The sequence below is a fragment of the Phocoena sinus genome, chromosome 10, assembly GCF_008692025.1.
Source record: "Phocoena sinus isolate mPhoSin1 chromosome 10, mPhoSin1.pri, whole genome shotgun sequence".
Lineage (NCBI taxonomy): Eukaryota > Metazoa > Chordata > Mammalia > Artiodactyla > Phocoenidae > Phocoena > Phocoena sinus.
The window spans coordinates 25,287,871-25,576,228 of NC_045772.1; the positions used below are offsets into that span (position 1 = coordinate 25,287,871).

The 288,358-nt window shown below is 40.3% G+C and overlaps 7 protein-coding genes and 2 non-coding genes across 10 annotated transcripts in view; 5 read left to right on the forward strand and 4 right to left on the reverse strand.

Annotated features, from left to right (window-relative positions):
- Nucleotides 1–13,857: 13,857 nt before the first annotated feature.
- On the reverse strand, nucleotides 13,858–13,929 carry TRNAD-GUC. Its single transcript has one exon. It is a non-coding gene; the product is annotated as a tRNA-Asp (tRNA).
- A 457-nt stretch (nucleotides 13,930–14,386) lies between these two features.
- Nucleotides 14,387–43,185, forward strand: LTA4H (leukotriene A4 hydrolase). The gene is given in 20 exon segments (XM_032645863.1): nucleotides 14,387–14,604; nucleotides 18,974–19,104; nucleotides 20,540–20,660; nucleotides 22,964–23,032; nucleotides 25,306–25,410; nucleotides 27,312–27,364; nucleotides 30,060–30,132; nucleotides 30,402–30,542; nucleotides 31,615–31,638; nucleotides 32,130–32,200; nucleotides 32,656–32,767; nucleotides 33,311–33,455; nucleotides 34,398–34,501; nucleotides 34,935–35,005; nucleotides 36,993–37,047; nucleotides 39,289–39,384; nucleotides 41,396–41,478; nucleotides 42,136–42,240; nucleotides 42,933–43,011; nucleotides 43,014–43,185. Coding segments are annotated over 20 exon segments (1,836 nt in total). The 5' UTR covers nucleotides 14,387–14,445; the 3' UTR covers nucleotides 43,053–43,185.
- A 4,159-nt stretch (nucleotides 43,186–47,344) lies between these two features.
- Nucleotides 47,345–72,006, forward strand: HAL (histidine ammonia-lyase). Its single transcript, XM_032645864.1, is given in 22 exon segments — nucleotides 47,345–47,591; nucleotides 48,480–48,540; nucleotides 48,647–48,674; nucleotides 49,016–49,090; nucleotides 49,183–49,270; nucleotides 49,346–49,412; nucleotides 49,705–49,742; nucleotides 50,581–50,603; nucleotides 50,605–50,667; nucleotides 50,670–50,709; nucleotides 53,094–53,233; nucleotides 55,147–55,194; nucleotides 55,847–55,994; nucleotides 56,958–57,053; nucleotides 57,151–57,209; nucleotides 58,305–58,385; nucleotides 61,022–61,087; nucleotides 61,164–61,329; nucleotides 63,840–63,974; nucleotides 67,734–67,842; nucleotides 67,925–67,994; nucleotides 70,420–72,006. Coding segments are annotated over 22 exon segments (1,989 nt in total). The 3' UTR covers nucleotides 70,561–72,006.
- A 4,455-nt stretch (nucleotides 72,007–76,461) lies between these two features.
- AMDHD1 (amidohydrolase domain containing 1) lies at nucleotides 76,462–94,340 on the reverse strand. The gene is made up of 9 exons (XM_032646221.1): nucleotides 93,944–94,340; nucleotides 92,081–92,187; nucleotides 90,639–90,703; nucleotides 88,384–88,661; nucleotides 86,087–86,312; nucleotides 84,979–85,103; nucleotides 79,459–79,552; nucleotides 78,693–78,853; nucleotides 76,462–77,370 (listed from the first exon to the last, which is right to left on the reverse strand). The coding sequence occupies exons 1-9, from the start codon at nucleotides 94,078–94,080 to the stop codon at nucleotides 77,283–77,285; spliced, it is 1,281 nt and encodes a 426-aa protein (XP_032502112.1). The 5' UTR covers nucleotides 94,081–94,340; the 3' UTR covers nucleotides 76,462–77,282.
- On the forward strand, nucleotides 94,224–135,934 carry CCDC38 (coiled-coil domain containing 38). The gene is made up of 14 exons (XM_032646925.1): nucleotides 94,224–94,391; nucleotides 101,607–101,772; nucleotides 103,207–103,271; nucleotides 105,596–105,759; nucleotides 105,869–105,949; nucleotides 117,217–117,374; nucleotides 119,476–119,533; nucleotides 121,805–121,877; nucleotides 122,610–122,720; nucleotides 124,259–124,410; nucleotides 125,698–125,833; nucleotides 130,371–130,576; nucleotides 132,691–132,784; nucleotides 134,876–135,934. Exons 1-14 carry the CDS (start codon nucleotides 94,347–94,349, stop codon nucleotides 134,987–134,989), a joined length of 1,623 nt encoding a protein of 540 aa, XP_032502816.1. The 5' UTR covers nucleotides 94,224–94,346; the 3' UTR covers nucleotides 134,990–135,934.
- A 122-nt stretch (nucleotides 135,935–136,056) lies between these two features.
- SNRPF (small nuclear ribonucleoprotein polypeptide F) lies at nucleotides 136,057–144,186 on the reverse strand. The gene is made up of 4 exons (XM_032646222.1): nucleotides 144,029–144,186; nucleotides 142,026–142,151; nucleotides 136,804–136,868; nucleotides 136,057–136,191 (listed from the first exon to the last, which is right to left on the reverse strand). Exons 1-4 carry the CDS (start codon nucleotides 144,029–144,031, stop codon nucleotides 136,125–136,127), a joined length of 261 nt encoding a protein of 86 aa, XP_032502113.1. The 5' UTR covers nucleotides 144,032–144,186; the 3' UTR covers nucleotides 136,057–136,124.
- A 20,281-nt stretch (nucleotides 144,187–164,467) lies between these two features.
- On the reverse strand, nucleotides 164,468–164,539 carry TRNAG-UCC. The gene has a single exon. It is a non-coding gene; the product is annotated as a tRNA-Gly (tRNA).
- A 27,934-nt stretch (nucleotides 164,540–192,473) lies between these two features.
- Nucleotides 192,474–288,358, forward strand: part of NTN4 (netrin 4) — a 107,976-nt gene continuing 12,091 nt past the window's right edge. The window contains exons 1-7 of one of the 2 annotated variants that reach the window (XM_032645227.1): nucleotides 192,474–193,039; nucleotides 195,884–196,413; nucleotides 231,631–231,909; nucleotides 257,830–257,956; nucleotides 259,934–260,122; nucleotides 284,137–284,350; nucleotides 284,702–284,817. In XM_032645227.1, the coding sequence (XP_032501118.1) occupies nucleotides 192,985–193,039; nucleotides 195,884–196,413; nucleotides 231,631–231,909; nucleotides 257,830–257,956; nucleotides 259,934–260,122; nucleotides 284,137–284,350; nucleotides 284,702–284,817 (1,510 nt within the window). In that variant the 5' untranslated portion in view covers nucleotides 192,474–192,984. The remainder of the gene's footprint in view (nucleotides 193,040–195,883; nucleotides 196,414–231,630; nucleotides 231,910–257,829; nucleotides 257,957–259,933; nucleotides 260,123–284,136; nucleotides 284,351–284,701; nucleotides 284,818–288,358) is intronic. The other variant, XM_032645228.1, reaches the window with a different exon arrangement.
- LOC116760425 (receptor of activated protein C kinase 1-like) lies at nucleotides 232,149–238,489 on the forward strand. Its single transcript, XM_032645279.1, is given in 3 exon segments — nucleotides 232,149–232,168; nucleotides 234,126–234,613; nucleotides 234,616–238,489. Coding segments are annotated over 3 exon segments (894 nt in total). The 3' UTR covers nucleotides 235,002–238,489.

The window sequence follows — 288,358 nt, forward strand, 5'->3', positions numbered from 1 at the left end:
CTGTGGCCGACGCTGCCATAGTGAACTGCATAAACATAGAGCATTTCCATCATCACAGGAAGTTCCCATTGGACAATTCTGCTGTAGCTCCCTTGTCCTGGAGAGTGGGGTCTTCCCCATGGCCGATCCATGCATGGGTCACAAAAAGACCTCACAGCTGGGAGTCTGCAGATCAGTGACAAAGTCGGAGAGCAGAAGTGCAATAATCCCAGAGCAAAATAGACAGTGCCTCTGCATCCTGCTGACCTGTCCTAGGGTTGGACTGAAAGTGAACATGTTGAGTCTCAATAGGATTCAGCTCCCTTTTTTTTCCCAATATCTTTATTGGAGTATAATTGCTTCACAATGGTGTATTCGTTTCTGCTGTATAGCAAAGTGAATCAGCTATATGTATACATATATCCCCATATCCCCTCCCTCTTGAGCCTCCCTCCCACCCTCCCTATCCCACCCCTCTAGGTGGTCACAAAGCACCGGGCTGATCTCCCGGTGCTCTGCAGCTTCTTCCCACTAGCCATCCATTTTACATTTGGTAGTGTATATATGTCCATGCTACTCTCTCCCTTCATCCCAGCTTCCTCTCCCCCAACCCCTGCGTCCTCAAGTCCGTTCTCTATGTCTGCGTCTTTATTCCTGCCCTGCCGCTACGTTTATCAGTACTGCTTTTTTAGATTCCATATATGTACATTAGCATACGGTATGTTTTTCTCTTTCTGGCTTACTTCACTCTGTATGACAGACTCTAGGTCCATCCACCTCATTACAAGTAACTCAGTTTCATTCCTTTTTATGGCTGAGTAATATTCCATTGTATATATGTACCACATCTTCTTTATCCATTCATCTGTTGATGGACATTTAGGTTGCTTCCATGTCCTGGCCTATTGTAAATAGTGCTGCAATGAACATTGCGGTACATGTATCTTTTTTGAATTATAGTTTTCTCAGGGTATGTTCAGCTCCTTTTTAAGGTGATGGGATGGAAGAAAGAGGGGCCTGTTCCTCCTTTCCACTGGATCCTGGAGGTGGTTGGAGGGTGTTGTTATTCATAGCTTTCATGGGTCTCCTTCTTGGCTGGTGGATAGAGAAAGCAAGGACAACCTCACCTCCCAATCTCCATTTCACTCATGGCCTTTGCTTGTAGTTGATGCTCCATTAAATTGTCCAGGAGCTGCCTGTCACTGCAAACTGAGTTCTGCAGGCCTCTGCGCTCCTGGCCCTGCCTTTATGAAGACCTGAAGGTGTCTGTTTAGTAAAGCTCTTTTTTTTGTGACCATCAGGCTTATTTGCTCATAAGCGAGCCTCTGATTCTCCAACATTTATTTTTCCACTTGCGATAAAACTGGCAGAGATGCGTGCTTTAGACAGGCTAGTAAAACTCAATGTTTAATTTAGGCCAGAAGAAAGCTTACTAAAACAACACAGACACAAACACACAACATGGGGTAGCACCTAAGCTAACTATTGTTCCACCCCACTCTGTATCATTGCCTTGAGAATTCCTTATCTAGTATGCTGTCCCTTCCCTTTCAATCCCACTCCAATCTAATTGACTCCCTTGATCACATCTTGCACCAAGTTTCCTTATCCTCCCTAAAGATGTGTGTGCTCTTGGGCTTCCCTGGTGGCGCGGTGGTTAAGAATATGCCTGCCAATGCAGGGGACACGGGTTAGAGCCATGGGCGGGAAGATCCCACATGGCATGGAGCAACTAAGCCCGCACTCCACAACAAGAGAAGCCAACGCAATGAGAAGCTCTGCGCGCTGCAGTGAAGATTAGCTCCCGCTCGCCGCAACTAGAGAAAGCCCGCACGCAGCAACAAAGACCCAATGTAGCCAGAAATAGATTAATTAATTAATTAATTATTTTAAAAAACTATGTCCCTGCTCTAGAACTATATTTCAATATCTTGTAAGAGCCTATAACAGAAAGGAATCTGAAAAAGAATATATATATATATATATTCAGTTATCTGTATATAATTGAATCACTTTGCTGTACACCTGAGACATTGTAAATCAACTACACTTCACTTAAAAGAAAAAAAGATGTCCCTGCTCTAGGCTCAGTCCCCTTCAAAACACTCCTCAACTAAATTCATCCAACAAATACTCATTGAGCATCTACTGCCCTCAAAGAATTATGGTCAGGTAGGGAGACATATTGATATAATGAAATAGATATGGACATATAGATATATAGTGGAATATATCTGTTGGTTAGTATTCCTTTGGTTGCAAATGATAGAAAACTCCAACTGGCATAAGCTGAAAAGGGGAATTCATTGGCTCATAAAGTCCAAGAGTATATATTGGATTTAGGTGGGGTGTGATCCAGAGGTTCTAACAATGTCACCAGTAGACTCCCACTCTCTCATTTCTTTCTCGCTCTCTTTATTTTGGTGTCATTCTCAAGCACAGCATGATGACAAGAAGGCAGCCAGCAGCCTCAGGCTTACGGTGGAATGTGTAATGCAGCACAAATTTGGTTAAAAAAGATCACAACAAAAGAACGACAAAACTTTATCTTTCACGTGATCATTTATACAGGTGACATTATATATTGTATATAATCCCATTCCTTCTCATATAAGAATTGGCCTCTATCCAGTCATACTGTTTGTCAAAGCTGTTATCCACGGTTCCGCATTTTATAGGAAATGTAGTTTCTCTTTCCGGCTTTTGTTTCCTAAGGTCTGATCTTGCAGACTTTTTTTTAGCGAAATGTTGCTCAGTTGAGCCCACCCAGCCACATGAGACAACAATCTAACCCAAACAACCATGAAGAAAAGGAGTTTAACAGAATGTACACACAACCGACTTTCTGCCTGTATACATTTTGTAAATGATAGGCTCTGAAATTGGGCCAATGATCTTGTTATTTGTCATCTGTGTGTTACATCTTCTTAATTAATTAATAAATGTGTACACATTAGTGACTTTGGCCAGATGTTTTCATTATATTTCATTCTTTGGAAACCCTCCAACCTCCACCCTGAAGAAACAATGACTTTCAAAATGGTCTAAGCAAAAGGAAATATACCTTATTCCCAAGGTTTGATGCAGTGGGGGAAAGAAAGGAAGTTAGAAAAAGGCTTGTGGTGAGGCCAGAGTATTGGGTTGTGCTCAAAAAACGATGTGCTCTGGGGTCACACTGCCTGGGTTTGAACCCCAGCTCTGCCTGTTGCAAACTGAGTGACTCGAGCAAATTATTTATCAGAGCCTCGGTTTCCTCCTTTATAAACTGAGGGTGAATAATAATGCCAACCTCATGGTAGTAGCCAGCCCCCAAAAAGGCCCGCAACGATCCCCACTCCTAGGTATTTGTGGCTTTCTGTATTTCCTTCCTATTGTATCAGGGGTTTTTTTATGTGACCAACAGAACATTGCAGAGTGGTGGTATGGACACTTTCAAGGCTCAACGATGCTAGCTTAAAGCGGGAAAGATAGCTTTCCAGTGGCCGCTAACTTCTCCTGTTCTAGGGACAGGAAACCTCAATGAATCCCTGCCCTGATCACCAAGACAGGATGGAGTGGACAGTCCCAGGGCACATAGTCATCTCGTGTAAACTGCAGTGGAGCTATCCTTTGGAAATACATCTGGAGGTTCAAGAAGTGTGTTATTTTTCTGAATTTGCCTTTGGTGTCTGACTTTCCTCTAACCATCAACCTCACTGGGAGTACCCTTCCCTTTCAATTACCCATCCAAAGTTTACACATTCATCCAGAAAGGGTTTCCAGAGTGGGCTGAACACATACACACAGCAATCGTTTGGGTTGTGGGCAGGAAATATTAAATCTTCTAATACTATTTATGCCTTGCTCTGTTTCATAAGCATGAATTCTGAGGACGTAATCACATGCAACAACATTCGTTCCTTCTACTGTTTCTTTAACTTCTCTCAGTGGGTAATGTCTCCCCTGCCCCTGGTTGAAACCTCTGTAGACTCCTGACTCTTCTGGACACTCAGGTCACTCAGAGTTCTAAGGTCACGTTTCACAAACTGCAGACTCAAAGCAGAAGGTAGAATGTTAGCATAAATGAGCCACAAGAGGAAAACGACAGAACTAAAGATTCTCCTACTCCAAGATGAAGTAGGCACATGACTTAAGGAACAAAACAAAACAATGATGATCAAAATCAGATCTGACAAGAAGGTATGCAACCCCCCCCGTGCCAAATCAATATTATCAAGATGGTTATTTAAAATAAATGTTTATATTCACGATCCCTGACAATGAACTTTGCCCTCAGTGTATTCTGTGCCTTAGTCATTAATTATATTAACACATGTAGAGAAGTTATAAATGAGCAAACATGTATTGAGGGTGTGCCCCAAATTTTACTGATATAGTTAGCAATTTAAAAATTTAGAGACCCCTGCGTTATGGTTCAATGCAAGCCTCACTGCTTCCAGGAAGATGCCCACTGATCTCTCTATTGAATTCCTACAGCATTTGCAGACTGGCCCACCTGAATGCCCGTTAATTATTCAGTCTCCCACACTGATCTTAGCGATTTCACTTTATGGTCTCCCTTTTCCCAATAGGTTTATGAACTTCCCAGGGACAAGCAGGCATCCATGCTGCTTGGTGCCCACGAAAGGTGTCTTATGTTGCTGCCAAGTTATGGTTATGCCTGCTGTGAGTACCTAAGTTTGGAAGTTCTGTGGTCTCTCTCTCTCCAAGTGAAGACCAAGGTTGGGGGGGGTGGCGCGGGGCGGCGGCAGGGAGGGTGAGGAGAAGGAAAAATAGAAAAACTCAAAAGAATCTGGAAGATTTGCTCTGTTTGATTCCTTCCAAGAACAGAAATAAAAGTCAAATCTATCACAAAATATCACTTAATTTCCAATTTTATATTATTCTAGTTTAATGACTCTGCTCAGAAATAAAGAGGAGGCATTTGAGGACTGAGAGATGAGAAATTCTGGGGACCCAAAGCGTCTTAGACAAAGCAATAACTTCAGCTTCCTTGATTAGGGCTTTTCTTTCTGTCCTTCTCCTTCCTTTGTTCCTCCCCCCCTCCCCTCCCTTCTGTTTCTCCTTTCCACATCACTGAGGACCCACCACGTTGTTTGTACTGAGCTGGGTGCTGTGAGACAGTTAAGGGAGGCTTGGAAGAAGCGTACCAGCTAACCCCTCTGAGAACAGAGGTGAGAGAAGTTGAAACAAACAAGAGCTTCCCTGGTGGCGCAGTGGTTGAGAGTCAACCTGCCGATGCGAGGGACACGGGGTTCGTGCCCCGGTCCGGGAAGATCCCACATGCCGCAGAGCGACTGGGCCCGTGAGCCATGGCCGCTGAGCTGCGCGTCCGGAGCCTGTTGCTCCGCAACGGGAGAGGCCACAGCAGTGAGAGGCCCCGCGTACCGCAAAAAACAAAACAAAACAAATACAAACTAACTGAACTACGAGCAGTATATACAGTTGATTGATGGTCCTTATCCGTAGCAGTTATGTTTCATAAAGCCACCTTGAAACACTGGATTAGTGAATCCTGAACCATGGCTCCCTGGGGAAACACAGCAGGTTTCTGAGAGCCTCTGATCATCACATTTTCATCAGCCAGTGAATATATAACCGTGTTTCATGTGTGTTTCTGTCTAAAGTCACTACTATACAGTTGATTCATCAACATTGAACTCACGGCCAACAGCACTTGAACTCACACCTGTACAAAGTTCATCTATAACACACGTGGGTTCCCCATGGGGCACATCGCAGCCTTCTCGCGCTTAGGAACACGAGACAGCACTCCAGCATTGGCTTGGAGGATATTTTAAACAGCGAAATCACCAACAATAAGCGCAAAAATGTGAAAAACGTGAGACTAAATAAACCACAAAAATGACAAGTATTCACAGTATAAGAAGCAGAAACAAGAAAGCTGAGCTCAACCTCAGCTGCGCAAGTCGAAATTTTAACAGCTCTGTTTGTGTGCACAGATGACCGCAAGTATTGATTTGGGGGCAGAAATAAATTTTAGCAAGTAGGCAAACTCACAAATACGAAGTCTGCGACCAATGAGGGTTGACGTGTGTGTGTGTGTGTGTGTGTGTGTGTGTGTGTGTGTGTGTGTGTTGTAACATTTGCACTGAGAAAATTTAAGGACCAAAGGGAAAGGAAAATACATTAGAAAAATATTCATGGAGAAAGGGGGCGGTGAACAGAGGTGAGAGAAGGGGGTCTTCTAGCAGGGACCTGGACGAGTACAGCTGAGCACGGTGAGGTGTGTCTGTGGGAAAGGAAGTGGGGTTTGACTGGAGAAGTTGGCTGCGCTTGGGAGCCAAGAGGAAGCAGCTTGGAAGGGCGGTGGGAACCAGGTGGAAGAGGAAGAATGTGCCTCAGCTTGAGAAATACCGAGACACGTCTGCGGGAGAAGGTGAAGACTGTCAAAACTGTGAGCTTCTTACACGAGTGCTCAACTCCAAATACTAAGTAAGAGGGGCCTTTGATAAGAAATGACAGAATAATAGTTAGTTCCTCAAACACGGATTTGTAGATTGAGAAGACTGTTTAGGAGGAAAGCCATGGGGGTGGGGGGTCTTTGCTGAAAACCATATTTCACCAGCAAGTAGTAATAACAGGCTCTGTTGGCAAAACAAGAGAAATTGGGCTCAAAGCCATCCAATGTCAGACAGAAATTTTGCTTTTGAAAACGCAACCCGGTAGACACTTGTCAAATCCAACTCATGCTTTAGAACAAAAGGTAGAAGTACCTGTTCTGATGAAATACCACTGGCCTCTTTGTAGGAAAAATGTAAGTAGAGCTGGAATCTCTGAGTCAGGAAAAAACCCGGTAGAGCTAAAACCTTGCAATCAGTCACACCTAGAAAAGAAACAGAAGTGGACCGAGGGGGAAATAAAGTATGATCTAAACCAGTACTTGCGAAGAATTTATTCTTATAACTTGAAAACAACTTCCCTCCCCTGCCTGATCCACCTTCACAAGTTGGAGGGTTGTTGGGTTTGTGTCCATGACTAGAGATCCTGTGTTGCCCCATGACTGATTTTTCGCTTGGTGCAGGGGTCCCACGGGAAATTTTCCTGGAGAAACGCTGTTCCAAACTTCAAAGCAGCACATCAAAACCTGGCTACAATATGTTCACCAAAGACATGTTCTGGAATGTCCATAGCAGTGTTATTCCCAGAACTGAAAATCACTCTGATGTCCATCCACAGTAGAATGGATAAATTGTGGTCTGTCCCACACGTGTCATACTACACAGCCATGAGAATGCACAACCTGGAACTGCACACAACAATATGGAGGGTCCACAACGTCACGAGCTAAAGAAGTCAGGCACCGAGTGGACCTCCTGCACGTTTCCACTTATATAAAGGAATATAAAGAGCAGAACAGGTTGAAGTAAAAAGTACTGCAAGTCAGGCAGTAGTTACCCCTAGGGGAGTGAGATTTATAGGACTGGAAGGAATTTGACGGGGCATCTAGTGGGGTGGTTGGTCATGTTCTGTGTCTCATCTGGCTACTGCTCTGCACCGGTGTGTTCAATTCATAAAGTTCAGAGAGTTATACACTTATGTGAGGTGCAATTTTATGAATGATAGTTGGCTTCAAGAAAAATGTTTTTAAAGTGTATACCATTAGCAAGAGGGTGGTAAGCGCATTCCCTGTTGCAAGCAAACATATTGCCTGGTGACATCAGAGGACAAGGAAGTGCTCTCAGAGGGTAGTTTTCTCTCTGCCCCATAGTCAACACAGAGCAACGCACCGAGTACAAGGAAGCCTGGAACCTCATATGAAATCTCATTCGTTCATTTACACATTCGTTCATTCATACTACCAAACATGCTTTGAGAGAGAAGATATACGTCTGGGACTTATATTTACTGACAGTCATGCACAGTGCAGTCGAGTGCTGTGCTGGGGATGGCATTAAGGTGTTATGGAGTGCTGATTTGAGGGTCCAGGGCTGTGAACTCCAAGAGAAGGAGTCCTGCCAAGTCTGATTAACTCTGGAACTGAATTTCCTCCAACTTCCAAAGTATCCTTTGAGCCTATAAGGCAGTGGTTTAATTTAATGTACACAGAATCACATGGGAATGCCGATTGTGGTCCCCCAGGTCCGGGATGGGGGCGGGGCTGACAGCTGCTGGTGCTGGAACCACTCTGTGTGGGTTACCAGAGACTGTCACGTGACCAGAGTGATTTTTTTTTTTTTTTTTTTTTTTGGGGGGGCTCGAACCCAGGACAGCTTGACAATCTCTCTTGTTCAGGCTGGTCTCTCCCGAGGGCACAGGCAGAGAAACAAGACAGGCCGTGGTGGGAGACCAGGTAACGGATGAGGCTCTCTTGACTCTGCCTGCTTCCAACCTTGTGAGGGAGGGAGAGAGAGAGGCGGTGCAAGGAGAGGGGGCAGGTGGAGGGCCGGTTGTTTTACGAAACTGGAAGGACTTTGTCTCGTGTTCCCTTTCATTTCTGGCTCCCCAGCTGCCCAAACCTTTTCTGACAGGAAGAAGAGACTGGAGAGTGAATGTAAATCTAAAATCTCTTATAGAAGGCTGCGCAAGCAAAACCAGATTTGACAGAAAAATGCAGAAACGAGTCAGGGCTGCCTCAACCCTTTGGGGAGCTAAATATAAAAGAGGTGGCTGAAACCTTCTGTTTTCTCACCCACTGGAAGGAGGATGTGAAGGGCATCACATATACCTTGTTCCATAGGGAAAGAGATCCTACTAGACTCCCCACCCAGACCCAGGCTGGAGGGAAGGGAGAAGCGTCCTGAGAGGGCAGAGGAGGGCCCGCCGTGGAGCAGCGGGGCGCCGGGCAGCGTGAAGAGGCTTCCAGATCAAGGGAGAGCAAGGGAGAGCGGAGATCTCGGGCAAGTTGTGTTCAGCACGTGCTGAAGCGCGGCAGGTGGAGCTGACTGCAGGGCTCCAGAGCCAGGGAGCTTCACGTAAATAAGAAGTCACAGATGGCTGTTTTGGGTTCTGCTTGCAGGTTTTGGGTCTGGTGACATTATTTTTTTTAAATATCCACAAATCACTTTTTTTTGAATAGGTAATATGTTCGCATACATCAAAATTCAAAAGGCTTAACAGGTTACTTGGTTGAAATATCTCCCTCTCACCTCTGCTTCTTAGCCACGTCCACTTCTCCTCCCCACAGGCAAACCATACCAAGAGTTTTTTGAGATTCCTTCCGGAATATTTTACATAGGTATGAGCAAACTTTACATATATTCTCCTTCTCCCTTTTATATAAAAATAGGCAGTCATCCATAATCTTATTCTGTCGGACTCCCTGACCACACACAAGCCCTTATCTTTCCAGTTAAGGACCCTGATTCCAGCCGTCCTCTGGCCCGCCAGGAACCCTAACCCGCTGCCTCTACCTCTTCAAGGTCTCTCACACCTCTGGTGTCTGCACCTTGCCATGCTTCACTAAACCACCCCTAGGCAGCCACGTCTACCCAAAAGGTAGAGAATATCTAGTGCAGAGTAGATTAGAAAGAATGCTCTAGCAGAAAACACAAGACAGGGGGAAGAAAGCCGATCTGATAACTTTTTTCAAACTTATGCGATAGTCCACAATAAAGTGGTGACAAATGTATGGACAAAAGTAAGTATCTGGGGCAAAACTGATAAACCCATCCAACAGAGACCAGGTGTCTTGGTAAAGACTGAGTTCCCAGGAGATGATAGAAAACCCAAAATAACTGTCTTAAACCAAGTGGAAGTTATTTCTCTCTTAAGGAGAGGAAATCCAGTTCACAGGGGCCTTCCACGATCACCAGAGACCTGGCTAGCTCCAGCCCATAGCTCCTTCTATGCTGCTACTTCACCATCCTCGCCATGGTTCCAACCTCGTGATACAATGTGATAGTTAGAGCTTTAGCCATAAAGTCTGCATTCCAGATAGCAGAATAGGCAAAGCGTTTATTAAAGAAATCCCTGTTAAGGACACTTCCTAAAAGTCATAACTGACAATTCTGCTTACCTTCCGTTGGCCAGAACTTAGTTATATGGCCATAACTTCAAAGAAGTCTGGGAAACGTAGTCCTCTGGGAGGCCACATATCCAGCTAAACATCGAAGGTTTTACTACTAAAAATGAAAAGAAATATATCTATTGGGGAACAGCTAATGGTCTCTACCATGTCAGATGTATTACCTGGATTTTAGATTCTCTACCCCCCGAATTGTTCTTTCCCAAACACATCTCTGCTTTTTGCCCCATGACTTGATTCGTTTTTTTTAATTAATTAGTTAATTTTTGGCTGCATTGGATCTTCGTTGTTGCGTGCGGGCTTTCTCTAGTTGCGGCGAGCGGGGGCTATTCTTCGTTGCGGTGCGCGGGCTTCTCATTGCCGTGTCTCCTCTTGTTGCGGACCACGGGCTCTAAGCGTGTGGGCTTCGGTAGTTGAGGCGCGAGGGCCATGCCTTGATTCTTGGTACTATTTCCTACCTGGAAAGCTGCCCACCTCCCATTCCCCATGCTCAATCTTACAGCCTTTACCACTTTTCCTATTAAAATCCTGCTTGTCCTTCAAGCCTCATCTCAAATGCGACACCATCCATGTTGTTATTCTTGACCTTCCCTAAAGGGAAAGAACCTGTCCCTCTAGAACTTCATTTATAGTTCTCCTTGGGCCTTGGCCTTCATCTCAACATCATGCTATCTTAGGTCATTGGCATAGCTTATAACAGAGTGTAAATTATCCAGCCCCTAGGACAGAAACTCCCCTCACTCTATTCTCAGTAGCACAGTGTAGTAGAACACACTTAATATCTGCAAACTGTACTGACTATTTAAAGAAGGGAAAGGTCTATGTGAAGTAAGGGGGAAAAGAAATGAGAAGTCTTTATACTCTTTTAAGGAAAGCGTTAATGCACCAATTGCAATTCCCTGAATTTCCTGAATGTAAATGCATTTCAAAACATATGATCATTGCTAATGTTGCAGACTCTTTTTAGAGGCCTAATTTAGCGTGATTTGCTTCCCATTTCCCAGGTCTTCCTAAAAACTCATGCTAACAAAACAAGGGGAAAATATGTATTAAAATTATCAAAATAGACAAAATAAAAGCCAGTTGAAATAATGGTACTAGCTAACACATAACAAAGTATCATTCTAGGCCAAGCGCAGTGCTGAGCGTTTCACAGACATGATCTCATTTCATCCTTTCAACAACCCCATAAGGCAGAGGTACCTCAATTGTCCTGAGGGGACTGAGGCCTAGAGGGATTAAGTAACTTTTCAAGGTAGAGTCGCAGGGCAATAGAGCTGAAATACCTCCTGCTCATATGGCTCTGTAAATACATGTGCATTTCTTTTCATAAAACTTTATGTAACTCATCTTTTTCATCCTTAATAAAATCTCCTTTTGATGGGAGTCTGGGATTAGCAGAGGCAAACTATTATATACAGGATGGATAAACAACAAGGTCCTACTATACAGCACAGGGAACTATATTCAGTATCCTGTGACAAACCGTAATGGAAAAGAATGTGAAAAAGAATATATATATAAAACCAAGTCACTTTGCTGTACAGAAGAAATTAACACAACATTGTCAATCAACTATACTTCTATAAAATTAAAATCTCCTTTTGTATATACACCCTGATATTATCTTTATTTTACAGAAGCATGGAAAGCTTCATTTTAAAAACTCAACCCACCATTGGATATGAATAACCCTCTATTGTGTGTGAATTGTCAATTTTGTACACTCTGTATTTGGGAGTCAGTGGCATCTTAGAAAACAATTCCTATTGCATATCTATCTTTTGGTTCATCTATTAATCAATTTGAGGAATTCATTTGTGGTTGTCTGTGGATATCTCTTCTGGAACACAGAGGCGTAAACTCCGTGGGTTACTGGTAATCAATAATGGAAGATGATGATGTTGACATTCTTTTATTAAAACAAACGAACTATACTCTCTCCAGTAGGAAGATAATTTGATTGTGTATTCTTCTACTAAATCAATTCTACTGTATCATATTTGTCACCCTAGGTTTGGTGACACCAGGAACACTTTTAGGCCTCAAAAAGTGTTTGCTAACATCAATCATGCCACGGATTCTTAGGCCCTATGGAATTAGGATTTATGCACGTGTAAGGTATTCCATGTCATAATTTAGGATGTTTTTATTTTGTTTCCCTCTGGCTTACAGGGGCCAACGCAAGGATACTCAAACGTATATATAGCCTCTCTTTCTGTTGCTGAGGTCAAGTTTAATTGTTAGATCACTTTGATACAGAATGGAGTGACGCAGCACTTTCCAACTGCTCAATTCATCTTCTCTAGAAATCTTTCACCTCTAAACATGTTGAAGTTTCCCTCTCCCTGAAAACATAAAAAATGCTTTCTCAGCACCATACTCCTCCCTATTCCTCTTTTTCCTTCCCTTCTCACACTGGCCACACGTCTTGAGAGAACAGCCTCTGCCCTATTTCCTCTCTGCTCTTTTATTGCTCAGTCACTGTTCTGTGGCGCCCACCTTCAACTAAACCACAAAAGTCAACAAAACCACCATCTTCCCACCTCCATCCCACTGCCAAATCCAAGGAAGACTTTTTACTTCTTATTGTAATAGCCCTCTAGGCTGTATTTGACATTGCTGCTTGGTTCTTTCTAGTTTATTTCACGAGTTCCTCTTACTCTAGCACCACCCACCCCCCTTTTAAATAAAATTCAGCTTTATTGCGGTATAAATGACAAATAAAATGTTAAGGTATTTAAAGTGTGCGTCGTGGTGACTTGTTATACGTTATACATTGTGAAAGGATTTTTTCCCATCCTCTAGCCTTTTTTTCTTAAATTCTGGTGTTCTCCCAGCTTCCCACCTGTTTTCACCTGCTCTTTTTACACACTGTCCTAGGGCTGAGTTTACCCACTGTCATAGTTTCACCCACCACATTATGTGATACTCTCATATTCTACCTGAAACTTCCCCAGAGCTACTGACTTAAATACCCAAGTGTCTCAAGGACATCTCCACTCTGACTCCCATACATTCTCAAACTCCCATTTGTCCCAAATTAAACTTAGAGCTTTCCCACCTAAATCTGTCCTCTTCACGTAGTCTCTTCCTTTGTTTAATGATTATCAGCCACTGAAAGCAAGAATCTGAGAAATCATCTTAGGCTCCTTCTTATGTGAAATCACTCATCTCTTAAGTATTTCCTCCATTCCTTCCTCTCTATCTGTACTTATTACATATTACATATCACCTATGTCAGGCCCCAGCATCTTCTTCCTGGACTATTTTAACAGTGGTTTCCCAACTCTCCTGACTCTGGTTTTGATACCTCATACCCATTCTCTGAACACTACCACTGTTCCTTTGATAACATGAATCTGACCATGTCACTCCCCTGCTTAGAATTCTTCAATGAGTCCCCCATTCATGCATTCAAGATTAAAGGTCCAGCGGTTTAAGGTCCTTTGACACGCGTGCTTTTCCAATTTTGCCAGTTTCAACTCTGAGGTCCCATTTTTTAGGCAAGTCGTCCTTCAACCCTTCCTCACTTCCAGGATGTCCCAGCTCTGCACTCCCCTTGCGGCCACTGCACACTCATATCATAGAATTCTCTCATTACAGTATACTGAGGTAATCCTTCTAAGTTTCTAAGGCGGGAATGTGGCTGATTTCCATTTTAGATCTCCAGGGCCTGGAAAGGTACATAATGAGCACTAAATAAATACTTGTTGAATGACAGAACTGAGCTCACTTGTACTGGGTTGCCAACATGGAAGCAGTAACAAAACAGCTTTAAAATCTAAATCTTGACGTTGACTCTTTCTTTCACAATTGCTTTTGAAATGTTTGTATGAACATTTTCATTTTATTAGCGAGGGGAAAAAAAAAAAAAAACACTTCTGTGCCTCCCCGTCGGGGAATCGAACCCCGGTCTCCCGCGTGACAGGCGGGGATACTCACCACTATACTAACGAGGAACTGCACAAACGCTGGCTTTCTGGGAGGCCTCTTATCCCTTTTTACCCCGCCCCTTCCTTGCCATTTGCAACTACCAGGAGGCCTGATATTCTTCTACTGCTATTGCAATTTCCAGAGAAGTTGAATGGAACTAAAATGGAAGCGTTCAGTTTGATCTCCCCGCCGCACTTAATTCCATCGGCTTACCCTTCCTCTAACTTCTACTCCCTTCCTTTTCCTCCCCCTCCTCATCCTCCCCCTTCGGAAGCAACATCAACCCACCTCTGCACCCCTCAACACACACTCCCAGAGAGCAAAGCGCACGCCTTGTCGCGCTGCACCACGGGACTTGTAGTTCCATCCATGCCGTACCGCACGCTCCTCCGACTTTAAGGAACTTCCTTTCCCGGCGGGCGCCGCGAACCCTTCCTCCTCCGCTTTACCTCCCTCCCGCCTTCTCTCGCTCTCAGTCGAGTAGTCAGTCTGGCAGCGGAGTGTTGGGGTGCTGATCGCGTGCAGTGGGACTCCGCACAGCCATGCCCGAGGTAGTGGATACGTGCTCCTTGGCCTCCCCTGCGTCCGTCTGCCGGACCAAGCACCTGCACCTGCGCTGCAGCGTCGATTTTACGCGCCGGGTACTGACCGGGACCGCCGCACTCACCGTCCAGTCCCAGGAGGACAATCTGCGCAGCCTGGTACGGTGGGACAGGCTCCCAGTGCCCGCCTCTCCCCGGCCACCTGCTCTCGTCTCTCACCCCGCTTCGGCCCCTTCCGGTCCCACACCCCCCGCCTGCTTTGCACATCCCTCGGTGCTCCTCCGCAGCCCGCAACCCGTGTCTGCACCTCCTCTTCAGCCCACACTCATTTCTCAGCGTCCCTTCTTCAGCCCCCACGCACCCCATATCGATCCCTCCCAACCCAACTTGAGTCTCTGCAGTCCTTCCTCACCCACTACGTATACCTGCCTTCTCCTCCACCCCTTCCCCAAAGCCTCCTTCCCAGTCCCTGGACACATCCCAGGGCCCATTCCACGCCCCGCTTCTCACCCAGCGCTCAAGTTTCATTTTAGCACGAATCCCTCTTCCCCGCTAATCCTAGTTCCCAGCGCTAATGCCCCCTGTGGTCTCCCCATATCCTCGGCCTGCAGCCCAGAACTCCCTCCTCAGGCCCCCAGAATTCTTCCAGTCCCCAGTGCACCTTCCTCAGTCCACAGTCTCAGCTAAGTCTCGGGCCCTATATCCTGCCGATTCTCAGTCCCACCTTTCCCTCCCAGGCCCCTTTATTTCAACCTCAGGTCTGCCGGATACGACCGATCACCGTCTCCCTGCCAGTTCTCAACCGCCCTAGAGAATTCCCAGCCCTGCTTTGATACTTGCAGTCTCTACTTTCTAACTCCAGATGCACCTCTCTCCGGGTTCATGGTCCTTCCTACCTTTGATTCTTATCACTCTTCTCTTCTAATAATTTAAGCTCTTCAAGCTTCCTAAGGATGTCTCAATACAATTTATTAATAGTTGGTTCCCAGAAGCAATTAATATTGCGCTTCTTAGAAAATGACTTCTACAAGCTCTCTAGCCACTTGAATGACGAAAAACTTGTTTAGATTTGTGGAATGTTATTAAATTATTTTATCTGTACAACGTAACCTGTTTTCAGTGTTCTTACTCAAATTGTCTGATAGTATTTGGATTGTACCTATCACCTGAAGAATTTCATAGATAAGTATTTTAGAAATAAGAGGAACAAGAAAAGGCCAGTCACAGTGTATTTTGCATAGAGTAGTATGGCGATAGCTACCAAAGCCCAGCAATAAGCAATCAGATAAGGTATGTTGTAGACTTGATGGAGGGAAATGAATAGGGTCAGTTAATTGGGTGTAATAAGTTTAGATAAGAGTTGGTGGTTTTCATGATTTATTCCTGCTTGAGTAATAGGCCTGTATTTTGAGTTCATTAATATGAACTAATATAGCATGTAACTTTCTTACTTTGTGATTTAGCAATTTGCTAGACTAATTATGATTCGAAAAATAGGTTGACTCCTCTATGTATTGATTTGCAGTCACCACAAGTACTATAAGGAAAATAAATAACTAAAGCATTATAAGCAAGATGATAACTATTTCCCTATAGGCTGTACTTTGGTCTGCTTCAAGTGCCAGGCTACCGTTTATTGCAGACAGCTTTGCCCAGGCAGGATCAGCTGAACTGAAGTCCTGTTTCAATGCAATATTCTTTTTATTACAAGAAAGTGAATTTTGATAGTTTATCACTGCTTAATATGACCTTGCCCTCTCACTTATTTATAAAAGTAAAACCTTTACCTCTGTTCCATGAGTAAGCAAGAGTCAGGGCGCTTCAATTTTGAAAAGAATGTCCCTTCAGTGTCCCAGTCTAAAAACCTGCCTGTTTTTGCATTCCCCAAATCTCAAGAGAAGATTTTTAAATTACTAATTCCAACTTGTCGACTATCCAGTTTCCTTTGTTTTTCTTTCTTTTTACTATTATCGATCAATTGCTTAATAACATTTATCGGTGAAATTTGAAGGGAAATTTCTAAGTAATTTGGGAGTGATAGCTGAGGTCAGGACTTGAGATATACAGCTTAAACATTGCATTTTCTATTTTCTCTTGGTCCAGGACTTGCTTCGTGCCTTACTTGGCACGTGCTGTTTCTCCGGCACCGTGTTAAACCCTGGGAATGCAAAGCCTAAGTAACTTTTTCTTTTTAAGAACCCTCAGTCTAATGGAGAAATAAATCATTATAATGTGGTACAGTAAGTGCTACTGGAGAGGGTCGGGCCAAACTGCTATAACAAACACAGAGACTATGAAAATGGTTTCACAAAAAATAGGTATAGTGGTCTTCTGATTCAGAACAGATTTTAAAAGTTTAGGAAATACAGAAAATAGAATGTGTTCCACTGGGAAATGACCCAAATAATTCACCCTCATGGTGATGAGTAGTATAAACGTAAGTAGTTTATATACATAAGATACTCCAAGTTTTTACAACAAATCAGATATTCAGAAATAGGTGCCAAAATGTAACAAAGGAGTAACTTATCCTTAAGCTATAAAATCTAATATTTCTGAATATGCAAATGCAAGAAGATATATCAGTCTAATGTAGAGTAAGGGCAACAGTTGAGGGACCCCCAAAAAAAGAGAGTACCGCAAAAGAAATAATTGCCCATCGGGAGGGAAACAGATGATACTCATAACAAATTTGGCTGCTCTTAAAAAAAAAGAAAGGGAAAGAATAATACAAGCAGGATGGAAATTTCTTCCCAACCAAAACTTGTTGACTCTAGAGAGATAATAAAATGGTTAAAAATTTCCTGAGCTTATCACCACAGTTAACTGATACAAAAGAAAGGTGACTGGAAAATGGCTGTTTCTTGGCAGTCTAACTCCTCATGCTATTCCAGGCCAGATTTCAAGGAAAGATGCCAGAGGTAGGAAGGTTAGTGAGCAGTTCTAATAGTCCGGGCCTGACCTAGGGTGGTGGTAGAAGAAAAGGAAAAGTATGAGGGACAGACAGTGTAAAAAACTTGTTAACTGGCTATGCGAGATCGGGAAGTGGGATCAGTTGTGGATTAGTTGAATGTTTCAAACCTCAGGTAAGTTGAGGAGTTCCATCAACGAAATAGAGAAATCAGCAGAGAGAGCAAACTTAGGGGACACAGCGGTGGCTTTGTTTTTAGAATTTCTAGAAGCCTATTGAATATGAGATGACATTTCCATGGAAATGTCAAGCAGGCAGTTAGAGATATCTGCTGAAGTCCTGGGCAGGGGATGAAGCTATGAAATAGACGGGTAGTCATCTGCACAGAGGTTCTAGGTGAAGATGTGGGCATGAGTGAGAACTATGGAATGAAGAATACGGTAAGAAAACCAAAAGGCCAAGGCTAGCGCATAGGGACATATCCATATTTAGGAGTTAGAAAGGAGGGGGAGGAAAAAAGCATTAGACAAGGAGGAGAACCATTGATGTGTAAAGCAGCCAAGGAGAGTGCTTCAAACAGATGCTGCGGTCCATTAGGGCTATGAGCGGCAGAGGTCAAGGTTACTGAACAGAAAAGACCTGTTGTTCAGGAGGACTTCCCTTTCTGTGGCAGAGGAGCTAGAAAGACAGATTAAAGAGGGGGAAGGGAGGAGAGATTGATGAGGAATTGGAAATAGCAGCCATAGATTGCCCTTGAAGATTAAGAAAGGAAGGAGAAAAATAGAATAATTAGAGTGACAGAAGGATTGAGTGAAGTTTTAAAAATAATATGGAAGGCTGGTTTAGGTTGATTGGAAACAGTCTTGTGGTGTAGGAAGATTGAAGATTCTAGAAAAGTAGTTGAGAGGTAATGAAAGGGTATGGTTTCTAGGGCACAGATAGAGGATTATTGGGATGGAAAATCCTCAGACACTTGCTGACCCTCCCTTCCTGCCCAGAGCAGTTGTCTTTAATCGGCCATAGCAAGTAGAAATGCTCTCCCACTCCTCTATAGGGTCATTTGGTTAGAGTTGCCATACCAAGTTGGGCTTTTTCTAGATACACAACAGCAGTGAGGTACAGTCTACTTATTTGCCTAACAGGTTCCAAGGTTTGTTTTAATTTGGGGATATATGAAAGTAGTACAGAGCAGTAGGACTATATGAATTCCAGGTAGAAGTATATGGTAAGATATATTGAGGAGTCATGATGAAAGAAACAAGTTATAGATGGATTTTTTCCTAGTAGAGAAGTTAAGTTTTAGGAGACAGAAGCAAAGGCGTTTTAATTTAAATCTGACTTTTACTTAAAGCTGGAAATGTGTGAGTGTCCCAGAATTACCTAACGATATATATGCAAATCTTAGAGCCTCCCAAAAATTTAGGGAAGTTTAAAGTCCCATGAATTGGGACCTATGCTAACTTTCAACTCCTTTAATTCCTGTCTTTCACTATCTTACTCTCCCTAAGCAAACTAGTTCTACTCTGTAGTCATTGTAGTTAGCCTATATGCTATATTAGTTTTCTCTGGTGCCTAAAACTATATTCTTATCATATAAAAATATTAATTTAATTCTAGATTCTGGATACAAAGGACCTTACAATAGAAAAAGTGGTCATCCATGGACAAGAAGTCAAATATGCTCTTGGAGAAAGACAAAGTTACAAAGGATCACCAATGGAAATCTCTCTCCCTATTGCTCTGTGCAAGTACGAATGTTCTCATCTTTCTCTTTTATAGCTAAATAAGGGGGATACGTATTTTTATTTAATTTAGATTTTTTTTCATTTCCTATTTTCAGTTTGTGTGTATGTAGTAACTGATACACCACTCCTACCAATCTACTGTTCCGATTGAAGCTTATAGTGAAAATTATGTTCTTAAGCTATTAAAGAAATTCATCGTATAAGATACTCCAGAATAGGACTTTTGATAACTGTTAACTTCTTTACTCATCATTTTAGTAATACCTAGAGTGATGGTGGGAGCATGCCACTTAAGGAGGCATTTCAGGATCACCCGGGAAGCTCTACAAGCTGCACACTTTTCACCTTCTCCCAGAGGCCAGCCACTTTTATTAGTGGAATAACAACAGTGGCAAACATAGAACCATTTCTATGTACTTAAAAAGTGCTGGAAATGTATTCTTTCATCTAATCCTTATAGTAACCCTTTGTGGTATGATCTGCATTTTATAGACGGGGAAAGGGAACCTCAGAGAGAGAAGGTAACTTATTTAAGAAAGTGGTAGCCAGAGCTGTCATATTGGGAGTATATCCCACTCCAAGATATACTGGGGAGGGAAAAAAGGGTGGGAAACCATTGGCCTAGAACAAGGTCAATCTACCCCATCTTTCAGCGGTCAGTGTTTTCATGCATTCTCTTCCCATTTAAGAAGAAGAAAGGAAACTCTCACACATAATTTGTGAGCTCTATCATTAACCATATTGTACAGATGAAGCAACTACCGCATAGGGAGGTCAAATAATTTGTCTAAATTCACGGCACCAGTTAGTGGTAGATTCAAGCACAGGCACAGCCACTGGTCTCCAGGGCTCTTGCTGTTTCCTCATTAACAGTGCTGCCCAATCTATCTGGGGTGGAGGACCAGTTTTTGTTAGTTCCAGTCCGCCACAGGCTGATACTTCTGTGAAATGCAATAAGAATGAATTCCTAGGAAGAAGAGATTAAATACAAACACATACATCTTATTATAGGTTCAACAGACATAAGAATTTATTCTCAAGTTCTTGACTTAACTTGTCCAGTAACAGTTTTCAGACTAGCACTGCCCTATGTTATGCTCTGGCACCCACCACGGTGGTAGTTGAAGTTCCAAAATTATTCCTTCTACCTTCCCACCACTATAAAAGATTACATGATATCACAGAAAAAAAGTTGGGGTATTCAACTAATATTCGTTCCTGTTACATCTTCATAAGTAGTTACCATGTAGAGAAAAGAACCCACAGGCTGGCATTCAGGTAGGAATATGTGAGGCAAACATTCCTAAAACTTACTCTCAATCAGTGATGAGACCTCATAAAATATTATTTATATTATTTGTGTTATTTATGTACTATGAATTCAAATTTTAGTTAGATTGAATTGTACTCTACTAATGTATTTGTTCCTTTCATACAGAAATCAAGAAATTGTTATAGAAATTTCTTTTGAGACATCTCCAAAATCTTCTGCTCTTCAGTGGCTCACTCCTGAACAAACTTCTGGGAAGGAGCACCCCTATCTCTTTAGTCAGTGCCAGGTAAAAAGGACTTGGAATGATTTATTATCCCCAGTTCATGCAGTTGAATGAAGCAAAGTAGACAGTGGTCTTATGGATACATGGGTCTTACCTAAGATAGTACTTTATTTTATCTTATATTATTAAAACTACATATATTTTCATTTATACCTGTCATTATTGACACATTCATATATTACTTTTAAAAAGAAACTTCCTTCAAATTTGAAAACATGTCTACCTAGATTGGACCATCTAGGTCATATTTATATTCACATCCTCAGCACCTAGCATAGAACTTGGCATAGAGTGAGAACTCAATAAATGGTCATAAAATGAAAGGAAAACACTGTTAAACAAAGTAGGTACTGGTTATGAAAATTGCTAACAATAAAGAAGGGGAAAGGGAAAGATCAGATTTCCCATTCCTCTCCAGACACCATTGCCCAGAGGTAACCATTGAGTTGGCGTGTAGCCTTTCCAGATTTTTCTTATACATTTACAAGTGTACATATTATGTAAATATATTGAATGTACCTTTAAAATATGATATGATTTAGACTACATCTGTTTTCTGTTTAACAACTAAGAATAAAGAACCACATAGAGACAATCTGTCACAAGGATAATAAGTATCAAACTTTCTTCTGAAAAAAAAGACTAATTCTTTTAATAATCAAATAGTTTACAATTAAAGGAACTCGCTTCATTAAACGTTGACTGTATTTCCAAGCACTGTGTAAGGTACTTCACATATTTAATCCTTTTAATATTCCTCTGTGATAGATACTATGGTAGGCTCACATTTGAAAACAAGTCTATCAAAAAGGAAGCAATGTTGACACCTGTATAGACGTGTTTACTTTATATTGCCAATTGAAATTTTTTTTTTTCTAAGAAACTCATAGTTCACTAATCTGGAAGAGATATCATGTTCTAGGCAAGAATGTACCAATTATGTAGTCTCTGTCTCTTATCTGATTTTCATCAGTAATTCATATGGAATGTCCGTTGGCAAGAAATGCAAGATTTGTGAGTCAGAAGAATGTGAATTTTGAACATACTATTCCATTTCTTGTTGGACACAGTTTTTGAAACAGAGAAAAGAGATTTCAGTTAAATGAAGAAGTTACTATAGTTGATAGGAAGCGGGTAGACATGATTTTGTGTGATGAGTTTGCATACGGCCGTTCTCTATGCATATTTTTCTGGGTTTGGTCTTATCGAGTGAAATATGTATAAACCCCACCCCTGGCATTGCTGAGCCACATAACCAGGGACCTTTAAGGAACCCTAAAGGCATATGGTCTTGGAAACTTATTTTGGGAGAGAGAACCAGGTGGTTCTTCTAGTTCTACTTAATCCATCTAGAGGTCACTTGGGATTTCCTATCTATGGAGAATCTATTAGATTTGAAGTGAAAAGGGCTGGAGTTTGAGGACAAAAGGAAGTTTGCAGAGGCATGAAGCAGGTCTGGGATTTATAACAACTTCAGAGAGAAATGTTAGTATCAGTGTTCCTTTAAGCTCAGTAGACCATCTCAGTGAGGCTGGGATTCCTTTGCTCACCAGCAATAGATGCAGACTTATCTGTAAACAGGCCAGGGTATAAAATCATAGGTACTCTGGTCATTCTTAATGGAACTGATCTTTATGACAGATTGATACGGAAGCAAAGAAACACTCTACATATTATGTGAATGAATGTCTAGATGGTATTGAAAGAGACTTTTCTTTCTCCTTCCTCGTCTTCCTAGTGTTTACTTTCAAAGTTTGCTGCAAGATCCAAACGTCAAGACTCTAACCACATTTCCCAAGCAGAGCTCCTTAGAACACTGGCGCCCCGTTAGACGTTAATAACTAACCAGAGGAAAATGGGTTTTGTGTTGAAATAAGTATGAGAATTCGAACAGGTTTCTTTATTATCGGTCTTTTCAGAGCCTTCAGGAGGCTAATGTTCCTAGTGACTCTCCCAGGCATGCAATATGCCATGGTTCTCAAGTTTACTTCACCAAAGAGCTCTTTTTTGTCCGGGTTCCTAACAGCTTCTCACTGGGCACTACTATTACTCAGGAATCACTGCCTAACATTGCTTCATGCGTCAGCTGAAATGTGAAGGTTGACCGTTACATTAAAAGGGAAAACCAGATTTTCTTAATCCACAGATCTACTTTTGCTACTTTAAAAGAGCTGAAGAAATGTGAGACATTTTGATCTTTAAAAAGAATGTGTCTAAGAACAATGCTGCAATTGTAATGATTTCTTAATGACTTGATTTATGAGACAGGGAAATAGCTGTTTCTTTTTTTTTCCTCCCTCTCCCAGGCAATCCATTGTAGAGCAGTTCTTCCCTGCCAGGACACTCCTTCTGTGAAATTAACCTACAGTTCAGAGGTAAACATCACTGAAATTATTCACTGAATTAAATGATCCATACAATTATTTTAATAGGGATTACATTAAATCTGTGGATTTCTTTGGGTAGTATGGACATTTTAACAATATTAATTCTCCCAATCCATGAACACGGGATATCTTTCCAAAATGATCCATATAAGTAAATGTGGTATAAATGATGAGCAGAGATAAGAATTGAATTTTTTTTTTTGCGGTACGCGGGCCTCTCACTGTTGTGGCCTCTCCCGTGCGGAACACAGGCTTCGGATGTGCAGGCTCAGCAGCCATGGCTCACGGGCCCAGCCGCTCTGCGGCATGTGGGATCTTCCCAGACTGGGGCACGAACCCGTGTCCCCTGCATCGGCAGGCGGACTCTCAACCACTGCACCACCAGGGAAGCCCAGAATTGAATTTTTATAGCTAGAAATACTTTAATTAAATTCTACCTACCTGAAATATGTTAGAAAAAGGCTATGGATCCCATTTTGAATCTCTGTTTTAAAGGCAGTTGCAAACATAAGTATAAAAAAAAGAGGTGTCAGGGACTTCCCTGGCGGTCCAATGGTTAGGACTCCGCAGCCGGGGGTGCAGGTTTGATCCCTGGTCGAGGAACTGAGATCCCACATGGTGTATGGAACAGCGAAAAAATGAAATGAAATAAAATAAATCATTCTGATTTTAAAAGGAATTTAGAATTCTGGACCTAAAAACAAGAATTTGGGAGCAGCTCTTTTTAACTTAAAAAAATTGACATTTGTAGGATTAAAGTTTCTATAAATGTACTTTACAGCCTTGTAAATATCTATCTAGGTATCCTAATGGGCATATATTGCAGACTTATCTGTATACATTTCCAACTTATTGTTGTAGGTACTGCTAATCCTTTTAGGAAAAGGTAGACTATAATTAATAAATAAATACTATCCCAGAGGCTAGACTAACTTAGACCAGGCAAATAGAATTGAGGACCAACCTGTATTTATGGGGCCTTCTTGATTCCCATATCGTTCCACAACCAAACCACCCCTAGCATAGTGCTGCAGAAAACTTTACTTGGAGGCCAAGAATCCCTGGACTCTGGTGCTTTGTGACCACCTAGAGGGGTGGGATAGGGAGGGTGGGAGGGAGACGCAAGAGGGAGGGGATATGGGGATATATGTATATGTATAGCTGATTCACTTTGTTATAGAGCAGAAACTAACACACCATTGTAAAGCAATTATACGCCAATAAAGATGTTAAAAAAAAATTTTTTTTTAAAAAGAATCGCTGGACTCTTCTCCACCACTTAATAACTGCATGACCTTGGGCAAGTCTTATGACCTCACAACCTCAGTTGTCTCATCTGTATAACCTATCACTGCCTAAATGAAGGGAGGAAGCAGAACCAAGGTACTTCCTGAATAGTTTTTAGCTCTAGGATCTATGGTTGTTGCAGCACTGATTCTGGAGGTCCTGATTCTGTGCCTGCCTCAGTAATAGCTTTGAGGACTGGGCCATGCAGGAAGAACATGAAAGCCTAGCACTGTTGGAATGGATGTTTGCTAGATCATTAATATTCAGGTGATGGTCCTTTATTCTGGCATTCATTAGAAGTAAGACTTGGAGAATCATGGAGATACGGTACACACTTAAGTGACCATACAGTTTGTCCCGTAAGGACCTTTTCCATACAAACTTCCAGAGAAAATTATTTCACATTTCTCAGCAATAAGTTTAAAAGTTTCTCACACTCATGACCCTTAAAAAGTAGAATTTGTAACTCCAAGTTTATGTTTTAAATACTAAATTTTTCAGAATTGTATTCTCCGATCTAAAGTGAGTATAGCATCCTTTTGAATCTCTTCTGAGGGTGTGGAGGGGAGCAGGGCCGGTGGCTACCATTGCCAGGCATGGCGCTGAGCTCTTCATTTATATTATTTATTCCTTGCAACAGTCCTATGAAGTATTACCCTCATTTGATGGGGGAAACTGAGGCTCGGGGAAGTTATTTGCCCAAGTACATGAAGTTAGTAAGTGCAGAGCTGGGATTTTAACCTAGTTTCTACCAAATGCTCTTAATATGGATGGATGAATGGATAGGTAGATATGTCACCATCATTTTTAAAGAAGCCGGTTTCACATATTGCCAATTCTATTTATAAAAGTGATACAGAGGAATGTATTGGGTTCATAGTCTACTGTGTCGATAGTCAAAAAGCGGGGGAAAGGTTATTTTACATAGAACTTTTCATTTATATCTTTATTTATATCTTTTCCTTCTCAATTAGGTGTCTGTCCCTAAAGAACTGGTTGCACTCATGAGTGCCATTCGTGATGGAGAAGCACCTGACCCAGAAGACGCGAGCAGGAAGATATACAGATTCAGCCAAAAAGTAAGATCTTAGGGTCTAGGTTTTGTTTTAGTTGGTGGTGAACTACAAATAGCTCTTACCCATCCAGAGAGCAAAATGGCTTTTGAAATATTTCAGAATTTAGAAAGCAGCTCCTGCTTTTTGTTTTCTTCATTTCTTTTTCTTTTGCGCTTTTAAAATATTCGGTTCTGCTCGCAGTGTTGTACTGAAGTAGGAGGGTGCTGGATAGGCATGGCAGGGGGCGTGCCTGGTCCCATTTCCCTACATCCCAGTCAGTAGCAGGTTTCCTGTTTCTAAGTTACACTTTGACCTGCCCTGGTACCAGAGCTCGGGCGTGTGGTGGTGTATTGTTTACAGATGGAAGAGCTGTCCTAGACCAGAGAGCACTCTGTTACAGTACTTTTAAGTTAAAATTCCTAAGTAGCTGGTAGTTTGACTTGTATCTTTGACCTGTAATGAATTGTGTGTGTGTGTGTGTGTGTGTTTACTGATGCTTTTTATTTTTTTATATATTTTTATTGGAGTGTAATTGCTTTACAATGGTGTGTTAGTTTCTACTGTACAACAAAGTGAATCAGCTATATGTATACATATATCCCCATATCACCTCCCTCTTGAGCATTCCTCACACCCTCCATATTCCACCCCTCTAGGTCGTCACAAAGCATCGAGCTGATCTCCCTGTGCGATGTAGCTGCTTCCCACTATCTATTTGACATTTGGTAGTGTTTATATGTCAGTGCTACTCTCTCACTTCGTCCCAGCTTACCCTTCCCCCTCCCCATGTCCTCAAGTCCATTCTCTAGTAGGTCTGCATCTTTATTCCCATCTTGCCCCTAGGTTCTTCAGGACCTTTTTTTTTTTTTTTTTTAGATTCCACATATATGTGTTAGCACACCGTATTTGTTTTTCCCTTTCTGACTTACTTTACTCTGTATGACAGACTCTAGGTCCATCCACCTCACTACAAATAACTTAATTTCGTTCCTTTTTATGGCTGAGTAATATTCCATTGTATATATGTGCCACATCTTCTTTATCCATTCATCTGTCGATGGACATCTAGGTTGCTTCCATGTCCTGGCTATTGTAAATAGAGCTGCGGTGAACATTGGGGTGCATGACTCTTCTTGAATTATGGTTTTCTTTCGTCCTCCTTAGCAGAACAGGTAACTAAGCCAGAGTGGACAATTTTGCCCCTACCCCAGCTTCTGGGATTCCAAAACCTTCAGCACCCTCTCGTTGCTGGATTGCTTTGTATGTCTCTCAAATATACCAGGAGTGGTTTTAAGAAGGAATTTAGGGCTTCCCTGGTGGCGCAGTGGTTGGGAGTCCGCCTGCCGGTGCGGGGGACACGGGTTCGTGCCCCGGTCTGGGAGGATCCCACATGCCGCGGAGCGGCTGGGCCCGTGAGCCATGGCCGCTGAGCCTGCGCGTCCGGAGCCTGTCCTCCGCAGCGGGAGAGGCCACAACAGTGAGAGGCCCGCGTAACGCATAAAAAAAAAAAAAAAAAAAAAAAAAAAAAAAAAAAAAGAAGGAATTTAAAACAAAGTTTTTTAATTCAAGAGAAAATGACAAGAAACTTAAAAGCACAGTTGCCTTTTTATATGTTAATTTTTGTGAAATGCTTTAAATGTACCTTGTAATACTATGTGCAATCATGTTTTTCACATTTCAGAATCTTCCCTTGCTAATGGGATAAAAGGGAAATAGACGTTTTGAAATGTCTTTATATCGCAGTTTTGAACTATTTGACCCCCTCAAAAATGAGAACCATTTGAGAAGTACAAAAGGAAAGTAATCCACACTAATGTCTGGAGATTTGAAAGGAAATTTACTTACTTCTGAATACGAACTGTCTTATTCTGTAATATTTTTAAACACTAATTCGAGCATTTGGTGTTTTTTTTTGCCACCTTTAGGTTCCGATCCCCTGCTACTTGATTGCTTTGGTTGTTGGAGCTTTAGAAAGCAGGTGAGCCTTTGAACACATTTTGAAGTTTATGAAAAGATTAAACCTTAGGTGTCTTGAACCTCTGTCAGGATTAATTGGTAGATCATTTTTGTATTTCTCAAGATATCAAGCCAACAGCTCTGGAAACATTCAAATCCAATCATGAAATGTAAGCAACAAATTAATTTTAAATTAAAAAAACCTTTACCACTCACCCCTTAGACTTTCCAAGTATTATAGAATGAGCACGGTCTTACCTACCTTTATAGATCTGGAATCTAAGTTTGAACAAGTCACTTCTCATAACCTCCATTTCCTCATCCTTAAAATAATAATATCCCCTTTCCTACTTCATTGGGTGGTTATGTGCAACAAATCACATAAATTATTTTAAAGCACTTGGAAACCTATAAATATTACAGAAATATAAGATATTTTGTTAAAATTTTACCAGCAGCTAGAGTGCCCTTCTTTCTTAATTTCTTGTTTGTTCTTATTTCTAAACAACTGAAAATTAAGAATGGCTATAGTAATCACATTCTTTAAATTGCCAGGGATGTGGACACAGTGGACAAATCAGGCAAATATAGATTCCAGGGCTTCCCTGGTGGCGCAGTGGTTGAGAGTCCGCCTGCCAATGCAGGGGACACGGGTTCGTGCCCCGGTCCGGGAAGATCCCACATGCCGTGGAGCGGCTGGGCCCGTGAGCCATGGCCGCTGAGCCTGCGCGTCCGGAGCCTATGCTCCGCAATGGGAGAGGCCACAACAGTGAGAGGCCCGTGTACCGCAAAAAAAAAAAAAAAAAAAAAAAAAATATATATATATATATATATATATATATATGTAGATAGATAGATAGATAGATATAGATATAGATACCAGTTCCAGCTGTAGCAGTTAACTATCTACATCCTTGGGCAACTCACCTCTCTGAGTTTAACCTTCTTCGCCTAAAAACTGGAAATAATCATGTTTGCTTCAAGGGATTTTTGTGAGGATTAACAGACCTAACATATGTAAAGGTCCTGGCCTATAGAAGGCACTCACAAATGATAATTATAATAATTGTCACAGCAGCTGACGGTTATCAGGTCTCATTAGGTACCAACTCCAAGGCATTATGCCCTTTAATTCTCACAACTCTGTGGAATGGATACAATTACTCTTTCTCATTTTACCAATAAAGAAACTGATGTTCGGTGAGTTTAAATAACTGGCTCAGAGTCACAGAGCTAGGAAATGTCAGAGCCGGGACCCGTCCTAGACCATCTGACTTTAGAGCCCATGCGGCATAGAACTCTGCTCTCTGGAGTGGCAGCCACTAACCACATGAGGCTTGAGATGTGTTGGAAGTGTAAAATACACACCGGATTTCTAAAGACTTCATATGAAAAAAAAGAATGCAAAATATTGCATTAATAATCTTTCATGCTGATTACATGTCAAAATGATACTATTTTGGATATATTGGTTTAAACAAAATATATTATTAAAATTAATTTCATCTGCTGCACTTTGCCTTCTTTAAAAAATGTGGCTACTGGACAATTTATAATTACACACGTGGCTCACCTTTGTGGCATTCATTCACTTATATTGGCTAGCACTGGCTACCACTGCTACTCACTGTGGTCTACAAACCAATAGCTTTGGCATCACCTGGGAGCTGGTTAGAAATGAAAGTCCTTGGGTCCTACCCCGGACCTACTGAATCATAATTTGTATCTGAACAACCCCCCCAGATAGTTTGTATGCACACTGAAGTCTGAGAGGCCCTGCCCTAGAATCCACTGCCTCTCTGGGCCAGGATATCAAGGCAAAGACTTATTGTTTGGGGTTTGGCACTGCATAACAGTTTTAAGATGAAATTTACATGAAAAAAATATTTTTGAGTTCTAGTCCTATATAAGTCATATATAGTTCTATTTGTTTCTTTTTTTTATTGTGGTTAAAAAAACTCCACAAAATTTACTGTCTCAACCAGTTTTAAATGTACAGTTCAGTAGTCACTAGTGTTAAGTATATTCATGTTGTTATGAAACAGATTTCCAGAACTTTTTCATCTTGGAAAACTGAAACTCTGTACCCTTTAAACAGCAACTCCCCTTTCCACCTCCCTCCAGTCCCTGGTAACCATTGTTCTATTTTCTGTCTCTCTGGGTTTGACTACTTTATATACCTCGTAAGTGGAATCGCAGAGTACTTGTTCTTCTGTAACTGCCTTATTTCACTTAGCATAATGTCCTTAAGTTTCTTCCATGTTACAGCATGTGACAGGATTTCCGTCTCTCTCTGTTTGTTTTTTCTTATTTAAAAGTGTTCAACCCTTAAGTACATAACAGAGTTTACATCCACCCCCTTCTGGAATAATCTCTTACTGAGCCGTGACTGGGTTTCTATAGTTGTAAGATTGAGGGAAGAAACTAGATCCCTAAAGGTCTTACCAGAGCCAGTAAGCTAACCTTTGGGGGCGCTTCACGTCAAGTTTTCATGTGGCCCAGACTGCACCCCCTTATAGACGTGCAGACTTATTGCCGCGTTTACAACAGGAGGTTTGTACCTCAGAGAAGCCGCTTAGCCTCACCTCCTCCCCATATGCACGTAGTACGTCACACTGCTTCTGTAAGGATTCGTGTACAACAGTTTAAATCGTTCCTAGAACCAGGTGAGTAATTTGCTTCGAATTTCATTTTTATTAAGCTTTTCCATTTTGCAGGCAGATTGGCCCAAGGACATTGGTGTGGTCTGAGAAAGAGCAGGTGGAAAAGTCTGCTTACGAATTTTCTGAGGTTCGTCATAAAGTTACCCTTTTTAACAACTGTGGTAGGTGGTAGATTTAAGATTTTGAGTATGAAATGCGGTGCTTTTAAGTAATGTAGTAAAAGAATCAAATAGTATATCTTATTTTAGGTGTTTGCAGTTGATGCATTTTGGGGTATCATTTTCATTTAAAATAAGCATCATTAATTCATAGCCTTCACAGAAAGCAATGTACATTTAAAGAAATTTATTATGGCAATTTGTAAGACATACAAATATATATACATTAATTTTCCAGACTGAATCTATGCTTAAAATTGCAGAAGATCTGGGAGGCCCATATATTTGGGGGCAGTATGACCTATTGGTCCTGCCGCCATCCTTCCCTTATGGCGGCATGGAACATCCTTGCCTCACTTTTGTAACTCCTACTCTGCTGGTAAGTGTAAATTTTTCTTCGTTTGAAGTTGACTTTTCCTCAAACATAAACCTAGATATGAAGAGCCTTAGACTCCTAATAATAAAAAGACTTTTTTAAATAATAAAAGTCTTTTATTTATGTAACCCTTGTTTCTTATTTGACGCTTATTGTGGTTATTATCATCACCTCAACTTTCTGAAGAAAACAATTTGGCCATTTGGGAGAAAAGAACATAGTGTTCAAGGTGCTTTAGGATGCTGGGGGAGGAGGGCTATGTAACAACAGTCTATCGATGAATTGTGTGTCCAAAGAAACTATACCATTTACACTTGGCATATAGGTACTGGTTAAAAAACAAAGCACAACTCAGTTTACCATAACTAGGAAAGAATTAGCCCACAGTATATAGCTATATTTTATATGCCTTTGTTTGCTACTTTAAACCCTTCCTAGAACCAAGTGAGTAATGGATTAGCAACTAAATAAGTAACACACACTATAGGACACTACAGACTTTTCTTAAATATACTGCAGGTAATAAGGAGTGAATGAAGGTACCTAAGAGTGAATAAGCGCAGATATAAAAAAATAGAAGAGGAGGGCTTCCCTGGTGGCGCAGTGGTTGAGAGTCCGCCTGCCGATGCAGGGGACACGGGTTCGTGCCCCGGTCCGGGAAGATCCCACATGCCGCGGAGCGGCTGGGCCCGTGAGCCATGGCCGCTGAGCCTGCGCGTCCGGAGCCTGTGCTCCGCTACGGGAGAGGCCACAACAGTGAGAGACCCGTGTACTGCAAAAAAAAAAAAAAAAATAGAAGAGAAAAAATGTTTCCCGCAAGTTAGAGACAGGTATACTGGCTCCTGTGGTATTGGAAAAATTCCCAAGATTAGGGAGAGAAAGAGTAATGCTATGTTTTAATCCTATATTTTAAAAAATTTCTTCAGTACATGTTGCTTTTGAACTCTTTGGAGTGCCACAGCAGAAGTACAGTGGACCATAAATGCTGGAATACTATGTCTTGACATAGGCAGTCTTTTAGATATAGTCTGTAATTTGATTTCTGAAATATGAAGGTAATCTTCTTCTTTTTTAGGCAGGTGACAAGTCACTCTCCAACGTAAGTTAAAATTTATTATCATGGTCTTATCCTCAAGAAGTATTAAGTGATTTTAAAATATCCATTGTGTCATTATATTGAAGACATGATTATAAAAGATAACTTGGGGATTCTAGTTGCAAGACATTACTACATAATCAGTAGGATTTAACAGATTTAAGAACATTTTAGGGTTTGATCTCTTATGTTTATGAAATATTTTTTAATGGAGGGATGTATCCATTTATTATTTTCTAAATAATATTTTGTTTCTAATTTTGTAAACTATACGATACTTTTTTTTAATCTTTGGCTAAACTGTGATTTTTTTTTTTTTTTGCTTAATTGAATAATTCCTTGAATATCTCAGCTGATGTTAAAAAAACTTGAACAATGTGGAAAAAAATAAATTGAACAACGTGGAACTGGAAGAACTAGAATGCTTACGTAAGGAGTTATTTTAGGTTAAGATCATCAGTTTCACCATTAAGCACTTCTACTATTTCCTTTAGGTTATTGCACATGAAATATCTCATAGTTGGACAGGAAACCTAGTGACCAACAAAACTTGGGATCACTTTTGGTAAGATTTATTATTATTATTTCTTTATTGGTTCTGGTTACTGATTTCTTTCCCTGCCTTCCACCACCTTGAATTGGTTTGTGTGTATACCTTTGTTATCATCTCTTTGGTAGACAGGGATTTTTTAAGAATTCCGTAATACTTATCACAATGTCAGGTAGAATAGAGGTTTTCGGTTTGATGCTGTTTAGTTCCTGGTATGGTCACATTTTAATACATGGACACATAAAACCAGAGCCCTGGCTTCATTTCCCCTGCTTCCATCTTCTGGGCTGGGCTTCCCATTGTTCTGAACTGAATGCAAGGAAGCCACGCAGAGCAGTCTGCTTAGACTTGAGTATTCATACTTTACAATTGCTTTGCTCTGTCGAAACACCAAAAAGAAAATACCTTGTTGATTGCAGTGCCTTTTTCTCTCAGCTGTATCAGTGTTTTTATTTTTCAATTATTTTCAGGTTAAATGAAGGACATACTGTATACTTGGAACGCCACATTTGTGGACGGTTGTTCGGTGAAAAGTTCAGACATTTTCATGCTCTGGGAGGATGGGGAGAACTCCAGAACTCGGTAAATGAGTCATACTTTTAAAAGCATTCATCCCAAGTTGTGTAGATGTTCAAAAATTCAGTTTGTAAAGCAGCTTTACTAAGTAGCAGTAAGAAAGTCATTTTTACCAGTGTGGGAAATCAAGCAGATACCGGTATGATGTTCTGTTGTTACCTGTTAGTCATTATCCTGTGTAAGGTCATGTTCATGACCAGTAGGACCTCACTGGGGCTTTGCAATAATATAGTTGGTGACTGTTTGAATTTTATTTATGTCATTTTTAAATGCTCTCTCCTGAGAGCTGAATTTGCTAACCAGGCATTAAAACATTTTTCTAGTCTTTTATTGAGCAAGAAATATCACAGAACCTTGTGCTAGTAGACATTCCATTAATAGACTTCCAGAAATGTATACTAACATATCCTACAGTTTCCAGTCTCTAGTTTAAGTTCTAAATTCCCCTAAAGTTATGCCACGGAGTGTAGTAACACTTCTTAGTAGCTTGTGTACATGGTGGTAACCAGACTTCATATTTGAACATTCCTCTAATTTTGCGTCTCACAGATAAAGACTTTTGGAGAGACACATCCTTTCACCAAACTTGTGGTTGATCTGACGAACGTAGACCCTGATGTGGCTTATTCTTCAGTTCCCTATGAGAAGGGCTTTGCTTTACTCTTTTACCTTGAACAGCTTCTTGGAGGACCAGGCAAGCAGTTGGCATTTTCTGATTTTTTTGTTTTGAGGGTAACAGAAAGAATTTTTAACTGTTGCTTTTGCTCCATTTTATTCTTCCAGTTCATTTTTTATGTAGCTGCTAAAGAAATCTGTATCGTTTTCTAATGTTTCCTCTCTACTTAAAACCTTGACTAACCTCTGCATTCTAAATTATGCTGCTTGACTTATAAAAAGCTCATCAGTATTTTAAAAATTAGGAAACTAGTATGTGCTCATTGAAAAAAATTTTGTGTGGTACAGAAATTTGTAAGAGTCATAAGTGAGAGTCCTTCAGTTTGGTGTGTATGGCTCCAGATCTTTTTCAAAGTTAAGTGGACAGACATATATACATATATATACAGTTACTTTAATTACAGAAAATGGATCATACTATATATTTCTTCTACATTTATTTTTTAATTCAACAATATTTTACATACATCCTTCCATGTCAGAACTTACAAATCTATCTTGTGCTTTTTAATGCCATCGTAGTATCTCATTATATATGTGTGCTGAGTTTACGTATCCTTCCCCATTGATGGGCATTTAAAAGTACTCTCCTTAGTCAATGGACTTTGAATGGATCCATTCTGTCTGTCCAATCTTATTTTCCTCTTTTCAAGTTATACAAAGATCGTTGGTCTTGGAACTTGTGTCGTGTATTCCTTTTTTGTGTCTTGTGTCATCCCCTTACCTCTAATTAGGATTTCTCTTCTGCCTTCCAACAAATTACGTATGTTCTTCAAGGTACAACTTAAGTCCTACCTCTGTTTTTGAACATTCTTTTACTCTTAAAGTCCTCATTGGTTTCCCTATTTTCTGAATGTTCTCTGTTCTCCGTGGTTTGGTACAATGCAAGGCACCAAAGAATGTGTTAACTAATTACCTTTCTATTAATTGACTTCTTTTCTTCTTTTTGAAAAACTCCTAGAGGTTTTCCTAGGATTCTTAAAGGCTTATGTTGAGAAATTTTCCTACAAGAGCATAACCACTGATGACTGGAAGGATTTCCTGTATTCCCACTTTAAGGATAAGGTTGGATTCTGAAACCTTTCTTATTGTGCATGTTCAATATGTCTTTATTTAATGGCTATTTGTTAGGTTGATTTGAATTACTTAATAGTAGTATTAGTTTAGAATTTAAGATTCAATCTTTCATTCAGTGTTTTCCTGTTTAAAATGTGATCTCAACAGTATGAACTAATGTGTAGAATTTTCCTATTTCAGAGCAATCTACAGTGGTATGTTTCAGAAATTTGTGTGTACTTAATTTTCCTATTTTATTTAAAAGAACATTACTGATTAACATAAATTTATTTTAGAAAAGAGACTTAGAAATTATCTTGACATGTCGGTGTAGACAAAATTATAGATTTGAGGTCCTAAAAGTCAGTTTTAGATTTTTTTTTTTTTTTTTTCAAGAGAAAAGATTGTTCTGTAGCAAACTGGGTGTTCCTTCTGTTCTCAGGTTGATATTCTAAATCAAGTTGATTGGAACGCCTGGCTGTACTCTCCTGGACTGCCCCCTGTGAAGCCCAAGTCAGTACTTACCTACTAACGCTCTTCCTTCTCATTCTCCTAAATCCTAGAGCTCCTGAAAATATCTGAAAGGGTTTTATGCCTTCCTTAAGCTATTACTAGTTTGTGATGAGAGTTGAGTTCATAGGAGTTAGAACCTTAACGCTGAGGTCCAAAAAGTCATTTCCATGATATTATAAATATAAATTAGTTCAGTTCATTGCAGGTAATTATTGAGTGCCCCCTTTCTGCACAAGGATGGTGAGAGATACAGAAAAGGAAAAGATATTGCCCTTTCCTTGAAAACGTTTGCAGTAAGAAAAATAACATAGAAGCATCATGTCCCTCATTACAACAGTGTCATAAGTTACCACCCTCACTTCCAGAGGAGGACATGAGGCTCAGCTAGGGTAACGTGTCTTGCTGAATGCTGCACAGCAAGTCATGAGAGTTGAGATTCAAATCCTCGTCATCGTAAACGCTCCATTACGCTGTCTTTTAAACTAAACACCTTCCTCAAATCAGGGACCTGAACCCTGGTCTTCCAAGAATCATATTGGGAGATGCTAACTACCCCATGTTGCAGCCAGGAACTTGCTGCTCCCTCCACCCTTTACCCACTTAATTCCAATCACAACTCAAGAACCACTTCCTCACGAAAGCGTTCCTTGACCTCTCTAACTAGGCCAAGTCTCCCGTTTCGGGTTTCTCGATGCTGTGTGTCGCCTCTTCACAGCTCCACAGTCGTAATCTTAGATTTGTGTGAGTGAGTATTAAGTCTTTCTCCTCCACTACATTGAAGCACTATGAGAAACAGGGCTCATACCTGATTCACTCATAACTTTTCTTAGGACCCTGCCCTAAGTAAGGGTTGCTTCCCCTTCCCTGGGCTAGTCCTTATTTAATTTTTTTCATTACAATGAGAAGGAAGTTTCAGGCACCAAGAAACAGACCAGCCAAAGGTCTTTTTTTTACTCTCCTGGTGTTCCTTATGAGATCAGTGCTGTCATGTTCTAATTGAAGGTGAGGAACTGCCTGCACAGTCAAGGACCTCTGGTCCCACTTGGTCTTGAGGGCAAACAGAAGGGCTTGCCTACTGTCCACAGCCCACTTCATGAAGATAAACTGGAAGCTGACTCAAAGAAGGTCACTGCTTTGACCCCTTTATTATCTCCCCCAGGGCACAAACTCTCTGAAAGCAAGTTCAGTGGTCACTTCTAATCAAAACTTCCCTCATTTAGGCCCTGCAGGGCAGGTACCCCTCTGTTCTCTACCAGTAACATTTCACAGCAAGTAAGCATGACTTATGGACAAAGAAGGATGTTTTACAAGAATTTTGCACACATTACATGGTCTCCTGCATTGCTGCAAAATGTATGACTTGTTTTCCAAGTTGAGAACACATAAACCTTAGCACAGCTTGCTTTGCTTAATGGTCAGAGTTCGTGAATTCTGCTTTCTTCTGAAAAGAGAGGATCAAGATCACATGATTTCGGAGTCTCCCAAGGGTGTCACCGTTATTTCCCCATTGTCTAGAACAGTGCCTGTCACATAGCAGTTGCTCGCAGATCTGTTGGATGTTTAGACGGTTGGAACGACAGAAAGGAAAAGGCACGAGAGCAAGGACTTTGTGGTGTTTACCACGTTGTCCTGAGTGCCTGGAACTGTTCCTACCAGCCGGGAAACAATACGCTCAACTCAGCCCCAGCCCCTTCAGCGTACTGCAGAAGCATGTGACGGTCTCTGCTGAGATGTTCTGGCATTCTCTCCAAAGAATAATCCAGGGTTTCATTAATTTGGTATCCAGTTGGATTTCCGTGTTCTTAGAGGAGACCAGTAATCTTTAAGTCAGGTAGAAGATTTCCTATTTCCATCACTCTGGAGTTGTTTATCTTTATTTTCAAAGAACTTTGAAATTTAAGTACGTTCTGTAACTTCAAAATGGCATTGATGCAAAAGCATGTGTCTTTTTATAAAATGTAATCTCTAATATTCTGAATCTTTGCAGCTATGATATGACTCTGACAAATGCTTGTATTGCCTTAAGTCAAAGATGGATTACTGTGAGTAGTAATGTATGATTTTTGACTCCTTTTTGAATTGTACAAATGTGTCTCTACTCAATGAAGTGGGGGAGTGGTGCTTTACTTATGAACTCATGTATTTGGAGTTACTATTCCTAAGTCAAGTTTATCCAAAATGATATTATACCAGCCCTCAATGTGTAAAGTTAAGTTTGAGGGGGGAAACAAATGGATGTTGATGGTATTAGTTCTGATTTTTCTTGCTCTTAAAAGGGAAAGGGGTGGGGGAATATAGGCCTCTTAGAGGAGAGTAAGTGATTTTTAGGAAAGATGAACGGGCTCTTAGAAGAATAGATAGGGAGGTATGATAGTTTGCACCAAATTTTGTCTGGGTGTGGAGAATAAGAGAGGAGTAGAAAGCTCCAGGTATTGGGAGACCCATTAAGGGTCAGAGGAAGGAAGAGAAACCAACTCAGGAGTAAGGCAAATTGGGAAAATGGAACAAGAAACCATGGCAAAAGAGACCCTAATTTTAAATAAAATATAAACATCTTTTTGGAGATTCTCATAACATCATAACAAAGTTAGAGCATTACTGACTTTTTAGATCTAAGTTCAAGATTTTTTTGTAAGCAAATATAAAATCTAACAACTTCTGGGCTTCCCTGGTGGAGCAGCGGTTGAGAATCTGCCTGCTAATGCAGGGGACACGGGTTCGAACCCTGGTCTGGGAGGATCCCACATGCCGCGGAGCAACTAGGCCCGTGAGCCACAACTACTGAGCCTGCATGTCTGGAGCCTGTGCTCAGCAACAAGCGAGTCCGCGATAGTGAGAGGCCCGCGCACCGCGATGAAGAGTGGCCCCCGCCTGCCACAACTAGAGAAAGCCCTCGCACAGAAACAAAGACCCAACACAGCAAAAATAAATTAATAAACTCCTACCCCCAACATCTAAAAAAAAAAAAATTCTAACAACTTCTTATCAGAGCAGTAGGCTGGTTGTACACATATGTACCTCCTCTGTCAATACTTTGCCCTCCCCATCTCAGCCTTCTCTCTACCCACCTTGCCCTGCCATGTAACCATGACCATGAACTTTGGTTTATCATTCCCCTGCTCTTTGTTTTTACCACTAATAAATATATCCTCAATAGGTAGTTTAAATTTGCATGTTTTTGAGCAGAGAATGAGATCTGTAAGTTTTAATATTTAGGTGAGGTTCTTAAGAGGGAGGAAGTTCTGATATTAAGGGTGGTTTTTTTTGTTTGTTTTTTTGTTTTTTTTTGCAGTACACAGGCCTCTCACCATTGCCGCCTCCCCCATCGCGGAGCACAGGCTCCAGACGCGCAGCCCCAGGGGCCATGGCCCACGGGCCCAGCCGCTCCGCGGCATGTGGGATCCTCCCGGACCGGGGCACGAACCCGCGTCCTTAAGGGTGTTTTGAAGGGGGAGGAAGATGTAAAATAATGATTCTTTACAAGGATGTATATGCATACATTAAATTTTCTGGAAGGATATACATATTAATATAGGTTCCTGAGGAGTGGGACTTGGAGACAGGGAGCAAAAGCAAAGGAATTTTTCATTTGGTCCTATTTGATTTTTTTTTTAACCTTTGCATATATTTCTTTTAAAGTTAAAAGAAACCCTAGTTTAAAACTATTTTAAAAGATTTTTAAAATTTTTTAAAGATTTTTAAAATACTTATTTTGATAAGCTTTTTTTAATGTTCCTCAATCATTTCCTCAAAGATAATCTGCAGTGAATCCTAAATTGAAAAGTACAGACCCACTTTTCTTTTTCCTTAAATGATTTCCAAGATTAAGTGGGGAAAACAGAATGTGTGAAGATGAAGGGAAAGATCTGTTTGTGGCCTTACGAGTTCATTAGTGTGATATTTAAAAGAATATGCAATTTGATTATTTACCCACATTTTCAAATTGGCCTATAAACAGTTGACATGCTTTTTTTGTAGCATTTCTTTGCTTTGGAAATCTATATATCGTGAATTGTACAGACGTTGTCAAAAGTTTCCTCCACCGTTACTATTAATAGTCTAACTTGTCTTAAGTAATATAGATTTAGGAGTCATATCAGCTCTTTAAGTTATAGTTATGCCATCTCAGAATGATTAAAATAGCTAACGTTCAAATTTATTTTTTATAATCTTATACATCCTTGTATTTCTCTTTCTTAACTTTTACTTTTATGTCAGATAAACCAATACATATTATTGAATCGTACACGAATGGCAGAGTAATCAGGCAACATTTATTTCAGGGCAAAGAAGATGACTTAAATTTGTTCAGCTCAGCAGACCTAAAAGACTTCTCTTCTCATCAGGTGAATGAATTTTTAGCACAGATGCTCCAGAAAGTAAGTACTAGCTCAAAATATTAGAAATGTAAATGGGCATAAAGGCACAGCATTTATGGTTGAACCCCACTTGGAAAAAATATCCATGTGGAAACTAACAGAAAAAATGGTTTGGTAAAATCCATTCGTTTACTTAAAAACATTTGTTGAATGCCTGCTATGTTTAGTATTGTACTGAATATAAAAATACGTAAGAAAGAAATATGCCGGGTCCTCAAAAAGTTTATAATCTAGTAGGAAAGGTCTCAAGTGCAAAATTTAGCAATAAAAGGAGGGATTTTAGGTGTCATTTGAGAAAAAAGCGAAGAAGGACTCCCTTCCAACTGGGGTAATCAGGAAGGATTTCGGAGGAGTGCGGCTTGATTTGAGAAGAGCAGGGTCAGCAGGGAGATAGAAGGAGCAGCAAGTGACAGAGCGTGGCCCGAGGAGGAAGTCGTGGCCCTGGGAAAGAGGTTAATGAAGAGAACGCTAGAAACACTGCTGGGATCTGATGTGCTGTGTCTTGAATGCCAAGCTAAGAATGTTAGATTTGATTCCAGGCAGTCGCAGAGGATTTAACATTTTTAACAGGAGAGTCATCTGATGAAATGGTGGATTATGAAGACCATTCCTCTGGTGTTGGGGAGGCTGGATTGACATGAGGAACGCTGGGGGTGAAGTTAGTTGGGAGACTCAGAGGAGTACAGGACAGGCTGGAGGGAGCTGGCGGGAAGGGAAAGAGCAGGACAGTGAGAGGGAGAACACACGGGATGGAGCATCGGGTTTGGGGACTGACTGGGTTGGGGGTTAACAGGAAGGAGTCCAAGCAGATTTGCAGGTTTCAAAGCCAGGTGACTAAACGAATATGCGAAGCTGAGAGGAGATGCTGTATGTTGAGAGGGAGGTAGTGATGGGGTCTTTACTATTACATGACAGGGAGCTCTTAGGTCTAAAGACCTTGGGAGGGATGGAAGAAGACTTTGAACAGAATTTCCTATGGAACTGATGCAAAATGAGGATCAGGAATTTAAAGCAACCGGAGTCTTAGAGAACCCATTAGTGCATGAAGCCGTCACCGCGGTTTCACACATTCCTGGAGCCACGAAGAGAGAAAGCATGAGAGAAAGCATGATGCGCCGACTTGCCAGCAGGCACAGCAAACGTGGGAAAGTAACGAGGTGACCTAGGAGGTGACCTTAACCAGCCCCTCCTACCCGGCTGGACTTGGAGATTGGTTGAAACGAAACAATCTGGGAAGGGTCCAAGCAGTCAGTGAGAGCCGAGTGTGGGTGACCGTCCTGTAAGACGCGGAAGCGGCTGGAGCGGGAGGTTTCCATCTACCACGTGATTCCTCCGCCTGCGTCCCGCGGGCTCCGCCTGCCCAAACTGAGCGCTGCTTTCTCTCCTTCACCCAAGCTTGTGCTCCCTTTAGCGCGGGTTAACCTGGGCACGGGAGTTTATGAACCCCCTGAAACTGTACATACAACTTGGTGTTTATACGGTAAATGTATCCCACCCGCCTCAGGAAAGGGTCCGTATTAGGCATCAGATTCTGAAAAGGGTCTGTAATATAAAAGTTTAAAAACTGCTATTTTGTAGGGGCATAGATCATTCAAAAGGGATTTCGGAGGAAACATACAAAGATAAAGCTGGGGGAATCAGTGAGGAAAAAAATTAACTGTGATTGAATCTGGAGAACAGGATAAATTTAAGATATTTAAGGTATAAGGAAGAACCTGAAAGACTCTGGAGAGGTTCGGAAAGTGAGTGTTTACATATACCAGAGAGTACTGCTCATTTACCTCTCCATGTACCTCGCAAATTAAATTGTCCCTTGGCTCCTAGTAGAATATCCTTATTCAGAATAAATTTGCACAAAATTTATTTTAGTGTGCATTTGTTTCTTTTATCTAACTTATTTCTATTTTATAAAATATTGAGGATTTTAATCTGGCTAAGAATTTCTCTCCAGCTCCTTTCTTCCAAGGAATCCTGTTGAAATGATACATTATACTTCTTTATTTTGCTCTAGGCACCTCTTCCATTGGGGCACATAAAGCGAATGCAAGAGGTGTACAACTTCAATGCCATTAACAATTCTGAAATACGATTCAGGTACATCATTTTAACTTGTCTCTGTGGAAGAAAGTGGAAAACTAGTTTAAAAAGTGGAGAAAGGGAAAGCAGCGTATGAGACATACATACATGAGTCTTGAAAAATCCTTTTCAAATTTACTGCATCTATATACATAATTATAATGGTCTTTAAGGAGTAGTTGCAATATCTGTAAGATGATAGTACTAATTTTTTTGTTAGAATTTATTCTAAGCTTCTCTTGCCTTTAAAAAAATTAGAATTAAAGATTCATTGGTAAATAGGCATTCTTCCTCTTGGGCTCTGAAATGGGAATAGTTAGAAATCTTTGATTCTGTTCATCTTTTTTAATTCAACTTTGTAGCGTGAGCTTAAATCAAAGTTTTATTCCTTCCGAAATTGCATATGTAAGGTCTATAGGCACCTACATAATCCAAACCCTTTAAAACGTATGATCTTTTTCAAGAACAAACTTTTCTTCTTTCTCTTCTCCAATTATTGAATGGTATGTATAAGGATTTGAGATTCTCAGAATAAAGACATAACATAAAGTGGTGTACAGTGTAAGTATAATGGGATTATTCATCATTACAAAAGTAATTTTCAGGTATACCTGTCATATCCTGCTTCTTTCTCCTCATTTCCTACCCCATACCCCCTAAAAACCCTCCTTTTAGATGGTTACGACTCTGCATTCAATCGAAATGGGAGGAAGCAATTCCTTTGGCTCTAAAAATGGCGACTGAACAAGGAAGAATGAAGTTTACACGACCCTTATTCAAGTAAGAACCAAGTCTCACTATGCTTTGACTTCATATAAGGAATGGGGAAGGAAAATCTTAAACAGATGTTTTTGATGTTGCTAAAATACTTTGAAAAAATGCAATCTAAAAATAATATTTTTAAATTTGTTAAGGATTATAGATACAATTTTGGAATAGGAATTAACACTTCTAAATATTTAAAGTTTGAGATGATTTCATTAGTTTTTTAGAAGGATTATATATGGATTACCTATTATATGGATTACCTATTATGGGCCAAATAGGGTTAGACCCTGGTGAAAAGGAAATAAATCGAAGATAATCTTATATACACAAAAAGATCTTTAAAAGCAAGTAGAAGATGAGTAGGGAAAGACAAGAAAAAAAGTGTCTGAAGTTAAATGCAAGAAGGATCAAACAGGTAAAGCCAAACCTTTTTGATTCAAATGTTGCAATAAGGTAGACTAGGTTGCTTGACGTATATTAAAGGAATGCTTGATAAAAGTGAAAAAAGTTGTATCTTGGCAACAAGATACAATTTAAGACTATCTCAGTGAAGTTGTTTTGACTATGAATTTGGCAGGAATACTGAAAAAATATAACCAAGACATAAATATCTATTATTAATCTGTTTGCAAGTATAATAAAATTTGCCGAAATAAGTCAAGTCATTAACCATCTTTCTTTCTTTTTTTTTTTTTTTAATGCAGGGACCTTGCTGCCTTTGACAAATCCCACGATCAAGCCATCCGTACCTACCAAGAGCACAAGGCGTGTATGCACCCCCGTGAACTGCCATGCTTGTGGGGAAAGATTTAAAAGTGGATTAAGGACCTGTCCATTGCTGATTTCAGACATTTCTCTTTTTAAAATTGAATTCATAAAGAAATACAAAATTTCAGCTCACATTGTAACTAAAAATGTCTTTTTATTGTTTGGTCAGTGATTTTTTTTTTTTTTTTTTTCATAAATAAAGCTGATCTATCTCCCTTCCCACCCCTGGTGGCATGTTCTTTGTAAAGAGAATTTTAGCAAAGTTTAACCTTTTGATTATAAATGTTGATTTTTTCATTAATTTCATATTCATTTTCTCCCACTATGGTCACAAGATATGTCAACATGTTATTTACCTCTTATTTTAAGCTCTTTAATTTGCATCCATTGCACACCAAAAATTCAACATAATTAGGATTTTGCTTTTTAAATAACCTTAAAGATAAATAGTTGGTTAGATTTGCTCATCACCCAGCTGGTGGACATAGGATGAATTCCCTTACCCAAATGTATAAACTAGTGGGAGCACTCTGCTTCTCATAACCGGATCCACCTGCTGTCCTGTTTTCCTGACCGTTAGGGTCAGATGGCCAACCTGAATACCACTGCTTCTCCCCTCAGTTATACCTGACAGTCTATTCAACCAGCCTCATCTCCTTAGTGGTCAGCAAACTTTCTCCATCCATAAACAGCATACAGCACAGAGAAAGAAAGAGTTAAAAATAACAATAACTTTATCCAAGTGAGAGAGTAACAAAGAACCCCTATGAATGTAATGTAGTGCCCCAGGGTGCCTCAGCACACAGTTTGGGAACCACTGTTTGTATTAGTTTAGGATTCTTTGGATTGTAAGTGACAGCAACCCCAATGACTAGAAGTCAGAAATGGGAAAAAGGAGGATTTATACTAAGGATACAGGGGAGGGGGAGGTTACCAGAATCTGAGGACAGACAGAAGGGAACTGACACCAGGACAGCAGAGACGTCCATACTCTTACCTCCCATTTCTGTCTCTCTGGTCTACATTGTATAGTCTGGCTACCCCAGCTTTACTGTTGCCAATAGTTCTTACCACATGGAGAGACTGTCTCAATTCCAAACTCCCAAAGGTGAGGCTCTGACCTAGCTTTGGTCCACCCCTGGCCAAATAAACTCTAGCAAAGAGAAATAGTGTCTTAGAGCATAAATGTGGGTGGGGGCATATCATCGCTAAATACCCTCCAGAAGTGCTAATGTAGTATTTTTTTTAAAAAGTCTTAAATAGGAGGAAACACTCTGGCCTTCCTGTAATCCTGACTTCTCCCCTGTTCTCACTCTCCCAAATGGTTCTCTCCTTTTGGACATGTTTCTACACTGCAATGTGCTTCTATTTCTCAGGCTCTGCTCTCTCACTTGTCTCCACGCCAGGTATATCAGAGGAGAGAGTTCAGCTCAAATCCCTGGTATATAATCACAGTCGAAGTGACTAGACTTTAGCAAATCCATGGACCCAGATGATGCTTTTGGAGGCTCCCCCCCCCATAAGTGTACCCCATACTCTAAGCTAATGTCATTTTTCAGTTACACTGATTAGTGATACTGAAAGTGAATTGGGGCAAGGGATGCTTGAGGGTGGTCTTGAAGGACGCTATGAAGGAGGAAGAGGTGCTACAGACAAATGTTTGTAGGGATTCACCTGGGGGCCACTCGGTAGAGTCTACACTTACTTCAGCTAATGAGCATATGTTGAATGTCTTTGTACCAAGCTGGATATACACATAATTTCTGGGTGAACAAAAATAAGTAATTTATGCATAACGCTAAAGAAAAAGCACCCCAGAGAAGGGCCACTTACCCCAATTGAAGCATTTAGGGAATGCTTCCTGGAGAAGAGAAGGCCTAAACTGAGTCTTAAGGAATAAGAAATATCTAGCCAAGCAAAGAAAGTTGGAAGTGTGTTCCATCTGGACGAAGAAAGAATAACATAAGTAAAGGTATTGACTTATGGGTTTTTTGTGTCATGAATTTGGACAGAGCCAGTGGAAATAGCTTGTCTCTGCTCTACGGTGTCTAGGGCCGGAGCTGGGAATCCTCAAACAGCTGGGCATGACTCAGATTGCTGGGAGCTGGTATGACCAGGTGGCTTCTTCCCTCACATGTCTGATGTCTGGCCTGGGATTACTCAAACTGGGCTCAGCTGGGGCCAGCAACTGGAGTGCTCAAGTAGATTGGGTTTTCTCATAGCACAGGGGATAGTTGGACTTCTTACTAATCTTTATACATCTGCATTCATCACCAGAGAGTTAAGCACCATGAAGGTGGAAGATGTATCTTATTTGTTTCATTCCCGGCACCTAGCATAGTGCTTGGGACGTAACAGGCATTCAAGAATTATGTGTTGGATGAGGTAATGGAGGAGGACAGAAAGTTAAGATGCTTCACATCTAAGGGCCTCAGTTTTCGGAGACGTAGTTGGTAAGGGCTTCCTCTGAGAATTAGAGGAGGTAGCTATTGAGAAGGTCCTTGAGGAGGGGGATGACTGTTTGGGGAACTCTCTAAGGGGGAGGGGCATTAGGAGGCAGGGCCACCATCTACCCATCACAAGACTTTCTGTAGCAGAGCCTGCCTCTCCGGGTGAACACAGATGGAAGTTTGTTGTGATAACCCCGGGGGTGGGGGATGGGTGGCGGTTTATTCAGAGTATAGGAATAGGGTTAGGGTTATAAAGGAATTTCAAAGTGCTGAAGAAAGTGGTCCAGGTGAGTAACTAGGGGACCAGCTTCCAAGGAAAGTAAGGGAGAAAGCCAGTGGCAAGTGCAGAGAAGAAGGCACTGACCGGAAGCCAGGTTCAAGGTCAGAGATGACTAATGTAAGGGGAGAACGGGAAGGCGAGGAGGCTGTGGTCAGAAGGTGGGGTACCGGAATTTAAGATTTCTTATGTGGATGAAATTCAGGTGATGATGAATTCCAGAGTGCGGTCAGGGTATAGGTGGCTGAAGTGCAAGTTTTAATGAAGCTCAAGGAGGGGCAGCTCTTTCTTTGTACACTTCCCCGGGAGGGTTTCGGAGAAGGACGTTCTGGGTGTGGGTGTTTTCTGTGATATCACAACTGTGTCTCTATTCCCAACAGAAGTCTGTTTTAGTGGAAACAGACTTTTCAGGATTTTTCCACTGGAATAATCCAATCTCTAGACACTGGCTTACTGCCAAAATGCTGCCTAGTTAAAACAGTGCCAACACTTCCTTGATTCCCTTTTCATGCTTTTCAGAGTTCCTTAATACTACTATAATGAATCGGGTGCAGGGAGCAGTAATCTGTGTTGAAGAAGCTTACTTGGATTAGGGATATCCATTCAGGATACCATGATGAAAGAACATTTATAAAGCAATATAGGTATATATTAAAGTCCAAACAACAGTCATCACAAACACCTCCATAGCATTTCCATTGCACCAGGTGCTGCTCTAAGGGCTTTACATATACGAACTCACTTAATCCTCCCCAAAGCCCTTTGAAATAGGTACTATTATCATCCCCATTTTGTAGGTGAAGAAACAGAGGCCCAGAGAAGTCAAGTAACTTGCCCAAATGTCACACAGCTGGGAAAAGGCAGGACCAGGATCTGATCCCAGGTAGATACTGCAAACACTGCAGTGAGGAAATTAGCCCCTTTGCCTTTTGATGAGGAAACAGAGGCTAATCAATAACTTACTGCTCCAGGCTAATAAGCAGTGGAGCTGGAGTCCAAGCGCAGTGGCTGTCACCAAAATGGTGACCTTTAGTTGTGAAAATGATCTCTGGCCTTGCCCTCTCCCTTTGTGGAGGGACAGCTTCAGAAAACCTTCATAGTGGTAAGGGCGGAGTTGCTCAACACGTATTTGGGAATAAACAAATGCATGAAGATTGCCACACTCCCTGGTGTCACAGTTGGCCAGTGAAGAGCATTTTACAGTTGAGTAATTCCAGATAAAGACAGGAACATGGTGTTTATAAGCTGCCCTTCATGGAGGAGAACGCAGACAGAGACCAGGGGAGGGAGGAATCAGGGCCCCTTCGGAGACAGGGCCAGCAGCAGGGTCGGCAGGCTCTAGGACCCGAGGGCGGGAGAACCCAGGCCTTGCTGGCAGCAGACCTGGAGGGCAGGTGGAAAGGCGGCCTGCATCCCACTCTCCTGCCCCTCGCTCAGCTGCCAAAAAATCAAAGGGACACCGTGGGGCGCTCAATAAATATTTGTCCAATGCGTGAATGAGTAAAGGCAAAGGAGGGGGCGTGTTTTGAAAGCCCATCCCACTTCTCCCTATCAACCACACCTCGGTAGTCATTCCCGGATAAAACTCTCCCCTCCCGGTGACTGTCGCCAGCGGACGACCATGCCCAGGTATACGGTGCACGTGCGCGGAGAGTGGCTGGCGGTGCCCTGCCAGGATGCGCAGCTCACGGTGGGCTGGCTGGGCCGGGAGGCCGTGCGGAGGTACATCAAGAACAAGCCAGACAATGGTGGCTTCGCCTCGGTGGACAATGTGAGCTTCCTCGTGCGCCGCTGCAAGGGCCTGGGCCTGCTGGACCACGAGGACCCGCTGGAGGTGGCCCTGGAGGACAACGAGTTCGTGGAAGTGGGTGAGTGGCCGGAGGGAAGGGGTGCGAATCACTCGGCCGGGAGGGACGGTCCCTTGTCCTCCCCAGTTGTGGGGGGGCGGGGACGGGGAAAGGATTCTCGCACACCCCTGCGGGGAAGGCAGGAGTCTTATCCACCTTTTACAACGAGGCAGCCGACTCGGAAAGGAGGAGACTTCTTACTAGTAGCAAAGACTAGATTTGAACTCAAGACCGCAGGGCTGAAGCCTTTTGCAGTTACCGAATCATTTTGAAAATCCCTTTGCCCTTCAAAAGAACCTCACCAGACTGGAGACCAGTAGCATAGATTTAAAACAAAATTAAATCTATTTTGTTTAATGAAACTATCAAACAAAAGTTTGATAGCTTCCATGGTGGCGCAGTGGTTGAGGGTCCGCCTGCCGATGCAGGGGACACGGCTTCGTGCCCCGGTCTGGGAGGATCCCACATGCCGTGGAGCGGCTGGGCCCGTGAGCCATGGCTGCTGGGCCTGCGCGTCCGGAGCCTGTGCTCCGCAACGGGAGAGGCCACAACAGTGAGAGGCCCGCATGCCGCAAAACAAAAACAAAAAAAATCCCATAGATTTAAATTTTAAATATATTTTAAATATTAAAACAATAGATTTAAAACAAAATAAAGCCGGTGATGGGGATGGAGGTGGGGGTGGATCTTGAACTTTCATTTAAACCCTTTCGTGCATGCCTGGCGCCTACATCTCTGCCTTTTGCTCTCCTCCTTTGTAAATTTTAAAGCATGAGAAGTCATTTTAAAGCAGCCATTTCTGTAGAATTCCGAAGGCAGTTGAAGAGCCCTTTGCTTGGTTTACCAGTAACACCAAAAGTGGCTCTCCACTGTGATCCCTAAGGGGTCTCTCTTGCATCCTTGTTTCAGTTATAGAAGGGGATGCCATGTCTTCCGACTTCATTCCATCGCAACCAGAAGGAGTTTACCTGTATCCTTTCCTGCAGGCTTGTTGGTCTGCTCTGGGGGCTACTGTTACCAATGATGGGGCTGGGGCTTTTCCACACTACCCAGCATTTTCCTTTACCTGGCTACAGATACAGCAAATACCGGGAACCCGAAAAGGTAAGTTTCAAACCACTTCCTTTTTTTTAAGAAAATTAAGTCCCCCCACCCCTCATTTAAGGAGGGGGAGGGCTAGCAAAATATATGACCAGGCACCATCAGTGAGGACAGGGCTTTATCCAGCTCTGTGTAATAGGGAAAGGCATTATGCTTTTCCACTTCTAATTTTCCTTCCTCAACCTCCTCTTCAGCAAGCTGTCTTTGTAACTAGCACATGAGTGTTTGATAGCAGTGATAAAATCTCTGACGGGTCAGAGCTTAATTCTGCTTCAAGATTCCCTACTCTTTTGTTTGAGCGACTAAGCTGTTTGTACTCACGGAGATTCCCTTCTTTTGTGCAGTACATTGCCTTAGATGGGGACAGCCTGACCACAGAGGATCTGGTCAACTTGGGCAAGGGACACTACAAAATCAAGGTATGCTGGAGGGAGGGGAAGGACATCCTCTGACCTTTTCTGCGGCACGTGTAAATCTTTGACGTGTTCAGCTCTGACCAATGTTTTCCTAGCTCACCCCCACTGCTGAAAAGAAGGTGCAAAACTCCAGGGAAGTCATAGAAAGCATCGTGAAAGAAAAACTGGTATCCTTTTCTCTTTGTATTACGCAGTTCTTTTTATAGGCTTAAAGATGCCGCCTGTGTCTAACTGTATAACGTCTGGTTTTTATTCTAGTTGTTTACGGCATTACTACAGGTTTTGGGAAATTTGCAGAAACTGTAATTCCTGTCAGTAAACTAGAGTAAGTTGATTCCTCCCCACCAAACACACACACAGTCACATGCCACTTATTCTCATTTTGGAGATTTCGTTCAACAACAGAAATAATTAACATTTGCCCCAATTTACAGATAAGGAGGGTGAGGCTCGGATTAACTCACACATGAGTTGATATAGAAAACACAGACTTGCTGGTTTCTTCCAGTGCCCCATCATGCCTATTCTGTCCCTCCAAAGACTTAACTATGTTCCCAGCTGAGGGAACACTTTCACGGTGAGGTATCTAAGAGGGTTTTTTTCTCTTTCTCTTCCAGGGAGCTCCAGGTCAACCTAGTACGTTCACATTCTTCAGGTAACTCACTCCAAACATTCAGTGCCTCCTAGATCTTGTTGGATTTGAATGAAGTGCAGTCGGTCCTCGGTATCTCCGGGTTCTGCATTCCCAGATTCAAGCAGCCTGGAATGTTGGCTGAATCCACAGATGAGGAACCCGGAGATCCTGAGGGCCGACTGTACTACCTCACTTTATATAAGGGACTTGAACATCCAGGGATTTTGGTATCTGCAGGGGGGTTGGGTTGGGGGCCCTGGAACCAGTACCCGGACGACCGCGTAGCACAGTGTCAGGCATCCTTTAACAGCGTCCAGAAGCTAGCGGATTCCAAGGAGTAGGTGCCAATTCTGCTACCGGGGTGGGGCGGGGGGGTGGGGAGCAGAAAGCATCACACAAGACCGCCTTTCAACTGAATCTCAGAAACAGGAATGGGCCAGGTGAAAGGATGGGGTTGGCATGGGAGCGTGAATACCGTCGTGCCAAGAGAGTGATGCAGTCAGGGGACGAAATTAAGGCTGGAACTGAGGGAGGAGTTGTTCGGGACGAGGTGAGACGGGAAAGTCTGTCAAGAATCCCATCAGACTGCAAGAGAGCTTGTGCTGAGGAGTCCAGACGCTATTCTAAGGGTATTGAGGGAGGGCGGGGCGTTCACTGACGCTTCCAAGAAGGGCAAGTGAGAAGCAAAACTGGATTCTCATATCTGTCTGGAAGATGAGACTTGAAGAAGCAAGAGAATCAGGAGAGAAAGTAATGCAAGTATCTAAGCCAAGATGTGGCGAGAAATTTGAGATGGAGACGGCTGGGAGAAGGAAAAAATTTTGTTTTTCTTGGAGAAAACATCAATTCTGTTTTGTAGGTGTTGGGAAGCCACTAATCCCTGGAGAGATGTCGGATGCTCTTGGCTTTAAGGATCAATGTCTTAGCCAAAGGATACAGTGGCATTTTCCCTGGAGGACTCTCAAACAAGTTATCGAAGTATTTAATGGTAATGCAACAGATACCCAACTGACCCTCCGATGAGGCTGTGTGTGTACCACAGGTAGACTTGATTGATGGGGTGGTGAGAAACTGGTGAGAAAAGAAGACATAAACTAATGGAGATGAGTGGAAAATGAGCTTGGCAAGAAGGAGGTTAGCTAGATGGGGGTGCAAGGTAGGAGTGAGGCAGAGACTCTTTCTCCTGTGGACTTTCACCCATTCTCTATCAGCCTTCACTTAGCATTTGGCATCTTTAAGACTAGAATAAGCCCCTTAAGTCTGGCCTTAAGTTCAGGGCTGAGACAACCTTGGATTCAGTGGTGTTTGAATGTGGTTAGAGGAAGTTGCATCAAATCATCTGGGAAACATAATGATTCCTGGATGTCCACCCAAAGATGGATTCAGTAGTTCTGGTTGGTGCCTGGGAATCTGAAATCTTCATGCTCCCCAGGGGGTGGGATAGCCAGACTTGAATAACTGAAATTCCGTCTCTTACAAAGGTAGAACAGAAATATGGAGATGAAAGACTTGCTTGTGATCAGGAAGCTGTCTAGTGCCAAGATAGGAGGCAGTTCAACTCTTTGGAGCTCGCTTCTTGGGATAATTCTAGTGTGGAGATGAGATTTGACATGCGTGGGAGGCCATTGTCCCTTCCCACAAATAAGGATAAACATTCTAGGTCAGTGGAAACTCGAGGACTCTTTGGGGTGAAGGAGAGGGAGGAAAAGCAGGGCTGGGCAGTCACATAGAGCAAAGCACATGCTAGATTTTCTGTGCTATAGGCTACAAGTGACCTATAAATGTGATATGCCAATCAGTGAATAGCAATTGAATGAACAATATGTAGTATACAAGGCTGTGCTGAACCAACCAGCAGTGATCAACACCTACTTCTACTCCACCCAGTCTGCCAACCATAAGCCTAAAATCCCAGACAGGGCACCTTCGCCGTGAACCCACCTGTGCTTTATGGGTGAGTTCCGAGAATTCCCCAGGGTGAACTATGACCTGGAAGCTGACCTGTGGGTGGCACTGCTTTATCTTACTGACATTACATAGCAGTTGGAAAAAAAACTGCTATCAGTAGTCTGAGTTTACCTTGGAAATGTCGCCTCCTTTTTGAGTAACTTAATGGGAATTTCCTCCAAAACAGTACACGTCCATGTATAAGTGCTGGTGAGGTGGCAGACTGGGTGACCAGGAATTGGGCAGAAGAGAAGAGAGCAAATTGACTATGACTTTACCTCCCCAGAGAACCCCGGTTAAAAACCTGGTGCACCTTATCTTTCTAGAACAATTTGTATTACTTTTTTTTAATGTATTTTTTTAAGTCTCTATTGAATTTGTTACAATATTGCTTCTGTTTTATGTTTTGGTTTTTTGGCCGCGAGGCATGGGGGAATCTTAGTTCCCCGACCAGGGACCGAACCCGCACTCCCTGCATTGGAAGGTGAAGTCTTAACCACTGGACCGCCGGGGAAGTCCCTGTATTACTTTCCTAATGTAAACCTTTACATGTTTTCAAACATTCTCCAACAGTTTTTGGTTTTTTGTGGTTTTTTTGAGGTACATGGGCCTCTCACTGTTGTGGCCTCTCCTGTTGTGGAGCACAGGCTCCGGACGCGCAGGCTCAGCGGCCATGGCTCACAGGCCCAGCCGCTCCGCGGCGTGTGGGATCTTCCCAGACCGGGGCATGAACCCGTGTCCCCCGCATCAGCAGGCGGACTCTCAACCACTGTGCCACCAGGGAAGCCCTCCAATAGTTTTTAATGGCTACATACACCAATCAGTCCTATGAAAGTCTCTTAATTCCTATTTGGATCATTTTCAACTTTATGTTCTTAGAAATAAGGCAGCAAAGAATAACAGCTAGCTCCTGATACATCTTTAAGATACATTGCTAGAATTTCTAGAAATTTCTAGGTCAGATTAGAACATGTACATAACAGTAAACAAAGGGGCAGAGGACCAAGGAGAAGGAAGAAGTTAAGGGAAGAGGTAGTCATTATGGGGGTACGGGTTCCAGATCACCTTTCTTCCATGCAGTCTGATCTTAATTCTTTATGTACAGTGTTCTCCCAACCTCTCCACACAGCATATCCGAGCATGTCCTGGCTAAAACCTGTAACGCTTCCCGTCGTCCTTAGGATAAAGTCTAAACTTAAAGTGGCTTACAGAGAAAGCTTTGCTCCAGGGAGGGTCCTCCTTCCTTCCCTCCTTTCTCTCTTCCCTGCCTTTCTTTCTCTCTTTCTCCCCCTCTCCTTTTTCTTTCTATAGCAGTTCAGCCAGGTCCCTTAAGCATTAGTTGTGCTTGAGGAATTGTCTTTCCCTAAAGCGAGGATGGCCAGAATGAAGTACTCTTGAAGTAACCGGTGCCTCCTTCTCTCCCAGCCTCCTGCCTGCCCTATGTTCCAGAGAAAGGAACTGTTGGTGCCAGTGGAGACCTGGCCCCACTCTCTCATCTTGCTCTCGGGCTAATTGGGGAAGGGAAGATGTGGTCTCCGAAGAGTGGCTGGGCTGACGCTAAATACGTAAGATTTTAATAACAGCTTCCACCTGCAGTAATTTCCCGAGGCTGGACACCAGGTGTACTTGCATGCTTTCTAGCACTCCATCCTTACAGCAGCCCAACAAGGGAGCCAATGTTATCCCTATACTATGGCTGTGACAACCGAAGCTTAGAAGCGTGAACAGCGTCAGGAGCTCAGCCTTAGCGCAGTACAGATGTCAAACTAGGTAAGGCTCTTTGCTTCCATGTGCAACTGTCAACCTTCTGGACTTGGTGATCACCTTGGTAAAAAGGTACAGCAGCCAGTGTTAATTGCGGGAATTTATTCTGCATCTAAAACATTTCCAGTGCCTGTCCAGGAGGTCACATGTTGTTGCAGGTTTATTTACTTGCTGGTCTAATAGGTACAGAGCTGCGGATCATAGCACTGACTTATAACCTCTGGAAAGGAGGCTCCACTCCCCCCTCCCCCCGCAAGCGCTCATCTGGTGGCCAATCAGAAAGGCTTGTTTTTGATAAAGCTTTAATCTTTTCTTCATTCATCTCCAAATTCATCAGAGCTGCCCCAAGAACTGTTTGAAGTGTCGTCTCTGATCTCTTGCTGGGAGGTCCCCTAACAGTAACTGAAGGGGCAGAGGACCAAGGAGGAAGAAGTTAAGGGAACAGATAGTCCTTCGGGAGTTTGGGTTCTACATCACCTTCCTTCTATGCAGGACTGATCTTCATTACTTCTCTATGTACAGTGTTCCACAACCACCTTCACTGAGCAAATCCAGGCGTGTCCTGGCCAAAACGTGCAATGCTTCTCACTGCCCTCAGGGTGATGTCTAAATTAAAGTGGCTTACAAGAGTCTTGCTTGTCATATCCACACGCCCCAGCCAAATCCTTCCCAGCAACACTGTACATCACAGAAGCGAGAGGTGGCCTGCGGCTGGAGTGCCCTGTGTCCTAGGCAGAGGGACCAGCCATGTCCCTTCTTCTCTTCCTGCTTCTGATAAGTCCTGTGAGAAACTTCCCTCTCTGCTCTTCTGGTTCTTTTCCCTATAGGCCCACCCCGTCAAGTCCCTTTTGCCCTTCCTTTGTGCCCTCCCAGCATCTTATGTGATTATTTTCCACGGAACCCTACCCACTTCCTACCTCCTGTTACACTTAACATACTATGACTGTGCTTGCCCTTGAGCTTGTCTGTCTCCATTTTTCCTACCCTCAGCCCCACTCCTGGGACAGAGTTAATCATGTGATAGATATTCTAATAAGCTTGTGAAACTGATGGAGTCAGTGGTCCTGCCTCTGTGTCTTCCTTCTCCCCTAGAGGGACCTTAACCTAGTGATTGCTTTCACTTCTTTTATTTCAGGGGAAGATCATTCTGCCCATTTCCCCTCAGGATTCTGTGTCCATCTCTCGGGCCCATAAGTCCCTCTTCACCGGTGCTCACACATTTGCCATACAAGTGAGAAGCCCTGCTCTGAGGCTCTGCTAGTGTTCAGACAAGTAGGACAAGGGTGGAGGACTTTTTAGGTCAAGCTCTGGAGGCCAGGGAATGTGGACAGAGTTTGGAGCTCAGCCTTAGCACACGTGCATCTGGATGTGCCTCTGCTCAGGAAGCAGCAGTAAAAAAAAAAAAAAAAAAAGTGAATCACTAAAGTGGAAACTGAATGCAAAGGACCTAGAAACCAACATTCAGGGCTGATTTTGTAGACACTAGCCCCTGATGTAGGTACAAAAATTACTCGAAAGCTAAGTCTGCTTGCAGACTAAAGAACGGAACTAGAGGATAGACCAGCGAAGATAAACAGAACCAATTCACGTAGGTCTAATCTTTTATAAGACAGACCTTTGGACTTAAAAAGCCTTTTATTGGATTCCACATGAAATTAGAGATATGCTGGTATTTCATTTGATACCCATTTTTACCTTTTAAATCATTCTACAGGTCCTGGCAGCTCACGGATTGAAACCAATTGTTTTGAAGCCAAAAGAGGTAAGGAGACTAAGGAAAATTTGTTCGCTTTAACAAATCTTTACTTAATAGCTATTTTCAGTCTTAATATCAGCCTCACTGGTTTCTTAAAATAAACCTAGCTCCCATGTTTGCTTAAGTTGGGCACTGAAGAAAGGGCTCTGCCATAAGCACTGAAGAGACTCTTCAGGCCACAGATGCCTAGGGGTTCTTTTACAGAAGAACTTAAACTTCAAATCAGGATCTCTAAGGCCCCCTAAGAGATGCTGTAAGCCAACATCCCTTGGGATGCTCTAAGCCAAGAGTCTCGGACCAGAAATTTTTCAAGGTGTCTTGTCTATAATGATGAGAAGTTGAAGAAGAAATGCAGCATAATTAAGAGCTAAAGATTTGATATGCCATCTACATTGGAGCACCACTGCTGCCTTAATGACAGGGATACTTAACAGCGATTCCATTTGCTAGATTTATACTAATGATCTCACATGTGATGGCACTTCATCCTTGCATACTTAAATAAGCATTACTGCCCTGCACTTTAGAAACCATGGATCAACGTCATTCAACTGACAGGCTAACTTTTCTCTTATGAAAGCAAAAGATATGAAATCAACTTGCACATACACTTGTTACAACAAACAGCGTTTGGAAACTTCTCTCCCCTTCCACAAAGGGTCTGGCGCTCATCAACGGGACGCAGATGATCACCTCCCTGGGCTGTGAAGCTGTGGAGAGAGCCAGTGCCATTGCTCGGCAGGCTGACATAGTGGCGTCCTTGACCCTCGAGGTGTTGAAGGGCACCACCAAAGCCTTCGATACTGGTCAGCATGGCTCTTCCGTTGGTTTGCTATTCATTCAGGCAGAGCTCGGGTGCAGGGGGGGAGGGGAGGCTGGTCAAGGTGTTCAGACGCAGGAGTGGTGGGGGTAGATGGTAGGGAAGAAGAAAATCCAAGTGCCTGTGCCTTCGTAGGACTGCTGCAGCTTCATCTAAGTTACGTCACACTTGACCCTTGAAACGACCGTGTTTCACAGACAAATGCTGACCCAGAGGGTTAAGTGACCTGCCCCAGATCACCAGCTCTGACTCCCATCAAACTACATGTTGTTGGGCTTCCCTGGTGGCGCGGTGGTTGAGAGTCTGCCTGCCGATGCAGGGGACGCGGGTTCGTGCCCCGGTCCGGGAGGATCCCACATGTGGAGCGGCTGGGCCGCTGAGCCTGCATATCTGGAGCCAGTGCTCCGCAATGGGAGAGGCCACAACAGTGAGAGGCCCGCATAACGCAAAAAAAAAAAAACTACATGTTGTCTTAAGAATCTATGGGCAGGATTTGAGAGCTAGAGTAGGATTAGCACTGATCCCCACTTGAAAATCGGGAGAGAAAAACTGTAGACGTGGTAGCTTTTCTAGAAAATAATGACTTGGAAAGACTCCCTACTCTTATATGTAGTAGGACCAAAAAAACTATCTAAAAATGACTTAGTTAAATTAGGCCACTATTGAGCTCCCTTCCATTATGGGCCTAAATCTTTTTAGGGTAGGCCCAGTGTCTTGAGTTGAATTCCCAGAGATCTCAACACATAGTTTGCACTCAGATATTTAAAGTAGAAAGAATAAAGTCCATAAGGAAAATCTTGCTTTGGAGTTAAGTTTCTAATCCTGAGTTATGGTTAAGGACCCCTGGACTTTTGAGGGCTGTGTCAGCACAGTGGATGGTTCTGTTCCAGCGATGGTAGTTCATTCAATATAAGAATTGCTCAGACTTTTCCTCTTTCATCAATTCTAGACATTCACGCTGTTCGCCCTCATCGTGGGCAAGTTGAAGTCGCTTTTCGGTTTCGGTCCCTCTTGGACTCAGATCACCACCCATCTGAAATAGCAGGTCTGGGCGTGCCTATGTGAGTGAGCTTATTTGCCTTTGGAAATTATTGGAAAGAACTGCTAACATGCCCCCTGCCATCCCTGTATCTTTTCCACAGAAAGTCACAGGTTCTGTGATCGTGTTCAGGACGCTTACACCTTGCGCTGCTGTCCACAGGTAAACAAAAAAGCTAACAAGTTTCTATTCTTTCCCCCAGTTTGTCGGGGTGGGGAATAGAAAGAGAGGAAGGTGTTAGAAAATCATGTAATGGTCAATGGTAGTCCAGATTTCATTACTGCCTCTATTAAAAATGATATCTATGTAATAATTCCACTTTCCAATTATCGTAAAGTTTCTGTTCTATATGGTAAGCTGCTTGTTTCCCTTTGAATTACTTTGCTCAACCCCCGTGTAGAGAAGTCCGACGGGCAGCTTGTTGTTTTGGTTTAGTGCCCTAACTTTAAAAACTTCTTAGTAATAGTATCATCCTAACCAGTTAATGGAGTTTTACTGGCTCTGCCTGTTAGACAGAACTAGAACCAGTCTGCCAGGAACGTTCATGGGAAAATCTAACCACAGTTCAAGGGCATATCCATGGTTAGATCTTATCTGCATTTACTAGGCAGACATAAACCATTATAAATGAATCTGTGAGTCATAACTTTAAGTATAAAATGCAGATGACCTGGGTTGGCATGAGGCAACCTACACTGCAGACATTCCAACTCATCTGCAAATGGCAGTTAAGTGACGGACTAACGTGCATCTCAAGAGTGAGACAATATTTCAGGTTGGGGACTTCCCTGGTGGCGCAGTGGTTGAGAGTCCGCCTGCCGATGCAGGGGAGGCGGGTTCGTGCCCCGGTCCGGGAGGATCCCACATGCCGCGGAGCGCCTGGGCCCGTGAGCCATGGCCGCTGAGCCTGTGCGGCCGGAGCCTGTGCTCCGCAGTGGGAGAGGCCACAACGGTGAGAGGCCCGCGTATCGAAAAAAAAAAAAAAAAAAAAAATTTCAGGTTGTACCAAGTTCTAATCTGTAGGGTACTAAAGAGTCCTCCCTAGCATAAATACCCTCTTTTCCTTGTTCTCAGCAAGTTCTGTTCTAGCTTAGCTAGACTGAAAATATCTATGGGGAAGAATTGCCAAATTAGCTCCACAGTAAGAATAAATCCCAGTTTAAATGTTCTTGCTATTCTAATAAGAATATCAGACTATGTGACAGGGACCATTATCAGTGTCTTCCATGTATTAGCTCATTTGATCTTGTCTTTTAGATCCACGGTGTGGTGAACGACACAATAGCATTTGTGAAGAACATCATTACCACAGAAATTAACAGTGCTACAGATAATCCTGTATCTTTTGATGGTTTACTAAGCTGTGATTATAGAATTCCAGCTGGTCATTTTAAGATCTTTATAAGATCTAAGTGATCGTTTTGTGTAGCCTCTCTGTTGCTCCGTTTCATAGACTACGTACTTGGGCTCCGAGGTTAAATGCCTTGCTCTAGAGCCAAGCTGGTAAGTGTCAGAGGCAGATCTGTGAACCTAGTCTCAGGTTCAGAGTCTAACGTGCTGTGCTTCCAAAACTGACAGATGAAAGATTAAAGGGGGTATTTCCAACATTGGGTGCAGAGTTTCACGAAGACCTCTTCCCTAAAACCCACTGCTGAGGTTGTTGGTAGAAGGATGAAGATCTACATCACAAGTGTGATTGTAGAGACCCTGGGTAGGATGGCATTTATGTGAGCCTTCCTAGGGCTAGTGATACCATGGTGCACTAAACAGAGGCAACCTTTTAACACTTACCTAAGAATTGATCAAAGAGTTATGGCTTTCCTCATCCTGAGTTTATTTCTGACATGGAGTTTATTCAAATCAGTGTTCCCATATTTGTACAAAGAGTAACAATGCTTCCGTCTCTCAAGGATGGAGCCCTTCTTTCCCTTCACGGTGTGGGTATCTCAGCGTCATCTCGTTTTTGTTATGGAAGGTTCTGTGATGGCTTAGTTCCCCCAGAAGTCAATGTGATCGGGCAGGAGGCACACAGGCAGAGTCTTCACAGAGACAATACTGCCTTTGAAGACCATCCAACCCCTTAGGAATCTATTTCTCCTACCCCACATCTGCCTCAGTTCTTAACATTGGAGAAAGTAAGCCCTAAAAGCCTTGCACAGCCCGGGCTAGCAGAGAGCAGCTGTATAAGGTTTCTCACTAGACCTTTTCAATGTGGCTTCTCTGACAAGCTTACTTCAGGATGTGCATTTTATGTCCTCTCAGGTTGTTTTACAGTTAAGTCAGACCCAAGCTAAACACCCCTCAACTCACTAACCCTCCTCAACACCATCCACCCCCAAATGGAGAAGTAGTTCTCATGAACTCTGTGCATTCTTCTCTCATCTCTTATTTCTTACACTGTAGAGCAGAGGTATCCATTCTACACTTACATAATTTAGACTTGAAAGGGTATCTTACAGAGTAATAAAAAGCAAAACAAATAAACAAAAAGACCATTAAATTACTGGCCAAGGGAGGGAGGATCATTCCCTGCTAAATTCTTCCCCCACCACGTGCCTCAGCAAAAATTTCAGCCGAAAGTCCTTTACTTTCTCAGTGAAAGATTCTTAATTGTGGATGAATTTCCAGTGGGCTAATATTTGGCAGTTCTCCAGCAATACTGGTGTTACCCAAAAGAATATTTTTCTCAATCTTCTGTTGCATATGTAGACCATCTATTACATAGTTTATAGGAGTAAACTTCTAATTGCTATAACCTAGTAGCCAACAAACAAATTTGGAACAACTAGAGAACAATAGATGTTGCTTAAGTTGTAAATTGGTGCAGAGATCACTTGCTCTGAGGATTCAGAGAAAACCAAGGCCTGTCGTTGGGGGCGGGTCCATGGAAAAGGGCAGGAGCTAGGTCTAAGAGGCTCACAGTTATATGCACAGAAAAGGGCAATTCCAAACTTAAGTAACACATGCACCTCTACCTCTTTGGAAGTCAGAACCTTTCCTACACAGATTGAGTTCCTAGTTAATAGGTTGTGAATAGTCTTTAGTCCAGTAGGTGAAAATTAGCTCTTTGGAAAGTCTTTCGCTGCCTCTGTCAGGGTTCCTGTTGACTTAAGTAAAATACATGATGGAGTGGAAAGATCCCTGAGAGTCTTAATGTTCGGTGAGTCCAAAGTTGCCACTGACTTAAGTGGGTTTGCAATGACCTCCTGGCCGCCATTTGCTGTGAACACTGCCCCAGGATCAGTGAGGAGAAGGTTTGAAAGTTTTCTCAGAACTGATTGTTCCAACAGTTTGGTGGTTGCTCTTCAGCAAAATCTTCTGTTCAGCAGGTTCTTCGATGGAGTACAAGCTCGCAGTGCCCATTGAAGAAACAGAATTTGCTTTTTTTTTTTTTTTTTTTTTGCGGTACACGGGCCTCTCACTGTTGTGGCCTCTCCCATTGCGGAGCACAGGCTCCGGACGCGCAGGCTCAGCGGCCATGGCTCACGGGCCCAGCCGCTCCGCGGCATGTGGGATCTTCCCGGACCGGGGCACGAACCCGTGTCCCCTGCATCGGCAGGCGGACTCTCAACCACTGCACCACCAGGGAAGCCCCAGAATTTGCTTTTAAACTGGTGTCCTGATCTCTGTTCTTAGTTTCAGGTTATAAACTTTTTGAGGGCAAGTACAGACCACCAGATTAGTAATATTATGGTGCTTGAGGATCTCTCATCCCAAGAGAAAACATCATTTCATGCTTCATGTTTCTTTGACCCCCAGTTGGGTGGACACAATCATCTTTAAGGTTTTTCTTTTGTTCTGTTTACCTTTGTACCCCTTCATGTCAACACCTGCCTGTGGAAAGACTCTCCTTCTCTCCACCCTACCTTTGTACAAGGGCTACCACCTCAATGTTAGAAATGAGCAACTGGGGAAAGAGTTATACTTGAAGTGATCACCAAGTGTTATGTGAAAGCCTTAACTTATTTTGAAAGATGGTCTTTGCCAGCAGGGGAGAGACTGTTTCTGGAGGAAACTTCCACGGTGAATATCCAGCCAAAGTAAGCTATTTAGAATTGCTCCTGACCCCGAAAGCATATTCTAATACAGGCCGACTGAATCGAGACACTCTTTCAGGCCCTGGACTATTTGGCCATTGGCGTCCATGAACTTGCTGCAATTAGTGAAAGAAGAATTGAAAGGCTCTGCAACCCCTCCCTCAGCGAGCTGCCTGCCTTCCTGGTGGCTGAAGGTGGTCTGAACTCTGGATTCATGATAGCCCACTGCACAGCTGCAGCCCTGGGTAAGGACACTGCACTTTGCCCAGAATGCAAGCCTATCCACCTAAAGGCCTTTCCATTTCACCTACAAGTGTCACATTTTGTCTTTGAGATCTAACGTTTTCACCACCTTCATCATGTGCGTCCTCAATACAAATGCAGCAGGTTTAGAGAAAAAAAATATAAAATAAAACCTAGGCAACATTATACTGAAACATAATAACACGCTAATGAGGTTGTAAATAAGGAGGTTTCCGTGATTTCTCTGTAGGAAGCAATGTGACTTCACATGTGAACTTCATCTATGTAGTTTTTTCACTAATCTCAATTTGAAGATTATCAGAAGGAAAAAAGCAAAAGATGTTTATAGCTACTGGTGAAACTTGAACTGATCCAAATGATTAAAGTTTGGATACATTCCGTAAGACATACCAACCACTAAAAACGTAAGGATGTGATTACAACATGCAAAAATGCTTATAAGAAGCAAGATGCCCTCGATGAAAATTGAGCTTTAATGTAGCAGATTTCTGACTCGAGACTGTAAGGGACAGAGAAGTAACATCGGAATAAAGACTGGCACAAAGGAAGTGCAAAGGGCTTCACTTATATTTACTCAATCGTCAAACAATACCAAGAGGCAGGTACTATTATTTCCGCCATTTCAAAGATGAATACTTGAAGATACAAGAAGTTAAGTGACCTACTCAATACTGCACAGCTAGTAAGAAGCAGAATTCAGACCCAGGCATTTTGGCTTGCAAATCTGTGCTCTCACTTCACTTAATGAGCATCTCTTTTTAATCGATATGTAATCCTAAAATATGGTTGCCAAATTTAACAAATAGAAATGCAGGCTGCCCAGTTAAATTTGAATTATTCAGCATATTATCTGGTACTAAAAAATTATTTGTTTTTTTAATCTGAAATTCGAATTTAACTGGGCATCCGGTATTTTTTCTAGCAAACATACCCAAGAGGCCAGATAGCATAGTGGCTCATAAGAGCATAGACTCTGGGTCCGAATCCCAGCTCTGCCCATTTACCAGCAGCGTGATATGGAGCAAGTCTTTTAATCCTGTTGACCCTCAGTTTACTCCTGTGTAAAATGGGGGTGATAAGTTTACCCAACGGGGCTGTTTTGAGGATTAAATTAATGAATGTGTGGAATACCTTAGAACTGTGCCTAGAGTGTCATGAGCACTAAATTAATATTAGTTGTTGTTACTATTACTACTCACCCCTTCCTCAGTTAAGTCTCACACTAAGACTCAACACAGCCAACAAAGAGCCACTGAGTTCATTTTCTGTCCAGTATTTTCTATTTACTCACCTCCTTACTAAAAGATCCCTCTAAGGGGCAGCAACTTCTCACATTAACATGGGGGGTGGTAATTGATTTTCAGAGAAGCATTATGAATTTGGGAAGCCTCGTCTGGATGTGTTTAGCTGCCCTAGCTGTCATCTGAAGTTGCTCGGCTTGCTTTCATTGTAATAAAACTGGTGGTTTTCTTTTATTGGCCACTTGTAAGTTACGTTTCTGAACAAGCCCCACCAAACCAGGTGATCCACATAGCAGGTTCAGGGGCCCAGGACTTGCAGTGCTGAAACCTGAAAGTTCTGGGCAAACCAGGATGAGTGGATCACCATAGTTTACAGTATATTATCTCAGGATCCCCTATAGCATAGAAAAGAACTGCAGCTTCACTCAGAGCTGCTCTCAAAGTTCAAAAAAAGAGGGGAAAAGACTGTGCGTTTGACCTTTCCCAGCTTCTGAAGCTGGGGAGAAGGAACTCTGTGATTTAGGTTCTTGCTACTTAAGGTGTGGTCCTCTGGCCCAAAATACAGCCATCACCTGCAATCTGTTAGAACAGCAGAATATCAGCCCCCATCTAAAACTCAACATTTGCACTTTTAACAAGACCCAGTGATTCATTTGCACGATAAAGTTTGAGAGACAGCAACCTAGGCCAACTCTAGACTTCCCCCCACCTCCCCAAGACATCCCTGCAGTCATCAAGCCCTTGCTTAAACCCAGTACATCCACTTATGTCATCATTGAACAGCCTCGACTGTAAATCTTCTCACTCAAGATCTGTGGGTCCAGCCTCAATCCCCAAACGCCACGCCCAAATTCTGATCCCACCTCCTCTGGTGACATAATCAGATTGTCCTCCAATACCTGGAAATGACCATCACCTTTTTTATCCCGAGTCTCCCTGTCATGCTAAATGCTTCTAGTGTTTTCAACTTGGCTTTGTAATATGAGGGTTCCCATCCCGGTCTTATCTCAGAACTCACTAGAGTTTTAGAGTCCTTCTCACTTTGGGGAAAAAAAACCCAAAAAACCCAACCTTCTTCCTTTTCCCAAAGTAACTTTGGACCACCTGGTGCTTTGCTAACGACCAAGAGCTCCTGGAGAGGGTATCCCACGCAGAGGAGCACTTTGGGAAGCCATGTGTCATTTTGGCAATTTTTCTATTAGGAACATACGTAAGTATGTCCCTAACTTAACTTCTCTGGCCTCTTGCAGTTTCTGAGAACAAGGCCCTATGCCACCCCTCGTCCGTGGACTCTCTCTCCACCAGTGCCGCCACGGAGGACCATGTCTCCATGGGAGGATGGGCAGCAAGGAAAGCCCTCAGGGTCATTGAGCACGTGGAGCAAGGTAACCCCAGCCAGGCCGGGACGCAGGCCTCCCTGATAAACTATACGCCAGTGGTCCTCAGAGTGGGATCCCCACTGGCAGGATCAGCATCACCTGGGAACTCAGGGCCTGTCCCAGGCCTGCTGAATCAGAGACCCTAGGAAAGACAGCAGAACAAGCTGGGTTCAGCAAGCCCTCCAGGTGGTTCTGATGCTCGGTGAAGATTAAGAACCACACCTGCTGGCGAAGCCAGTTCATCAGCTGGCTTTTTTATTTAATATGAAAATTTTAAAACATATTCAGAAGTGGAGAGATTAGTACCAGGAACCTTCATATGCCTCACTCTAATTCAACAATTAACACATTTGCTTCATTTTTTTTTCTTTTTTTTTACTTTTCCCAAATTATTTTCAAGCAAATCCCTGTTGTCATGTTTTCTTCCTACATACTTTCTCTCTCAAATACAAACTTCCTTATCCACCATTATGCCATTATCACATCCGACAAAAATCAACAATAAGTCTTGGTATCAAATTTTCCCAAATTACCTCAACGTCTTTACAGTTTGTTCAAATCAGGATTCAAGACCCACCTTTTAAATTTGGTGGCCAAGGTTTTAAGCTTCTTTTCATTTACAACAGTCCCCTCTCCCTTTTTTTTTTAAATTCATGCCATTGACTGGTTAAAAAACCACGTCAGTTTTCTGACAGAGACTGACATTCTGGATTTACCTGTGAGCTTCTTCGTGGTGGTACTTTCGTTCTCTGTCCCATCATTTCTTGTGTGTTGCAGTTGGTCCTAAAGACTTGACGAGGGCTTCCCTGGTGGCGCAGTGGCTGAGAGTCCACCTGCCGATACAGGGCACATGGGTTTGTGCCGCACTCCGGGAAGATCCCACATGCCGCGGAGCGGCTGGGCCCGTGAGCCATGGCCGCTGAGCCTTCTCAGCAAAGAGAGTTCATAGGTGGAGCCCTGTTAAGTCAACCCCTTCCAGCCTTCTTAATCACTGCTTGTTTGGTTTCTTAAAGAGAAACTGCCTTCCTTTAGGCACTATTCTCTAAATTTCTAAATTTTTGCAACTGTATTGGAGGCAATTGGCTAACAAAAGAATACCACTATTTTAAGATAAATGTGAGAGAGGTGAGTATTCTTTTTTTGGTAACAGCTCTGTTGACATATAATTCATATACCATACAATTCACCCGTCTAAATTGTACAATTCAGTGGGTTTTAGTAGAGTTGTGAATATATCAGAGTTGTGAGTCAACACCACAATCAACCCTAGAACATGTTCATCAACCCAGAAAGAAACCTTGTACCCTTTACTATCACTCCCTTCTCCTCCCTGTCTGGCCTGGTTCAGGTGGAAAGGCATGTATCACTGAGCACGGTGGATTAAGTGGTGAATGAGGTATTCTCTGCCCTCTTGGGAATTAGAGTCTACCTAAAGAGGAAGACATTGAACAACAACTTGGCAACTCTTTGTAGCACTTAACAAAATTCTGACTAAAGAATTGAGTTACTGTAACTGAAACTGACCTAGTTTGAAGGGATGAGAAAAGGCATTTCCAAAGGAGTATTTAAGATTAAGACCTGAAACGAATAGGGCCAGCAAACTGGGAAGAGGCGAGCAGTATTTAATAAGGAAAGGGGATGTGTGTGCACAAAATAAATTGTTCTGGGATGCATCACAATGATGTACAGATGCCCACACTCAGGAAAGAACTGGGATGGATGATGAAGGGCAGTTCTCTACGTGGAGGCAGCTGACGGCTGCAGGAGGTCAGGTGAGAAGAATACCAGGAACAGAGAGGCGGTTGCACTCAGGGGAAAAGAAGACCTGAAATGTTACCAGCCCACTGGAGGAAGGAGGGAAAACTTTTCAAAGGGAGGAGCTTAAAAAGCCCAGTGTGGGGACTTCCCTGGCGGTCCAGGGGTTAAGACTGGGCGCTTCCACTGCAGGGGGCGTGGGTTCATCCCCCTGGCTGGGGAGCTAAGATCCGCATGCCCTGCGGCGGTCCAAAAAAGATCAGGAGTGAGAGAGAGTCTGAAGCCCAAGCACGGACATCAGTCAAGGCCAGGGGATGGTGGGGAGGTGGGAAGGAAGGGGATGTAAGGTCAGGAGAAGCAGTCTTTTCTTAGTGGAAGGGACACAGGTATAAGTTAGCCTCAGATGTCGATAAAATGAATAGCGTCAGTTTTGAAAACTTTAAGAACATCCTTGCAATATATCTAAGTAGAACTATTACTTATTTGCTCAGGCTGGTCTTAGTTCATGTGACCCATACTCTGTTAAGGTGAAGAAACTATTCATGGGAAACTAGAAGGTATCTCCATGATTCTTAGGATAGATTAAGTGTATTTAAATTTTTGGAAGGGAAGGGCGAAGGTGGTTATTAGGCCACTGAATATCAGCTTATTTCAAAAAAAACGAGAAACGTATTTTTTAAAATCCAGGTAAATCAAGATACACTGAACCCTCTGCATCTGTATCCATGAAGTGTGTGGTTTTTAAATCCCATCTGATGGCATCAGGGAGAGCTTATGGTTGTGAATAGCAACGAAGAGCAGTTAACAGAATGCTGAGAGACGGTTACTCAAGGTTTTCCTGCCATGTAATCACGTTTATCTTGCAAACCCATCTAAGAAGCTGTCTGTTATATGCACTAGCAAAATCTGCCATTTTCCTACTCACATGTCTCCAACCAAGAGGCCAGGTTTGTGTCATGTGGGTGAGGGCGAATCAGGAAGGTTAGCCAGTTCTGATCTTGAGCTCCAGCTCTATGAAATAAGCATAAGCACTTATTTAATTAGATGCTTTACTTCTCAAAGTTTCCAGTTCCTTACGTGTAAAGTGAGGGGACTGCACTAGAAGATGTGAAGTTTCTTCCAGGTCCTAATGGCTTCTGTAACTTCATCCTCTCCCATCGTGACCTGTCTGTACTCACCAGCGTTTGGAATGTGCTTTATAAATTTTAAGACAAGAAGTCAAATGTTTTTAATACTCCATTTTGGTTAACCACTTAAGTGGCCTGATCAAGAGACCACTTAAGTGGCCTCTAAGCTTCTAAATTAACTTCTTGGCAAATAACAGAACCCAAAGTGGTTTAATTTTGAATTATATTTCTATAAAAAATTCTTCATTAGACTCTATCAAATGTAGAGGGATTTAGATTTCAATATTCAGAGTGGATCTCAAGGTATGGTACATCCCATAAGCGTTCATAGCTAGGAAAAGACAGTGTAGAGATTGTTTTATCAAGAAACTTAAAGTTGGCAAGATGCCAATGGCTAGAATTTCAGTTTTAGTGGATTTGGGAGCCTTTAAGTTTGAAGGTTTGAAACAGACATTGGAGAATTAGTTCCAGGGCAACCAAAGACTCATCTGCTCATTCACTGGCTCCTTCAATCCTTTGATGAAAGTCTATCTGCCAGGTATTTCAGGCCGTAGGGAACAGTAAGACTGAAAACAAATTAAAATTTACACAAAGGTGGAAATAGGAAACAGGTCATCCATCTTGATTAGCTGAGGGGAGAAGGGGAAAGCTGATTTACCTGGATAGTCCTACCTTTCTCACCATTAAAGGTGCAGCCAAGGGGTTAGAAAAGCACATTTAAGATGGTAACCAAATACCAAGGGATCTTCATTCTACCCATAGACTGGGAGAACCAACCATCTGTTAGTTGGCTGGCGATGGCCGTCAGCTTGCATGGGATTTATATCCCTCAAGCATGAAGTCAGACTCTAATCAGCCGTCCCCTCGTCCTTCCTTGTTTCAGTGCTGGCCATCGAGCTTCTTGCAGCCTGCCAAGGGATAGAGTTTCTACGCCCTTTGAAAACTACCACTCCACTGGAGAAGGTCTATGACCTGGTGCGCTCAGTTGTAAGGTAAAGTCAGAACAGATTCCTGGAAAGTGACAGTTTTAGAACTTTGAACCCTGGCTCATGGTTTGATGTGCTGCCTCTACAGGCCCTGGATAAAAGATCGCTTCATGGCCCCAGACATTGAGGCAGCGCACAGACTGCTCATAGAGCAGAAGGTAAATTGGCTACTTGGCTTAGTTCTTAGTTTGGGGTCGTTATGGGAAAGCAAAGTGGGAGTGGAGAGTGGAAAAACATTCATATTCTTTTGCTTTCTGGCTGTTCCTTGGAAGTGAACCAAAAGGTACTCATGCAACTTTCAAGGTCACTAAGAAACTATTCGATACACTCTTAAGTGTCCCATGTTGCACCCAAACATGGACTATCTAAGGATTAGAAGCTGGAATGAATTTTAAATGGAATTTGGGGACAAGTATTTGTGGGGAGAAAATGAGATGAAAGGTTCATGGATTCCTCCCTATCAAGAAGGTTCTCTCTTATTAAAAGTACATTCTCGGGCTTCCCTGGTGGCGCAGTGGTTGAGAGTCCGCCTGCCGATGCAGGGGACATGGGTTCGTGCCCCGGTCCGGGAGGATCCCACATGCCGCGGAGCGGCTGGGCCCGTGAGCCATGGCCGCTGAGCCTGCACGTCCGGAGCCTGTGCTCCGCAATGGGAGAGGCCACAGCAGTGAGAGGCCCGCGTACAGAAGAAAAAAAAAAAAAAGTACATTCTCTTTCTGTAATGCTATTGCCACCACCACCACCTGGTTCAGTGACTGCATAGACCTGAAGAGAAAACAAATTTCCCGAGTTTTTATTCAAAGGGATCTGGATGTGTCTAGTGTACTGGTGTGTCCTGCCCCATCACACTGGGTGAGATACAGGGTCTCTTTATTGCTTCTTCCCTCTGGCTACACTGACTGCAGACGCATCTGATAGGGACAGATGCCTAGAATGCGGACTCATTTTTAAAATGTAGTTTTAAAGTTCTTTAAGCCTTTCATTTGTAGGTATCATGTTCCCTAGAATTGCTTGATTTTCCCCTGGAACCATTGCGCTGCTCTTGGGGAACAATTGTTTTCCTTTGACCTTCACCCCTGTCATTTCAAAGTGTTCCCTGTACCCTTTGAGGGGAATTCCCTTGCTTGCTGCCAACTTTGGTGCTAGAAGAGAGGTGTGTGAGAGCTCAGCCTTTTTTTTAATTGAAATATCATTGACATGTATCATTATATTAGTTTGCAATATAATGATTTGACATTTGCATATATTGCAAAATGGTCACCACAGTACGTCTAGTTACCATGCACTACCACACATAGTTACCGTTTTCTTCTCGTGGTAAGAACTTTTAAGACCTATTCTCTTAGCAACTTTCAAATATACAGTGCAGTATTATTAACTATAGTCACCAAGCTGTACATGACATCTCCAGGATTTGTCTACGTTATAAGTGGAATTTTGTACCTTTTGACCCCCTCCACCCACTCCCCCAAACCCCCACTCTGGCAACCACCGATCTGTTCTCTGCATCTATGAGCTCATTTTTTTTTTTTTTTTTAGATTCCACATATAAGTAAGATCGTACGATATTTGTCTTTCTCTGTCTGACTTATTTCACTTAACATGATGCCCTCAGGATCCATCCGTGTTGTTGCAAATGGCAAGAGTTCCTTCTTTTTTTAGGGCTGAATAAAATTCCAGTGTGTGTGTGTGTGTGTGTGTGTGTGTGTGTGTGTGTCTCACAATTTCTGTATCATTCATCCATTGATGGACACTTAGGTTTCTTCCGTGCCTTGGCTATTGTAAATAGTGCAGTGAACCTGGGGGGGCAGATATCTTTTCAAGGAGGCTAGCTTTTGAAAGAATACCTTTTCTAAGGTAATACAAAAGAATAGGAAATGCTCCTTCCCTGTCAGCGGCCAACCAGATAAAAAGCAGCTATAATATAAACGAAAAGCTGGACTTTAGTTTGAGAAGATGTTATGCTTGAAAGGAAATAGGTTCGTGGGTGGAGGTAAACACTAAACAAGGCTGTGAAACAGTGCTTTTCAAACTGTTAAGTGCACATGAATTTCTAGGGGATCTTGTTAAAGTGCAGGCTCGGACTCAGTAGGTCTGCAGTGGGGCTGACATTCTGACTTGTCCCAAGCGATGCTGACGCTGCTGGTCCAGGGGCCACGTTCTGAGTAGCAAGGGTCCAAAGAACAGAGGGCGTGTGGCATGGAAAGAGAGCAAAGAGAAAATCCACTGCCTCTTATCATTTAAGGCTTGCCTTAGAAAACACACAGTCCCATCCTTGAGCGACTTTCCTTAATTCCATCCACACTGAATTCCCTAGGCTTCGTTTGTTTCCTGGCTTGTTTTGCTTTAGAAGAGTAAAGCAGCTGAAAACCTTCATGGTAACTTTAGAAACATTTTGGACTTTGTATTTTTAAAGCTGTTAAAGCCACCAAAGACTCATTGACAGATCATGTGTCAAATGGCTTATAATAAAAGCAAGCAAGCAGCTGCTGTGTTATCCAGTCAGAGATAATGTTTTGACCTCACGTGAAGTTGATGTTTAATGGCATGTGAAAACAACGTTGTCAACGCTTTGACTTTCAGGTTTGGGAAGTGGCTGCACCATACATCGAAAAATACAGAATGGAGCATGTTCCAGAATCAAGACCTGTTTCTCCAACAGCATTTTCACTGGAATTTCTGCACAAGAAATCGACCAAAATCCCAGAGTCTGAGGATGTTTAATGCTCTTTGTCACGCATTAGCAGATCAGATGGTACTTAGTTTAACAGCAAACAGTATTATGCTGAAGGAGAGGCCTGAGAACTTTCTCAGGTGGATCAATCAATTATCTAGTTCGGTTCTAATACCTGCTCTGGTTAGGCTGGTGACAGTATCACATTTACTAAATCTAGCACTGGTTACAGATGCAGCTGGTGTTTCCAGATTATAGGAGTTTTCTTGTTTCTTAATGAAATCTACAGGCCACTCACTCTAAGGGTGAGAAGACTGACCACAACTGCATGGACCTTTGACTCAATATTAGATGAACTCAAATCTTGAGACAGATTGAGGGCATTGTTTTCCAGAAACGTTAGACTTTTGTGAATCTTTTTGTTTTGTTTTGGGTTTGTTTGGGTTTTTTTTTTTGCTTTGTCAAACTCTCCGCTAGTTAACTTTGGCTGATTGTACCATGCTATGATGAATGTTCCTTAATATGTCTTTGTAAACAACACTTTTTAAGTCATAATTAGTTCTTAAGCTGCTTTTTCTTTCACTCATGGAATCATACTAAAGAATAGTCAATAGGTCAAGAAGAGGTTCCGTGTAAAGGAGTTAAGGAATGAATATAAAGATTGCTGTGGGAGTGGTTCTCAATGAATCGTGCATTTCATATTTATCAGATGTCACCACACATATCAGAAAAAGGATTCAGATGCTTAAACTGGAGTAGGAGGTTAGTGTTATTGCTATTAAATTTACCATGTGTTAGTACTCTATTCACATTCTTGTAATAACCCAGCTTAAGGCGCCTCCTCATTTCACAGCTAAGGAATCTGATGTTCAGAAGTTAACCAACCCCCTCTCTATAAGAGTAATCATTAAAACAAGGCCCCGTTGACAAAGGTCAGATGCGCCCTAGGATGTTACCCAATCTGTTCCCTCCCCTCCCCCCAAAGAAGATAAAGAACCTGCTGGAAAGGCTTAAGTGTGATTGTCCCAATGAAGGATGGGTCATGTGACTTCTTGGCTTCCCGAAGCTGTGACTTTGCACCCTTCTGTGCAAACATAAGCAAGGCGCTTTCCAAGTGCCGGAATGTGACCCCAGGCCTCTAACAACGGCAGCTGGTCAAGGAAAGGACAGGCACACCTGCCAGCTTGCCTACCTGATTACAGCCTTTTCACGGTAGAGTCTCCTCTTAGGTTGCAGCCTGTCCACAGGAAAGGTAGAGACAGGAGTGCAAACCAAAATTCAGTGAAGCAAAATGTGCTGAGGAAACTGTTCGCCGAAAGGTGGTTCTTGATGCTGTTCTTTGCTGAAATGTAAACACACAAATGAAGTTTGTTCATTCTTATCCACGAGCTGCAGTGGAGTCAGTAAACCCAGTGGTCTGATGGCTGTTCGTCACTGGTACGGGACGGGTTGGTTTCCCACAGGCCCGCGCGGTCCTCCGGGGCCCTCTGTCATTGAGTTTTCTACACAGCTCTGTACTGTGCCATCAAGGGAGTTTCAAGGTAAATGTGGAATAAACTAAGTCTCAATTGTCTTATGTCATTGCTGTATTCTTAGATTTTTTTATAACAAAGTTTAACACCTTGTCAGGGAAAGGTTATTCTAACTGCAGTTAATTACATTTCTGAAAGATTTCGTCAGTGAATGTTCACACGGTACAAAGTGTCTTTAGAAAATGTGATTGATTCGGTATACATTCTCTCTCTTCCCCCTTGAGCAGCCCAGAAGAGCTGGAGGCATCACGATTTCTGCCCCAGTGAGCTCACCTGGGCTTCTTCACCTGTTCTCTCGGGGCAGCCACAGAGCAAACCCCAAAGCGCAAGGGATTTTCAAGCTTCTTTTGTGCCACATTTGCTAATGTCCTGTTGCCCAAAGCAAGTCACGCATCGAGCCCAAGTGAGTTTGGGAGAGTAACACACAAGGGCGTGGGCGTGTGGTTTGGGGGCTGTAGCTGTCACGGTCTGCCGCATACGTGAAATTCCACACATAACCTGAAAACTTCCCAGGAAGCTACTTTTCATTACTACTTTAAACTTGCGTCTCCTTTCTGAATCTGGTCCCTGGATGATTAGCTTTTTTATTAAACCTTCTAATTATCTCATGAATAGCATGATCATTTTGCATTTGGGGGTTTACTTTGGTTGAAGGTATTAACTTATGAAATGGAAACACTGAAATTATACCAAAAAACAAAACCACAAAAAGAGTTGGAGGAAATTCGTTTCAGCTCAGGGCACAGGCCTGGTTCGTCTCAAGGGGGTCGCATTCCCTTTACTGGGTGATTAGTTCAAGAGACAGCGGAGGTTGAAATTTGGGCCAATGAGACAGAAGAATTTTACTGCAGGCTTGAGAAAACGCTTTCTCTCCTGAGAGCCGTGACAGCCAGGCTTTCTCCCTCTTCTGCTTGACCCCAGTGAGAAAGCACAAAGCCCCTCTGGCTGCTGCGAGTCAGCCACACCTGGGGGAACCTGGCCTTGGGGCGCCACCAACACTGGAGGACAGAACAGAGGGAGGGAGGGGATCTGGGTCTTCAGGATTACTGAGCGGCTGGGTAAACCACTCCTGAAGCCTGTCCTTCCTGTGAAATTCCGAGGGGGAGCTAATGAGCTTCCTTATTTTTTTTTTTAACATCTTTATTGGAGTATAATTGCTTTACAATGGTGTGTTAGTTTCTGCTGTATAACAAAGTGAATCAGCTATACGTACACATATATCCTCATATCCCCTCCCTCTTGCGTCTCCCTCCCACCCTCCCTATCCCACCCCTCTAGGTGGTCACAAAGCACCAAAGCACGGAGCTGATCTCCCTGTGCTATGCGGCTGCTTCCCACTAGCCATCTAGTTTACATTTGGTAGTGTATATATGTCCATGCCTCTCTCTCACTTCGTCCCATCTTACCCTTCCCCCTCCCCATGTCCTCAAGTCCATTCTCTACGTCTGCATCTTTATTCCTGTCCTGCCCCTAGGTTCTTCAGAACCATCTTTTTTTTTTAGATTCCATATATACGCGTTAGCATATGTATTTGTTCTTCTCTTTCTGAGAATATTTACTTCACTCTGTATGACAGACTCTAGGTCCATCCACCTCACTACAAATAACTCAGTTTCGTTCTGTTTTATGGCTGAGTAATATTCCATTGTATATATGTGCCACATCTTCTTTATCCATTCATCTGTCGATGGACACTTAGGTTGCTTCCATGTCCTGTCTATTGTAAATAGAGCTGCAATGAACACTGTGGTACATGACTCTTTTTGATTTATGATTTTCTCAGGGTATATGCCCAGTAGTGGGATTGCTGGGTCATATGGTAGTTCTATTTGTAGTTTTTTAAGGAACCTCCATACTGTTCTCCACAGTGGCTGTATCAATTTACATTCCGACCAACAGTGCAAGAGGGTTCCCTTTTCTCCACACCCTCTCCAGCATTTATTGTTTGTAGACTTTTTGATGATGGCCATTCTGACCAGTGTGAGATGATAACTCATTGTAGTTCTGATTTGCATTTCTCTAATGATTAGTGATGTTGAGCATCCTTTCATGTGTTTGTTGGCAATCTGTATATCTTCTTTGGAGAAATGTCTGTTTAGGTCTTCTGCCCATTTTTGGACTGGGTTGTTTGTTTTTTTGATATTGAGCTGCATGAGCTGCTTATAAATTCTGGAGACTAATCCTTTGTCACTTGCTTTGTTTGCAAATATTTTCTCGGATTTTGAGGGCTGTCTTTTCATCTTGTTTATGTTTTCCTTTGCTGTGCAAAAGCTTTTAAGTTTCATTAGGTCCCATTTGTTTGTCTTTGTTTTTGTTTCCATTACTCTAGGAGGCGGGTCAAAAAGGGTCTTGCTGTGATGTATGTCATAGAGGAACTTCCTTATTTTTCAAACCAAATTTAGTCAGTGCGTTCACATCTCACTGTGCCATTTCCAGAGCTTTCCACCCAGATTTCTAGCACCTGATACCTCCTACTGTCTCCACCAGAGGACTTGGTTAAGGTGTCTTGCCAGAGTCCACTCACACAGCACATACCTGAGTGCCTACTCTGTTCACTAAAACCAGATTAATCTTTCTGCCACAACACTCTTGTACTGGGCCTAACCTGTTCAGAAACTTGCAGTGGCTTCCCCTGACTTTAAGAATGAAGTTCCAGGACTTCCCTGGTGGCACAGTGGTTAAGAATTCGCCTGCTAGTGCGGGGGACACGGGTTCAAGCCCTGGTCTGGGAAGATCCCACATGCCGCAGAGCAACTAAGCCCATGCGCCACAACTACTGAGCCTGTGCTCTGGAGCCCGCGAGCCACAACTACTGAAGCCCGCGTGCCTACAGACCGTGCTCTACAACAAAAGAAGCCACCGCAATGAGAAGCCCGTGCACCACAACAAAGAGTAGTCCCCGCTCGCCGCAACTAGAGAAAGCCCTCGTGCAGCAACTAAGACCCAACCTGAGTTGATCTGACCTTCCCCACCCCCGCTGAACCCTCCACTCTAGGAAGACTCAGGCACCCCCCCCTTCTGTACACCCCATGATGCTCCATCTCCGGAGCCTTTCCCTCACATCAAAATCTTTCCAATCTCTCAAGCTGAGGATGGCCATGCCCTTTTCCACCAGCCATGGAATTGTTTCTCACTGGGTTTCACTTTTCCACTTTACTCCCCCCGTAAGCATCATCCATTATATTCCGGAATTCATATGCTTTTTCCAATATACATAACAAGTATTTTCCTTAACACTGCATTCCTGGGTTGGCCTGCTGAGTGTGTTTTAATAAGCAGTTTTCCCTAGGACCGTCTGTATGCTTGTGCAGCCATTCATTAATTCATTCACTGATCGCCTACTATGAACCAGTCACTACACTAGATCCTGGGGACGTGACCAGGCCACTGCCCTCTACTAACACACAATCTAAAGGGAAAGACAGTTTGATTGCAATGCTATAGAGGCTATCATAGAGGGATGGGAGCTTGGTGTGGGGGGCAGTGGCTAGCTCTGACTTCCCACTTAGAGAAGAGAGGGCAAGCACTCCAGGCAGAGGGAACAGTGCTGCAAGGCCTGGAGCAGCAAAAACAAATGGCGATTTTGAGGCACAGTGTGAAAGTCCGTGTGGCTAGGGTCTAGACCACAGCCCTTCTCAGACTTGAACGGGCATACAAATACCTGTGGGCTTGTCAAGACCAGATTCTGTTTCAGCAGGTCTGGAGTAGAACTGAAGTTCTGCATTTCCAGCCAGCTCCTATGAGTTGCAAGAGCTTACGGGACACTGGCCTGGGAGGACTAAAGCAGTTCCAGGTGGGTATCTTCTGCTTTCATTCAAAAAAGACATGAACACTCCTTGTGTAGAGTGAATATCTCCTAGAAAGAAAATAGGAAGTGCTTCACCTTTTTATTCCGTAGTTATAAGGATATACTTCTACGTGGCTTGGGTTCCAGGACAGACCTAATCTTTAGTTTGGGCCTTTATATGTATCTCCTGCATCCCAAACTCCCACCATCGACTAGGAAACTGATCATAGGGGAGGCGTCTCCCACAGCAACTCGTGCTTCCCACACCCCCTCACGGCTTCTTTGCCAAGCATGTGAGGGGCAGAGCTCCAGGTACCCCCACGCTACTAGCCCATGATAGCGATGTGTCCTGTTACCCTTAACCTTCTGACAAGGGGTATCTTGAGTTGATCTATGTTGAATACAGTAAAGCCTCATTGGTTCAGGCTCTATTAACTTCAAATAGGTGATAATTTGGGTACTTAATGTTTACTTCTCTAGTCATTTCTTCATAAATAGGACAAAGTTTTATCATGCAGCTGTGATTGTAAGAATGATCAAAGCGTTTAAAAACATTTCAAGTAAACACATGGCTTTAGAAACACTCGTTTATATAATCATCCACTTTTTCTTTATGTAATCCACTTTCTTCTGTAATTTGTTCATTTCCTAAAAGGTTCTAATAGACACCACTGACTGGCTTCCAGGGCTGTAAACAACAACAATAATAGTGACAGCAAATATTTATTGAAAGCTATAGATTTTTTTATACATTTGTAATGTGAAGAATCTAAAACTTTTTAAAAAATTACATTATTGGATTTGGTCAAAATGCATCCATTACAAGAAGGTCCCTATACTTGTGTACAAAATGACAAGTCCTGAGCTCTGCTGTGAAGCTCTATTGCAAGGGTTGAGAAGAAAACAGAAGAACACCCTCCCTCAGAGGACCGTAATGCATTCGAAGAGCACCTAGAAAGACACACTGTGTGGGGAAAAGAAAAACTATTTGCTTATTACAGATGGCTACATTTTAGCTTAGTCTGTGGCATTTGACTTGGATTTCCCACTCCCCCACCCCCCGCAATTTTCAGTAAATATAGTTTAAGAATTGAAATTTGAAAAGTAGAAGCAAAATGGGAATTTTAAGCCATGTCTACCTATTTGCCAATCTGCATTTCCCCACAAAGGCATTTCTGTGATACTCCACCATATTAACCTGCAGAATATGTATAGAAAATCTTTGTGAAGTAATTTAATCCTTTGAGATTATCATCACCAATGGTTTACTTGCTTATACGTCCAGGTGCACATGTTAAAATAAGTGAATCCCCTGGGTTTTTCAAGTGGATAAACAAAATACAGAAATAGATTTAAGTGACATCATTCTGGTAACCTACTAAGGTATTTTAACTTTTAATATAACTGTATTGACTTAAACAGTAGGACAGTGTGCTCTTTCCTTACAGATCAATCATTTTTTATAGATGACTTTTCCTTTAGCTATAACATAATCAATTAATTCGTGATGGCCTCCAAACTGGTAAATCAAATGCTCCCATCTAGAAAGAAATCAAACATAAATGGATACAAGTCAAAATCATCACTCTGTCAATAAATGCTAATGTCAAAATACATTCTCTAAAAATTTTTTTACACTTAGTAGTTAATATTTGGGCTTTTTAAAAAATGGTAGAGTACTATGATAATTAGTCTATGATAAATCCAATATTGTTTAATGATATTAAGTATTTGATCTTAAAATATTTGATTCACATTAGAACAATGACTCTAGATCAGTGCTTCTCAAACTTTAGCATGTATCTTTTTCACCTAGAAGACTTTTTAAGACAGAGATGCTAGGCCCACTCCTGGAGTTTCTGGTTTGGTAGACTGTCCAAGAGGCCTGAGAAGTTGCATTTCCAACAAATTCTCAGAGGATGCCCTTGCTGCTGGGACTGCACTTTGAGAACCACTGTTCTGGACTAGCAGTTGGCAAACTGTGGTCTGTGGGCCAAATCTGGCCTGCTGCTTGCTTTTTATTGCTCTTGAGCTAAGATAGTCTTGTTTGGGGTTTTCTAAATTAGGACTTAAAATGGAAAACAAAGACAATAATATTCTGTGACATAAAAATTATATAAAATTCAAATTTCAATGTCCATAAAGTGTTATTGGAACAGTAAAAAAAAAAAAAATTTGCTTCAGTTAAATGATGCATGAGTGGTAACACCAGCATCACTCTCGATAGAGACAATGGCTTATGACCCTTGAGAGTAGAATTATGGTGGAGCCACTCTCTTCTGTTGAACATGAGGTCCAAGGCCTGGCAGAGGCTTGCTAGGGTCCAGACACCATAGGATTCACAACTTTAAGATTTAGAACAATAAAGCTCAGCTTGTTACACTGGAGGCCCAGGAGGCAGCAGGCTGTGAGTGAGTAATACAAAACATGAGGCAGGAAAACTGAAGCAAGGCTTTTGGGATCCAGCAGGAATGAGAAGTCAGAGAGGTAATGAATCAGAACCAGGATGACAAGCCAGAGCTGGGACCTGCGTGGCCCAACACAAGCAGAAAAGGTCAGAACCCAAGAAGAAAAACAAACACAGGCCAGGGGGCACAAGTCCAAAGTCCAGGTAAACAGAACAGAAACCTGGAGATCCATGAAAGATGTAAGATGGATGAAGAGACCAGAAAAGTTGGTCTACCCTGCAGTTTAGGACCTGGAGGGAGAGTTTTTGCTTAGAAAGGGGTGACACTAAGAAGACTGGGTAGCTGCTGAGCTTATACAGAGCCTGACACTAATAATCAGTGGAAAAGGGATTTAAACCAAGTCTCCATATTACAGTGGGCATACAATAAAATGGCTCAGCTGGGAGAACACTCACCTGGATGAATTGATGATAATGAGGTCTCCCCGTTTGCCTACTTCCAAAGATCCATGAGTGTGAGATTTTCCCAGGGCATAAGCGGCATTGATGGTGGCAGCGGCCAAGGCCTCGGGCATGGACATTCTCATGTTCACACAGGCCAGATGCATGACCATCGGCTAAGACGGGAAAAGAAAAGCATTGGAGAAAAGCAACAAAACGGCAGCTGCCACCTAGGACATTTCTCAACACAGCACAACAAATAATGATAGTTAAATGTATAAGTGGAGCTGGCTAAATTAGTATGAGAAAAGTTAAATTTACATTTACTCGTAAAGCTCCTTATGCTTTGGGAAAGATTCGTTTATTATAGAGATTACTTACCCACCCACCCCCTATATGTATTTAATATTTATTTATTACTTTTCAAGGCCACTTACTGTGTAAGATGAAGCTCACCTCCATATTTACTTACTAAAACTTACTAAACTTCCTTGAGCTTATGCAATTCTGAGAGGGGAAATAGGTTACTGTAAAACCACAGTGCCCAGAGGCTGCATCAAAGCATAGTATCAATAGAACCTTCTCTCTTCTCTCTCAGCCTGGAGGCATTCAAGTGGCACAGAAATACCCAATTACACTGCTGTCCACACTCTTTTCTTGTTTCACAGGAAAATCTTTTCAGATCTTTGAAACATTTTAACAGTTAGTGAAATATTTTTAAATTATTTATATGCTTGGTAGAAGTTTCATAGACTATGAAAGGCACATTAAAAATAATTACCATTGAAAAACAATACGCATTAGGGTTGAAATCGCTGCCCAGAGCGACTATTACCCCTTCATCTAACATTTTCCTGGCTCGAGGTTGCTTCAGTCTAAGGAGAGGGAAAAAAATGATGTCAGTCTCTAGAAGTGGAACTTTTGAAGAACAGATGTTCAGAGTTGAAGCAGACTTAAAGATATCCAACCCTTTCGTGTTCTGGAAGAAGAAACAGAAACTCAAGCTTAAGTGATTAGTGGTGGCGTCCAGCAGGACTCCTGATTTGTATCAGCCTGCTTTTGAAATCACTTGGCTATGGCTAACCTTTTAAATTTGGGATTATCATGACAATCTTTATATATATTCAGAGATTCTTGCAAAGGAAGAAAACTTAAAATTGTTTTCAAATGTAATAAACTTTTTTTGACTCCCAAATATAAACAATGAGGTTTAAATAATGCTTTTTAAATTAATATTTTACAATTTTTTGTTCATATCTCTCCCTCTCCTTTTTTTGGGAGGGAGGGAGAGAGGGTCTCAAACATTATTATAGGTCCTTTAAATTTTTGAAGGCCCAAGAAACTAATATGTAACATATCTGTGCTTCTTCCTGGATTGGGTATCTCCCTGACCTCCTTGCAAGCTTTTTTTTTCTGTTTTTGCGGTACGTGGGCCTCTCACTGTTGTGGCCTCTCCCGCTGCGGAGCACAGGCTCCGGACGCACAGGCTCAGCGGCCACGGCTCACAGGCCCAGCCGCTCTGTGGTATGTGGGATCTTTCCGGACCGGGGCATGAACCGTGTCCCCTGCAACGGTAGGCGGACTCTCAACCACTGCGCCACCAGGGAAGCCCTTGCAAGCTTTTTAAAGTAACTGCTCTAAGAGGAAGTTCAGAGGCCTATCTGCCTATCACCAGGTTTTACTGGAAAAAACAGTTAATTTTCCTGGCAGGTTGGGCTTTCTCAGACAGGTATTCTAAGGGGGCCTGGGCTCATTCTAGGGAGGCATCCTGGAGCTGTTAGAAACTATTCCAGTGTTTGTTCAAGTCTCATAATGTTGGGGAGGGTGGGTGAATAAAATCATTTGTGCTAAGAGCCTGTAGGTTTATAGGCAAGATTGAGGTTTAGTGGAGAGAGGGGCTCAGAGGAGCCTGAATGAAGTTTGGTCAAGGAGAGACCTCCGCTGGAAAGCCTTCCCAGTCACCTTGTTGGCCCTCATTTCCTCTGGCTTCCCCAGCGCCCCACACCCCTCCATTTTAGAAACAATAGCTATTGTTTCGTGACAATGATAGTGGACTGGTACTCAGCCATTATGAACCTGTACTGCCCAGGAGCTGTCTTTAAATAAAGCTGCTGAGGGTAACCCTGACCCCTCCTTTGAGACCCTACTCTAGCCTTAAGTTCAATTTGATTGATCGGTTGGTTGTAAAGTATTGAGACTATTACACCTGCCCCTCTGCTGGCAAGTCCAGCAGGGGCTAAGGATCATTGAAAGGATTATTTCTTTTTCTTATAATTTGTCCCAGCACCCAGTCCTGTCTCTGGCTAATGAATATTTTTGATTGAATGAATGAATGATACTGTTATATTCTAGGAGTGTACTAAATATGGCAAAAAATAGAATAACTTTATTATTAATAATTAATATATCAATTATTAATAATTAATAATAATTCTGTGCTCAGAATAGGTTCTATTTATGTTTTATACAAAGTCCACCTAAGTTTGGCATTCGAGGCTCCCCACAAACTGAGCCCACACTTCTTTCAGGGCCTCCTTTCTCATCCCTGTCCTACCCAATACTGCACTCGAACCACTGGGGTTTTCTATTTGTACATTTCTGAGTCTGCCGTTCTCCTTGCCTAGAATATCCACCCCTCCCTGAAATGCATTCATATTCCCAGGCCCAGCTCACCTCTCACCCACCCATGCTCACTTTCCCTGGTCACTCAGCCAGAAGTGATTATCCTTTTCATTACCTCTATAGGTATTACTGTCTATTCATTTATCATGTTTCATACGCTTAGACTGCAAATTCCGTGAAGGACCATGTGTGTCTTATTCACCGTTGTGTCTCTAGTACCAGTACAGTGCCTGGTATTAATAGCTGATTGATTATCTTTTGTTAAAGGAATTCTTTAATTTTTTATTATTGTGTTTTCATTGCACCTCAGTTTTATTTTCTCCCCAAAATACAGGGACTTCTTAGCAGCTTCAATGAAAAGCATATGGTATCTAACACATGGAGACCAATAAAACTTGCCTGGTCATTAACTCAGCCAGTCATTCTAAAACCATCCCATTAGTGAAAACTCTGTGCCAGGTACTAAAGCCTCAGAGTCATCCTTGAGTCATTTCTCACAGTCCACATCCAACCCATCGGAAAATCTTGTTGGCTCCCCCTTAAAACTATATCCAGAATCCAACTCATTTTTATATCCCTGTGCTACCACCCTGCATCCAAGTCACCATCATTGCTTGCTAGGATATTTGTTAAGACCATCCTAACTGGCTTTCCTGCTTCTACCCTCAAGGCCTTAAAATATATTCTCTTCCTAGCAGCCAGAGGGATTTTTTAGAAAAATAAGTTAGATCATGTCGCCGTGCTTTGAACCACTCTCAGTGGCTTCCCGTGGGCTTGCTGTCTGCACCATGAACTCAGCCCTTCAAGAACTGCCCCTCTTTCTGGCCTCGTCGCCTATCTCTCCCTGCCTGGCTTGTGCCTCTCTGGCCTCACTCTTGCTGTTCCTCAAATACTCTCAGTGCATTTCTACCGCTGCACTCACCATCCATCTCCACTCAGAAGACTCTTCTAGTTATCCCGGCTCCTTCCCCCAGATATGGCTTGCTCCCTCACTTCCTGGAGGTCTCTGCCCAAATGTCCCCTCCTCCAAAAGCCTGCCCTGACCATCCTAAAAACACAGCACCCTCCCCTCAAACACTCTCTATCCTCTCGCCTCACCTGGATTGTCTTCACAGCACCAAGCATCACCTGACATTTTCTATGTTCGTTGGTCGGTTTGCACATTGTCTGTCTCTCCCCATTAGAATGTAAGCTCCTTGAGGACAAGACTCTGTTTTACTTGTGGCTGGATCCACAGTGCCTAGAACAGTGCCTGACAAGTAATGGGCCCCCAACACGCATGTTGAATACAGAAATTAATCAAGGATTGGGGGTACAAAGGTGACACTTGCCCTTGAAGCATTCCCAGTCTACAACAGGCAGTTTCCAGGACCACTTAAAATAGTGTTTCTCTGCTAGGACAATGCGTGAGAGAGGTGAGTGAAGGAGAGATACAGAGTGAGGAAAGGGTAGACGTTAAAATTTCCCTGCTGGTCACTCTGACGGCCTCCTCTCCCTTTCCCGAACTACTTAAGGAGGAAAAATATATGTATGTACAAGGCAGTAAAATTATAAAGGGGGCTCCAGATAAGCTAAGGTGAATGTGTCCTGAATAAATTTAAATATTATATACAAAGATGCATAAAATAATGATTAAAAGAAGCCCTTGAGTGGCATAAGGCAATGGTTATTCCGGAAATGAGAGTCAAGAGAGTTCAGGGCGCAGCGAGGAAACCTGCAGGTTCCTCCTGATGGAGAGATCAGAGAAATACAGAAACAGAGAAGCCAGAGAAGAGCGTGGCTTTCCCTTTGGTTGCCCCTGTCATCCAAACAGAATGTTAAACCCATCTTGTGGTGATGGCACGTGGCAGCTGCCACTGGCATAGGGACAAAGTGCAGACTTTTAATGCTGAACTGCCCTCCAGCACCGCAGGTCTCAGATTTTTGCTCTGTCTTAAGAGATTCAAGGTGAGTTAAAGGAATCCTTTTCTGTTGTAAAAACTTATTCCTTGGGTGGTGGAAAATTAACCAGATTAAGTCTTGATTGATGACTCTGATGACTATTGAGATTTGCAAGAAAAGCAGCTGATCATACTGAGAATAGTTATTGATGGATATTTCCTGACGGTAACCTACCTTATGTCTACTCTTTAAGAGAATAGTAATAAGAGAAATGTATAATATTTTATATATATATGTGTGTATAAAATCATAATAAATTTGAAAAAAGCACTGCAATATTCCTTTCTTCTCCCTTATAAAAGTTACTTGATGGGCTTCCCTGGTGGCGCAGTGGTTGAGAGTCCGCCTGCTGATGCAGGGGACACGGGTTCGTGCCCCGGTCTGGGAGGATCCCACATGCCGTGGAGTGGCTGGGCCCGTGAGCCATGGCCGCTGAGCCTGCGCGTCCGGAGCCTCTGCTCCGCAACGGAAGAGGCCACAACAGTGAGAGGCCCGCGCACCATAGAAAAAAAAAAAAAAAAAGTTACTTGAACCTGTTTTTCCAATCCCTCAGGCAGAGTTTCTCAATCACAGCACAATTAATGTCTTGGACTGGATGATTCTTTGTTGTAGAAGGTTTTTCCGTGCACTGTAGGATGTTTAGCAACATCTCTGGCCTCTACCCACTAGATGCCAGTGACACCCCCTAGTTGTGACAACCAAAAATGTCTCCAGATACTGTCAAATATCCCGAGGAGCAAAATCACTCCACGTTTGAGAACCTCTGTCCTAAGGCCGTAACTGCGGAATCACGCCCCTCCCCACAAAAAAACATGTATCACAGCCGCAGAGAAGGCACCCAGTCCTAAGAGGAAATCAACTGCCTCTTGAATGCTGGACCTTCTGACCACAAATTCGGTGGCTGTCATGGAAGTGGTTCAATGAGTCAGGAGACCTCAGGTCTCATATTTGAACTGGAGCAATGGCCGTGATAAAAGATGGACTACACGGACTCAATCCATTGAGGGCACACAGCCAAATCCCCGGGGAGGTGCCACAAAATATACTTAGACATCTCCTCTTTCCTCCCACTCCCAGGATTTATGAGGATTATGGTCCCCACTTGTATCCTCTTAGAAAGCAGCTCATTCAGATTCAGAATACTGTGAAATATCCCTAATATCTTATGCATGTTTTTTTAAAGTATAAAGCCTATATCACTATTTTCTAATTATAAAAGTAATGCATATTGATTTTTAATTGGAAAATTCCAAAAATGAGGAAGAAAGAAAAAGAAAGCGCCACTCTCCCCAGTAATCCCACCACTCAAACACAATTTGGGTCTAAGCTCCTTCCTCGGGGTAATTCATTACAAATATCATACCAGTATTAGCATCTTCCATGAGCTAAGTTTTCCTGATCTGCATTTTTTTTTTTTTTTTTTTTTTTTGGCGGTACGCGGGCCTCTCACTGTTGTGGCCTCTCCCGTTGCGGAGCACAGGCTCCGGACGTGCAGGCTTAGCAGCCATGGCTCACGGGTCCAGCCGCTCGGTGGCATGTGGGATCTTCCCGGACCGGGGCACGAACCCGTGTCCCCTTCATCGGTAGGCAGACTCGCAACCACTGCGCCACCAGGGAAGCCCTTGATCTGCATTTTTAAGGGATTTGTAAGGGTGATGAATATTTGGGGCATCTTGGAAGTCTGTGTGTCCACAGCTTATACTTGCAGCTCTCATGTTGAGGGGAGAAACAACCTCACCTCAGCATGTAGGCCGTGGTGGGCAGGAGGACAGCAGAGCACCTGGCCGCTGCCATGGCAGCAATGCCTTCATCACTCACTTCTTCCAGGTGACTGATTGCCTGGGCTCCCAGTTCCACCCCGAGCTAAACAAAATGGGCAGAGAGACAGAGAGAAGTTTCACCAACAGCAACAACAAATCAATAACGTGCCAGCAAATGTTTTTTCCTGCAAAAATAAACAGCACTCTATTATTAAGATTTCTTGCCAACTACCTCTCACGAGCACAAGCTCGGTGATCTGAAGTGGGCAGTGTGGTGAAGTGGATCCAGAGATATTTAGGAGGAGAATTGGGAGGACTTGCTGGTTGGCTGAAATGCAGTAGGTGAGGGGGAGGGAGGAGTCAGAATGACATCCAGGGTCTCGATTTAGGCAACAGATGGATAATGATGTCATTCACTGGGGCAGGAAACACAGGACAAGATTTGGACGTGATATTAAGAGATCATATTGAACGCGTGGTGGTCGAGACACATGTAGACTATCTACATCTGTATTTATGCCCCAGGGGCAGTTGTTTATGTAGCTCCAGGGCTTAGAGGAAAGAGCTAGACCCCCAACTGCAGGGGTTTGGTGCGTCTTACTGCTGAATTCTCAGTGCCTAGAACAATGCCCGGCACACGGCAGATACTCAACTATTTGTAGAAAGCATGAATACATTAATCTGGAGAAGACACATAGATTTTAAAGTCATCCTGTGGTTATTAATGGTATGCTCCACTAAAAGCCCTCTGGATGCTGTCACAGAAAGGCCCTAGAAGCTACCTGTGACATTAACAGACTGAGCTAGGGTGGCTTTGCGTGCCAGTCAAAATAGGTTGTGAATTTAGTGAATGAGATCACAGAGGTACTTCTTTTTTCTACTAGTATCACCAGGAGGAAATAATAAAAGTAAATGATCAGCAAAAAAGTCTGGGATTCCAAGGCTCAACCACACCAACCTGCACATATTTCAAACCAATTTCCCCGTTCTCTATCTTTTCAGATGGTTACTCCTTCCTTGGAACAAACTCATTAAGTTTTCCACAGCACGAGTGTCGACAAAGGAAAAGCAAAAGGTCACCCATACCTCAGCAGCCTTCATTGGGTGGAGTTCATCCCCATGGAAGTTAATCTGTAACCCTATATTTTTCCCACTTTGAAGAATCCTTCTGGTGGAATCGAGATCAAAGACGCCCTTCTCACAGAACACATCTATATTGTCAACGTGTATTTCCCCATTTCTGCCAAGTTCCTTCAGCTTTGGGAGGTGGTTATTGATGATGTCATCAGCGGCTTCAGTAGCAGTTTTTCCTCTGAGGGAAGAAGAAAGTGAGATTACCGTGGGCAAGTTTTTTTTTTTTTAATTGGAGAAAGGGTTTTTTTGGCACTTGGAGAACCTGAGAAATTGTAGGTGAATGACCCCAAGCCCCAGAAAGGTAAAGAGAAGATCAAAGCTATAACTCAGGACTCTTAGCAATCGGGATGAGCCTACATAGCAGAGGTATTGATAAGACTTCTGTATACACTGACCCTATAGGCAGAGACTCAGATGGTTCATCCATTCTGGCACATCTGGGTTGCCTTTGGGAATGCCTGGCTGAAAAACTGAATCTTCTTGTCAAGGACACGTAGAGGACATCCTGGATGCTTCCCTGACAACCCAACCGTGAGCCCCTTACCTGGGCCAAGCTGTTTCCCTGACTTTTTCTTCCTCCACACTGTTTCTAGGAGCATCTGCCTAAGGCTTTCTGTCTCATCAGACATAGGGGAAGAAGACAGTAGGAGGCCCTGAAATTCTTTCTAAGATTCTGGGGTAGTTATACATGAGAAAGGTCTGGGCTTTTGAAGTCAGACACAGAGCTGCGCCACTTGCTAGCCGTATAACTTTGGACACATAATGTAGACGTCATTTGGCATCCTCTGGGCCTCAGGCTTTATCTTCGGGGATCAAGATCAGACCTCAGAGGCTCACTGGCAGATGGAGAAATTTTCTGTAAAACTTTAGCCTTGTGTTTGGCACACAGAAGGCTCTCAGCAAAAACCATCTGGGTGGGTAGATAGAGGTGGGCTCTGAGGAGACACGTACTTATATATGCTGTTTCTAATTCTCGAGACAACCATACAGGATAAGCGTGTTATTTAGCTGGTTTACAGATAAGCAATTCATGTTCAGAAAAGTTAAGTGATCAAAACTTAACTCAAAATCACCCAGCTGGAAGTAGCTAAGCTAGACTCAAACCCAGGTCTGGTGTCCCTCCAAAGCCTGAGACTTTTCTGCCATGTCACATTGTCTTTCCTACTAAAAAAAAAAAAAAACAAAAAAAAACAGACTATAATAGACAGGATATCCCCAAAGTCTTAGTGCAGTTTCAAGCCATAATAATTTCAGAAGTATAAATGCTAAAAACATACAACAGACATCATTGGAAATATTAAGTATTTCTATTTCTTTTCTACTTAGTTCTGTAAATTTTTCATAATAATTTCAATGTTAATTTTTTTAGTTCCTTTGATTAAAGATGGTAAATGAAATATTAACATTAAAATTTTCTTTGTCAAAGTTCACAGAACTAAAGAAATGTACACATTTTTTAATGATTAACCTTAAAAGATTTAATTAACTTATGAATATGACTTAATTAAATGGGCTATTTATGTGATTAAACCATTTTTGTAAGCCTGCAGCATTTATTATCTAAGTTAGTTATCACCACTTAAAACTGCACTAAGACTTTGGAGACGTCTGATCGTTTGGTTCTAGGACTGCAGGCCTTCTGATCTAGTAATTCCGGGATGGATGAGATGCAGATGCAGAAGGGGAGAGAATTCTCTACAGCAAATCCATACAGTAGGAACTTTCTAGGTAAAGAGGAAAGTTGAAAAAAACATTTACAGCATTAAAACAAAAATGTTTGCTGCTAAACAAGCAAACAGATGAACAAAAATAAAAACCTCCCTACGTCATCTTGACGTCAAGATTTGATCTACCTCCCACGGGGTGTTACTCAATTCCTGAAGTGCCTTTGGGCTCAGGGCTCACTGTCATGGGAAACTATTTAAATTAATATCTGTCATTTTAAAGGACCTATCAGGGGAATTTCTTTTTGTTAACCAAGAGTTTTGAACATCTCCTCTTCCTTCACTATTAAGGGACTTGCAAACGAATGGGTCTGGTGGGGCCCGCCTTCCTAAACCCATGTGTGTGAGACGCCTGAAGGTTGGAATCAGAACACCTTTCCAAAGGTTCCACTGGTCCCTCTGCAAGAGCTAATGTGCTGGTGCACCTTCACTCCCTGGAGAACGCAGCCCCACTTAGGCACCACATGAGCCCTTCTGCGTTCTCAGTACCCTGAGTTAAACCCCGGTCCCTTCGGCTGAGGTTACTTTGGCACCGAGTGAGCCCCGCAGTAAGTGGCTGAGATGCTGATGTCCAGCTCCCGCCGGGCGCGCTCAATCACGCGTAGCATCTTGAGCTCCGTCTCTAGGCTGAGGCCGTATCCGCTCTTGCACTCCACCAGCGTTGTCCCCGCCCTCATCATGCACCCAAGCCGCTGCTGGAAGGAACTGAACAGCTCCTCCTCCGAGGCCTGGCGCGTGCGCTCCACCGTGAAGTTGATCCCTCCTCCAGCCTGGTGGATATCCATGTATGTGGCTCCTGCCAACTGAACACACGGTTCACCCTTAGGTCTGCAAAATGCAGGGAGGTTGCAGGCAGCTCTACAGAACCTACGTACAGGGGTGATATTCGACATGACTGACAATTGATATGGCACAGGCACCAACCGATCAGGAAGGATGGTGGGGCACCATCCTTCTGGAAGTCCCTACTCTGCCAGGGTGGTGGGGAGTTGCAGGGGTCAGAGGTGTTTCAGGAAGGGACTGGGATGGCAGAAATGGGAGATGTGGGGAGGACTTGGGGCCTCAGGCTAGCGACAGTTTACCAACAGGTACAAAAGTATTTTGGTATTTTAACAAGCCAGTCAGTCTCGGTGTGTACCAGCTAGTCTCGGTACCTATGAGAAAGCAAAGCTTAGGCGATTAGGGACCTCACTGTGGTTTATTCAAGTCCCCACTAAGAGACCCAGAGCATTTCCACCCCTCAGTATTTGGCCACCTAGAGTTTCGGGCCTGACCTCTGTCACTCAAGCAAATAAAGAGGCTCTTTCTGGGATCCCACTGGACCCCTGTTACTCTGGGCAGCAGGGAGTGTGGTGCAAACAAAGTGTCCCCGCCTGCGGGGCTCCCTTAGTCACACCCTTCCCTTCTGTTCTTAATTCTGTCACGTTCAAGTTATTGCAAACTCAAGCTTTTAAGGAAAGTTTCAATGGTTTTATAATAAATGATCTTCGTTCATTTCGTGTTAAAAAAAAAAACCAACACCTGATGGGTTTGGCCCTTTTTGCATCACTTTCTGCATCATTGAATGAGAGAATTAGACCGTAAATCTAAGGTTGATTTTCGGCTCTGAAATTCAATGATTTACGAAAGTCTTAAAAACAGTTCTAGATTGTTGAGAAAGGTAGACCATTTTTGAAGAAATTTTTTCTTTTTCTGAAATAATCCAATTTAGCTGTTAGGCTGCACAGGTTTTTAAAAAACAGTGTGAAGAAAAGACACGGAGGGAACAACCTGAAAAGGCTACGTACTGTAGGATTCCAAGTCTATGACATTCTGGAAAAGGCAAAACTATGGAGACAGTAGAAAGATCAGTGGTTGCCAGGGACTGGGGGGAGACAGGGATGAAGCGGCAGAGCAGAGAAGATTTTGGGGGCAGTAAAATTACTCTGTATGATACTACAGTGGTGGGGGCATGTCATTACACATTTGCCCAAACCTAAAGGATGCACAACAAGAGTCAACAGTCATGAAAGCTATGAACTCTGGGTGATGATGATGTGTCAATGTAGGTTCATCCATGGTAACAAATGTACCACTCTGGTCAGGGATGTTGAAAATGGAAAAGGCTGTGCTTTGGGCAGGGGGCAGGGAGCAGTGGTATATGGGAAATCTCTGTACCTTTCATTCAATTGTTCTGTGAACCTAAAACTACTCTAAAAAATAAAGTCTACTAAAAACCAGGAAATAAACAATGTGAAAATGACTCAAACCAGGGATTTGAGGGTTGACTGCAGCTAATTAATGACTGACAAAGACTACAATTTATGTTTCTTAATAAGTTTCATTTTTCTGGAAAAAAAGTGGGAACAATATAAGACATTTTATTTTTGTGATTAATAATATGTTTTTCCAAGTTTGACCCCAATGAATGGTGATTTTCAAACTGTTTCCTGGAGTCCCTTCAAAGGCTACCAAGGGATGGAATGAGGAAAAGAAAAGAGAGGAGAAATTAGTGAGCAAAGCAGGTCAGCTCTATTTTAAAAGGAGGATTCGGCAGCTAAAACAGCTTGAAAACTATTATACTTGAAATGACTGACAGCCCTGGGCACAGTATAAAGGTTTGGTACCAAGTTATAAATTGGTTAATTTTGTTGTAATTGATTTCCATAGTCCAAGCCAGTAAAAATATCCGTTAAAAAGACATGTAAACATTTGTTGTAAAGCCTAACAGCCTACAAACTCTAGAAAACCATGTCTATATTTGTGCTTTATTTTGATTTGCTATTGTTTATTGCAGTTACCTTCATCGCAAACTCATGAACTCTTTCACCAGCCCATACTGGATGTGTGTGTGCATCCACTAAACCTGTAATCAATAAATCAAATCACGTTTAAAGTTAAGAAACAGAAAGCACTTAGCAGGCAGACTCTACTATACAGTTCTTAGGAAAGCAGGATGGTGGTCAGCCATCTTGGAGGAGGGGGGAGAAGGGAGAATTTGTCTGCATGGTTCCAAGAAGACTCCCTGCATGGTTGGTCTAGAAGGCTCTAATGGAGGAGGGTGACTTAACATGATGAAAATATCCCCTAAAGAAATACAGCTCCTTTTGCCCAATAAATCCATGCTCACCAAGCAACCTTTTAGAACAGGATGTCAAATCTATTAGCTGAGCAAAACCAAGGACTATATGACCAAGGAAGAATCTGGGTGTGAAAAAGAATAATACTATCCCTACCCTCAACTTTGAGCAGGAAAAGTATAAAATCAGAAAGATGAATCTTTCTTTAAGAAAGAAAAATATTTTAATTAAAGAGAAACTATAAAATGGTCACTTGAAACTTTTGTTTATCCCAGTACAATTTGGTAAAGTCCGTCCTTCCAGAACATTCAAAGTGCCTCATAGATTAAATGGCTCATTAGTGGTTCCGATCGGAGTAAAATCAAAAGTCCCCACCATATATTCTCTACCATATTCTGCTCTTTCTCATGAGGTTTCACCCTGACTTTCTCTCCTGACCCCCAAGGACCAGATAGCAGAAGCTCTGTCACACACACACAGCACACAAGTATAAATCCTAGCCTCTGTGTTTGCGCAGAACTCAAAATTTGTGAAATTTGTTTCAGAGGATTACATAGAACATAGAAAATGTAGGAGATAATGGTTAATAAATTGATTCTGTTATCAATCACTGAAGATACAAATGAACTTCAATGAAACCTCTAGGGTTTCTTGGTTTATGTTTTTTCGCCTGGAGATGGGTCCTTTGTTTCATACTCTATACAAATTTAGAGTATATTCTGGAATTACAGAGAGCAATTTGCTGTCTTTGCCTCCCCTATGCCATGGATTAATAAAATTCTTCCAACAGCTTTTGAACCCAAGCCCAGCACAGCTGGTTCTCTTCAACATATGAGTGGGAAGAAGTGGAGTGAATGAATGGGTGGGACTCCCAGTTTGCCCTTCACCTGTTTAGAGATCTTTGGTAAGATATTTCACCCCTAAACATCAGTGTTCTAATCTGCAATGTGTAGATAATGATACTTACCTTCCAGGGCAGTTCGGTTTCATTCAACATGAAAGTGTGTTTGTAAAGCAGCTAGACATTTACTAGTAGAAATTCAATAAATGGTAGCTATTATATTTTCATAATATTGTGAAACCTTGTTTAAAACAAGCTACTACTCTTCCTCTTTACACTACTAAAACTGCTTTCAGGGCTTTACTGAAAAAGAGGTTAATACCTGGCAAGATGCATTTCCCGGAACAGTCAATTCTTTCTTGAAATGTTTCTTCTGAAAACTGTTTTTGGATAGCATCAGCAGGACCGATGGCTTTTATGAACCCATCTCTGAAAAAAAAAAAATTAAGAAATTATTACTAACTTTGGGGGAAATATTGTGAAAATTTTGACCAATGATCACATTATTGATGCCTTTTGGTGTCAGTCAATATTTATTGTATTTCCTTCTTGAGTGTGTGTCTTTGGAAATTGACTCTAGCCACATGCAAGGCAAAAAGTCAAATCAGGTGTAGCAGAGATTGCTAATTGTTCCCCAAGATCAATGTTCCCTTTTCCCACAGTGCTAGATTCCTAAATTTTAGCTGGAGGCATGACCACCCAGAATAAAGACCACCTTTCCGTGTCTCCCATCAGCCAGGTGTGGCCATGTGACTAAGTTCTAGCCAATAGGATCGTTTTCTCTGCCTACTTCCTACTGGCTGGAATGTAGACACCATAATGAGAGATGGCACAGCAATCCTGGATGTTGGAGTGCCTGTGAGCAAGAGGGCAGTGCTCAGCTGAGCAAGACAGTAGGCATCGGGTCTGGATCCTCCGTGGAGTACGGCCATCAACTAGCCCTAGGTTCCTACATCCATGCAATTCTGTTAACTCATTTTAACAAGTTTTTGACAGTAACACTGGGAATGTTTTTATTTCTTTGTTAATTAAAAACAAACACACACAGAGTCCCTAAAAGCTGGGCTCTTACACAACCCTAAGCAGATTCAGATAAGGGATGAGACTTGTGTAATCGCAGTGCCATGGGCTCTCCAATTCAGATGGGCACCCAACCCTCATTACCACTCCAAGTCCACCCTTCCAAACTCTGGCTGTTCTTTTATTCTCAGAAGTGTAAATGAAAGTAACGGAAAATGTCCTCTCTTTCTGGTGGCTGAATCCTAATTATCTATCACCCCAAACCATCGCCATCTGAACATTTTCTGTGGTTCTCAAGCTTTGGGGTGCAGACGAAGTGGGTGGGAGACGTGCTTTGTAAAAATTCAGATCTCAGAACTCCACCCATAGAGATCCTGATTCAAAAGACCTGGGGATAGGTGGGGACTGGGTGGAGGGGATTGGATGAAGGTAGTCAAAATGTACAAACTTCCAATTATAAGATAAATAAGTACTAGGGATGTACTGTACAGCATGATAAATATGATGAACACTGCTGTATGTTACTTATGAAAGTTGTTCAAAGAATACGTCCTAGGAGTTCTGGTCACAAGGAAAAAATTTTTTTCTACTTCTTTGAATTTGTATCTATATGAGAGGATGGATGTTCACTATACTTACTGGTAATCATTTCATGATGTATGTAAGTCAAATCGTGCTGTTCACCTTAAATCTATACAGTGCTGTATGCCAATTATATCTCAATAAAACTTGAAAAAAAGAAAAAAGATCTGGGGATGGGGGGGCGGCATCAGAAGTCTGTCTTTAAAAAGAAAAATCTCAGGCCGTCTGAGTCAGGTGGTCCCCCGTCCGCACTTCAAGAAGCATTGGAGAGAACCCCTACGCCTTCAGATTGCTGCAATTATATTTTATCAGCAGAAGCGGGATCTTGACGCTCCCCAGTGGGATGTGCAGCTTGAGAGAGGTTTCTTCAACTGAATGACAACCGGAGGCGGCCAAATACATTAGCAACAGGCGCCTAAAAGGCAGGCGTGCCAATGACTCCCTGGGTGCGAAAAGGCTGTTACCGCGTTCCCCTCCACAGCGCACAAGTTACAGAAAGAGCACCAAGCTGGGCCTTGGCTGACCGGTGCCCCCCAGCACACGACCCGGGGCGCCCGCAGCTCCAGAGCGCGCGGCCACTTACGTGCCCACCACCAGGCTGGCGCCCTCCAGCACCGCCAGGCTGCGCAGCGCGTCCCGCGCCAGGAAGCGCTCGCCGCGGGCGCACACCAGCACCACTTGCCGCGCGTTCTCCAGCAGGAGGCGGTGGCCGTCCGCCATGTCGCTGCGCACCGCAGGTCTAGCAGAAGCTGTGCGGCTCCCGCCGCTGGCTGCCAGCGTTAGAGAGGACAGGTCCGCAGGCGGTGCCGCCCGGGGCCAGCAAGGAGGGGCGGGGCGGGGGCGGGCGCTCGTAGCAGCTGCCAGTCCAGACCGCCGGGGATGCGCGCCTCCCCCCACTACGAACCGGCAATAAGAGTACCAGCAACGAGAATGATGATTAGTAATAAACGTTATAGTGGAATCTTCTCTTTCCTGTTCGCTTTGTCATGCTCTGGGTAAATGTGGTAGAGAGTCCTGTCCCTACTTTACAGGTAAGGAAACTGCTTCTCTGCGTAGGGGAGAGAGAAAGGCGGGCTGCGACGATCACGTGACCTGGCGGAAAGGAGTCACCGAGGGCGAGGGGGCCCGGAGTGCGCAGAATGGGGGAGGAGGGGGACCTGGGTAGGGGCAGGGACCGGAACCTGAGACAGAGTCCCGGGAGGGGACAGAGTGGGGAGAAACCTCTGACCGGAAACTCGCGGCAGCCTGGGACTCGGGGGGCCGCCCGCAGAGGGAACCCGGGGATGGGAAGGAGAGGGAGTCGGTGGGGGGGTCGCTCCAGGGTCCGCGCGACCGCGAGTACCGCGGGTGCCGCGCACTTTGCGGTTGGCCCGCTCCGCCCCCGGATCCACTACTACACGGTCCCCGAGATGAAGGGGGAGCAGGGCAGGGGAGGATAGAGCCGAGACTAAAAAATCGATTGGCGCCTTCGCCCATCTTTCCCTATCCTTCGCCTTCCTGAAGGATAGGTTGGAACGGCTCCTGAATGCAAACTCGTCGAGGTAAGATTGATTTCAGCTCAGTGTCGCCCACCGCAACTGTATCCGGTGGGGCCTGTCCTCACCGAGGTTGGAGACCGAATTAAGTTTGTTTAAGGAAGATGGTCTGTAATTCTTAGCCACATCTCTTCCTGCCTGTCAGTTGCTGTGAATACACTGGCAGGCACTGGGTTTTGAGTTTCTCAAATATTTTATTTTGTTTATACACTTTTATTAGAAGCTCTTTGTTAGGCCTTGCAGGACATTCAAAGATAGGAAAACAAAAACTTTACAATCAAAAGGAAGACACTTTATGGACGCAAATAACATACGATAAAAGAAAGCTGCGGCCAGCAAACCTACCACAAAATCTAAAAGTCCATTTTTTGTCACTATAAAGCCATTTAAAAACGAAGAAGAGAAAGCAAAAACGCCTTTAAATGAACACAATAAATACGAATATACTTAAGCTTCATATTACGGCCATGAAAGAGACAGATCAGACAGGAAAGAGAGAAAAAGAAGAGGGAGGAAGAATTAAATAGATAATGTGAATAAAAGAGACCCTAAAGGGGAAAAAAATTCATAGATTACTCAGCTCAGACACACAATCAGAAACAGATGTGTGTCTTTCACAGTTTTAAAAAAAAGGTATAATATATACAGAGAAATAATACTATAAGAAGTATAGGGGTTTCCCTGGTGGCGCACTGGTTGAGAGTCTGCCTGCCAGTGCCGGGGACACAGGTTTGTGCCCCGATCCAGGAAGATCCCACATGCCGCAGAGCGGCTGAGCCCGTGAGCTATGGCCGCTGAGCCTGCGCGTCCGGAGCCTGTGCTCCGCAACGGGAGAGGCCACAACAGTGAGAGGCCTGCGTGCCGCAAAAAAAAAAAAAAAAAAAAAAAAAAAAAAGAAGTATAAAATCCAAACGGAATTTCTTGAACAACCATAGAAACAGTGGAAAATAGAAACACATAAAGTCACTAATTCATAGAGAAATATTAACATTTTGTTTATAAAATTTATGCTAAAGACTTGAATCTGCTACATTTTGCAATTATAGGCATATTTGCAGATGTTGCAATTAGAGGTATAAACTAAGCACGGGGTGAAATTATAGGCACATAGAAGGCTGTGGGGTTCAGTAAACTTGTCGTAATCCCACTTCTGTAACTTATGAGCTATTTGACCTTGGGCAATTTACTTAATTTCTCTAAGCCTCATTTTCCTCATCCATATCATGGGAATAATTGATTCTACTTTATGGACTTGTTTGAGCTTTAAATAAGATGAAGTGTAAATCACTCGGCCCAGTGCCTAGCTCTAAAGAAGTATTATTATTACTGTTAGTTTATTTTAATCCTGCTATTTGTCTTGCTGGTCAATTAAGTTAAAGATCTGATTTCAACCAACAGTCCTTCAAAGAATATACCATGTTCTTAAAGCTTACAAGCTCTTGGTAAGTCTAAAAGAAATCATACTTTTTCTTCATGGGAATTTATATCTGTGGGTGAACTGAGTGTATCCAATTACAGTCCAGATAGACAGCATTCCCCAAAAAGCTCCTGCAAACAAGAAGTTTGCAGAAGCACAAAGGTTAAGAGTGGACTTCTCTCTTCCGGTCATGGTTAAATAATTATAGAGGGAGGGGTGAGGATAACACATTTTTCCTCAGAAATAACCAGCATCCCTGTAGCACTTTTTGGTTCACAAAGTACTTTTCACATCATGGGACTCAAATTGGCTGATTTCTTTCCCCTACTCTTCCTTCCTCTTGAACTCCAGTAATATTTTTAGTTTGCAAAAGGTGCAGTCAGAAATGTCAACAGAAAAGCCCATACCAAATAGCTAGCTTGACGCCAGCAGGTCCTTAAAGGTCAAGCTGAAGGTAATTTCCTCACTATCACGCTCTGCTTCTGACCTAATGAAAAGAGGCGGGTCCCAGAGCAGGCCAAGGACCTAGTGGCTCCCGGCTTTCCTGTAAATAAAAAATTGCTAGTGCTGGTCTCCACAAACTGTGTCCCAGGACACAGTTCACAGCCCTTTCTCCTAGTATTTGTCCAACTGGGCCGGAATGAGGTGGGAAAAACTTGAAAGGCATTGAGTCTGAGAGAATCTGTCTAAATCTTCATTTGCATGTGGGGGACAAACAGAGCTTTCTCTCTCCTAATAAGAGAATCTGCAAATCCATTTTCATTGAATTGTAGAGAGAGTTGTTGAGAAAATCAAACACAAACTGCTTCAGATAACATGTGCTAGATATTGTTATTGTGAATTCATTTAGAATTGGTCTAGGACTTTAGGTTTGGACATTATAAAACCCCATTCCTAGGGCTTCCCTGGTGGCGCAGTGGTTGAGAGTCCGCCTGCCGATGCAGGGGACACGGGTTCGTGCCCCGGTCTGGGAAGATCCCACGTGCCCCAGAGCGGCTAGGCCCGTGAGCCATGGCCGCTGAGCCTGCGCGTCTGGAGCCTGTGCTCCGCAACAGGAGAGGCCACAGCAGTGAGAGGCCCGTGTACCGCAAAAAAAAAAAAAAAAATTCCTCTTTCTCCACTTCCACAAAGATTGGAATAATAAGAATCAGCCCTAAGGTGAGTCAGATTCCCCAAATTTGTATGGATATTGGTGGTCAATTCCTCTCAAACGACTGGGTTTCAATAACTTTAATTCAGGGTTCCTTAGGAAAGCTAGTTGTCACTTACCTCTCCTATTCTTTTCAAGTGCTGTGGTTATTCACAAGACAAAATGGACCAGAAAGAGGACAGATCTGGATATCTACTCTGAAGAAAGTATAAGCAATTATTTCCCTATCAGTCTATCATCAGTAGGCACTTCCCATACATTAGCTGTGCTTGGAAATTGCAACAAGGCTGTAAGAAAGGTATGAGTATCCATACTTGATAGAAACAGCAGCTAAGGTGCGCTGAGTTTACTTGGGTAGGCCTAAGAGAAAGAGCTGGGTGGAGTCAGAGGCAGGATTCAAACTTGCCTGTTTCCAAAGGCCAGGGTCTTTCCACAGTGCCATTCGTGCTGCCCCTACGATGACACACATCAAAGGACCCCGACTCAGTCTTTTATATAATGTGGTGACCACGTGTGATTGCATAATGTTAGAATAATGCGAGAATTAAACCAACCAGCATGGTGTTCACTTGGAAGAACAGTATTTTTTTTTTGAACAGTATATTTTATACCCACATCCCCTTAGATGTCTAATATTGATAGATATCTCAAACTTACCATGTTCTAAACTGAAACTTTGCTCTTCCCACCCACCCCTTTCCCCACAGACAGCCTTCTCTGTCTCTGTTGATGGCACCTCCATTCTTTATTTCCTGGGCTCTTTATCTCATACCCCACATCCAAACCATCAGCCAGTCATGTAGTCTCTACTTTCCAGATATATCTAGAATTTGAGCACCTCTCACCACTTCCACTACTATCCCAAGACCCCATAAGCTCTTGCCTCTCAATGGCTGTAACCTCCCAACAGGTCTCCCGACTTGACCCTCAACCTCTTCTATAGTCTCTTCTCAGCTCAGCAGTCAGAGTGATTCATTTAATGATCTTTATTCCACTGAGTAAATGACCTACAGGGCCCTTGTTGTCTCTTTGACCTTGGCTGTCACTCCCCTCCGTTCACTGTGCTTAAGCTCCACTAGTTTCTTTGCTGTTTCTCAAACACACCAAGTATCTTCCCTCCTTAGAGCGCTTTCTCCATGAGCTTACACTTACATAACACTTACTGTGCTCCTGACGCTGTCCAAAGGGTGGGACATATGCTAACTAACTCCCCTAACAATCCCACAAGGTAGGTACTGTTCTTACCATCTCTTTTGAAAGATGGGGAAATTGAGGGGTGAGGATGAAGGAGCATAAAGAGAGTCCATGCTCTCTAATCACAAGCCTATAAAACTGATGGCTTGCAATCACACACCACCATTTTCAATCCCTGGTTTTCTGAGCTCTTTATCTTTTTCATCCATCAGAAGTTGGATTTGTACATGTATTTTAGATGTGAATTTGCACGCATTTTCTTTGCAATCCAACAACAGTTTCCCTCTCATTTGGGTACAGAGCCTTTGTTTAGTCATTCTGCTATTTTTATTTTGCACAACGAAGACATTCATCAGCTTCTACTTATTTTTCCTTGTTGGTACACCATATTGGTTTAGTTCGGGAACTTTATAATCCCTTCCTAAGCATAGCTGGTTCTCTTCTTCTCCTTTATGGTCATCACCAGCCCTTCATTAATCAATAGGGGGATTAATACATATGGAAATATAGAAGTATAACAACTTCTAGAGACCACTGATTCTCTTTACGTGTGCTATGAATTACTCAAGAGATGAAGTAAGAGCAGACATCTGCTATTAGCAGTTGGCTTAGAGGAATGAGAACTTCCAGTTTTTCTATGAGTGAAAAAGTGCCAGAACCTATGGATAAAGGTGTTTATTGCAGACAGACTTTGAGGATAAAGGGAATGAGAGTAGGGATGAGGAAGGGAGTGAATTTAAATAGAAGGATTGAAGAGGGGGAAATGTGACAAGAAAGAGGTGAGCAGAATCTTAAGGGTGGGGATGAGTGCTGAGCATAAATTTAAGAAAATCTCCTGCAAATCTTTAGTATTAGCCATCCAAATTCCAAATACATCAACCCAACAGAGTGTTATCAATTTTTCACCAAGCTTGCTTTTCTACCTGTCAGAATGAACCTAATGCCTGTGAAAAAACTTCAGTAATCTGGAAAAGTATAGTATCAATGTTGTAGGTTTTTATTAATATTTTCTCTTTTATACGCTTTAACATATTTTTTTTTCTCCTGCTCATCTTTGTGTTTATAGTCACTAGAAGTAAAATCACAGGCTAATAAGTAATGATTTGCACCTGGTAGCTCCCATTTACTGAATTCATCCCGTATTCTAGGCATCCTGCTTGGTTGTTTATGTACAACCTCATTGAATCCTCATGAAAGCCTTAAGAGGTGGAACTGTTATTCCCATTTTATGGAAGGACACTGAGGCTCAGAGATGCTAAGGGATTAAAATGTAGGCTCCATGAAAACAATGGTTTTTGTCTTTTTTTGTTGTTGTTCTTTTTAAAAAAAATTGCCCTCTCTCCAGCACCTAGAACCGTGAATGACACACAGTAGGCAGAAATATATTTTGAATGTTAAATGAACTTGCTTACATATCTGTAAGTACCAAATCAAGATTCAAAATCAGATTTGTCCACTCCAAAGTCTGCATTCCTGATCATCTGCTACAGTGCTGCTGGGACATTTGGTCTTAAATGTGACTCGTTGAGATTACGGAGGCTTATGTCAATATTTAAATAGGCAGGACTTCCCTGGTGGCACAGTGGTTAAGAATCCGCCTGCCAATGCAGGGGACACGGGTTCAAGCCCTGGTCCAGGAAGATCCCACATGCCACGGAGCAATTAAGCCCGTGTGCCACAACTACTGAGCCTGTGCTCTGGAGCCCCGGAGCCACAACTACTGAGCCCATGTGCCACAACTACTTAAGCCCGCTCACCTAGAGCCCATGCCCCACAACAAGAGAAGCCACCGCAACGAGAAGCCCGCGCACCGAAACGAAGAGTAGCCCCCACTCACTGCAATTAGAGAAAGCCCGCGTGCAGCAACGAAGACACAACACAGCCAAAAATTAATTAATTAATTAAAACAAAAATATTTAAACGGGCAGCCTGAGATAGGATGTTTTGTCCCATTGTTCCTGTTGTGAGCACACCCTTTTATATAAACTCCTGAATACCCTTTTTCCCTCAAATGAAAACATCATTGCTATTTTTTTCATTGTAAAAATTACATAAGCTCATTGAGAAATTTGAATGATACAAAAAATATATATAAAAGTCTGGACAAGGATTAGCGTGAGGCAAGTGAGGTACTTGCCTTGGGTGCAAAATTTAAGGGGGAGGCAAAAACTCAGCAATCAGAATAAGCAACATTTTAATTCACTATTGTAAGAAATTAAAATTAATGCAAAAAAATCCATGATGAATAAAATATCAAAATTTTAAATAAAGACAAGATCAGTGGGCTGGGACGAAGGTGTGGCAAGTAAGGCACTCACTCTCAGGGTCATACAAGTACAGAAGCAGATCCATGGTTCGGATTTCATGAGGTTTGCTTTGCTTATCACTAGAAGTAAAGGTTGATTACAAAAAATTTTTTAAATCCTAATTAGAATGAGGGGAAAAAATCTAGAAATGCTTACTAACCAATTCAGCTGTGAGGTCATGGATTTCTGCACGTGTTCTATAGTTTGAAAGTATCCGATATTGAGAAAAGATTCAAGAAGTGGGAAGCCTGATATTTTTTTTAATGTCTACTGGGGAGATCCATTTGCTCTCAAGTTTTCAGTTCCACAGAACCAATCCTTTCAAATCGGTGGAATCTCCAAGAGACCTGCATTTTGAGCAAGACGAGATGGTGAAAATAAAACCAGAACACTTTCCAGTCTCCTGTTTGTGAAGTTTATGTTTAATCAAGGTTGAATGTTCCTATCTTTGTGCTCAGCTTCATATGAGAAGGAATTGAAAACTGGCACAATCCTTCAGACAAAAGAACTTGAAGTTGCTTGTTTAACGAATTAGTAATGAGAAAAGGGCTTGCTGCAGATGATAATTTTATATACGATCACTATTTTAACACAACATTATTTTCGTATATTAGAAATTCTGTTAAAATTTTTCGCTTGGGCAGGAAAAATTTATGAACCGCAGCATGAAAATGTACCAAAAGTCTACTTTTTCATCCCGGATGAAGAATCATTCATACCTGGGCAAAATAGGAATCTTCGCTGACACAGGTGTTACCTCAACTGAAAAACTGGGGCTAGATCTCACTCTTATTCTCAGATTAACAGAAGGTAAGGTTAAATTACTGTTTGATTAAGAATATTGTTTTGAATATTTACTGTTAATGTTAGGTTTGGGGGCTTTTCTGGAGGTGAGAAAAACAAACTATGCAGTCTCATAATATGGTAGGGGGTCTTTGTAAATGGGGGTTGAGAGTTGGGAGAAAATCTATTTTAAATAAGAAAACATACCTTTTCCAAGAAGTAGACTTGGGCTTCCCTGGTGGTCCAGTGGTTAAGACTCCATGCTTCCACTGCAGGGGACGCGGGTTCCATCCCTGGTCAGGGAAGTTCAGCAGCTGCAAAAAGAAATAGACTATGACTCATTTTCGTGGCTCTAAGGAAGAAGGTCATGGCCAAAATGATACAGTATTAGAGCTATTAGCTCTGCCTTCTACACTCAGTTCTACCTTTTACACTCATCTCATTTCAGATGTAGAAATACAGAAACTTTCTAAAGTGGAGCCTTGACTGTTCAGGCCGTGAAACTCTTACATCCAGAATCGGGAAGCTCATAGAATTAAGCAAGTTTGCCTGTTGTTGAAAAAACCATAACCTGTTTTAATGTTCTTTGAAGTCAACCTGTTAAAATAGTACAAGCTATTCATTATTGCTCTATGAATGAGGGCAATCTGGTCATCAAAATGTCATGGGCGTTTCTTACTCATCAGATCAAGAAGTGTCTATAAATGAGATTGATAGCAGTTTGAAGCTAATGAGGTTAAAGTGGTTAATGGTACGATGATGGAGTCACAAAATCTTCCCCAAAATGTGTCTTGTCCAAATTTTTAAATTGAAAATTAAAAGGAAGGAAGGATGAACACACATGGAGTGCCCAGCATTTGCTGTGGTAACTAAAAAAAAAAATTTCTTTGGCTCCCAGAATCCATGTACTTTCCCAAATTGTGGAAAACAAAAAAATCTTCGGAGAACAAGAAAATCACTTAGGAAAGGACTTTGAATTCAATAATTAATGTAGAAGAAGGAAGCCATGTTAACTTATTTAGAAGCTCTTGGAGGTGCATATTCTGCACTGTACTTGTATGAAAAACAGGCAAATGCTGGGCAACACGGTGATGCCAGGGACGATACCTTTCTGCCACTTGTTAGCTGTGCAGTCTTGGGCAAGCATCTTGACATCTCTGAGCTTCAGGACCTCACATACAGAATGGGGATAGTAATAAGAACCTTACTGGGGTTATTAATAGAATTAAATTATATATTTTAAAAGTCGAGTGAAGTTCCTGGAATATGGGCATAAAATAAATGGTAGCTAATATTATTAAAGTAATTTTTCAGTGGTTAGGAAAAGGTTTCTCTGAAGGTATTTTTTTTTTAAGTCAGATACATACTGTATGCAATAATTTAATTACATACCTTTTATTTTATACAATATCTTTGAGGGATAATGAATCAAACCTAAGTCTATTTCAATTTTCTTTAAAGGTGCAGACACAAAAAGGACTGTCCATGAATTTATTAATGACCAGAGAGACAGATTTATGCTCGAGGTAGTTAAAATAATTTCTTTCTCCCATTAGCCAAATAGAAGACTTCCTGCACATACCTGCCAAATTTTCACCTGGACATTTTATTTTTCTATTTCATGCCCCAGATACATTGCCTTTCCTACCTTGAAGATCTAGCCTCTTCTAAACCCACTTCATTCAGGGCTTTTGTTCTCATCATTCCATCAACACCACTTCCATTGCCAAATTCAAATGGTCGTTTCACAGTCTTCCCTCTACTCACTTCCAGCAGGTATTGGCCCAGGTGATCACCCTCCCTTGAAACACTTTCTTCAGCTGGTTTCTGGGCCTCTCTATGTCTTGGTTCTTCCACGGCACTGGCAGCTCACTCCTTCATAATTTTCTTGTTCCTCTTCACCCTGATCTCCAAATGCTGGAATGCCCAGGGCTCACACCTCACCCCATGCTCTATCTACCCTTCTCCAGGCTGGAGGCTTTAAATTCTACTGCCCTGTTAACAGCTTCCAAGTTTACTTCTCTAGCCTGATCTTCTTTCCCGAACTCCAGACTCACAAACGCAACTCCAGACTCAACAACTGTAATCGTAGTTCTTAACATCTCTACTTAGATGCTCCATAGGCATCTCAAACTTTGCATTGCCAAAGCTGCCCCTGCTATACCCTTCCTGCCCCTGCAGATTGGAATCTCAGGCAGTGCTCCCTATCTCTGTAAACAGCAATTCCATTTTTCCAGTTGTTTATGCCCAAAATATTGGAGTTATCCTCAACTCCTCCTTCTTACAGCCCACACCCAAATATCCTTTGGAATATATTTTTTTCCAACTATATCTGTAATCACACTACTTTTCACGACCTCCTCTGCTGCCACTGTGGTCCATGTTGCCAGTAGCTCTCGCATGAATTACGTTAGACCTTCTGAACACAGGTCTCACACGTTTGCTCTCTGAACTCAGCCTGTCCTCCACACCTGCCCCTCCTTTGCTGAAAACCTCTGGTGACTTTTCTGGTCCCCAGCTCACTCGCTCTCTGACCTCATTCCTACCACTCTCTACTCTGTCACTCTGCTCCAGCCACACTGGCCTCCTTGCTGTTCCTGGGACACACCAATCATGCTCTTGCCTCAGGACTTTTGCACAGGAGGCTTTTCCTTCTGGGAGGAACACTTCTCCCTCACATACCTGCATGCTTTGCGTCCTACTTCCTTCCAGTCTCTGTTTAACGTTCACCATATCAGTGAGGCTTTCCTGGGCTAACCCCCTGCCCTTGCCCACTGGACCACTTGTTCTCCTTTAATCAACATGCTTGCTCTACTAGAATGAATACTTCGTAAAAGCAATGCTGTTTATTTTGGTCACTGCTCTATCAGTACCACTTAAAACAGACCTAGGGGGCTTCCCTGGTGGCGCAGTGGTTGAGAATCCACCTGCCGATGCAGGGCACACGGGTTCGTGCCCTGGTCCGGGAAGATCCCACATGCCGCGGAGTGGCTGCGCCCATGAGCCATGGCTGCTGAGCCTGTGCTCCACAACAGTGAGAGGCCCGCGTACCGCAAAAAAAAAAACAGACCTGGCACACACTAGGCACTCAGTAACTACTTGGCAAACAAAGTAATAAATAAAATATTTTGGGGTTGTAAACTTGGAGTACCTAATTTTTGGTTGTTGTTTCTTTAAAGTTATCTCATTTCCATATTCTAATCCATTTATATTATAATATATGTGGCTTTGTTTATACTTTATTTTTCATGCATGGCATTAAAAACCCAAGTGGATTCTTATATTATGTACTAAAAAAAAAAAAGCAGCTAGCTATCAAAGTTGTATTTGGGGATCTAAACAGGATGCTCTGAGGCTGGTTAAACACCCCCCCACCCCCCTACCCCCTTGGAGGAATCACTGGAACCTGACTCTCCCATGGTACTTCCTACAGGAAAGCTTTTGTGGCTACAGACAGCCCAATTTCCCAAGGCCCAGAAAGTATTGGAGGGACACTGAATAATACTAAGTAGACTTGCTCTTTGGAGGGATATGGAACCCCACCCCCGCCTTTTTTTAGGATAGAGCCTGAGGGGATACGTAGCTATTTTGATCTGCAGAACCATTTTGGAACAACATTGAACCTCTTTATAAAAGTGAAAGAAAGGCATGAGTCTCCGTTCTAACTATCCTGAAAATAAAACCCCTACATGCAATGAAGGCTGTAGCCCCAAGACTGGGCATACTGTTATTTCTAATACAAGTGATCACAGACCAGGCCAGTTATTTTTCCCTTTGTTGTGAGACCATTGAAATGTGCTAGAAATGTGGAATCATGTTCTTGATGCACTTCTGTTTTCAATATCCCTAGTATGCTCTGTCAACCAAAAGAAACACAATTCAAAAGTTTGAAAAACACACAACAATGAAGGAAAGACAACTCATGAAAGCAGAAAAAAAGCTTGAAGAAGACGCAATGGCCTTTGAAGAGTTCCTTCGAGAAAACGACCAGAGATCTGTAGATGCTCTTAAAATGTTCGTTTTTTCACTCTGGCCAGATTGCCTTTTTCCCTCCTTCTTTCTTCTTTTTAGTTTCTCAGATCACAGCCCAATACAAAGCAAACTAACAAATCTTTCTTTTCAGTGCAGCGCAAGAAACTATAAGCAAACTCCAAATGACAGCAGAGCTGAAGAAGGCGAGTATGGAGATACAGTTGATGAAAAGGTGAGGCCGGGCACTGTCTTCTCCTCATCAAGTGTCCTTGCCCCACTGAAACCTACTTGTGCCTGGCAAGACCTCAGTGGGACTAATCCTGATCAGTTGATGACTTCATAAGTTTTATCACATTTTAAAAATAAGTAATCTGTCGATCAAGGATTATCTCTACCTGGGTGCCAGGACAGTGACCTCTGGCTGAAACATTTCTCTAACTTGTCGTTACAGAAACCTAGAAATTAGTTGGAAAGAAGTAAAGCAATGTTAGGGGTGAACGATAAATTATTTTCTAAGTGTCCTTTTATCTTCATTCTAAGGCACTGTTCTTCCCCCATTTTAACATCTCTGAAATTGGGGTGCTTTTATATTTTTACAGTCATCTTACAATTATAATTGGGAGTATTTTTTATATTTATACTTACACTTGGTTGAAACTAACTTGGTTGATATTAAAAACTGGATTTATGTACCAATTTTTCTTAAGTCAGTCTCCCAAGGCAGTAGAAATAAAAGCAAACAATAAACAAATTGGACATAGGCAAACTTACAAGCTTTTGTACAGCCAAAGGAAACAATAGACAAGATGAAAAGACAGCCTACAGACTGGGAGAAAATATTTGCAAATGATGCAACTGACAAGGGCTAAATTTCCAAAAAATACAAACAGCTCGAATAAGACAATAACCAAAAAACAACCCAATCGAAAAATGGGCTGAAGATCTAAAGAGACATTTCTCCAAAAAAGACATACAGATGGGGACTTCCCTGGCGGTCCAGTGGTTAAGACTCTGCGTTTCCCAATGCAGGGGGCGTGGGTTTGATCCCTGGTTGGGGAGCTAAGATCCCACATGCTGCCCTGCATAGCCTAAAAACAAAACAAAACAAAACATACAGATGGCCAACAGGCATATGAAAAGATGCTCAACATCTCTAATTCTTAGAGAAATGCAAATCAAAACTACAGTGAGGTACCATCTCACAATGGTCATAATGGCCATCATTAAAAAGTCTACAAGTAAAAAAAAAAAAAAAAAAAAAAGTCTACAAGTAAGGCTTCCCTGGTGGCGCAGTGGTTGAGAGTCCGCCTGCCGATGCAGGGGACATGAGTTCGTGCCCCGGTCCGGGAAGATCCCACATGCCGCGGAGTGGCTGGGCCCGTGAGCCATGGCCGCTGAGCCTGCGCGTCTGGAGCCTGTGCTCCACAACAGGAGAGGCCACAACACTGAGAGGCCCGCGTACTGCAAAAAAAAAAAAAAAAAAAAAAAACAGCCTACAAGTAACAAATGCTGAAGAGGATGAGGAGAAAAAGGAACCCTCCAACACGGTTGATAGGAAGGTAAATTGGTGTAGCCACAATGGAAAACAGTATGGAGGTTCCTCAAAAAACTAAAAATAGAGTTACCATATGATACAGTAATCCTACTCCTGGGCATAAATCCAGAGAAAACCATAATTCGAAAAGATACACACACCCAATGTTCATTGCAGCACTATTGACAGTAGCCAAGACATGGCAACAACCTAAATGTCCATTGACAGATGACTGGATAAAGAAGCTGTGGTACATATACACAATGGAATACCACTCAGCCATAAAAAGGAATGAAATAATGCCATTTGCGGCGGCATGGATGGACCTAGAGATTATCATACTAAGTGGAGCAAGTCAGAACGAGAAAGACAAATACCACATATCACTTATATGTGGAATCTAAAATATGACATGAATGAACTTATCTACAAAACAGAAACAGACTAACAGACATAGAGAACAGGTTTGTGGTTGCCAAGGGGGAGGGGGAGGAGGAGGGAAGGATTGGAAATTTGGGATTAGCAGATGCAAACTATTCTGTATAGAATGGATAAACAACAAGGTCCTACTGTATAGTACAGGGAACTATATTCAATATCCTGTGATAAAACATAATGGAAAAGAATATGAAAAAGAATGTATCTGTATATATATAATCAAATCACTTTGCTGTACAGTAGAAATTAACAAATTGTAAACTATACTTCAATAAAATAAAATTTTTCAAAAAAGAGTAAAAAACTGGGATTTATAATGACAAAAATTACAGGAGCAGGAGTTGGGATAAAATTATTCTAATACCAGCTACTCTTTTTAAAACCTGGATATTTTCTTCTATGGTCAAGTGGGTGTCAACTTGATCTAATTTTAAATATCTCAAGAAGCTTCCTTCTGTCACATCCTTAAACAGAAATTTCACGATCCAGGAGACACTTGGTCTTGGTATCGAGTCATGCTAAAACTTGTTTTTTCTTTTTGAGGACTCAGTGTTTCTCTCTTTTCTAAAACTAAGTCCTAGACTTACATCCCAGACTTTTTTGGGAGGAAGACAATAGCTTGTCTGAAACACAGCAAATGAACTGGATGACAGTTTCTTGGAAACTATTGCTACTAACAAAATGTGTGTTTCAAACGCATTCTGGCTTCAGCAGCCTCTTTCGTCAGGAGCCTAAGGTTGAAAGTGCTCCAAGTTGAAGAATCCTGTCTGACCTTCCTTCCCTCCATGATGTAATTAGAAGATTCTCTTTATAGAACTAGAGTACCAGCCTCTATGTTTGCATAAAGTACAGTAAACTATACACAATTGCCACCCAGTTAAACCTTCCAAACAGCCTGGCCATAGAGAACTTGCTTGTCGTTTATGTGTCTTGTCACCCTAAAAAGGTGCAAAGCGTCATGAAAAACAGGCTACTAACAGAGCAAAGGGCTGCAAGCATCTGCTATTTATTTCCTCGTCTCTTTTGGGCTCAGGATGACCCACAAAGGTCCTTTGCTGAAGGGAGGGCTGGACATCTGTTTACACAGAGAAAGGGAGCTTATTCTGAAGCTTTTGCTTGGAAGCTGTGCAGTTGTAGCCATTTTAATCCTGTTCTTTGTAGAACATCAGAGAGGCTTTCAGTCTAAAAATACTGTGGTGGTAGAATGAGGGGTTCCCAACATCTTTTGATGGCTGATACATGAGCCCGCCATTTATTGACTCTTCAATATCACTCCCAGCAGGGCTTAAGGGAGGTTCTGAGCAAAAGAAGTACTGAGGCTGAAGATAGAGGAGTAATATTGATAAGGGTATTGACAAGGGTATGGATAAGGCAGGCTCTGAAGGATAAGCGTGGAGCTCCCTTTCACAAGGACTGCCATTGTTATTTTCAACATTCCTTCTGGGTCCGTTTTGTAACATGATTTTATGGGAAAGCAATGTGAGGCTGGGGGAAGGCTTTCTGTCCAAGTCACCGGGTATTGTTGAGAGTGTGAGCATCTGAGTCAGACCCAGGTTTGTGTGCTGACTTTGCTCATTTACCACACAGATGACTTTGCAAGTCATTTATTTCTTTTTCCAAAAGATAGGAATAACAATATGTATTATTATCATCAGTATTACCCTGTACTGAGGATGAAATCATACATGCAATGTGCCTTGCATATTACCTGATGCTCGCTGGGTGTTAGTTTCCCTTCTTCTTCTTACATAAGTGCCATCTTTTGCTGTCTTCTAATTTCTCCCTATGTCTGAAACTTAATACAATATTTCCCTCAGAAATAAGGAGAGTAAATCTATTGTTACCAAGCAAGGGCTCACTGCCTGATGCACATGGCACCCAATACTATGGCACGGGCTTTTGAGAAATGAAAGAGCTTTACTTCGAGGTTGACTAACAAGGAGGCAGGAGGCAGGGCTAAAATCTGTCTCCCTGATCCAGGGTTTGGGGAGAAATGTGAGGGGTTGGGGGAATAAGCTGATTGGCTAGTCTTAAGTCAGTCCACATAAGCTACTCGAGCTGCTAGAAGCCAGATTTTCCTCATTTAAGGACTCTTCTCTTTGTAAAGGGCTCTGGTGGCAACATTTCTATTCTTTAAGTTTGTAGACTGAAGATTCTTTGTTCTGGGGTCATCCTGTAGACATGGGTTCCTGTCTAGCTCATGTGCGGTGCCGTCTTTAAAATAACTCAAAGTCTGATGAATCAACAACCTATTTGAGGCAAACCAGTTTAAGTTGGTCAATGTTGTTGTTGTTGTTTTTTTTAACATTTGTTTATTTATTTTTGGCTGCGTTGGGTCTTTGCTGCTTTCTCTAGTTGGGTTGAGCGGGGGCTACTCTTCATTGCGGTGCATGGGCTTCTCATTGCGGTGGCTTCTCTTGTGGCGGAGCATGGGCTCTAGGTGGGTGGGCTTCAGTAGTTGTGGCACGCGGGCTCAGTAGTTGTGGCTCACAGGCTCTAGAGCGCAGGCTCAGTAGTTGTGGTGCACGGGCTTAGTTGCTCCGCGGCATGTGGGATCTTCCCGGACCAGGGCTCGAACCCGTGTCCCCTGCATTGGCAGGCGGGTTTTTAACCACTGCGTCACCAGGGAAGCGCCTGGTCAATGTTTTACATGCTGTTTCAGTTTCCTTTTTCTTTGTACATCTCCTCAGTCTTGAGGGAAAGAGGGCAAGACCGCCCTACCTGCTCCCTGCTGATTAAAGGGCTTGGATTTTTATAAGAGGAATGAAATTGTTTTGCACTTAAATGTAACTATTTATGAGTCCCACCTTGAACTCTTACGTCTTGGCAATCATCATGCGAGCTGGGGAGGCCTTTTTAAAACAAAATGCAGACAAGTACAAAATTTGATGAGTAAAAGGATTAACTCTAAGATACACAGAACTATAGCTCCTAATTTTAACAGTCCTTCAAAAATGGACCTTATGTCTTTGGGAATGCAAGAAAATATGTTATTTTTTAACATTTTTAGTGATTGAATTTGGATTTATATAGGCCTGATCTGGACTCAGATTGAAGATGTCTGCATTTCTTTTCCTGGCCAGGTGGAGCCTTAGCTCTCCTGTTTCTTTTGGAGAAGTAATTTAAGGTCAGTTAAGGGTTCACAAGTGTAATGAGCATGGGAAAATCAGTAGTGGGTTTCCCTCCTGTGTTAGGATGGTTGGGTCCTCCTGTTTCCTCAGTCCATGGAGAGTGTGCCCTGTTTGGGAATTGTCCATTCCACTCAGGTTGCAGCTGATTCTCAGGGTGTTGATTTTTCCAAGTTTTAAGGAGGGCCCAATCCCCTGAGATTATGCAGTGCAGGGGAATGTCTGTGGGAAACATTTATGGACTAGAAACATATTTATATATAGCAGATAAAGTAACACCTAGAGACTGTACACATTCTATAGTATCTAATTCTTTTATAGTATGATCATTTTCAAGACTACAATAATACTTAGTCTTCAGGAAGTGTCTCCCATATAACATTTCATAAGGGCTCAACTGGAACTTACTTCTAGGGGCTACCCTTACCGTAAGCAGGGAAACTGGTATAAGACCTTATCCCAAGTTAAGTGGATTTCCTTACATATTTCGGCAATTGTCTTTAAAGGTACGATTCATCTTTTCAGTCTTTCCCGTAGACTGAGGTCTCCGTGAAGCATGTAACTTCCATGGTATTCCGAGGGTCGCAGACACCCCTTGAGTTACCTTGGCTATGAAAGCTCCTCTGTTGTCATTTAATTGAATGAAGCAACCCCAAACGAGGGATAATTTCTTTCAGTAAGGCCTCTGTTACCTTGGACGCTTTGTCTGTCCAACGTGGAAAAGCTTCGACCCATCCTGTGAAGGTGTCCACAAATACCAGCATATATTAAAGTCTATTTGCCAGTCATTTCCTGGTTCTGTCTGTCGGGTTTGCACCCCTTTTATTACTGTGGGTGGCCCGGTTTAGTATTTTTCTGGCGCAGATCCTGCAATTCTGTATTACCTTTTAAATGGTCCTTTGCATCTGTGGACCAACAATAAACTGTCGCAGACAATGATAGGTTGCCTCCCTATGATGCATTCCTTGATGTAGATGAGTAGTAATTCTTTCCATTAAATGAGCACTAGTCCCTATTCAGTATAAATCCAGCCTTGTTTGGTTGTTTGGTACTGATCACCCTCTAAGTCTTGAGAATCAGCATGAAATCCCCCTTACTCTGTTCTCTCTGAATCCATTTCTAAATACTGAGCTTAAACAGGAGTAAGTAGAATGAGTGCTAGGGCCTTAGGACCTGGGTTTGGGGTTCTGGCTGCCCATTTTGTAGCCTGATCAGCCAGAATATTTCCTTTAGCTGTATTAATATCAGTCTTTTGGTGGCCCGGGCAATGTATGTGTGTTTAATTTCTTCCCTTCCTGATGTTAGTAGCTGTCTCTCTTTCCACATGGCCCCGTGGGCATGCATGACAGAGAAGCCATACTCAGTATAAATGGTTACCTTTTTCTTAGCTCTGAGGCACAGGGCTCTTACGAGGGCCATGAGCTCTGCCTTCTGGGCAGACGTACCTGGAGGGAGGGCTTCTGCTTCTAAGATTCCTGAGGAGTTACTACTGTGTACCCCGCCTTCTGGAGTCCCCAGTCCACGAAGCTGCTCCCGATCATAAACATATCCATATCTGCACTTTCTAAAGGCTGATCGGTTAGGTTAGGACTGCTAGAACAGACTTCTTCAGTCATTTGTATGGTGTGAGATGCCTTATGGCATTCCACAGTGCACTTAATGGCTCATTGTCATTTCCTTTAAGAGCCTCATATAGGGGTTTGGCCATGAGTCCAAAGTTAGGAATCCAAATATTACAAAACCCAGCCATTCCTAAGAATCCTAGCAATCACCTTCTGGTAGTGGGTACAGCTACCCTAGCTAACGCTTCCCTTCGATCCAGCAATAAGGGATCTTTTCCTTTTGATAACTCAAATCCTAGGTATTTTACAGTTGGTTGAGAAATTTGCGCTTTTCCCCTGGAGACTTTGTCCCCAGTCTGCCAGAAAGTTTAAAGTGAGGGTTGCATTTTGGTCTGAAGCTTCCTTAGTTTTACTAGAAGCAAAGTATAAGGATTTGGCATCACGGGATGTATATCTCCTACAGTTTGGTTAATGGCTTTCAAATTCTGTACAAAATGATAATCTCTGGCCCCGGGTTTTTGTACCAGCAGGATTGGAGTGTTATACGGGGATTGACGGGGTCCGCTTAATTGGCATTTAAGAAAGGTGGTTATCAGAGGGTTTATACCTTTCTTTGAATGCCTGTTTAAAGTGTATTGCTTTAAATTGGGAGCCTTGGTGCCTGGATGGAGTTTTACTACTATTGAGTCAGACATCTTGACTCCCCCTGGCCTTCCTGCAGCCCAAACATCTGCTCTTACCTTTTGTGGAATTTCCTCAAGGACGTGTCTCCCAGTTGTAATAGTGCAGCTCAGAGGGCACAGGTTTGATCTGGGAGTACTTTAATGTCTGGTGAGAAAATCATTTAATTTTGTTAGTAGATCTTGCCCCAACAAGGGAACGGGGGCATCAGGCATGTACAGAAAGCTGGGCTTTAAATATGGTTTTTTTCCAGTGATATAGATCAGAGGTAGAAAAGGGGGGAGTGCACAGATACCAACCCTCTGGGTTGACCTTGGTCATCTAGATGGGCAGGAACTTGTCTTAAGGGATATTGCCCTGCCTGAGGCAGAGGACCACGTGGACTGAATCGAATACGCTGGCAGGTACTGGGAGGGGAGTCGATCCCTTCTGACTCTCTGGTAAGGAGGGTATGAGGGTAGGGCTGGCTGTGGCTGTAGGAGGATCGCTGGTAGAAGTCTTGGCACGCCACGCAGGACTTCCCCCTTCGTATGGCGGGAGGGCCACAGGGCGCCCAAGGCGAAGCCAAATGCAGTAAGTCGAGATCATCATTAGGCTCTGACTGCAGGCAAGACAGGCTTTTCCTGAGGGTCTTGCCTCTGAACCATGATTTTACATCTATTCTGAAAATTCTTATTCTGATATAAAGACCTAATTTGGTTACGCTGCTGAAAAAATTGCAAAATAAGTTAGAAAAAAACAGTCAAATGACTTGTACCTGCTTCCTCTTGATCTGAGGAAAGTTGATATTCACAGTGCAAAGCAGAGCTGATGGTAGGACAGCCAAGATTTCTCCATGTGGAAGTCCATCCTCTGGAGGAAAAAAAAGCCCCTTTGTGAAGCAGGAGCTCTGTTGTTGGCTGACCGGGCTGCCTCCATCGTTGTGCTCCAAGTACTTTACTTCTTGGCCAGCAAAAACACGGAAGAGCCTGGAACAACTGCCGTTAGCAAATGCCTGCTGCCTCTTCCCAGCCTCCATGGATTGGGCCCGACGTCAGTCTTATCAGAGACTCGACGTCCGTGGGATGCAATGCTGGCTGCACCTGGAAAACCCTTGCGTTCATGGGAGATGAAGGAAAGCACCAGGGTTTGCCACTCTGGGGCTCAGGGCATACTTTGTTCCTTTGTAGGAAGCACCTGGGCACACTCAGGGCTTGCCCCCTCAATGATTCTACCTTAGTGCTGATTCTGAGGGGTTAGCTGGCCCCCCTGAGAATGGACGTTTGGAGAGAGTGTGCAAACAAGCAACTCATAAGTCAACAGTTAGCCAGTGCCCCGGGTTTCAAACCCAAGAGCTGAGAACAGTCTACGGATTGCAAACCTCTAGAAAATGGCCTTCCCTGACTCCTACCGACCCCACCCCTCCCAGAACAGCAGACAGCCTCAAGAGGTGTGAGGGAGAAAGCAAGAACTGTACAATTTGGGAACCAATTTCATCTCCTAGTTGGTTTCTGGAAAGAAGCAAGCATATGAAGTAGTGACTATTCACAACTTGGCTGTATGAATTCCCCCAAGAATCCAATGAGGAGTCAAAGATGGCCAGCATGGATGTGAGGGTTCACTTAGGGAACACTGGAAACTTTCCATTAGAGGTGATTGCTAAGACCTGTGGCTTGAAAGTCACGCATGCTACCAGCTGCTGAGGAAGCTGCCTGGCAGCTCCAAGACTGTAGTCAATTTGGCCAGAGGCTCCTAATAATTTTCCCCTGTGTGCTAAGGGCAGGCTTGCCTATTGCAGAGGGGCCTGTGAAAGTCCAGACTGTCTCCCTCGCCAGCTCAGAAAACTTACCCGATGAGGAGGAGGGTGAAAGAGGTGACTGGACCACCTTGAAGAAAGTGAAGTGAGGAGGCTGTCTTAGACTCAGTTAGAGCTGAATTTGAGAGAGGAATTCAGGAAGATACAGGCTGAAATACCCAAGCCCTCACTTCCCTTCTGAGCATGTTGGTGTTTAATCTTCCTGGTAGATGACCAAAACATTTTACCTCCCAAGCAGAGATCACAGACGAGCTAATCTAGACGTCTGGGCTATTTCTAGGTGGAATGCATTCAGCCCAAGGCCTCCACGTATGTAGTCCATGGCCTTAAGCACCACCACCAATGTTTGTTCCTCCAAGCAAACTTTCCTTTTACATAGAGACTTAAAAGTAGTTCAATGCTAACTCCCTGTTAGTTTGGCTCATGCAAAATAGGGTTAAAATTCTCAGTAAGGGAAAACCAAAATGTGTCCAATTATATAGAATTCCTTTAACCCAAGAACAGGGTATGTTCCTCTGGGATGGAGGATTTTCCTGCTTTACACACCCTCATTTCTCCTTTACCCTCTCACCCCAACAAGGTAATCAGGGCTGGTTCCATTAAGAATACACCCCTGTATCAATACCTTTGGGCAATCATATTAGGGACAAGTGAGAAAAAAAAACCCACACCTCCATAAGGCAAGGTTTCTAGTCAGGGAGCAATGTCTTTGGTCTCCTGAGTCAGAGGGCCCTCATTCATATCTGGTTTAATAAAGTTTTGGTACAGTCATACAAGAGCCAACCGCTATCAGCCAATCCTAACAAATAAAACAGTCAGACATAGACAAACATAGATAAACAATGAAACCAAAGGCCTGGGACTCTAACCCAGGGTTTGGGACTCTAACCCCATCCTTTGAGTACCTCAGTGGCTAGAACCTTTTATATTGTCTCCCTTAGTATGGGACTCTAACCCAAGGTTCGGGAATCTAACCCAACAAAAATCTCCCCAGGTTGGAGCTCTAAACTATAATCCCAACAAGGTTATTAGACAGGCACAGGTGCATTTTAATGAGCTTACTCACCCAAAAGACCTCTGATCCAGGAGTTGCTTCTTTTCTCAAAAGTGAAAGTAGCACCAAGGAAGCTGGAGTTCCAGGCTGGGGAAGCAGGAACCTGACAGGTGACCCTCCAGACAGATTCAGTCTAGGTAACCACTCTGGATTGGTGGCAAGGCACACACTCCACTAAGGGCCACAGTGCCTCTGGCAGGCACTCAGAAGACCTATGTCCCTTTGTGGTCGCCAAAATTGTTCCAGGCAAGGGCTCGCTGCCCGATGCGCATAGAAGCCAATACTATGGCACCGGCTTTTGAGAAAAGAAAGAGCTTTATTGAGAGGTTGACAGGCAAGGAGACAGATTTGAGAGCCTTGCCTCCTGTCGTCTTGCCGCTCAACCTCTCAGTAAAGCTCTTTCTTTTCTCAAAAGCCGGTGCCATAGTATTGGCATCTATGCACACTGGGCAGTGAGCCCTTGCCCAGTAACACGATCATCAGTCTATTCTATGTGTGCATATCCTCAGGCATGTTTTATTCAAGTAACATTCCTACAGGTTTCTTTTTATAAATTTATTTATTTATGGCTGCATTGGTTGCTTCTTAGGGGCTTTCTCTAGTTGTGGTGAGCGGGGGCTACTCTTCGTTGCAATATGCAGCCTTCTCATTGCGGTGGCTTCTTTTGTTGCAGAGCATGGGCTCTAGGCACGTGGGCTTCAGTGGACGTGGCACATGGGCTCAGTAGTTGTGGCTCGCAGGCTCTAGAGTGCGGGCTCAGTAGTTGTGGCGCACGGGTTTAGTTGCTCCGCGGCACGTGGGATCTGCCCGGACCAGGGCTTGAACCCATGTCCCCTGCATTGGCAAGCGGATTCTTAACCACTGTGTCACGAGGGAAGCCGTCCTACAGGTTTCTTGCCTCTTGTCTCATATCTTATTGAAGCCCATATTTTAAAATTTTTTTTATTTTTATTTTTTTTGCGGTACGCGGGCCTCTCACTGTTGTGGCCTCTCCCGTTGTGGAGCACAGGCTCCGGACGCGCAGGCTTAGCGGCCATGGCTCACGGGCCCAGCCGCTCCGCGGCATGTGGGATCTTCCCAGACCGGGGCACGAACCCATGTTCCCTGCATCGGCAGGTGGACGCTCAACCACTGCGCCACCAGGGAAGCCCGAAGCCCATATTTTTATGGCCATATTTACAATATTTGTTAAGCAAATTATTATTCAAATACATGACCAAGAAAATGACTTTTGTAAAACGTTTTTTAAAAAATGAACATGCTTTCACACAGGTATATCTAATCATATCTTTATTTCTTTTGAGTAGTGAAATAGCAAAAACAGAATTCCTCCTTAAAGAGTACATGAACTATGGATTTTTTCTGCTGAAATTGTCTCCAAAACAATGGCAAATCCAGCAAGCAATGAAAAGGGTGTCAAAGAATAAAGAAAATGTGAATGTCAAGCTTCCAAGTATAATGACAAGTAAGTCCCATATTCTTAAATTCAATTAAGTAAATATCCCTAATTCTAAAATATTCTGCCTCAATGTTTGTTATTAAATAGTCAGAATTTTTATTTTAAGCAGAACCTGAACAATCCCACTATCTCTGATATTATAAATTATTAATTTGGAAATTCAGGTTAATTTCAGATATGAAGCAATAAAAATATATACATGGAGGGCTTCCCTGGTGGCGCAGTGGTTGAGAGTCTGCCTGCCGATGCAGGGGACGTGGGTTCGTGCCCCGGTCCGGGAAGATCCCACATGCCACGGAGCGGCTGGGCCCGTGAGCCATGGCCGCTGAGACTGCGCGTCTGGAGCCTGTGCTCCGCAATGGGAGAGGCCACAGCAATTAGAGGCCCGCGTACCGCAAAAAAAAAAAAAAAAAGTATTTGTTTATCTTTCTAGATGAACCTCAGAATCATTATGCAAAGTTCTACCTAACCCAACACCCAACTCCCTGACCAATTTTTTTGTAACATTTTTATTATAATTCCATAAAACATAATTAATTTCAGAAAAATGGGCAGCTTTACAAAATCAACCTTCCTATCTAAAAACATGACACATTTCTCATTTGTCAAATCTCCTGGTCACACAATTAAGGTTAGAGGATCTGGAGTAGAGTGCCTTTTAGAGGATCTGGAGTAGAGTGTAGGGGAGGGGGGTGGAGGAAGTAGGTGGTGGGGTCAATGTCTTCTTCTCTTTAAAATCTTGAATATAGAAGTCACTCAGTTTAAATAACATCCCTCAACAAGACGTTTTAGTAATATGTGTTCCAGTATCAGTTTAAAAGCTTAAGATGGTAATTTATGGCGGTGGTAGAACCCACTGGTTCTTCATCCATTTTCTTTTCTTCCCCCACTCACCATGTATATATTGGAGGCATACAATGTAACGGGTTCTTTTTAAGACTCTGAGTACACAAAGACCAACAGGACATAGTTCTGCACCCTGGACCTATACTATACAATACAATACAATAGGGCAAACGATACAGCAGTGATAGTGAGGGGTCTGGGAGCAAAAGCAAAAAATGTGATCTATGCCTGAGGCATTTAGAACAGTCTTTTTTTATATATATATAAATTTATTTATTTATTTTTGGCTGTGTTGGGTCTTCATTGCTGCACATGGGCTTTCTCTAGTTGCAGTGAGCGGGGGCTTCTCTTGTTGCGGAGCTCGGGCTCTAGGCATGCGGCCTTCAGTAGTTGTGGCGTGCGGGCTCAGTAGTTGTGGTGCATGGGCTCAGTAGTTGTGGCGCATGGGCTTAGTTGCTCCATGGCGTGTGGGATCTTCCCGGACCCCCCTGCATTGGCAGGCGGATTCTTAACCACTGTGCCACCAGGGAAGTCCCAGAAGAGACTTTAAGAGGAGGTGATGTTTGAGCTGGATTTTGAAGAATAAGTAGGAACTTCCCAAGTAGAGGGTGGGAGACTGGGACCTGCTGTGGTTTTAAGACAGAATAGCAGAAAGGGTGATTGGAAGTCACGAGAGCACAGGCATGAGGAAGTGTGGCCTGGCTGTGGGGGGGACCTGGGGGTCAGTGGATGCAGAGACCCAAGACCAGTTTTGCCCACTTCTCAGTTTCAGACCAGGGTCAGGCCCAGACACTGGTGTCAGGGGAATGAGTGCATGGGCGACTTGTATGGGCCTGTGGTAGGTCTCTCCACAAGATGTAATAATTGAAGTCCATCATTTTTATTTTATATATTGATCTTTTAAAATCTGTGATTAGAAATATGTATGATTAGGTAAAGATAGAACCATGGTTTATATTTCACCATCTATGTCCCTGATTTGTGACCTTTAATAGTTGTGCCACGTTTTTGACAAAATGCACCCCCCCCACCCCAAACAGTGCCTTTGACTTTATGCTTGGAACCAAAAGTAGTAGAATAAAAGAGCTCTATTTCCTATACGATTATTATTCTAATAATAATTTTTAAAAAGTAATGGGCATATCAGTGCAGAAAAAATGAATATCTTGTACCAAATAGCAAGGACTCACTTCTAATTACGTTTTTTTTTTCACTTCCACCATCACCAATGACATGGACTTTGCCTGGACATTTTGAACAGCAAAACCGTGCAAGACGACCACTCCCACCCTAGAGCAAAAGAAACCATCCTTATCAAAGTACAGTACATATTGATTAACTCTCTTGAAAACTGTGAATTTTTTTTTTAAGCAAATATTTCTTTTAGCCTCTCTTTAACATACGTACCATGTATCCACACTCACCGTTAACAGATGCCGGAGGTAGTGGTTCCATGTGCTCCTGAGGTGACCAAGCTCTCATAGGCCTCCCTGCATCCTTTGATGAGGGCCTACAACTGCTATCTGCAGAAACCGCCTGCGCCCTGCATCTTGGGTCTTTGCCTCTCAGAATTCACTGCCCAGTTGTTTGAATCCACTGCTGACTTGTGTGTTTGCAATTTTACCATGTCATTCAAAATTGCTGCAATGAGACTATAAAGCATTTTTTGTTTCTTCCCTTATTTGATTATTGACTCATTTATACTCATTATTTCATAAATTGGTAGTTCTCAACCCTAGCTACACCAGGGGAGCTTTTAAGAAAATATAGTGATGTCTAGGATGGGTACACCAGCCCCAAAGGAAGGATCTGGGCCAGCACTGTATTATCCACGACAAAAGCCACACAGACACTGTGCTCTGAATTCCAGGGGCCCTGGGGTGACTGCACTTCTGTGGCATTTAGGAGTCACTGTTTTGCTGTGTTTTTAATTAAATTTTCATTTTGAGATAATTGTAGATTCACACGCAGTTGTAAGAAAAAAATACAGAGAGGTCCCACTACGGCTCACCCAGTTTCCCCCAATAGTAACATCTTACAAAATTGTAATATGATATCACAACCAGGATATTGACATCAACAGAGTCAAGATACAATCAAATACAGAATATCATAAGGATTCTTCATGTTGATGCACACAGTAATACTCAGACATCACATTCATTCTCTCAGAAAGCTCACCACTCTCCTAGTTTCTTTCATTTACTCAGCACATATTTATTGAGTGCCCTGCAGGGCCAGCAATAAATAAAAGACAGTCTCTGCCCTCCAGGGGCTTACCAACTAGTGAGGGAGACAGAGAAGGAATTCGTCAGTTACACTATAATGTGGTAAGGCCATTGGAAGGATAAGCTCAGGGTGCCACAGGCATGCAAAGGAAGGACTCTCAGCCCAGATGAGAGGTGAGAGACTCGGAAAGCAAGGGCGGAATCAGTGAACACCCTCCAGATCAGGTGGCATCTAAGCTGCTCCTGGTGAGGAGGAGGTGTCAGTGAGGACATGCTCTGGAAGAGGGAGGGACCTTCTGGGACAGGGGTGACGGTGTTTGGCTCTGTTCAGAATGGCTGGGCCGCAGGGTGCAAGTGGGCGAGGCTCGAGGGGTAAATAGGTATTGTATCATGAACAGGGAAGCAGTGGTGCCATCCAAAGGAGTCTATGTTTTGTTCCAAGTGCCCTGGGGAGCCACTGAAGGTTTTAGCAAGTGTGTGACAGAGACCCTATCAGATCTGCATTTTAGAAAATTGGATACGGTGGTATTTTAAAGAATAAAATGGACAGAGATGAAACTCCTAAATTGACAGGCCAGTTAGGAGCCTGTTGTCACAGTTCATCAGGTGGGAGATAATGGACTGCCTCAACCAGACAGTGGCAGCGGGAACGAAGAAGGAAAGGCTGTGGGACACATCAGGGAAGTGGTATTGACAGGCGTCCCCTACACTTTGGGGGAAGTGTGAGGAAAAGAAAGTGCACAGATAACTCCCAAATTTCTAGTGTGGCAACCGCGTGTATGACATTGTCATTCAATGATATTGCGAACACAGTAAGGGGAGCAAGCCTGGCAGGAGGATAGGGAGTGTGATTTTGGATTTTGTGTTTGAGCTCCCCAGGGGACACCCAAGTGGATATTGGTGTCCAGTTAGAGGCTGGCCATTGAAGTCCAGAGCTCAAGAGAAGGAGAGAGAGATGTGAGAGTCAGTATATTAGCAGTGGCTGAATCTGTGACAGAGGATAAGATCAGCCCAAAAGAATGGTTAGAATGAGAGGCAAGAAGGCTGAGGAACCACAGACCCAAAGAAAAGGAACCCCAAAAGGTAAAAGAGTATCAGAGAGGTGGGAGAAGATTGATTAGAAAATGCTATCACTGAGTCCAAGAAGAGTGGCATGGACAGCAGTACCAAATGCTTTCTCAGGGGATGTTTCCCAAATATTCATTTACTTCTATGGCCCTTTCTCAGTTTTCCTACAACTTATTTCCGATTGCCTAACGGGCAGCTCCACGTAGGTTATTTTGTCCCCTCAAACTCAACATGAACAAAGCAGATCTTAATCTCGTTCTTACCCCATCCTTTAACCGTTTTCCTTCCTGTTAGTGCAACCTCCATTATTCCAGGCTCACAAACTACAAGCGTTGGAGTCATCTTTGTCTCTTCTATTCTGGCCCCAGTAGCTCTTTCTATTCTTGGTTCCCATGAATTCTTTCTTTCATGCATCTCTAGATTCTCCTCCCAAGCCCCACCCATTTACTCACTTTTCCCATCTTCACTACCCTCTACTTGAAAGTGTTACTTACCTAGATCACACCAACAGCCGCCTTACTCTCTCCTTAGTCCCTGCCCCTTTTAATATTCCAATCATTTTCAATTTATCCTTCTTAAAGGATTTTTCCAGAGCCACCTTGCAAGCCATATAATTATTCTTTAAGGATGTACCTCATCACCCACCCACCCCCAACCAACATTTCCTCAGCCTGATCAGAGATATTTTAAAAGGTAAAATCTACTCTTAAAAAGACAAATATTGTGTTACTTGGAACACACGTTTTGTTTTGAGCACTAGAGCACATGTTTAGTTTCTCAAGAAGACTGCCTTAAAAAGGACAAAGCAGATGTAGCAATGTGGATTGTCATGTGTTTCTTTTTCTAAATTTTTTTAAAATTTGAAATTTTATAGATGCACCTCAAATAATTGGTATCACGTGGCATGGCCCTTCCTTGTGGTCTGTTTGCATGTGTCACCCTTGTCTGGGACTGAATCTGATTTTCTTTTGCATACTCATGGAAACCATGGATTCCTGCAATCAGCAATTCCCTAAAAGGCTAAACAGGCTATTGAAAAGAACTATGTCACAGTTAGGTTCCAAAGACAATTTAGAAATGAAAGCAAATCTGTTGACAGAAAGTGGCTCAGAAATCAGGCATTTTCTTTTTCTTTTACAGCCGAGCTGAAAGTATTAGTTCAGAAGACAGTTTGGAATTCTTTTTAGATGATGATATGGACTATGATCTGGTAACCAGATTATCTTTCTTCATTTAAAAATTGTGTTTGGTGAAAAGTATAAATGCTCATTTCTTCTTTTGAAATTAAAACGTCCTATTCCAAATATTCCACAACTTTCCAGAAGGAAATATGATTTTGATACTGTTCTCCAGTTATATACAGTTCATCTTTGTCATCAGACATTTAATGAAAAATAAATGTCAGGACTTCCCTGGTGGTCCAGTGGTTAAGACTCCGTGCTTCCACTGCAGGGGGCATGGGTTCCATCCCTGGTCGGGGAACTAAGATCCCGCATGCTACACGGTGTGGCCAAAAGATAAAAAAAAAATTAAAAATAAATAAATAAAGGTCTGTAAGAAGGTAACAATTTAGGAGATATACATTATCTACAGTCTTCCTGTAAAAATAACCACCTTCTAACTGTTTATCATTTTATTGGGGCTTGAGGTATACTGGGTAGCTGGACTGTGAGATAAACTGACCTTCAACAAAACAGCCCTGTATGGCTACAACCCTGACTTTGAGCTAATCCCATCCTAAATACAACCACAGAAACTCAAAACGAATGAAAAACACTTGAAAACACCATCCATGTATTATGTATAACATACCTTATCCAAGTCTTTTTTTTTTCAATTGTAGAGAAAACATAACTTACCATCTTAACCATTTTTAAGTGTACGGTACTGTAGCGTTAGCTATAAGCACACTGATGTGTAACAGACCTCTAGAACTTTTTCACCTTGCAAAACTGAAACTATACACCAATTGAACAACTCCCCTATGCCCACTCCCTCTAGCAACCATGTTCTGCTTTACATTTCTAAGAGTTTGATTACTTTATATACCTCGTAAAAGTGGAATCATGCAGTATTTGTCTTTTCATGACTGGCTTATTTCGCTTAGTCTCATGTCCTCATGTCTTCCAGGTTTATCCATATTCTAGCAAATGACAGGATTTCCTTCTTTTTTAAGGCTGAATGGATATACCACATTTTCTTTACCCATCCATCCGTCTATGGACATTTAGGTTACTTCCACCTCTTGGCTATAGTAAATATGATGAACATGGGTGTGCAAATATCCAAGTCATCTTGCTAATAATTAAATTTACTTAAAGTAATATAAACTTATACTTAAAATTTTGGAAAATAGAAAATCATTAAAATGTGGGGAGAAAATGACCTTCACTTAGCCTCCTGTCTTTCTCGTTCTTCTGTTCCTCTCCCCTTACCTTTCCGTAGACTTGCCTTTTCCCTTTTTCCTGCCCTTGCCTCCTCCTCTGCTCCATCCCTTCTTCCTTCTCTTTTCCTCACCCTCTTCCTTTTCCCCTTCTCTAATAACCTTCATCTCCCCGCAACACCCAAAGTGCTCTCTTCCTGAAGGCCAGCTCTCACGTGGAAATAGGTTCCTTTGTCACCCTCTGCCCATGTCTCCCTCATAATCAGAACGGTATTCCTTTACCCCACTGTTTTTTTCCTAGATGTCACATGTACACAGGTAGCACGTTTTTAAGCGAATTATATTCTTCATTATTGATTGATTAGGAGCCAGAACTTTATTTCAAAGAACCCGAAGAGTTACTTCAGGTCCTCACAGAGCTGGAAGAGCAGAATCTTACTTTGGTACAATACTCCCAAGATGTAGATGAAAATCTTGAAGATGTAAATAAAAGAGAAAAACTTATACAGGATAAAATGTAAGTCATTAAAAACAAGTAGACTTATTCTATTAACCGATTTCTAACCAGAGATAAAGTCCAACTCATTTATGTATGGCCCTTCCTTGTGGTCTCTCTGGATTTAGGATGGGATTTTTGTTAATAATAGTTTACACTGAAGAGTGGAAAAGGTAGAAGCTGTATTTACACAGAATAGACTAGCTTTAGTTTTAGTCCCTACTTTCACTTGTCAAAATATTTTCCTAGCTAGCAATAATAAAAGACAATTTAAAAGATTAAAAAGAATTGAAATGTCACCTACTGCCTTAATTTTTGTTCAATACAGTTTCATGCTATCATCTGGCTAATCAATTCGTGCTTTGGATAATGCTAATTAATGCATTTTACTTGGCTGTGACTCTCAGCAAAAGTTTTTTGTGTGTGTGACTTAAATATATCATTTTATAATGTACATATTGATATATCAGGGCTACTATAAAAAAGGATTTCTGTTGGGAAGGAGGCTGGATTTGATGACTCACAAAATTTCTTTCTACTCTAAAATTTTATATGATTACAATTTTGGAAAATAGCTTCAAGTTGCAGAGAATAGATCTTTATATCTACTCATTCTAAAAATGTGTAGAACCTTTTTTGGGAAGAGTCTTCTGGATCAGAAGACAGCAATCATTTTAAATAGTTAAGTCAAACTACATTGAACTTTGGAACATATTAACTTGTTCATAAGTTAAGAACCTAAAACCATAATCTCATAACCACCCAGTAGACTACTGTATCCTTTTAATCCTTGTCTCCTCTCTCCCAGTCCTCAGTGTATGGGGCCCCCGCCCTGACAATATGATTTGAGGGGATGGGGTGGGTATGGTTGGGCAGGAGAAGGGGATCTATATCAGAATCTCTAAGTGAGTAGTCAGGAGTCTGTACTTTACCCAGTGGCTCCTCAGATATTCTGATTATCAGCCAGGTTTGAGAACGCTGACATACTAGGTCACACAGCTTGGGCTCCCGATACCTCAGCTCTGCTGCTTTCTATTTGGGGGACTCGGGGGAACCACAGAAGTGGGGGTGGGGTGAGAAAAATGCTTCCTGATGGAAGTTAAAAAGCATCTGTGCATTTGTTTTTCTCACTTTAACCTGAAAAGTTGCATGTACTTTGTCAATGTCTTAAAATATAAACTTGTATTTGGCTTGCTAGACATAGGATGTTGACACACGATCTGGAGGGAGTGCTGAAGCTCCTGACTGATGGCTTATTTCACTAAACCACAAATTACAGACAAGGGTCTCTTTCTTCTTTTGCAATAGAAATACCAACATAGAGTTTCTTTTGGAACACAAGGAAATGCTTAAGGCTAACTGTGTAAGAGAAGAGGAAAAAGCAGCAGAACTGGAATTAAGGTCCAGGCTATTTAGTTTTGGAGAATGTAATTCAGATGCTCAGGTAATCATTCTTTGCCTGTAGTAAGTTTATTTTGGCTCATGATATTAATAATCTGCATTCCCTGTGTATTAAGCATTGGAATAGGGGAATTAAAGCAAACCACAAGTCCCAGGTTGATGATAGAGCCCACAAAGCAGCTTGGAAATAATTACCTTGTCAATATGTAATAGCTAATTTACACAGTAGATAGAAAGCATTCAAATTGGCATTGGAGTTCTCTTAAAATATTACAAAGTATGATGCCGAGATTTCCCCGCCTATAAATACATTTCTTTTAGTCAGTATACATATTACCATACATATGCAGTAGTTCACTACCTGTGATCATTTTGGTATTAATTTGAGGGGCAAATAATTAACAGAGGAATCACTGAACCAGCACTGAAAGGAATTATCTTCCCAACAGTGAGCTTGTAATAGATTGTGGCCTCTTTCGGGTCTGCATAGATCCACGTGTGCTTATCTGTTTGCGTGCTGGTTTCTCCCAGCTCCATGCAAACCCCAGGGTAGGGATTGTCTTACCCTATCTAGTCTGCTAAGTTTAGTGTCCTCATAAAGTAAGTGCTCAATAAATGTTTGTTGAATGAATGATTAGGTTAGTTTTAAGACCCATAACAAACTCCAGCTAACATTGGTTTTCTTGTAAAAATCTCAAATGAATAAAATTCAAAACTCATATGTGAGACTAATATCACAATTATAGTTATGAACTTGATTTTCAAACAGAGGTAGATTTAAGGGGACTCTATCAGAAGATGACTATGCTCCCCTGCCCATAGGTGGGCAGGGTTATAAAAGACAAACCTGTTTATGGCTCCTTCACAGCCCACATTTCCTAGGGTGGCATAACACCCCGAGATAGGAGGGGATAGGACTGTGCACTGCCAGAGCAGGAAGTGTGATGACAGCCACCTCTCAGTTCTTCAATGCTGGGTTTTTTTTTAAACCTTTTTTTAAATTGTGGTAAAATATACATAACATAAAATTTACAAGTTAACCATTTTAAGCGTACAATTCAGTGGCATTAAGTATATTCGCAATATAAGCATCACCATTATCTATTTACAGAATTTTTCATCATCCCAAACAGAAACTCTGTACCCATGAAACAATAATTCCCCATTCCCCCACCTTCCAGCTTCTGGTAACCTCTGTTCTACTTTCTGTCTCTATAAAGTTGCCTTATATATATGGAAGCATACAGTATCTGGACTTCTGTTTATGGCTTATTTCACTTAGCATGTTTTCAAGGTTCATCCATGTTGTAGCATGCGTCAGAATTTCATTCCTTTTTACAGCCAAATAATATTCCGCTGTATTTTTATACCACAGTTTGTCTATCCATTCATCTGTTGACAGCCACTTGGGTTGTTTCCACCCTTCAATTCTGTTTTAAATAATTCTGAAACTGATTAACATGAAAAATGTCAGGTAAATATCAGTGGTATCTCCCCGTGCCCTCCACCAAGCCCCTTTCATCCAAATTTAGGGTGGCTATGAAAAAAAGTGGCATTTCAATACTCAAACTTTGAAGCAACCAGAGCCCTAAATGGAGAAGATAGAATTGATCTGAAAATTACTTTTTTAAAGACTATGACATTTGGGTCACAAGTGTAATTTTGGCATCCATGTATTATATACTCTGGGAAAATGGAGCTAATAATTCACAGTGTCTCCCAAAAATGTGAAATGTTGGGGCAGAGAAGCAGAGGCAGAGCAGGACAATTGGCAGGGGAAAGTATTCTTTTCTAAGAATTTTCCAGCTTCCCCACTCCCATTCTTTTCATATGTTGAAATGTGCAAAACATAATCCTTTATGAGTGAATAAGCATAGCTGTGTCTAATTTTAATATTCATAAATTATCATAGGTATTTTGGAGCTATGAGTATTTTATTCTTTCAAAATTTCCACACTCTTTAACTGTACTTAATCCCCTAAAAACATTTTTCCTTGATTCAATATTTTACTTTTAAAATAAAATTTTAAACTCAACTATAATGTAATACTGAAAAATGCACAGATCCTAAGTTTATCTCTCAAGGAATTTCCTCAAGGTGAACACACCATTACCACCCCCAGAAGCCTCCCACATGCCCCGTTCCAGTCTCTACCATACACCCAAGATGACCACTATCTTGACTTCTCTCACCATCGATTAGCTTTCATGTTTTTGAACTTTATATAAATGGAATCATGTAATATGTCTGGCTTGTCTGGTTTCTTCCTCTCAACATTGTTTGTGAGATTCATACATGTTGTTTTGTGCAGTTGTTTGTTTATTGAACATGAAATGGAATGTAAGCTATTCCGTTGTTCAATTTGCAGAACGTCCTCATCTCTCATTTTATTGTTCTTGGGCACAGGGAGCTAATCAAGTTCAACTGCAAAAGTTGTTTATAGTCAAAACTCAGCAGAACATAACATGGATTAGAATTACAGAATCCTTGAGTTGGAAAGGACTTTAAAGGTCATCTAGACACTACCCCCTCGCCTATCCAGTTTTGATACAACTATTTCTCCTGATCATTGCTCTGGTCAGATCACTTCCCATTCACTGCTGAAGGCATCCAGAGTTCGTATCCAGTATTCTGAGCCTTTCACGGTCCTGTCCCGCTACACAGCAGGAAGCAGCATCTCCTCCCACTTCTTGTAGCCTCTCTTGGCTGCCCCTCCTCCGAGGTGCTCTGGGCTGGGCCCGCCATCTGGTGGCAGCTCCAGGGATGGGACTGATGCTTTACAGGCTCATCTGTAGGCCTGTGCCTTGAGCTCCCTTTTTCCTTGTCCTTCTGCTCTGTTGGGCCAGACCCTCAATCTTTTTCATACATGAGTATTTTCTTTAACCTCATTCCCCAATCCTACTTCTTACACTGTTCTTAACTTGTTATCTTAATAAAATATCTCTCCTTGTCTTTTCCTCTCCTGTTTGACAGGCAGAACTTAAAAAGAAAACAAGATATGCTGAAAGGTCGCTGCCCATCCATCTCTAAAGCTCTAAGCGTTCAAGAGGTTTCCCCACAAAACTTCCATCAACTTACTAATCATTCTCATATTAAAGATGTTTTCTCAGAATATACATTTTTTTCCATATCCAAGTACAATATTTTAGCCCCTTGATGAGTTATACTTTTTTCCTTTTATATTTTTCTATATATCTAAAGTTTCTAAAAGGAATGTGTTAATATAAATAGGAATACAATAAATGTTATTTAGAAAGGGAAAGAAAAAAGAAGCTTTATGGCAAATAGGACTTTTGTTTTTTTTTACTTTTTCCTTTTACATTATTTTGTATTTCTCCAAATTTCCTAGAAGAAGCATGTTTTAAATATAAATAGGGAATACAGTAAGTGTTACTTTAGAAGAAAAACGGGGGACTTTATGGCAAACAGGACCATCAGAAAGCTTGTTAAACTAGGTGGGACAGACAAGCTGTTTGAAGTAAACTATTGGTAACAGATCTTGACTTGTAATTAAGTGTTGGTGGCTCTGTAATGAGTCTGTGGTTTCAGGAGGGGTCTCCCATGGCTCCTGGAGCTACACCTGTCTTGAGGATTATTTGTCCTTGGCTTTATGGTGATTCTCATCTTCCTGAGCAGAAGCAGGAATGGGGGCAGGATGCTACCTGGAGAACGATTTACTTTGCCCAGTTTATTGAGATCCTTTTATCTGCGAATGCCGGGTACACAGTGGAGAGACAAAAAGTTTCCTTACGGTCCCGAAACATGTTACCTACAAGCTCGAGCATCTCTACCAACAGTTAAAATGGCACAGTGGCCAGGTACAGGGATCAGCAAGGTTTGGCCTAAGCCTCTGCTTAGACTGGAGTACTAGAATGGCTTCCCAGTGGAGAGAATGAAAAAACTCCTCAAAAGATTTTATAGGCCAGCTTAGGAATCTGTTTGCTTGTAACTTTTTTTTTCCTTAGAGAATGCATTCATTTATTCAGCAAACATTTATTAAGTGCACAGTTATGTGCAAGGTGCTGCTTTAGATATAAGTGTAAAAATAAGAAATAGCTCCTGCCTTCCAGGTGCTTACAGTCTAGGAGGGGAGATAAGGCATGTATGCAAATAACTACCATACAGGATTATAGTTTTAGCAAATTAGAATAGTAAGGGCAAAAAAGGGAGCTCACACACTGTGCTGCTAGGAAATGCGTTAGAGTGGGGAAAAAAAGGATTTAAAATGTTTATGTAGTGTCTACTTGAATGGGAATGATACAGAAAACATTCAAGCAAAAAGACAATCTGTCCTATTAAGTTACTTTTTATACCTAGACTGAAATATTTTTAAAGAAAATAATCCAAGGTGTTACTATAGTAATGATCTGACTATAAATTATAACATAAATTCAATGCTGCATTTTCTTACTGTTCTATGTTGTTTTAAAGTTTTTCTTTTAAAAAAGGAAATACTCAGAAGAACATAAAAGCCTTTTTCATTATAATATAGTAAAAGGGAATTTTACGTTTATTGAATGAACAATAAAATAGTAATGAAATTTTATGTTTTCTGCTCTCCTTTTCTTCTCAACCTCAGGAAAAACTGATAGACTCTCTTAGTAAAAAAATTAATCAAGTATACAAAGTCTGCATTGGAGATGCTGAGGTTGGCAGCCTCAACTCAGTTCAAAAGCTGGTAAGAGTAGAGTCTCGCCTGGTGGAACTGAGTGATCTCATTGAATCCATTCCCAAAGAAAACGTGGAGGCAATTGAAAGGATGAAACAGAAAGAACGACGGCAAAAGTACAGTCACTGTCTTATGATGTAAATGTAGTGAAAGACTTAATGAGAAGCTGTTGTTGCTTGGATTTCACACACATTAAGGAAGTCTATTATATGGCAAGTCTCTATTATACGCCATATAGAGACACAGTGGAATCAAACCCAGCCCTGCCCTCCTCATGGAGCTATTATTTAGTGTAGAGACATATAACATCCATATTCTTACGAAATAAATATCTCGTTATCAATGGTAAAACGAGCACTGTGAAGGAAAGAGTTCATCAGGGGCAAATGACATAGTTTCGGATGGGCAAGGGGTCCTTCTAGCCTGAAAAAGTGAATTTTCAGAGTGAATATTCACTACTTACATGAAAATTTTCAAAGGGCTATAAATGTAGAAGGAGAACTATACTTGTGGTGAAGGGCCCAAGACTAGAATTAGGAGCCTTTCATTGGAAAACTACAGGGAGACTCAATCAATGAAGGAATTGTTTGAAAGTTAGAGCCATGTAATGAGGGTTTTCCTCAGTTCCTAACTGCCAACACTTAAATACATCACATTTACTCATTAACTCATTTATTCCTCAAGATAATCTCATGAAGATTGTCATCCCTGGAACACATACCACCACCCTCACCTCCACCCCTGCCCAGCCCCCATGTCCCCACATCTTTGCCTAGCTTGGGGCCTTTCCCGGAGAATCCACTGATTTAGAAATTTCCATACCAAGTTAAATAAGGATTTTATGTACATACTACCTTTGAGGCAATGATTATTATAAATATAATATGATCCCTAGTATAATGTAGCATATAGAGAATGCTTATAGGTGGAATAATGTTCTTGTTATAGCAAAAAAACATGTTGGCAGGCATACTAGAACTATGGCTATGAGCATGGGCATTAGAGCTGACCTGCCTGGGTTCAATCCAGGTTCTGCCATTTACAACTTTTGTGACCTTAGGCAGGCCACACAACCTCTCTTAAGTTTCAGTTTCCTTATCTGTAAAATGGCAGTAATAATGGAACTTATCTCACAGGGTTGTTGTGAGGATTAAATTAAATAAGCTATGTAAAAGCGCTAAAGCATGCTTGGCATATAGTAAGTACTCAAAGAGTAGCCATTAATATTAGATACTTTGTTACTGCTTACATTACTGGGGTGGGGGGGATATGGTTTCCTCCATATAAAAACAAAGTCCAGAATATATTAAGGTGATCCTGATGGGATTTTATTGAATATGAAGCAATTTTTTTAAGAAATCATAAATGAAAATCACTCCTTCCAGAAGATGACCTTTGACTAATTATACTAAGAGCATTTGCATCTTGTAATTACTACTATTTCCAGTAGTGATACATGAACCTAATTCCAATTACTTATCATTCTTATCAAAAGGAGAATTTTACTGGATTTTTCCCATAGTTTGGAGGCACCTAACATAACACCTAATTTTGCATAAAAATGTTCAGTGAATGTTACATTGATAATTATATACATCCATACAAAAGCTATCACTTGTCCAGTGGTTATTCTGTACCAGGCATTGGACTAGACAGTTTGCATAAGTCAGCTCATTTAATTTTATCTTCATAACAACCCTAAAGAGAACAAAGACAAATACTATTTCTTGGCCTTAATTTGAGGATAACATTCAAAAAGATTTACTGGAAAGTATGTTTTTGTGGTTATCCATTGAACTATATACACTTGTGATCTGTGTACTTTTCTCCACATTATACTTCAGTAAAAAGGTTTAAAAAGAGGGGGAAATAGCTGGAAATTAATTCAAGTGGCTGCCATACGGATTAACTGCGAAGTACCGAACTGTAAATGGAGTGATGAGAAAGCTTTGCTGAGGTGCTTGTTTTAGACCAAGATTTGGATAGATTTTACTTCTTCCAAAATGGTGACATGCATTTTCTTCCTATTTCAACACAAACAGGATTTGTTGTTGAAATTTCACCTGAATATTCAAAACCCATAGATTTGGGTGAAGATGAAGTATTATTTTCATTTAACCTTAAAGGAAACTTTATAATATTTAGATAATTCTTTACCAAATAGTAATGATGTAGGTCTTTTTTACTTTCTGTGATTTATAGTTAGAACAATGTCTTCCCCTCTTGACAGGTTGCGTGAAGAGAAAGTGAAAGAAAAACAAAAACACCAGGAGGAAAGGCTAAAAACTGCTCTGGAAAGAGCAGGAGCACAACCAAAGAAAAAGGTTTGTGTTTTGTTATTGATAGGTTCCACTACATCAATGTGTGAGGGCTTCTGTGGTGCAAAAACAAAATACCTAACTCATCTAATTTATCCAGGTTAAACTTCAGTAAGATTGCTAACAGCTTAAATTGATCTCTCTCTGGTTCCTTGCTACTTTTAGAATGATTCAAATTACTGGTTCTACAGTTCTCCATTAGACTAACTTTTTGGTAAAAGAAACCTCTCCCCTCTCCTCTTTTTCTTTAGCTTCAGGTGCCATGAAACTAGAGAATTAAAAAAATAATAGTAAGTGAATTACATATTACTGGAAGGGTCTTTTAATCCTCACACTGTAAAAATAATGAGACTTATAGTTGAAGTTAAAATAATTTACCCAGAGTCACTTCAGATTTAGCAGCAGAATCTGACCAGAAGCCAAGGTTCTTCATATTTCAAGACTACCTGTTCAATAAGTTTAGAATTGGGCAGTCACAGAGTGCATGTGGTCTATGACTCCCCCTAGGTGTGAAGGGCCTTTTGTTTCTATATGCCACTCTCCCTCCTCTGAGCTAGAGTCTGAAGTATATTCCAGGAAGGCAATCTCATAGTTAACTGCAAAGCTAATATGGACATTGATTCTCACCATAGTCACAGCTAACCTATAGTGAATGCTTCCGTGCCTCACAACCAGCCTTTGAGGTAAGTACTTAAAGTTCTGAAGTATGGTAACTGTTAATATGTACTATGTCAAAAAGTGATAATTAATTTTATTTAAATAAGCATTTCATCTTTAAAAGGGTCTGTACTTATCTAGTTCAACTCTGCTTCTCTTGAGAAGTTCAACTCTAACTTCTCTTCTTCTAAGAGAGAATTAATCATTCATCACCCTGCTACATGTATATACTATTATTTACTAAACTCACCAAATTAAAGTGATTATTTTTTAATATATCCATCTTTCCTTTTAGACCATGAATGAGTTTTATGACCTTTGTATCCCCAATGCCTGGCACATAGTGGACACTCAATAAATGCTTACTGAATTAACAGACTAAAAATGAGAATGAAAACTAAATCTGGAAGAAAATTGGAGAAAGAATGTTGATAAGTCAACAATGTATGAAGACCTCTGAAAGAAGATTTTACTCTTTCAGAGGACATTTCATCACTGGCAATTTTCTCAGACAGAAATTAATAACAAAGGTTATCAAAGGAGATCATCACCAGTGAGGGAAAAAATATGACATTAGGAAAGGAATTCAAGGATTCCAGTCCTCTAAGGATATTTTTGTTGTTATAATGAGGGGAGGACTGCTAGTGCTATTTAGTTCTCTGGAGTCAGGAATGTCAAACATTCTACAATGCAGGGGACAGTCACACACAGGGTTGGTGCCCCTTTTGAGGCACAATGGAAATGTCCCATCAAATTTCATGTCTAACAGAACAGTTTTCTTATCCATTTAATTTATACAAATTCAGATATAAAGGCAAAACAAAAAATAAATGAATGAATAAGAAGGAGAAGAAAAGACTCAAAGAGAAAGATTAGTATGATATACTTGAGTATATGCTCCAGAGAGAATAAATAGGTATGAACTGGGGTATCCCTAAGCCTCTCCTGGTGGGACCAAGAGCCAACAGGATTTCTAGTGCCTAAGAAAATAGTACATGGTTTTCTCAAGGTTTTGTTTAACAGGATTTTTAAATGCCAGTCAGCTGTTGCTTAGCAGAGGAAAGGGGTCTCTTCGAACCAATGGAGTAGAAATTAGCTATGGCAATTAGTGAGAAATGAAGTGTTGGCCTCAAACATGGAGTTTCTCTAAGCTTAGCATACCTGAAACACAAGCTATCTGATGACTTTATCTAAATCCTCCCACTTGCCCATAAAACCTAACTGCCCTGTCTTCTGCATACCATGGTGCTCCATTCGTTACTTAACTTTGCCTGCATTTGGACATCCATTAGGTTATCAATCCCTTTGTAATTGGGATTATTATTTACTATTTTAAACTATATTATTCTACAGAAAAATCAAGTTAATATTAGTATTTTAGTTACACTTCAATAGAAAATGGTTATATGAAAATATTAAGTACTTTTTCTTTTGTTTCAGCTGGGAAGACAACTTATCTACCGCTCAAAACCTCCATCTGGTAACAAACGTGAACTACTTTTAGTCAAGGATACAAGAACAAAATCACTGGAGCAAGAATATTTTTTCACTTGAATAGGAGCAGTAAGACATTTATAACCAGAATGCTTTAGGCATATTTTGTAGATTTTTGCTTTTCAGTAATGGCAATATTCTGCCCCACACACAGGCCTAACCAATTTCAGGAAGACAGGTCCTTACTCTAAAAGGCTCTTAGGATTGGAAATGGGAGTTATTTTCTTTTGTTGAAGACCTTTATTATCCACATCCTAACCATTATTCCATACAGCTAAACATTTATACTTTCTGTTGTCCCAGGTGGGGATACACATCCAAAGTGACCTTACTGATGTAACTGTATGGTGAATGACCATTTAAGTGCAATAATGGCATTCTGACAACCTAAGACTTTAAATAATCTTTTTTTTTTCAACCAGTCCACAGGAAAGTTCATAGTGTAAATTTTATCACTGTGTAGTATACATTTTAACAATGTGCAACTCTAAAATACTGATTTGAGGAGTTTAAAACTTAAATGAAAACTACTAGATTATGTTCTCATGAGAACATAATGAGACATAACCAACCATGAGACTGATTTTTAATTCACATTAAGGGGTTCTGTTCAGAAAACTTAATTCTCTTAAGTGAACAAACCATATGTCTTCAGCCTACATGTCAGTTCACAATTTCTGTTGTGTTCTATACTCAAAACCATCTTAATTTTCAGGTGACGTTTCAATTTTAGCTGTAATGTGCATATCATTTAGCTCACATTGATATAGAATTAACATGTAATTTATTGACTACTAAGTAAAATAATACAGTCTATATTAACTCTAAGAAAATATTTAACTTTATATGTGTCCAAAGTGGCTCAAAAATAACTCTAAAAGAAACAGTTGCTTTTAAAAGGTCTCAGTTAATATACAATTACGAGGGCTAAAATTGACTTTCATAAACACTTATAGAGCATATAAATAAATTTCCCTTATAGAAAAAAAAATACAGCATTGGGCTTACATGAAAACCAACTTGAATAAAGTTGGGTGGCTTTTAAAGCATTAGTTCTGTGAATAATTTTTCAACTGTTTCAACATTTGAGCTCTGCATGTAAATATCTGAATATGAATAGCTCACAGTCAAGTTGAAAAACAAACAAATCTTTATTGTCTACAAATATATATAAAAAAATTCCCCCCAAAAGATGCTATTCTCTCATTTCCCCATCTTCTTCTTCTTCTTCAACACCCCTGATATAAAGGACATTATTACACCTGTAAACAGAAAAACAGTCCATTTTGTTGTTCCAACAAGAAACCATATAAGATCTGAATTACTACGTTTATTAGATTTTTTCATTACAAAAATATTAATGCTAAAATTATAATACATCATTTCTTTCTCTTTTTTAAAAAAATTTACCTTTGGTTTGTTAAAGAGCACATGACACTCATTTTTATACCATGCGGTTGTTAAAAAATGGTATCTTTATGATCTTCCAAAGGGAATAATGACTAGAATTTGGAGATGTGAAGCTAGTTCTAGAAAATAAGTGTAATACGAATCCCTAACAGCAGCCAGACCCACCTAAAATTCAAAACCAAGCTCTTGCAACTAAAACCACTGAAAAAGGTACAGTTAAGAGCTAGAAAGTTTAATATCAACACTAGAAAAACCTTAAGAATGAACAATTCCCAAATATTTAAATCTGCTTTGACAAGTTTAACAATTTCAAGAATCTTGAAGTCTAGTTGTAGAATGTTATGTTAAAATTAATAGTGATTAAAAAAAAGGATTTCTGAGATTGGGGCACTAATAGTTTATTTAAACAGGTATTTTTACTGCTCACCAGTAACTCCTAATATAAACTACTGATGTTTTGTTACCTTATTAAAACTTCACCCAGATGTCCAGATAATGCTCCATCTATGTATTCTTCTGTGTTTGCAAGCTTTAAATAAAAAGAAAATATATTAGTATAATCACACAAGAGGAAAATAGTATTATACACCTAATATTGGTGAGGGAACTTATTAACAGAGACCTTTCGGTACCAATGACTCACATTTACCTACAATAATTAGAAGATTAGCTTTCTATTACTACTGTAGTACTTTTTGGTTTCATATAAACATTCAGTAAAGTTAACATTGATGGATATAGAACTGATATATAATAAAGCTCGTTTCAACACAATTTTTTAAATATCTCAATAATGTACTATTTCTTTCTATTAAACATTAAAACAACATGTCAAGGAAGACAGTCTCCAATTTATGAATAAGCTGTGAATAATTCAGGTCTAAAGAAACAGACGTTAACTTTTCTCAGAGTAATAGCATTATATCATATTGAGGAACCCAATGGGTACAAAAGCTATGGCTAAAATACCAAGTACTCTTATATTAGTCAACAACCAAACTAAAGAACTGAATAAGAATTTTTTTAAATTATGTGCTAATAAACAGGAAAAAAATAAGTTCTTAAGAGGAGGTTTAATTAAGAGTGACCTTTATCGTTACTTTAGAGAACTCTATTATTTCTAATTTTACATCAAAATGTTTAGCTTTCCTTTTACATAAAGATAAACTTTACTTATAATTAAAAAAATTACAATCAGTGCTACTGGGACTCACAAAAGAAATGAACAAGATAGAAAGGAAACAGGGAAGTTTCCTTCATTAACTAGGCAAGTGGGCAAAGGGAAAGAAAAATAGGTCTTAGAGAGGATATAACGTAAGGCATTTAAAACATGTTAATGAATTAATAATGCTACTGGATATTATTCCTTCTCCTATAGAGAACAAAAAATAACCTCTTATACTCAGGGGATATGGTTTTGTCTGAAATTGTTGCCAACAATTAGTTTTGTATGCAATAGCTCTCAGAAATAATGTATTAACATCAACTAATTTTTTTTTAAAGCGATTATTTCCAGCAGATGTTCACCAACATTTAAACTCGTTTCTAAATTATAATAATGCTCCAAAGGCCTTCTACCACACTTTAAAAAAATTGAACTATAGCTGATTTACAATACTGTGTTAGTTTCAGGTGCACAGCAAAGTAATTCAGTTACCCCATTTTTCAGATTCTTTTCCATTATAGGTTATTATAAGATATTGAATATATAGTTCCCTGTTTTATACAGTGGGTCCTTGTTGTTTATCTATTTTATACACAGCAGTGTGTATCTGTTAATCCCAAGCTCCTAATTTATCTCTCCCCTCACTCCTTCCCCTTTGGTAACCACAGGTTTGTTTTCTGTCTCCGAGTCTGTTTCTGTTTCATAAATAAGTTCATTTGTATCATTTTTTAGATTTCACATTTAAGTGATATCATATGATATTTGCCATTTTCTGTCTGACTTCCTTCACTTAGTATGATCATCTTTAGGTCCATCCATGTTGCTGCAAATGGCATTACTGCATTCTTTTTATGGCTGAGTAATATTCCATTGTGTGTGTGTGATACATATGTACCACATCTTCTTTATTCACTCATCTGTCGATGGACATTTAGGTTACTTCCATCCACGTCTTGGCTATTATAAACAGTACTGCTATGAACACTGGGGTGCATGTATCTTTTTGAATTAGTGTTTTCTCCAGATATATGCCCAGGAGTGGGATTGCTGGGTCATATGGTAACTCTATTTTTTGTTTGTGTGTTTTTGCGGTACGCGGGCCTCTCACTGTTGTGGCCTCTCGCGTTGCGGAGCACAGGCTCTGGACGCGCAGGCTCCGGACGCGCAGGCTCAGTGGCCGTGGCTCCGGACGCGCAGGCTCAGCAGCCATGGCTCACGGGCCCAGCTGCTCCGCGGCACGTGGGATCTTCCCAGACCAGGTAACGAACCCGTGTCCCCTGCATCAGCAGGCGGACTCTCAACCACTGCGCCACCAGGGAAGCCCTATTTTTTAGTTTTTTAAGGAACTCCCCCCATACTGTTCTCCATAGTGGCTCCACCAATTTACATTCCCACCAACAGTGTAGGAGGGTTCCCTTTTCTCCACACCCTCTCCAGCATTTATTGTGTGTATATTTTTTGATGATGGCCATTCTGACCAGTGTGAGGTGATACCTCATTGTAGTTTTGGTTTGCATTTTTCTAATAATTAGTGATGTTAAGCATCTTTTCATGTGACTTTTGGCCATCTGTATGTCTTCTTTGGAGAAATGTCTATTTAGGTCTTCTGCCCATTTCTTGATTGGGTTGTTTGGTTTTGTTTTGTTTTTTTGATATTGAGTTGTATGAGCTGTTTGTATATTATCACATTTTAAATAAAATCCAAAATTCTTACAATCCCTTAAAAGGTCTTCCATGACTACCATTCCAATCTTTCTATCATACTTCCTGTAACTCACTCTGCCCTCACCTTCTTGTTGTGCCTTGAAAAGAAAAAGCATGTTTCTGCCGCAAAGCCTTTGCAACTTGCTGTTCCCTCAGATTGGGATGCTCCTTCCCCAAACACTCTCTTCAGCTGCTCACTCAATTCTGGTCTCTGTCTAAATTTACTTCCTCAGAGAGGCTTTCCCTGGCTATCCTATCTAATACTGTACACTCTTGTCACCCTCTTCCATTTCTGCTTTCTTTTTCTCCATAGCATCTATCATTACCTGATACCATATCACATTATATTACCATCTCCCATCACTAAAACACAAACTTCTTGAGGATAGGGACTTTGTTTTTGTTCACTGGTGTATTCACAGTGCCAGGCACATAGGGGCTCGCAGTAAATATTCACTGAGTGAACAAACTCAAAAGCATCACCAATGCGGTTAGTTACTCAGAGATACATTTCATAACTCTGGCAGGTTCACTAGGAAGCCATATTACTTCTAAAATCAAATATTTGGTGGGTATTCTTTATTCCTTTCTTTTAATGAGATATAGTTCTTTATAAAATTCTCTTTTAAAGTATACAAGTCAGTGGTTTTTAGTATATTCATAAAGTTATGTAATTATCACCACTATCTAAGTCTGGAACATTTTCAGCACAATGGATATAGTCTTCAAATTTCTCTATGGCCTTGGTAAATGATTCCTGCTTAGGGAATTTTCCAGGCCAAAACCATGCTCTATAAGAACTTTGGGGACCTAAGCATTGTCTGTTCAGGTGGTAAACTCTTAAATTAAGGAAAATGTCAGCTTTGGGCCTACAAGTGCTCCTATTAGTACTGTGTCTACTGCACTATCAGTTTGGAATACTTGGAGTCATGATTGGTTTGACCACCTATCTAGGTACCCTTTAAAGTTCACTCATCAGCCATTAATCAGTCACATAAATACCTGCGCTTCAGGAAAATATAACCTCAAACTCTTTCTTCAAAAACCTGGCTGAAAACTATTGAATTAAACAACAAAAAAACCAAACACCCCAATTTAAAAATGTACAAAGGACACGAAGGACATGAACAGACATTTCTCCAAAGATATGTAAATGACCAATAAGCACATAAAAAGATCTTAACATCACTAATCATTAAGTAAATGCAAATCGAAACAATGAGATACCACCACTTCACACTCATTAGGATGACTATTAAAAAAAAAAACCAGAAAATAACAAGTGTTGGTGAGGATGTTAAGAAACTGGATCCCTTGTACATTGTTGGTGAAATGTAAAATGGTGCAGCTGCTGTGGAAAACAGTCTGGCACTTCCTCAAAAAATTAAACAAAGAATTACTGTATGATACAGCAATTCCACTTCTGAATACAGACTCAAAAGAACTGAAAGTAGAGACTCTAACTGATATTTGTACACCTATGTTCACTGAACTATTCACAACAGTCAAAAGGTGGAAACAATTCAAATATTCACCAACAGAAGAACGATTAAAATGAGGTGGAGTTGACCCTTGAACAACACAGGTTTGAGACCGCATGAACAAGCTGATGCAGAACCACGGATACGGAGGGCCAAGTATGGACTCAAGCATCTGTGGATTTCAGTATACCAGGCAGGTCCTGGAACCAATCCCCCAAGGATACTGAGGGACCGCTCACACAATGGAATATTTCAACCATAAAAAGGAATGAAATTCTGATACATGCTACAACATGGATGAACCCTGAAAACACCATGCTGAATGAAATAAGTCAGACACACAAGGACAAATATTGTAGGATTCCACTTATATGAGGTTCCTAGAATAAAGACAAAAAGAACATTGTTTACCAGGAGGCAAAGGGAATGGGGAGTTATTGTTTAATGGGTACAGAGTTTCCCTTCGGGATGATGAAAAAGTTCTTGAAATGGATAATGGTGATGGATGCACAACCATGTGAATGCAGTTAATGCCACTGAGTTGCACACTTGAAAATGGTTAAAGTGGTAAATTTTGTGCTATATATATTTTACCTCAATTAAAAACAAAAAACAAAACGTGGCTGAAACATTTACAGAAGCTAGTTTAATAGACAAGTAGCCAGTTCATTAATTCTTTTGGTCAGTCTGTCTTCTCCCTCAAGAATTGCTTTTATCGGGCTTCCCTAGTGGTGCAGTGGTTGAGGGTCTGCCTGCCGATGCAGGGGACACGGGTTCGTGCCCCGGTCCAGGAAGATCCCACATGCCGCGGAGCGGCTGGGCCTGTGAGCCATGGCCGCTAAGCCTGCGCGTCCGGAGCCTGTGCTCCACAATGGAAGAGGCCACAACAGTGAGAGGCCCGTGTACCGAAAAAAAAAAAAAAAAAAAAAAAAAAGAATTGCTTTTATCAAATTACTTTGATGTTGTACATTTAGCATTCATCAAAAGACTTAAGAGTTTCACTGGAAAAGTTTCTCTCAGAGCTAAGTGCTGGGAAAAGTTTTGCTTTTTCTGCGAACTCTAATGTATTTGTCTTATGGCATTGTAAATCAAATGTCTGAGCTCTTCTTACTTTTAACCGCTAGGAGTCAAATCCGTGCTTGAATTTTGGTTTAATATGTCTCATACATAGTTATCACAGTTACAACACCCTCCTTGGCCTTGACTTTATTCCTGAATTTTGCTCTGTGTTTGTCAATTAAATTAATTACATCTTTGTAAGTCACACTAAACCTTTGAGGAGTCAGGTGAAGAAAAATAAATACAATTTAATGATCTTTGTAACTCTTCAGCTTACCTGCATGTTCATATAGCCATCTACAGACACCAGGTAGCCTTTGTACTCCATTCCCCACTTAAGCTTCACCATTACTGGCTTTCCTGTTAATCCATTGAGGAAAGGTTTGGGATTGAGGGGCAAACTCTGCACAAAGAACAAAAAAAGAACCCAATTGATTATTTTTCCTTAGTTTGGCTTCCATTACCTACTCTCTTCTCTATCAAATCACCAATATTTTATAGTATCCAAATGAAGCAAAACTCTTGTTTCCTCACATTATTACATAATTTTCACTTTTGTTGAAGAACATCAGAGAAACTTAAATACCCAGTTAGCCAATTTCACCTTCAATCCATCAAGACTTGTAGAAGTATTCATTGTTCACTTAAGAAACACTGAACACCTAATATGCATCACTCACTGTTCCAAGGCCATAAAGAAACAAAGGTAAAGGCAGAAAAAAGAAAAAAAAAAAAAGCAGATAACAGTCCCTGTCCTCAGGCCCACAGTGGGAGGGGGGAGGGCCAAAACACATGCAAATAGACAATTATTTTGCAATGTAGTAAGAGGAGATATGCTGTGTACAAGGGTACCAAACAATCCAGGTTAAAAGAAAAGGAAGAGTTGCCTGAAATAAGTAATGCCTCTGTTTTAAAGAATGAGAGGTATTTCCAGAGGGAAAAGGGCTGATCTGGTGGGGTGGGGGTGGGGGTACCTATGTAAAAGGAGGGAAGAGTGAATGAACAAGGGATCTCAGGGACACACAAATTAGTTTTGTATGAGGCTACAGAAGGAGGCAGGGACAGATCATGCTCCACGATCTTCAACTGAATTCCAGGAGCTAGGACTAGGTCTTCTTTGACTTTGCAGTGCCTCCTACATATGGGCAGTCACTTAATGTTTGTTTATTCAGCTAACCGGTAGTACCCCCAGAGAATTCAGACTTTTCTTCCTTTCCTCATCTGCTCACTCATCGGCCAAAGAAAACCAAGAAACTTGGCTACTAAACCCTCTAGAATAAGCACATTCACAGTGATCTCAAATGGATCTCCAGTTTTCACTCATCTTTCTCCAACTTATTAGCCACATGGCAAGTATTATTTTTATCATACCATGTCTCTGCTTAAAATGCTTCGATGGCTTCCAACTGCACTTGGAGTGGAACCCAGACCTCCTAAAACGGCCTAAGAGGTCTTGCCCGACCCTATCTCATGACCACTATCCTTGCAGGCGGCTGTGGCTTTCTCTCAATTCCTCCAGCTAGTCAGGTGTTCCTTCCGGCCTCACAGCCTGTGCTCCTGTTCCCTGAGCTTGAGGTACACACGCTTCCTCCTGCTCTTCACGGGGCTGCATTCCATAGCTCTTAGATTTCAGGTTCAATACCTCCTCCAAGGGATGCCACCTGTAACCACTCTTCTAACGTACCACGGCGCCCCCTCACAGCACCGTTTGCTCCCTTCTTAGCAGTTAACGTTATTCAAAATTATGTATTTATCGTTGTTTGATTAATGTCTGAGTTAACCTAGAGCAGGGTTCGCATCAGTATTTTTTATCCTATATTCTTAGCACCTAGAACGTTACCGGGCCCTGGCAGGTGGCAGGCGCTCAGTAAAGCTTTGCTAAACGAACAGGAAAATGCTCAAAGCCTGGGCTCTGTATTCCAAAGGGCTGCAGGGCCCCCCAACATCACGGGACGAAAGCGGATTGTGGAGTGTGATAAGTGGGACGTGAAAAACCGCTGCATTTTTACCCCAGCCCTGTGGCCCCAGGCAGCAAGGACACCTCAGACTCGGAAACAAAACGAAGACGGGGAAGGGGTCAGGGGCACTCCTGGGAAGGGGAGTGCTTCGGAAGGAGGGCGCGCCTCAGACACCCAGAGCAGGGAGAAAGGGGCTGGCCACCCGGCGCGCCGCGCCTCACGCGGATGAATGGGAAACGCGCGAACCAACCACCAGGCCCGGCAAGGCTGGTCACCCGCCCTCTCTCTCTCACGGGACACTTGCCGCTCTCTTTCTCCTTACCATCGCGACTACTGCTGCAGTAGTGGGCAAATGCTGCAGGCTACTCGCCGCCGACCCAGCTGTCGTCCGACCCTCGTGACTGGAGTAGCCACAGCAGGGACGCCAGCCGCGTAGCTTCCAGAGAAATGGCCGCCAAATAGCAGCGTGACCTTTCACCTCCGACTACCACTCTTCTGGCTTCTGTGATTGGACGCAAAGAGGTGCGTGCTGATTGGAGGAGGTGGCTGGGCATGTCTCCTAGCAACCAGCTGCGCCGAGTGAGTGCGCGCGTCCATGGCAGTGCGCGGGCCTCTGGGAAACCGGCTGCTCCAAGCCAACGGGAGGATACGTGCGAGGCTGCAAATGCCGTGAGGCGGCTCTGGTTTCTCGTTTGCTCACCTAACTCGAGGATGCACTGTGTACCCTGTAGAGTGGACGTGATGTCTTGCCAACTTGGCTAGTGGGGGGTTCCTTTGTCCTCGTACACCTGGGAGAACGAATTTGGGGCTCTCGGGTTTCCTCCTCACTTTCCCACAGAATCTGTGCTGGGAGGTCTCCTCTGACACGGTCCCCTTCTCTCTGTTCTGTAATGCTCAATGCTCATGTCAACCCACTTCAGGGGAAGTGGGAGAAGCAAGACTAGATAGGCTAAGGGACGTGAAACGCACCGAAGTAAGTCAAGTACAGAATATATTTCAGATGAGGTTACATGGAGTCTAGAACATGGTGTGGTGGGCTCCCACTCCATCTGTTTCTTTTGCGTTGTGAGCAGAGGCCCGCTACAATCTTTATACTGCACTTATAGCAGAAGGTGGAGGATGTTTACGCTATCACGGATTGATCCTTCTAATATAAGAGTGGAATTGTTGGGTCATACAGTAATTCTGTACTTGACTTTTTGAGGAGCTACCAAACTGCTTTCCACAATGCCTGCACCATTTTACATTCCCACTAGCAATGTATGAGATTTCTAATTTCCCCACATTCTCACCAACACTTATTTACCATTAAAAAATATTATCATAGTCATCCTAGTAATCCTAATAATAATAAGCCGTCTCATTGTGGGTTTGATTTGTATTTCCCTAATGACTAATGATGTGGAACAACTTTTCATGTGCTTATTGGCCATTTGTATATCTTTGGAGAAATGTCTGTTCAAGTCCTGTATGCCTTTTTATATGTTCTATTTCTGGAACCCTTGAATGTATTGCCTAATTTGAAAAGTCATGTGACCATTCTGGGTCTCAGTTTCTTCGCTGATAACAATGAAGGGATTGGACTCGATCGGGGTTTTCAACCTCAATACTAGTGATATTTGGGGCCAGACAATTCTTGTTGTGGGGACTGCCCTTTGTATTGTAGAACGGATGTATTGTAGCAGTATCCCCAGACTTTACCAAGTAGATGCCAGTTGCGACGCCCTCCCTCCAAGTTGTGACAACCAAAATGTCTCCAGACATTGCCCAGTGTCTTCTGGAGGGCACAGTCGTCCCCTGTTGAAAACCACTGGATTAGATCCATGATTTGTAAACACAGGCCACAGACTTGGATCACTTTGCAGGTAGTATTGAGGCTTTGCAAACTATTTGTATTATTAAAAAATAAACAAAACAACTAACACATCGTACATTTATTTAACAGGGACTGTATAAGAATGATGAAAACCTGATGCTTCTCTGCTTTTGATTAGAATGAAATCAACTCGAAATACAAATACTAGTTGATAATCATGGATCAGAAGCTCTGATTGACATTTATAAAAATGGGAAAGCAAATTGGCAATAAATGATGTTTTTTAGTTTCATAAATCATAGATTCAGTTTGGGGGGAGGGTAGATAATAAAACCCTTTGCGGGTAAAAAGCTGGGAACCCCTCAGCTAGCTGACCAGTGTTAAATACTGACTTTAAACACAGTTCGGTTCTTTGCCGTACTTCCACAAGGTGGCAGTGGTGAGTTTTGAGTAAAATTTCTAATCATACAGGCACTTGGAAGTTAATCTGTTCAAAAGGGGACTTCACTGTTCTCAAAACACAAACGACCCACTACTGGGCATATACCTTGAGAAAACCATAATTCAAAAAGAGTCATGTACCAAAATGTTCATTGCAGCTCTATTTACAATAGCCCGGAGATGGAAACAACCTAAGTGTCCATCATTGGATGAATGGATAAAGAAGATGTGTGGCACATATGTACAATGGAATATTACTCAGCCATAAAAAGAAACGAAATTGCGTTATTTGTAATGAGGTGGATGGACCTAGAGTCTGTCATACAGAGTGAAGTAAGTCAGAAAGAGAAAGACAAATACCGTATGCTAACACATATATATGGAATTTAAGAAAAAAAAATGTCATGAAGAACCTAGGGGTAAGACAGGAATAAAGACACAGACCTACTAGAGAATGGACTTGGGGATATGGGGAGGGGGAAGGGTAAGCTGTGACAAAGTGAGAGAGTGGCATGGACATATATACACTACCAAACGTAAAATAGATAGCTAGTGGGAAGCAGCCGCATAGCACAGGGAGATCAGCTTGGTGCTTTGTGGCCACCTAGAGGGGTGGGATAGGGAGGGTGGGAGGGAGAGAGACGCAAGAGGGAAGAGATATGGGAACATATGTATATGTATTACTGATTCACTTTGTTATAAAGCAGAAACTAACACACCATTGTAAAGCAATTATATTCCAATAAAGATGTAAAAAAAAAAAACCACAGAAACGAAACAGAACAAAACCACATAGAACTTCTCCCACAGTCTCCTGTGCTGTATAGTCCCCATCCCCCTCATCCGTCAAATGTTTCCAGTGAATCAAATTTTTAAAAATAAGCTTGTTATTCTACTTTTCATCTGTTACCCACCTTGTTGCTAGAAGTATCTCTAACCTCCCCTCCTCCAAAATAAAATGAAAATCTGGACATACTACTCTGCTACCTTTTTTTGGTTCCCATGTACCAGCGGCCTAAAACAAGTTCCTTCCCAAAGTTTCTTTCCAGCTTTATGTCTTTCCGTTCTGTCCCACAAACCACAAGCCTGGCCTTTGAATCACAGGCCATGTTTTTTTTTTGTTGTTTTTTTTTTACAACTCCATGTACTTACACATGATACTCTCTCCATCTAGAAATCCTTTCTCCTGTTTGCTTTGCCTGGAAAATTCTTATCTCCATGATCCAATTCAAATGGGCACTTTAGGTCTGAAGACTTCTCTTAAACTTCCCCAGGCCATTAGTTATTCTGTCACATGGTTCTACACCATCTATCCTGTTTTAACACCAGCTACCCTCTATTTTAGAGAAAAAAAGATTTTGTCCATTAACTCATTTGTTGCTGTTACATTTCGTTCCCTAATGCAATGCACATCATTTTCCACATTCTGTTGGCTAGAACACAGTCACATGACCTCACCTAAGTCCAATGGAGGCTGGGAAATGTGCTTTGTCAGTGCACAGGAGGAAAAAGGCAACGTGAACACAGAGTGGTCTCTGCCACCCTCAGAAATTCTACTCTAACAGTTAGGTTACTTTTTACAATTTTACCTAACCTCTTATATGCCACCTGTTTACACTCATTCCATTTTAGGCTGTATATCAATATGTTATCCAGCTTCATTATCACCTTTCATTGTCCTGGGGTATTTATCAACTATAATTCCAATGCTGAAATAACTACTGTTAAATTTTGTTATCATCTCTTTTCTCTATGTATAAGTGTATGTATTTTGATATAGTTGGAATAATATATAAATTTTTATCCTATTTTACTTAACATTATAGTAAAAATAATTTCTCTTTCTTAGGAATGTTTTAGTGTCAATATTTTTAATGGCTGCATAATATTTATCATCTATATAGATATACCCTAATTGTTGGGATTTAAGTTGTTTCTTGATTTGTTACTATATAAAATATCAATCTAGGAATATTCTATTTATGTATGTATATTTCTTTTTTTTTTTTTTTTTTGCGGTACGCAGGCCTCTCACTGCTGTGGCCTCTCCCGTGCGGAGCACAGGCTCCGGACGCGTAGGCCCAGCGGCCATGGCTCACGGGCCCAGCCTCTCCGCGGCATGTGGGATCCTCCCGGGCCGGGGCACGAACCCACGTCCCCTGCATTGGCAGGCAGACTCTCAACCACTGCGCCACCAGGGAAGCCCTGTATGTATATTTCTTTCCTTTATGTCCATGTATCTCTGTACAAGTCTTTCCGTAACATGGGTGCCTCTGTGCTACTAGAGGTAGTTTAGCGCAAAGTGTGTGGACTCTGGAATAGGCACTGCTTGAGTTCAAGTTCCTTCATGGGCCTTCTGACTTTGAGTTCTTCATTTGTATAGTGGGGCCAACGGTAGTCTCTACCTCCTGAGGTTTGGGATGACTAAATTAGTTAATAATTAAAAGAGATCCTTTCCTTCTTGAAACTTTCATTCATTTATTCAGCAAATATATATTGTGTCACAACGTGCTGATCATTATTCTAGGGGCTGTGGATGCAACTGTTCCAAAAGGAAGGAACAATCTGTGGGAGAAACTCAACCAGAAAGCAAAGAAATAATTACAACTCTTATGTGCTGAAAGGAAGTGAACTGGGCGGGGAGATAGAGAAACGGTATGGTGGAAAGTGAAACCAACTCAGATAAGGAAGTTCTATTTTGCCTAAATTTGTCTAAAGACCAGTCTGCCAAATGACGAATATGCCAAAAATTGCTAAATATCTAAAACAGGTTGTTCAGAATGTTCCCTGCAATGGTTTCACTGTCAGTGAGTGGCCAGGGTAGAGGCAAAGCTCCGGTTTACAAAAATAGAGAAGACAGCAAAACCTTTCTGATGGAAAGTTTACCCTCAAAGAGTGCTAGGCATCCTCAGATGAAATGCACGCAAAATTGATAATCAACTGAGCTGAACCCATAAATCCTTGGAGGAAAACAGCTGTAGCAAAATGACTGCATGTAATGAAAATTTCAAAAGCAATCAGTAATTCAGCAACTGTGCGTTTAGTGAATTGACTTCCTTCTGGAAGTCAGAGAAGGCTTTTCTGAGGAGGTGATATTTAACCTGAGGCCAAAAATATGAGAAGGCATAAAAACTCCTCTATTTGTAATAATTGGACTACTCACATAGTACATATTATAGATCGTTCTGTATTGTGGTATTCGTGTACATGTATTTGACATCCTACCATAAGTTCCTTAAGTGCAAGGTAAACAAAAATTCAGTGTTTGGTTACTGCTAAATGAGGACTGAGTGTGGTGAGACAAACAAAAGTGTCTGCTGGGCCATCCCTGTGGCTGCCTCTGGGTTGCCTGGTAGTAAGCCTGCTGGGCTTGGTGGCTCCTTGCCCTCTCTCTGCAAGGGTTCCAGGTGCTAGCACTGCTAGGCCACTAGTGTTCCCAGCACTGGTATGGAACAACCCTGAGCAGCTGGCAACCAAGCTCGAAGACCAGTTTTCCTCTACATGCAAGGCTGTTCTCACAAGGAGGGGGCAGGCAAGTTTGCTTTTCTGGAGCACAACCCTTGAAGTATCTAGCCATGCCAAGCCCACACATATCTGTCCATGGGATGCCAAACAGGCTGCTGACCCTTCTGCCTGCAGATTCCTGCCTGCAGTGTTTGACCTTGGCCTTCACTCAATTGGATAACACCCAAGGCAGTGTTTCACTTTGCCGATACTGAGTGAATGAATGAACACATGGAAGAAAATGATGACCAGACTCAGCTCTGATCTAGATGATCCCACAGGCATACTACAGTATAAGTATAGGTGAGGAAAGCAATAAAGCCTTGAAACTGCAGTCTTAATGCTTGTTTCTCTTCTCCCAAACAGGGAGCTCCGCTGAAGATGCTACATTTGTTAAGCATAAGGTATCGCTGCTCTTTCTAGTCTTAATTTAGGTTGATGCTTTCAGAGAAGGAAAACCTCGCCAATGGTATGTGGCTTTGTTTTTCTTTTTTCTTTTTTCTTTTGCTTCCACCTATAATAAATTAATTGTGTATGGAACATAAAATAAATATTAAAGAATACATTGATAATCTGTTATGGTCAGTTATTTCCTCTTTTATTCCCATCTTTTCTCTTCCCTTTTCTTCTCTCCCCTTTCATTCCTTTTCTTCAGTAAGCATCTATTTATCACTGACTCTATTACAGGCTCTGGGGATACAAAGATTAACAAATAGAGGCTTGGTTCCTGCCCATGTGGAACTAACTGGACCCAGTTAACAAAAGGAAGAAGAAAAAACACTTTCAAGGCAAGGAAAGGAAGGCAGAGTAGAAAAATAGTGAACTACAAGGGACTAAGCAACATCTTTTATTTTTTCCTACCTCGATCCTACTCAAATCCTTATACAGTTTTTCCTTGGTGTGTGCTGTCTTCTCCCAGCTTCTCATAAATCCCAGTTGCAATAATCATCAAAGGGTTCTACTGATATTACAGCAAGTTAACCATTTATTTTATCATATTTTCCAAGATGATCCTCAAAAACTTCTAGGAAAAGAGAAAATTGTACCTTTACAGCAGGGAAACTGGGCAAACACTGCCTTAACTAAGTAATGAAGGTCAACATGACCAGTGATGTCTGTGGATCTCATTTAATCTGCCAAATGTGTATGCTCTCCTTTGCCGGTTAACAATGAATGAACCATCTTTGAAACCAAAGGAAGTTCTGTGTGCGAAGGGACTTCTGAAAGTTTTGGGGTCCTTGAGTTATTTGCTTTCTCCTTCAACCCTCTCCTCATCCATCCCTACTCTCTGCTGAGACTGTCTTTTCTACTTTGAGCTTGATTAAGTGCATTTGGCCTACCAGTCAGGGCCACTTCCATTGCCATCATGCTTAACAGAAGTTGCTTTAAAATTGTTTTTATTAAAGTTTCAGACTATGTCAAACATACAGAAAAAGTGCAGAAAATAACGTGGCAACATGAAACACACTCCATCTCTGATTTAGCACATTCTAACATTTTGCCATATTTGTCTCCCACGCCACCCCACACTCTTTAACGTAGAGAAGTTCCATCCCTTCATCTCATTTTACAGCTCCCGACCACAATGCCAGTACTGCCCCTTTGAGAGGGACTGCAGGCTGCGTACCTAGATCTGAAATTGACCACGCCCATCTTTAGCTTTTCTATTGTTCAACTTCAGCTTTTCCAGAAATTGCCAAACTGTTCTTCAAAGTGAATTTGTATTATTTAGGGTTCTTCAGAGAAACAGGATCAGGAGGTTCTGTGCATACACGCACGGACACAAGACACACAAAAACACAGACACACACACACACAGATTATATCATATACGTATAACGTGGAGAGAGAGACAGACAGAGACAGACAGATTTTACTGAATTGGCTCACAAGATTGTGAGGGCAGACAAGTCCAAAATTTGTGGGGCAGGCCAGCAGGCTAGAGATTCAGGTAAGAGTTGATGTTACAGGCTTGAGCCTGAAATCTGCAGGGCAGCTCAGCAACTGAAATTTTAGGCTGGGCAGTCTTGGGGCAGAATTGTTTTTTTCAAGAAACCTCAGTCTTTGCTCTTAAGTCCTTCAACTGATTGGGTGAAGCCCACCCACATCATGGAGGGCAATCTGCTTTACTCAAGCTCTACTGATTTAAAGGTTAATCACATCTAAAAATATACCTTCATAGCAACATCTGGACTGCTGTCTGACCAAGCAACCAGACACCATAACCTAGCCAAGATGACACATCAAATTAACGATCACAGGGTTGTACCAATTTACACTCCTACCAGCACTGTTTGAGAGTTCTTGTTGCTTCACAGCATTACAAACCCTTCTAATTTTGCCAACCTGCCTAGTGTGAACAGGCATCTCGTATTAATTTGGATTTCCCCGACTACTAGAAAACTGAGCGTCTTTTGTACGTTTACTGATCTGAGTTTTCTCTTTCATTATTTGCCTGTTTAAATCCCTTGTCCAATTTTACACTGGTTCTTTGACTTTTTCTCATTGACGTATAAGATTCTTTTATAATTCTGGTTAGAAATACCTTATAGGTTATATGCATTGCAACTTTCTTCATCTTGGCTATAGATTTTAGTCACTTGGGGAGCTTTTAAAACCCTAGGCACCTCAGCTGTATCTTCATCCACATAAAATCAGAATCTCTGGGAATGGGACCTATGAATCAGTACTTTTAAAAGCTCCCCAGGTGGTGACTATGTGCTTCTGAGAAACACTGTCCCAGACTGTCGCCTGAACTTTGATTTTGCCTATGGTATCTTCTGCCACACAGAAAATTTTGATTTTAATGTTTTCAGTTCACTAATCATTTTCTTTATAGTTTCTGCTTTTCATTTGGTTTACTTTTTTTCTTTACCCAAAGTCACTAAAATATTTCCCTATATTTTCTTCTCCCCATCTCTTTCGTAAATTAAAATTTTGTGACAAGAATTTCTCTACATATATGACTAAAATTGTTATTTTGACAGATTATCAGCATCTTTTTTCTAATGTGCTGTTATGGAACTAAGAGTAATTTTAGTAAAAGTTGCGTAAGATATTTATTTTTATGATGTGGCTATGTTATAGGTGAGAAAACTTTTGATTCTAATCGTTGTGTTTCAGTTTTAGAGCTTCATTTTCATTTGTGTTAATATCAAAACTTTTGAAGGGCTATGGCTTTGCTGATATACTCTAATCCAGCTTCAGCAAGAGCTATTAATAATATGTATTGGGCTTCCCTGGTGGCGCAGTGGTTGAGAGTCCGCCTGCCGATGCAGGGGACGCCGGTTCGTGCCCCGGTCCGGGAAGATCTCACATGCCGCAGAGCGGCTGGGCCCGTGAGCCATGGCCGCTGAGCCTGCGTGTCCGGAGCCTGTGCTCCACAATGGGAGAGGCCACAACAGTGAGAGGCCTGTGTAATGCCCCCCCCCCCAAAAAATATGTATTGTCCCAATAAGAAATGTTTTAATTACCATTGACTAAATTGGGGAAGAGGGAATACTGATAAAATATTTGCAGAGCTGAAATAGTATAAAGTGAAATGACTAATTACTACTGGGTTCAACTCTGAACACAGGGAAGATATTTAAAGTAGTGGGAAGGTAGATTTGAAGAAGCATAGGTTGAGGCTGGAGCCTACACTTGATAAACTTGCTTAATGGGACACTATTGAATGGACGCCTGCATTTAGCTTCCTTTGTGACTAACACCAGAAAAAGAAAATAAATCTTCACTTCTATCTTTAGTGTTTTTTGGAGCATGTTGCTCCATATTGTTTTGTTCTTTCTTCTCCATACAGCCCATGTGTCAAATTTTCTTATTTTCTGTGTTTCTGTGTCCAAGTTTCTTTGCTGCCCATTATATTTGTCAAGACTTTTGGTTGCATGTAACTGAAACCTGAGTCAAACTAGCCTAAGCAAAAACAAACAAACAAACAAAAACCCTAATTATAGTTTCTGTTTTCATTTTTGTTGCAGCAGTATGCATGTTGGTGAGGAAACTAATTGTTTGGAATCATTCACTAGTGGATGAAAGAAACTTGGAAGCAAGTCAAGAGAGAACAAAATATGATTTAATAGAAGAAAGTAAAGTTGTTTGCTTTATTCATGTCACTTTATCAGATGCAGAGTCTTGTAGCCTTCCTAGAAGTACTGAAATACATTCCTTACAAAAGGACTCTCAGTGATTTAAAGCTCTCAGTCTCAGCACTACTGATTTCTTTTTATTGTGGTAAAATATACATAACATAGAATTTACCACATTAACTATTTTTAAGTGTATAGTTTATTGGCACTAAGTACAGTCACATTGTTGTACAACCATCACCACCATCAATCTCCAGAACTTTTTCACTACTGACATTCTGGATCAAATAAGTCTTTGTTGGGGTTGAAGGGGGGTGTCTGTCCTATATATTGCAGGATGTTTAGTAGCATCCTTGGCCTCTACCCATTAGATGCCAGTAGCATCCCTCCTCCCCCTGAGTCTTGACAATCAAAAATGTCCCTAGACATTGCCAAATGTCCCCAGGAGGCAAAGTTGCCCCTAGTTGAGAACCACTGATTTAAAGAGGAAAAATTTTCATTGTAAATTGTGTCATTTTAACTGTGAAGAAATAACTTTGGAAAAATGCATTATGGGCATTCATTAATATCAGACACAGAACTATTTGTAACTTGACTATGTATCAGATCAGTCATGCTTTCAGTAGTAAACAAATAGAGCATTTAATTGCCACAAGAGTGATAACATAATCACTCTGATTGGCATTGCTTCAGAATAGCTAAGACTAATCAGCAATAGTCTAGATTTGAAATGACAGCTTTACATGCATGACTGAACATGCATGAGTGAAATTGTTGAAGTGTAAGGTTAAGAAGTCTATTTTAGTTTTTTATCATAATTACTGCCTATTTTATAGAGTGACATCAACTGGCTTACAGGAAAATAGCCATTCTGTGTTATTCTCAAACACAAAGAATATCCTTTGTTAAAAAATTATTTTATTTGATCTTGTTAGCCAATATATAGTAGAGTTACAGTGAACAAGACAATACAGACAAATATTTGAGTGATATATTAATATATCCCAAGAACTGTGAAATCTCCCAAAGCCAAATATGATTCTATATCCTTTTCTATCCAATGTCTAAAATGATGGACTTTGAGTAGCACTTTAACTTTTTTTTTGTTTTGTTTTTTGCGGTACGCAGGCCTCTCACTGCTGTGGCCTCTCCCGTTGCGGAGCACAGGCTCCGGACGCGGAAGCTCAACGGCCACGGCTTATGGGCCCAGCCGCTCCGCAGCATGTGGGATTTTCCTGGACTGGGGCACGAACCCGTGTCCTCTAAATCGGCAAGCAGACTCTCAACCACTGCGCCACCAGGGAAGCCCTAGCACTTTAACTTCTAAGGCCCTGAAAAACATGTCCATGTGTTGGCTGTTATTCAAGGAGCTGTAGAAATGAAGCACCTAATGTTATTCACAGTGTCCCAAATAGCTGATATTTAACCCCAGGTGTGAGAACCAGTTAAGATTTAAAAAGTCAGATTTATTCCATACCAAGTTAGTTCTATTATTTACTTCTAGCAATTATCAGGTTATATTATTTATAGCTGCTGCAATTCTGAAAACAAAAAAATTTTTAATATTACCCTTGGTCCCATTGATATTTCGTGAAGTCCCTTGACTTCTGTAGGCCTTAGTTTTGCATTAGTCAAATTAAGGGATTGAAATAGATCATCTTAAGGACTTTTCCACCTTTAATATACTATTATTCTCTGATAGTTTAAATTAATAGCTGGAATGAACTGAAGAGTAAAATAAAGAATATCCCTTGAGTTGTAACTATGGCTTCAATTACAGGAGATTAACCCTTCATTCTCCCAAAGAAAGAATAGCTTTTCAGTAAGTGTCTCATAGCTTAAATCTTTCAGTTTTCCATGTATGTTGAGAATGTTAGGCAGTAAAATATAATTCTTTTAAAGCCATACACTGTAAAGTGAGATTTTGCAGTGATGCTGTTAACATCTGTATCTTGATTCTCAACGTATAATAGAGCAATCAGAAATGTAATAATTTAAGAAAGGGAACTGAAACTGATTCTGTTTCTATCCAATCATAGATAACAAATTAGATTTTATTACTGACAAAATATTAAATTTGTCAGCAGAAAATATTTTTATTCATAATATAATTTACTTATCCATAATTATTTAGACAATAAAAATTTTCTTCTCCTTACAGGAACTTATTATGCTTGGAGGAAATCCTAGACTGTTCTTGGATCTGTATAATAATAATATTTAAGCCAGCAGCAGCATCATTATGACTGCCATTTATTGAGCACTTATGTGCCTACACTTTACATATATTATCTCATTTAATCCTTACAGCAATTCTGTTAAGCAGTTATTATTAGCTAGAGTTGCTAAATAATTTGCACAAAGTCCCACAAGGAATAAGCCTCAGAGCCAGGATCTTTCTCCTAACTTTGCTCCTTAGCACTTCTAATCCAAAGTGTAAGAAACTCAGGGAAAACAAACACACACAATCAATCTTAATCCTGAATTCCGCATGTAATTAATAGCCTAAGTAAGAGCGAAATTTCTATACTGCAGACTGAGTGTGAATTATTTTGACATATGTGATCGTCCACTTAATTACCCATACACATGACCTTCTGTATAGTATCAGATTCATCTGTCAGCCTCCAAATTAGGTTTTGGTGAGTGGTCAAAATTAAGATCACTCTTATATCCGAATGTCTGCTATTCTTTATTTCATTCTCTGTCCGTAAGCAGATAGAGTGCCCACAGAAAGCTCCTGGGAGTTTAAATTAGAGGAAGACTTTCTTAGCTTCTTACAAACCTACCCTCTCTTTTGAATGGTAGTCCTTCATAGGCTTGCTTAAAGAACAGACATTTTCCCACAGCCCCCTGCTGATTCTGACTGAACAGACTCTCAACCCCCTGCTGACTGGTGAATATATTGCTTATCCTCATCTTTACTCTTTACTGACAGCCTTCATAATAACTTGTTTAGAAGACAAATGGCATGGCAGAATCTCAGACAACTCATTAAGGAAGAATACAGTAGATTTCTGCCAAATATCACTACCATTTTAATGTGAACTAACAGCAGTTTTTGTCATGATGGAAGAAGGAAAAGATGCTGCTGACAACTGCTGCCTTCTGTCAAAAGCAGCATAATGTCTCTTTGCACTGTTTTTAAAGAGAGATTTAATGACACATCAACGTATCGATTATCTATAGCATTTTGCCTCAGCACATCCCTCACATCCCTCTTCATGGAATGCCTTTCTCTCCCTTCTCTGCTGACCTTTCCAGAGCCAGCCCAAATGGTACATTCAGTATGATCCCTTCCCTGTCCCCCATGGCATCACTCCTTCCTCTGGGATCTGGCAATGCTTCTTTTTTCTACCTCTGTTATAGCAATTAACATGTTGCAATATAGTCTGTATAATTCTTTGTCTGTCTTGAGTCAACCAGAAGCTTCTTGAACACAGGGACCATGGCATACTTATTCATCTTTGCATCCCTAGCACCCAGAACAATGCACAGAGAAGGTGCTGGGTTACTGATTGTTAAATAACTTGCCTACCATAGGATGAGTCTTTTCTCATTGTGGTCCAGACCTACTTAGAGTATGGTGATTGCGATCATGGAAACCACTGACAAGTCCCAGCTCTGCTAATTCTTTGACATGTAGCCTCTTCATTCTATAAAATGGGGGTTGTAATGGTACCTACCTCGTGGAAGTATGGTTCTGCAAGTGTTTTCAGTTTTCTTCATAGTTATAGATCTATTCGGGTTTTCTACTATTCTTGAGTCAATTAATGTAATTTATATTTTCCTGAGAATCATTCATATCTTGTTTTTATTTACTTTCATAACGTAATAAGTAGTCTGTTGATTTCACCTATGCATTTGGTCATATCCCATTCCTAATTTGTATATATATGTGCTCACCTGTCTTTTCCTCTTTCTAGAGAGAAATATGTCAAAATGTTAATATTTGGCTCTCTCTGGGTGATATTATAGGTTGTTTTTATATTTTTCTGTTTTTTCCAAATATTCAGAAATCCGTATATATGTTACTTACATATTTGCAAAAAATACTTAAAGAAAAAAACTCTTTCAATTCCTGTATTTCCAAATAAGAAAACTGAGACCAGGAATATCACTTAAGTGGAACATGGTCTTAGATTGCTGCTGGCTCAGCTACTTTTTCCTGAGCCATGAGATAAGAGTCATGAAACCACCATGGTTTCTCTAGTTCTCATCTGATATAAAGAAGATGAGCCACGAAACCATCTCACTTCCTCTTGTTCTCATCTTATATAAATGTGAAGTTTGTTAGAGGTGGGTAAAATATCACGAAGAATTATCGCTGGGGCCTGACTCACCTTGTGTGGTGGATTGAATTTTCTGGTGACTCAGCACATCGTTATCATAGAAGATCATCACTGTAGTGATAAAGGACAACTTAGTTAATATGTGAGGATAATACATGTGGCAATGAGCGAAACATCTGAATGTGTAATTGCAAGGTGGATGCTATTTATTTAATGTTTTTGAATTTCCTGTGATTCTATAGTAAGAGTTTTAAAGGAAAACTGGTTTTTAAAAAACTGTCTGGGAGAAGGCCCCATTTGGTTTCCCAACTCACAGCGAACTAGAAAGAAGAGATATGCATCCCAATCTGATTCGACAAATATTTTTGGATTATCTAGTTTGAATCTCTTACTAGACCTCCAATAGAAATGTCTTAATTACCTTGTTAGGGACATAACTACTTTCAAAGAGGCTTTCTACAATTAGATTTTAAATATTAGTTAACTAGGCTGCTACACTGTAAATCACTCAAGGAGAGGCGAGTCATCTTAACTCCCCTTTTAACTCAAAGTGATTGGCCTGGTGCTGGGCACATAGTAAATACAATAATAATTGTGTCCTTTTCTCCTAGGATGTATATAAGCGTTATGAGAGCAAAATCTTTTCCTTATTTCATTGTTTTAAGGTCATTACCAAACCTTAGACCTCTGTGTGACACAATGGAGGTATGTAACAGACTTTTTTAAACTAATAGTGATAATAGTGGATAATATGTATCAAATGTGCCAAACATTGTGCTGGTCCCTTCAGTGAATTATTACATTGAATCCTCATGATAACTCTGTGAGTTACTGTTAACATCTTCATTTGACTGAGGTTTAGAGAGATTAGGTACCTTATTCAAGGTCACATAACTTGGAAATAGTTTGGGCAGAATTTGACACAGGTCCATCTGATTCCAGAGTTTTTGCTACTTTGATCACCAAACTCAAGAAATTAGTTAAAAGAGTGAATGAACTTTCATTCACAGAAATTTGTATTTATTTCATCACTTTTCTTAAAAAAGAAAAGGATTTCTGATTTTACGAACACCTTCCTATGGGCAGGAACAACTGCAAGTGCCTGTGAGATTTATTTTACTATACTTCAAAGACATACCTTTGTTTTATGTACCAGTTATGTTTCAGTTATAATTATAGGTATCATTTATGTATCAATATAGGTGTCAATTATAATTGTAGACCCTACTGAGGGTTGGTAATATCCCAATTTTAGAGATGTTGAAAGATGTGCCTTAGAACAGGTAATTTGTGTGATGCGTACATACATGTGTTTATTGCAACGTGAAGTTTTTTCTGTAAGTTCTGAGGCAATACAGTGTAGTAGTCAAGCATGAAGACTTTGAAGCCAGTCAGCTTCTTCTTTGCTTGCAGGCCTGGGAAAGTTATTTAATTTCTCTGATTTTAGATACTTCATCGATAAAATAGGGATAATAATATTTCCCCTGGATCATTCAAAGCACACTTCATTAGACCTAGCTAAGCATTTTTAGTTTGATTTCTAAAGCCTTTTGCAAAAGATGGATCTGGTTCTTAGCTTAAAATATCTATCAGCTCTCAGAAGAACTGCACCCATTATTTCTGCCTGTATTTTATTTTCAAATACTATCTTTTAGTTCAAAGACTTGTCATTGTCTTCAGGAGGTCTCCAGTTCTATGATGCCCTAAAAACAGCTGTCCTATCAGGTTATTGACACTAACTGAGCTCGTGGTAAATGCATGATTTTGGGACTTCCCTGGCGGTCCAGTGGATAAGGTTCTGCGTTCCCAATGCAGGGGGCCCGGGTTCGATCCCTGGTCAGGGAACTAGATCCTGCATACGTGCCACAAATAAGAGTCCGCATGCCGCAACCAAAAAAAAAATCCCACATGCCCCGCAATGAAGATCCTGCGTGTCGCAACTAAAACCCGGCACAGCCAAAATAAAATAAAATTAATTAATTTTATAAAAGAATGTGATGTTAATGAGACACGTTTCCATGCATTCACTTCCCACTGTAAACCAGTTAATTTTGCATAAAGAAAACTTCCAATCCATAATTACAGCCTACACTTCTCATTCCAGCCATCCAGGCAGGTTCTTGTTCCATATCTCTTTGCAACTGAAAGATATATAGTCATTCATATTTTCTTGATCTCTTGCTCTCTCCTCCTCTGTCTCACCAGTTAGTTTTTGTACAAATAAACCTCTTAGCTCTATTCAAGTAGCAACTGAAGAGAATTTATTTTTGTCAGATGAGGCCCTCATGGGTCCAGTGGATCTACTTGGAATGTGCCAGGCTATTTGTTAACTAAGGTGAGCTATAATGAAATTTTGGAGGCAAAAACATGATGTCTTTTGCTGTAAGACTAGGAAATGTTTTCTGAATTTAAGTTTAGGAACTCTAAGATGTGGGGTTTTTGTTTGATTCTGTTGTATGCAATCCTGATGGCTAAGAAAGAATAAAGATGTTGACACATGTTAACTTTGGACGGAGGATGTAAGAATGACTATTTTCTTTTCGTTTCTTCCACATTTAAAACACTTCCTCTAGGATAAGAAGCCTAAATGTCTGCTCCTCTTTGAAAAGGTCAGACACTACTTCCCTAAAACATTATTTGATCATTATAAAACAGTGGTCCTCAACCCTGGCTGCTCATCAGGTCATCTGAAAATATTTATTTTAATGACATGCCTGAGACCAAACATAGGGATTCAAATTTAATTGTTCTGAGGTGGGACCTGGGCATTGTTATTGTTTAAAAGTGCCTCTAGGTGATTCAAAATTACAGGCAGGTGTGACAGTCACTGAGGTAATGTGTTGCTTTATCTAAACATCTCCCCAATCTTTTAGTAGCTCCTTGGGAAAGGAACTGTTTGTAATACTTCATTTTATTCCTTATAGAACATTTGGTTAATATTTGTAGTTTGATTGAAGATAAAAAGGAAGAAGGAAAAGATATGATCTGTTATCTGAACTTTATAATACAATGATGTAATTGTGATCAATCAGAGACTCAGTTGATTTCTGAGTATTTATCTTAGTGCCACACACTTATTTTATTAACAGGCTTAAGCTAAATTTCAATGCGTATTCCCGCTATAGGAACTAGAAATTTTACATCCATGAACTGAATAATAATAGAACATGTCCCAGGACCCTTGTCAACCAGGTGATTGGCCATATGCCAAGGGAATCTGCTGCCCTCTAGAGGGTATTCTTCTGTGACAGATGAAAACAGAATTTCCCTATGTATATTCCAAAGAATGGTAAAAGTTATGAAAAAAGAAAACAAAAAGGTTTCATGGTCAAATCATTTGGAAGATACTATACTATCTCTGTATGGGGAAATAACAATGCAAACTAACAAAATAAAGACTGAGAAGTTCTATAATAAAGAAATTTGTTTCCCACACTAATTGGATTATTTTTTCCCCTACCTAACTCCTGTTGATATTTGGGGAACTAATATTTACACAAACAATATTTTGTATTAATAATCTACAAATAAAAGTTGGGATTTGGAGAAAGTAAAGGAGAAAACTTAATGAAAGATTTCTTAAATAAGCTATAAAAAGGGAACAATTGATAAAGTAGATGCAATAAAATGAAAAGATCCCACATCCATGCAGTGATGTTTTGACTGGAGGGATACAATCTGATGTGGCAGTGTGATGTGCCATGCTATAATATTCATGTTTCTCTTTATTCTTAGTTTTTATCCTAATGAAACATTTGAGATGTTTGTACTGTTGCAAAACAAATGGAATTGTGACTTTTGCTTTATAATATATGAAGTTGACTTCATACACTGTCAAATGTACCAGGAATAACATTCAACCAAAAAGGTATGAACAGCAAGAGGCTAGGCGTAATGAGGTTCCACCCAGAAGTTCAGTTAGTACAGAGGTGGACCCCATGCATGCAACTACAACTGTGCTTTCCTCAGGCTAGAATGATAGCAAGTTTAGTAGAAATAAAATACTTTTAGTCAAGAGACTTGGGTTTCAATCTTTTGTGTCACTAATTTTGTGATCCTTGCCAGTTATATGCAACTCTCCTCGTGTATAAAAGGAAGACATACAGAGCTGTTGTAAGTGTTCAGTGAGATACTGTATGTGAAAATGCTTCATACAGCCTCTGATATAGTAGGTGCTCAACAAATATAAGTTCAATGTAAAGATGATTGGTGAGCACAGAGATAACGCCAAATTAAAGAGTCAAGGGGTCAATATAGGAGGAAGATGAAACTGGAGGTAAAAACAAAAGTGACCTACTGTCCCATTCCAGTTTGCCAAGAACTGTCCCAGTTTTTGCACTTAAAGTCCTGTTTTGGGAAAACCCTTCAGTCCTGGGCAAACTGGCATGGTTGGTCACCCTAACTCAGAATCCAGAATAGGAGTGCAAACGGCAAGGGTATGGACTGCAAGAAAAGAAACAGTGGTGAGAACACAGACACAGTCTGGGAACATTAGGAAGAATGGTGCTGAGATTGACCAATATTTCTCAGGCAGATGGCAAATCAGGCTCAGCATGTGAGTAGGGAAAAGCCCACAGGTGGAATGTGTCAGTAGATACACTTGACTCAATTGAGGGAAACTCAAGGTCCTATTCAAGTAGCGCCATACAAGAGAAATTTAACACAACTAATTTCTACAGTGAACAATAAAGAAGAGATAGTCTCTTCGATGAATAATGCTGGAACAATTATTATCTATAAGAAAAAAGAAAACAAATTCGCAACCTCACACAATACACAAAAGTTAGCAACGTGGAAGCCTAAATATGTAAATCAAAACTTTAAACATTCGAGAAGAAAATAAAGGAGAAAAGCTTGCGAAAGGATTTCTTAAGCTATAAAAAGGGAAAGATAAAGTTGATTACATTAAAAAGAAAGGATCCTATGAACATAGTGAAAAGCCGAACCATAAACTGGGGAACAATATTTGCAGTGCATTAAACCTACAAAGTACTCATATCAAGAGTATGTAAAGAACCCCAAGAATTTGGTAAGGAAAGTGCTAGCAATCCAATAGACACATGTGAGGTATAGGCAATTCACAGTAGAAACTTGGGTGGTAAAAACATATTTTTTAAGAAGCTCAGTTTTACTACTAATCAGGGAGATGCAAATTGAATATAAAAGTATATACCTGAGGGCTTCCCTGGTGGCGCAGTGGTTGAGAGTCCGCCTGCCGATGCAGGGGACACGGGTTCGTGCCCCGGTCCGGGAGGATCCCACATGCTGTGGAGCGGCTGGGCCCGTGAGCCATGGCCACTGAGCCTGCGCGTCCGGAGCCTGTGCTCCACAATGGGAGAGGCCACAACAGTGAGAGGCCCGCGTACTGCAAAAAAAAAAAAAAATATATATATATATATATATATCTATATATATGTAAGCACTACTTCCTTGGCATTCAGACTACAGAAACTCTCAAACGTGTGCACAAGGGTGTTGTGAGTGAAGATGAGTGTTCACTGTAGCATGGTTTAAAAGAGCAAGACACTGGAAACAACCCAAATGTCCATCAATTGTAACATAAATTGTGCTATAATTTAGTCAATGGATTACTGCCACACAGCAGTTAAAATAAATGACTAGAGCTAATGATCCATATGACTAAATCTGAAAAGCATAATATTGAAACAGAAAGAGCAAGCTGCAAGGACTTATACAGTATGGTGTTATTTATATCAAGCATAAAAAGTGCAATATTATAAATTTTACAGGTACATAAATATGTAATAAAAAATATTTAAAAAGTCACAGAAATCGTAAACCAGATAGTGGTTACTTCTGAGGAGAAAAAGATGAAAATGAACCAGGAGAGAGTTCACAGGGCATCAAATGTGTTTATTATGTCTTACTTTTAAGCTATCTGAAGCAAATACAGCAAAATGCCAAAACTGGGTGATAGATCCATGAGTGTTATTTTATTCTCTATGCAATACTTCTCTCTGTGCTTTGAGATTTTTTTTATGAAAGTAAAAACAAGGTTATCGACATTTAAATTCAGATTATTTCAAAATTACTCTAAAATGTAAAAAAGAATGAAAACAAACTATGCTTTTAAGTGTTGGTCAAGCCAAGTTTAACATTATTTCCAAAGAATAAGTTAAAGCTACAGTGTCTTTATACATATTTCACTGCCACTTAACCAACACTAGATGTCACTTTACTTCATTCATTTAGTTTAATGTGAGCGCTTTTAGCTGAAATTAGATGAACTTGAGTATGTCTTATACATTTTTTTCCTCCAGTTGATATAAAGAACAAGGAAAACTGAGAGTGTCTTCTGCTATATATCCATCCTGGAAGGTGAGGGATATGTCTGCTTTGGTTCATCGTTTTTATCCTCAACATCTGCACATAATACATTTGCAAAAATATTGTTAACTGAATAAAGGATATGAGACTTAAACAGAAGAAATGTTTAATATTACCAAAATCTATAACATTACATTTAGAACAGTTTTTCTTGCAAATGGTAGCTAGGTATTTGAAGGGTTTTCCAGGGAAAGTTTGTGGTCAGCGGGGATGGGACATCATTTCAAATCTTTCTCTTTTTTTTTAGCCATGTCCTGAGGCTTGCAGGATCATAGTTCCCTGACCAGGGATTGAACCTGGGCCCTGGCAGTGGAAGCGCCGAGCCCTAACCACTGGACCATCAGGGAATTCTCATTTCAGATCTTTTAATATGAAGTTGTATTGCAATTTTGTTTTGTTTTTTTGTTGTTGTTTGGTTTTTTAAAATTAATTTTTATTGGAGTATAATGGCTTTACAATGTTGTGTTACTTTCTGCTGTACAGCAAAGTGAATCAGTTATACATATACATATATCCCTCTTTTTTAGATTTCCTTCCCATTTAGGTCACCACAGAGCACTGAGAAGAGTTCCCTGTGCTATACAGTAGGTTCTCATTAGTTATCTATTTATACATAGTAATGATTATATGTCAATCCCAATCTTGTATTGCATTTTATTGGAGCACTGGATCTTCCATGAACAAAGACTCCCTAAATCAATAATTGTTACCTTTTTAGGGGGATAATGACCTTTGATAATCATGAAAAACATGGAGGGGCTTCCCTGGTGGCGCAGTGGTTGGGAGTCCGCCTGCCGCTGCAGGGGACACGGGTTCGTGCCCCGGTCCGGGAAGATCCCGCATGCCACGGAGCGGCTGGGCCCGTGGGCCATGGCCACTGAGCCTGCGCGTCCGGAGCCTGTGCTCCGCAACGGGAGAGGCCACAACAGTGAGAGGCCCGTGTACCGCAAACAAAACAAAACAAAACAAAAAAGGCACTCTCTGAAAAATTTCATATAAACACATAAAAATTTTTCATGCAGTTTCTGCAGATTTGAAGACCTCGGCTCATTAAAGCTCATGCAGGGGCCCCAGACTGAGATCCCCTGCTTGAGATAGGCAAAAGCACTTGCCTAGGTGCTCTTCCCGAGCCTCTTAAACGCTGCTTTCACTCTGGCAATAACCAGAATGTGCGTCTGAGGCCTGCACACATGATGGGGGCTTAACGATTTGATCGTGTGAATGAAAGGCATAGAAACAAACCCCGTAAATTCAGGTATTAACCAATCATGGGCAATATCTACTTTGGAAATATCTGGCTTATAGATACAAATCAAAGTATTTACATATATATATGTTTTTTCCTATCAAAATATTTAAGAAAAGAAAAAAATGTAATAATATATTTATTTGCTAAGATATTTATTGAAAGATTATTCTTCCCTGCGGAGCAAACTAAATCCCAGGAATTGCTCCACAAATTAAAAATATTTCCTGTGCCCCCTTGTCCAACTCTTTTCATTTTATGCATTCTAAATGGAATGAACTATTTTAATTTTTTATTATTAATTTTCTTGCATAATAAATAGTTCAAAAGTAATCTTTAGCACCAAACTAGGTGATAGTAGTTGATTTTATGAATTCAAGTTAATGAAATTTCACTATATAGTGTAAAGATACTCAAATAAGTCTGAAACCTCTTTATCTTCTTTGTTTCAAATTCTTCCCTTATTCAAAAGGCCTCTCCTCTTTCTAGAAACTCTCAGTTCTGTTAGTCATTCTCAATCTACCAATAGCAGGTGTTGAAAGACAAACAGGATTCTTCTTTAACATGACAATTCTTTTTATTTAAACAACTTAGGCCATAGTTAACAGTAGATATATTGGGCCAGTTTTTTTAAATTGTAGTTTTACTCAATAGATTATGTTAATGCTGTGAGAATTGCACCAGACTTTATTTTTCTCCTATTATGCAACCCTACTACATGTGTAAGGCCATGGTAAAATAAACTAAGAGTATTTTAGAGTCCTGATTTGGTGCAATGACTCTGTATAGAACTATCCAGTTATAGCACCCATTGTGAAATTACATGTAGAAAATGGAACCTGCTATAAGAGAACAGAATCTGTCTTGGGTTCTCATTATTTGTCCACCAAAAACTTTCACAATCCTAATAGATAGAAAAGAACATATGGCCTTTATCAGAGGTATAAAAGGCTGCATTGCAGCTGTTTTATTTGGGCAATTAAAAATTAAGAGCTCTGTTTCCTTAAAGCAAAGACCTGTATTCTGATCCTTATTTATAATTGACAATGCCCCTAGGATGTTTTCTTAAAGAAAATGATCAATATAAACTTTTTAACTCTATGGAGAAAAACATATTTTCACAGCTAAATATTTAATCATTTACCCAATAAAATCTCTAAATTTTCAGTTATTGATTTAACTATTTCTCTCTGGCCTTAGAATTTAGAAACATTTGATCTTCATAAAAACTATTAGCATAAGTGCTTAATTGAAAGACCAACATTTTCCTTGGAGGAAATCATCTATATGAGCCATGGCTTAATCAATAGACTCGTATTTCCAGTTCTATAGCCAAAATCTTGGAATAACATTTGATAATTCTGTCAATTTCTGGTTCTGTGATAAAATATTTTGCTTTTATATGATAATACCATGTGCTAAATTTAAGTGTTTACCATCATTATTGACACTTTAAAAATTATTAGCATGTTTTAAGGTTTAGAATTTCTCAGTTTGGGGAGTTCAGTGAGGACTGTTGGGAGATAGCATCAGACCCAGGCGTTCCTAAAAGCTGGCTCCACCTCCTTCCTCATGCTGCTCCTTGGAAAAATAGACTTTCTTTCTGTTTCAAGTTATGTCTCCTTTTCCTTGCATTGTAAGTGTATCTCAAGGTCTTACAGTCTTTTCTCCTTCTTATTAACATAATAGAAGTAATTGGGGGCAGATGGGAATCCAATAAAGTATAATTTTGGCCAAACAGAAAATATGTTACACTCCTGATTAAATCCCACCTGTATCCCTCACCCCCAAAGAATGTTAAACGTCACAAGAGCAGAAACCTGGTCTGTGTCATTTCCCACAGAATCCCCAGTGCCTGAAAGAATGCCTGGCACATCGAGAGGACTGTCAGTATTGACTGAATGAATGAGTGAGCGAATCCAGTGTTCAGGATTGTGTGACTCTGGCTTTGGGAGAAGAAGCCTGTCTCAGTTCTCACAGTCTCCACTCGCCAAGTACCATCATGATTTTTAAAGATTACCAAGAAGAATTCTTAATTTTAAACATTCTTTAAATTCACAGAGAAAGGGCTTCCCTGGTGGCGCAGTGGTTGGGAGTCCGCCTGCCGCTGCAGGGGACACGGGTTCGTGTCCCGGTCCGGGAAGATCCCACATGCCGCAGAGCGGCTGGGCCTGTGAACCATGGCCGCTGAACCTGCGTGTCCGGAGCCTGTGCTCTGCAACGGGAGAGGCCACAACAGTGAGAGGCCCGCGTTCTGCAAAAAAAAAAAACAAAAACAAAAAACACCCATTCACAGAGAAAGTTCTACCTCTGAAGTGATCATGATAAAACAGTCTTTTTATATTTTCTGGTATCCTGAGTCACTAGGTTGTTTAAAGACTTTCACAAGTTAATAAATCAACTACATTTATTTTTGCATACAGAATCACTAGATTTTGTCAAATTAGATTCATTTTATATATTTTAAGAGAACTTTTTTAAAATCATAGACACCATTGGTTTTGGTATCAAACAAATACTAGGTAACGTTTGTGACCACTTTAACTCACATGTATGGAAGGTCCCCGGTTTATGATGGCTGGACCTACGATTTTTTGACATTACAACAGTGCAAAAGCGATTCACATACAGTAGAAACTGTACTTTGAATTTTGATCTTTTCCTGGGCTAGTGACATGTGGTACAATTTCTCATGATGCTGAGCAGTGGCAGTGAGCTGCAGTTCCCAGTCAGCCACACAATAATGCGGGTAAACAACTGACACACTTACAACCATCCTGTTTTTCACTTTCAGCAAGTATTCAGTAAAGTACATGAAATATTCAACACTTAATTATAAAATAGGCTTTGTGTTAGATGATTTTGCCTAACTGTAGGCTAATGGAAGTGTTCTGAGCACTTTTTTTCTGTGTGGTACGCGGGCCTCTCACTGTTGTGACCTCTCCCGTTGCGGAGCACAGGCTCAGAGGCCATGGCTCACGGGCCCAGCCACTCCACGGCATGTGGGATCTTCCTGGACCGGGGCACGGACCCACATCATCGGCAGGCGGACTCTCAACCACTGCGCCACCAGGGAAGTCCTGAGCACGTTTAATGTAGGCTGGGCTATACTATGATGTTCGGTAGGTTAAATGCATTTTCAACTTATGATACCTTCAATTTACAATGGGTTTATAAGACTACAATCCCATCGTAAGTCAAGGAAGATCTGCACTCAAATCCTTAGAGTTCCACAGTGTTCTTTGCTTGAAATCTGAATTTTTATGAGGCGAATCTATATCACAAATAATGCTGAAATATAAGAAAAATTTTAGAAGCTTCTCAATCTCATGTCTAATCATTTGAGCTGGCCAACAGTGGAAGGGTCATCTACCCTGGAAAAGGGTAAACACCTGGCTAGAGTGTGGACTCTGCAGCCAGACCATCTGTATGAGGATCCTGGATCAAGCCACTTACCAGCAACGTGACCTGAGGCAAATCACCTATCTTCTCCTTGCCTCACTTCCTCATCTGTAAAGCAGGGATGATGAACATACCTTGGTCATAGGGCTGTTATGAGACCACTTTAGTTAATGTCTGTGAACTCTTCAGAGCAGTACCTGGAGCATAATTAGTGTTTTGCTAAACAAACAAGAAACGTGTAACAGTAGATGTTAAATGGCTATCATTCAGAGATGTTATAAAAGAGATTTTTGCACGTTCAGAAAGATGACATCTAAGCTCCCTTCTAGGCTAAATTCTATTATTCTACTCACCTCTGTGTACCCTGCTCCTATGACATGCCTACCCAGTGTATCCCAAACATTCCTTATTCACTTTAAACCTTCACTCCTGCCTTTGGAGAATGTCTTCCCTGCCCTTCTTTAGCTTATCCAAATCTTAGCTGCCCTTCTTCTTCTTCTTCTTCTTCTTCTTCTTCTTCTTCTTCTTCTCCTTCTCCTTCTTCTCCATCTCCTTCTCCTTCCCCTTCCTCTTCCTCCTCTTCCCCTTCTCCCTTCTTCCTTCACCCTTCTCCTTCCTCTTCTTGGCATACCAGTCTCTGGTGTGTTTTATTGCTTTATATCATTCTCTGTTTGTTTTACGTGCAATTATTGTATTCTTAATCAGATGTAAGCCTCTTGAGAACAGTCTTACGCTTCACTTATGTTTCCCAGCACATAAATAAATATGCATTAAATGAATAAATGGTAGGGGGAAAGCAAATCAGAAATCAATTCTTTAGTGATAATTAAATGCAATTAAAGTGGATTATATATCCAGTGTTTATATTATATATTATATATATATAATATATATCCAATAAGCAGTTCTTATTCCTAAAGAAATGTTGGTTCATAACTCCTCCTTCACTTTTTTGTGGTCTGATCTACTGTTGGTGAAACATTTGTAGATTAGCTGGTTTCCCTTCATTCCTTCTCTTCTGAAATGTGTGGTAAAGTAAAAATGCCTAGAGCAATAATTTGTGGATAAAAAACAGCTGCACATGAAAAATAATTGATGTGGTTTTAAAATTACCCTGAGATGGAAATTAAAATGCCTTTTCAACCTATGCTCTAAAAAGAGTGCTGAAACTAATTCCTTGTTAATCATGAAATGGAAGCAGAGGAAGACACAAGTTTTTGAATACTCAATTGATTTTGGATAAGTAGAGGTTTTAAATTTTGTAATTATATTTTAAAATCTTCAGTTCTATGAAAGGACATATCTGTAGTTAAAGAAAGTCTTATCTATACCGTTAGTAATGTGAGTAAATTGTTTTCCATAATTATAAATATGAAAGCTGATCACTCTGACATCTTTATAAGTTAATTTTCTTTTAATTTTTTTTGTAGTTTTAATTCTTTTTCCTATTATGCCTCTGATATTTTCTGAGGAGTGAACCAAATGGCAAATATTCTTTATTCATCTTTTTTCCAAGGGGAGATTATCAGTGTGTGCTCCCTTCATGCCACCTATACCTGGTATGCAGGTATGTGAATGATGCCAGACATTGGGACAAGACTGGAGAATTCACAAAATAATATTCTATTAACATGACACAGACAACACTAGACTGACTTTTTAAACTCTAGATCTACATAGACCTATCCTTTCTAAACTCATAAAAATACTTTTCCTCTATTCACTTTCTCCTTCATCCGAAATTCTTAGCTCTAGAAGATATGCCTGTTAAGAGAATTCTAATTTCCTGGTTTTCTTTTTATAGAGAATGCCTGAGAAATATTTCAAAACAATACTTTCCTTTAGAAAGAAATTAAGCAGGAAATAGAAAAGGTTTTCATCATTATTATTTAAATTGCTGTATCTCTTAGCTAATTCACACAGGGAGCCTAAAAATTAAGCAGCATTAAAGTGGGATGCGGGGCTTCCCTGGTGGCGCAGTGGTTAAGAATCCACCTGCTAATGCAGGGGACACGGGTTTCAGCCCTGGTGCGGGAAGATCCCACATGCCGCGGAGCAACTAAGCCTGTGCACCACAACTACTGGAGCCCGAGCTCTGCAACAAGAGAAGGGACCGCAATGAGAAGACCACACACCGCAAGGCAGAGTAGCCCTCACTCTCCGCAACTAGAGAAAGCCTGCACGCAGCAACAAAAACACAACGCAGCCAAAAATAAATAAATTTATTTATTTTTTAAAAAATGTGATGTCACTGGCATATTTCTCTTCTTGATTTGAGCCTGTTGTTAATTTCAATACTCATAAACAGTACTTAAGCATAAAATTTTAAAATATGTACAAAAAAGTACATGTATTTTGCTTAATTTTTTTTTTTTTTAATTTTATTTATTTATTGGCTGTGTTGGGTCTTCATTTCTGTGCGTGGGCTTTCTCTAGTTGCGGCGAGCGGGGGCCACTCTTCATCGCGGTGCACGGGCCTCTCACTGTCGCGGCCTCTCTTGTTGCAGAGTACAAGCTCCAGACGTGCAGGCTCAGTAGTTGTGGCTCACAGACCTAGTTGCTCCGTGGCATGTGGGATCTTCCCAGACCAGGGCTTGAACCCGTGTCCGCTGCACTGGCAGGCAGACTCTCAACCACTGCGCCACCAGGGAAGCCCTATTTTGCTTAATTTTTGAGCTCTAAGACTTACGACGTTTAGCAGAGTCTGTACAAAATATAAAATATTCTAAGTACTTATCACATTCACTATATCTTAACAGTTTGCTTTGTTAGTAAGGGAAATTGTTATAAAATTATATGAACAAGTTTAATCTCAAATAAACAACCTAACCTTACACTTAAAGCAATTAGAGAAAGAAGAATTAAAAAAACCCAAAGTTAGCAGAAGGAAAGAGATCATAAAGATCAGATCATAAATAAATGGAAAAGAAATAAAGGAAACAATAACAAAGATCAATAAAACTAAAAGCTGGTTCTTTGAGAAGATAAACGAAATTTATAAACCATCAGCCAGACTCATCAAGAAAAAAAGGGAGAAGACTCAAATCAATAGAATTAGAAATGAAAAAGGAGAAGTAACAACTGACAATGAAGAAATACAAAGGATCATGAGAGATTACTACAAGCACCTATATGCCAATAAAATGGACAACCTGGAAGAAATGGACAAATTCTTAGAAAAGCACAACCTTCCGAGATGGAACCAGGAAGAAATAGAAAATATGAACAGGCCAATCAGAAGCACTGAAATTGAAACTGTGATTAAAAATCTTCCAACAAACAAAAGCCCAGGACCAGATGGCTTCACAGGCGAATTCTATCAAACATTTAGAGGAGAACTAATACCAATTCTTCTCAAACTCTTCCAAAATAGAGCAGAGGGAGGAACACTCCCCAACTCATTCTATGAGGCCACCAACACCCCGATACCAAAACCAGACAAAGATGTCACAAAGAAAGAAAACTATAGGCCAATATCACTGATGAACATAGATGCAGAAATCCTCAACAAAATACTAGCAAACAGAATCCAACAGCACATCAAGTGGGGTTTATCCCAGGAAGGAAAGGATTCTTCAATATATGCAAATCAATCAATGTGATAAATAATATTAACAAATTGAAGGATAAAAACCATATAATCATCTGAATAGATGCAGAAAAAGCTTTTGACAAAATTCAACACCCATTTATGATAAAAACCCTGCAGAAAGTAGGCATAGAGGAAACTTATCTCAACATAATAAAGGCCGTATATGACAAACCCAAGGCCAACATCATCCTCAATGGTGAAAAACTGAAACCATTTCCACTAAGATCAGGAACAAGACAATGATGCCCACTCTCACCGCTATTATTCAACATAGTTTTGTAAGTTTTAGCCACAGCATCAGAGAAGAAAAGGAAATAAAAGGAATCCAAATCGGAAAGGAAGAAGTAAAGTTGTCACTGTTTGCAGCTGATATGATACTATACATAAAGCATCCTAAAGATGCTACCAGAAAACTACTAGAGCTAATCAATGAATTTGGTAAAGTAGCAGGATACAAAATTAATGCACAGAAACCTCTTGCATATCTATACACTGATGATGAAAAATCTGAAAGAGAAATTAAAGAAACACTCCCATTTACCATTGCAGCAAAAAAAATAAAATACCTAGCAATAAAACTACCTGAGGAGACAAAAGATCTGTAGGCAGAAAACTATAAGACACTGATGAAAGAAATTAAGATGATACAAACAATGGAGAGATATACCATATTCTTGGACTGGAAGAATCAACATTCTGAAAATGACTCTACTACCCAAAGCTATCTACAGATTCAATGCAATCCCTATCAAACTACCACTGGCATTTTTCACAGAGCTAGAACAAAAAATTTCACAATTTATATGGAAACACAAAAGACCCCGAATAGCCAAAGCAATCTTGAGAAAGAAAAACGGAGCTGGAGGAATCAGGCTCCCTGACTTCAGACTATACTACAAAGCTACAGTAATCAAGACATTATGGTACTGGCACAAAAACAGAATATAGATCAATGGAACAGGAGAGAAAGCCCAGAGATGAACCCATGCACATATGGTCCCCTTATTTTTGATAAAGGAGGAAAGAATATACAATGGAGAGAAGACAGCCTCTTCAATAAGTGGTGCTGGGAAAATTGGACAGCTACATGTAAAAGAATGAAATTAGAATACTCCCTAACACCATACACAAAAATAAACTCAAAATGGATTAAAGACCTAAATGTAAGGCCAGACACTATAAAACTCTTAGAGGAAAACATAGGCAGAACACTCTATGACATAAATCACAGCAAGATCCTTTTTGACCCACCTCCTAGTGTAATGGAAATAAAATAAAAAATAAACAAATGGGGCCTAATGAAACTTAAAAGCTTTTGCACAGCAAAGGAAACCATAAACAAGGCAAAAAGACAACCCTCAGAATGGGAGAAAATATTTGCAAATGATGTAACTGACAAAGGATTAATCTCCAAAATTTACAAGCAGCTCATGCAGCTCAGTATCAAAAAAACAAACAACCTGATCCAAAAATGGGCAGAAGACCTAAATAGACTTTTCTCCAAAGAAGATATACAGATTGCCAACAAACACATGAAAGGACGCTCAACATCACTAATCATTAGAGAAATGCAAATCAAAACTACAATGAGGTATCACCTCACATCAGTCAGAATGGCCATCATCAAAAAAATCTACAAACGATAAATGCTGGAGAGGGTGTGGAGAAAAGGGAACCCTCTTGCACTGTTGGTGGGAATGTAAATTGATACAGCCACTATGGAGAACAGTATGGAGGTTCCTTAAAAAACTAAAAATAGAAACTACCATGTGACCCAGCAATCCCACTACTGGGCATATAGCCTGAGAAAACCATAATTCAAAAATAGTCATGAAAAAAAAAAAAATAGTCATGTCCACAATGTTCATTGCAGCTCTATTTACAATAGTCAGGACATGGAAGCAACCTAAGTGTCCATTGACAGATGAATGGATAAAGAAGATGTGGTACATGTATACAATGGAATATTACTCAGCCATAAAAAGAAATGAAATTGAGTTATTTGTAGTGAGGTGGATGGACCTAGAATCTGTCATACAGAGTGAAGTAAGTCAGAAAGAGGAAAACAAATACCGTATGCTAACACGTATATATGGAATCTAAAAAAAAATGGTTCTGAAGAACATAGGGGCAGGACAGGAATAAAGATGCAGACGTAGAGAATGGACTTGAGGACACGGGGAGGGGGAAGGGTAAGCTGGGACGAAGTGAGAGAGTGGCATGGACTTATATATACTACCAAACGTAAAATAGATAGCTAGTGAGAAGCAGCCGCATAGCACAGGGAGATCAGCTCAGTGCTTTGTGACCACCTAGAGGGGTGGGATAGGGAGGGTGGGAGGGAGATGCAAGAGGGAGGAGATATGGGGATATATGTATATGTATAGCTGATTCACTTTGTTATAAAGCAGAAACTAACACACCATTGTAAAGCAATTATACTCCAATAAGGATGTTAAAAAAAATTATATAAACAAGTTTAAACCTACGCATGGATTTTAGGAAAAGTAACAGGCTGAGACAGTAAAAGGCAACTACTCCGAATTAAGTATCTGAGGATTAAAATAGAATTAAAACAATAATTACAATATACTAAAATTAGACAGATAGAAAGCTTGAATTTCAACCACATATTAAATAAATTTTAGGCATTTAGAGTAGGGGAATTTGAATGTTTTCCTATGGACATTTTGCTGATAAATTTTTAAAAATCAATTGACAAAATACATTTTTCAACTATATGGAAAAAGTATAAAAGAAATAATAACTCATGTAAGTGCAGACTATGTGCAAGGCATATTCCTAGAACTTTACTTGTAATGACTCATTTAATCCTCATAACAAGTCTATGACGTAGATACTATTACTATCCTAATTTACAGATGAGGAAACTGAGGTATACATAGCGTAGATAATTTGCCCAAAGTCACTCTGCTAATGAGTGGAAGATCTGGGATTCTTCTAGAGTTAGAATGCCAGAGTCTGGTCTCTAAGCATCTCACTATTCTGCCTTTGCAACATGATCAATAATCTTTTAATTCATTTTTGTTAAAGCAATATGAATTCCTGGTTAAACTAGTAAGTTAAGGTATGTTGTATTACAACATGGAATATCCAAATAAGTTCTATAGGATTTTAAGAAATATGAGTACATGCTAGAAATCATATTCTTGGGCTACAGGAACTGAAAATATGTAGTGATATTGTAATTTTTTTTATTGTAATTTTTTTGTAGAAAAAACAATCCACTGCCCCTGATAGGAAAAAAATAAATAATAGTTAACTCTTATTAAATGCTTCCTATGTGCCAAGCATTATTCTCAGTGCTTTAAGTCACTTATTCAATCCTATGGAAACCTACAAAATACATGTTATTATTACTCCCATGTTATGAATGAGGTTAAGTGGGCAGTAAAATGCTCACTGTCCCCTCCCACCTCTATTCTTTATTCCTGGAGATTTCTGGATCTTTGGTGTTCTCTTGTTTTATATTGTTAGGTAATTAGAAATGTTTAGGTGGCTTTTTCTGGTGAGGAAGGTTGGAATCATTGATTGAGTTGAAGGATAATGCTGCTTAATGGCAGAATAGGGAAAAAACCCATGAGAACTTTAAGGCATTTTGCTTTCTACCTGCCATGTAACTACTGCATAATCTAGTTTAGCAGAATGGTAATAGCCACAGGCTCTGGAGTCCAATTTTTCAAATCCTGGCTCTGTCTCTTCTTAGGTGATCTTGGGCAAGTTACTTAACTTCCAAAGATAGTGCTCTTGAGTGGATTACAGGGAAACATCCCTGCCTCATAGGGTAGGGATGGAAGAGGTCAAGGGGAATAGAAGTCAACATGTGAAAGGGAATGAAAGGAAGGAGGTTATAAATTATCTAGAAATGTCTCCTCCCATCATCATTCAACATTTTCCATTACCTATTTGATGTTTCCTATTTATTTAATGATGAAATCTGTTCAATTTCTGTTAGCGTCTTCTTAGTCATATGAGAACTTTCTAGAATGAATGTGCTTGTATGAGAACTGACCTACCAGGCCCACCCATGCTGCTTACAGTGAGATCACTTTTTTGCAGCTTGTTCTCAGTCTGTTTGCCATCTTTCCTGATGTGTCACCAATGCTGGCTGAACCACACCTATAAAAACAACTCAGAAACAGATTTTCTTTAGCCACATGTGACATTTGTGAGTTGGGATATTTTATTTTATTTTATTAATTTATTAATTTTTGGCTGCATTGGCCTTTGTTGCTGGGCGTGGGCTTTCTCTAGTTGTGGCGAGCAGGGGCTGCTCTTTGTTGCGGTGCCCTGGCTTCTCATTATGGTGGCTTCTCTTGTTGTAGAGCACGGGCTCTAGGCGCACAGGCTTTAGTAGTTGTGGTATGCAGGCTCAGTAGTTGTGGCTTGAGGGCTCTAGAGCACAGTCTCGGTAGTTGTGGTGCGTGCTCTGCAGCATGTGGGATCTTCCCGGACTAGGGCTTGAACCTGTGTCCCCTGGATTGGCAGGCAGATTCTTAACCACTGCACCACCAGGGAAGTCCCAGAATATTTTAAATTAGGTCACATAGGTATCTAATTGATCATCCTTCTTCCATTTTCAACAAGTATTTATTGAGAACTTATTCTGTGCCTGGCACTGGTGATATAAGGATGAAGTAATACAGTTGATGTCTCTAGCCACCTCATATTAGTGACAAGCCTAATATACCTTACACATTGCCAGGGCAGACTGTTTTTATTTTTTTCATTTAAGTTGCTTTCGAACTCTTGACTATTCATAACTTTCTCGTATAACCTGTGGTCTCTATTTTAGCCTTCTGCTTAGCTTCTATGGTAGCATCATTATTTGCAAATGTGTCCAAGCATCCAAACTTTATCCTTTTCTATCAAGGTCATGATTGATCTACACTCCTCTTTTGGCTCCATCCAGTGCTTTTTTTCTGATAGCGCAAGCTGGTTGCATGCGCTTACTTTGCACCCAGTACATGTTATTCCCTTTGTGGTATTACCCCCTGTGAGGTCTAAAACTGTGCTATCCAATACTGAATGAATGAGCGAGTGAAATATATATATAACTTAAAACTGCGGATGTACAGCTATAAAGATGAATTGGCTATAATCTTTGCCCTTTTTAGTCTATAACTAAAGACCTGCCTTTCTAAAGAGAACTTTATGGGTTCAGTCAGATAAAATTAACTTTGACATTGCTTGGGCATGAGATGATAGTTCAAACAGTTGAGAATCTGGTATCATTGTATGTTTGGCATACATCATTAACACTGACATTTCTTAGTGAGAAAGTAGCAGCTATGCTATATATAATCCTCTCTCTTTCTCTGTCTCTCAAGAACATTTTATGGCAGAAACTAAGCCACAATGCAGTTTAAATTTGGAACTAAGCCAAAGTCTACAAATAACAAATGCTGGAGAGGGTGTGGAGAAAAGGGAACCCTCCTACACTGTTGGTGGGAATGTAAGTCGGTGCAGCCACTATGGAAAACAGTGTGGATGTTCCCCAGAAAACTAAAAATAGAATTACCATATGATCTAGCAATCCCACTCCTAGGCACAGACCTGAAAAAAACTATAATTCAAAAAGATACATGCACCCCATGTTCATATCAGCACTATTCACAATAGCCACAACATGGGAACAACCTAAATGTCCATCGACAGATAAATGGATAAAGAAGATGTGGTACATATATACAATGGAATACTACTCAGTCATGAAAAAGAACAAAATAATGCCATTTGCAGCAACATGGATGCAACTAGAGATTATCATACTAAGTGAAGTAAGTCAGAAAGAGAAAGACAAATACCATATAATATCACTTATATGTGGAATCTAAAATATGGCACAAATGAACCTACCTACAAAAAAGGAACAGACTCACAGACACAGAGAACAGATGTGTGGTTGCCAAGGGGGCTGGGGGTTGGGAGAGGGAAAGACTGGGAGTTTGGGATTAGCAGATGTAAACTATTATATATAGGATGGATAAACAACAAGGTCCTACTGTATAGCACAGGGAACTATATTCAATATCCTGTGATCAACCATAATGGATAAGAATATGAAAATAAGTATCTATATGTGCATGACTGAGTCACTTTGCTGTACAGCAGAGATTGGCACAGCATTGTAAGTCAACTATAACTTCAATAAATAAAAGGGAACTAAGCCAAACAACTACGATTCATTATTATCATTACCACCTTACCATTATCTAATCACAAATATTATTATTACTACTAGTGAGATTTGTAATTTATTAGTTTTATGTTGACTCTTCCCCCAAGCAATTCACCCAACTTTCCTTGTTTTTTCGTGTGTGTGTGTGCGGTACGCGGGCCTCTCACTGTTGTGGCCTCTCCCGTTGCGGAGCACAGGCTCCAGACGCGCAGGCTCAGCGGCCATGGCTCACGGGCCCAGCCGCTCCGCGGCATGTGGGATCTTCGCGGACCGGGGCACGAACCCGTGTCCCCTGCATCGGCAGGCGGACTCTCAACCACTGCGCCACCAGGGAAGTCCCGACTTTCCATTTTTTTACCTCATCCTAATTGTGTGTTTATATAAACGGAAGTGACAATTTACTTAATTACATAATACTAAAGTTAAAGAACACTGAATCAATACTGATTTGGGGTGGAAGAAGAGGCTACCCTACTAAAACTGTATTATAGTAACCCATCTCCTAGACATACTATTTTTCTGCTTGCAGCCAAAGAATCTTTCTGAAACACATTTAGGGTTATTTTTGGAGCCAGACATTTGCAGATTATCACTACTTGCTTGAGAGAGAACCCACAGTCCTAATTAGACAGAAAAATGAAACACACAGGCAAGGCCACTACATCAGCCTTGCAGGTTGTGCACTGAAAATTTCAGGAAACGCCATTCACAGAGACAATGATGTGAATGGTGCCTCTGATGTTGTGCAACAAAGCAAGCTGCACATTTGGAAGTACTGGAAATATTGTAGGAAGATATAAAGAATGCTTCATTAATGTGCTAGGCAGACCCATGGTCATCTCATTGCCATTGAAAGTACTTTCATTTTTTAATTAAGCTTTTCCTGGAAGCCATGAATATTAAGAGGTAATTTGAATGTAAAGAGAAAGATAATTTCTCAATAGGGTATTGATTTCACAATCAATATTCAATTTCAAAAAAATACACCATTGGAAATGAGAAAAGTGATTTTAAAACATGGACTTAGAAAGTGTATAAAGAGCAATTCACCTAGTAGAAAAAGAAGGTAAGGGTATGGGAAATGACTAAGGTAGGGTATGACTCTAGCAATAGGGCAGATTAGACAACTTGATTTCTCTCTGTACAAAACACCTAGTGCTGGGTTAAAAAAAAATCTTTTAAACACATTGCTTACCTCACAAAATAATAAGGGAAATCACCAGTCTTCCAGTATTGTGACTATTCAAAATGTACTAAGTGTTCTAGCCAGCGTAGTTAGCAAAGAAAAACAAAAGTTTTAAGGATTGGAAGTAAACCATGTGTATACACATACGATATGATTGTTTATACAGAAAAATCCAAAAAGTAAAAATATCAGAACTATGAATTTAGTAAGGTTGCTAGATATAAGATCAATACACAAAAAATCAGTTATGTACCAATATACCAACAACGATTTTTAAAATATTATTTTTAGGGCTTCCCTGGTGGCGCAGTGGTTGAGAGTCCGCCTGCCGATGCAGGGGACACGGGTTCGTGCCCCGGTCCGGGAAGATCCCACATGCCGTGGAGCGGCTGGGCCCGTGAGCCATGGCCGCTGAGCCTGTGCATCCGGAGCCTGTGCTGCGCAACGGGAGAGGCCACAACAGTGAGAGGCCCGCGTACCGCAAAAAAAAAAAAAAAAAATTATTTTTAAAAAGGTATTTATAAAAATAACCAAAAATAGTGTCTAGGAATGTCTGATTAAAGATTGACAAGATTTTTATGAAGAAAAGTATAAAACTCTATTGAAATGCCTTAAAGAGGATTAAATACATGGAGAGTTATACCATACCCATAAAAATGTAAATTCAATTTCCTAAAAACATAAATACTCCTAAAATTAACTTTTAATGTAATACAATTCCAATTCAACCCAACTCAACAGATGTGAGTAGTGGAATAGAATCGAGTTGCTGGTATTTGAAGTGAATCTGGAATTCTCTGGGGAGCCTAATATAATTAACGGTACCTCTGATAGAAAAAAAAATCCCTGTAAAGTTTGTTATCAGAAAGATAAATGCTCAGATATATGTATACTGCAAAGAGAAAAGCTGTCTTATATACCAAGAACTGGATCGTAATGTCAACATTAGGAAATTAGGAATGTGATTTCTTGGCAAAGGAAGTGCTATCTCAGTTGCAAGATGGCATTTTTCATCTATGACTCAGAAGGGAAGTCTGGAATACCAGCCCAGTGCCTAAGATACAGACTCTAGGTTTCCAGATCTAGAGAGGAGAATGTTTTAGCAAGTGTACCCTGCCACACATGAGAGCATCCAAAGCATCCAGAGGTATCTGAATGACTATACCTCACCCAAAGGCCACTTGTTAAACTATAACAGACATGCCACCTGTTCCTTCAGAGGCCAATAAGTGATCTTTGAACAGGGTTGGAGTTAAAAAGTAAACCTATGGTTCACGTTTTTGGATTGCTATAACTAAAATGCAACAACTGACTTGATATAAGTATGCGGTCAGTGTTTGCTTCTAAGATTGGCTCAGTGTTTACTTTTTTTTTTTTTTTTTTTTTTGCGGTACGCGGGCCTCTCACTCTTGTGGCCTATCCCATTGCGGAGAACAGGCTCCGGACGCGCAGGCTCAGCGGCCATAGCTCACGGGCCCAGCTGCTCCGCGGCACGTGGGATCTTCCCGGACCGGGGAACGAACCCGTGTCCCCTGCATCGGCAGGCGGACTCTCAACCACTGCGCCACCAGGGAAGCCCAGTGTTCACATTTTAAAGGAAGAACACATATATTATGAAAGAGGTTTTCCAAATAGTCTGATTGCTTTTGAAGGAGCTCTTAAAACTATAACACTATGTAATCAGTCAAACTTTCTGTACTACAGTTACCTTTACGACTCTATAACTGTGATTTTCTGGTATTTTACAGTGAAAACAGGGTCAGTTCAAAATATGAGATTATAGATGTTGTTTTTAAGAGTTATTACTTTTTAATTAAAAATTATGAATTCTCAAGGAGACAAAGATAAAATAAGCTTTTTTTTTTTTTTCAATAGGCGTGAAACCATCATTTAGAATATGGAAAAATCTCAGACTAGTGACGTGATTGGTGTTTCCTTTCAACATTTTCTTCTGTGTTTCTGGCTTACCCTCTCACCCAGCTTTTCCTCTCATACATCCTCTTCATTGTTAGAAAGAGGTAATAGGCAAAAATGAAAAACTTCATGAAAAGCATGCATGGAAATCTGTTTCCTCCATTATAAACTTTAAGTGTAATTAAGTTTTTAAATTTACTTTTCTCTTCTGTTGTTTTGTTCACTAGTTGTAAAAAGTGAGTATAGGACTTCCCTGGTGGCGCAGTGGTTAAGAATCCGCCTGCCAATGCAGGGGACATGGATTTGAGCCCTGGTCTGCGAAGATCCCACATGCTGCAGGACAACTAAGCCCGTGTGGCACAACTACTGAGTCTGCACTCTAGAGCCCGTGAGCCACAACTACTGAGCCCATGTGCTACAAGTACTGAAGCCTGTGTGCCTAGAGCCCGTGCTCCGAAACAAGAGAAGCCACTGCAATGAGAAGCCCGCACACCGCAATGAAGAGTAGCCCCTGCTCACCGCAATTAGAGAAATCCCGTGCACAGCAATGAAGACCCAACGCAGCCAAAAATAAAAAAAAAATAAATAAAATTTTTTAAGTGAGTATAATTTGAAAAAGATGAAAACAGTAAGGGTATATATGACCTGAACAGATCAGTCAATTTGATCGAGTTGACATTTACAGAATACTCCATCCAACAACAGCAGACTCACAAGAAGTATACACCAAGATAGACCATATTCTGGGCCGTAAGACACACGTTAATAAACTTGAAAGCATAGAAATCAAACGTGGTATGTTCTCAGACCACAATGAATTAAAGTAGAAACAAATAACAGAAAGATAACTGGAAAATTCCCAAATATCTGGAAATTAAACAGCATACCTCTAAGTAACTCATGAGCCAAAGAAGAAATCTCAAGAGAAATTTTAAGATATTTTGAATTAAAGAAAAATAAAAGTACAACTTATCAAAATTTGTGGGACACAGCAAAATCAACTTGCTTAGAGGAAAATTTATAGCATTAAATGTGTATATCAGAAAAAGCGAACTAAAAACAATAATCTAAGCTTCCACCATAGGAATCCAGTGAAAAGGGTAAAATAAAACTGAATAGCAAGCATAGAAAAAAAATGTTCAATTTTGCACATAATCCAGTAAAAGAAAAGCAAATAAAAAAAATCACTTTCACATACTGAACTAGGAAATTTGTATTTCTAAAGTATAATACCCAATGCTGGTGTGGGTGAGGTGAAATAGGCACCACATTGGTGGTAGCTGTACAGATTGATGTAACCTTTTTGGAAAATAAATTTGGCAATGTGATCTTAAATGTATTTAATGTGGCCTTTAAATGTATGTATTTGACCTGGTGTTTCCATTTTAATGATTATAAACAAATAATCCCAGATTAAGAAAATATTTAATTCACATAACTAGCTATAAAAGTATTATTTATAGCAAAAAATTGAAAATAGCCCAAGTGTCCAAATAAGTGTGGCATTAAGCTGAACAAGGAATATCCAATCACTGGAATAGTTAATGGCCATGAAAATTGATATTTTGAAATAATTTCTAATAAATTAATAATAATAAGTGAAAGAGTATGGAACAAAAATTGTATGGATAGAAATACAATCAGGAAGAAATATACCAAAATGAAAACTGGTTTCTTGGTATGATGGGTTTGCTCTTTTTGCCGCTTTTCCATATTTTCCAAAGACCCATGATGGACATAGTGGCTTTGGAGAACAGTGGTTTGGATTACCGTCTCAGCTCTGCTGTGCGAGTCTCAGTTCTCATTTGTAAAGTGAGGATGATGATTGAAGGTCTCTCTCTAGTGTGACTGTGAGGACTGAAGGTGATAATGTATGTCACGCGTTTAGCACAGGGCCTGCTGTGCTTTAAGTCCCCAGTAAACACTAGCTATTGTTACCGGTTATAACAGTTTAAAAAACTATGTCCCATTGACAGTAAGCACATTAGGACAGGTTCATCCAAATTTGCATAGGGAATTTTTTTTTCTATTTACTGATCCCTTTGGATTACATGCATATTCAAGATATTTGTTTACTGATTGCAGGATATTTTGAGTCCATAGAGGGGCCATTAAATATCCTTTTGTATACAAAAAAAGTACATACTAGAAAACCACAAATGTATTTGACTCTCTTCACGTATTTAAAAGTATGCATATAGCTGACTCACTTTGTTATACAGCAGAAACTAACACAACCTTGTAAAGCAATTATACTCCAATAAAGATGTTTAAAAAATAAATAATAAATAAACAAAAGAAGCATCAAAGCAGCATGGGAAAAAGAAAAAGTACTATATACCCAGGACCACACCAGTGAGACTGAGAAAAGAATTCAAAGCTACTGTTTAGCTACATATTACTTCAATTCTGCAGGTTTTGATTTTTTTTTTTCCAGAGTAAGAGATAGTAATCTGTACCTCTTTCTTTTCCCCCGTTGGGTCGGTAGGAAGACAGAGAATATGATAATTTCAGAGCAAACTTCCTATAGGGTCATTAGTAGACTGAGAAATCTCCTACTGCTTCAGGATTCTTTTTAATATAAATTCTAATACTGCTTTAAAAGTGTTAATATAATTCTATATGCTTTCATTACCAAAAGCAGAGTTCTGTCCATAATAGGGATATCATGTATTCTAACAATAATCAATCATTTTAAAAGAGGATTCCTTCTTTTCTGTTTGTAATAAAACCTGCCTTCATTCAAACATTCCTTTTTTTTTATATAATTTGTTTAATTTATTTATTTTTGGCTGCGTTGGGTCTTCATTGCTGGGCGCAGGCTTTTTTTTCATTGTGGCGAGCAGGGGCTACTCTTGGTTGCGGCGTGCAGGCTTCTCCTTGCAGTGGCTTCTCTTGCTGTGGAGCACAGGCTCTAGGCACACGGGCTTCAGTAGTTGCAGTACGCAGGCTCAGTAGTTGTGGCTTACGGGCTCTAGAGAGCAGCCTCAGTAGTTGTGGCGCATGGGCTTAGTTGCTCTGCAGCATGTGGGATCTTCCCAGACCAGGGCTCGAAACCATGTCCCCAGCATTGGCAGACGGATTCTTAACCACTGCGCCACCAGGGAAGTCCACTCAAACATTCTTGAAGGAAGGAAGAAGGTGGGAAAATGATGTACTATTCCTTTATGATGAAGGAATCTTCTACAGTTATGTTAGAGAGACTAACTGCATACATGAAAAACTGCTTAGACTTCACCAGAGCAATGACTATTTTCATATTAATTTTGTATTAACTTTGGCTTTAAGGCCTTTATTCCTCAAGTTTAATAGGCACTATTTCTGTGAGTAGATAGCATTTATAAGTAGAGAAGGTTTAAAGTAGAACATTGGAGGTGCTATTTTGAATTTTGCAGGAACATAAATGAAATTATTTTTATTGTAACCTTGAGTGGCTATGGCCTTCCCATTTCTTTTACTGCTCAGTTTATAGGCTTTCGAAATGTATTAATACCCTGAAGCTGTTACCTTGAGCTCTGAGGATGGTGTTATGGTTCGACATTATTTAATGAGGTTCTCTGATGTTCCTGGTAACTGAATCTCTCTTCTACAGTGAGGTCCATTATACTGAATTTAGGGTTAAAGCAAATTATGTCACCATTTTGTCCTCTAAATTGCATTGTAATCTTGTGAGATTTGAAATAAAAACATACAGAAAAGTACTTGTGTTTGAAATCGCAGCCCAAGTATAGTACTAAAAAATATCCAGGGCTTCCCTGGTGGCGCAGTGGTTGAGAGTCCACCTGCCGATGCAGGGGACGCGGGTTCATGCCCCGGTCCGGGAGGAACGCACGTGCCGTGGAGAGGCTGGGCCCGTGAGCCATGGCCACTGAGCCTGCGCGTCCAGAGCCTGTGCTCCACAACGGGAGAGGCCACAGCAGTGAGAGGCCCGCATACCGCAAAAAAAACGAAAACAAAAACAAATGTGATCATAACAACTATATGGTATTGCTGAAAGTTTCGAAGCTAGAGAAACATGCATCTCTAGTATTTTTGATACATTCCATGCCTTTTTCATATGTATGTTTCCCATAGTTCTAACTAAGGCATAAATATAATTTTGCTTCCTGTTTTCCCCCACTTAATATATAAGAAAAAAACTATAATTGAGGATAATGAAGTGATCCATGGGATGATAGAGGGGGCAACTAACCCTGTTGGAAGATGAGAGAGCAAGAGAGAAATGTGTCATAGTAGTTATTGTCTGAACTGAATTTCCGAGGACCTGCCAGAATTAGCCAGGAGAAGAGGAGGCAAAGGAAGGGAGAGAGCACGCAGAACAAGAGGCATGAAGCCCATTACCCACTCAGAGACTGCAGGAAGTTCACTCTGGGTGGAGCCAGAGACCCTGTGGCAGGAACTGGTACATCACAGCAGGTTTGGGTGCCAAGCAGCATGAATTCCATCTGTCAACGATGTGGAGCCATGAAATATGTTAATAGGTGCTTGGGCCAGATACACTAGTGAAATATTACTAACAATTTGATGACATACACAGTATGTCTACTTGACATTCAATCTCCTCTTCCTTCTAATAGAAGAAGCCTGATTTTTTAAGGGTGGCAATGTGCCCAGTTAAAATATTCACCTCTTCAGACTTCCTCAGGGTCTGGAAAGGCCACATAACCCAGTTCAGGAAATTAGATATAAGCAGGTGGGTGGGGCTGCTGGGGAAGCTTTTTAAGACTCAGATGGCGTACATCCTTTTTCCTTTTCTCTGTTCCATTTCTCTTGCCTAGAAGGGGGATACAAGTCCTGGAGGTGGAATAGCCATCTTGCAACCATGAGGAAGAAAGCCACGCAAGTCCTGATGACTTCCTTGAGCAGCTGCACTTGTTCTGGACTGTCTACCTCCTGACTTCCTGTCATGGGAAGAAAATCAGTCTCAATTTGGTTAAGCTAGTGAGTTGAGTCCACGCAACTGAATGCAATCCTATGTAATATAATGTTATGTCCATTTCTTAAAGATTGGCAATGAACTTAGCATACGAAAGGTGCTAAGTCCTATTTAATTTTGTTTAACCTAATATTGATATCATTTGACAACAGAACTGTTTTTCCTCAGAACACTTAGTGTATCTCACGGTGCATGAGTATTCTGCAGAAGTTTGGAAAATACTACTCATTTGTGTTGATCCAGTAGATGGATAGTTGTGACCTTCTACTAAGATAGGAAACACAGGAGGAGTAACCTGCTAGGGGAGAAAGATAGTGAGTTTAGTTTTAAATGTGTTGAATTTGAGATGTCTAAGTGGAGGTGTCCATTGACAGTGCTGAGGCCCACGAGTGACGTTAGGGAGTAAACAAGGTAGGTGGTAGTTAAATCCATGGCTCAGTGGGTTCAACGGTAATTGTTAAGGTAGAAAATATTCTATGAGTGTTTTTACCAATGAGGAAATTGGCAATCTAGTCTCACACACTTTAACTGCCTTGTTATGCCACCTCTCTTGAAAGAGGAAACGGAAAGAATACTGTGCTTAAAGTCAGACACACTGGGGGTTCAAATCCTGCATTGTCAGTTTACTTAGCTGTTTGAACTTGGCTCAGATATTTAACTTCTCTGAGCTTCAGTTTTCTCATCAAGTGGTTGACAACCTAACCATATAAAGTTGCTGTGAGAATTACGAAGTATTCAACATTGTGCCTGGTAAACTGCAGCTGCTCCATCAGTGCCAATCCCTCTTTCCCTCTAGTTAAAAAAGATTTGTTGCTTCATACTTTCATCTCCTGTGCAATGCCTTTTACACAGCTAAAACAGCACTTAAAATTAAGCCAGGGCGGGCTTCCCTGGTGGCGCAGTGGTTGAGAGTCCGCCTGCCGATGCAGGGCACACGGGTTCGTGACCCGGTCTGGGAAGATCCCACATGCCACGGAGCGGCTGGCCCCGTGAGCCATGGCCGTTGAGCCTGCGCGTCCGGAGCCTGTGCTCCGCAACGGGAGAGGCCACGACAGTGAGAGGCCCACGTACTGCAAAAAAAAAAAAAAAAAAAATTAAGCCAGGGCAACAATTTCATTTCTGCCTATTAAATATCCATATATAACTTGAAGATGGAATTCTAGGGCAGGTCAAAAGGGATTGTATGTACTTGATGGATTTGTAGTTTACTATATTATGTATTTAACAAAACTTAAAGTGCTTCCAATGTGTCTTGCTCTTTTCTACCATTTCATAAATATAAACTCATTTAATATTCATAATAACCTTATTAATTAGATACTGTTATTATTTCCATACAGCAAATAAGGAAATGGTTGCACCAAGAGGTTAAATAACTTGCCCACACTCACACAGCTAGCAGGTGGCAGAGACAGGCTTAAAATCTGGGGAGTCAGACCCCATTGTCCATGCTCCTAATTACTATACTGCTATATAAAAGATATAAATAAGAGAAATTACCCATATTGCTTACTGTTCTTTCATCCTCATGAGGCCTTTGGTAGCTGTTTCTTTATCTATTTCCCTACGTTTAAAAAAGTAGTTATTTGTCTCTGAGCATCTTTTCATTAATGTCAGAAACAGAAATATGTATAGAAAGTTTTAGCTAAGAGCTATTTTGAAGAGAAAATGTTTAAAATTTGTGCCAATACAGTGTTGTCCAGAGTAGTTATCTCTGTAACAACAACAGAACTGTTCTTGTTTATTTGAACTTTCTAGACTCCATATAATTAATTTGAACATGAGAGAACATGTGTGCATTTTTTTTTTTTTTTTTTAAGGAAAGTACTGCTTACCTTCCTGGAAGAGCACATGTGTTTTGAAAGGCTCTTACTCCCTTCCTAGGAATGAGCAGCTGTAGCCAGGAAGCAGATGAAATAAGAAACACAGTGCCAGTGGCAGAAGGCTTAGATTAAAGCTTAAGGAAATTCCCAGGACGGTGTTTTTAAAGGGCATTTGAAGGGCATAGACCAGGTAGAAAACAAAATATAGGATTATTTCAATGGAAACAATTGTCTCCTAAAAGTCTTCTAGTTCAAAAAGAGAAGATTGTACTCATGGAAAATTGATGGATAAGCAATGATTGAAACAAACAAACAAATCTGGAAACCCATGTCCTATCTCTGGTGTATATTTACTGGATGATCTTAATTTGGCATTTATATCTTTCACATCATTTTCTCTCTCTGAAAATGTGCAAAATTATACCTGCTCCTTCCCACACATTGATGCTTCCAGGATAAATGAGATACTGTTTATAGTTCCATGGAGGAAAGATAGTAGGTATACTAAAAATATCACTATTTCAAAGTCCCTCCTTTCCTTGGAAATGTATAGTAATACCAATGTATACTGTGTTATTGAATCAAATTTTCCATAGAAGTGATGATTTTTTCAGAAAATAGATACTTATCCTATTCAGGAGTAACAGTTTCCTTTTAAGAATTTAACCATTTTTCAAATTTAGCAATTTGAATTTGTTGCTTTTTTTCCTTAATATTTATTGAATGCTTGCTATCTGCAGTGTATTTTAGTGGAACTCTTTCCTTCTGGTTAAACAAAACATGTTTTATGTTTTATTAATGACTCTTTAAGACAGCAGTATATAAAAAGGGGATTTTAGTTTGCGTCAAGCATAATATCAGCTGACATCATAAAGCTTCTAATACATTTTTAGGCTAATGAAATATAAGCCCTAGACCTAAGTTAAAGGAACTACTAGTTCAGTTTTATTCTACACCGATTCAGACAAACCTGGAGTTGAGTTCTAGATGCACAGTATAAAAGCAACATTGACAAACTGTAGTATATCTGAAAAGGGGTGGATAAGATAGTTAAAGGTTTGGAAATCATGCTACATGGGCAATTAAACACTTGAAGAAGAGAATAGTTAGGAGGAGAAATAAAACTTGACTTCAAATTTTCAAATACCTATTAGAAAAGAGATTGGACCTATTCTGTATTGTTGCAGACAACTAAACTATAAACATAGGTAGAATTTTAAGAAGAAAGACGTCACAGTTAAACAAAATAGTACCAAAAATGAAAAGGGCTGCTTTTGTTTACTGAGATTTCTAGAACAGAAACTGGATGACCATTGGACAGAGATTTTGTGGAGAGAATTCATGATGGGGTAAGAAGTTGGCCTCAAAGACCCTAAGGTTCCTTTTGATGCTAAAATAATCCCATGATCCATTAGAAACCTCATTTACTGTACTAAGTTATACTCGAGTGATACCTTTGCAGCCTTTTGGTGCTTTGCCTCTAAACTAAAAGTCTTCAGATGGCCGTGGGGTTTTTGGTCCTTATGGCTACTTTTTTCTTACCACTTTGCAACTTATTCCTTGTTTTAACAGGATTCCGCTTCATTCTACTTTGTTACTTCTAATATGCTATGGTCTAGGATAACAGCATAACCAAACTTATTAACATTGCATGAATAATTAAGTGAAGACCTAAAGAGCTCTCCTGTGAATAAGGTCTTTGGTGCATGGACTTTTTGCCATCTATTTTAGTTCTTAAAGGCCCTTTTATCTTTCTTTCAAGTTCTCAGGAGTAGTCTAGATTTGTCAATTATGTGGCTTCTGAAAACTGGTTATCAAAATTCCATGCTAAGCTTCCTACTAATTCATAATTTTTTAAAAAAATTCTAAACTCATTACTAAAATTTTCAAAAACACTTAATCATAGGCAATATACTCTGATCACTGAGCAAGATTTTCCTTAGGTAGGTAAACTTTTCCTGTATAGTTTCTTCAAAATGAAAATAGAAAAAAAGAAAAACAAAATTTTAAATGAAAATAAAATTTATAACTAAATTAGACTATACAACCAAATGAACTTTATTAGAATGCTAATTACTTCTCTCCTGAGCTGCTTCATCTTGGTATAAACATACAGATTTCTTTAGAATATGGAGAATCATTCTGATTTCACTGGTTTTCTTCTTAATCCCTGCTCTTAGTATATAGTAATAGTTTTAACATTACTCAGTCAAAAACATTTAATGAAAATTTACTATATATCTAGCAGGTGTTCTCAGTTAAGAATAAAAGAAAAACATAATAATGTTTTATATAGACTAAGTATAAAAGACTGCTTGACCATTAAGGCATTTACTCTCTTGTTAAAGGAAACAGGAACCAGTTACAGAGCAATAAAGGAAGTATATTATCAAGGCAGGATTGGTGCAGATATTATGCCCCTAACACTTGTAATGAGAAATGGAGTAGTTCTGCCTCAATATAGTAGAATCAGAAGTTAATCATAAAAGTGCATTTTCTTTCTTTTTTTTTAAGATTTGCTTTGTTAATTAGGTTAATATTGGTGCTTAGAGCCTTTGGTTGTTATAATTTCCTATCATTTATTTGGTAAGAAGAATAATTTGGGGATGTGTTTCACTGACTTCATCGGGAACATGTCTATAAGATATGAAGAAAGCCCTAACACTACCAATATTTGAAAAATTCAAAGGGTTTATTTTCTAAAGTGTTACATAAATTGCTGTTCCACACCTTTTGCCACTTCCCAGCGTTGGCCAGAATAATTTTAATGTCTCCCAAATAGATGATGCTGACCTTGCCCCCAGTCCCTCCTGGGAGATATAAACTTCTTACGTGTCCCCAGCTGAGTCATAAATAATATCCACATATGCCCCAGAGCTCTGAACTGTCGTCATCAGTAACACACACAACTGAATGGTATCTGTAAAGTAGATACTTTTCTGAAAAATATATAAAGGCACAAAATGAACACTGCAATAAAAAATTGCTTTCTACTTTAACCAATTTCCCTGGATGTGTACGTAGAATTATATCTTCACAGAACTTGCAAAAGTCCCAGACTCAAGGGCTGTGTAATCGTCTTCCATAAGCAGCAGCCCTGAGCAATCCTATCCACAATTAGCTGCTTGCCGTCGCTACTAAATTGTTCCCCATACGTTATTACACAACATTATTGTTTCGCAGCACAACTGGAGAGAGAGTGCTTGGAAGGACCAAAGAGGTTGTCTTTGTCGTGCCCCTGCCCCTAGACAAGGATGTTCTTAAACTGGGTACTAGCTAATCCTATGACCCTTTTCTTTTAGCACCTTGAGTTTGAATTTGGGAACACGTTTTACATCAAAACGGATACACCTCGGATAAAGTAAGCATTGATTGTTTAGCCAAGATGCCCTCCCCCACCCCCCGAAAGTCAGCAGAGAAGCGGCGAATGCCACTTAGCAGTTAATGAGCTCTCCCTTGCCCTTGACCCCGGACTGGATCAGGGGTTCCATCCCTGGCTCGTTAGACTCTGGGAGAAGGGGTGGCGGGAGAAGAGGAGGGCTTGTTTTTGTTGGGGGATGTAGGAAGTAGGAGCTAGCCTGTTTCGCGGTTTTTTAAGCCCCTTGGCATGCCCTGACCTGATCAAGAGGGAGTCAACTGCTCTCTGGAATGTTCCGGGAGAAGGTGGGAGACTGCTTCCAGAGGAGGCCTGTGGGTGCTGGAGGGCACCAGGGGGGTCACACAGGGAGATGCAGGGCAAGAGACGGGAGGGGCACGAGAGAAGCTGGGGTGCGAGGTGACGGACGCGCGCGGGGGCTGAGGCGGGCGGGTGGAGCTGGCAGCGAGGCAGCGGGGGCGGCTGGTCGGGCGAGAGGATCCCTCCCCGTGCGGCGGCGGCGACCCGACCGCGAGGGCTACTGCGCCCGGGCTGTCAAGCGAGCGCGGGGGGCGGGCGGGAGGAAGGGGTGGAGGTGCGAGGGGAGGAGGGCTGGCACCGGAGCGCCGCGGTGTCGGTGCAATAAAAATGCATCCCATGGAACTGCCCATGGAGAAGGACGGGACCGAGACCCAACAGCAAGAGGACGTGGTAAAAGCGGAGGAGGACGCCCAGGAGGCGGTGGCGGCGGCGGCGGCGGCGGCCGGGAAGTGAAAGGTCTCGCAAAGTTCAGCGTCTGCTGCGGGCGCCGAGCCCCGGGCTAGCGGCGGAGGAGCCCGCAGGACCGCTCCGCGGGGCAGCGTGGCCAGGCGGGCTATGGTGCCGGGGCTCCCGCCGCCCCCGAGGTGCCCGCGCCCCTCCAGGCCGGTGCGCGAGGGTCACCCCACCGCCCGGCGCGGCCCCAGCCCGCAGCTCCCCGCCCCCGGCGCCCACTGACCGAGCCTGGCGCCCTAGGAGGAGGAAGAAATAAAGAGCCCGGTTCCTCCCGAGGACTGCTGGCGCTTCATCCCGCGGCCGCGAGGGCTCGACTCCCTCCCGCACCCGCCCGGCCCGGGTCCTCCCGGCTCCTCCCGGCCATGGGGAGCTGCGCGCGGCTGCTGCTGCTCTGGGGCTGCTCCGCGGTGGCCGCAGGTGGGTGGTGACGCTGCCGGGCCCCCAACCTCCTTCCTTCGCCCCTTGTGTGCCCCACCTCGGAACTCGGGGGTGCAGGCGAGTGCAGGTTGAGAGCGCAGAGCTCAGCTCCCAAGGATGAAATGAGTGGCCATGTTCCGCCTCCTTTCCCCGGGTCTCAGCAGTTTAAAATACTACTGATTTTTTTTTTTTTTTTTTTTTTTTTTGCAACGGCGATACACATGCCTTTGGATAACCCGATATCCTGGGTGCGCCCTGCCGGAAACAGCGCGACCTTGGTTTTTTTCTCGGTTTGGACTTGTAAAAAACTGCCTTTCCATTTTGTGAGGGAACAAAGGACCAAGCTCGCCATCCCCCGGCACTTCATGGCCTGAGGAATGATGGGGAGGGGTGGCCCGGCGACCCTGGGCGCGCGTGGGCCGGGGCCGCTCTCTTGTTGAGAGCGATCGCCGTTGTCCCCGACCTCATGCTGGGTACTAGGGAGCCAGGTAGGGACACCTGGGGCGGGGTGAGTGGCCTCTCCCTGGGCAGTGGCTAGAACTCAGTGAGACCCCGGGCTGGGACGATAGGTAGTGATCGCCCCGGGTTGCACGGAGCGGGCCTGCCGCCCTTGGGGAATTGGTACCCTGGCCGAGACTCCGCGGGAGGTCGGAGGCGGGTCTGCTTCCTGTCTCGGTAACTGGACGACCGGTAGAGGCGTCGTCAGATGCGCTCTCCCTCCCACTCCCATCCCGGCTGCCTTGGGTTGCCCTTGGCCACCCGTTCCTAGCTTGCCGTTTCTAAATTTGGGAACCCCTTTTGCTCCTCTCCCTCCTCTTGCAGGTCACCTGGTTTCCGGCTAGGCGTAAGTGCGGTTCACGGTGTAAGGGGGAAAGAAAGTGAGGGACTCTTTGGCCACTTGGTCTCTCAAACGCATCTCGCTTGCTCCAGAAAGGGGAGTGTGGGCTGGAGGGACGGACTGGTGGAGAGAGAGCATTGGCACACTTCTCCCTTCCCTTCGGTTTCATCCACTCAGCCCCCAGAGACGCTAGCATGAAGTAAAAGCCAGGCTTTAGAGTCTGCATCCCATACGCGTCGGACTCTTAGGAGCATCCTTGCTATACTTGGATGGTCACTTCTTTAGGGATCTCTAAGTATTGTGTCCACCGATTATTTATCTGGCTCCAGTCTTTTCTGGATTTCTTCCTAGTTTGGGGTGGGGACATCTAAAATTATTCAGTACTTTTCCCAAGGAGCCTTTAAATTCTAAGCTTTTACTTTAATTCTTGCTACTTATGCACCCCTGCATGCTGTTATGCATGCTCCCCCAGCCACAAGGTGAACTTTAATAAACCTTTTCTTTTTCAAACCGTGTTATGGCAAAAACATGCAAGCAATCAAGAGGTTGTAAATAAATATCACAAGGCAAGTGTTTCAAGTCAAAAACACTTGTACGGGCAGTATATGATTTTCCCTGAAATGCTTTACAGGTGAGTCATAGCACACTGTGTGTTTGGGTGATCCTGGCCACAAGCAACTGTTGCCCCAGCTAATCAGAAAAGTGGCAAACAGAGTCCAGGCATAATGCACACTTGAATTTGACATTTAAAAAATATGCCTAAGGAAGCCCTTTCTTATGGTTGCAAAGAACCATAAGGCTCGTGAGGCTCGTGATCGTCAGTTGAGCGTGTGAAATGTCTCTCTTTTGGTCTAAGCTGTCATTTGGCTTCTCCAACAGTATAGTGATAACAATTCAGAGATGCTCCCTCTTAAGAAGCAGAAACGTTCAATTAGCCGGAATTTGCGGTTTGACTTCTTTTTCCTTTTTTTTCCCTCTCTGTTTTAACTTTTAAAATAGATAATTTTGCTTCAGGTATTCATAATTAAAATGACAAGCCCAAATTAAGGATTATATTATGTAGTCAGGATGTTAGTAGGTGTATAATGTTTATCATTTTAAGTAATTTTGAAACATTAAAGTCTGTTGGACCTTTGTTTGGGTGGAAGCGCATGTTTCTTTAGGAAGGTGTTTTAGTTCACAGATTATGTTTAAAGGTCCTGTTAGTGGCTGCCAGACTGTAAACATTCTCCTGTTAAGCAAACAGGTAACTACTGTAGAACCTGTCACAGGTAGAAGCACTCAAGAGGCAGAGAGTGTGTCAAATAAGCTCTTCTGTCATTTGGCAGTTTAGAGGGTTTTTTCTTACTTACATTTACTTAATATTAAAAATAGATATTGCACATCTTGGCTCCAGTGGTCTCTAGCTTTGTATCCCTAAATGAGATCCCATTGTATACCAATACCTCATATTGATTTTCTTAGGGAATTGGTCCTTTCATGTTTTCGTCTTAAAAATATAGTAGAATTCTACATTTCCTCCTTAATGCATTCTCATAAACATGTTAGATAATGCTAAAGACTCAAATTATATTTGAAAGACTAAATTGAGTGATCTTAAAAACATTGTTGGTTTTTGGGTATTATTTATGTCATGACTTCAAAAGCAAATGAGTGTATTTCAAAAATAGAGACTGTTAGAAAGCAGTCCCATTATCTTTATCCAATGTTTCCACTTTCCTTCCTCTTGCCCTTTACCCAAAGTAATTTTATTTTCTTCTATGGGAATTTTACATGAAACGGGCACGCAGGCACACACTCACACACACACATGCACATTCACACACTTGCATATGCAAACAGTATAAATGCAGAGCAGTATTCATGCTGAAATTCGGTAGCATTTCCTCTTTACCGAAAGCCTTGGGGCAATATGGGGATAACTCGACTGTTGAAGATGGACTAGGTGGACAAAAGAGGTTTCCAGATGGGTTTGTCTTGAATAACATATGCTCTCCCATCTCTAGGACTGAGTGGAGTGGCTGGACTGAGTTCCCGCTGTGAAAAAGCCTGTAACCCTCGCATGGGAAATTTGGCTTTAGGAAGAAAACTCTGGGCAGACACCACCTGTGGTCAGAACGCCACTGAACTGTACTGCTTCTATAGTGAGAACACTGATCTGACTTGTCAGCAGCCCAAATGTGACAAATGCAGTGCTGCCCAGCCTCACCTGGCTCACCTGCCAGCTGCCATGGCAGACTCATCCTTCAGGTTTCCTCGCACGTGGTGGCAGTCTGCTGAGGATGTGCACAGAGAAAAGATCCAGTTAGACCTGGAAGCTGAATTCTACTTCACTCATCTGATTATGGTGTTCAAGTCCCCTAGGCCGGCAGCCATGGTGCTGGACCGGTCCCAGGACTTTGGGAAAACATGGAAGCCTTACAAGTACTTTGCAACTAACTGCCCGGCTACATTTGGCCTGGAAGATGATGTTGTCAAGAAGGGAGCTATTTGCACTTCTAGATACTCCAATCCTTTCCCGTGCACTGGAGGAGAGGTAAGGGCCCATGTTTAACTCTACACTGTAAGTAAGGTAGAAAAATGTTACCAGCCCACATTTTTTTTAAAGCATGAAGGTATACTTGTAGCAACTTGAGTGAAATTAGAATTTTTCATGAGCTTTATTTGTCATAAATTATTTCTCACCCTTAGACATGGATGTGTAGTCATTTTCAAGCAGGTTGCCCACTGGCTAGGTTTAAGTCAGATTTCTAAGATTTTAATATTTTTCATTTTAAGAAAGAGGAAATATGCAACATTATCATTTTACCTTAGAGGTTTAAAAGGCTACTGATTCCTTCAGTTAGCAGGACTGATTACTGTGCTTCTGAAGAGGCAAGAGTTACTGAGACAGCCTGTTCCTGGAGCCCACGCTGGTATCTTCCTGCAACTGTTAGCATAAATAGGAAGTAAATAAAAACAAAACCAAGGGAGAAAAATATATGTTTGTCAGGATACTTTTATATAACAGAGGAGTTTTACTGGTAAGATTGCAAGAGTGCATTGCAAACAAATGAAGGTAGTTTCTTTTAAGATGCAGAAACTCTTTTTGGACACACACACACATCAGTGCAGCTTAGAGTCTGGGGTCTATCCTGGGCGCAAGACCATCTCAATATCATTCTGCAAAACAGCCTCCTTAGCTACTAGTCCAATTTCTGTATGGGATGTTTACCCTTTGTTTCATATTTCCCCTCTCCTAAGGGGGAAACATGTCTTTTTTAACTTGTACAGATGTACCTAGAAAGCCCTCCCCCACTGAGATATGTGAAAACATGGAATTTAGAGGCAATTGAGAGAAAGCAGCTTAAAAGAATAAAATACCTTCAACGTGTAGATCAAGAAATATCAATGCAGAAAAAAAGAGAAGAGAGAGTACAATATTTCTAATTCTAGTACATGACACAAACACACAGAGTAGATAAGTGGTTCTCAACAAGGAGTGATTTTGTTACCCCCCATCACGAGGGGGACATTTTTGCTGGGGAGAGGGACACTGTTGGCATCTAGTGGATGGAGGCCGGGGATGCCACTAAGCCTCCTACAGTGGGCAAGATAGCATCCCTCCCACTCCTGTTCCCAACAAAGAATTACTAGCTCAGAATGTCAATAGTGTCAAAGTCGAGAAAGCCTGGACCAGGTGTTAAGCATATATCCAGTGCATGTATTACAATGGCTTCAGAGACTAACATAATCATTCTTCTAGCAGTCATTTATATTACTATTCACAGGCTTCCCAGATGATTATATTTAGTAAACATTCATTGAGCCCCTACTATATGTGTCAGGCATTGTACTCAGTGCTGCTAATTCTGTCTTTGGTTTGGGGGACAGGGGTGCTTGCCAGGGACTTGATGGAAGGACTGGTTTGGAAACTTCTTCTCCCTCCTACCACAGACCCATATGGACTTTTGCCATGTTACCCAGCTACTTCTTCTTCTGTGGACACTCCCCAGACCAGGAACAGAGTTGCTGGCACCAGAGCCGAGCAGGATGTGGTACAAGCAGCACACAGACTATTTTCCATTCTTAGTCTTCTTTCCATTCTTCTCTAAAGTTGGCTTAATATTGTAAACCTGCATGCACCCTGTCACGATGGACATTTTTAAAGATACCAGGACAGGAAAGAGACAGATAAGTTAGACTCATTGTTTTCTTCCGTGGAGAACACTTTGTGTTGCAAACAAGTGAATGGCTTGAACTCTCAAATTGCTTTGGAATCATCCACAGGCTCCTATCAGTTCCCTGCATCTCAGTGCTACTGGGCCATGTGTACCTATGAAGTAGCAAAAATAGAGTTTCAGTAACCAGATGGCAGGCATGCTTGCTTAGCAAATATCATATTGAATGTATTACAATGGCCCAGCAATTACTTAGAGATGACTAAAGGAACATTTATTTAACCTATAGCAGAGCAAAATCTTGTCTTCTTTAAAGCCAGACTACTTATTGTCATTAATGCTGACATCAAATTTCAAGCATAGACTAAAATTTACGTTAGGTAGATCTTTCAATGTGCAGTCACCTTTTATATCCAGTTAAAAAAATCTTTTTTTACTGTAGTTGTTATTTCAGCAGACATATCTCAACGGCAAGAAAAACATCAAGGGCCACCTAGTTCTCTCTAGAGCATTATTTGCAAGTGTACATTAAACCGTCATAGAATTTCTTCCCTTCAGAGACAGGTTTGAGAATGAATCTTCCCCTCCTGAGTTAGAGAGTAGAAGAGAGTCTTCCTCGAAGGTAAGGACCAGAGAAGCCCCCTAGGAAATGATTATTATCTACCTCTCGCATGTTGCTTTGGAATATAAATTAGTGCTGAGCTACAAATTAATTTTTCAGTACAACCCTGTATCCTCAATCACTCTCTTTGAAAACTGAGTGATCAGAAAAATAAGCCAATTAATCTAGCATCAAATAAGTAGTCTCAAATTTCATTTACTCCTTATTTATAATACTATAGACCTGTATCTTCCTCCGTTCTATATAAGACTTCTCAGGCTTTCTCTAGGTATTATCCTACTACTCAGACTAACATAAATATATCCCAGACTTAATTTGTTTCCATTATTCATTCTAAAATATTTCTTTGGGCTTTTAGGGCCCTAGAGAGTCCTGTAGTTTCATGTCTAAGAAATCAGATATGTCCATCTTCAGAGTGGAAGGCACCAGTCATCTGAAAAAGGACTTTAAAAATATAGGCCCGAAAAATCCACCCAGAAGAATACTTTTTAAATCCAAGAATAATTTTTAAATTTAAATACTTTTAAAATCCAAGTCAAATCTACTACACAGAAACTTTCTAAACTGGTCAGCAGTTTCAAAGAATAGGATATGGTTATCCTAAAATGTGTCTCCTTTACAGGAGAGGAGATAGGCTCAGAGGTAGGGCGATTTGCCCAGCGACATACAGTTAGTTAGTTATGTGGCAGCGCTAGGACTAAATCACAAGTCTTCTGACTTTTAGTGTAGTATTTGTTTCATAAAAGCATGTTCTCTCTCCATTACCTCTAAGAATTGCTAGCAAAGAGCTATATCTGCCTTTCTCCTCGCTCACTCTCTCACATTTGCTATTCATTTGGATGTGACATGAAGGTAAAAAAGAATTTGCCAGATGGCTTTCTCCTGAGGAGGAATGTCCTCTGAGATGTCAGTGGTGTTCTGGGAATGAAAGTTTCCATGGCAAAACCAGACTGGGAAACCCTGACTGGGTTTAACAAAATTAGACATTTATAAGTATATAAATATTCTCATTATGTGTCGTCTGTCTCCAAGTGGGAAGTATAGGATGGGACATTCCCAAACTTATTTGCCCATGCAACCCTCTTTTTGCAGAACTCCGATGACTATCTTTCAGAACTCTAGAGATCCTCAGAGCACAACTTGGGAAATGCTGGGGTGGAGGTATTAAGTGCTCCCAAAATCCTGGTAAAAGGCACAGATGGGGAAGGTGTTGTTCAAGGGGTACGAAGTTTCAGTTATGCAAGATGAACAAGTTCTGGAGATCTAATGTACAACAGTATGACTATAGTTAACAATACTTTATTGTGTACTTGAAATTTGCTAGGAGGGTGGATCTGGAGTATTCTCACCACACATACCGAAAAGTGGTGACTATCTGAGGTGATGGAAATGTTAACCTGAAAGTGGTGGTTATTTCACAATATTTATGTATATCAAATCATCAAATTGTACACCTTAAATACATGCAATTCTTAATTTTCAAATATACCTCCATTTTTTTTTTTTTAAAAAGGCACAGGCAGATGTAGTGCTTGGCATTGTACTGGGAATGGGGGTGGGGAAGGGGGAAATAGAGAACAAATAACTAAGTAAAATATACAGTATGCCAGAGTGTGATAGGTAGTAAGGAGAAAATAAAACAGGGTAGGGGATAGGGAATGCTGGCAGGGGAGGGCTTGCTGTTTTTAAAACAGGTTGAAGGATTTGTGTTTGATGGAACAGACGGTGACAAGAACTCTGAGTTCCTGGCAAGTTTTCATGAGTGAACAAAATCTGTACTTAAGGGTCCCATTCTTTCAAGCTGTTGATATGGAAAAATGAAGTTGTGTATTAAAATGACAAACATTGGTAAAAATCCCTCTTGCTAGTGTTTCTTAAAATGAGAGCATTTGAAAAGGAACCTGAATGTCATTGATGGAAAAGCACATGACTGATGAGTAATCTGAAGCCTGAAGAGAGTTAAGTGACTTGTCTACAATTACTCAACTGAAATTCGTATTTCCTGACTTCTAGCCCAGTGCTGTTTCCATTATACTAGTTTGAAATTCCTTTGTACCAAGCTGTGCAGTGTGAAAGATACAAAAACGATATACATCCCTTTCCTTCGTAATCCTTACAGTCCAGTGGGTAAGAGATTAAATGTGATAATTTATGGACTGATTGATTAAATAATATGAGGTAGTGCATGATTAATTCCCCAAGTATGTTGTGAAAATAATGTACTTTGCAAGATCTGAGTATCTGTTTGTCTCTTTAGGCCATTGAAAAGGATTATATTTCAATACCTTGTGATAAAGTCAGTATGGCACAGATGTGCAGAAAATGATAAATTAATCAGGTTTTTACAGGTATTTATATGTATAATGTCCTAGACAATATTTAGGATTTTTAAACTGAAAAGATAAAACAAAGTAATACATGAGTAGAAATGCTTTCTAAACACTACTCTTTGGTTAGCTACTTGTTTTCTTCAATCATTGGAATGTGCTCATGCCTATTTTTTCAGCAGCATCAGTCATGAGTCATAGTGGCAGCTCTTATCTACTGAAGCTTTCCCATCTGCCAGGCACTCTGTAGAGTCCTCTGCATCCCTTATTTTCACAAGAACCCTGTTAGTTGGGTACAAGTATTGACCCCATTTTACAGACAAAGTACCTGAGACTTAGTGAGTCAGAGTAACTTGGTCAGAGTAAGTAAGTAATGAGCTAAGCTGTGCCAGAGCTGGGATGATTAGCTTGCTTTAAAATTATTTATATGATTAGGTTTTATTATAACTCCAAAATTAAAAACAAAACAAAACTAAAACTACATTGCTCTGGTAATTATGAAACTGTAAAACTTACAGTTTAATTGGTAATTTGTAATATGGGTTTGTGAACTTTGCATAATAAAGTTAATTTTTTTTACATTAGATAGAAAAATAACAAGTAAAGATTCTTTGCACTTAATGTAACCCAAGATCATTTAAAATAAACTATATGGGAATGAGTATTACAATTCTTCAGTACCATTTAGCATACTTTTTATTTGATTGATTTGTGTGTTGGGTGGAAGGGGAATACTTTTTATCTAGTTGGTAACCGCTTTAAGTAATTCTTCTAAGTTATTAATGTTATGCTTTGAAGCATATTCTCAGCTACAATTTTGTTGAACTTTTTTGAAAATAAAATGTTGTCTATATTTGTTTAGAGTGTTTCAATTATCCACACCCTGGGGCTACTCCCTTCCTGTAGGGGTGAGGCTAGAGACTTACAACAGCACATTTTAAAAAATGGCTTTAGTTTAAGGAAAACCCACAGGATGGTTATCAAATAAAATTATTCAAAAGAGCTACATTAAAAATTCGAACAAACCCAGAAATTAAATCAATAAACTCTGACTTATTGATTTCAATGGGTGAATACCCCCCCACCAAATACCTTCTTTCTAGCTATTAAAAAAATCTGTTTAGCATCTGCTTGCTTCGTATCTGTTCTACTTGATGGTTTAACTTTGCCAGTATTTGGTTGTAATTTTCTGGAAACTTTGAGAGATCAGATTGCAAAATGCTGAGTTAGTAACTGATGATTCATATTGAAAAATTAAGGCCAATGAGGAACAGACACCTGGAGGTCAGGTATATCTGGGCATACAAGGTAACTTCCTACCAAGGAGCGGAGAACACAAACCAGGATGGGAGTATTAGAGGTTGGGGGCTCTGGAAGATGAGGAAAATGAATCATGCCAGAGAATATGGAAGTTGTTGCTTCTGATCAGTAATCAGAATTGTCTGAAAAGTCACTGAACGCAATCTCTCTCTGGTCTGCACTCCCATGCACTCTGGTTACTCACATGTAACTATAACATCATGTCCCCCATCTCTTCTATTCCTACAGTGGTCACTTCGTGAGGAACTTTGTCTCCTCTCTCCTTGTATTCACTCTGTGGCTCCCAGGCCCCCAACCTCTGAACCTAGCACAGATCCCCACAAGGCATGAATGTCCAGAGTACATTTGGAGAATACTTCAGGACAGTGAGGGGGCTGGTGCTGAATTGAATTATATGAAAATAACTGTAAAATGATAATACTGTTTACTAATTGTGTTGGATGTTACACAACTCCTAAGTATCCTTTCAAACTAGTCATGATTCGTTCATTCTTCTTACAAATATTTATATAGTGTCTCCTATGTGCCAACTATTTTAGGAGTTGCGGACACACAGCAAAAAGTCAAAAACTGCCGCCCCTGAGATTACATTCTAAATGGAAGGTGCTAAACAAGTTAAGTAAGTAAAATATATGGAATGTTAGATAGTATCAATAATCAGTGTAAATTAAGAAAGAAAAAAAAAAGCAGGGAAGGGGGCTAGGAAGTAGGAAGGGGGTTTTAAATGTTTAGACAGAGCTCCCAGGGAAAGCCTCACTGTGACTTTTAAATTAGGACCTGAAGGGAAGCAGAAATGAGTCATGGGCATGTCTAGGGGAAGAGCAAAGGCCCTGAGGAAGTCTGCCTCCTACTGATAGGACTGTGAAGATGCTGGTGCTGAAGCAGAGGGGTTGAGGTGTAGTATAACAGGTGAGGTCAGAGGTCAGAGGGATAACGGGGAGGTGTGGGAGATTATGTGGAGCCTGATAAATAGGTGCCCAGGATGGCCCAAATTTACACCTAGATCACTTAAATCCTGTTCATTATTTGTAGCATCCCCTTTCACTCTCAAAGAGATCCCAGTTTGGACAATAAGTTATTATAGTCATTGAGTTTTACTCTGAATGATACTGGAAACCAGTGGAGTCTTGAGCAGAGGGGCAATATGATCAATTTATTTTTAATAGGATTTCTCTGGTTTGTGTGTTAAGGAAAGGCCAAAGGGGGAAGCAGGGAGACCAGCTAGAACGCTGTTGCAGTAATTCAGGCTAGATCTGATGGTGCCTGGACAGAAGGTAGCAGTGGAAATGGTAAAAAGCTGTTGAGTTCTGGATCGGTTTTATGGATAAAAGCCAACAGCATTTGCTGACAGGCTGGATGCAGGGTATGAGAGAAAGAGAGAAGTAAGCATGTTTTTAGCCTGAGCACCTGGAAGAATGGGATAGCCAATTACTGAGATGAAGAAGACTCTAGAGGGGACAGATTTGGAGAGGAATGCCAGGAGCTTATATGCGGACACGTTAGGTATGAGTTGCCTGTGAGACATCCAAGTGGAAATACCGAGTAGGCAGTTGGATCTGTGAGTTTAAAGTTCAGAGGAGGGTCCTGGACTAAATATATAAACTTGGGAGTCATCAGTGCAGAGATGATGTTTAAAGCCACGAAACTGGATGAGATCATCAAGGGAGTGGGTGTGGATAGAAAAGAGGAAAGTCCAAGAACTGAGCCCAGGAGAGGATCAAAGTTAGTCCACTGACGCTGCCATTACCATAAACGCTTGGAACTGCCCAGGCTTATACAAGAACCAGTCTTACCAATCTGCGGGTTGGTAATTAAATGGTTGTTTAATTAAGCAACAACATGAATTCGAATAACATTGACTTGCTACAGTCGAAACAGAGGGTACAAATCTAAAATGAAAAGTCAGAGGGAAGGCCTGAGAACTGCAACTTTAGGTTTTCAAAAGATGAATCGAAACAAATAAGGAGAAGGGAAAGCACTGAGCAGGTAATGAATGATGATAGAAAAGGGAGAGGGAACAGTATTGAAGGAGAATGATAACCCTTGAAAATATCATGCTGAAAGAGAAATGTTGATTTTAGGTGCTTTCAGATTTTAAGGGCCTCACATTCCATTTTATCTTGACTCATCCAACTTTTAATCTTTTTTTGACCCACAATTCCAGCTATAGGAGCAATTTTTTGGAATGACTTTTTTTTAAAGGCATTTTTTAAATGCCCCTGAGCTATTACAGTATTGGAAATGAAATTAAAATATAGCATTGTACACATTTTTTCTGCTTAGTGGGTTGTGAAATTTAATTTGCAAAATGTGATGGAGAACATCTACCTAAGGCAAGGGTGCTGTGCAGTTAATCCCATTTATGTAGAAGTATTTACATTTTCACAATCTTGAAAAATATTAATGTTTTTATTAATGCTTATGTATTAATGTTTAGTTGTTCTATTAAGGAGGAGAAGAGAAAAGCATCATTTAGAGATCACAGTATAATGTGCCAGTTTCTATTATGTTGGGCATTTTGTATACATCTCACTTTATCTCTAAGAAACAAGCTCTTTTCCTGGATAGTTTGTCTTGTTAACAAACAAACAAAAACACAACACCAACCCCCTTTCTATGTCCTATTTCACTTGTCTTCCTAACTTTCCTGTCACTGACAGGAGCAGAAGTCTTTCAAGGCATCAGCTATGTTTGCCGATGTTACTTTACACTTCATAATCACAGTTCCTAAAACAAAACAAAAAAAGTATGAAAAACATTCAAATGCCTTCTGCGTGACATCATTTGTGCTAACACTCTGTCTTTCGGCAGCTACTGAAAAAGGTTTCAGTGTTTTCAAATTAAATCAAAGAGAGAAAATGTAATCACTCCCTTATACTGTTTAATCTCCATTAAGAATTTGTGTTTCTTTTTATTTCAGCCAACCTGACCTTGCTGAGGTCTTTGAGGCTTTCCATCAGTTCCTTTTGTAATTGATGCCTACATTTTTCTCATATTCTGTGTCCCAATGAATAACCCTCTGACTCCACTCCCACCTCCAAATAAAAAGCAAAAGTAAATGGAGGCCACATCAACCACTTCTCTGTCAGAAGAACTAGGCACCTCACTCTCCAACAACCCATGTTCACCATCCCAACACACCCAAAGGGGTAGGACACTACACTCAGCCTGTTGTAACAATAGCTCTCTCTCTGATGATTACCAAAGTTCAGAAGAACATAGGCCCACTGGGGAATCCTTTCTGGGGCAGGGGACGTAGTGAAGAGGTATAGTTTGCAACAACAGAAAGGTAATCGTCAACTCCTGCCCACACGCTCTATCAATCCTGTTTGTTACTTTTGGCCATTTTTCTTTCTAATTTTTATTTCTTCTCTTTAACAATTTAGTTATGTCACATTAGACCACTTCTTTTATCTCTTCTTTAGCCCCCAAATATCTATTTGTCTGCAAAAATGGACATGGTACCTAGCCTGCTCCCATGATTTTCTCTCTGGGATCTTCTGTCAGTTCTCTCAACTCCATTGCCCCCTTGTCTGTCCATCACATCCCCATTCTAGATCAATTCTACTGTTCACCTTCTCGCTCCTTCAGCTAAATAGCTGAACTCTAATGGGAAAAATAATAGCACAATTGTGCTGAGAGATACCTCTACAGATTTGTTTTCCAGCCTGAATTTGGCCCTCAAACTTCCCTGGAAATCCTTTTTCCGTCAGCTCCCTTTCATTCCGGCAATGACTCTTTCAAAGTGTCTTCTCCTCTCCCTAAAACCCCTTCTCACACCCATTGCTTGCTCTCAGCCAAAGAGTTTGCCTCTTACCTCACTGAGAAAATAAAAACCTAAACAAATAGCATCACTGTCTAACCCAGAAAGACCCATCAAGGCGAAAACTGAGATTCATTCTCGATTCTTTTCTCTCCTTCACCCAGCCTCAGTCAGTCCCCAGGGCCTGTCCCATTCTGCTACTGCAGTGTCTCTTGAGTACGTATGCTTCTCTCCATCCCCACAGCTACAAATGGTGGTGCAAATCATTTCTATGTATTATTGCAATGTTCTCCTGAAGGTTCTCTCTACTCTGTCTTGCTTGCTTCCCAATCTATTCTCTATACCACACTCTGAAGGATCTTTATGAAATCTAAAATGTCACTTCTCTGCTTAAAACCCTTCACTGACTCTCCAGTTTCCTCATAACGTAGTCCACGTTGTTTAATGGGGCACGCTAGGTCCTTTCTAATACCTGCTGCCTCAGCCGCTTCACTGCCGCTTATACCCCAGCCTCCAGCTCTATCTATTGAACCATCATATTACCCCAAGGTGCCATGCTCTTTCTTATCCTCTGACCCTTGCACACATGCTTTCTTTTCCTGAGATGCTCCTCTCCCCAAGTCCTACCTCTCATCCACTTAGCTAAGTTGTCACTCAGATATTTTTGGATGGATGGATGAAAGGATAGATAATTGCTATTGACCCTTAAGGACTTTCCTTAAAACTTCACCTCTTTCCAAAATCCTGGGTTAGGTGCACTATGTATGTGCCTTACACCTGTGCACCCTTATCACACGCTCACCTCTGTCATGGCGTTTATCACATTGTTCTGTGAGCTCCTTAAGGCAGTCCAGACCACACTTCGAGAAACACTAGACTTGCATCTAACATGTTGCCTGCTAAATAGCTGTTTATCAAATATATGAACTCTGAGGCATTATTATTGTTAAGATTATCTATAATAACTATTTGTTACCTTTTGTTGTTCATCTCTATGGCAGAGCACCTGGTCTGCAGGCACGCTAAACAGTCTGTTTGAGAGATGACTTGCTAAATGTCTGTTAAGTTAGCCATTTAGGATGACAGATCCTAAGGCAGATAGTTAATTAGTACAATTTCTCAACAAGAACAATGTCGTAGCCTCCATCCCTTTGCAAACCCAAACCATAGGCTCTATTTCTAATCTGCAAAGGCCTGGTACAAAGGGTTGCAGTTTAGATGGAAAGGTACAAATCTATCAACACCTGTTGGAAAACAGCAGAAGGTGCATGTAAAGGTTAACTGGGGGATTTTGTTTAGTTTTTCATTGAAATCATTGGAAATGATTGAATAGAGGGCCTCATGCTTCTGCTCCTGCAGTGCTTCCAGCTGGGCTTCTTTTCACAGTGCTGTGTTGGGTGCAAAGGTGGGGTTTTTTTGTGCTTCTGGAAAACAATCACCTTATGACATGGCCTCTGGACAAACCTGTGCAGCTATCTGGTTCACTCAGATAAACTGCCAAAGTTGTTACTCCCTATCCCTAAGAAATGTTATTTCAAGTAAGCCAAACCCCACTCACCTGCATTTCTAGAGCTGGGAGGAGAAACTAGCTTTGAAGAAAGAGGTTTAAATATTCTTTTCTTTGAAAAATCGAACCAAAAAAACTTAAAAATATAAAACTTGTAAGTTATGTCTCTTTCTTATTATCTGAACATCACTGTAGTATATTCCTGCCTTCAGGGAGCTCACAGTCTGATCGGGACTTTTAAATTGCTGTCTCTTAAAGTATAAAAAAATAATTGAAAGGTGGAGAAGGAAATTCCATGGAAAAGTGCACATGTGTGAAGAAGTCAATGCTCAGAATGGTTGAAGAGTATGGAATGGTGGGGAATGGAGAAGAGAGAGGGATAAGGGAAGAGGAGGCTAACCCTGAAGGCTCAGTTCAGATTATGCAGGGTCTAGTGTGCAAAGTATTTTGGACTTGGGTCCCGTGGGTAGTGGAGATCAATCAGTAGCTCTGGGTAAGGATAACATAATCAGAACTGTTTAAGAAAGACAACTCAGGGAACGTTGTGAAAGATTCTTGAGCAAAACTTATGAGATTAAACTTAATAGTGATAAATTCCTCTTTTCAAAAATCAGCTGTAATACCACCAAAGAGGTGTGACTTATCAGCCATTCATGTGAAAAAGACCTGAGGGTTTCGTTTGACTGTAATCTCAATGTGAGTCAACAATACATCATGACTGCCAAAAAAGCTAATGCAGTCTTAGGCTGCATTAATAGAAAAATAATGCTCCAAACAAAAAGAGAACAGTTCTTTTGTTGTGTTCTCTAGTCAAAACACAGCTAGAATATTATGTTCAGGTCAAGATATTCCTATTTAGAGAAAGCTGAGCAGAATTGGTGAGATCAGTTAGAAACCTCATTATATCATGAACAATTAACTTGGGATATTTCGCCTGTGAGAGAGGATTTATGGATGTTCAGGAATTGCTAGCATTCTTCAGATGTTTGAAGAGGGATTAAATGGACTCTGATGCTTTCAGAAAGCAAGAGTTTGACCAAAGAAAGACTTTTTTAAAAAACGGATGTATCCAAAAGACAAAAGTGAGATCCGTTGAGTTTCTCATCCCATGAAATGTTTCAGCAAAGGCTGAGTGAGCCTCTATGAGAGATGTTACAGAAAGGATTTGTGTACAGATTTGAGGATTTGTCTCAGGACCCCTTAATGTCTCATCCACCTCTGAATACATAGGTTATGCCATAGAGTGAGTAAATGACTTAAGAAAATTCTTTACATCCAAACTACTCCAATAGCAGGGGTCTTGGGCTGGATACTGCTTAGCTAGTCACATCAGTCTTCCTGCTAGCTAGGCAGGAGCCCTCAATTTTGGTGTAATCTTTTTGGGGAGATCTCATTTCTTGCAAGGTGAATGGGTCCTTCTTCTTAACCACTGAACATAAGGAAATCACTTAACTGCTAAAGAAAAGGGTGTCAGCAGAAAAAGAAATGAGTCCCTACTCTCTCTGAGTCTCTATTTTGTATGTATAGATGATATTTTATCTATAGCTTGTATTTCTACATGCAATGTGATAGCATAAGTGTAGGAGTTGGAGGCCCATATCAGGTCCATCACCAGGTTCTGGTGGTTCTATCTCTAATTGGTTCTCACCTCCACTGTTACCACTTTAATTCAAGTTCCGCATCTCACACCCAATCCTCTCAAGTAGTTTCAGTGGCTCTCTCTTTAATTTAGGGGTCTTAGACTCTTCATTTGTAAATTGAATCAATGTGAGAAAGGACAAAATAAGGCACATATAAATGTGTTTTATAAATGGCTAAGTGCTCTATAAATGCTAATTATTATTAACAATAATATAGTTCAATTACGTTATTAGTGAAGTGCACTTCTAGGTCACTTCATCCAGTCAATCAGCAAATATTTGGATGCCCACTATGTGTCTAGCACTATCTCAGGCTCTGGGGATACAGTAGTAAACAAAAATAGACATAAAATGCATTCTAAAGGCCAGGCAACTGACTTACAAATAAATTTTTAGAACACAAACCACTTGTAAGTTAGGGACATCCTGTACTAACATTGGTTAACTGTCAATGTTTTTCAAGAGCATCAAGGGTCTACATTTTTGCTTAGTGCTTTTGGACAGATGTTTAATTAGAGAACACATCAGTCTCGGTCATTTCATAGTAGAGTGAATATAAAGAATTATATACTTTGTTTATTAAAGCAGTAGCCCAGTCATCTTCACAAACAGGCAAAAATAGACTAGAAGGAGTTAGATTTAGAGAAAAATGAACAAATCAGATGTACAAAGAACAATTCATGTCTCTTCATATCTATTGTGACTCTACAAATTCTTTTAAAACTATATTATGAATGTCAAGTACAAGATAAAGAACTAAGTTTTAAAAGATATTTTTAGATGGCAAAGTTATGTTAAGAGATAAGTATGAGCTTAAAGTAAAACTTCTTATCAAAACTGAAAAAAAATGTATCCATCTACACCTTGTTGGTATTTCGGACTCAAGGAGGAATCTCCAAGTGATCCTAGTAAGAGGTTGCTCTGTAGGGAACTCAGAGTGAGTGAGCAAAGTTCAGTTCCTGACCCTGGTCTGGATTCCCTATTTGGACTTGTCTTTATTCTTTTGTTAAGAATAGATACTCTTCATGACTTTGTATGGTAGGTTTGTTGTTAAAATAAATGGTCTTTTAAAACAATATGCTTGAAAAAGTCTCTCTTGAAGTCCTGTTCAAGTTAGTCAGGGAGTTATAACATGTTTAAAAGATTATCAGTTTGAAATACTGTAACCAGAACAGGTGGGAAACACCTGTTTTCCAAGAACTTTATAAAATATGCACCAGGCGCACGTGGAAATTCATGGGCCAAGAGTTCAGTGATGTATTATTGCTGTTCCTTTTTAGTTCTCCTTTTTAAAAAGCCCACTTGAGAAAGCATTTAGCTACTTATGGACGTTCTAGCAGGTGCCTTAAGTGTAACCAGAAGGATATGTTACTTGTGGAGCTGGCTGCTGGTACTTTCATCCTCAGAGGCCATTTTAATCTCCTGGTCAGTTTCAACCAGTCACCTTCATCTCTTCAGCTGCTTATGGAGACAGGGGGAACCAATTCTGTTCATATGTACCTACTGAATATTTAGACTGCTGTGGCCACCCCCAACCCCGCTGCGTTACATCAGCCTTACCTGCCAGTTTGCCTGTCAGTTTAGTTGGTGTGTAACCAGGAATATTATTTTCTCATGAACTAAATAATACAATGACAGATACTATGGAAATATGCAGATAATGTTACGACATTCTATTCAGATATAGAAGTGACTCTTCCCTTCCCTACCTCCCAAAATAATGACACTGGAATGGCAATCTTGCCTCCCTGTTTTACCGTGATTGTAGGTGAGTGTTCAGTAGGCTACATAAATAATATTCTCATGGTGAATTCATTTTTTTTTTTTTACTTTCATACCACTGTCCCTACTCATCAACTCCATTTCTTCCCAAATAGCTGTATTGAAATACTATAGGTGTTTTAAAATCTGAATATTCCTTAGGTTACAGAAAAACCTTTGAAATGCATTTGGATTGAAAAAGAATTAGAAAAAAATGTTCAGCAGTAGAGTTTAGAATTTGTTTGACATCTTAGAGGGGGAAATGTGAGGAAAATAGTGTCATCGGTTGCTTACATATATAAATAAAACAGAGGTCACTTGCTACCTAGCCAGAGTGGTAAATGGCCTAAAAACTACATGATATGAGACACTGTAGATATTTAACCTGGAAAATGAAAGTGAAGTTGGTGGCTGCCATTAAATGTTTGAAGGACTTGCTTGTTGAAAGTAAAATAGACTTATTTTGTGTAGCTTCAAGATCAGTATTAGAGTTACAGAGGACAGATCTAGCTTAACACAGAGGAACTTTTTGATAATTAGAATCATCAAAAAATGAAATATGCTGCCTGATGAGGGTGTGGGATCTAATAGAGAACAGATGGGTATCAGCCATTCTAGAGGAACTTCCAGCATTGAGAAATTTGGTTAAACGGCCTTACGTGCTCTTCTGATTTAAAAAAATAATATTTTGGGCTGTTTTCTTACACCACTTTTAACAGAGCTCGCTCAATTTTCAAGAATTAGGGAACAACTGAAATCCTACACATGACTGATTTTTCTTATTCAGTTTTGTATCCAGAGTACCTAGCACAGTGCCTGATACAAAGTATCTCCTCAATAAATAATGGTTGAATGAATAAATGCTTCTTTGATTAAAAGGCTTAATGTCACATAGACCTGGAATTTTATCTTTAATCACAGCTCTGTCATCACTCAGAAATGACACTGCTGATAAGAGACACAATTAGGATTTATATTAGCCAAGCTTGCAATCTATCCAGGTTGGAAATGTCTTTTTCTTATCTAAAGTATGAGAAAAAAACATTTTTAGAAACTGAAGTGAGATTTAATTTGTTTCTCTTTGGAGGTCAGGATTTTTGTTATGGGCTTTCATGCTCTGTAAGCTCAATGGCTTAAACATCCTGAAAATTCTGTACTTCCAGTTCTTCTCTATAAATCTCTACTCTGGAGTGGAAGGAAACATAGACTAATTTTATAGTATTTATTGTTTTCCATCTTTTTAAAAATTTTTTATTTATTTATTTTTGGCTATGTTGAGTCTTCATTGCTCTGTGCGGACTTTCTCTAGTTGTGGCGAGTGGGGGCTACTCTTCCTTGCAGTGTGTGGGCTTCTCATTGCAGTGGCTTCTCTTGTTGTGGAGCATGGGCTCTAGGCGTGCAGACTCAGTAGTTGTGGCTCGTGGGCTCTAGAGCACAGGCTCAGTTGTTGTGGCGCATGGGCTTAGTTGCTCTGCGGCATGTGGGATCTTCCCGGACCAGGGCTTGAACCCGTGTCCCCTGGATTTGCAGGCGGATTTTTTTTTTTTTTAAATAAATTTATTTTATTTATTTATTTTTGGCTGCGTTAGGTCTTTGTTGCACGGGCTTTCTCTAGTTGTGGCGAGTGGAGGCTACTCTTCGTTTCGGTGCACGGGCTTCTCATTGCAGTGGCTTCTCTTGTGGAGCACGGGTTCTAGGCATGCGGGCTTCAGTAGTTGTGGCTCGCAGGCTCAGTAGTTGTGGCGTACGGGTTTAGTTGCTCTGCAGCATGTGGGATCTTCCCAGACCAGGGCTCGAACCCGTGTTCCCTGCATTGGCAGGCGGATTCTTTTTTTTTTTTTTTTTTATAAATAATAATATTGTGAAAGAACTTGGCTCATTGAAGGAACATGGTTTTTTTTTTTTTTTTTTCAGATGTTTGGGGTAGGAGTTTAATTAATTTATTTATTTTTGCTGTGTTGGGTCTTCGTTTCTGTGTGAGGGCTTTCTCTAGTTGTGGCGAGCAGGGGCCACTCTACATCGCGGTGCGCGGGCCTCTCACTATCGCGGCCTCTCTTGTTGCGGAGCACAGGCTCCAGATGCGCAGGCTCAGTAGTTGTAGCTCACGGGCCCAGCCGCTCCGCGGCATGTGGGATCCTCCCAGACCAGGGCTCGAACCTGTGTCCCCTGCATTGGCAGGCGGATTCTCTACCACTGAGCCACCAGGGAAGCCTGGCAGGCGGATTCTTAACCACTGCGCCACCAGGGAAGTCCCTTGTTTTCTATCTCTACAAACATATAAATTAGGGATACCAGTCTTTCAGTTGAACTGATTGTACTTCATTACATGTAGGTCAAAGTAGAGAAAATAATATCTACTTTTTATCTTTTAAGCCAGTTTATTGGCTTTTATTTCTGCAAGTTTCTCCTTCTAATTAGCTTTCAGCTCTCTTCTTTAATTAATCTCTTGCAATTAATCCTTGTATGTCAGACTAGAACTTAATGGGAAAAGGTGTATGAGATTTATCTCTACTGGGAAAACTTTTCATGGTGGCGATCAACACCTATCTTCAAGGTCTCCTACAAGTGAAGGACAAAGTGGCCCTATGCTACCTATTACCATAGTAATAGCAAATATTTATCTGTGGTTTAGAGAAAGTCAGGAGGTCCCTTTGAAGTCTATTTGTTTTGTAGCCAGGATCTCCCCTCCAGGGTAACAGTGTTTAAAGTTTGATATATTTTTTAAACCTTAAGCAGTACATTTTGGTTGCTCCTGATTAAGTCTCCTGAATGAAAAGTTGAAAGCACATTCTAGTGGAGGTTTGCATTATGGAAATCCTCCAATAGGCACACAAATGTTCAATAAGAAAGCTAGTTTTAAAGTCAAACTAATTGGGACTTCCCTGGTGGCACAGTGGTTAAGAATCCTCCTGCCAATGCAGGGGACACGGGTTCGAGCCCTAGTCCAGGAAGATCCCACATGCTGTGGAGCAGCTAAGCCCATGCGCCACAACTACTGAACCTGCACTCTAGAACCCAAGAGCCACAACTGCTGAGCCCACATGCCACAACTACTGAAGCCCGGGTGCCTAGAGCCTGTGCTCTGCAACAAGAGAAGCCACTGCAATGAGAAGCCTATGCACTGCAATGAAAAGCCTATGCACTGCAATGAAGAGTAGCCCCTGCATGCCGCAACTAGAGGAAAGCCTGCGTGCAGCAACAAAGACCCAACGCAGACAGATAAATAAATAAGTAAATAAATTTATAGTAAAAAATAATAAAATAAAATAAAGTCAAGCTAATTGCCATCTGTGGTTTTCTATGGTACATAGTTAGGGAAAGTGTTTGTTTTTAACTTATATGTATATATGCATTTTTATAAGGAAGATTAATGGAGGAGATAAACAGAGGGGAATAAAAATTTTAAAGCCTTTAACATGAAAAAATGGCTGAAAATTTTTGCCACAATGGACAATTTTCCTGGCATTCAGTCTTGTTAGCGTTTAAGAGTTGTCTTACTCTTTTTTTTTTTTTTTTTTTTTGAGTTGTCTTACTCTTAAAGAGGAGGATAAAAGAAAAGAACTACGTATTTATGGAAATGTAGATATAGTAGACTTAGAGAATTCTTCTGGGTCTTAACAACTGAGTGTTCATGGTTTATCTTTTTTCAGTGTGGGTAGGTTTTGTAAGTAAACTGGAGATCCAAGGCTGACGCTTTTAGTGCACATCATTTAAAGGAATATCTCAATGCTGTGCTTCAGGAAAATTCACTTTTCCATGTGCACAATTTTACACATTCCGCATTAAAGTACCTTGATACTACAGTTAAGCAGCTGAGGCATAGAAGAGGGTAAAGAGCTTTGTTCTGATCGTGTTGAATGACAGCAGGGCCAAAGTGAAACCCTAGGAACTTTTAATTCAGTAAATGAAATAGCTACTCAGAGCTATTGTAATATCATCTACTTTGAAAAAAAAAAGGGGGGGATATCTGCAACACTGTGGTTTCTGCTCCTTAAATACTGAGTACACCTCAAAATACAACAAATTATAGAAAGCAGTTTCATTTGCAAGTTTCATTTGCTCAAGGGAAAGATCTCAGGTAGAATCCTCTACCCTTTAGGGAGGAAAGGGAGATGGATAGGGAAGGAATAAGAAAGAAAGAATAATTACATTTAAGTATTCAAAGTGATCTCCTTAAAATCAGTTAGGTTTTCCCTTTTGTCTCATTTCTGACACTCAAGAAGTTGCAACATATTAAAAGTTAGCAATTTGAAATGGGATTTCTGCTTCTGCTTGTGAAGGATTAACTGCTGTAGGAATTACCTTTCCACATTAAAAAACTAGAAGACGAGGAAAAAATATGTGATACAATTATTTCAGGCTGGCCAACAGGCAGCACAAGACTGATCTCTGAGAGGGGAAACAAATATGACAAGCCCTGTGACTGTCCAGCTTATTGATGGGGCATTTCTAAGGCATGGCATAGGAAGGGGAACCCAGAGTCCAGTGATCTCACTGACTTGAGGAGATCAGTGCTCAAGGAGGCCAAGGCAGCTAGAATTTGTGGGGAAGAATACTGGAAAAGAGGAAGCTGCAGAAAGAGAGAAGTCCAAAGATCTGTCCAAAGGTCCCCTCAAATCTTTGGCTGAATACTGAGCTGCTTATGTGTGAGCTAAAACTCTATGAGAGGGGGAAAAGAACTGATAGAATGCAGAGGCTAGCTGAACAATTCCTAGTATTCCCAGAAGGCTGAGAATAGTTCATGTTCCTACCACCCAAAGTGGAGAGACCTCATAATTCACAGGCACTGGGAAGGGTTCTCAGAAGGGTCCTCAGATGGCCTTACTAGTGGGGTTAAATTAGCTCTAGAATAAAGACTAAACTGGATTCACCCTAACGAAAATTAAAAACAATGCTCAAAACAATTTGACCCCAAGTAAATTAACTGCAGAACAAAGTCTAACCCTACTTAGAGAAATGCATCAAAATCCAGCAACCAGCAACATAATATTTACAAATGTTTAATGTTTAATCAAAATTAACAACCATGACACACTACTCTATACAAAATAGGTAACTAATAAGGACCTACTGTATAGCACAGGGAACTCTTCTCAATACTCTGTAATGACCAAATGGGAAAACAATCTAAAAAAAATTGGATATATGTATGTGTATAACTGATTCACTTTGCTGTACAGCAGAAACTAACACAACACTGTAAATCAACTGTACTCCAATAAAAATAAAATAACATAAAAGATCAAAAAAAAAAAAAACAACAACCATGAGAATATGACTCCTGATCAGAAGAAAAATCAATTAATAGAAACATAATCAGAAATGACACAGCTGATAGAATGGGCAAACAAAGGCAATTAAAGCAGCTATTATAAATATGCTCCATATGTTGAAGAAAACACAAACACATTGAAGATAGAAATAGAAGATATAAAAAAAGATCCAAATGGAGCTTCTAAAGATGAAAAAATCAATATCTGAAATGAAAATATACTGCAAGGGATTAACAGCAGATTAGATAGTGCAGAAGAAAAAACTGGTGAACCCGACAACATAACAATGAAAACTATACATTAATGAAGTACATAGAGAAAAGAGAATTAAATGAAAAGAGTATTAGTGAACTGTGGGACAATATTGAGTGATCTGACATTCATGTAGTTGGAATCTAAAAGGAGAAGCAGAGGACAAAAAAAATTTTTTTTAAGAAACGACAGGCAAATCTTTTCTAAACTTGATGGAAAGTATAAATCCACAGATCTAATAAGATCAATAAACTTCAAACAAAAGAAACATGAAGAAAACTATACCAAACAAAGCCGTCAAGGTAATTCAATGAAGAAAAGCTAGTCTTTCCAACAAACAGTGCTGGAATAATTGGATATCCACATGCAAAAAAAGAAAAAAGAAGAAGAAGAAGAAAGAAAAAAAAGAACTTAGTTCTCAGCACTTAGTTCACACCATATAGAAAAATTAACTTGAAATGGACTGTATATCTAAATGTAAGAGGTAAAACAATAAAACTTCTAGGAGAAAATATTTATAACCTTGAGTTAGGCAAAAATTTCTTATCTGGGACACAAACAGCACAAATCATAAAAGGAAAATATTTATAATTGAATTTCATAAAATTTAAAAACTTTTGCTTTTAAGACACCATTAAGAAAATGAAAAAGACAAACCTCAGACTGGAGGAAAGTATTTGCCAATCACATATCTGAATATATATTTACATATCACAACTCATAACTCAACAAGAAGAAAAACAACAAGAATAAAAATGGCAAAAGATATGAACAGATACTTTACCAAAGAAGACGTATATCAAATAAACACATGAAAAGATGCTCAACACCATTAGTCAACAGGGAAATGCACATTAAAACCACAATGAGAGACTGTTCACATTCACTATCAAGGCTAAAATTAAGAAGACTGACAATACCAAGTGCTGGTGAGAACGTGTAGCAACTAAAATTTTCACCATACATTGCTAGGAGAAATGCAAAATAGTACAATTACCTTAGAAAACAGACTTGCAATTCCCAATAAAGTTAAACACGCTCTTATCAAACCACCTAGAAATTCCTCTAAGTACCCATGAAAAATAACTTAGGTTCTCACAATGACTTCTATGTGAATGACCTTAGCACTTTTATTCATAATAGCCAAAATCTGTAAACAACCCAAATGTCTATCAATGGATGAATGAATAAACAAACTGCCAAAATTCTTCAATTGCTTCTTTCTTGCTTCCTTTACTTTGTCCCTTATTCTTTCTTGAAACCTTTACAAACCGTTCCTTATTCCATCTAGGCTCTCAAAAGTCTTCTGTGAGCCAGCCAACCCCTCCCCCATTTTTTTTCTCAATCTTCTTCCTTGCCTCCTGAATTGAATTTGCCATTAATAACTACATTTTCTTTCTTTGCATTCTCACTTCCTTTGGCTTTTAGGAAAATGAATTTTCACTATTTTCCTACATTGCTCACTGATCCTTCTTTTGTATTATTTCTGGCTCATCTCCTTTCTTCTGGCCTCTAACTATGAGTGGCCCCTAAAACTTAGCCTTTAGTTCTTAGTTTTTGTTCTAATATTCATTTTTTTTTGCCTCTCACCTATGGGTGTTCTGCCCCACCCTTCCCCCACTGCCTCCACCATGGTTCAAGCTCTTCTCTTTGCCAGATTTATTCTCCTGCTCCAATTATTTATATCCCCTGATCACTTGCTTTAGACTTTTAATTATTCTATAACCAAACAAAATTAGTTGTGATGTAATGGTAATAACACTGAACTTGGACTCCAACAACCTGGGTTCAAGTACTAGCTCTGTCACTTACTAGGTAGGTAAGTTTGGACATGTCAACTAACACCTTCTCAGGGTTTCTATATCTGAAAAATGGAAATGAATAATAACCACACCATAGGTTTACTGTAAGGATGAAATGAGATAAATAAAGGTGAACGCAGTTTGTGACATGTAAATCCTTATCAAGCATGAGTATCATATTTCCACAAATATGTGTTAACTCTTCTATGTGCCAAGCGTTCGCTGTACACTGGTAGGCAAGCAAACAAGGCCCTCTGCACTAATGGGGCTCACAGTCTAGAGAGGAATATAAGCAATTAAAATAGACATGGTTAAGTTTTAAGTCTGAAAGAAATAACAGGTGCTTGAAGTAGCACGTTGAAAGAACATCTTGTCTAGGCGTGCAGTGGAGAGAAATGGTGAAGAAAGTGACATCTAGGATGACACCTAAAAGATAGGTAATGAGTTGGCCAAGTAAGGGGGTCAAGCAGTGGGTGACAGTGGCAAAGAGGTGTGAAAAGTATTCCAGGCAGTAGAATTTTATGGGCATAGGCTGGGAAGGGAAGGGAGAGAGACCATGGCGCTTTCTAGGAACAGAAAGTGTTCAGTATGACTTGGAGTATATAAAGTTGAGTACGCAGAGAGGGAGCAAGAATTGGAATTTTCACAGGCAGCAAAAGCAGAGAGATCATGCATGCAATTTCCAGCATTGGTGAGGCAAACAGAAGGTATCAGGGATCCAAGATGAAGCAGAGTGTATTACAGACTGTAGGCTGAACATGGTTCTAGGAAACAGAAGGTAAATGCTGAGAAGTTACTCAGGTTGACATACAATCCACATCTGAAGGGCCCGTCAATGAATCCTAGCCACTGGGCTGCATTTACTGATAGGGCTCAGTCCCAAAGGAGAGAGACTGGCAAAAACAAGGCAGGTCCCTAGTAAAAAGCTATTCACCAATCAATTTTATTTATAAAGAGCAGTAATTTTTCAAGGTGTTTCTATATCTGATATCTTTTTAAAAATCTTCACTGTATCCCTGTGAGCCAAACAAGAGTAGGTATCGTTACTTTTATGAAGGGTACAGTTATTCACATCCATTAATAAAATAAAGGTGGCAGGCACAGTTAGTCCCATCCATTATTAACATGACAAGTGGAAATGGGATAAATCATATATAATATTTTCCTTAATCCTCCACTTTAAATGTAACTTTAATTCAGGAATGGCTAGCTGCCAAACAAGTATAAAGTGGGATATAATGGAAAAATCATTAGATTGGAGGTCAGGAAACTGGGTACTAGTCTTAGCTCTGTCACAAGCCTATGGATTGACCTTTGGCAAATCACTTTGAGCGCTCTGCGTCTCAGTTTCCACTAGTCGGACTAGATCATCAATTGCTAAGGACTCTGTTGACACTCAAATCCTATGACTCCAAGTACTGAGGGCAAAGGAAAAGCTAGGATTCCAAATGTATTGAAAACTGTTTTAAAATTTATTTTTAGCCCCAATCTTTATTTTTATTTTGGTCTTCTGTCTTGTTTCTTGTTCCTCCTTGCAGTTCTGTCGTTTCCCTTCCCCCTGAAGATATTTAAGAAGCTGCCTTTTCATCATTTTAAAACTGTAAATATGCCCTTGAAACATGCAAAGAGGCTTTTGTGTACTTACAAATCGAGGTTATTATAGTACAAGTAAGTCACTTGAGTGCACTGCATTCCTCAGCTTGCTCCATTGAGAGCTTTATTAGCTTATATTGTCCTATCTTAGAAGAACTAGTTGAGTAGATAAGACTCTCCCACTTTAAAAGGTGGGCTATCTGATGAAAAAGGGTGCTTAATGCTCTAGAGTGTAAGCAAAAGGATTTTGGCACTGCCCAAAGACAGACACACTTCTCTAAGACAAGTAGGTGCTCCACTTAAAGTGGCACAGACAAGGACAAATGTTCTAAAATTAAACCAACCAGCTGCTCCGCCACAGATGCCCACCTGTTAATTATGCTATCTTTTCCTTGTCCAGCCTTCTCTCTCCATGAAACCGGAACTCTCCACTCACAGCAACCCTTAAAAAGCCTGAAACTTCACATACTTTCCCAAAGGTTACCTACCCAGGAAAGCAGAAAGCTGGTTTCAAAAACATATTAGGGTACATGTACTCAAAGAATCTGTGCTCTTTGAGCTTTTCGTCTCAAATTCCTAAAACCTCAACTTAAATGGTGCCAGCAACTAACTTCAGAAGTCAAGGGACATAAAGCCATCCTTGTTTGCGTGGTGACAATATAAAACTAGAGTGTGTGAATCACACTAAATTTTAGGAACTTTTTAAGTATGGGAATTTGCAGTTTTGAGATAGCTTGATAAACAGCAGAAATGAAGACAAATATATCAGTTTCTATGTTTAGGTCTTAGGTGTGTCATCAACCTAACAATATACAGAACAGTTGTCAATGTGTAGTAGTTATGAGATTCAAATGAATTTATCAGATGCTATTTGTAAACAACTAGTGAACAACCACATAAAACAAATGATGGCTTTATAATGTAATTGGAAATATTTCTTTTTTTTTCTTTTTCCATTGAAAAAGAGGTAAATATATTTTTATATTTAACATAATTTTTAAAAGGGAATAAAACATATATATATTTCCAAAAGAAACACTGGAAGGAAAACTAAGAACAAATAAAAGGCACTGCCTTCAGAGGAGGGAGAGGCCATCAATAATATAAGACTTTTCTAGATAGACTCTATATTATAGTTTTGCCTATGGAAGCAAAAATGTTTTACATATTTTAAAAAAATGAAATCAAGAAGAAAAAAGGCATCTGTAAAGGAAATATTTCTTAATACAGATGTTACTCTAACCAGGCTTAAGTAGAGTAGGGAAGAAGTATGATTATTTTTCTAATTTAGAGTTAGTTATTACTGTAGATTATATTAGGCAAAAGTACCAGGGATTCCTCTCTAAATGGGTTGTCATCCTGGCAGTTGGTGTAAATTTATTACTGAAAATACATTATTCAGATTTGGTACTCAAAAAGTATTTTAATATTGACTAATAGTAAATCCATTTTTTTCAATAAAGTAAAATTTTTAAGTAAAACTTTTAAGTGGTATAAGATTAGCAAACAACTAAGATACCTTTAAGATGATAAAGTTTCTTGTGAAGTACTATGTGCCTAGTATATTCTCTTATGAATAAAATTCACATTATATAAATAAAATTTTATTATATTTATATTATTATTATTTTGGGGGGTGGCCACACCATGCAGCGTGTGGGATTTCAGTTCCCTGGCCAGAGATCAAACCCGTGCCCTCTGCAGTGGAAGCGCAGATTCCTACACCAGACCGCAAGGGAATTCTCATATTATTATTCTTGTATCAGAAAATAAAAATAAATCTGTCTTAACATGATTCTATATTGACTCAGTCTTTCAATATGTATTGTTAAAAAAAAAAAAAAAAATATGTATTGTTGAGAATCTATCAGACAGTAGTACATGGGAATACAAAGATGAATCACAGCATAGCATAAACATAAAAATATAAAGTAGAAGATTATAATAAGTATCATAAATTATAAAGAAAGTTATAGTGAAGGTTTACCTGTCTATTAAAATATACAAATTACCAAAATTGAATTATCGAATAAACTTATAAAGTTTAAATGCTTATGTTTTCAATTATTTTTCCTATTTCTTAGTTTGATAAGCCCCATAAGAAAACTCATTTGTTCTTCAAGCCTTTTTATCTGCGGAATGGAACCACACTTCTAGCTTTATTATGAAATTTTCAATATGTCATTTCTATGATATTTTTATACAAAAATAAGGGCTTAGTCCAATTACAGTTTTATAAATTGTATTTTATACAATTAAGCTCTCTTGGTTCTTTAGACTTCAGCTCTCAGCCAAGACGCAATAACGAGAACCAGACTAACCCTACTGCCTGAAACAACTTGAAAAAAAAAAATGGACAAAATATATATGAACCATGTTTTCAGGTGTTGCACATCAGGCAGCAGAGGACAGTGATCCCTGGGAGAGCAAAAGCAAATGAGGTGAACCCTATGATTGCCCCAGCTTATTGCCTGGAGTTTCCAGGCTGGAGTACAGGGAGGAGGAACCTAGGAGGAGCCTAATGGATTTCCTGAATTAAAGAGCTGAGAGTCTGGGAAGGCCAAGGTAGCTAGAGTTTGCAGGGCAGAGTACCAGAGAAGAAACAGCTGCACTGGAAGAGGCTTCCAGAGATCTACAGATGGTCCCCCTCAAGTCTGCAACTGAGTACTGATCAACACATGTGTTTAAGGAAACTACCTGAGGCCAGAGAAAGAACCACCCTAAAGGACAGAGGGAGAAAATCCTCAGAGGTTATATAGGACCAGGACTAGTCAGCCAGAGTGGAAAACCTTATAATTCAACCTTGTGATGCATCAGTAGAGTAATTAGAAGGGTACTGCCTGAGTAAAAGTGCAGCGCCAGCCCAATACTAATGAATGCATCGGCCCCACCTAACAAAACTTAAAAGCAAGCCTCAAAAGGAGCGAGCTATCTCCAAGTAACTGCACCCCAGAAAAGAACTCAAGAATACAAAAATATCCCAGCAATCAACAAGGTAAAATTCACAGGCTTCCCTGGTGGTGGCCTGGGTCTGATCCCTGGTCAGGGAACTAAGATCCCACAAGCTGCGTGGCACAGAGAAAAAAAAAAACAAAAACATGGAATGGGATTAGTAGGTTAGACACTACAGAAGCGAAGATTTGTGAAGTTCCATATAGAGCAATAGAAATATGATCCAATATGAAACACAGGGAGAAAAAAATGCAGAAAAATAAATAAATAAATCAGCAATTTAAATAAATAAATCAGTGAACTGTGGAACACCTTCAAGCAATCTAATATATGTGTAGTTGGAGTCCATGAAGGAGAGAAGAGAGAGGAGGGGAACAGAAAATTTAAGAAATAATGGCTGAAATTTTTCTAAATTTGACTGTAACTATAAATCCACAGATCCAAGAAGTACAACAAACCTTAAACACATGAAACAGGAAGAAAAATACCCCAAGGCACATCATAATCAAATAGTTTAACAACCAATAGTGAAGAGAAAACCTTGAGGCAGCAAGAGGGGGGAAAAAATAACACATTATGTACAAAAGAACAAATATAAGAATGGCAGCTTTTGTACAAAAACAATGCAAGCCAAAAGACAGTGGGGCAGAATCCTGAAAGCAAAAAAAATTGTTAACCTAGACTTCTATACCTGGCAAAAATAGCTTTCAAAAATGAAGAAGAAGGGACTTCCCTGGTGGCACAGTGGTTGAGAATCTGCCTGCCAATGCAGGGAACACGGGTTCGAGTCCTGGTCTGGGAAGATCCCACATGCCATGGAGCAACTAAGGCCATGCGCCACAGCTACTGAGCCCACACGCCACCACTACTGAAGCCCGTGCGCCTAGAGCCTGTGCTCCGCAACAAGAGAAGCCACTGCAATGAGAAGCCCGTGCACTGCAACAAAGAGTAGCCCCCGCTCACCGCGACTAGAGAAAGCCCGCGCACAGCAACAAAGACCCAATGCAGCCAAAAATAAATAAATGCATAAATATTTTTTAAATGAAGAAATAAAGAATTTTTCAGGCATAAAAAGCAAAAAACAAAAAACCAGCAGAGCTGCACTACAGGAAATGTTAAAAAAAAAGTCCTTTAGGCAGAAGAAAAATGATACCAGATGGATATCTAGATCTGTGCAAAGGCATGAAGATCATCAAAAAGGGAAAATAGGTGGCTATATGTAAAATAATTGTTTTCTTATTTTTAAAATCTCTTTAAAAGATAATTGACTTTTTAGAGAAAAAATATTAACAATGTGTTATGGACTTTGTAATACATATAGAAGTCAAATGCATGAAAACAACACAGATTGAGGGGAGGAAATGGGAGTACACTGCTGTAAGTGTCTTAAAGTATATGTGAAGTGATAAATATCAGTTAAAGATAGACTGTGCTAAGTTAAAGATGTATACTATAAACCCTAAAGCAATCACTATTTTTTCTAAAAGAGTTATGACTAATAAACAAAAACAGAAGTAAAAAGGACCCTAAATGTTCAATCCAACAGAAGAGAGAAAAAGAAGGGGACAGAATATAAAGCAAAAAGCAAGATGGTAGATTAAACACAACCATATCAACAATCACATTAAATTTAAAAGGTCTAAACACTCCAATTAAAGGCAGAGATTATCAAATTGAATAAAAAATTTTAAAAGACACAGTTATGATGCTTATAAGAAATCCACTTTAAATATTAAGACATAAGTAAGTTAAAAGGAGAAGAATGGAAAAAGATATACCATGCTAACACTAATCAAAAGCTTTTGATAGTGGCTATATTATTATCAGACAAAGTAGATTTCGGATAAGAGAATATTACCAGGGATAAAGAGGGACATTTCATACTGATCAAGAGCCAATTAATCAAGAGAATATAACAACCTTACATGTTTATGCACCTAATAACAAGGCTTCAAATTGCATGAAGCAAGAACTGCAAGAAGGAATAGATAAATTGATAATTATAGTTGGAGATTTCAACAACTTTCTCTCTGAAGTTGACAGAACAAGTAGAGAAAATCAGTGAGGACACAGATGATTTGAATAACACTGTCAACCAGCTTGATCTGATTAACATTTATATAACACTTCACCAGCAACAGTGGTATATACAATCTTTTCAAGGGCACGGGAGCATTTATCAAGATAGACCATATTCTGGGCCATAAAACAAGTACCAATAGATGTAAAAGGATTCAAATCATACAAAGTATATTCCCTGACCACAAAGGAATTACTTAGAAATCAATAATAGGAAGGTATCTGGGAAATCCCCAAATATTTGGAAGTTAAATGACATATTGTTGGATAACCCATGGGTCAAAGAAGACATCAAAAGGAAAATTAGAAAGCATTTGAACTGAATTAAAAATGAAAACACAACATAGAAAAATTTATGAGCTGCAGCTAAAGAAGCACTTAGGGGAAAAGAAGGTCTCAAATCAATGATCTACAGTTCCATTTTAAGAAACTAGTAAAAGAAAAGAAAATTAAACCCAAAGGAAGCAGAAGAAAGTAATAAAGATAAAAGCAAAAATGAAATAGAAAAATAGAGAAAATCAATGAAACCAAAAGCTGCTCTTTTGAGAATATGAAGATGTCTAGGGTTTCAAAAACCATTAAATAACAGTTGCAGTTATGATCCTGAAGCTTCTATTTTTGGTAACTAGACCAGAAACCATGGGAAATATCTAGTATTTGTATGTGTTTGGGTGCTTGCTCATGCCTGCCTGATTTGCTTTCTGAAGAACATGAAAGATCTTGTGTGCTACTGAAGAGAAAGAATCCATAAAGCCGTTTGAAATGTATTACCTATTTTTTTTTTTTTTTTTTTTTTTTATGCGTTACGCGGGCCTCTCACTGTTGTGGCCTCTCCCGTTGCGGAGCACAGGCTCCGGACGCGCAGGCTCAGCGGCCATGGCTCACGGGCCCAGCCGCTCCGCGGCATGTGGGATCTTCCCAGACCGGGGCACGAACCCGTGTCCCCTGCATCGGCAGGCGGACTCTCAACCACTGCGCCACCAGGGAAGCCCCTACCTATTTTTACATAGGTATTTATGCAAATGTGTGTGTTCACACGCTCCTCATCAAGAGTGCAGAACTGGTGGTAAGACCATCTTGCATTCTTTATTTTTCTAAACCCTATTCCCTATTTGGCTTCTCCTTTTAAAAAATGCTATTTGGAGAAATCATTCATTCATTTATTCGTTCAACATAATTAGGAAATGCTACAATATGCCAAAGACTGTGGGACATGCTGGGGGACACAGCTGTTAACCAGACAAACAAGATGCCTGCCCACTGAGCAGAGTCTAATGTGAGATACAGACAAGTAAATAGGCAATAACAATGTACTAGTGTAAAAATGCTGTCATGGAAAGCAAGTGCCAGAGGAGTCTGTGGGATGGGTAATCAACTTGGACCTGAAATATTCCTCAAGCTAGCAGCTGAAAAGCTTTTTTTAATGTGATAACTAAGTTTCTCAAATTATTATGATTCAACACAGGCAATAAAACTTTAGGTACAAAGCAATATGTCAGGTATGAGTTCAATACTGAAAGAATTCCTTGATTATTATGTACCAAATACTTCCTCGACTTCTTATTCTGTTCACACTGTGTTAATACTCTGTTGAAATTTCTATCTCAGAGTATAAATAAGACATAAAGAATACAATTTTTACTATCAGTATTATTGAGAGTTTTTTGTAAGTATTCTAGAAAAGAAAGAACATATAGGTGATTCTAACCTGTTCAGAACTTCTTAAAGATCTCTTTGTTTTAGTGGGGCATAAGAAATGGCAGAACCTAAGCCAAGAATCCAGATCCTTAGGCAAAGTTTGAGGGATTCCAGGATTAGAGAAGTGAGGCAAGACCAGAGAAATGTGAAGATTCCAAAGATTATGTAGGAAAGGGTCCATGATTCATTCAAGAAACTCAGATAGCTTTTAAAACTATGCCTTCCGGGGCTTCCCTGGTGGCGCAGTGGTTGAGAATCTGCCTGCCAATGCAGGGGACACGGGTTCGAGCCCTGGTCTGGGAAGACCCCACATGCCACGGAGCAACTAGGCCCGTGAGCCACAAACCACTGAGCCTGCGCGTCTGGAGCCTGTGCTCCGCAACAAGAGAGGCCGCGATAGTGAGGGGCCCGCACACCGTGATGAAGAGTGGCCCCCGCTTGCTGCAACTAGAGAAAGCCCTCGCACAGAAACGAAGACCCAACACAGCCAAAAAGTAAATTAAGGGCTTCCCTGGTGGCGCAGTGGTTGAGAGTCCGCCTGCCGATGCAGGGGACGCGGGTTCGTGCCCCGGTCCGGGAAGATCCCACATGCCGCGGAGCGGCTGGGCCCGTGAGCCATGGCCGCTGAGCCTGCGCGTCCGGAGCCTGTGCTCCGCAACAGGAGAGGCCACAACAGTGAGAGGCCCGTGTACCACAAAAAAAAAAAAAAAAAAAAATTAATCAATTAATATTTTTAAAAAAATTAAAATAACAACAACTATGCATTCCTTTAACTCTTGATTTTCTCATTTGGAAATGTGTCAGGATATTATTATAAACTTCCATATTCTAGCTACAAGACTGTACATTGTAATGTTATACTGAAAAGTTGGAAACAACTTAGATGACTCACAGTAGCAGTCTGGCTGAATAAACTATGTCATATCCACACAACGGAATTCTAACCAGGTTTTAAATTATGTAGCAGTGTTTCTCAAAATTTATTGTGCATCAGAATCACTTGGAAGGCTTGTTGAAGCACAGATTTCTGGGCCCCACCTCCAGAATTTTTGATTTGTCAGTCTGGTGTATGGCCCAAGAATTTACATATCTAACAAGTTTCCAGGTTGATACTGATGATATTAGTCTGGGGGCCACACTTTGAGAACTACTGATGTATGTAGAGTTATTTTTAACGATTTGGAAGAATATTCACAAAGTATTGCTAAGTTGAAACAAAGTTGTTTACATTATATTCTGTATTTATACATATAGAAGTTTAGATGGAAAAATATTATCAAGCTGGTATCCCTGGTTGCCTTTAGGATGGACTGAATTGTAGTTTTTTAATGTCTTCTACATTTTGAGTGACAGATTTTTCTGTAATGAGCATAGTATTAATCACTAAAACATAATCAAATTTCTTAGTTAAAAAAATAAGATCATGAAATCCTGGCCAATGGCACTAACAAGCTGGAAGCATCAAAGTGGGCTTGATCCTAATCCCCCTCTGGCTTTTTAACTATGTCTTGTTAGGAGTGCATCCTCAGAAGCAATCACAGGCAGAGGAACAGTGATGGGCCCATAGGTACATCCAGTTCCTGATGGGGACAAAAACAGAAGAGGCTGATATTATATGGAGGGCTTCTACACTTTTTCTTCCTTCATTTAAGTAGTGCCATACAGGCTTCTTCTGGGGATATTTGAAGAAAAACTGGGTGGGACCCAAAAGGCGACCTGCCAGAAGTTTGAAGCATCTGGATTGGCACACTCTTTGTTTCCTGACACAGGGTAGATCCATTTCCCAGGGTATCAGATTAAGGCGTCTCCTTTCTGGAAAAAAGATTTCATGGTTTAAATTCCCATCCACTTTTGTGTCTGTGGCACTCCGCTGTCTCCTTTCCAGCACGCAGCCTCAGGGGTCACGATGTCCGTTCCCTGCTGATATCAGCGTGCCAACTGTGGTGTCATGCACACCAAGCACAGAGCCGCCATTCAGCTTCCACAGTCTGGGTCCAGGAAGCAAAAGAGCTTCTAAGTTCCTACAGACCTTGACAGATCTTCCTGTAGTCCTGCATGTGCTGAACAATTCTCACGGGGAGGGAGACAGAGGGAACTAGGGTAAATGTCAAGGGTAAATATGTGCCAGGAGCAGAGACAGCAAACAGTTGCCACCAATGTTCAGGAAAAGGATGGGTGGGTGACAGTGTAGTATGCAATAGACTTTTCAGTGGAATACTTATTTAGTTAGCACTGGGTACCTTTTTGCATGTCCTTGCACCACTGTGGTTGATAAATTGGGAGGCAGCCACATCACTGATCTTATTTAGAGCAAGAGTTCTTCACAAATGTCTAACATAATGCCAGTGTTTGGGAGTCATATGGAAAATAAACCCCATGTAAAGCTCACAATGGATTCAATGCTTTTTAAAAAAATTTTTTAATGATTCAAAATATGAAATCATGTTCTGATTTAGGCTGTTGTTAAAAGAAAAAGACATTAATTCTATATTGACTTTCAAATAGGTGACATATTGTTTATTGGAAAATTTTATTCCATACTATGTTGCTTTCTACCACTTTCCACGTGAATAAATGGTGCAGAATATGGTTTAAGATACTTTTAGGTTTGCAAGTTCAAAATTAGCTACATATGCAGATACTGGTTAATAATTCATTATTGGTAACTATTGCTTTAATACAACTTCTTACCTGTCCCCTTCTGGTGCTATGACATGAATTCAGTATGTCAATCTGTTTAGGACCCTGTAAAAGGAAGTTATCTGAAATTCTCACCTATTATTTGAGTGCCAAGAACAATGTTATAGTTAATCAATTCATTTACCAAAAATTTATTGAATACCTATTCTGTGCCAGGCACTGTTCTGGGATACACCAGTGACTCCGCTCAAGAAGTTTACATTCTAGGGACTTCCCTGGTGGTGCAGTGGTTAAAACTGTGCTTCCATTGCAGGGGGCACCGGTTCTATCCGTGGTCTGGAAACTAAAATTCTGCATGCCACGTGGCCAAAAAAAAAAAAAAACAAGTTTACATTCTAGACGGGGAAGACAGTAAAACATTAAGCAACTACAACTAAAATGTGCAGGTGGTAATAGCACTAAGAAAAAAAAATAAAGCAGGGCCATTATAAGGACTTTGTATTTTATTCTGAGAGACATGGGAGGTCTTTAGGTGCATGTAGATCTAAGCAAGGACATGGTCCAATTTCTGTTAATAGAGAATCACTCTGGCTGCTGGATGGAGAATTGGCTATAGGAGGCCTAGTGCTGATTATCACCTTCCCTTAAGTTATATTTCATTGAGGACAGTTCTGTACAGAGTAGATTCTTGCCTTTTCATACTTTCTGTGCAAAAGCAATTTATAAAATGAAATTTTTCTATCCAAAGTATTCCTTAAAGAAAAAAAATTTTTTTCTGGAAAGTTACTTTTAGGTACATTCTCTCTAAATGGAAGTTTATCCAAAGCTTACTTTTTAATAATTACTTTACTTTCATACTACAGTCAGCCCTCTGTATCCACAGGCTCCACATATGGAGGGCCAACTAAGGGACTTGAGCATTCGCAAAATTTGGTATCCGGGGGGCCTGGAACCGATTCCCCACGGATACCAAGGGACGACCGTTATGTGGTTATCAAAATATTTCTGTTTTTTTGTAAATAGGGTTTTTTTGACATATTTTTAAAAAGTCAAGAGATGCTTAAGAATTTTTCAGAGGAGCTTTGTATTTCTTACTATATAAATCAACAAGATTGATTGAGGTGTTTTTTTTAACTGCATAATGAGGTGTAACAGTGTTGCCCTCCTTATAATAATGCTTCATGTTACATTATATTTATATTCATTGGTTTCCATGGGCAGTGATTTCCCTTTCCACTAACCTCTACTCCTCCAAAGTAACAGATCCACTAGAGAATTTGCACCACCCCACCCCAAGGCCCACTTTATTGCCCCTGTATAATGTATAGACTCACAGACATGTCCAAAGTCTGTCCCTTCTGAGCCTTCCTCCCTCTGGTTTCCTCCTCAGAACTAAAGCCTTAAGTTGCCTGTGGAGTCTGTCTATAACCTGCACAATAAAAAGTCTCATTACTTAGTTACACCTTGCATTTAACCAAAAGTGCTGTTAACTAACTTGATCAGGTACATTACTCACTGCCTTGGATTCAAGTGACTTCTGACTCATTTTAGAAATCAAATCCACCCTCAAAGGGTTGTATATTTACTTCCAGTAAAAATATTCCAAATATATGCCACAAGTTGCAAGGCAGATCCAGAAAAGGAGAATCAAAAATACCCACAGCTAAAGTGGTCCCAATTAATAAATGATGAGTCTTTGAAAGGGTCATACCTCATTTAGAAATATAAGTGCCTGGATCTTTATTTTGCAGTCACTTCCTAACTGGTCTTCCTGCTTCTATCCTTTACCCTTTATAATCCATTCTCCTCGCAGAAACAAGAGAGAGTTACCTTTTTTAAAAATGCAAATCAGATCACTTCTCTGCCTATTACCTTCCAGTGGCTTCCCACTACAGTTAGGATAACTCCACCACGGCCTGTAAAGGGCTCTCTATTCATGATCTGTCATACGTGGCCTCTGTCCTCCTCTCCACTGCCCCCTTGTCCCCTGAACTCTAGTCACACTGGTCTTGTTCTTCCTTGGATAAGCCAAGCTTGATTCCACTTCAAGGCCTTCAAACTGGCTGTTCCTTCTGCCCAGAATGCTCTTCCCCCGAGATCTTTGTATGGCTACCTTCATCCCAAGAGTCAGATTTCTGCTGATTACTCAATTTATACTTCTTCTGCATCCCAACAGGCAGCACATCTGTTCCTTAGAATAACAGGGCAGCTCTTCCCCAGGGGTGATCAAGGTCTGAAAACCTCTTGTTATCTTATCACTTGCAGATAATAAAAGGTATAAATCAAACCAGGACTACACGGGGCAAATAGTTCAGGGTTTGCACACAGTCCTGTATATGCACAGCATTTTCTTTTTCTTTACAGGTTATTTTCAGAGCTTTGTCACCACCGTATGATGTGGAGAACCCTTACAGTGCCAAAGTGCAGGAGCAGCTAAAGATCACCAACCTCCGTGTGCAGCTGCTAAAACGACAGTCTTGTCCCTGTCAGAGAAACAACCTGAATGCAAAGCCTCAACATTTTACGCACTATGCAATCTATGATTTCATTGTCAAGGGCAGCTGCTTCTGTAATGGCCACGCTGATCAGTGTATACCTGTTGATGGCTTCAGACCTGTCAAGGCCCCTGGAGCATTCCACGTGGTATGTAAAACAAGTCCTCACTTACGAAAAAAATCATTTGGTAGTCTAAGTTCCCTTAGAGTGCGTCTGTGCTTACATGGTTCTTCTTCTTTCTTCCTCTGCTGATTCACTCCTCTGACTCCATGCCCATCCTATAAAGTGCCTATTAACTTGTTTTTTAATCTTCCATTTTAGAATTATAAATAGTCAAGTATGATAACCAGATTCCTTGGATAACATCCATGCCAGTTTTTAGTACCATGACTTCCAGATATAAAGTGTAAGGCGAGCAGTAGGAGAGGTTGGCATGATCATATTTGTGGCATTATCACATAGAAACCAGCTTTGACAGTAAATGGGTGCCATTGTTAAGGAGATTTTTAGAGTGTAAAAAATAAGAACTTCAATTTAATGCCCAGTATCTTTTGCTGGCCAGCCAGTAGAATGAACAGTAATTTTCCTCTGTAAAGAGTAGCCTCTCACCCCAAGGCAGACTTAAATGCTCTCTCCTCTAGGCTCACACTTCTCATTGCACTTTCCTCTGAACTTTTACTTGTTTGCATCTCCCAGGAGATCACGAACTTCCTGAGGACAGGGACTGTGTGATCTTCATATCCTCAGGACCGAGTGTATTACCTGAGCCAGAAGAAGGTGTTCAGTAGGTGTTTGGTTGAATGATAGCAACATAGGAACAGGGAGATGATGAAAATTACTGTCATTGTCTTCACCTCATCTTCTTCCAAAAAAGATACAGAGTGGCTCAGACAGCAAGTACCTTGTTGGGATGCATCCAGAGCTGTGAATGAGGATTAGGCAAGTAGGAGAGCACTCTAATTCTTTCTTTTTATGTTTTGCTCTGATACTTCTAATCAAACCAAACCAAAAATAAATAAATAAAACTTAAAAGGCCTCAGAATATCCTTACTTCATTACCTAAAGAGTAGACTTACACATTTGTCTTCTTTCTCCCAGCCCTGATATAGGTACAGCCGTGAGGGACCATGAACCAGTTAGCCAGCAGGACAGTCTGTGTTAGCTGGGCTGAGTTGCTGGGGTGCAGAATAGCATTGGGGTAACTGAAATGACTAGGACAGTAGCCAGGAAGTTACAAAAATAGAAACAATGCTGTTACTTCTAGAAGTGAAGCTGGGGCTTCCAAGTTGAAGGGAGTGCAATACTCATTCAACAAACATCTACTAGTTTCTACTCATTAATGGACTTTTGAACCAATATTGTTTCAAATAAAGGATGGAATAATTTGTTATACCTAAGTTAATTGGGTTCAGGTATTATTCAAATAGAAAATAACCTAGATATTCTAGATACATGTCAACCAACTAGACTGAAACAGGAAAATTTGCATGAGGTAAGATGCTAATAAATTTCTGCTATTATATTTAAGTGCATTAGCGAAGGAGAGCCGGCTGGCTGCAATGTTCTGAATGTTTTTGTCCCCACCCCCAAATTTGTATGTTGAGACCCTAATCCCAATGCGATGGTATATGGAGGTGGAGCCTTTGGGAAGTAATTAGGTCATGAGAGGGGAGCCCTCATGAATGGGATCAGTGCTCTTAAAAGAAGAGGCCAGACAGCTAGCTAACTCTGTTTCTGCCATGTGAGGACACAGTGAGAAGTCTGCAGTCTACAACCTGGAAGAATGCTTTTACCAGTACCTGACCATGCTGACACCCTGATCTCAGACTTCTAGCCTCCAAAACTGTGAGAAATACATTTCTGTTATTTATCATCCGCCCAGTCTATGGAACTTTGTTCTAGCAGCCCAAACGGACCATGACACTGGCCTTTTGTTTCCTCAACTATCTTTGTAATCCAAGCCTTATAGGATTATTTCAGGGTAGAGTCCTGAGCAAAAGGACAGATACAAGCTTAGAGGCCCCCAAAACATGGCCCAGGATAGGCCATATCTGATTTGTCTCATGACCTATGAGACAACCTGAATGGCTCTGGTCAACCAAACTAAATTACCAGAGTTCTCAAGAGCCTTATAAAGCATTCATGAGTATGCATTTAAAAGCAATAGTTTTGAGACTTCCCTGGTAGTCCAGTGGTTAAGACTCCACGCTTCCACTGCAGGGGGCATGGTTTCGATCCCTGGTTGGGGAAATAAGATCCTGCATGCCACATGGCCAAAAAAAAAAAAAAAAAAGCAGTGGTTTCTTTTTTTAAAGTAAATCCTCTGAATGTAAACTTTCAAAGAGTTAGCAACACTTTCTTAGGCTGAAGAGAAAATTCTGGAAGTTTTTATTATATACTCTGGGTATATGCAAAGAGACTGTCCAGGGTGAGAGCCACTGGGAGTGGGTATCTTGCATTTGCTTCTCACCCAATAGCAGCAATTCCATCATCATCTCCTGTGCCTGGGACAAGCTGGTCAACGTATGGAACCTGGAATACTGCAAACTGAAATCCAACCATATCAGCCCCCCGGGCCACCTGAACACTGTGACTGTCTCTCCAGATGGATCCCTCTGTGCTTCTGAAGGCAAGGGTGGCCAGGTCATGCTGTGGCACCTCAGTAAAAGCAAGCACCTTTATATGCCAGATGGTGGGGACATCATCAATTCCCTGTGCTTCAGCCTCAACCACTGCTGGCTCTGTGCCACCATGGGCCCCAACACCCAGCTCTGGGACTTGGAGGGCAAGGTCATTGTAAATGAACTGAAGCAAGAAGTTATCAGTACCAGCAGCAAAGCAGAGCCACCCAGTACACCTCTCTGACCTGGTCTGCTGATGGCAAAAGTCTTAAAATACAACTGTTCTCTACAATCATCTGTCAGCCTACCAAGGCTTGGACAGTGGTGATGGTAAAACGGATGTCTGGGCTGTGCACCACTTCATTCAAGAGGGCATTAGTGTTTGTCTCTGCCGATCCTATGCCAAGAACACGGGCTTACATGGTGAGTATGTGGGAGCCTTCACTGTGGTCCTACAAAGATGCTGATGAAGCCAAAAGGGTGGAGTCACATTTGAAGATCTCGATCCATCCCATGTATTCTCAATGGAGCCCTGACTGCCTTAACCATTGTGACCAGCCTGGATTTGCAAAAACAACGGTTGCAAGAAGTGAAAGGCATGGCCGACTGTGTCATTAGATTCGGATTCAGCTTGTCTCCAGCCTCAAGAAAGAGGGCTTCTCCCACAATGGGCAGCACATCGCTAACCAAATTGGCATGTTTTATTTCACAGGGCTAATGCCTGAACAGGCGGAGTGGCTGACCAAGGAATTCTCCATCTGCATGACAAAGGTCAGCCACATCTCTGTGGCAGGGGACACAGACAACTGGGCTACCTTGCTCATGACATCCACCAGGTCACCAAGTGAGTTCCCTGATGAGAGGGAACAGAGACAACCTTCCTGTCTTCAGCCTCTGCAGTTGTGAGATTCACACGGAGGATGAGGGAGGGTGAATCATTTTTTTCAACCACAGTGCTTAACACTCAGCAATGTGTTTCTCAGAAAAGAACATGTAGTGAAATGGGGCAGAAACATCCATGGCTGGTGTCTGGAACTTTGTGGCTCTAAACGAAATCTCCCCCATCCTTATATTTCCAGCTTTTCTGTAAGAATTTACATGTGCAAGGAAGTCAGAGCCCCCCCAAACCTGCCAATCACTCCATTGTAATATTTCAGAAGCTTTAACTGAAGCGCCCTGCAGCCACAGTTCCTCTGTGGATCCAGCATGTGAAATAGCCCCTGTCCAAGGCCTCGTGAGAAGACCTAGCTCTGACATTAATGGTCAGCCTGTTTGTTCTCCAGTGGTTGAGGAGCCTTGTCAACAGACCATATTACAGAAATCGTATTCTGTGAAAACCAGCAAGTCTGCTGCCACTGCCACAAGAAAAAGAAAAGATGCCGTCTCCTGTCTTATATAAGTGAAAAGAAAGAAGGCTCTCCTTTTTAATACTTGCAGGCATTTTTAATGTTCGTCTCTTTTCCCTTATCACTGCTGTTCTTTTCCTTAGAAAGATCTAGAACTAGCCTAGATTTTCATCCTGTTCTACTACTTGATTGACCATCAACCCCATCCTATCAGGATTTACTTACTTGAAGAATGAAGAACATCATTTACTGCTCATCCCATACCCTCACCTCTCTCAGCAAGAAGTAGTGGAGAGTAGGTAACTGCACTTTATTTCAGCAACCTCTTCAGTGATTATCTCCTGTCGGGATGTTGCCTCTGGCCAGTTGGACCTCATACTTTCATTCAACGTGGTTGTGCAGTCACTCATTTCATATCATGAATAGGCCAATGCAGTGTTGTACCAGACAAGAGAATTCCCTGGGCTTTGGTGTTAATCTTTGTGTGCTGCCAGCTAGGCTTAGGCTTTACCCTTTGGAAAGGTAACCTTCATCTGCTCTAATCATGTAGACTTATTGCAGCTTGGTTTCTCTGCTACACTAAAGTTACTGTAGACCCTGCCCCCCGCCACCCAAATAGATAACTATCAACCTAAAAAGAGGATCTGGATAACCAAGAAAAGGGGATTGAATAGTAAGTGGTTTTTTCCATTTCAAAAGGATATTAGAATGGGAAGTCTCCATCCTAGAAGACCCTATGGGATGGAAACCTCATTTCCTTACTCATCTCAGGCTCCTTTGAAATTGGAAGCCATATCTTCTTAAAATAATACTCATCTTGTGACATCCTACTCCCCAGCTTACGTACTGATTTCAACTTCTGCAACAATGCTGGTAGCCCCCAGTGCTGTAACTACAGTATGTACCAAAACCAGGCAAGACCAAGTCACACGTGGAGCTAGGGCCAGGTAAGGGGTTAGAAACAGGTAAGTGGCCAAGGCCATGATGGCTTGCAGGGATCTGGTTCCAGAAGAATTCCTGCTGTCTCGACTCTCTTTAAAAAAAAAAAAAAAAAAAAAAGCCATAAGCAATTGGACCAGCAGAGGCTTATGACTGGAAATGTGAATGGTTCTGGTTTCAGATTTTTCCCATCCCTAAGCTTAGGTGCATTTTATTTTCATGTATATATTTTTTCTGGATTATAAAGAGCTGGTATTAAATTGGGACATAGTTGCCTGGTTTGAATGTGATATTCTTATCCCTATGATTGCTTAGCTGAGCAAATTGCACATTAAAAGCATAGTCTTTTGCTTTATTAAGAGCATGGTCATAAGGTCAATTGTCCTCCCATATTTGTGTATCTGTGGACACCATTCATTATACATATGCAGCTGTAAATAACCAGATTCATAAACTGTGCCTGCAGAACAGAAAGTAGCCTCTTAAGAGAGCATTCTTTTACTAGTCAGCTTGTCATAGGTATGTGTGTATAAATCTGACTTTCTTTAGCACAGTTTTTCTTTATATCAGTCATTCTCAACGTGTGGTCTCTGCACCAGCAGCAGCAGGATTACCTGAGAACTTGTTATAATTGCAAATATATATCCAGTCCTACTGAATCAGAAATTCTAAAAATGGGGCTCAGGAATCTGTGTTTAACAAGCCCTCAGGTGATTCCAGTGCTTGCTAAAGTTTGAGAGCTGCTGCTTTATAGGCGATGCCAAATCCCCTGCAGCCAATGTTGTGAGGATGAGTAATTAGTTAATGAAATCTGGTTTTACGGGCTAGAATTTTTGATGGCTGATGACAGAGAACTAGGGAAGTTAATGGAAATGATACTTAGTCTGTTTCTTAAGCTATATAAGATTTTAGGGCCATTTTCCCTCTTTGGAAGAGGGGGGTAGGAAAAGGCATGAAGTGGGGTACCAGTTCGCAGCCTCATTTACCTTTAAACACTCCTCCTGTGTCTTTTAAAGTAGTACCACATTTTCCATGTTTCCCCTTCTTCCCAATCCATTCCATTTAGCCTTCACCAGTTCAGTTTTTCCTTATCTGTTCATGTCACTGGAAGGCAGAACAGCACAGTGTTTAAGACCCTAGCATTGGAGTCAAATAGATCTGGATTTGACTCCCCACAGCATTTACTAAATTAATGTCTCACTGAACCTCAGTTCCCTAAGAAAATGAGAACAATGTCTACCTTATATAGTTATTGTGAGGCTTAAAAATATGATAGCCAGTGCCTGGCGTATGGTAGCCTCTATCTACATTGCTGTTGTTATCTTATATTATCTCAGCCTTTTCTACCACATTTCTCACAGACACTTTCTCCCCAGTAGCGATAGGAATAAATCATAGTGTATGTGCTTTTTGACATGTTTACAAGGCTAGAGTTTTTGTGTCAAGGAAAACTGTACTTTGATTCCAGCCTGCTGGGATCCCAGAAATTATGTGAAGAGAAGATCTTAAGCTTTTTCTCCTTGCAGCTGGGGAGAACTGATGTGGTTCTCTTTTTCCCAGCAGCTGGTGATTGTACAGCTGTTGGATGATGGATGGTAATAAAAAGGAACATGGAACGTCTCATTGTTTTACTAAAATATCGTTCATTGGATAACAAGAGGCCATAGAATGCCGTGGAGAATTGTTTAAATGCCTTGAGTTACACTAAGGTTAAAGTGGATTTTTCTTTTGTAACCAGAAACTCATTTATAAAAGAGTGTCAACATTTTGACTAATGTGTTCTAAATCTAAAAGAAAACATTAAAACCTATGGAACCATAATGTGGGTTTTGAGGAAAATATTACTTAGCCTACCTAGCTGTGTAAGGCAAGTTTCAGAATCATTCACATAGTTTCATTACAAAAATTTTCCTCATCTGAATCTGAATACATTTATTCATGTATTTATATTTGCACATCTTATATGTCATGTTTTATAAATTCAGGACAGATTTAAGACCATAGTTTTCTTTTTAAAAATTCTTTATTGTACTGTGAATAAGCCAAATGGACAATAATAATTAGAAAGCTCTTGGCTCTTCAAGGTATTAAGGAAAAGAGCAGAGGGTTTAAAAACAATCAGTAAAGTTATTAAATGAGAATATTAAATCAGAATTTTAAAATATTTTCATAGAGCAAACATGCATGTATATTTGGAAATGAACATCTATAAATTAGTGTCAGGTCTTCTCAGCAGAGAAAAAATAATTATCATGGATTATAAATACTGCTGATAATAGTTACAACTTTTTAAATGCTTATAGTGTGCCAGGTCTCGTGCTGTCATGTTACAAATGTTATTGAATTTAATCTTCACAACAACTGCATGAAGTATCATCATCACTTTCTTTCATAGATGAGGAACTGAGGCCTGAGGCTTGGGAATGCTAACTGATTTCCCAAAAGTTAATAAAAAGTAGAGCTCAGGTTAAATTCACCACCCATTCTCTTTTTGTTGTTGTGCTGCTAAAAACTTAATCTGTACTTGATATTATGCCAAGAACAGAGTAAAAAAGAGGGGAGAAAGCACAGGAGGGCAAGTGTGGTAGGGGAGGGTTTAAGCGATTGATTATCATCACGGATCATGGAATCTACACTGAGCAAAGGGAATTCCTGGTGGTCCAGTGGTTAGCTTTCACTGCCGAGGGCATGGGTCTGTGTGGCCCAGCCAAAAAATAAATAAATAATAAACTGAGCAAAGAGGGAAGTGAGGACACAAGAGAGCAAACACTAGTCCCACAACCAAAGTTTCCTTGTTTTATATTTTATAAAGCCCTTTCCCATGCATTATTTCACTTGATCCTTACTACAATCCTAGAAGATAAGCATTTTTGTTTCTATTCTGCAGATAAGGGGAACTGAGGTACAGAGAGATTAATTTACCTGCTTGTAGTCACAGTGATACAGAGCAATTTCTCACATTCAGAGTTCTTACTACCATACCCTACCTCCACCACCAATATGGTACCAAGAAAAAAACTCTCATTAAAAAGACTATTTTTATAGGAATAGGTAATCTATCCAAGTCATCTAATTTCTGTTGAACCAGAAATTATCATTGATTCTCTCTTCTCTTCTATTCATTACAGAAATGGCCCAAAGGGAAAAAAGAAAGAGTAAAAACAATAAGTTTGGAAAATCTACAAAGAAAATAATTCAGAAGTGACTATCTTTTGGGGGGTATGAATCATCTTTGATCAGTATATTTGGTTTTATTAGGAAGAGGGATTTCGGGATCTACCATTCTTTACTCCCATCTCTAGCCATAAATCATTTTCACTGCTAATGAAAGGCAGCAGCAATCCCAAGCAGTTCACTTGTCACATTAGACCAGGAGGAATGGGTAATCCTATCACCAAGGGGCGTGCAATGTTGTATTCCTAATATGAACAAAAGAGAAACTGTCAGCTTGATGCAGTTAGTGTGAGACTATTCTCAATTCATTTCAAGGTCTCAGAGTTCTTCTTTCAATATCCCTACGTTAGTATAGTATAACTTTGCCAGTCGTCCCTTGGCAGTGAATAACTACATAGAAGGTGTACAGAGTGTTCTTTATACTTCATTTACTACCTCGTGTTTCCTAGTAGCAGGGCAAGTCAGTAAAACATGTTCATGGCTGCAAATTGTTAGTGTTTTGACTATAAGATTGCAAATGAATCTAGCCTTATTTTCCCTCTAAACAGTAAGACACACTCTCTTTTAATGGCAAAAGTTGCCTGAGATTACTCTTTTTATTTGATGATTAGGAAACCAGAAGACTTTAAACCTAGAGGCATTACAAAATAATTTTTGCACTCAGGAAAGGAATTCCCTGTGGGGTTCCTTTCAAGGGTTCCCCCAGAACATTTAAGTATTTGTTTATAGGCTTTTGACTACTTCACAGAGAGGTTGAAGGATAAAAATACCAGAAAGCTAAAATGTTAGTGTGAGAGCTGACATCTCTGAAAGTAAAATATAAGCCAATAGGAAAGTAAGGTTGATTCTCCAAATAGTATAATATTTGTACATTCAACTTTTCATGAACATACTTTACAGAAAGTGAATCACGTGTATTTTTAGGTCAAAATTTGGGCACAGTAAGGATACAAAATGAGTTTCTTTAACAGGTTTAAGCTGCTAGTTCTATAGATTGGGAAACAACAACTTAAATTTGACACTTTTCCTACTGTAAAATACTCCTCAGATACTCAAGGCATATCTCACTTTGCCAATTTTCTTATGAATATTTCCTTTTCAGTCCAGTAGCATTTGGGGGTCCATCCTGTGGATAGCTGGGGGCCTAGAGTCAGATCTCTGGATCTGGAAAGCCTAGTCTCCCTGTTTAATTGCTAAGATAATGGAGTGAGTGGAGGGTGAAGCTACATGGAAAGAGAAAAGCTGAGGTTACAGATATCTGACTTCTGGTTCACAACCCCAGGTCTCATATCTCTGTGGTATTTCATTTGTGTCTTGCCAATTTTGTAAGAGCTGGAAATGTACTTCAATTTGTCTTAAAACAATTACATTCAGTAGAAGATAAGTTGTAATTTAAGTCCTGTTCCCTCTTATGAGGCGAATTTTAGTTAAAGGTTAAAATACACACACGCACACACATACAGACAAGTATATAGATATATATAATAATTATTCCACAAGATGGAGGAACCTCACCGCCATTTCAAATAGTGAGGAAGACAAGGTCTCTTAATCTTGGCATTCAAAACCTTAATGCTATAATTGGAGCTAGAGTCATCTTAGCAATGTAAATATTTAATGGAATAAAATAGTACATGTGTGGGGATACAGAAGTAGTATGGTATTTGTTAATTCTTAATAAGATTTTTTTAATCATATGGAATTCTGATACTTTTTTAACTCTCGAGCTCTTTAGATAGAAAAAGCAGAGAAAATTATGGTTTCAAAAACTACCGTATATTGTATATGGAAATGGAAAATGATTACTTTTTCCTACTATTAAATGTTATATATACAAACAATTATGAAATTTGTAAAAGTAAACACTGATCAAGTGTCTTTGTCCTTCAATTTTTGCATCTCTAAGGGCACCAGTACCAGGCATGTAACTTAGCTGGCTCAGTCAGCTCTCAGAATTCCTGAAGGGCAATGGTTTCATTGTTTCCCAGATAAGCCCCTAGCAGGCATTAAAATTAAAGGAAACATGGAATTGTAGTATTTCCATATGCTGAATAGAGGCTAAAGATCATAATTGTAGTATATTTATCTTCTAATTCTCATTTGTAATTTACTTCAATTCTCATATGTAATAAAAAGAGAATTACACTTAGGCACCTAACTTCACTAACAGGCAAAGCAAAGAATGACAGTCTATTTTATCAAACAAGTAGGTTATTAGTGGCCTTGACACAAAGCCCCAATCATTCCTCAGACCTCCAAGAGTCCGCTGTACTTATCACGATTAAAATATTTACTTCACTCTGTTATTTGCTTACATATCCAGCTTTCCCTATCTGCTAAACTATCTGATTTTTTAATGGCAGATACTGGGATAGTCACAATGTCTAGCATATAGTGGGTTTGAAAAATCCCCAGTCAATATATGAATGAATTAATCAATGGCATTGAAAAAATAAGAGATTCATTTCAGATAATAATGTTAAAAATATCAATAATAATGACTGTTCTTTTTTTTTTTTTTTTTTTTTTGTGGTACGCGGGCCTCTCACTGTTGTGGCCTCCCCCGTTGCGGAGCACAGGCTCCGTACGCGCAGGCTCAGCAGCCATGGCTCACGGGCCCAGCCGCTCCATGACATGTGGGATCCTCCCGGACCGGGGCACGAACCCGTGTCCCCTGTATCGGCAGGCGGACTCTCAACCACTGCGCCATTATGTCATTATGGGGAAGCCCATAATGACTGTTCTTGATTGTGTCACACATCTACATATATTTTCTCTTTTAATCCTCAAATACATGGAGCCAGTACTATTATCCTTATTTTATAGGTAGGAAACTATGTCTTGTTATTAAGGAATTTACCCAAGATTATTGAGAGCAGGGATTGGAAACCCCATGTATCTAATTCCAAAATTTATTCTCTTTATGTCACATTTATCCACATAATGCTAAGAAAAGAACCCAATTTAAAAATGGGCAAAGGTTTAAATAGGTATTTTTCCAAAGAAGACATGCAAATGTCCAATAAGCCCATGAAAAGATGCTTGACATTCGTAGGCATTAGGGAAATGCAAATCAAAACCACAATGAGATACTGCTTCACATCCACTAGAATGACTATAACCAAAAAGACAGATAATAACAAGTGTTAATGAGGATGTAGAGAAATTGGAACCCTCATACATTGCTGGCAGGAATGTAAAATGGTGCTGCTGCTGTATGGAAGGTCCTCAAAAAGTTTAACATAGAGTTATTATATGATCCAGCGATTCTACTCCTCAGTATCTGCCCAAGTGAATTGAAAACATATGTCTACACAAAACCTTTTACATGAATGTTCACACCAGCATTATTCATAGGAGCCAAAAAGTGGAAACAACCCAGTGTCCATCAACTGATGAATGAATAAACAAAATGTGGTATATCCATATAATGGAGTATTATCCAACCATAAAAAGGAATGCAGTACTGATACATGCTACAACGAAAATGAACCTTGAAAACAGTATGCTAAGTGAGAGAAGCCAGACACAAAAGGCCACATATTGTATTATTCCTTTTCTATGAAATGTCCAGAAAAAGCAAATCCATAAAGACAAAGTGGGTTAGTGGTTGCCAGGAGTTGGAGCTCAGGGAGGAATGGGGAGTGACTGCTTAATGGGCACAAGTTTTCTTTTTGGGGTGATGGAAATTCTCTGGAATTAGGTGATGGCAATGATTGCACAATTTTTTGGATATTCTAAAAACCACCGAATTGCATGCTTTACAATTGTTAAAATGATGAATTTTATGCTATGTGAATATAATCTCAATAAGAAAAAATCAAAAGCTAAGAAACAAACCAACCAACCCATGGCTGGTTATAAAGGAACTTTACAAAATGAATATATTTCTTTTCAAGTCCCAGTCATTAAGCCGACTGTCCATCCAAAGCAGTAGCTTTGGATGGATGGGTATTGAAGAAAACCAATTCTTTCAGTATCTATGGTTGTTGTTTCTGGACATATTCAAATGATCACAGATGTGGTAATGACTGCTTTCTGATAGAGTTGCCAAACAAGCATAAGTTTTTAATATCAGTACTTCCACCTTAATCTTTCATATAAGCATACTCAATAATGAAGACTATATTTTACAAGATTCACCTGGAAACAAGCAATTTTCCAATATGAAAAGAAGCACCTGAATGAATTAATTCAACAACAAAAGACTATGGAAGAAACCATGCCCTAGCAACTGGCTTCTTGTACTATAATCAGGGGCTCATTTATCTTAAGTCAACTTTTGTAACACCCTCTGCATTGTATAGAATACTGAGTGACAGTTAAACAGAACTGTCAAGAAAAAAGGAAAACAGTGGGAAATGTGAACTAGAATGAATTTAAAAAAAAAAAAGAAAAAGAAAGAAAAAACTTTGTATATGAATGCAAAATAGTCCGTGACAAGGAATTTTCCTTTAAAATAACTGAAAGCTATGTGAATACATTGAGCAAGTGAATGTCAATGTGGTGAAACGTACTTAATAATCCCCCACAGCATTTCTAATAGAATTTACCTGGTCCCCAACTAATTATAAAAACCCATCTAAATCCTCAAAGACATTGAACAAAACCCCACAAGACCTTCCTTCTTTCTTGCATCAAATGCTGCTTGACAGATAAGTTGCTTACAAAATGAGTTCTAGTTTTTCCCTTCACGTAGTTTCTTAAGTTCTTGTCTGATAGTTTTAACAGCGTAGGAGAAGTTATATATTGTTAATTCTACTTTTGCTATTTCTTTCTAAGATTATTCAAATTAAATAGATACTAAAAAATTGAAATTGATATGATCCCTTTTTCCCTCCAGAGATTTTATCATAAGAAGTTATTTTAGGTGTTTGTGGGAAGGAAAAAAAAAAAAATCTTCCTGATGACATCACTGTTCTAAGATGGAAGCCTCTAATATTTTAGAACTCTCTTGGGAGTTCTGTTCCCTGTTTTGCCACTGATTTGTGTTGTGACCTTGGAAAAGTTTAAATATAAAAAGACAAGTGCAAAGTGAACTTATGAAAACAAGACTTAACTGAGATCAAACGAAGAGCAGAGATGGAATGGGTCACACAGCTATGTATGATAGCAACTGTCCCAGTGACTCAACACAGTAACGCAGGCAGTAATCGGGCTTGAAAGAAATTTCAGATGCCTTAGCTGTATACTAAGATAGTTTCTTATATAGTATTTTAGGAAAGTCAAAGTCTGCCTATAAAAAAGAACTGCAGGGCTTCCCTGGTGGCGCAGTGGTTGAGAGTCCGCCTGCCGATGCAGGGGACATGGGTTCGTGCCCTGGTCCGGGAGGATCCCACATGCCGCGGAGCGGCTGGGCCCGTGAGCCATGGCCGTTGGCTGGGCCTGCGCATCCGGAGCCTGTGCTCCGCAACGGGAGAGGCCACAACAGTGAGAAGCCCGCGTACCGGAAAAAAAAAAAAAAAAAAAAGAACTGCAGCAAGACTCTAATGATATTTGTCAATTTTCTCTTGTTCTGTATCTTGAAGAAATTGTAGCTGTTATAGAGGAGAAAAGGAGCTAATTTGATAGTATGAGGCAATTCCTTAGATACACTGAAATAAATGTCTTAAAATCAGAGTACCTACTTTATTGCCATTGTACACATGCAAATCTGAAACCAAATTATGCGTGTAACCTAACTATTCATTTGTAGGATTTATCCAAATAAATATACCTGTTGGACAGACATCATTTTTAAAAGCCCAGTAGTCAGAAATAATTTTTAAAACCCACTGGAAACAAAAAGCAAATATGAAATAGTTTTATGTAAGGAAGTAATGATAGAAAAAACATCACATAAATTGGTAATAGTATGATCTTATCTAAATGTAATCTCCATAAGCTTCCTGAGCATCACAATTTTTAGTTTAATGCTATTTTCACTTTTTTTTTTTTTTTTTTTGTGGTACACGGGCCTCTCACTGTTGTGGCCTCTCCTGTTGCGGAGCACAGGCTCCGGACGCGCAGGCTCAGCGGCCATGGCTCACGGGCCCAGCCGCTCTGCAACACATGGGATCTTCCCAGACCAGGACTTGAACCCATGTCCCCTGCATTGGCAGGCGGATTCTTAACCACTGCACCACCAGAGAAGTCCCAAGGATACATTTTTTTTTTTTTTTTTTTTTTTTTTTGCAGTACGCGGGCCTCTCACTGTTGTGGCCTCTCCCGTTGCGGAGCACAGGCTCCGGACGCGCAGGCTCAGCAGCCATGGCTCATGGGCCCAGCTGCTCCGGCACGTGGGATCTTACCGGCCCGGGGCACGAACCTGCGTCCCCTGCATCGGCAGGCGGACTCCCAACCACTGCGCCACCAGGGAAGCCCCCAAGGATACATTTTTAAAGAGTAAAGCCATGACTGTCACACAGATATAAAATAAACATGTATCAACCATTTTACTTAACCCAGTAATTAATGAGGTACCAGTAAGACCTTATAACTGCTTCAAAGGAAAATTCGAAGAACCACACATACACTGGTAAGTGAAGAAATATACAAGGAGGTGCAAAATAAGTCAATATGAAGGGCGATGATCAATTGCATTGTCAGACACAACTGATTTGCATTTCTATGGACAAGAGTTATTTGAATTATTATTCATTTTCTACAACTTACAGAGTTGTAAAATGGTTCAGTGATATGATAATAAAATTCAGAGATGGGCAGAAGACCTAAGTAGACATTCTCCAAAGAAGACATACAGGTGACCAACAGGCATGTGAAAAGATGCTCAGCATCACTAATTATTAGAGAAATGCAAATCAAAACTACAATGAGTTATCACCTCACACCAGTCAGAATGGCCATCATTAAAAATTCTACAAATAATAAATGCTGGAGAGGGTGTGGAGAAAAGGGAACCCTCTTGCACTGTTGGTGGGAATGTAAATTGATACAGCCACTATGGAGAACAGTATGACGGCTCCTTAAAAAACTAAAAACAGAACTACCATATGACCCAGCAATCCCACTACTGGGCATATACCCTGAGAAAACCATAATTCAAAGAGTCATGTACCACAATGTTCATTGCAGCTCTATTTACAATAGCCAGGACATGGAAGCAACCTAAGTGTCCATCAACAGATGAATGGATAAAGAAGATGTGGCACATATACACAATGGAATATTACTCAGCCATAAAAAGAAAAGAAATTGAGTTATTTGTGGTGAGGTGGATGGACCTAGAGTCTGTCATAGAGAGTGAAGTAAGTCAGAAAGAGAAAAACAAATACCGTATGCTAACACATATATATGAAATCTAAGAAAAAAAAAAAAAGATCATGAAGAACCTAGGGGTAAGATGGGAATAAAGACACAGACCTACTAGAGCATGGACTTGAGGATATGGGGAGGGGCAGGGGTAGGCTGTGACGAGGTGAGAGAGTGGCATGGACATATATACACTACCAAATGTAAAACAGATAGCTAGTGGGAAGCAGCCGCATAGCACAGGGAGATTGCCCGGTGCTTTGTGACCACCTAGAGGGGTGGGAGGGAGGGAGACACAGGAGGGAAGAGATATGGGAACATATCTCTGTATATGTATAACTGATTCACTTTGGTATAAAGCAGAAACTAACACACCACTGTAAAGCAATTATACTCCAATAAAGATGTTAAAAAAAAAAAGGCAGAGATAACCCACAAAAGTATGCTAGCCAGAACACTTAGTCTTTTTTTTTGGCGTGGGGTTGGGGTGGGGGGCCGGTGGGGGGGAGGGCAGCATTTCAAAGTTTATCTGAATTTTACCAAACGAAAAGAACATTATTTGTTAATTAGGGAAATATGCAAAGAAAATTATTCTGATAATGTTGATAATGTGGTTTCCAAAACTTGCTACATTTGAACCTTTTAAGCCCATTGTTATGAATAAAAGTAGTCCCTATACCTGGACTCACAAAGAGAGAGAGATTTTCTTTATTCTAGGAAATCATCACTCTGAAGGGTAAGAGAGAATCCTACCTAAAATTTACTGAAGAACCCAAAATTTAAACTAAAGTGCTCACTTTAAAACCATTGTTGAGCTAATAGTACATTTTAAAACAATGGGAATATTTTAAAACCTTCTTTCATGTGGCTTTTAAATAAGGTTACGTTATTAACCATATTTTTTAACTCAAAAGTGTTTTGAAATTTATTTGGAAAGCCCAAAATGCTTTTCTCTGTCCTGGAGCAGTTTCTGCCTTCCTTTCTGCAGGGAAGTTGGTTTGGAAAGTTTGTTTGGGCTTTGTTTTGTTTTTGGTTTTGACCAATCATCTAATTTCACAGAAAGCGCCATGATGCATGTTGAAAGATAAACCACAAAACTTGATTTTAGTTCTTAGTTCTAGCTGTAATACTACAAAACAGAGGTCTGCTGAAACACATCTTTACGAAATCTTAAAATTAATGTCCACAATTTGGAGTACACAGATTTAGTAGCATTTTGAAATTTTGTGTGTGTGGATTCACGCTTCTGAATACTACTTCAACTCCTGATTTCATATGATAAATAGCATGCACAATGGCACAGAAAAACTGCCATTTAGATATATAAATAAAAGCTTTGGGGCATACAAAGTTTTGTACATGAAAAAATGGAAATAAGCCAGCAACCTGAATCTAAAAATTAACCTGAATCATTAGGCTGTGCACAGTGTTCTCACTTGCCATTCTTTATAAATTAAAACTGTTTAAAAGCCATCACACTACATAATATTACTATCTATCCCTACCAAATCATATCTAATAGGGAGAGCACATAACAAAAGGGAGGCTATTCACAAAGAGCAAATCTTTAATTAGAATTCATTTACATCCCTATTATCTCCATTTGCAAATTTATTCAGGGGAGTTTCTGATAAGTTAAAGAGTTGTTAATACTTGCAGTGGCCCAGAAATGCCCCTAGGAGGCATCAGAATTTTCAGTGTACAGACAGATTTTACACTGAACCAACGAAAATCTAAAAGTATTCTCTACCACTACATGCCCTGAACTTATTCATGCCAGGTATGGGAAATGGGGGCCAATCTTCCTATATTCACCCATCTTGAAAACTGCTAGGTTCCTCCCAGAGGAATAGGAAAAATAATCCATTCAAGAACTTAATACCCTTGAAATGGCTGACTTTGAGTCCAAACCAGCCTTTGTCCCAAGGAGCTCTCCAAGGACAAACTGGTTTGAAACATACCAATATTATTTAAGTAACACACTGAAGAGATCTGGCCAAAGTAGATCCCTCAAAAATCCTACTCCCCAGCGTCTTCAAAATAGTATAGTTTAAGGGTTAAGATGGTGGCTCTGGAGTCAGACTGCTAGAATTCAAATAGCTCCACCACTTACTGGCTTTGTGACCTTGGGCAAATTACTTAAACTCTTTGGGCTTCAGTTTCCTCATTTATGAAATGGAAGTAATATACCTACCTTATTCTTGTGTAAATCCAATGAATATTTATACAATGCCTAGAACAGTGCCTGGTACATAGTAAATGCTAATCAATATTAACTACTACTGTTAATTGTTATTATTTATCATCATTATCATCATCTTCTTCTTCATCTTTACTGTTCCCATTTCCCTCCCTGACTAATCCATGTTCCTTGGGCCTACAGTAGTTCTCCCAGATCAACTATAGACGACCACTCTATGTAACATCATATTTACCAATATTCCTTGACCAGAAGCACTCTGGACAAAGCTGAATGTCCTTCAATCCTAGTCTGCCGGAAATCCTGCTCTGTGACAAACAAAAGTATCCTACTCCCACTTCAAATGAATAATTAGCACCCTGCTTTCTTGGGAAGTTTTAAAAATGGAACTAAACTCAATAACTAAGGTTCTCAATGCTCATTTGAATATACATTGGCTGAATAAAAAAAAAAAAATTAACACATATTGATTGAAAACCTATTATATGCCAGTTACTGGGGATTCAAAGAAATTTAAGCCACAGTTTCTTCCCTGCAAGAGTTTAGTGGAGAGAGGTATATAAACACGATTACCATACAGTGTACTTACATGCAGTTTTCCTATGAAATTTGTATTGGCTCCATGCATGTTTTTTGTTTTTGTTCTTTTTTTCCAGGTTTGTCAGCCAGAGCAAGGTTCTTGGCAAAATAGTGAAGTAGGCACAGTTTGTCTTTGGCTCCTTCCCTCTCCCCTTTAGACATTCCCTTTCCTTCCACCAGGAAACTTCTTTCTCCTTTAAGCAACTCTGAGTACAGTTTTAGGATTGAAAACAGATGGTTATAATCCCTGCTGATATGTTTGTTGCTAATAATTTAAGGATTTACGCCTTCTGAGCTTAAGTACATTTTTGTAGGGAGCTCTTGAACTTAAAGCACCATTCAGAAGCTACAGGAATGAGTCCCAATAGGAAGAATTTCAGGCAACAGGCTGACAGGGAAGCCTCTCATGGCTGATTTTCATTCTTTACTCATAATTGTTTCTGCTCTATACCTCTATTTTTTTGCCCATGCTTTCTTACAAGACCCGTTTTCTCTAGTGTTAAAGTATAGACCAAGGAATAGACTGTAGAGCTTTTCAACTTCTTACATTCTTGCTATATATATTACTGGGCAAGGGTTTGGAATACTCGGGCTTCAGCCTATTTTATCCTATTCTGACAGTATGTTTCAAGCCCCCTTTTACCAAACTCAATTACTATGCTTTATATTCACCATAGAACTCCCACTTCTTCTGTTAAATTAAAACATGCAAACCTTTAATAGGGGTAGAGGAATATTTTATTTGTTAATGAAAAGACGTGTTTTCCTCACAATGCTTTCTATTCAAAGGTTTATGCTGTAGCATTGTTGTGCCTGTTTTTGCCCTGCTTAAGAGAAGCAGGTTCTAACAGGCTGGCCGTTATTAGAATTTATCTCTTTTCATGCATAAGAAGTTCATTCTTTTAGAAGTTAATCCTTTTCTCTAAAAGGGACATACTATCTCTTTAGAAATTAAATCATTTTTTTGCCTTTACATTTTGTCTTAAGGTGCTACAAAGCATTGTTCCACTTTCTAAATCATTTGTCAGAGCTAAATGGAGGTCCATGAATTGCCACAGCTGCCTTTAAGTGGGCATTTTTCTTAGGTTCATAGAATAGGCACTGTTTGTATCCTTTCTTCACAAACATTTTTTAAAGTTCCAATGATGGTATGAAAGAATATTCATTTCCCATTGGAATTCGAAGAATGAAAATAAAATCATGTATATGTAAACAATAATGGCACAAGAGCTCAGGGAAATTAGTCAATTGATGAAATTCAGGAATTTCTGAATATTTAGCTGTAAAATCTTTTTTTCCCACTAGCTTTCATTATAAAGTTTAGTAGGACATGAACAATAGTTGGTCCTTTCTTTCTTGGAAAGCAGTTGGGAAGTAAATTTTATCAGACATTCACAAAACAATTCAGTTAATTTGAGCCCTTCAAAGCTTTAACCAGATTGATTATTCGCTTTGGTAATTCCATTATGGTGAATGTCTGTGGTGAGCATCACTAGATGATGAAATATACCTTTATTTGGAAGGCAGGTGCTAGAATGACAGTCTACAATTACTTTAGTCACAAGCAATGGGGAAAATGCAGCTCAGAAGGAGGAAAACAGTAGAAGAAAAATCAGAAAGAATACAATTTAGTTTAGGTATAGTCATTATTGACAAATGCAAATCCATCTTCAGAGACTATTAACATTTATTTTTCATTTGTGCCACATCAGGTAGTACCTGCAAAAAAGAAGAGATATTCTCCTAGCTCTCCCTTGTTTGACTTTCACATCATTTGGAAACATGCTGCATTGGAGAGATGCCAACAGGACCCAGCCATATGACATTTAAGTCTTATCTCGTAGCTCAGAAAGGATTATGGGTAGTTGCCTACAACCAGGCAGTATTCACAATACAGAACAGCAGGGCTTAGAATCATAGAACCTTAAGACTAGAAGGACCTTACAAGTTGTCAAAGCCAATCTTCCATCTAATGTTTAAATATTCTACAACATCTTGATAAGTGATTGTCCAACCCATATGCTTGACATGGCAAACAACCAGATTCTCACAACCTCCTGCCATGGCCAATTTCCTCAACTCTGTGTTTGCTGACTACTAGAAGGCCTACTGCCCCAAAGAGAACAATTAAAAAGCAGCTTTTCGGGCTTCCCTGGTGGCACAGTGGTTAAGAATCTGCCTGCCAATGCAGGGGACACGGGTTTGAGTCCTGGTCCAGGAAGATCCCACATACTGCGGAGCAACTAAGCCTGTGTGCCACAACTACTGAGCCTGCACTCTAGAACCCATGAGCCACAACTACTGAAGACCACGTGCCTAGAGCCTGTGCTACGCAACAAGAGAAGCCACCGCAATGAGAAGTCTTCACACCTCAACGAAGAGTAGCCCCTGCTCCCACAACTAGAGAAAGCTTGTGCGCAGCAACAAAGACCCAACACAGCCAGGAATAAATAAATAAATAAATAAATAAAAATAAAGAAGAAAGCAGCTTTTCTAAGCAAGATGTGTATCTTCCAATGACGGATTTGAAAGAATCATTTCCTCATTTTGCACCCACCTAGATTCTTACTTCTATAGCCTTACATATGAAGGAGTGGTATTTTCTCTTCCATGTCTATTTGCCTCTAATATATAATATTTGTCAAAGTGCACAGATATTAATGAGCAAGCTGTTCCAGTAATTCCTTAAATTACTGGTTCAAAGTTTGTATGATTCCCTCCCTGTACGATAAATATGCTAAAAATGACTTGCAAGTAGGTTAATATTAGTAACAAATAAATACTATTAGACATGAGGCTGAAAACTTGGCCTCTGTGCACCGGTGCTGAATCAAATCTTGGAGACAGAGTTTTGGGTGAAGTAGAAAAGAATAGCTTTATTGCTTTGCCAGGCAAAGGGGGACACAGCGGGCTCGTGCCTCTCAAAAGTGTGTGTCCCAACCTGGGAGGATTTGGTGAGGAGTTTTATAGCAATGGTTCAAGGGCGGAATTGTTGATAAGGGTCAGGGTGTGTGCAGGGCCTGCACTCCTTTAATCTGGCCTCAGGTGGTCTTCTCTGGAATGAAGAATGCTAACATCTTCCATTTGTTGGGAATTTTAGTTCTGTAAAGAGCTTAAAGATATTGTTATGTGTGTCCCTTGAGGCAGAAGCAGGACCCTGCCCCAAGGCTGCACTACTGTTTCTTGGCTGCTCCTCCCTTATCTTTGCACCGCCTCCATTCCTTGATTAGCAACTGTTTGGACCTGCCCTTTGGAACTCAGGGAAGGTCATGGAGCCTGAAGACTATTCCCTGCAAACAAAAAACAGGGGACACAGAAAGGCTTTCATGCCCAGGAGTCCCACAGGGTCTTGCTTGGTTTCAGATATAGGTAGGAAAACTTTTGACATCAACAGAAAAAATATACTCTCAGCATAGCAAAGGAGTTTATGAAATTCATAGAATATCCAAAATGCCAAGGTATTATCTAAGAGGTATACCTCTTAGATAATTAGGAGTTGTAGATTTTTTTGTTGAAATAGATTTCTCATTTTCCAATTATAAAGCCAGACACCACTCTTCAACTAAGCCTTACATACATAATCCCATTTTCCTGCTCTTTGTCTAGCTTATGTTTGTGTACCAAATAAGAGCTATGTTTAACTTGTTACTAAATTTTCCTTTTTCTGTTTTGTTTTGTTTTTTTCAGTGAAGACCTAGTTTTACTTGCACATTTTTCACGAGCATCAAATAGTGGGTGCTCTTTCAAGCTTGAACTGTAACAGTTGTATTGCTGAGGAAGGATTTCTTGTTTCAAATGGTCTAGGTAATGATTTACAGCTATTTTTGGTAATTCTCAAAATGACAGCTCCTTGAATTTTTCTGTGAGCAGAAATATTTGCTGGGCTGGCATCTTTCAGACCCTGGGAGGTTCATCCCAATCCTTGGCATGCAGGAATGAGGGAATGCTCTGAAATCTTTACTCCAGAGGGAACTGACCTATCCACATTATCTTGTGATACATGTGAATGTTTGATGAGGTTTCCCTAAATGTCTGTGGCCTCCTGAGGTCTGGAATTTGTGGGTCAGGACTAACCTATGAGTTGGGTGAAATTACATATAGGCCTTGGGCATTCCAAGACCACACCAGATAAACTGACTTATGATGATAGTTTAGTTCCTCTAAAGAAAAGTAGCAATAATTTGCAGCATCTATGTTTATATAGTATTCAATAAATGGTTGTTTTAAAAGTAGGAAGGATACAAAAAAGCAATAAAATAAAAATTAACAACCTTTTAAAATTCCAAACATTATCAGAAAATACATTTGACTGCCATTGGCTGTTGGAAGGTATAAGCTGGGGTAAAAATTTTGGAAAAGAAATAATAAAGGAGGGGGAAGAAACAACATAACAGACAAGATAGGAGATAAAAGGAAATCTTTTAAAAGAGAGGAAAATAAAGTATATTTGATATACCTTTCAATCACTTCCTACTCAAAAATCTTCAAGGGATCTTCAGTATTACAGGATAAATTCATCATTCTTAAGCTCTATAATGTATTCCGTGGTCTAGATAGAACCTACTTATTCAACACATGTCCTCTGGTTTACTTACTGACTATTCAGAATATTCCTTTGGGGTTATCTTCTTGTCTTTGCTCCCTAAGGAAAATCCTATGTACTCTTCAAGACACAACCTCAGGGACCGCACTTAGAGTTTTATACAGATAGCAATTATTGACCTTGGTCTCTACTATATTTACTTTGGACTTCTTAACATTGTTTCAAATGCCCTCCTCAGATAGTATTCCATATAATCTCCTTAACAGCAATGATGAATTAGGGATGGTTTATTCTAGGAATTTGGACTCTAATTCTATCAAATATTTGTATCCTGGGTGTTTTGTATGTAGTGGTTTGTTTTTTCACAGGTTATTATAGAATTTAGACAGTTACAAAACTGCTTTTTCTGCTAATCTTCATTATGCTACTCACTTGTGCCAGCTACATAAGTATGCCTTCGCTTCACTAAATTCTTCAACTTTGGAAGATTTTTCTTGTTCATTTTTTCAAAAGACTCCATTTTGTTTGAAATCAGGATCTAGTACAAGTAAACAAAGGATCATCCATCTTTTTAGAGCCTTTAAAGAATCTTACCATTCAAATCTAGAATATGACACAAATGAACTTATCTACGAAACAGAAACAGCCTCACAGACATAGAGAACAGACTTGTGATTAGCAAGGGGGAGGGGGTTGAAGAGGGAAGAAGTTGGAGTTTGGGGTTAGCAGATGCAAACTATTAGATATAGAATGGATAAACAAGGTCTTACTGTATAGCACAGTGAACTATATTCAATATCCTGTGATAAATCATAATGAAGGGCTTCCCTGGTGGTGCAGTGGTTGAGAGTCTGCCTGCTGATGCAGGGGACACGGGTTCGTGCCCTCGTCTGGGAAGATCCCACATGCCGCAGAGCGGCTGGGCCCGTGAGCCATGGCTGCTGACCCTGTGCGTCCGGAGCCTGTGCTCCGCAACGGGAGAGGCCACAACAGTGAGAGGCCTGCGTACCGCAAAAAAAAAAACCCATAATGGAAAATATGAAAAAGAATATATATATATATATATATATATATATATATATACACACACACGACTGAATCACTTTGCTGTACAGTAGAAATTAACACAACATTGTAAATCAACTATATTTCAATTAAAAAAGAATCTTACCATGCAGAAGTTATTTTATAGAATAACTATTTATTTGATAGAATAAATTTCTAAAAATTAATATTTGGGATCATCTGGAATACTTCCTAATAACTAAGTATTGCCCTGAATTCCAGTAGCAAAATGCATTTATTGACACATGATGTCATGACTGTACAAATGAACGTTTTTTAAAGCAGCTCAGAATGGGATTCCCAAATTTGGATCTATGAGGTATTGTTGTTGTTTTCTTGAGAAACAGTATAAGAGGTAAATCAGCATAAAGGTAATAAATTATATCAACCCGTCAACAATTATTTAATGAATATCTACAAGAGAGAGTTGCTATGTTAGGCAATGTTTGGTACACAAAGCATTACAAAACATTTTTTCTGTCTAAGCAAAGTATGATGTAGCTGGAGAAAAAAAAAATTTACATAGAAAAAAATTACAGATAAACAAGACAATAAATAAATACCTAAGAAACAAAATGATGTTGGATTCAAAGAATGCAGAAATCACCATAGATTAGCAGTTGTTGAGGACAATGAGAGGGACTGGGTTTTGAGATGGTTCTTGAAGTTGGGCAGTATTTCTGACAGGCAGAAGGGAAGAGACTTCCCAGGAAGAGGAAACAAAATTAACCAAGCTGCGGTGCTAGGAGGCTAGGGGAAATCTGTGAATGTGTGGGGGCTTCCCTGGTGGCGCAGTGGTTAAGAATCCGCCTGCCAATGCAGGGGACACGGGTTCTATCCCTGGTCTGGGAGGATCCCACATGCCGCAGAGCAACTAAGCCCGTGCACCACAGCTACTGAGCCTGCGCTCTAGAACTGGCGAGCCACAACTACTGAGCCCGCGAGCCACAACTACTGAAGCCCGCGCACCTAGAGCCTGTGTTCTGCAACAAGAGAAGCCACTACAATGAGAAGCCTGAGTACTGTAATGAAGAGTAGCCCCCACTCGCCGCAACTAGAGAAAGCCCGTGTGCAGCAATGAAGACCCAACGCAGCCAAATAAATAAATAAATAAAATTTTTAAAAAAGAAATTATTGGTGAGATAATACAAAAAATATTAAAATTCTCATAAAACTCTCAGATCCCAGATAATTCCACTAAAGTATTCCTCCCTGTGAGAAATACTATTTTAAAAACCCTCAACTACTCTGAATTGTGGGATTAAAAGAAAATGCCCAGTCATTATGACAAAATGTGTTCAAAGCCTTAAAAATATACAAATGTTGACTGTTCAATTTTACCTCTAGAAAACACATTCCTAATAAAGATGTACACAAATTGTTAGCTACAAGGATATTCATTATAGAATTAAAATATAGTATGTAAAAATATTTTAAAGCCTAAATGACAAAAAATAGGTGATTGGTCAAATAAATTTTACATCATACAGGGGAGCCATTAAAATGTGTGTTGTACAAGAATATTTAATGACATGAAATGATGATCTCAATCCAAAAAAGAAGTTTTAAATATAATTGTGGTTTTTTAATATAATTGTGTTTTTTTAAATTTTATTAAATATAATTTTATTTTTAAAGTACCTCAAATATATGCTTCAAATGTTGATAATGATGTCACTTTGTGATGGGATTACAGATTTCTAAGTTTTCTATATTGAAGATGTATTACTTCTGTGTAAAGAATAAAATAATTTAAAGGTATTAAAAATTTAAGTAGGGCTTCCCTGGTGGTGCAGTGGTTAAGAATCCGCCTGCCAATGCAGGGGACACAGGTTTGAGCCCTGGACCGGGAATATCCCACGTGCCACGGAGCAACTAAGCCCATGCACCACAACTACTAAGCCTGCGCTCTAGAGCCTGCAAGCTACAACTACTGAGCCCGTGTGCCACAACTACTGAAGCCTGTGCGCCTAGAGCCCGTGCTCCAAAACAAGAGGAGCCACCACAATGAGAAGCCCACACACCACAACAAAGACCCAACGCAGCCAAAAATAAATAAATAATAAATAACCAAAAACAAAATACAAAAAACAAAACAAAACAAAAATTTAAGTAAATGCCTAGCCAGTATCTCAGAATTGCTCACTAGGGTCACATATCCTACAGCCAAGGATATGAATTAACAACAAGACAAACTAAAGAAAGGATCTTTCATCTTGATGACTAACTTCTTAGCAAAAATGAATGAATGTCATATGGCTAAAGCCAACCAATGAGATGAGGTTGTGGGAAGAGTGTTCTTTCCTAGCACTATTTGTGCTCATAGCACTTATTTATTTTTGTTTGCAGGTCCATGGAAAGTGTATGTGTAAGCACAACACAGCAGGCACCCACTGCCAACACTGTGCACCTTTATACAATGACCGCCCCTGGGAGGCAGCTGATGGCAAAACAGGGTCTCCAAAAGAGTGCAGAAGTAAGTACCAAACCACAGGCTCAAAGCCTTCTTTGTAAAGTAAACATCTATGGACCCCTTGTTGTCTCTAGAAACACAATATAAAGTAGTAGCCCATATCAAACATAAACCATATCACTGCCCACTGTAACTTCAGCCATTTGGAAACAATTACTGCTTGCAAAATCACCAATATACTATTTTGCCAATAATGTATTAGCCATTTGCTGGGACACTATGTGGGACCTAAGCACCCTCCCTGAGACTTTGACATAATAAAACATGGCTAGATGCAAGAGCAACTGAGGATTAGAATGTGCAGTTACCATCATAGCTGAGATATTGAATTATAATCATGAAAATAGCTATCTTGAATTCAGTTCTCAAAACAACCCTAAAAAGTAGGTGGTGTTAATCCCATTTTAGAGATCAGGAAACTGAGGCTCAATAAGATTAAGTAACTTGCCAAAGTTAGTAAATGATAGAGTCAGGACTTGATCCCTGCTCTTCAGACTCCAAATTAAATGCTTTTTTTCTGTAATACCATATGCCTTTCTTTTCACTTATGATACTTGTAGTGACAAATTAGATTTAAAACTAAGCCAGTTCGTCAAGAATGAGATTAACATTGCCATGGCTAACTTCGGGTTTGAGGTTGGAGATTAGATAGAAGGGTAAAAAATATGGGAACATGAATCATTTTTTTTCTTTGCAATTCAAAATGAAATATACCTGAAATAGAAATACACATACACAGAGAAATACACATGCCCGTAACAACGTTTACACTCACAGACTTCAGTTTTACTAGGATTTAAAGGCAAGTACAGTGGGTAAAATTGTGAGAAGTTTCTTCCCTTACACAATTTGGAATCATAACTGATTTATTTTAGTTTCTAGGAAATGTAAAGGATTTCCTCTAAGCATAACTCTTAAATTATCTTACAATATGCTTTTTAAAGACTATGAGTCTGGTCAAAATATCATAACACATCAAGGAAACAATGAAAAACAATAGCACAAACATTTTCAAATGCAGTTGACCTCCAGAAAAAAGTCTGGATCCTTATTCAAATCACTCATCAAGAGAATCTAAAGAATTTCTCCTAAATTCCTAGAGTGCCATTCTGGCCCTTTCCACCGAAACCAGCTGCATATCTAAATACATATAGAACACAGAGACTTGTCACTTGGCACTATTGACTGATAACCTTAGAAATGCCTTTGAGAAATTGTTATATGAGAAACTCTGCAAGCCTCTTCTATAAGAAAATTAAGGCTTCTATAGGAGACTACCTCGTACTCACCAATACAGCAATAGCTGAGGAATAGTACTTCATGAAAGGTAAATCAATCTATCTGCCAAGTTACTAACCCCTGTCCACCAGAAGGTTCCTTCTAGGCTCGGAGGAAGGAGGGAGGGAAGGAGGGGAGAAAGAGAAGGAAGGAAGGAAGGAAGGAAAGCAGCTACTGAAGGCCAGAGGAAACAGGGTGAAAGAGTTCTTAATGTATAAATGTTTTTATACTGTTTTGAATATTGTACTGTGAAAATGTATACTATTCAAAAAACTAAATTAATTTTAATGGAAGTATAGTTGATTTACAATGTTGTGTTAATTTCTGCTGTACAGCAAAGTGATTCAGTTATACATACAGATAGATGTATGTACATATATATACATTCTTTTAAAAATCTTTTCCATTACGGTTTATCACAGGATATTGAATATAGTTCCCTGTGCTGTACAGTAAGACCTTGTTGTTTATCCATTCTATATATAATTGTTTGCATCTGCTAACCCCGAACTGCCACTCCATCCCTTCCCCATCTCCCCCCGCCTTGGCAACCACAAGTCTGTCTCTATGTCTCTGAGTGTGAAAAAACTAAATTTTTAAAAATTAGGAATCAGCTTACCCTACTTTTAACTGCTTGAATATTAGAGAACCTGTCATTTTATTTTTAATTCTTTGTTTTCCTCCCATGCTTCTTTTTCTCAGCTTGCAAGTGCAATGGACATGCTGATGCCTGTCACTTTGACATTAATGTGTGGGAGGCATCAGGGAATCGTAGTGGTGGCGTCTGCAATGACTGTCAGCACAACACAGAAGGTCAGCATTGCCAACGATGTAAGCCAGGCTTCTACCGGGACCTCCGAAGACCTTTCTCTGCCCCAGATGCTTGCAAATGTAAGTGAATTAATGGTTACTGGAAAAAAAAAAAAGGTCGATTTGTACAAAAGAGATGACTCTCCATCCTTCATTTGCTCACGCATGGGAGAGAGGTCATGAAATTCTCAGACAATCCACTCACACACATCAGTTAACTTCATTGATCAGGGGTAAGAATTTTCAATCTGTTAGGTGGAAACAGTATAATATTCAATTGTTTCCTATAGCACCACATTTTGGAAAACAAGATGTCTAATAAAAGAGAAAAAAGAATGATGAAGAGGGAGATATATTTAAGATCATCTTAAGACCAAACATATGAGTAGGATGCAGACAATAATGGACTCAAATAGATGAAAGAAAGAGTGGTTACTGCACTTGGGTCATTCTAGTGTTCATCTCTGCGGTGAATTTGAACACCTGAAAAGTGACAGGTTTTGGTTTCATTGTGAACGCAGTTTGGTTGACTCTGCTCTAATGTAGCAATGAATTTAGAACATAACAATAATTCCCTACTCTCCCCCCAAATACTAAACTGTTACAGAATGGTTCTGCTTTTTTGTTGGTATAACTCCAAGAAGAGGTTTATTTGAAAAAAGAGTAGAATCTTCAAAGATCTGCTCAATTAATGAGACATCACCTGAAACACGACTGTGAAAGATATATGCAGAGCTTAAGTAGAAGTCCAGTGTGGATGAATAGTCATTTAACTACATGAGCATTTCCACGTCTCTCAACTCAGAAATTATTAGATAACAGAAACCACTCAAGACTGTTAATGGAGATGAATGATCACGCTCTTCCTTTCCCCGCCAAGGACTCCACGTTCTAGATCAAAAACAGTGACAGGAAAGGAGCAGTACAATGGGAAACCATCATTTAAAATCTTGGGTTCATTTTTAATTTAAAGGAAAAATTCTATTCCTCTTGAAAATACAGTTTTAACCTCAGGCAGGAGATACCTACATGAAATATGAGTGGTCTTCCTTGTTACAAGCTTTCTCTCTTAGACTGTGGAAGATAGAATGTGCAACAGTTCCCTTTCAACCTTGAGCCCCAAATTTGGATTTACGTCATAATATTTCTCCAAGAATTCTGTTTTACTCCTGCTCCTTGTTGTACTCAGACTTTCATTTTAATAGGTTTCAAACAGAACTAGAGTAGAAGCTTTCCCTGCCCCTTATGGCCGTGTCATCCTACGCCAGCTGTTGAAGCTCTTTGCACTTCGATTTCCTTCTCCCAACAGGGTTGTAATGAGAACTACATAAGCTAAAGTATGTGGAGTGTTTAGCACGTTGCTTGTCATATAGTAAGCCCCCAAGAAATGAAAACTAGTATTGTAATAACTGTTGTCCTATAAGATAGACAGTGGGAAATAATACTATAGAGTTTCCACTCTTTATTGACTAAATATACCTTATGTCAAAGATAATTACTTCTTTAAAATCCACAGTACCTTAGGGACTAAAATGTAGTTTCCTTAACTCCATGTGCTGATTGAAGGGTCTGCTTATGAAATTGTTTCAATCTAGAATATATTCAGCCCTAACACCATTTGTACAGGATATATTTAAATAGATATGTGTATGTGTGTATTCCACATCCTCAGACCACTAGTAGAAATGTCTAAAAATAAGAATGTATGGACTAACAAGCAGATGAAACAAGAAAGGAAATTAATTTGTCATTGAGTAACTTAGATACTTGTAACTGTCTTGTATAGCAACAGGCAACATTTTCAAAAAGATACTGTTATATAGCACTAACTTGAAACAGTATGTTGTACAATGTACCTAACGTATTCCTTCCTTCCTTCCTTCATTCATTCATTCAATGGATATACATTGAGTGCCTACTATGTGCCAAGGGCTTAGGATGTGTTCAGGAACAAAACAAAGACCCCTGCACTCAAGGAGCTTATATTCTAGCAGAGAAGACACACAATAAATATAAGTAATAAGTGAAATATATAGTATGTTAGAAGGTGATAAGTGCTTTTATCACCAAAACAAGTTAAGAAGGATCCAAGGTGCCAGAGATTTGGAATGAGGAGTGACAAGATGCAGTATTTTTTTTTATTTTCCCCCAGTTTTATTGAGAAATAATTGGCATATAGCATTGTATAAGTTTAAGGTGTACAACATAATCATTTAGTATATGTATAATGGTGAAATGATCACCACAGTAAGGTTGATTAACATCCATCACCTCACATAGTTACAGTTTTTTTCCTTGTGATGAGAACTTTTATGATGTACTCTCTTAGCAATTTTCACATATACAGTACGGTATTAACTATAGTTATCATGTTGTACATTACAACCCCAAAACTTATTTATCTTGTAACTGGAAGTTTGTGGGGGTTTCTGTTTTTTTTAACTTAGTTGAAGTTAACAAGCAAACCAGTGATTCTCAAAGTGTGGTTGCAGGGCCATCAGCAACAGCATCACGTGGGAAATGTGTTAGAAATACAAATTCTCAGACTCCAGCCCAGACCAACTGAATCAAAAATTCTTTGGGTGGAGCCCAGAAATCTGAGTTTTCCAAGCCCTCCAGGTGTTTCTGATGCAAGCTAAAGTTTGAGAAACACTGGTCTAGTTGAAGGTCCCCAAATTTTACTTACATTGGTTAAAACAAACTCAGTTTCTAATATCTAACTAACATTCAAGTATCTCCTATGTTCTGGTATAGCAAATGGCTGGTCACTTTCATTAGAGTAACAAGTAGAAGATCTACAAGAATAGTGAAAGAAAACTTTGAAACATTGTTTAGGGCTAGATTTTAGAGAGTCTTGTATGCTATCCTAAAAATTTTAGTATTTATTCCCTAGGGTACTGGGGGCCATTGTAGTGATTTAATTAGGAACGTTTCATATATTTCCAATATATTTTACTGACATAATGTTCAGATTAATTTGAAAGCATTGCATATTATGCACTGCATTTTACTTTACTAATCAAACTTTAAATTCTGCAGCTTTATAAAATTGTAAGATGAGTAAATGTACAAAATATTAAAACAGTGACTTTTTTAAAAAATGTCTGTGTCTTACCAATAAAAAGAGAAATAGAAAGGTTTATTGGCAGACTTGGAGCCAAGATAAATACCTTGTGTTTTGTTTTGTTTTGTTACTGTTCTATGTTCAAGCTACTGCTCATATTCTTACAAAACGTAAAAAGGTTGCCAGCTCTAACTGTGTAAATCCTAGAGGGCTCATGCCTTCAGAGTTTTATAAAAAGAGCATGAAGGAGGAGATTATTTTAAAAGTTACCCCACTACTTATATAGCTCTTCTAGGGACTTGTGCCGAAAAGGCTTTATAGGTTTTTGGTCCCCAAACTACAGTTCTATAAAAACATAAGCAAAATTTGAGAAGGTAGCTAAAACTAACAAAACACATAACTTTTTATTATTTTTTAGCCTGTGAAAATGTCAATAGAGACAATATTTTCCATATTATAGTGTTTGATTTCCAAGGTCAATAGACTTGAGCAAAATTAGGACATTTAAAAAACTTATTCTTTCATTCTACAAATTCTTATTGAACACTACTGTGTGCTAATTCTTGGGAATTATAACAGTGAGCAAGAGACACAGTCTTTTTAAAGAGCTTATGAGTGTGTGTGTATGTGCATATAAATGTGTATATATATATATATATATATATATATATACACACATATGTGTTTGTGTGTGTGTGTGTGTATAGGCAACTAGTGGTATATACGTGTGTGTGTTAGATCACACAAGTATGACCAGTGTTGTTTAGAGAGTGTACAGGGCAGCTCATAGGAGGGGCAATGAACAAGAGTTAATTTTTTGATTAAGGAGACCTGAAGTTTAATAGGAATCAACATAACATGGGTAGGAATATTCCCAGCAGAGAGAACAACCAGTGCTAAAAAGGAGCAGAAGGAAGAAAGACTATAGCATGTTCAAAGAACTGAAAAAATTTCAGAATGGTTATAGAGGCAAAAAAAGAGGGGGAAGACAATAAAGGAGTATGAGGATGAGAGAAATAGAGAAGATGGGTGGTTGGCTAGAGGTGCCCTCATCTTGGACGCCTCAGTCAGTGAGATGGTGTGGATTGAACTATCCACAAGTAGATGATAATCAGTTAATAGGTACCTTTAGTATAATTACCTGGACCCTGCCAATTGATATTTATAGGCAATATCCAAGTGTCAGAAGACCAAAGGTATCAAAGCTATTTTAATGAAAACTGCATGAAGAGCACATTAATATATTTAAAAGAAAGAAGGAAAGAAAGAAAGAGAGAAAGAAAGAAAGAAAGAAAGAAAGAAAGAAAGAAAGAAAGAAAGAAGAAAGAAAGAGAAGGGAAGGGAGGGAGGGAGGAAGGAAGGGAAGGAAGAAAGAAAACATTATAAGACAATTGTAACATACTTGTCTGGATTAGTTTCTCAACCCCTTAAATTATCATAGAATTCCCCTGCATCTGGGGTACTGAAAGACTTCAAGCTAGAAACTACTACCAATAATTCATATTGCTAATCACTCCTAATTAAAAATATTTACACAATACTTGAACCAGGTAGGGGGATTATGAAAATAACTGGTACCAATTTAGTCCTTTTAGCATAATTTGTAGGTGGAGGATGGATTAGTAGGGAAGATCTGTATTTCCTTTTTTCGTTTTCTAGACATACCCTTGATCCTGGGTAGGCTGCCTGAGGAAGGCGTATCTCCATTCACTTTATGACTATTCCAGCATATGTTTGGGGCAGAGATGCCTGTGTCCACTTCCCTAGCATGGGTTTTCTTACTGGCATCTTCTTCCAGAACATTATTCTGGTTCTTCCCTTCCCTTTTCTGAGCCAGGGGTAAATTCCACCACTTATTAGCACATTCAATTTTTTTCTCTTTCAAGTATTTTCCATACTATACTGTTTGATTGGCAATGTTTGGCAACATTTTCATTTTTGTTTAGTAATATTTTCTTATCATTAACTCCCTCCTTAGCAGATGTGTCTCTATATCACCTTTAGAGTTACCAAGGCTGATAATAAAGTTTATGACAAATAGGTTAAGGTACTTAACAGTTATTAAGTACCTACAGTACACCACATTTCACGCTAAGTGCTGATAGAAATATCGCTAGAGCTACAACTTTTCTGCCCATTGGGTCCCACTTTACTTTTATGAGGAAGGTAGTATCAAGAAAACAAGTGGATATCTCTAAAAATTTAAACTATCTCAGTGTGTGGCTCCATCAACAGCATGTACAATGTTATTCAAAGTAACAATTTTATTATATTTACTCTGCTGTGCTTACCAAGGCAGAAAAGTAACCTGATACTCAGTGCGTGGTCCAAAGGCCAGCTGCACTGGCATCACGCGGCTGCTGATTAGAAGCTGCAGAACCTCTGATCCCAGCGCAGACCTACTGAATCAAACCTGCGCTTTACCAAAATTCTCAGGTGGTTGTGTTATATTCAAGTTTGAGAATGCTGCAGAGTACTTTTCATCAAGGGTTAAATGCAGTTAGCATTTACTCTACAGTTAATTTTTAAAAATTAGTTAGCCAGACAGAATATCCCACTATTCCCTTACCATCCAAATTAACCAGAGTTTGCATCTCTGTTTGTATGCACATAGACTTAGATTTTTTTTATGAATTACATAGAGTTTTATTGAGGAAATAAATGGAAATCTGGATAAATGTGTTTCTATGATATAGCATTTTCCAAAGTTTGATTCGTGGAACACTAACTCCGAAAGGTGTTAATAGGAACTAGATTCGGGGAAATTTTTCTACAGCCTTCAAATTCAGGAAGTGGTGAATTAGTCAAAGGTTTCTTTTCTTCAGGATTTCTCAGAGCTTTTAATATGCTAGTGTTCATGATAAACCTCCTATAGAGCTCTGAAGTCTGTCTCCCAAATCTAATCAGAGAATGCTTTTCTTACAGAGCATCTTTTAGGACCAGCATTCTACAGAATGCACGGGAAATACTGCTATTGTCTTGTGGCCATATCTATATGAAGGGTCACTTACAAAGACATATCCTAGAAGATTCCTTCTGTATGTTTGTTCCTCATTTCCAAGTGCTAGAGCCTACAACTGTATATCAAGGAAATAATAAAATTTATATTTCTATTAGTGAAATAATTACAAACATAATGTTAAATAGGCCTGGACAATTACCGTCTTTTGGACTATCAGTGACGATGTATCAAAACCCTGCTCACCCTTATTTCCTAGTTTATGTCTTCTCAGGAGTTGGAACTATTGAAAACCTGAAACAGCAGGTCAAAGTTTACTACTGGAATATCAGTGACGATGCATCAAAACTCTTCTCACCCTTATTTCCTAGTTTATGTCTTCTCAGGAGTTGGAACTATTGAAAACCTGAAACAGCAGGTCAAAGTTTATAAATCATAGCTCAATTTAGCCAAAGAAGCACTTATTGGAAAAACATCTCCTCTATGGCAGGCACTGCAGTAAGCACTAGCTCTGAAAAAGATGAAAAGGTCTTTCCTAAAGGATCTTATATTCTAGATGGGGAGAAATTTATAGCAACGGATCATTTCAATACACTGTGGTGATGGTAATGATATAATAGTAATAGCTGACATTTATTGAGTGCCTACTCTTTTCTGTTCACTGTTCAAAGGGCTGTATATTTAGTAACTCACTTAACTTTCACAGAAGCACAAAAGTATTAACGTCCCCCCATCATATGAGGAAAATGCAATGAAAGTGATATATGAAGTGCCTCAAGGAGAGTTTGGGGGTGGTGTGAGGGCAATTAAGGGGAGGCTTCCTTAAAAAGATGCCTTCCATACTTCCTTGGTGGCTGTTTTTATTTTTTCCTTTTAAAGTGCTGAAATACAAAGTTTGTCCTACTTTCTAATCGATGATTGCCTTTGTTGCCTTTAACGAGATAATCTAGAAAAGAGAATGAATTGATGTTTATTCTTCCTCACAGAATCTATATACTATACATTGCATAGAATACTCAGGACTTACTGGCCCCATGGCTGTTCTAGGCTATTTTTTTCCTCCTGACAAACATCATGCTAAATACTATGGTCCTTACGTGTACACTTGTAGTTAATGGCCATAAGTTCACCAAAGCTGAATAAACAGGGCCCTGAACCAAATCTACTAGCCAATAGATTTATTCCTGTGAGAAATTAAATCATCTTTGTTCTCAATTCCTCTTTATTTTAACCTTAACTAGAGTCAACTGTGGGACCCAAACAATCAACTACACATTTTCATAGTCAAGAAATTACTTCTGAGGATTTTAGACATGTTGTTTGTTCTTTTTTAAGACTAGTGGAGATCACTGAAACTGAATTTATTTCTACAACTCAAAAAAAAAAAATTTTTTTTAAAGACAGTGCGTTTAACGTCTATAAAACAGGAGACAACGTGAATCTCTCCAGCTGAATCTAGGGCTGAGAGCAGAATGGAGGCGCAAACTGGTTGTTAAGATACATGAGAAATATAACTATCACTGTGTACTGAGACACTTGGAGGAATACTGTCTCTTTGTTCTAAAAGAGAAGTCTCTTCTACACAGATGTAGAGACAAAAGTAGGGACACCAAGGGGGGAAAGTGTGTGTGTGTGTGTGTGTGTATGTGTGTGTGTGTGTGTGTGTGATGAACTGGGAGATTGGGATCGACATATATACACTAATGTGTATAAAATGGAAAACTAATAAGAACCTACTGTGTAAAAAAATAAATAAAGAGAAGCTTCTTCTAGAGTAGCTCACTTGAAACCTTTAAAGTCACTTATGTGCCTTTAGTAGCCTATAACCTAAGTAGATTTTCCTATGGCAAGCATATTAAAAATAGAATAATCCTACTGGAGAGTGGCATGCTGGCTTTCTAGCGGGGAGAAAGCCCTGATTTGTAGCACTGGTCAATTTCTATGGTTTAAATATTCCCACCATGGGGATTTCCCTGGTGGTCCATGGTTAAGACTCCACACTCCCAATGCAGGGGACCCAGGTTCGATCCCTGGTCAGGGAACTAGGTCCTACATGCATGTCACAACTAAGAGTTCGCAGGCTGCAACTAAAGATCCCGCGTGCCACAACTAAAAGATCCTGCATGCCGCAACAAAGACCCCACACGTGGCAATGAAGATCCCATGTGCCGCAACTAAGACCCGGCGCAGCCAAATAAATAAATAATAAATAAATATTATAAATAAATATTCCCACCATGGCCTATTTCAAGCTACCATATATATATTTTTAATATCAGGAACTCAGACTCTAAACCAAAAGTGGGATGGTTTCTCTCCTTTGAACAAAGTCTGGCTTCCACTTTCACAGCCCCCTTATCTGATCTCAAGCACTGTTGCTATCTAGTAACTGGTTCCCAAACCTGTATGTGGACCAGAATCGCTTGGGAAAAGTTGCTGAAATATGAAATTTCAGAGCCCTGCCCTAGATCTGCTGAATCAGAATCTCCAACAGGGATGGAGACAGAAATTTGTATTTTATTTTAAAAAGCATCATTGGTGATTCTGAGTCAGCCTTTTGGTCTCCAGGCTAGCATGTGAGAACCACTACACATACTATTCCTGTTTCTAGTGTGAACTCTGTTCACTTTCATTCTTGGATCAAAGATTTTGAGCTAATTATCGTCTATAACTTAATCCACTCCCTGAATTAGCCATATCTCTGGTGGAAAATCCTAAAGGATTACTAAAACTCTGGCTAGACATGTTTTTCCTGACTCAATGATAGATATAAATGCTGGTAAGCATTCATTCAATTATCTTCTCCCACATAAGACTGTCTAACTCAGAACCTCTGCCTTTCTCCAAGAAAATTTCTGGAAGAATTCTAGGATGTCTGTTTTTCATGTAACAGTTTCAAAATAAATACCAAGCAATTCCATTCACAGGACTCCCTTACTCATAGTGTACAGGTTTATTTACCAAAGATACCTCATACTTTAAAGTGAATTATTATAATGAGACTGGAATTTATAATAAAATTAGCTTATCACTACATTGACAATTTACTTTTACTTCCATGTTTACATATTCCAGAACATAGCATTAAACTAGTATAAGTATGTTATGTTGGTATTGAAATAAATATTGAAGCCAGTACTTCATGAAGTCCCATCCTCCCCCGCTTCCCTATTCTTTTAACACCAAAGGATATGTTAAATGTTCAACGGGTGGGAAATTGATTGGGTATGGAATATTGACAGCTAGTCCATGACATTTTTCTATAGAAAATTTCCCTTCCTTTAGTGGGACACGTGGATTGAAACAGATGTTTTATAGAACAGAAGAAATGCTTTATAGAACAGAATTAGTTCTCTTTTTGGGAAATAGCCAGTTAGTTACTTTACAACAAATGAATTGACTTTTTTGTCAAGACATATTTTTGACTATTGCATAGTCTCTTTCTACATCTAAAGAAAAATCAGCAAATGGAAAAGAAAGTATCATTCATTCTCTGTCAGAGTAAACAACCTCTTGAAGAACTGACATGCCCTTCCTTCTTCCCTGGTGGGACAAAATAAATGTATTCAACTGCCTTTTAGCAGAGAGTGAATAAAAATAAACTTAGTCCCTCTGCCCTAAAACCTAAACCAAATGTTTACCAAGATACTGTGTGGTTACTTGGTTACCATTACCCTAAGTAGCAAGCTATCTCTGTAAATAATGAGTTCTATCATCCATTCAAATCTCTCTTGTGTTCCTTCTTGCTTTTTATTTCTTCTTTCTTCTTTCTGGCTTAGATGAAAACTGTTCAACTGATGGAAATACAAGTGCCTTGAGTGGGTGACTATCTTGCTGCAGACCATCTTTCCATCCTTCACAGTCTACTCAGATATCACCTTCTCAACATGGTCCCAAGAAGAATCACTGTCTCTCTCTGCTTGTACCTCTATTTAACAATAATTTCATTCTACCTTTAGCATGGTTATTCTTTACCTTCAAATTGTCTTTGAAGTATAATTGTTAAATTAATCAAATCCAGAATACTTTATCACAATATCACCTTCCATTTTTCATTTTTGTGCCTGTATTCCAGTCCATCTCAGAAAAGAATTGTTCCCCAAGGGTCATTCACATTTCTTCCAGTAGTAGCTCAGTGGGCTTTTTCTTTCAAATTGTAGTTTTAGCAAATCCACATGAAGTCATCTTATGTCATATAAACAACATAGACATCTTTGTTTTATTTTGGAAGCAACTGTGAATGATTCCAGCATAGAACAAATATGAAGTAACTGTTTTTGAAAAGCAAACTTTAAATAGAACAGTGACTTGGCAATAAGAGTTGGGAAACTTTAATCTCAGTTTTAAAAAAATCTAGGATGTAAAACCAGAAGGTTAAGAAGTGAAAGAGCTAGGTAAAATACATATATCATTATGTAATAATCATACTAGGACTATCCTTTAAAAAGATTAAATAACATTAAAATTCACCACAAAAAGGAGACATTTTATGAACTGATGAATAATAAAAGTCAGTCAAGTTTTGGAAGAGAAGTGGGAGAGGTCATGGAATTCTCTAAAATGTCTCCAGAACAGTTCACTGAATAAATAAATAATATGCTATTCTGCATTTGATGAGAAGAAGCATTAAACAATCAAGCAAATAATTATAAAATATCTAAACTCTCAGAAAGCCTAGACAAAACTAGATGGGGTATAAAGAAGAGAACTAGCATTTGTTGAGTGGCTATTATAGGTCAGACACTGTGCTGGGCAATTTACATAAGTTTTCTCATTTAGCAATCTTTACGAGTTAGGTGGTATCTTTTGTATTTTATAAATGAGGACACCAAGGCTTAAATTGATTACATAATTTGTCCAAGTTCACACAGCTGGTCAGAGGCAGAGATTTGAACCCAGATTTGTCTGACCCTAAAGACTTTGATCCAAAGACCTATAAAGATCCAAAGAACTTGATTCCATACTGTGACCTAACTGATGAAAACAAAATGAGTAAACAAAGGCAGAAATAATCGGAAAATTTATTTATATATATATATATATATATATATACACACACACACTTGCATTCTTGAATCTTAAGAGCTGTATTTATCTTAAGGAATCTTAGTATAAGAAAGGTAGAGGTAAATGGAGAGTGCTTCAAATAGACCAACAAAACAATCAGGAAAAGAGAGATACTAATGAATAAATATGAAAGAAGATAAATATTCTCAGATCAACTAGTAAACTGCTCAGGGAGAATACAACAACTTTTTACATATACTTGAATGGTATAAGGGGACATAGGGAGGGGCAAAGAATAATTTAACTTACCTAGAACAAAGAGTCATAATTAGATATAATTGGATGAAAGTGAGGAAAGGAATTTCAGATTGATTAATGTGAAAAAAAAATGTTTTGCTGCCAGTGAGAGGCATTTATGCGTGGGGAATGTCTCCCACAGAGTTAGAATAAAGAACTTTTCTTACAAATAATAAATAATAATACTTGACTGAGTGTAGCATTAAATGTAGGAAGCAGTCTTGCACTCATGCAGGGAACAGTCTTGCACTGGGAAGATTCAGAATATTCTGTTCTGTTTGACCATCTCAGTTCTTTATGAATTTGCTGTGTTTGTTCTGTTTCTAATATCTTAGTGTTGCAATGCTATGATGCTAAGATACTAAAAACCTGTAAAAGAAATAGTATGAGCCTTTTAGAAGGTTCATCAAAACATAAAATCAGGGCTTCCCTGGTGGCGCAGTGGTTGAGAGTCCGCCTGCCGATGCAGGGGACACGGGTTCATGCCCCGGTCCGGGAAGATCCCACATGCCGCGGAGCGGCTGGGCCCGTGAGCCATGGCCGCTGAGCCTGCGCGTCCGGAGCCTGTGCTCCGCAACGGGAGAGGCCACAACAGTGAGAGGCCCGCGTACCGCAAAAAAAAGAAAAAAAAAAAAAAAACATAAAATCATTTCCTGGTTGTTGCTCATTGAGAGGCACATTCATTCAACAGAGATTAGTTCTTAAAATGGGTCAGTCATGGTCCTAGGTTTTGGGGATACAGAGATGAAAAGACACAGCCCCTACCTTCTAGACCTTCACAATGTACTATGGAGACAGCAATGAGGCGAAAAATCATAACAAAATTACATTGGAGGCCAGAAGACCATCAGTCATTAAGAAATATCTATTAACTGGCTATAATTAATCCATTTTTTAAAAACTCAACAAGGATTTACTCAGTGCCTATCATGTGGCAGCCCTATCCTATTCATGGTATATACAACAAAACAGTCCCTAACCCCATGGGAACAAACTATAAATAAATTTACCCAAGTGAATATGAAAATTAAAAACTGCATTAAGTATTAAGAAGAAAAGGGTACCATGACAGAATCTAGCAGAGGCTAACCCATCAGTTCCATGGTGATAAATGGAGTCAATAGGGATTCTTTCTCCAAAGGAAAAAGGAGTTAGAGATGACCCCAGTTTCTCACTAGATGCCTAGCTAGGAACTAGGCACCTGAGTGGTACCTGAGTGGCCTGGGAATATAGAAGACTGTCTTCAACAAAAAAGATAATGGCGTATGATCAAACCAAATTCTCCAAAGCAAAATACATTGTCCAAAATTATACTAAAAGTTTTCCCATAGTAAAATTTGTCTGTACACTCAAAAGTACTTTCTTCAATTTTAACTAAAGTAGCAACCCAGGAATATAAAATCGGCTATTTAGCTTGCTAAGATCTCTTAGATATACTCAGAAATAAATAGGAACTGGCTCAGTTACAACTAGTAAACAGGAAAGGAATGATACAGAAATCAAACTGAGGGTCTGAGCAGTGGTCACATAGTAAAGCATTAAAAATAAAGGGCATTGGGACTTCCCTGGCTGTCCAGTGCTTAAGACTGTGTGCTTCCACTGCAGAGGGTACGGTTTCATCCCTGGTAGGGGAACTAAGATTCTGCATGCTGCCTGGTGTGGCCAAAAGTAAGTAAATAAATAAAATAAAAATTCAGTGGGAATATATTCAAACAATTGAATTAAAAAAAAATTTTTAAAGGGCATGACTTTTGTATTTATTTGCATTGCCCATTTAAAAGCTTATAGAAGACAGATAGGAAATACACTTAAATACCTTATATTTATTTTTAAAAAGCATTTAATAGAGGCAAGAATGAATAGATCTCATGCATAAATGGATCTCTTTCTTTTGTGTGGGATGTACAGTTCAGGAGACATTGCATTTCAGTAACTGATAGGCAAATCCTAATTTAGATTATTTTCTTATTAAATTTATTCTAGTGTAATTTTTCTTTTCTTTTTTTTTTGAAATTAACATATACCTTGAATATTGCGGAACTAGCTATCTTTGAATACAATGTATATAACATTTAAAGGATGAATAGAAAGACGCTCCTTAGGAGAGTAAAGGGGTAAACCATATTGTCTTTGAGTAAAGTTCATTTAGTTTTTTCTTTATTATTTGTAGCTATCCATCCACTAGCAAAAAAAACCCCAAAGAACAGTTGATAGTAGAAGGAGAAAATAATGCCAAAAAAATGTAGAAGACTTCATTTTCTCTAACATTTAACTTCACACTTAATATAGTAATGACAGTTCATACTGTCTCCTTCTGTTTGGAGCTACATCTCAAAGTCATCTTCTGTTCCTTCTAAGAACCTCAGCAGGAAGCTGGACAGCTTTCAAAATGGCTTTGATATTAAAAATTCTCCATCAGAAATTCTGTAGGGCCTTGGCCTTTGCAGGAGAAAACAATGTTGGGAGGCTGGGAGGCGCAGCTGAAGAACTGGCCACTGAGCAGTGGTGAAAGGGCTTGACGAGCAGTTTCTTTCCCAGCTGAGGGCCTTGAACTTTGAGTTCTGTTTTTAGAAAAGCTAAATCAGGAGCAAATACTTTCAGGGTATTTTGCTCCAAGTGTAGCTTTTACTAATACAATGGCAAAAGCTAGAGCCATCAGGTAATACTAAGGAGTTCGGGCAATTTCAAAAAGGTGAGACGCTAAACGCAGCAGGCTGTTTCTGCTGCACACTTGGCACTGTGGCTCACTCTCTGAGTGAAAGATGTGAAGACTCATAGAGCTCAAGTGAAGGTGGGAATAAAGATGAAAAGGCAGCAGTGGTCTCCTGCGACTCTACCACCAAATGCTTTAGCAACCCCATCAAAATAAAGGAAGCCATAACTCTTCCATTATGTTCCTGGCCATTTTGTACCCATGTTTACATGCTTATTACGTTCATGTAGATTGACAGCTGTGACTTTTGTCCTACAATCCAATGCAGGGTATCTCCCTATAAGCAGCAGGATCATAGATAATACCCTACTTTTTCTCAACATACTGTGATCCAAAAAATGAGACTAATAGCTGATTAATTTTTCTTTTAAGCAAAGAAAGGAACATGTAACAAGAGAGTAACCTAATTCTATACGATTTAGATTAGTCAAGAAATCTGTTTGCCACCAGTTCCTCACAGGTGCAAAGCAAGGAATTTCAGCCTATTTTGAAAGTCAGTTAGATCATTAATTTCCTTAAAAAACAACCCATATCTATAATGAGGCAGTTATTATTCTTTCCTCTGTGTTTCCATGCACCCTGGTCTACCTCTGTTTTAACATTTACTGCCCTGTAATTATTTATTTGCATATCTCTCTTCCCTCTCTGAAGAGATATGACTGTATTTGTCTTTGTATCTTCAGCCCCTAGCATAATTCACGTTAACACTAAAGCTCAAGAACTCTTTGGTAAAGGTATAATGAATGAATGAATGATGGACATTTTAAAACCAATATGTTTCATCCAGATAACAATAATAGTTATTATCTAAGCATATGGTACCACTAAATGCCTGAAACATTGCTACACATATACACTATCTCATTTAGTCCTCACACAAACAACTCTATAGCCTAGGTATTTTTACTCTTCCTTCATGAATGAGAAAACTGAGACTTGAGGGGGTTAATTTCACAGTCATATAAGGAGTAAGCCTCATAACCAGAATTTGAACTCTTCTAGTCTGACTCCTAAGTTTGTGCCCTTACCAACTCTATTTCATTGCCTTTGTTTTATTTTATGTCTTCCTGAGATATTACAGGTACTTTCCAGACAGCTGTATTTATTGTCAGCCTTTGCGATTGAAACAATTATTAGTTTAGAGCCTTACAGATACACAAGGTTATTTAAAAACGTGTTCATCCATTGTTTCATTAATAGTTATGTTTCCTAGGAGAAAAGCAGCTCATGTCCTCTTTTCTGTGCATGCTCTATGGAGGGACAATACTTCACAAAATAGATGTAATTACAAATATATATCTGTAATATATATTTGTAAAATTTGTACAACATTTAGCAATTATCTAAATTCATTATTTGAAGGAAGATTGTTGTGAAATCTTTTGTAAAGTACCCATTTCCTCTATCTCATCTCTTCTGGAAGTTTTGTATTACTATGTCATGTTTTCTTATAACAGGACATACCAATATAGAACATATTGTTTAAAATAAGATGTTTTCATTATTAAAGAACTCTTGTGACAATAGTGAGGAATTAAAATGACATTTTTAATAATTTTGCTTTGCCATTATGATTATGTGAGAGCAGCCTAGGGCAAATTTTCTTTTGGGGGGTAGTGGTAATAATTACTCCAGTAATGATTTGCTACCTAGGTAGACCACATAGTTTCTAAACATATCTGGTTACCAGGCAATTTTCAGCTGTCAAGAACAATTTACCACAGCTGAATACACCAAAAGTGGTAATGAAACAAATAATTAAGTTTAGAATAATAGTATATGATGTTAGTTCAATCTTTACTATTGGGTTTTATGTCTAACAAGGAGAAAGCTGAAGTCAAGGATTTATGTCACTGCAACTGGGTTCTAATTTGACGTTCATCATAATGAATGCATAAAAAGTAAGTGCTTAGGTTGCATTTTAGAATCAACAATTGGTAAGAAATATATGTTGGGGCTTCCCTGGTGGTGCAGTGGTTAAGAATCCACCTGCCAATGCAGGGGACACGGGTTCGAGCCCTGGTCCGGGAAGATCCCACATGCCATGGAGCAACTAAGCCCATGTGCCACAACTACTGAGCCTGCACTCTAGAGCCCGCGAGCCACAACTACTGAAGCCTGCATGCCACAACTACTGAAGCCCACGTGTCCAAAGCCCATGCTCCGCAACAAGAGGAGCCACCGCAATGAGAAGCCTGCGCACCGCAACAAAGAGTAGCCCCTGCTCGCCACAACTAGAGAAAGTCTGTGCACAACAACGAAGACTTGTAGCCAAAAGTAATACATTAATAAAATAAATAAACTAAAAAAAAAAAAAGAAATATATGTTGGAGGATCAGAACCTGAACCAGAATCTAAGAAGAACCTTTTTTTTCCCCCCAAGCAAGAAGAAAATATATTTGCATTTTGGAAGAAAATAAGAAATGTAGATTATGTGTGTCAGATATTGCCTGCTATACAAACTTCAAGAGATAGGTATGCAAGGCAAGCCTCCGTGTGCAGTCCAAAAAAGTATGCCATGAAAGGTGTCAGGGCCTTCTGCCTGAAGCTAGTTCTGCATAGTTTCCGAATGGTATTTTTATCTTGTAATTATGTGAAAGGTCACATTGACAGAAATCCACTAGCACATGTGATAGAATCACATTCTTCTCTGGCCATTCCTGAAATGTGTATAGGTTTTAAAATATATGGCCGGGCTTCCCTTGTGACGCAGTGGTTGAGAATCCACCTGCCAACACAGGGGAAACGGGTTCGAGCCCTGGTCCAGGAAGATCCCACATGCCACGGAGCAACTAAGCCCGTGCGCCACAACTACTGAGCCTGCGCTCTAGAACCCGCGAGCTACAACTACTGAAGCCTGTGCACCTAGAGCCTGTGCTCCGCAACAAGAGAAGCCACCACAATGAGAAGCCCGCCACACCACAACGAAGAGTGGCCCCTGCTCACCGCAGCTAGAGAAAGCCTGCTCGCAGCAATGAAGACCCAACGCAGCCAAAAATAAAATAAATAAATTTATTTAAAAATTAAATAAATAAAATAAAATACATGGCAGTACAGAGAGGTCAAATCCTAGAAAGGATTGGATCTTCTATTAGAATAAAACATAATGGTGGTGGTGGTGGAATACCATATAATAATAGATGAGAGTCCTACATTGTCTTTCTTCTGGCTCCCTGTCTGCTGTCAAGAACCAAGTTGACTTAACTGAATCATACAGTAACTATTGGTTTAGTCACCTCAAAATGATGAAATGTTTATACTGGAGTATGGGATTTAATTTAAAGTCATAGCATTTTGATACATTCATGTTACATATTATATAATACCTCCAAATTATTTAATTAAAAACAAATGAAAAATCAAAAGTGCTTTGCTATCTTAAGAGAAAATGCCTAATGTTTTCATAATGAGGCCCAACCAAAAGAAAAAATATCTGGGGATTTAATGTGGAAATAGTGATCACCGTAACTGTATGAATTAAAATAAAACTGGTCTCCTGAGAAATTCAACGTTTTAGAAGCAAAATGTTTACTTCTCTCTTGTGTTAGGTAAGTTTTTTTTTAATCTTGTAATAATTATTCTTCTAAATTATGAATCTCTTTAAGGGCCAAGACTGTCTTATCCCTAGGAGTTTGTTCAGTATTTAGCACATAGTAGATGCTCATTAGATGTCTGTTGAGTAAGTGAACAGATAAATAAATGCTGCCTTAAACAAACACACACATTGTTATCCTTTGGAACAAAATCTATTATGGTGTTTTCCTCCTCTGTCCTTTGTAAATAGTTTTCTTTTATCACTGCCTTTTAATTCAATTAAACAGTCTGTTTTAGAACAATAATCCAATAGAAAATAGGGAAAGATCAAGAAGACAGACTTCACAGAAGAGGAATAAGAATAAAAACAAACAAAAACAGTCTTTTTTTGAGCAGCCATAATTTGCTATCTGCTAATTGCCTGTTAAGTGCTAGGGACATACATTATGGCTCATTTAACTCTCGGTACCACCTGGTAAAATAGAAATGCGGGGCTCATAAAGGTAAAAATTTAGCTAGGAGTTGAACCCAAGTCTACCTCCACTAAACCCTTCAGGGGATAGGTGAGTGAGACCCATGCTCACCTTTAAGGAATTTACATACCGGTTTGACAGAGAAAAGTAAACCTCTGACTGTCTGAAATGCAAAGTAGAAGAGACCAGAGCTATAAGAAGAAGTGTTATTTTTAAAGCACTAGAGGGTTTCAAAGAAAGGATGAAATCATATTCAACTGTGCTGAAATAAGGAATGACTTCTCAAAGAAGGTAAACTTGTCCATTAGATGGGTAACTGGAATGGCTGCTTTGGGCTTCATACTTGGTGAGATGGGAGAGGGTAGCAGAGGGAAGGGTACTGCATCTCTTTTCTGAATATCACTGAATATGAGTTTTGAAGTTCTGTCTTTACAAGAAAGGTGCAAACAGAGCTGCTACCTTGAGCACTTCCACTGCTCCAAATGGTTGAATCGCTTTGACCATACCCTTCCAGCAACAACTTTAGGGGTGACACTTGAATAGATCTTAAAGGACGTGTAGAATTTTGGAAGATAGATATAGGAGAAAAGATTTCCCTATTGAAATTAATAAAGGTACAGAAACAGGAAAGGTTGGGGGTTCATTTAATTAGAATAAAGGCTATCTGCAAGAATTCATCCCTTTCGATTAGAATAAGGGCTATAGGCAAGAGAGTAATGAAAAGTAAGACCAGAAAAGTGGGCTAGGGCCATAGTATGAAGGATCTTAAATGTTTGATTAAGGGGCAGTTGTGTTTTGTAGACTACAAATGCTTCATAAACATTAGAATTATTAACTAACACATGTTGGTTGAGTAAGCAAATAAATGAATATTCTCAAGAAGATAATTTATACCTTTTGTTTAAAAAAAAAAAGGCAATATTCCATGCCCTTACTGTAGTGGTTCTCAACCAAGGAGAGCATAAGGGAGGAGAGGAAGGGTGTGTTTCACATATGTAAGATGTAAAGAACTTTTGCAGACTTCTCACATTCCTGCTGGTTTGGGAACCACTGCACTAATGATTATAGGCTTAACAAAATTAAAGAGATCTAAACAGAGTACTACACCATCAATACCTGCATTTCTTCAGCTCCTGTTCTCACAAGTCACCAACACCTTCCTGTTTGACAGCATTACTGTCCTATTATAAATCTTACGTGACTTACTCATTCTGTGTTGTCTTACATTGTTAATCACTTGAAACTTTCTCATCCTTTGGTTTCTATAACAACACCTACTTGATTCTTTTCCCTCTCTATCTGGTCCTTATCTGCTTTACAAGTTACTGCTCCTCTAACTGCCTGGACCAGTGTTCCACCCTTGGTTGCCTTCTCACTCTATACACTATCCCTGGGAAATCTCATCCAGCCCTCCTAGTTTCAATCCCCATCTGCTGACAACTCTCAACACTGTATTTGTGACCCCAACCTTCTCCTACACTTCAGATTATTATTTCCAGTTGCGTATTATAACTTTTTGGTGCATCCTTCAGACATCTCAAACTTAATATGTCTAACCCTGAACTCACCCTCTTCTCCCTCCCTTCCCTATCTCCACCCCAACATGGATTCACCTATCCCAACCTGCTCTAGTCATTCACTTTCATAAACTACAAACCTTAAAATCTTCCTCAGTTTCTGTTTGTCCCTCAACAATGCATTCTTCCTCCTCATCCAGAGGGCCTCTGAACCCTATCAATTCACTATTAAAAAAAATAAGGTTTGTCACATCCAAGCTTTTCTCCCATTCCTTCATTTGCTGTCTTAGTCAAGTTCCTTGTTCTCTCTCATTTCTTTGGTTTCTCTGCCATCAGTCTCCCCCTACTGCAGTCTATTTCACACAATGATGCCAAAGTAGCTGTCAAAATTAAATTATAACCATGTCGTAATTCTGCTTTTTTAACATTTTACTTCCTATGATTCTTTATACCCATAAGACAAAATTCAACTTCTTGGGTTAGGCCCTGCCTCAGTCTGGCTCCAAACGTAACTCTACAGCTTTTTCTTCAGGCTCATCAGCTCCAACTGCTTTCCACTCAATGTACACTCTAGACACAGTAACCTTCTCACAGTCCCCAAATAGGCCCTTTCACATATGACTCCTACAGCCTGAAATGTCCTTCAGGTCAATTCCGTAAATTCTTATTTGGGCATCTACTATGTACCAGGCTCTGTTCTGGGGCATAGAAAGCAAAAATAAGAAGATAAAGATCCGGACTTCCCTGTTGGCGCCGTGGTTGAGAGTCCGCCTGCCGATGCAGGGGATGCGGGTTCGTGCCCCGGTCCGGGAAGATCCCACGTGCCGTGGAGCGGCTGGGCCCGTGAGCCATGGCCGCTGAGGCTGCGCGTCCGGAGCCTGTGCTCCGCAACGGGAGAGGCCACAACAGTGAGAGGCCCGCATACCCAAAAAAAAAAAAAAAAAAAAAAACAAACAAAAGAAGATAAAGATCCTTCTGTCAATGAGTTCAGAGTCCAGTAATAAGGGAGACAGGCACATAAATAATAATGCACTGTGATACACACAAAATAGAAATACATACAAAGAACAGAGGCAGCATAGAAGAGAGGGTGGTTAATTGTCTGGAAGGCGTGGGACAAGGAAGGGTAAAGGTAAAAGCAATGCAGGCACAGCCAGGGGCACTGAGGCATGAAAGAGTTTCACGTTTTCAGGAAGCAGGAAGAGCTTCCACATATAATGCAGAAACATAAAATGCAATGAGGATGAACCATACACTTAAAAATGGTTAAGATGGTAAATTTTATGGTATGTGTTTTTTACCACAATTAAAATTTTGTTTTAATTATTTAAAAGAAATGCAAACAGGGAGAGAATCTAAAGACAGGCTGAAATAAGCAACTGCCTATCTTCCCCTCCTTTTCACCTTGCAAACTCCTACTCATCTTTTAGGATCAACTCAGATGTCTAAATGACCCCTCCTTTGTGGATCCTATGTGAGACCCTCAGCCTGTGCACCCCTCCTCTGTGCTCTTATAGAGCTCTATCAGAGTGCTAATCACAGATTATGGAAATGTTTTGTTTATTCCTCTGTTTCCCCCACACGGATATGAGCTCCTTGACTCATATCCGTGAGTCACCATAACTTACACAGGCATAGACTCTACGCTTCTACAAGAATTATCTAATGAATTCATTAGTTATTTAACTCACTATTAACTAACCATATGCTATACACTATACTAAGTGCTTTATATACGTGATCTCCTTTCACCCTTACAACTGTATGAGGGTAGATATTGTTCTCTTTTCCATTTTATAGAAGAGAAAACTGAGAAAACGAGAGGCTAGGTATCTTGCCAAAAGTCACACAGTTAGTAGTTGATATGAAGCCAGATTGAAGCCAAACAGAGCTTTTAATGACAAAGAAAGTAATCAATAGAGTAAGTTTCCAAGGGGATAAAGGAGGGAGTGGGATCTAGAAAGTTAATTGAGAAGATTCAGAAGGAAGAGCCGGCCCGGCAGGTGTCAGACTGTGCTATGCACCTTGCTGAAGTAATCTCATTTAGAACAGTTTCATCCTCATCAAATCTCCGTGTAATGTAGATACCCAAATGAAGAAACCGACATTCACAAAAGTTAAATTTTTTGCCCCAAATCACAGAGCTTGTGAGAGACAAGGCCATAAAGCAAGATCTCTTCCAGCTTTCTCATTTGATTCTTAGAGAAAAGCGTGGCAAGTTGAAGATAAAGAGATTTTGAGGTGGAGAAAAGATTACCTGAGGACCTTATCAGTGAATCAGAATCTTCAGACCAAGTGGTGAGGGTGAATTAAAAAGCCTGGAGAAATTCTGGGACACTCACTGTGAGGAATTTTATTAAAAAAAAATAGGCAGGGACAATTGAATAAATAGGGCTAATGAGCATCAGTTAGGGGACCCTACTGAGGTTAGGGTACACACATTTGTGATAAAACCAACAAGCACATTTTTTTTTACTTTGTTCAGCTACTCTTGCTAGCCCATGAACAAAGAAAGTGTTGGGGATTGTAAAACTGAGCAGTAGGCAATCGCAGGAGTTGGGAGAGGGCTGAGGGGAAGAACTTTTGATTAATAGAAAGGACTTGCAGAAGTGGCTGATTATAGATTCTAGTCTGAGGAGCTGTCTTAGCCCATACAGGCTGGTATAACAAAATACCATAGACTAAGTGGTTTAAAAGATAAATGTTTATTTCCCACAGTTGGAGAAATAACTGGAGGTTGAAGTCCGCAATAGGGTGCCAGCATGGTCCAGTTCTGGTGAGAGCTCTCTTCTGGGTTGCAGACTGCCAACCTCTGTTGTTGCCTCACATCCTTCACAAAGAAGAGAGCTCTGCATTCTTCATTCCCTTATAAGGGCACCAATCTCATCTCCCCCAAATTGTATCCAAACCTCCTAAAGGCCCCCCACCTCTAAATACCGTCACATTGGGGATTAGGCTTTGACATACAAATTTGAAGCAGGGGGACACAAACGTTCAACAAATCAAATTAAGCTTTCTTCCTACACCAACCCTGAACTCTCCCACTTGTATAGGGTTGGAGAAACAACCTATCATTTTATCTGGGGTCACTATAAATTGATGACTACTAACCTCAAAAGGTGGCCTTTATGCTGCTGGCAATTTTACTTCACTTCCTAAGTGTCTCATTCACTCTCCCACTCCCATTCTTCATCATCTCTCTCACCTGATGACCTTGCTTTCTATTTCATCCAGAAAATACAAGCAATCAGGGGACTTCCCTGGTGGTACAGTGGTTAAGAATCTGCCTGCCAATGCAGGGGACACGGGTTCAATCCCTGGTCCGGGAAGATCCCACATTGCTGCAGGGCAACTAAGCCCGTGCGCCACAACTACTGAGCCCACTCACTGCAACTATTGAGCCCACGTGCCACAACTACTGAAGGCTGCATGCTCTAAAGCCTTCATGCTGCAACTACTGAGCCCGTGCTCCGCAACGAGAAGCCACTGCAATGAGAAGTCCGCACACCGCAACAAAGAGTAGCCCCCACTTGCTGCAACTAGAGAAAGCCCGGGCACAGCAACAAAGACCCAGCACAGCCAAAAAAGAAATGCAAGCAATCAGAAGAAAAATCCCACCGGCTCCCACCACTGCATTTATTCACTTCCCTGCATTTGTATCCATATGCTCTGCCTTCTGTCCTATTACTATGAACTAATCATGCTCCTACCCAAGTCCAACACCTCCTCTTCTACACCAAATCCCATCCTTTTTTTCCTCACTCAAGTATCCCTTTAAAAATTCTCCCATGTCTCTTCTACTCATCCATTTTTCCCTTTCTACTGGATCATTTCCATCAACATCAAACATGCTGTAATTTCCCCCATCTTAAAACAATCAAAACAGACAAAAACTCAAACCTTCACTTCAGTTCATATATCCGTTCGGTATTAGCTACCACCACATTTCTGTGCCCTTACAGAAAAGCTCAAAACAGAGCTGTCTGTTCTCTTGCTCAGATTACTCTATTCCCATTCTCTCCTGAGTTTTCTTCAGTGAGGTTCGCCACTCACTGTTACACTGAAACCGTTCCTGCCAAGGACACCGGTGGTCTTCATGCTGTCAAGTACAGTGACCCATTCCTGTTCCTCCTCTTCTTGGACCTGTCAGCATTTAACACAGTTGATGTCGTCCACCTCCTTTGTTTGGCTTCCAGAACACCATGCGCTCATGAATTTTTTCCTTTCTCACTAACTGCTCCTTCTTTGTTTTCTTTGCTGATTCATTCTCATCACCCCAAACAAAAGCCATTCATATTTAATGCCTTTAATTTTAGGATAAATTAGGTGGTTTAGCAGCAGATGTGCTTTTCTGATGATATCTTATCTGTCATTTAATTAGCTTTCATTCATTGAGCATACACCAAGTGGGTAAAGGAGGAGCCTCAGAGATATGCTGTGTGGTGAAGGGAAGCCAGTTTGGGATGGCTGGGCCTAATCTCCACAGATAATCTGGTCACTCATTGGTCCTTGTGTGTCCTCTCTGTTGTAGTGTGTTCCTGTCATCCAGTTGGATCAGCTGTCCTTCCTTTCAGCTCAGTGACCTTCTGTGACCCCAGCAACGGTGACTGCCCTTGCAAGCCTGGGGTGGCAGGGCCACATTGTGACAGGTGTATGGTGGGATACTGGGGCTTCGGAGCCTATGGCTGCAGGCCTTGTGACTGTGCAGGGAGCTGCGACCCTCTCACAGGAGACTGCATCAGCAGGTGAATGTGCATGGCTCTTGTTCTCACCTCTGTGTCTTTCAGATTCTTTTGAAGATCTGGTAGTGATTGGGAAAACGTTGCACGCCACTAGTGGACAAAGATGTATTTGCACATCTCTTTAAAAAATTTTTGTCAAAGTGCAGAGTCAAGTAATTTGTTCTTGCAAGATTCTAGAGATGGCCTGGTTCATTCCGCAAAATAAATTATTCTTTTTAACAATAAGCCCTTTACAACACTATTTCTGAAAAGTGAAAGGATGGGAAGGTAGCTAATAAGGTTTAAATCTCTAGAAATACATTCAAGTTCTAAGAAATTCCTTAATAAGTTCTTCATCATTTTCTATTTTATTAGCAGCACAGACATAGACTGGCATCATGAAATTCCTAACTTCCATTCCATGCACAATAAGAGTGAACCAGCCTGGGAGTGGGAGGATGAGCAAGGATTTTCTGCACTTCGACATTCAGGTGAGACAATAGATATTACTGCGTCTAGTCATATTTCCGGGTCTGGTCTTGAGTAACAGTGATTCATGACAAACCAGAGAACAGATTTTGGATCTTACAAGGGGAACTCTAGTTCTAAGGTTAACAAAGTAGTGACCCCCGTAATTATAAAACTCTTAAACATAGCTAAATGGTATTTAACAAGCTTTTGTTTATTTTCTGATTGTTACAATAACGTGTAATTAGTACAGAAAATTTGGAAAATGCAGAATATCACAGTAAAAAAAAAAACCCCAAATCTCACTATCCCACTGTTAATACTTTGGTGTGTTTCCCTCTCTCTAAGATTTTTCTTTTTTTTTGCTGTGGACCATTTTTAAAGTCTTTATTGAATTTGTTACAATATTGCTTCGGTTTTATGTTTTGGTTTTTTGGCCACGATGCATGTGGGATCTTAGCTCCCTGACCAGGGATTAAACCCACGCCCTCTGCATTGGAAGGCAAAATCTTAACCACTGGACCGCCAGGGAAGTCCCTTCCCCTCTCTAAAACATACTGTTTTACACAGTTGAGAGCTAACTCAATGGAAATGTACAGATTCATTTAAAGGAAAAACATTCTTACAGACCTAGTGTATGTAACTCAGTACAAAGCAAAAGCTAGCTGTGAACTCCTCATGTTTAAAGCTTTTATCCAACTATAAAACAAAAATAATTTTACAAACTAAATATAAGCCAAATAAAACTAATAAAATTCAAGTTAACATTAATTGAATATGAAAAATGATTTTTACTGAAGCCAAAACACTGTTTACTACATAAATATGATTCCTTGAGTTTATCAAGTCTATACTCCTCTTTATTCTGATTTAATTTTCCTGTGATGTTTACCTGTTCTGTCATTTGAGGAGCAGGCTGTGATACTGGCGTGAACACATAATTTCTGTGTTCATCCTATCTCTATTCTTTTCTCATAGAAACTCAAGTGGTTCTATATAGCATCAACTTAAATCATGTCACAAATACAAATGTGGACAAGAAATCTTGTCAGCATTTGGTTGTAAAGTGCTCACCAAATCATCCAAATAAAACTTAAAATATTTTTTATTATTAAACATGACAAACACCAAAAATGTGATATGAACACCCATGTGAACACCTTCTAGTGTTATCAAATCTTGATTTTGCCATAATTGCCTCATATTTTCATTTAAATTCTACAGATGCATTTGAAGCCCCTGATGTACCAATCTACGAGTTGACTAGCCTTCCTTACTCCACAGAATAACCACTAACCTGAATTTTGGTGTTCATCATCCACTTTCACATTTTTACTATATATATATATTAAATAGTATATAATATATTTATATATTTATGTAATGTTTTAAAAATCTCATGTACATGATAACTTACCTACCCTTTAAATTTTTTTTTTTTTTTAGTTAAATGTGTACTTTTTTTAGATTTATCCATTCTATTATATGAATACAACACTCTGTATTCTCCCATTGTTTGCCATTTAGGTTATTTCCAATTTCCAATTTTCCACTATTATATATAATGCTACCATGAATGTTCTCTTATATGTGTTATATTGTGTACTTGAGAAGGAGTTTCACTAGATCAGGGGCTGGCAAACTACAGCCCTCAGGCCAAATGTGGCCTGCCATCTACTTTTCTCCAGGCTAAGCTGCCCGCTCTAAGGTTTAAATGGTTATTTTAAATGGTTATATAAGTACCTACATAAAATCTTTAATTTTTCCCCATGGCCACAAAGCCTAAAATATTTATTATCTGTTCCATTATAAAAAATGTTTGCTGACCCTTGTTCTGGGGTACAATCTAGACACTGTTGGGTCACAGTGTGCTTATTGTCAAATTTACCATTTATTGCCAAATAGCTCTCTCAAGTGGTTGCATAAATTTGCATTCCACCAGCAAAGTATGACACCCGGTTGTTCCACATCCTCACAAATAAGTACTTTGTACTTATTTAACAAATGTCTATATAGCACATACAAGGGGCCAAGCAGTATTCTAACTCGTTAACTCAGGCACAGTTTAACTCATTCAATATTTATTGGACTTCTAAAACTGATGTTATCAAACCTCTAAATTTTTGCCAATCTGATGGGTGTGAAATGGGATCTTGTCATTTTAATTGCATTTTCCTGATTAGTAATTTTTCATGGTTTCTTGGACTTTCAGGTTTCTTTTTCTGTGAATTTCCTATTTGTAATTTTCTTACTAATTTGTAGGAATGCTTTATAGACTCATTCATTTGACAAATATTTATTGAATACTTATACTACGTGCCAGTGCTGTAAATCTAGTAATTGAACAGACAAAAACCTCAGTCTCCAAGGAGTTCACATTCATGCAGAGGAAGACAGCTAATAAACAAGTAAAATATTTAATGATGTTTAATATAATAGACAAATAAAGCAGGGATGTGGGATAAGAAATACTTGAGAGGGACATACTTTTAAATGGGGTGATCAGAAAAGTCCTATGAAAGGACTTTTGAGAAAAAAACCTGAGGAAGGTAAGGGAGTGAGCTATATAGATAACAGAGGAAAGAGAGTTTAGGCAGAAGATACAGCAATTACAGAAACCCTGAGGTGAGACTAGGCCTGACTTATTTAGGGAACAGCAAGGAGGCCAGTGTGGCTGAAGCAGAGTAAGAAACCACAGTTTTAATACCTTCTCATAGAGAATTTATGGACCTTTCAAGAATCAAGAACTCAAGTTATAGAAACACTTGGTATCTGCAATTCCATATCATGGGTTTTTTTTCACTTAACATAATCTTATGATCGTTTTCCTAATTGGTTTCATTTTAATTCACAACAGGAAAGAAGGTGGGAAAGATAAGGTAATATGAAGTTGTCATATTTATCTTTTTTAGCATTTGAAAAGGAAAAATCTTTCCCATTAATTTTGTGCCTTAATGCTACGTAGTCTGAATTCTATGATGTTAACTTTAATAACCACTTTTGAAAGATTTCTTCTCTTTTTCTAACACAATCGTTTTCAGAATTCTCCAACTTTGTCTGCCAAGCCAAATCTGTAAAAATCAAGGTTCTAGTGCCATAAGACATTCGTTAAGCCAATCATCATGTTACTAGGGAGGGAGCTGGCAGCACACTAATGAAGCACATAACGGTGCTGGCATCAGACTAACTCCAGACTCTCACATCCACAACAGCTGTTAGGTCTATGATGTCCCCAGAGAGTCTCTGAAATTCATCTGGATGAGCTCCGGATTGAGGAAGAGACTGTTCAGTCTCCTGCTACAGCAATATTCCCAATGAGTATAAAATAGTGCCCCTGGGCACCTTTTTCAACAGAAAAATGATAATCAGTTTTCTAAGCACTGTGGTTCATTTTCAAATCTATGTGCCTACATACCTATTTACCTGCCATAAGTTTCCATAACTAGGAATATAATGCACTATACCAAGATACTCTTGATTTCTACCACTTCTTGTGGGGTAGAGAGCATCAGATGTAAAATTTCACTTCCTGTCCAACAAAACTGGCTTTAACTAGTACCAGAG

What these genes read in the sequence shown, in the direction of transcription:
- AMDHD1 (XM_032646221.1), bottom strand. Translation starts at nt 94,080, where the DNA reads ATGGCGGACGGCCACCGCCTCCTGCTGGAGAACGCGCGGCAAGTGGTG. An exon ending in GCCAGCCTGGTGGTGGGCAC is followed by an intron (nt 92,188 to 93,943) that starts GTAAGTGGCCGC and finishes TTTTTTTTTCAG; the next exon opens with AGATGGGTTCATAAAAGCCA. An exon ending in ACCACGGCCTACATGCTGAG is followed by an intron (nt 79,553 to 84,978) that starts GTGAGGTTGTTT and finishes CCCTCTCCTTAG; the next exon opens with ACTGAAGCAACCTCGAGCCA.
- CCDC38 (XM_032646925.1), top strand. Translation starts at nt 94,347, where the DNA reads ATGCTCTGGGTAAATGTGGTAGAGAGTCCTGTCCCTACTTTACAG. An exon ending in GCTTCCAAGTATAATGACAA is followed by an intron (nt 117,375 to 119,475) that starts GTAAGTCCCATA and finishes CATTTTGAACAG; the next exon opens with CAAAACCGTGCAAGACGACC. An exon ending in AAGAAACCATCCTTATCAAA is followed by an intron (nt 119,534 to 121,804) that starts GTACAGTACATA and finishes CCTTCCTGTTAG; the next exon opens with TGCAACCTCCATTATTCCAG.
- SNRPF (XM_032646222.1), bottom strand. An exon ending in ATGGCTATATGAACATGCAG is followed by an intron (nt 136,869 to 142,025) that starts GTAAGCTGAAGA and finishes TTTTATTTAAAG; the next exon opens with CTTGCAAACACAGAAGAATA. An exon ending in CTGGGTGAAGTTTTAATAAG is followed by an intron (nt 136,192 to 136,803) that starts GTAACAAAACAT and finishes TTCTGTTTACAG; the next exon opens with GTGTAATAATGTCCTTTATA.